General features: G+C 37.6%; 7 protein-coding genes and 2 long non-coding RNA genes across 15 annotated transcripts in view; 4 read left to right on the top strand and 5 right to left on the bottom strand.

Annotated features, from left to right (window-relative positions):
* Nucleotides 1–201: 201 nt before the first annotated feature.
* wnt5b (wingless-type MMTV integration site family, member 5b) lies at nt 202–98,872 on the top strand. Of its 2 annotated transcripts, XM_051890862.1 has the most exons (5): nt 202–886; nt 84,584–84,714; nt 85,241–85,488; nt 87,968–88,260; nt 97,101–98,872. In XM_051890862.1, the coding sequence occupies exons 2-5, from the start codon at nt 84,623–84,625 to the stop codon at nt 97,557–97,559; spliced, it is 1,092 nt and encodes a 363-aa protein (XP_051746822.1). In that variant the 5' UTR covers nt 202–886; nt 84,584–84,622; the 3' UTR covers nt 97,560–98,872. The 2 variants fall into 2 exon arrangements, with proteins under 2 accessions (XP_051746822.1, XP_051746821.1); XM_051890861.1 differs by lacking the exon at nt 202–886 and having other exon boundaries at nt 84,572–84,714.
* On the bottom strand, nt 61,293–64,277 carry fbxl14b (F-box and leucine-rich repeat protein 14b). The gene has a single exon (XM_051890860.1). It carries the CDS (start codon nt 63,799–63,801, stop codon nt 62,599–62,601), a length of 1,203 nt encoding a protein of 400 aa, XP_051746820.1. The 5' UTR covers nt 63,802–64,277; the 3' UTR covers nt 61,293–62,598.
* Nucleotides 74,618–75,463, bottom strand: LOC127510820 (uncharacterized). The gene is made up of 2 exons (XR_007929760.1): nt 75,203–75,463; nt 74,618–74,729 (listed from the first exon to the last, which is right to left on the bottom strand). It is a non-coding gene; the product is annotated as an uncharacterized LOC127510820 (long non-coding RNA).
* Nucleotides 98,873–102,998: 4,126 nt separating the features above from the next.
* Nucleotides 102,999–131,662, top strand: adipor2 (adiponectin receptor 2). The gene is made up of 8 exons (XM_051892350.1): nt 102,999–103,166; nt 114,367–114,652; nt 125,899–126,051; nt 127,896–128,067; nt 128,822–129,008; nt 129,388–129,575; nt 130,101–130,294; nt 130,389–131,662. The coding sequence occupies exons 2-8, from the start codon at nt 114,605–114,607 to the stop codon at nt 130,515–130,517; spliced, it is 1,071 nt and encodes a 356-aa protein (XP_051748310.1). The 5' UTR covers nt 102,999–103,166; nt 114,367–114,604; the 3' UTR covers nt 130,518–131,662.
* Nucleotides 131,663–139,858: 8,196 nt separating this feature from the next.
* LOC127511512 (uncharacterized) lies at nt 139,859–144,117 on the top strand. Of its 2 annotated transcripts, none has more exons than XR_007930049.1 (4): nt 139,859–140,063; nt 140,644–140,706; nt 140,859–140,899; nt 141,380–144,117. It is a non-coding gene; the product is annotated as an uncharacterized LOC127511512 (long non-coding RNA). The 2 variants fall into 2 exon arrangements; XR_007930050.1 differs by having other exon boundaries at nt 143,801–144,117.
* A 1,517-nt stretch (nt 144,118–145,634) lies between these two features.
* ttll12 (tubulin tyrosine ligase-like family, member 12) lies at nt 145,635–194,792 on the bottom strand. Of its 4 annotated transcripts, XM_051892347.1 has the most exons (16): nt 194,572–194,792; nt 194,218–194,366; nt 192,091–192,289; nt 191,419–191,578; nt 177,402–177,535; nt 177,168–177,244; nt 174,527–174,643; nt 174,054–174,248; nt 172,137–172,248; nt 161,611–161,762; nt 161,181–161,262; nt 161,032–161,100; nt 158,781–158,919; nt 156,011–158,632; nt 154,386–154,687; nt 145,635–151,431 (listed from the first exon to the last, which is right to left on the bottom strand). In XM_051892347.1, exons 1-14 carry the CDS (start codon nt 194,704–194,706, stop codon nt 158,481–158,483), a joined length of 1,872 nt encoding a protein of 623 aa, XP_051748307.1. In that variant the 5' UTR covers nt 194,707–194,792; the 3' UTR covers nt 145,635–151,431; nt 154,386–154,687; nt 156,011–158,480. The 4 variants fall into 4 exon arrangements, with proteins under 4 accessions (XP_051748307.1, XP_051748308.1, XP_051748306.1 ...); XM_051892348.1 differs by lacking the exons at nt 191,419–191,578; nt 192,091–192,289; nt 194,218–194,366; nt 194,572–194,792 and adding an exon at nt 183,831–184,447; XM_051892346.1 differs by lacking the exons at nt 158,781–158,919; nt 161,032–161,100; nt 161,181–161,262; ... (8 more) ...; nt 194,218–194,366; nt 194,572–194,792 and having other exon boundaries at nt 145,635–148,495; nt 148,568–151,431; nt 156,011–156,144.
* An 811-nt stretch (nt 194,793–195,603) lies between these two features.
* Nucleotides 195,604–203,847, bottom strand: pnpla3 (patatin-like phospholipase domain containing 3). Its single transcript, XM_051892349.1, has 9 exons — nt 203,514–203,847; nt 201,836–202,068; nt 200,336–200,401; nt 198,766–198,975; nt 198,219–198,279; nt 197,906–198,106; nt 196,855–196,987; nt 196,614–196,721; nt 195,604–196,370 (listed from the first exon to the last, which is right to left on the bottom strand). The coding sequence occupies exons 1-9, from the start codon at nt 203,698–203,700 to the stop codon at nt 196,103–196,105; spliced, it is 1,467 nt and encodes a 488-aa protein (XP_051748309.1). The 5' UTR covers nt 203,701–203,847; the 3' UTR covers nt 195,604–196,102.
* Nucleotides 203,848–204,567: 720 nt separating this feature from the next.
* On the top strand, nt 204,568–218,965 carry sult4a1 (sulfotransferase family 4A, member 1). 2 transcript variants are annotated; one of them, XR_007930048.1, is made up of 8 exons: nt 204,568–204,894; nt 210,485–210,615; nt 210,730–210,810; nt 212,033–212,159; nt 212,239–212,333; nt 213,487–213,625; nt 215,733–215,846; nt 216,370–218,965. XR_007930048.1 is itself a non-coding variant. In XM_051892351.1 (7 exons), exons 1-7 carry the CDS (start codon nt 204,726–204,728, stop codon nt 216,480–216,482), a joined length of 855 nt encoding a protein of 284 aa, XP_051748311.1. In that variant the 5' UTR covers nt 204,570–204,725; the 3' UTR covers nt 216,483–218,965. The 2 variants fall into 2 exon arrangements, 1 of the variants encoding a protein (XP_051748311.1); XM_051892351.1 differs by lacking the exon at nt 215,733–215,846 and having other exon boundaries at nt 204,570–204,894.
* Nucleotides 218,966–251,480: 32,515 nt separating this feature from the next.
* mpped1 (metallophosphoesterase domain containing 1) overlaps nt 251,481–288,358 on the bottom strand; it is a 42,500-nt gene continuing 5,622 nt past the window's right edge. The window contains exons 4-7 of the mRNA XM_051890891.1: nt 277,503–277,728; nt 256,218–256,333; nt 254,336–254,449; nt 251,481–253,416 (exon numbers count right to left, since the gene is read on the bottom strand). Coding sequence (XP_051746851.1) covers nt 253,298–253,416; nt 254,336–254,449; nt 256,218–256,333; nt 277,503–277,728 — 575 coding nt within the window. The 3' untranslated portion in view covers nt 251,481–253,297. The remainder of the gene's footprint in view (nt 253,417–254,335; nt 254,450–256,217; nt 256,334–277,502; nt 277,729–288,358) is intronic.

The raw sequence follows: 288,358 nt of genomic DNA on the forward strand, positions 1-288,358 counted from the left end.
TCTCTCTTATAAAAACTAATTACTACAAGTTTATTGTCTGACTAATAGGAGCAGTGGTTGGGACAGTATTCCAAGTGTTCGTCAAATGGCAACGCGCTGTTGGAGGACTGTGGTTTCTCTCCCTCCCCTGTTTCGAAGCTGGAGAGATGGGGAGGGCAGGCCCATGAGTAGGCAACGCGCAAACTAGTCAAAACTCACTCTTTCACCCCCCTGCCTGCGGACTGAAGCAGTCGCTAGAGTTTCTTCGTCGTCTGCTTTTAGTGCTAGGTCTGGGGTTAAGAGCCCGAACAGCCTCTGGAAAGAAAAGAGGGGGAAAGTTTGAAAAGTTTTCCTGCGCTAAAGAAGGATTTAATGCACAACTAAAGTTTTAAGCGCAAATAGTTGTGAATGCATCTGTGAAGTGGACTGAATGACTTCTGACTGCTTTTGTCTGCTAATTTCTCTAATAAGGAGGAAAAGGCTTTTGTCGCTCCTGTTGCGCGCCGCACGCGCAGCGCGTTTGTTTGCGCTCTTGTCAAACTATCGAATGTTTAATTGACACCTGTTGCGTGACGTCGTAACGCCCGGTAAGTGTATCAAAACTTTGAAAAGATTAAATCGAGTCATTTTCGCGGAACTTTTTTTTTTCTTTTCTTGCAATGGACAGCGCCGTGTTTTGGAGTATGTTCTTCGCTTTGTAAGTGAATGAAAGAAGAGAAAAAACACTGGAAACTCAAGCGCCAAGGTAAATTGATCGGAGGTGGAATTGTTTCATAGTTTTAGAAGTAACTCCTACTTTGTAAGCGCTTCAAAAGAACATAACGGAGAGCAGAAGACCAACTTCAGCTGTCAAGAACTTTGGAGGAACTTTTGGAGACCTACACTGAACGGACAGATCTGCAAACAAGTAAGCTCTAGTTACTATCAAACCCAAAAGTTGTATATTGTTTGGAAAGGGTGTTTGTTGATGTTGCCTTGAGCGTTTTGGTTGTTTCAGAACATGCCTTGAGAAAAGTTTGTGCCGGCCAGCGAAACTTACAGGCTTCGTATACCCTATTCATCTCAAGGATCCTACAAAAATATGTTTTTGCCCAAGGCATGATAGGGAGAGCGGGGTGAGTTGTAGCACCATCAGTCTGAGCAATTAGAAATGAGCTACAGGAGTGAAATCGCTGTCATATATACCTAGCACCTTCCTGAGGTGACACTACAAGTCGTAGGACTCTTTGTTTAAATATAACAGGTCTAAAAGTATAATTTCTCGTCTCGTTTTTGATTTGATTTGCGTCATGTTGATATTAAATGACAAAATTAGCATCATCTGAATCAGCGGGATCTCTTGTTTAACATCCACACAAGTTGCATCTACATTTTTTAAAATAGCCTAGTTAAGAAAAATAGTAATATTGAGCAGACAGGGAAGGTTTTAACACTTTTAAATGATTGCACATATATGGGACCGTGTATAGGCCCGCGTTTGACAAAGCGGTGAAAGTCACTAACACTGTGTTTTATGTATGTTTTTATTTGCAGTTTTACGTGCGAAATAAATGTTTGCTTTTTGTTAACTGTTTGGAGAAAAATTGCATGGGGCAGAAATTATTTTTAGTATTATTTTGAGCAAAGTAAATTACCACAATACATTCATGCACATTCTGTGCATGTTTTCTATTAGTGTTACAACCCTCTTTGTACTTACAACCCTGCGCACTCTTTGTACTTGGCCTTTAATTTACGTAAATTGTAGATTAAATATGTGACAGAGAAATATGGAAATACTATATAAAAGTTGGAGACACACAGATGAAAAAAAATAAAATAATAATAATAATCAGTTACAGGCGTTTTACAACAGTTAAATGTGTTTTACAACACTCCCCGTTCTCCCCTAACGAGTCTTATTTACCCACTTAGGATCGTTAGCAATCGTTTAAATAAAGAACACTCACATTCTGTTAATTTTATAATGGCCTCACTTTTTTTTACAGTTAAATTTAGACTGGGATACTAAAATAATCCGAATCACTCAGCAGTCTCAGTGGATGTGGGGCACATCTTTGGAATCGAGGTCAAATGTTTGAAATGATTTTATCTGGGACTTCCTTGAGAAAATAGCCTACTTCATGTAAGGTGTTGAAGCTGAAAAATGATTGACAGTTGCTGACTTTTGGTGCAGCTTTTAAATAAGCCATCTGTAGTTTGCCAATTAAACAGATTTTTTGAAAAGCGCCAGGTACAGTTATGGGGGTTTGAAAAAGCTTGAACCTTGAAGCCAGGATTTTTAAAGTGTCTATTCTTTTACACCAGCTGTTGTTACATATATGTGTATTTCAACGGTGTTTTCAAACGTTTCAATAACCCCAGAAATTAGATTACAAATTAGTCACAGAGCGCCAAGTGTATACGCCCGCGAACGGAAGTCATGTTCGCCTTTAGGATGTAACCATAGCAACAGTATACGCTGCTCGAGCGCTTGCCGTTAAAATCAGTACTGGATAGCGACGAAATCATTATTTATCGTGTTATTATTATATAATTACACTTAAAGGGATGGTTCACCCAAAAATGAAAATTCTGTCATTTACTCACCCTCCAAACCTGTGTGAATTACTTTCTTCTGCTGAACACAAAAGAAGATATTTTGAAGAATGTCGGTAACCAATCAGTTGATGGACCCAACTGACGTAGTCCTATATAGTAGGCTATTTTTCCCCCCTCCATACTATGGAAGTCATACAGGTTTGAAACAACTTGAGGGTGAGTAAATGATGACAGAATTTTCATTTTTAGGTGAACTATCCCTTTAAGAAATATATCACAAAATAATTAGTTTTGTGTGAAACGTCTTTAAGATGGCTTGCTATATATATATATATATATATATATATATATATGTTTCTTTGTAAACTAGTTAAAGATATGTCAACATCTCAAGGAAGCCGTGTCCTTTGTTTCAGTCCTGGAAAGGACATTTGCAAATATAGCCTATCTTTTTTTGACATTACTTTTTCATTGAAATGTTTTGCATGCAAACTGTCAAAGGCATTCACATTGTTTGAAAACTATAAACATCTGTAAAACTTTTTTTTTTTTTTTTTTTTGGCAAAAGTATTTCTCCATAAAAATTGCTTTTACAACAATACCTAACATTTTTAACCCTATCTGACTTTTGTATCCTGGGAGATAGGCGGAGGTCATGGATTCCAAACTGCAAAATTGTATTATTCAAGTCTTAATGTGTTTGGAAAATATAAATCAGTTCATTTTCTGAGCTATTAAGTGTTAACAAAGATTATGCAAAATGTTCGGTGCTTCTGTTTTGTTTAATTATTATGGATATTTCCTGTGTTGCCCTCTCCACACTATTTGAATTTCTGTGTGTTTGTGTAATGTAAAGCTACCTTTTCAGTGCCTCTGAAACGATAAGAAGATTCTTGTCTGCTCGGCCAAAATAGTTTCTAACCGCAAAAATATAAACAGGTGTCGTTTAACCAAACACGTGAAGATTTAGATGTACTCTGAGGCTCTCTTTTATCAGCTCGAACTGAAGAACAGACAGTGGGAAGCAATATCTCCTGTTGTGTGTATAAACGCTGGCTGCGGGTTTCATTCCCCTGTATGTCAGACATATAATTCATGTATTTGTGTTTTACCTTTTCTCCCTGCCAGAGACTGTGTTTGAGTGGGTTTAATTAATATGCAGGCCTTGTGTTAAATGTGCTGTATGTAAGTCCTTATCGATACTTAAAAATGATTACACTTCTTTCCTCTAGCCGACCACTCTTGAGTGAGGTTAAGAGGAGTCCTGTACTTTAATTTGCCGTTTTGTGACTAGCTTTCCTTTTAAGATCGTAATTCTCCCTCTTTTTGAGCAGGATGGTCCGGGTAAGAGCAGGCGGGCATCCGTGTTGTATTTGATTATTCCCATTTGTTCTGATTTGAATCAGCATGAATCTGAAAATGTGTTATCCACGGTGCTGTAAATATCTAGAGGATGTGTATGGAAGTGAGTTTGTTGAGGTTTTCCTTTCGTGAATTAGTTTTCGAAAAGAGTTTACGGCTGTTTTCTTTGATCATGCAGCCTAAAGCCTCGTTTTTGAAGGGAAAGGGGTCGGATATCTGATCAAGAGCTTGCTGTTTAGCTTTCAGATGTTTTTAGCCTCGTTCCTACCTCACGCCAGGGTTTTCCCCTTTTCTCCTTTATATGTGTCTATCTGTTTTTCTGTGGTATTTGGAATGTGACGGGGGGGCTGGGTTGATTAAGACATTGATTCATTTAATGAAATGTTTGAGTTCTGGGGTGGAATGAGAAGCTGCAGACACCAGTCGTGTTTCTGTGGCCAAAGCTCTGGGAAACCTCTCAAAAGCTGATTCAGAGAGATAAAACCGTCAACAGCCCACCTGCACAAGCCAACCTGCCTCTCTTGCCTGAGCACGCGCTTCACACACACACACACACACACACACACACACACACACATATTCATCCCCTATCATCCGCAGCACACACACTCTTTGGCTCTCTGTCTGTTTTTCTCTTTCTCCTATCATTTACCTTTCTTTCTCTCACTCTCAGGAAAATGCATACACTCAAACCTTTGCGCAATCTAACATCTCAAAAAATCTGATTGCGTCCTTTCCTTGAAACACAACAGCATCTATTATGTAGGGATCAAACGCGATTTGTGAGGTTGTTCCTGATCACCATGAACCAGATGCCTCTCATAAGTGTGACAATACTCCCCACCAGGCCCTGCAGTCCGTTGAGAGGTTAGGCCTCTTTTTTTTTAAGTGCTGGCCTCTGACTCTATCATGTAAGCTTTTCTGTGAGTGATTTGGGGACTGATAAAAGTGTAGAAGTGCCTACTGTCTGGCGTGTCTAGGGTTGATGTGTGCATGTGACTCTTTCATCCACATGCTCAGAAAAAGATGGTGCGGTACTTGGTAAGATGTCATCCACGAGATCAAACGCAGTGGCTGAGCTAGTCTTTTTTGGATAAAAATAGTTTAAAGCCTAGTCATAGATTTCACATGACGTCACACCCTTATAGGAACGCCCAAAACAAGGCTTTCCTCCATTGCCTGCCAGTCATTTGTACCAGTTTTTTCAAGACATTAAAGACCAAATTCAGCATAATCCATACTATGTTCACTCAAGCAGATGAACCCAGAATATAAACACAACTTGCAGTTTCTCGTCAAGCATTTTTCCAAAGAAAACCATTATAAAGAAACCGCTTAATCTTTTAGCATGTTGCGTTCATATTCTGGACTCATCTGCTCATCTGTATATTAGTATGCATCTTCTTATACTGAATTTGATCTTTTAATATCACTGTTTTAGTACATTAAAGGCACAATATGTAAGATTTTTGGATTAAAATACCCAAAAACCACTAGAACAGTTATATATTTTGTTGACTTGTGTACTTACATTATCCCAAATGTTTCCAAGAATGTTTAAATCCAGAGAAATAAGCCATTTTAACCAGGATATGGACTGTGTCTGTGTGTCGCATATCAATGACATCATACCCGCGTTATCCTCAATTTCCGGTTTTATTTTGCAGAAACCATGGAAACACCAAAGACGCTTTAATATATTATGTGTTTTATTAGACAGGTGAGCAACTGTTTGAATACATTCATCGACAGAAAACTAATCATGTTATAGAGCTCAACACAGTAAGTCTTATTGTTTAAAACTCATTTTCTTGATTTACCGCGAGTACCATGTTTTACCATGCCTAATATCGATCTAGCTTACTGCAGTGTGCATTAAGTGTCTCATAGCAGCTGCCGAACGAACGCAGAGTAGCATTATAGCAACTTTCAACACACAAATGTTTCTAATATGATAAAACAGCACTGCTTTACCCCACAGACGCATGACCGGAAGAAGCGGAAGCGGCGACTGCGGCATAATAAAAGTTCCGCTGCTCTCAAGGTGTGTCGCGCTCGTCTCTCATTAGCAATCGCTCCAGCAGCCTCGTTTCTGCTCGCACAGCACTCGGCCCTGCTCTGCTTCATACTACAGTAATAACCTCATCCATGAATATGATTTCTGCCCGAGTCCCGTCCCGATTTTTTTCCGATGACTGTAGACGTGAACACAACACCTCCCATGATTCAAATCAAATCAAGGCATCATCAAGCTACGCCTTTGTTTTGAATAAGCGACCGCTAGCGGCGAAAAATTACATATTGTGCCTTTAAGTTAACATTGTGTTTTTCACGTTAAGCGTTTTAGAATGTCCCTGCTGTTTTTAGTAGTTGAAATACTGCAGCAGGTTCTGCATATGGATCACAAGCACCTAAAACTTGCATTTTGTTCAAATGTTTTTGATTTTCTTATTTTGAGATGGAATATTTACAGGTCTGTAATTCAGTTCTATGTGTGTTTTGCCCTCCAGGTCTCTGTGACTGAAAACTATGAATAGCAATATGCAATGGGCCCGAAATAATTTGACATTTATTTAGACATTTGGTGAAAGAAATTCATTAAAAAATTTTTTTCTTTTATATATATGTATATACATTTTATGGTACTATGTTACTATATAATATGTTTTATATATATGCACTCTAAAATGTTGGGTTAAAAACAACCCAAGTTGGGTTAAATATGGACAAACCCAGCGTTTTGGGTTGTTTTGACTCGCCGTTTGGGTTAAATGTTTGTCCATCCTGCTGGGTTGTGTTATTTAACCCAACTATTGATTAAAAATTACTATATGGCTGGCTTAAAATAAACCAAAATAGGTTGGAAATTAAAAATCAGACACATAATTATTAGAGGAAACAGTAATAATCAAAAGGTGAACATTTATTAATAAGCAATTTAATAAGTGTTTATTATTTAAATATTTATTAAACTTATTAATAAATGTTAATTTCTAACCTATTTTGGGTTCATTTTAAGTAAGCAATGCAGTCATTTTTAAACAATAGTTGAGTTAAATAAAACTACCCAGCAGGTTGGGTCAAACATTTAACCCAACCGATGGGTCAAAACAACCCAATTGCTGGGTTTGTCCATTTTAACCCAACTTTGGTTATTTTTAACCCAGCATTTTTAGAGAGTGTGTGTGTATGTGTGTGTATATATATATATATATATATATTTTTTTTTTTTTTTTACCTTTTCTGTACTAATTTAGGGGGAAATCTGTGGAATTCATTTAAACATGATACAATGTCTTGAATGGAGAAGATTCTCGTGCATAGCTAAAATCATAAATTAGCCAAATCATTTAATAAGCAACTACACAAAGGGCGTGTAGAATGCCAATTCTGCAAAGTTCACACAGATTCTTCATGGGCCTCACTATAGGTCAGACATCACGTGAATTTGAGGTTATGGGATCATCGTTTCCCCGCTATCCCAGACTTATAATGCAACGTAAACTAAAATCTTGACTTGCTGAGCAGCTATTTAACAGTTCTGCATTGCACTGCACTTATTTTTCACCAGAGATTATGGGCTTCTGGCTGGAGATGTTTTCTAGCTTGTAATCAGAGGCAGTGTTATTTGTCCAGATCCAACACCAGGTGTGCACTCTTTAAAACATGCCACTGTTTCAACACTGCCAAGAGAACAGCAGGCCACATTCATTGATTAGAGACATCCAGACTGTGAAATGCTCACGTTTGGCCTCCTGCCTTTCTCCCGTTGAAGGGCACAGCGTATCGACATCATGTCTGAGTGAGAACGAGCTTGTCTGTCTGGGTGTTTACCTTCATCACCTGTACCGTGTATTTTGACGTGCGTCAGCATCTATCGCTCACACACACACGTGCGTATTGACGTACTGTCCAGACACAGAGACCATGATCAGCAGAAGTGCTGCACGCATCTCAAACACATCATAAGTAATGCTGAAATTAGAGTGCCACGTTTGTTGATGCAGACTTAGCATGACGTCTATCAATACAAAAAGAAGCTGTCGTAAGCAGTGTCACCTTAAGCATGTTTATAGCTAATAACACATGGTTTATAGCGCAGACATTTGAAGGAAACTCTATCGCCCCCTTGAGTCCACTGCAATGCAACGTTAAGCATGCGCTTGCATTCATGCTTGTTTGCTAGTTTTGGTTTCTTCCTACTTTTTATGCATAGTGAAATCTTGCATGCATGGATAAAACAGTGGCTGTGGATGTTACCGGTAGAATAATTCATACATGATGTTTCTCCCCACCAGGATATATTGTCAATGCACCATGGCATCGACCCAGTGTAAACACAGCTGTATGTGACTGTTCTGGCCAGCTGTTAATTTGTGAGTGCGTGTGTTCACCTCTGAGTGTTACGAGAAGATTCCCCGTCGGCAGAATTCAGGGATATTCCTGCACATTAATCAGCTATGCAAAAGACTCAGTGCTGCTTATGTGTAAGATTTACAGAGTTTTTCAGGAGAGAGAATAGACCCTGCTGTTGTGTGTGTGTGTGTTTGTGTGTGAGTGTTTTTAACCACTTTAAGACCTGTGGAGTCCTGCTCAAGATTCAAAGTGTTGTAATAGATAAAAGCCATGCATGTGAATCTCTCCCCCTCGCTGTTAGATAATGATGTGCAAAATTGGTTGTCTTGATGGCGGGTCTTTGAGTGTGGCCTGGGCAGCAGGAAGGGTTTGAAGCGCAGCAGGGTTTCTGGAAGTTGTTGAAGGGTGCAAGAATAGATGATGTGCCTCTTTCTCATGGTTTTATGCCCTAATTGAGCTTTGCTATGTCCCAGAGTCTGGCTCCACAGTGTTTACAGTCTCCTCTGTAATCTGGATATTAGCAAACTACGTGTTTGCATGTTTGTGTGTGTGTTTGTGTATTCACATGTACATATTTACAAGAGATGTGCACGAGAGTGCTTGGAAGCGAGAGCAGTCGTGCTTTTTTTCATAATATATTTGTCTTGCTTTCCGGTACAAATATCCAAACATTCTTAAATCAAGAAATAATTACTTCAGATGCTAAATTGCGTAAGGTATGACGTCTTGTTTTCTGAGAAATGTATCCGAATTGAGGTTAATGCTTAAAACAAGACAAACATTTTGAGTTAGGAAATTACTTTTTTGCTGTGTAGCAACTATAATGGGTCCTCGTTTTTAATTTTGTGGAATTTTTTTTTTCTATTTTAAAAATTTTGGATGGTACCTTGTTAAAGAGGACCTATTATGCTTTTTTACATGTTCATCTTTCTTTAGTGTTTAATGTTGCTGTTTGAGCATGAAAAAAGGTCTGACAAATAGTCTGCAAAGGGAGTTATTCTCTATATCAGTGCGCACTGTTTCTGAACTCCCTGAAACGCCTACATTGTAGTCTTGAGTTTTCTTCCGGGAACATACACGTCGAATTACTTTAAATAATTCCCTCCCAAGGCATATGCAGAAAAAAAGGGGCGAGGCCTGGTTGTATTGCGTTAGTATTGTGTTAAAACACACGGTTGTGGTAAGGGGCGTCACATTTCCAAAACACGCTGGAATCGGTTGACCAATCACAACACACAGGTCCAGCTGACCAATCAGAGCACATTGTGCTTTTCTGAAGGAGTGGCTTCATAGAGACTGGAACTAAACAGAGCGTTACTGACAGACTGGGAAGTTGAGTTGTCAAAAGTACTGACTTTGGAACCAAGTCGGTATTGAAATTTTAAAAATTTGATGTTTTGAGCGCTGTTGGGATTCGGCCATTGTGTTTACGAGCTCATCTGATATGTTTGTGATTGGCTGCAATGATCAACGCTTCAAAAACATGTTGTAAATAGTCATCAATGACGCTCTTCACCAAGCGCTTACACAGATACACACAGGGAGCATTTGAAAGCAGGTGTCTATCGCAGACCAGTCTGCTGATAGACGCCTACTTTCAAACTCTCCCGCTTTCAAAACGCTTTCAAATTCAAACACAGTTTGCGTTGATCATTGTAGCCAAACACAGACATATCCGATGAGCACGTCAACACAATGGCCAATCAGAGGTGTTTATGAATCCGCTCAACAGCGCTCAAAGCGTCACATTTTTAAAATTTCAGCACCGACTTGATACTTTTGACAACACTACTGGGAAGAGAGATGCTGCAACAATGTCAAATATTTGAAACGTGTTTTTTGAACATTCAGGGCCCTATCATACACCCGGCGCAATGCAACTCCAGGCGCGACACAAGTGTTTTTTGCTAGTTTCAGCCCAATGGAGTTATCATTTTCACATCCAGCGCCACGGTGTTTAAATAGCGAATGCACTCGCACCCATCTGTTCGCTCATGGGCGTGCTGGTCTGAAAACGATGTGTTCAGGTGCATTGTTGGCATGTTGCTATTTTGAGGCAACTGAAAACAACTGCGCCATTGACCAACAAAAACCTGGTCTAAAGTCAATGGTGCAGTATTTTATATATTTTTTTGTTATTTAAAGTGCGCGTTAGTATATGATAGTATTTGCGCACAAGCAGATGCGTTTCCTCTCTGGAGAAGCGTTCAGTCTTTCCGCTTGCAAATTCCACCATGTAAATAGCGAATCTGCCATGGTGCAAGCACACCTGGCTTTTAAAGGGAATGGGAGATGACACTCTGATTGGTTTATTGCACATTACACCCATTGCTTATTAAGAGACTAGGTACAATCCTTTTGGACCATGCACCTAGTGCGCCGACCATTTTTTCCATTGTTAAACCAGCAAAAGAGGATTCGGACATGCCCTAAATGCACCTGCACCATGCGCTTCAGACCATGCGCTTAGATCGTTAAAATAGAGCCCTCAAACATGAAAACTAAATCAAGACTCTGCAAAAGGGCATAATACAGGGGCTGGGCAACTCTAGCCCTCGAGATCCACTTTCCTTTACAGTTTAGCTCCAACTCTGATCAAACTCACCTGCCTGCAGCTTTCTAGTAATACTGAAGACCTTGATTAGCTTGTTCAGGTGTGTTTATTTAGGATTAAAGATAAACTCTGCAGGAAAGTGGATCTCGAGGGCCGGAGTTGCCCAGCCCTGGCATAAATAGATCCTCTTTAAACACAACTGGACAGAGCACAACAGAATGGAACATGGTTATAATGGTTTAATAATAATTATTATTACTAATTTCGAGACAGGCAGTCTTTAAAAAAAAATTGGGAAAATTGTGTGACACGATGCAATGCTGACTTCACCCATCTGCAAGCTGAAGTCTTTTGATATTCCCCTGGTGCAGAACTGGTTATGCTAGTTAAGAAGTCTGTTAATGATACCAGCACAGATGCCATGCTGGAGACCAGCATCGACAACATGCTGGTCTTCTAAGCATGGATCAGTCTGTCTACCTGTCTATACTAGTCTTGCATTCAGCATGCTAGCTCACAAATGGAAATATTTCCATTCAAGTATTGCCATGAGATCTGTAACGCACAGTTTGCATTGGCAGGGTTTCAATGAGCTTTACCTCATTAATGCATTGTGTAAGTCACTCTTTTTACACTTAACTCTTTCTTTTCCTGTGATTTAGGGGAAAATGAGAACATATAACTAGAACTGTTGCACATAACTGATCACATTCTGCCTGTAGTGTTTATTGTAGATCTAAACCAAAAAGTCCTTCTTCTTGCTCTATGACTTCAGGCTGCATTTCATCATAACCGATTGTTTCTGTGAATACTGTTGGAGAGATTCAGGCGTATATGCATTCATGAATGTAGCTGTAGAGCAAATGTGTATTATTATGCATTATGCATTTGTCTTTTTTCCTGTAGCGATGTGTTGCAATCGGAGGGTCTGACAGGGGCAGCACTAAAGAGCTGCCGGGGGATTTAGGTGAGAGCGGGCGGTTCTGCTCTGCACATTTGAACACATTGAGTGAGGAATAGGGTTTAAGGAGTGAGCTAAGGAGATTGTGAGGGCACTAGCAGAGCGCCGGTAATAGACTGGTATAATAGCTGTGTAAATCCTGCTTGAGCCTACACACACACACACTCTCTCTCTCACATATGGCCACGCTTTCTCTAAAACACTCTCATTTTCTCCTCTCACATGTTTTCTTGTTCTTGCACCAATTGAAACACAATTTCCCCACAGTTTAGCTTCGCACACATACACTCGCTAGACGAGAGACTGACCTCGCTGCCCCGGCCCTCACAGCGGCCTTAATTGGTGTCATTAAGAGCTCTGAAAGCCGAGAGATAATTGGCCGGGCCCACTTGAGCAAACAGGACTTCAATGGAGTCATTTAACAGCGTGATAGGGTGAGGGTCTGGGGAGTCCTGGGAAGAAGGGCTGACAGCGAGAGAGGGGGAAATGGGGTGTTTGGGTTAAAAAAGGGTTTCTCTTAAACAAGATTTTCGGGGGCAAATGGTGGGAGTTCACCTAATCTAGCGCTGTGACCTAGTAACACTGAAACACAATGTGCTGTTATTGTTCCAAATTTGCCTGCTCTGAGATGTGTCTCTAGTTCGTTTTTTACATTCTGAGGCTTTACAGATGTTAAGATTAGTGCACCATTTTCTTGTTAGTGGTGTTTACTAAAGCACTCGTCACTCTTCATACTTAGTGTTTGTGCTACAGATGTGAATGCTACCTCCAAACATGCAGCTTATTGAAGAGAGGTATGCTATTACTTTGAATTTAAGTGAATTTTTGCCTGCTTTGGGCCAGTGTTATTTTAGTATCATTACTATAATATCTTAGTATTTATCAATATGGTAACACTTCAGTATAGGGAACACATATTCACTATTAACTATGACTTTTCCCTCAATAAACTCCTAATTTACTGCTTATTAATAATTAGTAAGTTTGTTGTTAAGTTTAGGTATTGGGTAGGATTAAGAATGTAGAATAAGGTCATGCAGAATAAGGCATTAATATGTGCTTAATAAGTACTAATAAATAGCCAATATTCCAGTAATATGCATGCTAATAAGCAACTAGTTAAAAGACCCTAAAATAAAGTGTTACCATTAATATTTAATTTTAGCTAAAATTTTAGTCATTTTGTTTTGTGTTTGTCTAATTTTTAACTCTTTAATCCCCGAAAATGTGCCATTTTCCACAATTGGAGCATATTTCATTAAGTTATAAGTGAAAACGTGACAAATGCCGCATTCGTATATTATTTACATGTGGGTCTTGCGGGGCTTCACGTACAAAAACTCGCTCAAGTTTAGTCAAAGTCCTAAACAATTATGCTTGTTGTATTCTAATCCATGAGACCTTTCAAATGACATATGACACATGACTATCTGAGCTGTATGATGTTTTTGACGCATTGCAGTACATACTAAAAAGTATTTAATAAATTATGAAATCATTTTTTTTCTTTATGAGCAAATAACTCAGCTCTACCTAAGAGTTGATCAATCTGGCATACATTCATTGTAAAGTTCAGACTCTAAGCTTTCAAACGACACCTATTTTGTGTTGATCAAGGCAGTAGTTTTGAAAAATAAGATTATTAATTTTTTCGTAGCTAGGTGGCGCCCGTGTGCGGTACACTCCACGGGCAGGACTAGTCGGCACTTGTTAAGAGTTGATCAAAATGGCTAGATGCATTTAAAAAAATTTAGTTTCTACGTTTTAAAATTATACCGCCAGTGGGTTTAAAAGCTTAAATAATTTTTATTTCAGTTTTAGTAATTTTAGTACTTTAACTCAAACTTAAAGGTGCAGTAAGCGGTTTCTGAGAAACACTGTTGATATCTGAAATCACCAAAAAAAACACACCTCTACCCGAAAGGATCACACTTCTATCTTCATAGCTCAGCCCCAAAATTCACAAACACGCTATGCAACACAGGCTCCTCCCCCCAATGAGAGTATACGCCCCTTACTGCTGATCGGCTACAGGTTTCTCAGAAATCACTTACTGCACCTTTAATATATTTGACCGTAAATGGTTTTTAGTATATATAGTTTTAGTTAACGATAGAAACTCTATAAACTTAATAAATATACTTTCAACTGTGAAGTCTTTTAAAGCCTAAAATTGCAGGGGTATTTTTATTTTATTTCCAGTCATTTAAATGTGATGTAATTGCAAACTCAGTTCCTCATTGTTGCTATTCCAAGTGTAAATAAAGGGTGAATGAAATGGGTGTCTCAGACTAAACATGCAATAGAACTTGTGGTTTTGTTTGCTAAAATTCAGAACCAGACCCTGAATGGCCTTTATAAAGTGAAAGGAGGCCTGCATGTGCCCTGTGTCCTTGGTTCTGTGGAGTCGTGGTGGGCTCTGCGGGGGCATCAGGATGTTTGGTGGGATTCGAAACAGCAGCAGGTCTTTTGTTGAGTTTGTTGAGGTTTCCCACTCCACTGCCACAACATTATGGCTTTTATTAGAATCCTCTCACATGTTCACAGCCAGATTCACACACTTGGGAAGTTCAGGTTTTCTGAAAGAACAAAAAAAAACAACAAATGCACCTTCTGTCGACTTCTCTTTTAGTCTATAACGTGCTAATGTGTTGTTTTCCTCCATCTCATGCTTTTCCCCTTCAAAGCATTTTTCTTTTTCTTGCTATTTTCAGCTTTCTAACAACATCCCTAATAACTCTTTCACTTTCTAAAGCCTAAAGCCTTTGCCTTAGGCGCATTTCACGACTGATTTCACCTCATTGTGAGCTAGTTTACAGAAACACGACGACTTCAACACGTTCAAATGGACGAACAGAATCTGGGCTAACATTAATCCGGTGAGCAGCATTTGGGAGCAATTTGGCATTTTGCATCATCACTTTCTCTCAGCTCTTACCACCTCTCCTCTGCCACCAATTCCACTCTTTTGGTCGGATGATGAAAAGATGGATTCTAACCCTGCCATTAATGAGGATTAGCGGGGCAGGGAATGTTTGTCAGAGAGCCAAGCAGATCAAAGATGCTGCTCAGCGGACCATGAACTCCTCCAAACCCGTGATACCAAGAGTATGTGGCCGTTTACACGAGCAAAACAAACAACCAAGCAGCAACACCCCTAGACAAAGCGCCGGGTGTCATAGCTCGTCTCTAACGCTAGCGAGGCACATCTTTACCGTCTGACCCCAAATGACACAGCGGGGGCCCGCTCTGTGTGTCCTGGGCCGGACGGCTGTGTTGATCTATTGTAAATCACGCCTCTTTCAGCCGGCCAACCCAAACACAGCCCCGGTGAATGGGACTCGTTGGACTGCTGGTGTGGTCCTCCGTTTATTTGCCTCCACATCCACGGAGGCTCTTTTAAAGAGCCATTTAGAGCGTGCAGAGGCCTCGAGACGACATTTAAAGCAGACATGGCGGAAGAGACGCTGGACAGGAGGCTCAACAGGTGCTGCGTTGTGTGTATTCGAGCGTGTTGGTCTGAATGTTAACTGTGAGTTAAGGTTCCCTCGCGGTGTTCTGCATTCCAGCAGTGTCATTGTTATTTCATGGCAAACATACAGATGTTTAGATATAGATGATGAAATTGACTTGCAGTCTGTAAGTCAGGAGAAATAATTGTTGAGAAATAATTATTTGTCTATATATATTTGTCTATATATATAGACAGAAGAGAGCTTTTCTTTTCTTTTCTTTTTTTATTATTCTTTTATTTTTATTCTTTTTTAATTTATAAAATTATTTCGGAAAATGGTAATATTGTGAAATATTATTACAATTTAAGTTTTCTGTTTAACATGTAACATGTAATTTATTCCTGTGATTTATTCCAAAGATGAAATCAGTCTTCAGTGTCACATGATCCTTCAGAAATAATTTTAATATGCTGATTTGCTGTTCAAGAAACAGTTCTTATTATTATCAATGTTGAAAACAGTTGTGCTTAATTATTTTTGGAAACCATGGATACATTGTTTTTCTGGATTCTTTGATGAATAGAAACTTCATATGAACATTTCATTGAAATGTAGCTTTTTTAAAACATTATAAATGTCTTTGTCACGTTTGATTAGTTTAATGCATCCTTGTTGAATAAAAAATCACACTGACCCCAAATGTTTGAACTGTAATATGTGTATAGTATATATTAACAATTAATGCAACATTATTTAATAACAGAAAATGTTAATTATTAATTGTCAAGGCTAGGTCACAGTTATCGACCAAAGCAAATAATCTCAAAATGATCAAACATAACTGGTGATTTGGAGTGGACAGTCAAAAGTCAAGAGTTTTATTAGCGATGGATCCAGACAGTGATGGGACAGTGGGAGAACGGCACAGATTGGATGATGGGACAGACAGACGGATGGCTAGCAATTTGAAAGACGGATGGTGTAGGCAGACAGCCGGGCACACAGATAGACGGGCAGAGCCGTGATGTGAGGGGTGAAGCCTGTGGGAGCGCAGAGAGTGTAAGTGCCCTGCAGGCTTTTCTGCCAGCGTGACGGCTTTCGGCTGCAGCTCTATGCCCTGAGGTCCTCTTGTTCAGCTGTGAGATGGAGCAGCATGTGTGTGTGTGTTAGAGAGAGAGTTGTGTGCAGTGCATGCCAGTTATAGCCTGGTGTTTGTCAGAACCGTGATTGCAGCGAATATTTGTGTGTGAGGGAGAGAAAGTTGGTGAAGTTTGTGTGTGTGTATTGCCATTGTTTATGTGACATTGCAGTTTGTGTCTGCATGTGTGTGTGTGTGTGTGTTTGTGTGGAAACTCTGCAGCTTTTCACTGTTTGAGAGTGAGAAGACGAGTGAATGATGGCGTTAGAGGGAGGGATAGAGAGGAAGATGGACACAAGTCATATCTGGTGGGAAATATCGCCCCTCTATGGCAGCTTAGTGTCACTGCGCCCCCGCCTGTGGGAAAATGGACAGAGAAATTGATTCCTTAAAGCTGGAATGCATGAGAAACAGCACTGAGTGAGTGAATGTGTCTAACACAACTCGCTCTTTTTTTCCTGTCTCTTAGCTCGAGCCAAGATGTCAGACAAAAGATGAAATTATTAAGATGATGAAAAGCAGTATTGATCTGAGGGTTTTTCCTCTTTGTCACCTTGTCCCATAGATCTCTGCACAGATCACTCTCTGTATCATTGTTTACGTGAAGGATGGAGGGACGATGGAAATGAGTGGAGGAAGTGTAAGCTCTTTTATTGATCCCAAGCGTGAAGGGCTTTAACACCCAGAGAGGCGTCTGCTGCTGCATGGCTCATGACTTGAAAGCAAAATCCTTCAGATTTATAATTTCTACACATTCTGTGTGTGTTAACTCCTCCTATCTTAAATAAAATATAATGTAGAGATGTGTTGTTGGTGCCTGAAATAGTCCAGAACGCGTGTTTTTGTGTTGTTTAGTGTCTGTGAATGTTTTAGATGTTGGAATTTATTTTTTTCCTTTCAAGAGTTTACAGATTTAAAGATTAAATTGTGATTTCACTGTGCTGATATCTGAAAAAGCATCTTAAACCACACTCTAAAAAATCTTGGGTTATTTTTTTTACCCAAGTCCTGGGTTGAGCCTTTTGGGTTATTGTTCCAGTGCTTGGGTAGTTTTTGTGTCACTCAGATCCTGGGTCGGACGTAACAACCCAGTGTTTGGGTAGTTTTTGTGTTACCCAGATCCTGGGTCGGACGTAACAACCCAGTGTTTGGGTAGTTTTTGCGTTATTCAGATCCTGGGTTGGACGTAACAACCCAGTGCTTGGGTAGTTTTTGTGTTACCCAGATCCTGGGTCGGACGTAACAACCCAGTGTTTGGGTAGTTTTTGTGTTACCCAGATCCTGGGTCGGACGTAACAACCCAGTGCTTGGGTAGTTTTTGTGTTATTCAGATCCTGGGTCGGACGTAACAACCCAGTGCTTGGGTAGTTTTTGTGTTACCCAGATCCTGGGTCGGACGTAACAACCCAGTGCTTGGGTAGTTTTTGTGTTATTCAGATCCTGGGTCGGACGTAACAACCCAGTGCTTGGGTAGTTTTTGTGTTACCCAGATCCTGGGTCGGACGTAACAACCCAGTGCTTGGGTAGTTTTTGTGTTACCCAGATCTTGGGTCGGACGTAACAACCCAGTGTTTGGGTAGTTTTTGTGTCACTCAGATCCTGGGTCGGACGTAACAACCCAGTGTTTGGGTAGTTTTTGTGTTACCCAGATCCTGGGTCGGACGTAACAACCCAGTGCTTGGGTAGTTTTTGTGTTACCCAGATCCTGGGTCGGACGTAACAACCCAGTGCTTGGGTAGTTTTTGTGTTACCCAGATCCTGGGTCGGACGTAACAACCCAGTGTTTGGGTAGTTTTTGTGTTACCCAGATCCTGGGTCGGACGTAACAACCCAGTGTTTGGGTAGTTTTTGTGTTACCCAGATCCTGGGTCGGACGTAACAACCCAGTGTTTGGGTAGTTTTTGTGTCACTCAGATCCTGGGTCGGACGTAACAACCCAGTGTTTGGGTAGTTTTTGAGTTACCCAGATCCTGGGTTGGACGTAACAACCCAGTGCTTGGGTAGTTTTTGTGTCACCCAGATCCTGGGTCGGACGTAACAACCCAGTGTTTGGGTAGTTTTTGAGTTACCCAGATCCTGGGTCGGACGTAACAACCCAGTGTTTGGGTAGTTTTTGCGTTATTCAGATCCTGGGTCGGACGTAACAACCCAGTGTTTGGGTAGTTTTTGCATTACCCAGATCCTGGGTTGGACGTAACAACCCAGTGTTTGGGTAGATTTTGTGTTACCCAGCTCCTGGGACAGACGTAACAACCCAGTGCTTGGGTAGTTTTTGTTTTTACCCAGAGCCTGGGTCAGACATAACAACCCAGGGGTCGAGTTATTTATCGCGGGCTTTTTGCGACCACTTCAGGAGAGAGCGGCGCAGCTCCGTCAAATTGGAGCATGTCTTCGGTAAAATACAGGTTTGTGTACATTTTATTTTATCTAAAAATTTGTTATTGACTTATCTCGACAAGTCTGTCTTGCTGGTTTTAGAGGGGATTTGGGCATTTGTCAGTTTGTCAGACTGGGAAACCAGCTGACTGACAATCAAAAATCCAACTTGACCAGACTGGCTAGACCAGCCTAAACTATATAAGACCACCAAACATTAGGCTGGTTTCAGCTGTTTTTCAGTAAAGCTAGAAGCGAGCAGTTCTTTGATCTGGTTGTGTTCTCTTTTTCCGTCAAATAATTTGTGTCCTCCTTCAATTATCACCATCATCTCTTCCACTGTTTCTCTCACCCCATTCATGCATCGGGAGGATAGAGATGCTGCTGCCGGAGCGTTTCACGCACACCCTACATCAGAGTGATAACTCACTGTCAAGGGAATTGATTTTGGGATCTCTCAGGACGGAGGGCCTTGAATTGTTTCTGATTGTCGTTACTGTCAAGACAGATACCTTGAGCAAGATTAATTCCTTTGTCGTCGTCCTTTCTGTCTTCAGAGTTTATAAAATGATCTCATGCTGGCAGATGCTCTGGTATGAAGACAATGGCTTGTGCTTAAGAGTCGTGCCTGCGGCTGCAGACAGAGGGCGCTCTCTCCTTTAGAGAAAACATAGGGGAAGCTTTAGGAAAGACAGATACAGAGGCAAAGATCTGCCCGCAAAGGAAACAGAGGGAAAGCAGGCACAGAAGGAATGCAGTGAGAGAGTTATCTTGAAATCTTTTCTGATTTTGTGCAGAAAGAGGGTTGGAGTGAGGGAGAAAGCAAGACATGGAGACACAGACAGAAAGTGAGGGAGACATTAAGATCAGGTGATATTCAGTACAGCAGCACTCTTTGTTTTATTGCTTAAATACTGTATATAACAAATGACATAAATGAAATGGAAATCTGTTAATCAGCCAGTCAGGCATGGTTTTCTCCTATTGCCAATATATTGGTCTGTCGCTTTCCTGAGCTTTTCTTTCATTGCTGTATTTTATAGCGTGTTTGAGAGGCAGACTGTGTCTGTGGCGCGGGCTGGATCATGCTCAGGCAGCATGTGTGCATGGGGATTTTTGCAGTTTAGTTAATAGTACATATCATATCTGGATTTCACACCAGCGCTCCCCAGGGATCCGGCTACACTCGCTGCAATTAGACTGACAGTGGGCAGGCAGGCAGGGCTCTCAGCAGAGCCTCTGAGGAGCACTAATCAGCCCTGAGAGCACACTGTGGGGCGGAGGGGTCAGACCTGAAGAAGGACAGATAGAGTGTTCGCTTTAAACCTACTCAAGTTGTCCTGACAGCAGATGAAGATAACTCAAGACAGAGAATCCAAAGTTGTCATTAGAATGGGGCATTCTGCTGTATTTCATATACACACACAGTGAAATTGGCTACAGTATAAACACTGTATAGTCCTAGCCCTTTTGTGTGTGTGTGTGTGTGTGTGTGTGTGTGTGTATTATTTTTATTATTTTATTAATTTTTTGGCTGAAATAATATTATGTATTGTACACAGTATAGACAATTGGACATCTTTTAGCAAATTCTGGGTATTGTGAACATAAATGCATATTGGTCTCTTTTTTTTGTCGTATAGTAATATAATTTAAACTAGTATTATCATTTGATTGGTAAATTACGTAATGTACAGTCAGACAGTCATTATCACAAAATAAATGGGTTAAGTCTAATGTTTTCCCTCATATATCTGTTCACTCTTATGGAGTACTGATTCAGAAAATAAAGACTGAACGCAGGAAGGACAGAATTCAAACCGATAGCTCTGGGAATTCAAATTATGTAAGTGGCCATCGAAAGGGGATTTCAGCCAAGCTCAGGAACGGCCAAAGAGGATTCAAAGCATCTCAGAAACATTGGAAAGAGAATCCAGGGATGAAAGATTTGAAAGGATTTGGGAAATATTAGGTCTCTTCTTTTTTTTTTTTAGCTGCAATGATTATTTGGTAGAGCAGTTATGTTTACCATGGGGATTTATGGCAGCAAGCCTGCGTCATACATGTTTTCTGTAAAAAGCATGTATAATGCATGAGTGCTGATGCTGATAAACTTCTGTAGTGCTATGGACGCTGTTTGTGGTCTCTCTCCTGTGTATTTGTAGCTGGGCATTTGAGAGGCAGTCAGAAAAATGCAGCGCTTCAGCATTTCCTGTGTCCGTCATGGCCCATGTCCGTCCTTCAGTACCATGCAGCTCAAAACACACACAGCCCTCCAGGCTCTCTCTCTGTATGACTTCCCTTTCCCGTTTACCTCTCCACACTCAACATTCCTGTACGCACTACTGTGATCAATCAGTATCTGTGCCCAGCTGTCTGCTCTCCAGTTCTGCATGGCTACAGACGACACTTGTGTTCTTGGTTCGGGCCCAAACACCAATTTGGGCCGTTCCATTAGTAGCCTGTGAAGGGGGTTGTTCTCTGCGTGTGGGCATTTACCAGATGCTGCTGCCGCTGCGAGAGACGATCATCAATCTGGGTTCAGCTGGCAATAGATTTCCCCCCATTGCGGCCCACATTTGCTCACCCCTGGTGGATCAATTAAAATTTCGAACAATTAAAATTTCAGAAATATTAATGGAATCATGCAGTTTATTGCTTCCTCCTGTTTTCAAGTCCTCACTGTTGTTCTGTTTTGGATAGCTGAATCTCTCAGAACATATAACATGAATGTACATCAGTTGGTAATATTTGCCATCATTGTAATCATATATGTATATATCCAGTAGACTGTAAAAAAGAATTGTTGGTTTAACTTAAAAAAGTAAGTTACCTGGTTGCCTTAAAATTTTGAGTTCATTGAAATTAAAAATTTGAGTTAATACAATGTAGGCGATTGGTTTGATCAACTGAAACTCAAAATATTATGTTATCTGAACCACATTAATTATTGAAGCTAATTTGACAAAAGAAAAAATGATGAATCATGAAAATAATTTTTTACAGTGTACAGTTCAAAAGTATAGGGCCAGTAAGATTTTTTTTTTTATTCTTTTATTCAGCAAGGATACATTAAATTGATCTATACTGTTACATAAGTAACAATAAAAGGTACTATTTTAAATAAGTGCTGTTCTTTTTAACTTTCTATTCATAAAGAGTCCTGAAAATCACAGTCTCCATAAAAATAGTAAGAAATACAACCATTCTCTACTGTGATAATACTAAAAAAAGCAGCAAATCAGCATATTAGAATGATTTCTGAAGGATCATGTGACACTGAAGACTGGAGTAATGATGCTGAAAATATAATAGCAAAATATTAATCACTACTAAATCTCCCACATAACATTAATCATGCACACAAAACATTATATAACACTTAATTTTAGCATTTACTCTCCCTTTCGAGTGCCATGGGCAAAGCATGCTGGGAAATAGAAATCCCAGCCAGTTCAGTTAAACTTAAAGGATTAGTTCACTTTCAAATAAAAATTTCCTGATAATTTACTCACTCCCATGTCATCCAAGATGTTCATGTCTTTCTTTCTTCAGACGAAAAGAAATTAAGGTTTTTGATGAAAACATTCCAGGATTATTCTCCTTATAGTGGACTTCAATGGTCTCCAAACGGTTGAAGGTCAAAATTACAGTTTCAGTGCAGCTTCAAAGGGCTTTAAATGATACTAGACGAGGAATAAGGGTCTTATCTAGTGAAACGATCGGTCATTTTCGGAAAAAAATACAACTGTATATATGCTTTATAAACACAAATGATCGCCTTGCATGTGCTTCTGCCAAAACCGCACTTTTGTATTCTTCATAAAGCTTACGCTGTATGTCCTACGCCTTCCCTATTCAACTTACGGAAAAAAACAGAACTGGTGCTGCTTTCGTTCCGTAAGTAGAATAGGGAAGGCGTAGGACATACAGCGTAAGCTTTTTGAAGAATATGAAAGTGCAGTTTTGGCGGAAGCATGTGCATAAAGCATATACATTTACATTTTTTTCTGAAAATGACCAATCGTTTCGCTAGATAAGACCCTTATTTCTCGTCCGGTATCGTTTTAAGCCCTTTTGAAGCTGCACTGAAACTATAATTTTGACCTTCAACCGTTTGGAGGCCATTAAAGTCCACTATAAGGAGAATAATTAATTTCTTTTCGACTGAAGAAAGAAGGACATGGACATCTTGGATGACATGGGGGTGAGTGAATGATCAGGAAATTTTTATTTGAAAGTGAACTAATCCTTTAAGTCCATCTAAATTAAAAGAAATAAGTTCATAAAACTCAAAACAATGAAACAGTTCAGATTACTTAAAATATATCAGTTCTGTGAACTTGAAAGAAAAAAGTGCTAAATACTCATAAAAGTTCATTTGACCTAACTAATTTGTTTAAGTTTGTCCTACTCAAACCAATTAGTTATTTTGAGTGTTAGGGTTTACAGTAGTGTAAGTTGCTTTGGATAAAAGCGTCTGCCAATTCTTAAATGTAAATTTATTGTTGTAAATATGGCATGTTGGTAAAACATTGCTTACCAGTATAGTACAGCAGCAATCTCTTCCCTTTCTTTCTGTCTAACTCTGTCTCTCTCTATCTGTTGGGCTTCAAACTGTCGGCCTTCAAACTGTCTCTTGCCCACCTAAGCGGCGCAGTATCGCCTGCCGTGGAGTTGAGGGAGGGTGTGAGTGAGCGAGCGAGCCGGCTCTGGGTGGCTGCCAGGTCTAGATCTGTGGAGGCTGGAGCAGAGGGGAGGGCAGGTGGAGAGGAGCCAGCCTCCCTAAGCAAGAGAGGTCAGAACTGGGCAGCCTTCTCCCGGGAGCTGCGGGAGAGAGAGCCGAGCCTGTGTGGAGGAGGAAGAGGCAGGCAGTGGAGCACAACACTGCAGAGAAGAGTAGCAAACATCCTGACACTCAACACACAGAGAGAGAGAGAGAGAGAGAAAGTACTTGAAATAGCAGCGGTGGTGCTGTATGAAAGATTTTGAAACATTCAAAAATTTGGGATTGTGTAATGGCGATAAGACCTTGAGAATGTACTGAAGCCAGTGTAAGTGTGTGTGTTAGAGACAGAGAGCCTGAAGGTCTGTGAAAGGGGGCTGCTGAGTGCAGTTGCTACTGGAACAGGCCGTCCACACGCTAATCTCACTCTGCTGGAGGGCGAGAAGACAGGAATGTGGCGAGAACGATGCAAAGGAAGTAGAAAGGATGAGAAAGACAGCGAGACATTCAGCACATAGAATCAGGCACATGAGAATGATCTTAACCTAATCAGCCCGGCTCATTAATATTAATGAGGTGACATAGCATTCGCCTAGTACTGCTAACTTATTTGGTGTTAAAAACAACCCATGTTGGGTTGAAAATGGACAAACACAGCAATTGGGGGGGGTTTTTTACCCAGCAGTTGGGTTAAATGGTTGACCCAACCTACTTGGTAGTTTTATTTTACTCAACTACTGTTTAAAAATTACTGTATTGCTTGATTAAAATGAACCCAAAGTATGTTGGATATTATTATTTATTAATATGTTTAATGAATAATTAAACTATAAACATTTATTAAATTGCTTATTTATAAATGTTCACCTTTTGATTATTACTGTTGCCTCTAGTAATTATGTGTCTGATTTTTAATTTCCAACCTATTTTGGGTTCATTTTAAGCAAGCAATACAGTAATTTTGAAACAATAGTTGGGTTAAATAAAATTGCCCAGCACATTGGGCAAACATTTAACCCAACCCCTGGGTTAAAACAACCCATGTTGGGTTAAAAATGTACAAACCCAGTGGTTGGGTTAAATATTTGACCCAACCTGCTGGGTAATTTTATTTAACCCAACTATTGTTTAAAAATACTGTATTGCTCACGTAAAATGAATCCAAAGTATGTGGAAATTAAGATTTATTAATATGTTTAATACATGAATATTTATTAGTATGTTTAATGGAAAATAATTAAATGATAAACATTTATTAAATTGCTTATTAATAAATGTTCACCTTTTATTATTATTGTTGCCTCTAGTAATTATGTGTCTGATTTTTAATTTCCAACCTATTTTGGGTTCATTTTAAGGCAGCCATATAGTAATTTTGAAACAATAGTTGGGTTAAATAAAACTGCCCAGCACGTTGGGCAAACATTTAACCCAACCGCTGGGTTAAAACAATTGCTGGGTTTGTCCATTTTCAACCCAACTTGGGTTGTTTTTAACCCAGCATTTTTTGGAGTGAAGGTGAATGTACGCTAACCATAAAGGATTGTGTGTTGCTTGCACATTTTAGTCCACTGGTAAAATGGTTTATACTTGGTCTTCAAGTTGTTGTTTTTTTACAGCCAACTACTTTTTTGCACCACAGACAAGCAAAATAATCCTTTAAAATATGATTATTTTAAAAAGTGGAGGAGAGTGGGAGATCACAATGCAGAATTTGAATGCTGAACAGTCTTTTAATGTCACTGGGAGATTTTCAAACTAATTTCTTTAAAGTGTAAAGTTTATAATAAAAAATACAATGTTCACGCATTGCAATCACTTGTAAAAGGAAATGGCAGATGGAATGAAAGAAATTGAGGATTATACTTCCACATCACACATTTCCCCACAATTTTGAAACTTGTAAACTTCCTCACAGTCCTTGAGTGTTTTCTGTCATGTGTCCCTGTGTCTTCAAGAGGGAATTTAATCTGAAACTTCTATAATTCTGCTGTCACGTAACTGCTCGATATCTGCATGTGGTCTTTCTGTGCGCAAACAAACAGACGGCCAGGAGGCAGTTGGACATAAACGCATCTGTTGTCTGTCGTCAGGCAGAACTCTGCAGCGTCTCTCCTTCTGCTTCAGTAGTCACTTTCATTTAGCTTTTTATGTAATTTATTGCGTTACACTAAGACATCACCAACAGGAAAGGAAATGTCTCTAGTGCTGGTCATTTGTTTTCGGTTTTGGTGTTTTTTGAGTGCTTTGTCAAGTTCGGATACAGATGGAGCTCAGAAACATGTTTACTAAAAGCCAAATAGCTATTTAGGCATTGATTTAGTAAATTGGCATTCTTTTCAACTCAAGTCTGATATATAACACCCACTTCTCAATTCTAACGATTCCTGACAGATAAAATGAAGTGCCACCCTACACCTTTTTTCTTGCTGAATATCTTATTTCACTCTGCAATACATGAAAGAGTTAGTTCACCCAAAAATGAAAATTATCCCATGATTTACTCACCCTCAAGCCATCCTAGGTGTATATGACTATCTTCTTTCAGACAAACACAGTCTGAGATATATCCTGGCTCTTCCAAGCTTTATAATGGTTATGAATGGGGGGCCACATTTTGAAGCCGAAAAATGCATCCATCCATAATAAAAGTAATCCAAATGGCTCCAGGGGGTTTATAAAGGCCTTCTGAAGCAAAGTGATGCATTTTTTATAAGAAAAATATCCATATTTAAAACTTTATTAACTGTAATAACTAGCTTCCAACAGACGGACTAGCTTCCGGCAGATGCATTTATTTTTTTTATTTTTTATTTTTGGCTTCAAAATGTGGCCCTTACTTCACAACCATTATAAAGCTTGGAGGAGCGAGGACATTTTTAAATATATCTCTGATTGTGTTCTTACGAAAGATGATAGTCATATTGCTTGAGGGTGAGTAAATTATAATTTTCATTTTTGGGTGAACTATCCCTTTAAGGCAAGAAAATGGGCTGCAAGCAGCATTTCACATGGACTTTAACACACATCCATGCATTACTGTGGCAGTAACAAACAGCTGATTATAGCTGATTTGTCGTTTAGATTAGCTACCTTTAAGCATGTTAACAGTTTTACTAACTTTAACTAAAACTGTTGCTCTGCCAGTAGTTATGACAGTGTGTTACACAAATGCCATTTTTTTGGCAATGCTGAAATGCAGTTTGAATTGCTTTCTGATATATTTCAAGTATAAAATCGAGCTTGCACAGCTGGAAGCAACTGTATATTTGCATGGTGAACGTGATTTCACCAAGTACAACATTTAGTCCTAACCTTATTCCTACCCCTAAACCTAACCCTTTTTATAAAATCAGAGGGAAATTATAGGTGAATAACACTGATGTGGAAGCACCTAACCCTGGTTGTAAGCCTAAACTTGACAAAAACTGAAACACTCTACTGTTTTATAAGCTGTTAGCATCATGAAAGACGTTTTTGGTTGCCGAGATCAGCTGTTATAGATTTAGAAAGTGTTATTTTTGCTGTAAAATCACTAATTTAACGCTGCATACACTCATTTTTTATTTGCATTTAACCATCTCTTGTAAATGGATGCCTTACTTTGATGATTCACAGGCCTTTGAGGCTTTTGAGGTGGACAGAGAATGAGCGCCTGTCCGTCAGCGTGGGTCTCACTTCAGGAAGAGGGTTGAGCTCATACTCGCCCTGATCATGGAAAACCAGCCCGGAAGATTCAGTGTTTTTCTTCTATTGGCTGACAGATTGTACGTGAGCCAGCAGGGAGAGGCTAAATGACCTTGTGGTGCTTTTTTTCCCATCTCTGCCCTACCCATTGAGACACATGTCCAGTTTTTCTGTGTCAGAGACCAGCTTTGACACGTCAAGAGTTTTTATTGATGCTTTTTATGCTTGACATTGTTAATTCTTAAGAAAGCAAGTCATGTTTCTTTGTGTGGAGCTGGTAGAGGGAGGGAGGGAGAGTGCTGGGATCTCATCTGGAGGTGTGAGCTTAGAGGAGTGCTCATGATGAAGTGTGGGAGAGAGTGATGAATGTGTGTCAGAATTAAGAGTGCCTCCGGGAGCTGGGCGGATCAGACCGACCGTGGCCTTGGGCTCTCTCTTTCTCTCTCTTCCTCTCTCTCTCTTTTAGCTAATCTGTTCAGAGAGAGAAAGAGAAGGACAGATGCTCCAAGCTAAATGCTTTATTTTCCATTTATTAGGCCTTGTCACTTTTGCTTTGAGTTGTTTTCCTTTTTCTCAAACACTCAAAAACTCTTTTCTATCGACAGTGGCCTTAAAAAGTATCTAGACGCTCGAGCCACACGTGAAGTGTCTGAATCTCCTTGCATTTAATAAAGTATCTCAACAAATAGCATTTATTTTAAAGAAAGATAGCTCAAGCACAGTTTCAAGCGAAACGTGGTAACGCTTTATTATAAGATCCCATTAGTTAACATTAGTTTAAGGGTTAGTTCACCCTAAAATGAAAATTAAGTCATCATTTGGGCCGTGTGTCCACCAAAGCGATTTTAGCCAGCTGAAAACGCCTAGCTGTGAGTGCTTGAGAGTGCTTCGGTAGCGCAGTGTTTTTTTCAGTTGAGACGCTTTGCTTGCTATGATATGGAAATCCATGGAAGTGTTACTAGTATCTCATTTTACAGATAGTTTGCTTCTGCACTGTTTCTATATAAAATGTCGATACAATGTAAAGTATTTGCTCTGGCTCTTGTTTTAAATGATTTTGTTCTGTTATTATGTTTGTTGTTTACATCTGTTGATGTTGTACAAGCAGAATGTGGTGGTTGGTCAGTGTAGTATTTGTCCCGCCCCTCCTCCACTGTGATTGGACGGCTGGGCACAAAGTGACAGTGATGAGCACTGCGTTTTACACAAAGTTGAACATTCTTCAACTCTTGGCCACCGGTAAAAAACACCAAGTGCTCAGCGCTTCAGCGCTCATTACGCTGCATTCACATGGGGCGTCGGCGTCAACTTTTGATGAAGGGCGTGTCTGAAGCTTGGTGACAACAGCCAATCACATTACTTTGCGGTGTTGCATGAACGCAATTGGCTAGCTTCTGCTCTAGGGCATAAGGCAATCTGATTGGCTGACACCTAAGTTGGCACTTGAAAAGTTGAGAAATTTTCAACTTTGCAACGCGAGTAAAGCCCTGTCCCAAATGGCACACTTCTATACACTTTCGGTCTGGTGGACTTACAATGGCTGCCGCGTGCGCGTGTCCGTTAAGTCCGTGAGACCGTAGGATGTCCCATTTGTCAATTTTAGGCTTCAGAAGGGTGCTCGCGAGCGGCCCCCTTTGCGGCCGATTTGCGCCCTCGATGCGCACTTTTGCTGAGCCCGCACTGGTGCGAGCTCGGCGGCAGACTTCTTCCCGACAGTCAAAGCGACGTTACGTCACGAAAGTGTGGACTCGTAGGAAGGCCGTGAGTGTTTAGGGTGCCATTTGAGACAGGGCCTAAAGCGACGCAACAGAACCCACAATTCAGTTCGGCAATGCATGACGTCACCCATTCAAAGTAAATGAGAAGCGTTAATGCCGACGCCCCATGTGAATGCACCGTCACTCTCCTGGCATTTTAAAAACACACCGCTCCCATTGAAAACAATTGGAAAAGAATGCTAGCCTCGGAAAACGCTTTGGTGGACATGCGGCTTTACTCACCCTGGTGTTGTTCTAATGCCATATGCCCTTCTTTCTTTTCGGACCACAAAAGAAGATTTTTTTTTTAAAATGTCCTGCTCGCTCTCGTCCATTTATGTCAGTGAATATAACGACCAGCATCAAGCTTTAAAAAAAGACTCAGAATGGTCCGATGTTACATGTGCGTTGTCTCTATTAGCGCCACAGTTCGTTCCAATAAGCACATAAGTTGTGAGAAATTATGAAAAACGCAACACGAAATACAATCCATGTACTTGCTTCTCTGAGGTGAATATATCCGTTGTGTTCGTCGCAATAAGAAGTTATTGCGTTCACATCTGTCAACTGTCATTCTGAATGTCATCCACTGATCTTTATATATGGATATCATTTATGTGCTGTCATCTGACACCCAGAGTTCCGGTCTGGAGATATTCAACTCTGTGAAGAAAGTAAGCGGATACTTTTTGGGGGGATTCCTAGGCGTTGAATTTCATGTTGTGTTCTTATTAATTTTTTGATTTCTCACAACTTGTGTGCTTTTTTCTGGGTGAGTCTGAGTATTTCAACAGTATTAGTAAATGTTGAAATTAATGAATTCATGCATTGTCATATGTTTATAGTTAATGTGATAAACCTGTATTTAGGATATTAGCTATTTTTGAATATATTCTCAAAAAAAGTGTAAAAATTACTATTCTAAGGTAGTAATGCACCTTTTTGGGGTACAAAATTGAAGCTCCCCAACGACACCAACTGTGTCAACGACATGCATCCACTAAAAATCACTTTGACATTAGTTTATTAAAAATCATTGCAAAAATTGCTCAGAAAAGTTAGTTCTGAGTAAAACAGATGGGACTTTTTTTTGCAGATGCCACTTGCTTTGGTATTTTGTCATCTAATGCAATGACAGACAGACAATTTTAAATGTGCTCATGTGTCAAAATACTTTTAGGCCTACTGTACCTGACAGTCCGCGCTTTATTCGTCCATCATTCCACATTTTTTACTTACCTGTTCTCTCATCTTTTAATCACTCTCTAGAAGCAAAGAGAGTCAGTGTGTCTGGGGTTTGTCAGATAAAAGTGTGTGTGTGTGTGTGTGTGTGTGTGTGTGTGTGTGTGTGTGTGTCTGTGTGTGTCTGTGTGTGTCTGTGTGTGTGTGTGTGTGCTGCCCTGCTGTCTGTGTCCAACACACTTTAGGGAATCATGGGTTTGTTCTCGCAGGGACAACACACACTGTTACTGCGTTTGCAGCGTGTTCCATAAGAAAAAGGTGTTCTGATCGGACATAGTCTGCTCAGTGGGAAATAACAGCGTGAGAGGAAAACGATGAGCGAGTGTGTGTGAAAGACAGAGTGAGAGAGAGAGAAAGAGAGGAGGAGGAGAAGAGAGAAAAAACAGAAGCAGTGGGTGTTTGGAGAAAAGTCACCTTGACGGCTCTATTTAAAAAGAAGCGTTCGGAGGACCTTGGGTATTGAGCAGTTTTAGTCTAATTGTTTTTCACAGAAAGAGCTCGGCTGGAAAAACACAAGGGAGGGCTTACGTGAGAGAGAGGGAAAGAGAGAATCACACAGTTTTGTTCATGTCCTGCATTTTTCCTCAGCAGTGTGGCAGTAGGAAGGGACTGAGACATCGAAGAACACACAGCAAAAGGTCAAAGCCTTTGAAAAGACGGTCACCTACCAAAGACACACTAAGTACCATTACATGCAGTTAAAAGTTCAAATTCAGTAAAACTAAATTAGTCATTTGTCTTTTTTAAAATGTCACGTAAATTCTTTAGTCCGATGGTTCTCAACCTTTTTTAATCGAAGGCACCCCAATGTCCAACACTATATTTGAAGGATATATATATATATATATTTCTGCTTAATGCTGAACATCACAGGAACAAACAGGTCTCATCGCATCCGCTTGTCAGAGAAAGTGTTAACAGCAGTATGAACTGATATCTAGGGACTTTTAAGGTAACCAGCTAGCTAGTTATTATTATTTTTTTAAGGCAACCTATTATACCCCTTTTCACAAGATGTAATATAAGTTTCTGGTTTCTCCAGAATGTGTCTGTGAAGTTTCAGCTCAAAACACCCCACAGATCATTTATTATAGCTTGACAAATTTGCCCCTATTTGGGTGTGAGCAAAAACGCGCTGTTTTTGTGTGTGTCCCTTTAAATGCAAATGAGCTTTCCAGAAGAGGGCGGAGCTTTAACAGCTCGTGCTTCATTTACTCAACAACAACAAAGCTGGAGAATCTCACGCAGACAAAATGAGGATTGTCAGTAACGGTGTTCAGCCTTACATTGTTAAACCGGAGTCGGACACTGATGGAGAGACTCAGGGAGAAGTTACAACTTTTAGAATCCATCTGGATGTTTCTGAATGGTTAGTGGATAAATTTATGTAGTTGCTGTGGAGTTGATTCAACTCATCGACTAGCATGTGCCGTCATGTTAATCTTTTGTGCAAATCCAACGTTGAATTGACCCTCGTTTGTGAAGCAGTCTGGTGTAAAATGACGGCATGACAACAACACTCTACTACAACAACTCTTCCTCTTCTCTAAAGCAGCCCAACATGGCCTCGCCCCCTTTGTTGCATGTTCTGGGGGGCAGGGTTTATGTAAATTTTAGGGTTAGTGATGTCACTAACCCGGAAAAAAAGCTTGTTGTAGTCCTTAAAGTGCGATTTCTGTAAAAGAAAATATCTCTTTTGCATTGAACTTTGAGCGTCGTAGCTTTGCAGATGTTGTTTATGCTCAAACAGCAACATTACACACTAACTAAAGTTTAAAAAAATGAAATCATAATCAAGAAAACCCTTTAAAACACTGTGTCATGCACAAGATGCTGCCAAAAACACAAGCGCAATCCGTCCGTCTGGAAAAGCAGCGCAGTAAAATGCGAAAATGTGTTCTGTCTGAACGCTCCCTTATTGTGTGTCTTGTGATTTGCAAACCTAAATCAAATAGGTTCACTTGATCTGAGATATTGTACGGGTCACATGTTTTAGGTCATGTTGATACCTGGTATTAACATCCATCTCGGGTGATCTGATCACACGTGGTCAGCCAAGACATTGCTGTTTACACCTAGTAGCGACATGCTTCTCAAATGTGTCTCCTGTGACCATGTGTGATCAGATTTCAAAAGCAGGGTCTGTAATTTTGTGGCTACATACATCACGTATTATGTCAGCATTTTACTGCATGTTATTTAAGCACAACAAAGGGGAGGAAGCACTAAAAATCACCACACTGTTGCCATTCGCTGGGTTAAAACAACCCAATTGCTAGGTTTGTCCATTTTCAACCCAACTTGGGTTGTTTTTAAACCAGCATTTTTTAGAGTGTAGTCTAAAGCCCTTGTTTTGATGCAGTGATATTGTGTATTGTATTAAGTAGGTCCATCACTGTTGTCTGTGATACATCAGGATGCATTAGCATTTACAACTGTTATGGTTTATGTGACCAGATCACAAAACATATTGGACCCTGTTTACACATTTGAGTGTTTTATATCCGTTCGTTCGTGCCAAGCCAGACCGCTTTCCCTTATCTGCCCTGGGCATCCATCATAAAGCCCCAGCATGTCGCTCCAGTGTCCAGAGCGGATCTGTTCTGTTTTACCACAAGCTTTTCCCATATGCTTCAAGCCACAGGGGGCTGATGACAGTGCGTAGGCTGTGGGGACAGACAAGTGTCCTGCCTGCCCCAACCTCCCCTTATAGCGTGAAATCGGCAGACTCCACGGAGGCTGTGACATTGGTCATGGAGGGATTGCTGGGAATGAGGACGTGTGTGCAGCAGCCGTGCAGGGTCAGGTGGACAACAGGTGCCGTGTGACCCACAATCCTGCGTTACTTTACTTCAGATGTCTCTGTTTCTCTCTGTGTAGTTTTAAAGGAGGGAGATTGGCGTCACCCTTCCGGCCCCTGGAGCTGGCCCTGAGCCGTGGCTCATTAGCACCTGGTTCTCCCTTGACCTGGAGCTCATTCGGCAGGGAACCAGCAGCCTGATCCCCTAGTGGCCTAAAGTGCTAAACACGCATTTCTATCTTTCCAATAAAATTGCAGAAATATGTCAGCTGTAATGGATTTTGATTTATTTTGTTTGATCAAAGAGATTTGGATAATTTAAAGGGATAGTTCACCCTAAAATGAAAATTTTGTCATCATTTACTCACCCTAAAGTTGTTCCAAACCTGTATGAGTTTCTTTCTTCTGCTGAACACAAAAGAAGATATTTAGCCATTGACCAAACTTATTTGCCATTTTTTTTCCTACTATTGAAGTCAATGGCTACCGTCAACTGTTTGATTGCCAACATTATTTAAAATATCTTCTTTTGTGTTCAACAGAAGAAACTCATACAGATTTGGGACAAAATGAGGGATGACAGAATTTTCATTTTTGGGTGAACTATCCCTTTAAGTTATTACATTACACATTGTTTAAACTGTTTAAGTTGGATTTTAATGGCTTTTTGCTGTTTTCTTCATTAGTTTAGTGGAGAGAGGACAGGAAATAAGGAGGAGGAGAGAGGAATATAACTAGGAAATGTTGCAAGCAGTGTTGTTATTGTTAACTAAAACTATTAAAATGTTTTCGGCTGAAATAAATAAAAATATAGATATTAGATGGAAAAACTTCCACTTAAAGTTTAAGGACAGAAAGGGGCTACAGAAAGGGGCTGTTAGCCAATATAATATAACTTAATTTATAATATTTTAGTAAATTAATGATAAAAGATAACGTTGCTGATTTTAAATGCACACTAATATTTACTCAAAATTCACAAAAAAAAAAAAAAAAATAGAAAAATGTATTTGAGTCACTTTCCATTTAGACCATACAACAACTGGAGCACAGATATTCTTCCAAACTCCAGTAATGAAGCAAACTTTTCCCAGGACAAGAGCGTTTATGTTAAGAGTCGAGACACCCTTCTGAATATGCAGCGACATGTTGAGCCGCCTCTCAGTTCTTGTTTTTATTCCTGCAACATATTCTGTGGTGACTTCAACTCAGGTCACGGCACGCTGAGCTCTCACAGCGTCTCGGAGAGAAAGTTTAGCACAGGGCGTGTGGAGAGGACCGCTCTGGAACATGAGTGTGCCAGCAAGCGTGACTGAGACTGACAGCTTGATTTATGGCGTGGCTATAAGTAGCCACGACGTCGGCTGCCTTCAGCGGGGTGGAGTCCCTGCAGACACCTAACGCTGGCTCCTTGTGCTACTGAAGCACAACCCACTGACAAAATACCGTGTGTGTTTGTGTTTGTGTGTGCGCGCTTAAGGCGGATGAGCAACAGTCCCCAGCCAAGATGCCAAATCTGCATGTTTATCTGATCTTGTGCCAGCCGCTAATCAATTAAATCCCTGCTGTCCCCGAGGGAAGAGTGGAGAGAAGAAAATGATTCCTCAGGCTCCCCTGAGTGAGATAGATAGATAGATAGATAGATAGATAGATAGACACACGGATGGATGGATGATAGATAGATAGATAGATGGATGATAGATAGATAGATAGATAGATAGATAGATAGATAGATAGATAGATAGATAGATAGATAGATAGATGGATGGATGATAGATGCATGGATGATAGACATGGACGGACGGACAGATAGATAGATAGATAGATAGATAGATAGATAGATAGATAGATAGATAGATAGATAGATAGATAGATAGATAGATAGATAGATGGATGATAGATAGATGCATGGATGATAGACATGGATGGATGGACGGACGGATAGATAGATAGATAGATAGATAGATAGATAGATAGATAGATAGATAGATAGATAGATAGATAGATAGATAGATAGACACACGGATGGATGGATGGATGGATGGATAGATAGATAGATAGATAGATAGATAGATAGATAGATAGATAGATAGATAGATAGATAGATAGATGGATGGATGGATGATAGACATGGATGGACGGACGGATAGATAGATAGATAGATAGATAGATAGATAGATAGATAGATAGATAGATAGATAGATAGATAGACACACGGATGGATGGATGGATGATAGATAGATAGATAGATAGATAGATAGATAGATAGATGATAGATAGATAGATAGATAGATAGATAGATAGATAGATAGATAGATAGATCCGAAACTATTTGGACCCAATAATCTTCAAAATATCTTCTTTTTTTGTTAGACAAAAGAAGGTAAGTCATACAAGTCTGAAACAACATGAGGGTGAGTAAATGATGACATAATTTTCATTTTTGAGTGTATTTTCACTTTAAATATCCAATATGGATACAGATAAATTAGAAAGAAATCTCTAATATCAACCGATGACCAGTATAGATATTTTATGTTGTCAACTCCAACTCCAGTAACTATGGCATTCTGGCGAACACTATAGCAAACAGCAGTTCACAAACCATTTTTCACAACCTGATGAACAGAGTTGTATCTCACAGACTGGAGCGAGAGCATTTCCTCTCAGACGTATTGTCCAGTGCTGTGGGAGGCTTGTGTGACCCGTGTGGCAGCCGTCTCATTGGCTCGTGGTTGTCATGGGGATGTGCCTTGGCGGAGGTGCTATAGTGGATGGAGTGATTTTTTTTTTTTTTTTTTTGCTTTGAGCAGGTGCTCAGCATCTTCCTCAAGCTCTGAAAGGAACGGCACATCCCTCATTAGACATTCAGAATATAATTATACCTATCTACGTCCTCATCAAGCCAGCTCTCTTTTCCTCATAAAATCTCCAGAATCATCTACATCCCCACTGCCACATCAACAAAAAAGAGGTGTATGGAGGGGGGACATGATGGTGGCAGTCTTTGATCTGATAGAAGGCCCCTGCAGGGATAGAAGCCTGGGCTGGTGCCAGAACCCCTCTTGGCTGACAGTCTCCTCTGCTGGTTGGCAGCTTGAAGGCTTTGGTGATTAATTCTGCTGGGAGGATGAAAGCGGCTCTAGCCAGCGGCTCCCTGCCTCAGAAGGCCATGGACATGGTCTGAGCCCAGCCAGGCCCAGCGCGGACCAGACCAGCCGTGCCTTTCCCCGTCTGGCCAGCTGCCCGCCTGCCTGCCTGCTGCCTCAGGACCAACCGCGGCAGGTGATGGACCAGGGAGAGTGATGGAGAGGGATAAAGGAGCAGTGGAGGGAAGGGGGAGGGTGGAAGACACTCTGATCCATATTGAACAAGCTTTTCTTTTTGTTTCTCCACCCTTTTCTCTCTCTCCCTTTCTCACACACACAGTTTTATTAGCCAGCATCTTTTATGTTGTGCCGCTATGCCATGATAATCCCCTGAGACGGTGCAGCACCCTGTTTCAAACAGGATGTAAGGCACCGCTGACAGCCACACTGCACCAGTGCAGCGAGCCCTGGAGAGAAAGAGTGAGAGAGGACTTGTGACAGATGCAGAGGTGTAAAAAGAAATGCAAAAGATGAAATACCTTGTCAGTTTATCTGTAGCGGTCCGCTAACCCTGCACTCTTTTCTAATATCCGCATATGGGTACACTCTAAAAAATAATGTGTTGGCTCAACAAAAAAAGTAACAGTTTGCATCAACTGAGTGAGTTTACGTTTAACCAACAAGCTACAGTGAGTTAGAGGAACTTAATAATTTGTAGAATAAACACAATTTTTTAAGTTTATTACTCAAAAAAAAAAATAAAGTTGCTCCAAAAGTTGCTGTAGAGTTGTAGCCCTGGAACCAATTAATCTTCTCTATTTCAGTTCAAATCAACAGCAATCATACCACATGCTAACATAATTTATTTAACATGTATATTTAATGAACAAGTAAGATATTATTTGTCACTGGCATTAGCGCAGTCATTGCTTATATTGTGTTTACCTTCATGTATCTACTCTTCATCACAATCTTAAATACAAAAACTTCAACATTTCAGAAACTCTTTTAAATGTCGAACATAACAGAATTAAACACTAACAGGTCTTTCCCTTCACTAAAAACAAATAAATTAACACTTAATTTCAACATTTATCCAATGCGTTATCAAGTTATCAAGACAATTTCATTAAGTTACTACAACTTAATTGAAAAAAAAAGCCAGTTAACGCAAAAATTTGAGATTAAATTACAGACGATATTAAGTTGATGTAATGATCAACATTATTGTCAACAAAACTCTACAAAATAATGTTTGCAACTTAAAAGGTTTAATTAAAACAACAATTTAGATTTTTTAACTTGCAACCATACATTTATTTAAGTGGTAACAGCTCCCCTGAATTACTTTAAGTTCTTATTTAAAGGGATAGTTCACCCAAAAAATGAAAATTCTGTCATCATTTACTGTTCCAAACCTGTATAAATTTCTTTGTTCTGCTGAACAAAGGAAGATATTTGGAAGAATGTTTGTAATCAAGCAGATTTTCATTCATTTTCATTTTTGGGTGAACTATCCCTTTAAATTGGAATGTAAAGTCCACACTAGAGGCTTAATAACTACTGGCTTGTTTGTAACTAACTCTGTACTAGGCTAAGTTGTAACTTACACACAGCTGGTGCAAACGGCCCCTGGAGTTATAGTATGGTTGGTGTCTGGACTCATTACAGCCCCGCCCTCTTGTGTCTTGTGCATGAATACTCCGCCTTCACAGGAAAGGCAAAAAACAGGGCCAAACAGCTGGGGTAGTTGTATGCATGTGTGAAGATTTCAGCTGCGTTTGCAATAAAATGCTAGGAAACACGTGTGTGCTTGTTCGTTTGTGTGCACCCTTGATTTAAACAGAGTTGGGGAAGCTTTTTGAAAATGTAGTTTTTTACACACCGTTCAAATGTTTGGGGTCAGTAAGATTTATTTTTTGAAAGACATTAATACTTATTCACAAAGGATGCGTTAACTTGATCAAAAGTGACAGTAAAGAGATTTATAATGTCATGAAAACGTTCTATTCATCGAAGAATCCTGAAAAAAAATATCACGGATGTAAATGGAAGGTGCATAAGTTTGGTCTTGGTGGATGTAGCAGATCTAGGCAGGTGGTGCTGGGGAGGAGGAGGGCTAGATTAAGAATTTGCATAACGCACAGAGTTAGTTTATTCATTTGGTTGTGTCATGGTTATAAAGGAAAGTAGTAATGGATATGTGAAATCGATTGGCTGTGGAAGTTACTTTGAAACAACCAATCAGAACACGAATAGAGTTTCATGGCTGAACTATTCATTAAGCTGTTTTCAATGTTAATATTAATAAGAAATGTTAATTGAGCACCAAATCAGCCAAATCATTAGAATGATTTCTGAAGAATCATGTGACACTGAAGACTGGAGTAATGATGCTGATAAACAACAGCATTTAACTGAATAGTTAACTATAAAAATGTCATAACTACTTAACTACTGTCACACTGCTCCCCAGCACTGTATTCAAGGATTCAATCAAAGGATCCATAGACACAAATTAGACCCTGGCTCTGTTTAATCCATTTAGCTAATCATTAGATCTAACTTTACCACAAGGCCCTTTTGACCAGTCCTTCCCTTGAATTTCTTGCATGTAATGGTGCTTTACAAAATTACATAACTCTTTATGCACAACTATGGAACTTTCTGCGGGTCACTTGTTTGTGTGTTTTCACTGTACCATAAACACACACACACACTGCAGTTAAAGGCAGTGTTTAGAGCCCTGCAGTGGAATTTTAAAGAGATCTTTATAACCTCTGACCTCTGACCCAGTATCAGTACCTCAGATTGCACATGAGAAAGACTGTAATCTGTATCAGTGCATACCAATTTACATATCTTCTTATTAACCTTGTGTATATTTCTAGGATACTGAATTCTTCCATGCTCATTATACACAGATTTCAATGAATTGTGTAACCCACTGCTGATTATTAATCTTCTTACCAGCAGATTATCACTGGAAAACCGTTATGAACAGACACTCATTTCTGATGTTTTTAATCTTTAATCAGAATTTCCGGTTTTGAGACAATTAATACATAATAGTCTACATGTTTCATAATCAACCAGTCAGTCCTAAAGAAGCCTTGTGTAATTAGACTGATTAAGCCACCAAACTCTGATCAGACAGTGAGTTTTGTGGGGATGAATTTAGAAACTTTATAGTTTCAGGAGGTAACACTTTATTTTACAGTGTCCTTGTTACATATGTTACATTTACTTACTGTAATAATACCAGTAAATTATGCATGATTACATGCAACTAACCCTAAACCAACCCCTATTCCTAAACCTAACCCTATAGTAAGTACATGTTGTTACTTAAATGTGTAATTATGTTGTAACAAGGACACCTTAAAATAAAGGGTTACACTTTATTTTACAGTGTCATTGTTACATATGTTACATGCAGTTACTATAGTAATAACTATAAATTATGCATAATTACATGCAACTAACCCTAAACCAAACCAAACCCTAATCCTAACCCTATAGTAAGTACATGTAGTTAATTAATATTACTCAGTACTTAAATATATAATTATAGTGTAACAAAGACAGCTTAAAATAAAGGGTAACATTTTATTTCAATGGTCCACTTTAGACATTGTACTAACTATAAGTAACTTTGCAAGTACATGTCAACATATTTTACTAACCTTAACCTGACAGTCTACTAGTACTATCGAAATATTTAATATTCTTTATATTCGTTTATTTTTACCCTTACTTAGTAAGTAATATTGAAGAGGCTCTATTTGTGTAAGTTAAATATTGCATCTACTCTGGCTGCGGTCTTTTGGTTTACATTACAGTGCTCTGCTATGGTTGTGTATGTGTTTATGAGTGTTATGTCCCCCTGGACTAATGTCACTATGTATTTATGGGGTGGTGGGTCAGACAGAGTGACTGTATACCACCTTTCCTCTGTGTGTGTGTGTAATACAGGCCTGAGGCACACAGGCTAGATGTGGCTCTTGTTAAGGCCCAGTGAGCAGCCAGGGCAGCGCAGCCTCGCAGCTGGTCTCGAGGCCAGGAGACGGAGTCGAGCGTGTGTTACTCTCCCACCCTTCCCCAGGAATATCCCTCGCGCTGCAAAGAGGAAATACCAGATTAAAGCTACATTACTCCGAGACCGGTTTTCATGCGAGCTGCCCGCCTCCGTCTGTTCCTCGCCTTTTCTTTTCCACACTCTCTCCATCTTCAGTTTCCATTGTGTCTTTTTTGTCCCAAAAGACACCCCCTTGTTTTCTCTTTTGGCCTTTTCCTGCCCTCGTTCTCTCCTTCTAGTTTTTTTTCCCCCTCACCCTGTGTATGATTCTCTCTCTCCGACTCTTTTTTCTCTCACACATACCCTCTCCTGGGTGTAACATTGTTGGCAGTCTGTGAGAGAGGCAGCAGCCAGGGCTGTAAGCATATCCTGTGGGAGATCAGTTTTCAGCTGTGTGTTTGCGTATGTGTGTGTGTATGTATGCATGCCACCGTTGTGCTTTCTCTCTCTCTCTCTCTCTTTGTGGGGCGGTGGGGAGTTTTTTCACCTGCTCTAGGGACAGACTCCCAGGTCTTAGAGAAGGCTTTACAGTGGGCGTGGAGAATGCTGCTAATGTTTCTATGCGCAGCCTGGCTTTAGCCATCTACTTTCAATGTCCTGCCTGTGCTGAGTCCATACGGCCCCGCGCACACACACACACAGCCACGGGGGCCTGTCAATGATTAATAGCTTCTCCCTGAGTGGCATCTTGGGAGGCCCTGAGAGAGAAAGAGGCAAAACAAGAGCTCTGTTTTCCCCTCGGCTCTCCTCTCTTCCTCTTCTGAGAGAGCATTCACTCTCAATCCACTCTAGAAAGATAGATTTAAAAGATGAGGACATTATGTGTGTGTATGATCAGGAGAAATTGAAACAAATTTCATGTCCTTAAATACAAAGGGGTCCAAAAACTTGAGCACATTATATGGGGTTTAAAGTCTAAATTAAATAGAAATACATTTTTAATTTGAACATTGAAAAAAAAATATTTTATTTTTAAATAATAATAAATTATTTTAAGTTTTAAATATTATTTTAAATTCAGCAATGCAAAAAAAAATTAAATTATTTTTATTTATTTTTATGCTTTTAAATAATATTTGTAATAAAAGTCTAAATATAAGCACTTTCACTTTTGAAAATTGTTAACTGTATAATGTTTTTTTCTGTTATTTTATCTTATTCTATTTGTTATGCCTTTAAATATTATTTTTATTTAAAATTTTATTTTGTTTTAATTTATTTTATTTTGTTATTTTATTTTATAGATGCACTTTCTCTTTTGAAATTTGTTAACTTGATCATGATTATTTTTAATTAATTTTATTTTTATTTTATTTTACTTATTATTTATTATTTTATTTTTATTTATTTTTTAATTTAATTTAATTTTTTATTTATTCATTATTATTTTTTTTATTTTTTTTTTTTTTTTATTATTTAATTTTATAGATGCACTTTCACTTTTGAAATTTGTTAACTTGATCATGATTATTTTTAATTACAATTTTATTTTATTTTATAGCTGCACTTTCTCTTTTGAAATTTAATTTGATCATGATTTTTTTTCTCTTATTTTTATTTTATAATTTTTAATTGTTATGCTCTTAAATATTAATTATATATTTATTATATATTATTTGTAATGAAAAATAATGGAAAAAAGAAGCACTTTCACTAGTCATTTGGATTCCACTGTTTGCTTTCTCTCTCTGGTCGTACAACAGTTGCAGTCCGAACCAAAGTCAAGAGTCTTATTTTCAAAGTCAGGTCATAATGAACTCGACGACTCTGACATTTTCTGTATTTCATCAGGTCCAAAGCGCTGCGTAATGCAGTTGGAAACATGAAAGAGTCTTTCATGCTTTTATGCAAGTTTTATCAAGGCTGAAGCACCAGGGCTTTTCAAGTCGCCCAGGATGAGACCGTATGCAAAATTAAGTTGATAATGATTAGAATAGTGTAATTCCTGTCTCAATATGGTGTAAAGTGACTCTGTGAATATCCTTGATGATGTGTCAACAGCACATGGATTACATCAGGATTGTACAGGCTATGAGCCAATTTGATTATGGTGATATTATAATGAGCGGTGAAGCGTAATGAATGTCCTCTACATTGAGAGTTCTTTTCATTTGCTGAGTAGGTGAAAACCAGCATGTATCACTGTAAATAATTATCCACCAGGAGGAAAAAAAAGACTTAATGGAGTTTATGGTTATGTAGCAAATTTGTCTCCTTAATTCCTTGGGAGAAATAGTGTTTTCAACAAACAGTAGCGTTTGTTAAATAGTATAGAGCTGATTGCTCACTAAAAAAACCCACAGTTTTCATGTTTTAAGGCCATTTCAAGTTGGATTTTGACGTGACATAAAGTGGTGATATATAAGTGGCTTAGTTGTTTACTTATTAATTAGTCTTCCCATTAATGCCATAAATTTGTTCATTCAGACCGATTCACAAATGCTCACAAAAACAAGAGGCGGGATTTATCGCGTAACGGACGTAGGCCGGTAAGAGCTGTGCGTGTAAACCTCACTCCTCTGATCTCAAGAGGCACTCTAGCGACTGACGCTAGAGACTGCGGTCTTTAGCCTCCTTGTTAGAGTGCCTGACTCCCATACCGGTGGACCCGAGTTCGAGTCCCGCTTAGAGTGGGTGGTTCGAACAGGAGGGATTACATTGGTGCCGTGACCCGGATGGGAGTGAGGTTTAGGGGGGTGAGCGTAACGGACGTAGGCCGGTAAAAACTGTGCATGTAAACCTCACTCCACTGATTTCAAGAGGCGCTCTAGCGACTGATGCTAGAAACTACGGTCCTTGAAAGAGCGCCCGACTCCCATGCCGGCGGACCCGGGTTTGAGTCCCGCTTAGAGCAGGCGGTTCGAACAGGAGGGGTTATATTCGCACGAACCAATCATAGGGCTATGGAGGTATTGCCTTCTCTTACTTGGCTTTCCCCCATTCATTCTTAATTACCCCACACCAAACCCACCAAATGCTTTAGGGTGTCTGTTAAAACTCAATGGGATCAGGGGAGGCAAGAAAGGCCTGGCCTCCTGCTTTAACTTTACCTACTGGTGTTGCTGTTGGATAGTGTTACTTTAGAAAATCAAGTGATTTATGCTGTATTTAATGTCACATTTTTGTAATATTTGCGCTGTATTATTTTTGAAATATGGATTATTTTCTCATCCAGTTTTTTGAGGAGGCGCTGCCTCCCTTGCCTCCTCGGAGGAAATGTCTCTGGTCAGATCAGATTTTGAGCACTTTGTACTGAGATTTGTTTGATTTTAAAAAATATTTTAAGAAGCATGGCATCCAGCACACGGATTTTTATTGTGGTTATATTGTTATGGTGTTAGTAAATAAAGCTGAGCTGAGGGGTCTGCAGTCAAAGGTGAGGCTAAGAGAAGACAAGAGGCCCCGGGATTGAGAGAGTTCAGCCGAGTCTCCATCTGTAAGAGCAGGCCAAGAGGTGGGAGGGAGGGAGGGAGAAAGAGGGAAGGGTGGAGGAGTGGGGCCACGAGGTGAAAGCCGAGCTGGAATTTGTGCGGTATGCAGAGAATGATGGGATTTTTCCTGCTGGGCGGCTGAGAGCTGCTGCACTGCTGTGCATTGACCAACACACGCACACACACACACACACACACACACACACACACACACACAAAGAACTGAAAGCTCTATCACCATCACACTCTCTTCCTCACACAAACTCTCTCAATTTCTTTCCCCTCCCTCTTATTCTCTCTCTCTCTCTCTCTCTCTCTCTCTCTCTCTCTCTCTCACACACACACACACACACACACACACACACACACACACACACTGTAAGTCTTTCTTCAACTATAGGCACATTTGGCCTTGTAGACTTTTAGAAAATAAAACATGCTTTTCACACTTTCATTTACTTAATTTGTCAGTGGACAATATATACTGTTCTGTAACGAAAATTATATTTTACACATTTTCAAGACAAAGTGGTCAGCTCCTTTGTCTTGCCAGGGCTATTTTATGTTTCCTAAATATGCAAAGCTAAACATTTTTTTTCTTAACCAAGGTTGTCTCCTTGGTAACCAACTTACCTTTGAAAAAGAAAAAAAAAAAAAAAAACTTTATCAGAGGCAAAATTTGTGGTTTATGTGGAAATGACCATTTTTTTGGAAGTCATCTTTTAGAAAAAAAAAAAGAAATGGATTTTTAATAAAGTTTGAAATGGTTTATGTCTATTTCAGTCTTTGTTTAGATTATCATAGTTTTTATAACATTTTTTTCATAGTTTGAGATTGAAAGTCTGGGTGTGAGGCAAAGATTAAATGAATCAATACACAAATAAAAATGCATTTGAAAAATACCAAAATTAAATAAAAGAAATCATTGTAAATGTCTATATGAATGTGAACTCCATATTACAAAAAGAAAAAGCTAAAATCTGTTGCAATAAAAATCAACCAAGACCTAAATGTGCTTGTAATTGAAGAAACGCCTACACTCTCTCAAAAGAAGAGTACATCTCCGACAATCTACTTTCTCTCTCTTTTTTTTTTTTTTTTTGTATTCCTGTCTGTATTGTCATTCTCCTCACTTTTTCTCTCTCTCCCTTTCAGCGATCATATATCTAATATTCATGTTTTTTTTTGTCTCTATGACAATAATACTCACACTCTTGTCCTTTGTTCTCCTCTCTCAGTATCTATCGGTTTGTTCTCTTTCCTCCTTCACAATTCTTCTTCCCCTGGCTCTCTCTTTCACTGTCTCTCTCACTGGCTCCACCCCCTCACTGTGTCTCTCTCTCTCTCTCCTCTGCTCTGGCTGCTGGCACGCCTCCAGTGCCTGACAGTCACAAGATTGTTATTTCATTTATTTAGTCTTTTTTCCCCTCATATATTCTCTCCGTTGCGTCTCTCTAAATATGTGCCATTGTTCAGAATGACCTTATCGGTCCTGAGCTGTTCTTGGAGAGCCTGTTTCATTTTAGTTATACAAAGTTGGAGAATTTAATTGCCTACAGTGGGGATCATGAGGTTTGTATTTTCCTTCTAGTTTTCGTAGGCGTAGTTATCATAAAAATGTTGAAAATTGCTTTTTCACTCATGGCCAAAGGAAAAGACGCAAAATTATTTGTGCAGGGCTTTTTTTAAAAAAAATAAATAATGTCCGCATTCATTTGCCCTGTTCCAAACCATACTGCACTGCCTACAGAGGCAGCATTTTAAAGAGGCCATATTATGCCCTTTTACAAAGTCTTGATTTTGTTTTGGGGGTCTTAAATGTTAAAAACAACACATTCTTTTTCACTTATTTGACATTGTTGCAGCACCTCTCTTCCCAGTTTGTCTGTAACACTCTGTTTAGTTCCAGTCTCTGTGAAGCCCCTCCTTCTTAAAAGCAGAATGTGCTCTGATTGGTCAGCTGGATCAGTGTGTTGTGATCAAGAGTCTGTTTAGGAAAATGTCACGCACCTTACCATATGAGTTTCAACAGACTATTAACTCAACTCAACTAGGCCTTGCCCCTGTTTTATTTTGGATATGCCTGGGGCGGGAATTATTTAAATGAGGAATATTGTGACGTGTTTGTTACTGGAAGAAAACTCAAGACTACAATGGAGGCGTTTCAGGGAGTTCAGAACCCGTGCGCACTGATATAGAGAATAACTCCAGCTGGAGGGACTTTTTGTAACTTTGCAGACCTTTTTCATGCTCAAACAGCAACATTAAACACTAAAGAAAGTTGTAAAATGTAAAAAAGCATAATAGGTCCTCTTTAAGACCTAGTACTTATGTCATTTAAGACCTTTAAGACTCCAGTTTGAACAATGTAAGGCTGAACACCGTTAGTGACAATCCTCATTTTGGCTGCGTGAGATTCTCCAGCTTTGTTGTTGTTGAGCAACCAAAGCGTGAGCTGTTAAAGCTCCGCCCTCTTCTGGAAAGGGGGCCGGGAGCAGCAGCTCATTTGCATTTAAAGGGACACACACAAAAACAGTGTGTTTTTGCTCACACCCAAATAGGGGCAAATTTGACAAGCTATAATAAATGATCTGTGGGGGATTTTGAGCTGAAACTTCACAGACACATTCTGGGGACACCAGAGACTTATATTACATCTTGCGAAAAGGGGCATAATAGGTCCCCTTTAAGATGACTTAGGATCATACATAACTATATATATATTTTATTAATTTATTCAAATTAACCATTAAAAATAGGTTAGTCTAGTAAAAATACTTTATTTTACCTAATATTTTTTATGCACTAGAACATTTCTTCAGCAGTGATGCAGTTCACTAGGTTTTGGAACAGAGCTATTGTGTTTGCAGGCTTGAAACTAGATACAACAACTGTACCAGCACTGTTTACTTTATTTTCTTGGTTCTCTCTTGCTCTCCCTCTTTTTTGATCCCCTGGTTTTCCTGACAGGTCATATTTTAGGGTTCGAGAGCCGTTTTTTCGTTCTTTTGTCTGAGGCAACTTTTGAGAAATTCCTGACTTGACTCCCCCCTCGCCTCCTTGAATGAGAAACTGTCAGTTTAATTGGCTGTGATCTCATATGCAAAGCTGCTTTCACTTATTGCACTCAGGTCTTATCCTTTAAATATGGATAAGATGATTTGAACGGGGAAAAAGCGCAGGGTCCTCTGCCTCCTGTATGCTTTGAATTAAAGCCAGACACACTGGGGTTTGTCATATATTATTTTTTCTCAAACTGTGATATATATATTTTTCCTCCTCCTGGTGCAGGAGATTTCCACTTATTAAAAATTCTGCTCTGTCTGAAAGTCCCTGTCCGTCTCTCCAAAAGTCTGTAAAGCATATCAGTGGGCAGAATATTGCAGGAGTCGGAAATGGGGAGCAGTGAAGTGGCAAGGCCTTTTTCAGAATCACTTAACACTCATAAACAAAACACATCTGCAACAAAATCTGCAATCATGTCAGCTCTAATCCTGAGAGACAAATCCGTTTTAAAGAGACACAAAACAAGGTACAAAGAGAATGGGAAGGCAGGAGAGACTCCGTTGCATTTATTGAGAAACTCTTTGTGTGTGTTAGTTCATACATGAAATTTTATTCACAACCCATTTTATTTCCTTAATTTGACATGTTTACAGTGTTGTTATTGTTAACTAAAAAAAAATTAAATAAATTAAAGCTAAGTAATAATATAAAATAAAATTTGTAATATAGCTGCAAGCAGCCGTTAAGGGGCCAAGCACAAAGAAGCAAGCAAGAAGTAAAATCATCAGTAAAATATAGCGTTTTATTTCATATACTTTATTGTAGTTAGTGGCAATTTAATGTTTTGTTCAGTTATAGCGCCACCAACAGGTGCAATCCCACCACCTTTTTTATGTGTCCTCAGAGTGTGCCCATAAATGTGTCAAATTTGGTGAAAAAATCTCATTTTGTATATGTATGAATACATAAAAAATTATTGCATTTTTTTTTTTTTTTTTTTTTTTTTTCCACTTACTATCAAAATGTTGGCATTTAGGCTTTAATGTTTAGCCAATGATCTATGTTTCCGAATTTCCTACATGGTTTTGTCTCAATTGGACTTACGGTTTCGAAGATATTCGCGAAAGTTGTTTTAACGCTAAATCGCAACATTGCTTAAACCATAAGGCGAAACCTTGCATGTTAGGTATCGTTGGACTCGGCAAAGATTCAAGAATCTAAGGAGATTTCACTAAGGAGATTTCACTTTTCCATGAAAATAAGTCAACCACATCAAAAGTTATGAATATTTGATTTCACCACTAGGTGGCGCTGTCTCGAAAATTCTCAGGCTCCTTCAGGGCGTCGTGCTGATGACCCATATCGAGTTTCGTAATGATACGCTGACGCGTTCAAAAAACAGCATTTTGCTACAAAATGAAAAATGTCCGATATGGTAAAATTGGATATCATTCGACTCGGCATGCTGCCCTGAATCTAACAAGACCATTTTTGCTATCACCGGACCAGTAGGTGATGCTGTGCTGAAACGCAGCATGTAGCCTCAGGTCATGCTTGTGATGACATGTACCAAGTTTGGTCTGAATACGCTAAAGCGATGCGGAGATACAGCCTCGCGTCCAGTTTGTCATGCTCTTCTTCGAATTTGTTTGCGCGTTATTCGAGAATGGTTGGGTTTATCAAAAAGCTTTTGATAACTTTTTGCTACCATAGTCTGAAGGTGATCTGAAATTGGAGCAACTGTCTAGGAGGAGTTCAAAGAAGCAGGGTGTTTTGGCAGGAAAATTTGATGGGAAAAGTTTCATGACGTCATAGGGTGCAATCGAATCGTATTGAGCCAAGGAATCAGAGGAAAAAAGAATTTTGTCTCTTTGTTATTATTGTAAACATGAGTGAAACTTTGGACAAGTGGTGGCACTAGAGAGTTTGATCTAGAGACACCAGCTTTGCTGTAGTTAATGTTGGGACTGTCCTCTATCATAACTTTTCCTCAAGCGGTTCTATGGGCTGCCAAAGACTCAAGAACGGAAGAAGAAGAAAAAAAAAGAATAATAATAAGAATGCCAACGGATACAATAGTTGCCATCGCATCTTCGCATTGCTTTGCCCCTAAAAATATAAAATAAAATAAAAGACCAAAACAAACAAAAATTAAAATGAAAACTGAAAATATATAAATAAAAGTTAATATATTTTCATATAATAGCATATATAAATAATACTAAAATTGTTATACGACATGAAATCAAATGTAAGGTGGAACTTGATGGCAAAAAAGGATTTTAAATGAATGTTTTTTAAGTGGTCAGATGCATGTTGAAGTAGAGCGACTCAACTATGGTAGGAAAAGAAATCAAGGCAGCGAGTTGTCAAGGGGCCGGTGTGTGAATTCCCCGCCTGGCCTGGGTTTAATTGAAGTCTTGTGTCATCGCTGTAGTAACACGAGCAGGTGGATGTTACTGAAATGTATTAACATTGGTTCCCTAATAGGGTCAGCCCAGAGCAACCTTTTTTCTCTCCTTGTTTCCTCTAGAGTCCTTCTCTGGCTTCGTCTCAGACTCCATTCATCCAAACACACTTACAGATTCATAAATATGGCATAAATATGTGCAAATTTGCAAATTTGTGTTGTTTTCTATTTAGCCGCTCTGATGTGGAGATCTCTTGTGGAGCAAAACAAGAAGATTATACAGAAAATTATTGGCTGTGTATATCCCCCCTTCTCGCCTTCCCGTGTAATGCCATGGAGTATGTAACAACATTAATCATATCTATCTAAAATCAGGGGCTCTGATACACTCTCAGATAGAAATGCAATGCAGGGCCTGGAATGGGCTGATAAACATCAGCACAAGACTGAGTTTCCAATTCCTGCCTCAGAATAGACCCTGGGCTGAAATGAGAGGGAGGAAGAGGGAGATTGAAATGTGGGGAGAGAGAGAGGCAGCACTCTCCGGCCCCGTGTCTGTCGGAGTGAATGAACCATGTGACAGGACATGTCGCGTTGAGTGACAAAGCAAAAAAAAGAGAGTGAGAGAAGTGGCAGCACAAAAGTAAAACACTATCCACAGTTTCCCAGCATCCAGCCTCAGCACAGAGAGAGAAAGAGAGAGAGAGAAACAGGAAGGGGGGAGGAAGAACAGATGGAAAAAGTTGCAGATGCACAGCAAACAGGACGTTAGCATGGCATACATGTGGGTTTTATGAGTAGATATATGCTGGTACATGTGTTTCATGAAAGTGTGTGAGTGGGAAAAGTAAAAAGCCGTCATCAATTACTCACCCTCATGTCGTTTCAAACCTGAATGACTTTCTAGAACACAAAAAAAATGTTTTTTTCCATACAATGAAAATGAATGGGGACTCCAAAAATAGTCCATATGACCAAATATACAGTTAAATTGAAGTTGTTATTCACTGATAATGGCCATGGCTGTGTATATTCAAATATGTCTTGTGAAGACATTTTGTGCCAGGTTTGATGTCATTGAGAATGATTTATTTCTTGACCAACTGCATTTTGGTCATTTGCATATGCAGTAGTGGACATTAGAGAGGATGATTTTCAGTGAAGAACTAAATTTTAGTCTTTAAAGCTATTGTATAAAGATGTACACTCTTAAAAAAAAAATAAAGAACCTTTAACATCAACGGGACCTTTCCATTGGGAAAAGGGTTATTAAGGTTATTAAAACGTTTTTCATGCTGAGAACAACAATGGTTCTTTTAAGAACTGATCACTGAAAGATTAGGAGCTTTGACAACGGAGGAACAGTTTCATAGTTCCTATAACTATTGCGGAAGTACCTGCTTTTTGGCGTGTTCGCACCACAGGAACTGGGAAGGATTAGTTATAGAAACGCCTTTTGGTGGGACTATATTAGCTCATACTTCAGAGTAGGGTCTAACCCAGCATAATAGGAACTGGAATTGCAAGTTGTCGTAGGAGACTTTGCTCTTGGCCTTTGCTCTTTTTTGCTCTTTCAGTCGCATAACTTATAGGCCTATGACCTAACATTCAACAATATTATTGATTTGATTGCACTGACACTATTGGATGAGAACTGAACTGAGCTGGACGATGACATCACTGTTTTCTTTACAGATGTAATGAACTAATTTAATAATTGATGATCTTTACAATGGAACTGAATCAACAATGAACAGATGAACAATGACAATGTTTTCTTTTATAGATGCAGTACAGCCAAAATTAACTCTGTTTGCATCATTGAATCATTTTCCTGTTATCACTGTAAAGCTGCTTTGAAACAATCTGTATTGTATAAAGCGCTATATAAATTAAGGTGACTTGACTTGACATCTACATTCCGTCTCTGTTATCACAAAACCTATGACACACAACAAAAACACAGCTCCGATCGATCACGGCGTCCTCCATCCTCCAGTTGTAGATGTTGCTGAATGCCATGCTTACATGACGATGCTGTTCTTGTGCTCAGGCTCTGGGAATTATCACAAAATTATCATACATAGATAGATAGATAGATAGATAGATAGACAGACAGACAGACTGACTGTCGGCAACCAGGAAATTGGCCCTATAGGGGAAAATGTAGTTCTCAGGGGAACACCCTGGTGACTAGGTCCTTTAACTGAGATCTTATAACTACCAGGTTTGAAAGCCCCTATTCTTTGGGGAACCCAAAATGGTTCTTCTGCAAAAAACCCCTCTTTTGCTTTTCGCCCTTTTCAGAGCTCGACAACATCCTTGCCCATTTACTTTCATTGTTTCTGGATGCTCTTTTGCATGCAATCTTCAAAATTTCTCCTTTTGTTGGGTTCTGTAAATGACAGAATTCACATTTTTGGTGAACTACCCCTTTAAATATGTAAAAGAAAGTGGGGAGTGCAAGAAACACAAGAGAAAGAATGTTGGTGGTTACAGTGTTACAGAACAGGCTAGAGATGTCAGTATAAGGTTGAAGATTTGGTGAGATAAAGAGAGAGATAGGATGGATACAGAACGAGGGGAGAGAGAGAGAAGGGGGAGAATGAATGCTCTGCATACCGCATGGCGATAACGTCAGACACTTTATAAATTTCCCCGGCTGAGCCGGACCACTGCCTCGAGGCAGACACAAGCTGAGCTTCTCCATGTCACACTCAGAGCCTCTAAATCTCAAAGAGAGAGAGAGAGAGAGAGAGAGAGCATGGCATTTACAGTGGGCTGAGAGAAAAGTGATGGACGGTTGCTACAGACTGAGAAGGTTTCGTCAGGAAAAAGGAAGGACAGAGAGAGGAAATGAGATGAAAAATGGGCTCTGTGTTGCCCGATATGTTTGGTTTCATATCGCCTACAGCTTTTTAGCTCGGCCCAAATGGCCAAAAGCAATGCAATCATCTTGTAAAGCATTTATTTTAGGAACAGAAGTACTGCTTCTGATCTCTTTTCTAATTTAAGACCCTCATAACAATCATCTTGAAAAACAGTAATTTTGGGACTTCATATGACGAGTGTCTTCTCTTGAGTCTTCAGCTGTGAGGAAGGAAGTTAATGCACCTTCAGTCAAAAAGTTATAGTAGTCAGCTGTAATAGTGCAAAAGAAAATCCTGACATTATTTGACATTTTGGTTGAACTGTTCCTTTTAAGATCATAACCATCAGAACACTATTTGTATTTCTGTGTATACCCACCTTTAACTGCTCCAGCCACTTCCTGTCAGCAATCCAATCTATATGTTCTTTTGAAAAGCTGAAACAATGGTTGCTGCCTTTTTGCTGACGCTACAGTTTAAACTTAGTCTTTGTGCTGGTGGGCCTAGTGAATATAGCCCTGTGGGTGTGGGTGCGTTAATAAGCAGCTAACTGCTAAAACCGAATCTTAATATGACTCACTTATCTATATTGCATCCTGTTTGTAGTTATACTTTTACCACCACTTGAAGTCTGCTGTCCATTTTAGTAACAGTTTTACTGCTGTTCTTGTGCTCAGGCTCTGGGAATTATCATAGAATGAAGATAGATAGATAGATAGATAGATAGATAGATAGATAGATAGATACATAGATAGATAGATACATAGACAGACAGACAGACAGACTCTGTAGCTTGTTTTCAGAGGCGTCCAGGAATCAGCCATTTTCTCTGGCATTTAAAAGAGGACAAAAACTGAATGAAGAGTTCAATCAGGCAGTATGAAGCTATAAGTGTTCCTTTTCTCCCTGCGCGCTCCTGTGTTTGTGCACTTGAGCCGGTATTGAGAGGTGGACTCAAGAGAGCCCGGCACTAAACTTGATCAAACCGGTCTATTTGTCTTTAAAGCTCCCGAGACATGCTTCACTTCCTGTTGTGTAACACTGCCTTTTCTACATCTCTGACAGAGCCACGCAATACCGAGAGAGATAGAGAGAGAGAGAAAAGAAAAGAACACAATTCTGTTGCTGCTCAACACGTTCTACTTTGAACATGTGGCTATTTACACTCTTCCAGAATATTCCTTGCTTTCAAAATCTGAATGCTCTACAAACATGGAATTTGGTTGGGCATCGCAATAAATGTTAGTATCGACATTTTGAAAGAAATAATTGACACAAACATTGGAGTATCGTCATTTTGAAAGAAATAGTTGACGCAAAAATGAAAATTCCGTCATTTAAAGGCACAATATGTAATTTTTCGTCGCTAGATGTCACCTATTCAAAACAAAGGCGTAGCTTGATGTCGCTGAGATTGGGTGTGGAATCATGGGAGATGTCATCTTCCCCTCACAGTTGGTGGAAAAGAATTGGGACAGGACTCGGGAAGAAATCATGTTCAGGGATGAGATTAACGTTACTGTAGTATGAAGCAGAGCCGGGCCGAGTGCTGTGGGAGCGGAACGAAGCCGCTGGAGCGATTGCTAATGAGAGATGAGCGCGACACACGGCTCAAGAGCAGCAGAACTTTTATTATGCCGCAGTCACTGCTTCCACTACTTTCGGTAAAGCATATGTGGAGTAAAGCAGCGCTGTTCATCATTATTATTAGATACATTTGAAATTGTTGAAAATGATGTTATAAATTAACTCTGTGCTAAAAACAAAGCTGCATCCGATCATGCTATGTTAGCCACTTGACAAAATAGTGTTTTTCTCTGAGGCTTGGTAAAACATGGTACTCGCGGAAAATCAAGAAAACAAGATTCAAACAATACGATTAAACGTGTTGAGTTATATAACAATGATGAGTTTTCTGTCTATAAATGTATCCAAACAGTTGTTCCTTTGTCTAATAAAACATAGATTAAAGCGTTTTTGGTGCTTCCATGGTTTCTACAAAATAAATCGAGGGTAACGCAGGTATGATGTCATTGATAGGTGACGCACGGACACGGTCCATGTCCTGGTTAAAATTGCTTATTTCTCTGGATTTAAACATTTTTGGAAACTTCTGGGATAATGCAAATATACAAGTGAAAAATATATAACATTGTTCCAGTGGTTTTTGGATATTTTAATCCAAAAATCTTACATATTGTGCCTTTAATAACCCTAATGTCAAGTTTTTAGTTCATAATAATTTTAATCGAATGGCTTCAAAAGATGTTATAGCAGGCAGAGCAAAACGATCATGACAGAATTTTTATTTTTGGAATGAGAGATCCTTTAAAATTTGTATCTTTCCAATAAAGATCCCATTCATTCTTTTAAATGCCACAATGACGTTTGTTTCTGTCATTCACTTAATGCATGTCATCAATCTGTGGTATGGCGGTAAAGTCAAGTTCTTGTAACGGCTATAGTGCCATGTTGGATCTACTAAATTTATCTAATCCAGATTTTCTGCTCTTGTTGGCAGCACAGGGGAGGTTTTTTTCTACCTTGCTCAGGATACAGCTTTATTCCATTTCAACCAATAACTTTGATCCAACTTTACTCTGGAAAAAAAAAAAAAACATCTGGAAAGCTCCAAATTCCACTGAATTTATAAACCCATTGGACCTACACTGCTTTTTGTATATGTAGCGCTTGAAAAAGTGTCTACCTTACCAAAACATTATGGATGAACCTCTTAGATAATTCCAAATGCCACAGTGGTTTTAAAAATATATCCTCCTGTGGAGAGCAGCTCAGCCGGCTGTGTGGGGTCTGGGCGGATGTGACGGGCAGAGGCTGCTGTATTTCGGTGAAGAGGTTTTAGCTACAGTAGTGTGAGTCCCCCCGTCATCCATCTCTCATCCACTTTCTTCCTTTTAGCACTCTCCCTCTCTCTCTCTTTCCATCGCTTCCCTCTTTTGAGTGGATTCAGAGCACCTCACACAACACTCACGCCCTCTCTACCACCCACACTCTGAGTAACAACAAATCTCCAGTCGGCCTGTAGCCCGGACACACACACATGTACTCATCTATCAGCTTTTACCTTTTAAATTATAGAGCCAAGCCAAAGAAAAGCATAGAGGCTAAGAAATAAAACATTTTCTTGTGTCTTACCCAATTTCATATGTTCGCAAGCATCTCTTCCCTTTTACCTTCCTGTTTCCCAAGCATCTCTTCCCGTTTTACTTTCCTCTCTATCTCATGCTGTGCAGTGAACAGGTTTTTGTCATCTTAGCTGTTACTAGACCTGAAACTTTGAGGGATGGTAGTACTCCCCCAGTCTACAGCGTCGCAAAGACTCACTCCAATCAGCCTAATGGTGGCCCTACAGCGACCAAAAAAAAAGTTTTAGAAAAATGGCCATAACTTTTGAACCATTTGTCACAGTGCCTTATATCATTGGAATCTGTGGGTCAAGACGAACCAAATGTATATCTCCGATTTCATTTCCGGTATGAAATTTTTCCGCCATCTTGGATTTTGTCCAAAACCTACTTTTGCGAACTAGTCCTAGGTTTTTCGCCCGATCGGAAGCATACCAGTGCAGAAATATTCTATGGTGTGTGAATATCAATAATTATTGGAAAAAATTTGGAATTTCGACTCACCGTCACTAAGGGGGCGCCAAACTTTCAAAGTGGGCGGAGCCACTTTTACTAAAATGGCTATAACTCATGAACGAATTTAGATATTTTCACCAAACTTGGTACACATATGTATGAGCTCAATCTGAGGTCACAGTAAAAAAACACAGTGATTGGCCACTTGGTGGCGCTATAAAAGGGGAAAAAAAACATGAAAAAGGCACTAACTACGCAATCCTTTGTCTCATCGACTTGAAAATTGCCATGCAGTGTCTTTGTCCAAGGTGCCATGTCTGTCTATGAGGACATCTGCGTATCTCAAAATCATGGCCGCCATCAGCCAATGAATTTTGAGCACCAATTAGACCAGGTTAACAATGCCTGTTTGAATCATGGACCTAGAGGTCTGTGAGAAATTTAAAAGAAATCAGCCACCAGGGGGTGATATCACATTTTACATGTGTATAACCTATTGTATATAGATTATATAAACAATGTTGGACGTGTGTTTTAGCACGTACTGATCAGTCACCAGCCAGGACAGGAGCTATGCATTTTTATACATTTCATAGCAGCTATTCAGCAAGAATTTATATTCTTGACTGTCAAAAGGTGCGCCTGACAGTTTGAGGTCAAGGATTAACACTAAAATGGGCGGTTTAGATGCAACAAAGCTTCCAATAACTGGTTGTCTTTTTTCCCCATATCGTTTTTTTGTTGTGTAGTGTGGTTTTCAGTCTCGCACTCAAGTTTCTTTCATGCACAGACCTCCTGCCTCCAGAGTGCTGCTGGAGAGCTGCATTTCACTGCATATGAAAGCAGATACGATCCAGAACATGTGGGCCCGTCACCTAATACAATCAGAACAAAGGGGAAAACTGGTGCAACACAAGCCTGAGTCCCATTTTGTTCAGAGAAAAGAAATACCAAGAAAGAGAAAAATAGAGTCTAAGATAGTGAGTTTATGCATGTGTGTATGTCTGAGAGGATAGAGCCTCCAAACACTCCCTAACAAGACTGAGACATGCACAAATCAGCCAAGTCAGACATAATTTTCCTAAATTTTGCCTAGAATTTGGACAGTGTCTGTGGATTTTGCGCCTATTCTATAAGGGTCATTTTTGCCAATTTGTTTCCATCTCTGCATGTGTGTGAAGGGTGGGACGAGGGCGACAGATTGGGTCTCCTGGCTCCGACCCCTCTGTACTCACACTTCCAGCAAGGTCACATGACACCAGTCAAACTCTGTCACAACCTCACTGGGGGAGAGCTGGCAACAACAAACCAGAGCAAACCTAGACGCTAAAAACACACACACAAGAATCGCCTTTCACTTGCAAACCTACCTTTTCATCTGGCTTCTTCAAAAAAGCATTCGACATACAGTATGTGCAGTAAAACAGCTTGTAAAAATGCCATATGGCCATCATCCAGCCCGCAGTGTGAAAAGACTGCTGTGGATTAGTTCTAATGAGAGGTATGACTAAAACCTGACAGCCATGTGAGAAAGTTAGCCATCATACGCAATTTCACCACTGAGTTAATTCTGCTCTTTTCAAACCCAAATCTCTCTGTGCGCCGTGAGTCACAAACTTTTGCATCAGAAATTGCTAACGGACTTGGCAGCCACAGAAAAAACTGTTTAACCACGACTGTACAGTTGTGCTTTATACAATCTTGTTTCAAATGGCAAATTAAATAAGATTAAATTAAAATTGCAAGTTCAGTACAAATTAAGCTCAATAGTATGGTATAATAGTATTTATGGAATAATGTTGTTCCTCCTTATCTTAAAAAAGCTGAAATCTGGTTTACAATGAGGCACTTACAATGGAGCCAATACATAAAAGTTAAAATACTGTTTCAATACCATGCCAAAAGACAAACAATATGCATGTAAACAATTTTGGTGTGGAAAAAATGACTTACTATCCTTTTCTGTGTGAAGTTATATCCAGTTTTATAACTTCAATGCAATGACACAAACCATAAAACAACTTTAAAATTGATTTAAACAGCTGCTTTACAGCTCAAATGATACACACATTTTGGTCCCACTTTATAATGTGTCTTTATCTACTATGTACTAACATTTAAATTAATCATTTGATACAATGCACTTATTGTGTACATATATACATGTTTTTACATTGTACTTGTATATAAAAAATAACAGCATGTAATAATTAATTTCTGTAATTACATCTATAATTATACTGTTGACCCATCCTTAACCCACCCTTAAACCTACCCATACCACCAAACCTGTCCTTAAACTTACCCGTATCCACCTCAATAGCAGAAAGTGTTTTGCAACACGACATGAACACAATAATTACATTATACATAGCAATTATTTTTTGCGTAAATACATAAAAACACCTAATATAAAGTGACACAAATTTTAAATGCAAGTGCTTTTATAAAAGTATAAACTATTATATAAAATTGTATATTTTAAAGAAAACGAGGGATGTGTCAAAATGCTATTGATTGAGCTAAACTTGCACTGAATCCAGAACATTGCTTTTAAAGTGAGTTTTCTGCTGCTTATATCATACACAGAGAGAAACTTGAAGTATTTTATCCTGTGAAGAATAAAGCAACACACTGTTCTCTTCGTTCACATTTGGTCTTTGCATTTGGCCTTATGCAGTTGTTCTGAACGGATAAACAGCAATACCACACACAGAGATGCACCTCTCGTGTGCCATGTTTGCTAGACGGTGCCGGTCTCCTGAAGTCAGACAGGGTTCTTGCACCGCACACTTTTTTTTTTTTTTTTTTTTTTTTTTTTACAGAGCAAAGTCAAACAGTGACTCACAAATTCCTGTCCATTTTCCAGCAATGTGGCAGGCACAGCTTTCAACCACCTTTCCTCTAACCCTGACTGGAACCAAATCAGATTTCCGACGTGATTTTGAAACAAAACGATAAGTGACTTTTATCACATGATTAGATTTTTTTGATCTGTGCTAGATTTAGGCTGTCTGAGCAAATCACACGGGCCTTCTAAAACGCCTGGAACTTTAGACAAGAGTTCCACCCCCACCTTTCTGGAACCTTCTGAAACTTCAAAGCGTCTCATTGTAACCCAGAAACACCTTCAATCACAGGCGCTGAGAGAGAGAGCTATACAGGTTGCTGCTAATGTTCCAAGTGCTTTGTTAAAATTCCCAGCAGTAAAAATGGACTGTATTTTTATTTTTTTTAAATGTATGTGTCGCATGTGTAATCGTATCTATTTTTCTGCTACGCTGGCTCGGTTCAGCAAAATCATAAAATAGTGTAGTATTTATAACTTTAAAGCAGACCTATGTGAACAACATATCAGCAATGTTGGGGCTAACGCATTACAAGTAACTTCAGTTACGTAATCAGATTACTTTTTTTCAAGTAACTAGTAAAGTAACACATTACTTTTTCAATTTACAACAAAATATCTACTTTTACTTTTTCAAATAAGTAACGCATGTTACTTTTTCACATTTAGCCTATTGACTGACAGCTCTTCTTGTCACCATGTTGAGAGAAATAAAGTGCAGAGGTGTTGTGGGCGCTGTGTAAATATGATGGTTATTGTAGTTCTAGACTAAATGTGGACATGCATTTACTCATCTCAAAAAATTCTTAAAAATGAATAAAAACAGTGAAATGCAATCTAAGAATTTTACGCAAACCTGTAATAATTAAATTAAACAACTACATGTATTTAATCTCACTTTATTAACCAATGTCTTAATCCATATTGAGTGCGTTTACATGAACGTTCTTAAGCTGATTATGCTTAATTACCCGACAACGAACGTGGTCATGTAAACGTGGTAACCCGTTTTCTTTTATCGGAGTAAGGTCATAAACGGCTTAAGAATAAACCGGTCGGAACAGGTACTTTTTTGCCTCTTACCCCGATTTCGTGTGACATGTAAACGCATTCACCAGCTTTCTGTCGGCTTATCGAAGTGCGCATGTGCGATACGTCACAGAAACGCATCCTTAGTGCAGATTTAAACGCATCCAGACAGAGCGAGCGTTTTGCAGGAAAGGAAGAAGGAAATATCACAAACGCAGACTCTTTCAAGACCCAGAAAATCATAAAAATGTGTTCTCATCTCTCGTGCAGCAGAAGTAGAAGTGGTACAGTCTAACTGTAACTGCATGAGAGAATAATATGAGCCTTAAGTTTTCTCGCTGACATGTTGCAAGCTTTATTTAACATCACAACTGACATAACATATGGAATACTCTGAGTCAGATACGAAAATTATTGTTTTTTGATGTCATACAGGGAAATAACACGATTTATTAATAGAGTCATGTAAAAGCGGTTTACTTGCGTTGTCAGTTTACTGGTTTGCATGTAAACGGGGAAAACTGGTTATTTCAATAAGCTGATATTTGTGAGTTATCAGCTTACTGGTGTGCATGTAAACGTGCTCAATGTTAGCACAGCTGAAAGGTTTGTTAGAGCTGCGCCCTCTACTGTACAGGCGTAAATATGCATTTCCGTCAGCCTGAGGCTTATTCATTTCACTTTTGGTGTGAAAGGGCCTTAACATTTGCCAAAAATAGAACTTTTTTTGTTGTTATTAAAAAAACTAACAAGCAAGCCCAGGCCAGGTGAGGAAAAGGTAACACAAAAGGAATGAATTACTTTTCATAAAAAGTAACTAAGTAACGCTATTAGTTACTTTTTTAGGAAGTAATGCAATATTGTAATGCATTACTTGGTAACACTTTATTTTTTTTCTTTATTTATTTTTTTATTTAGGTCTTTTAACTAGTTGCTTATTAGCTTGCATATTACTAGAATGTTGTCTGTTTATTACTTATTAAGCACATATTAATGCCTTATTCCACATGACGTTTTTCTACATCCCTTAATCCTACCTCATAGCTAAATTTAACAACTACCTTACTAACTATTAATAAGCAGTAAATTAGGAGCTTATTGACGGAAAAGTTGTAGTTAATAGTGAATGTGTTCCCTATACTGAAGTGTTACCCATTACTTTTAAAAGTAACTTTACCCAACACTGGATATCAGAATGTCTTGACAAACATTTCCAGTAGTAAAAATGCAAGAAAAAAATGTAGCTCCAGGGAAAGAAAAAAAATCTATGAACTCAGCAAAGTTAGGAAAAGAGATGGCGGTAGCCTTCAGAAGGGCTTAAATTCTCTCTCGCTCTCTCATCAAGCGCCCCCGTTTAAATCCTCCACCCCTCCGGACGGTGGAGGGGAGCAAAGACTAAAGCTTAAATGCTTTGAATGATGGTGAGGAATGTTTAAAAGTGTCTGTTTGAGGAAAGGGGGTGGGCTGAGTTTTTTTTTTTTTCTTAGGGGGGGAGGAAGACTCCCGTGGGACAAACCCCGTCTCTTAGATCTGGTATGCGTGACTGAGCAAGGAGAAGAAAAAACCTAAACCTGGCTTCTTAACTTAGGGAAACAATGGCAACTGTTGAGAATAAGATTTACAATATTTTGATGGGTGAAAAATATCCAACGTTATAGTCACTAAATTGATATCAGATGCTTTTACAATATGTATATTATTGGATTGGATGACCAAAATTGTAAAAAAGGCAGCATTGCACTGCAGTTTTAACACCCTCACTAGCACAATTAAGGGAAGCATCCATTTTGTTGCGCTTCATAAATAATGTAACAAACATGCATGCGCTTAACACACAAATATCACTTCCATCGCCCTCTAAAATGCTAATTTCTCAAATCCACTATGAACCAAATAAACCCCTAACCCTATTATAGCTAAATTAATACTGCCTAAACATTATGACATCTAGCATCAAAACCACACTGAATGCATGAATTATACCAAACTCATAACGGAATTCCAAGTGGCTCTTTTATTTATATAAATATCAACTTTAATGTTTTTACTGTAAGAATATAAAACATTTTAATTTGGGATTCTTTTTACAAATACATTTACAGTACATTAGAACACAGTAGCTTCTCAGCAGGACTCAATACATGTTGCAGGTCGATACATCATGGTACATATATAGGCCTGACATGCATTTTGCGTGTTACCCTCGTTGCGACCGTGTCTTTTATATGTAAAGTTGAATATTAATGTATTTAAAACAGACAGATTGTTTTATAACACGATGTGCCCTGTTTCAGCCCTGTGAAGAGGCAAACAAGGTGTCAGTGATTGCAAACAGGGTTTCTTTTTTTTTTTCAGGGACAAAATTCACTTCAATTTGAAGTACAACGCTCTGAATAACAGCCAGTAATTAATATCTGCTTACATAAGCATAAATACATCAGCAGAGGCAACCTCTTATTCAAAGCAGGAATTAAAGGCTTTCAGGCCTGTAAAATTGAGCAAAAACTAAAAGCGTTTGGAAATATAAAAGCTTTAGTGTACAAACCCAGTATTTTTGTCTGTCTTTGCATAAGGGCATTTGACATAGTATGTCCATGAACTTTTTTCTTTGTTCATCATCGAGATTTTAGTATATCATTTGTGTCAATAATGGAAAATTTTAGGTCCTGTGACTGGTGGTAACTATCTTTCTCATTTTTAATCTACTTAATTTTAAATGGTGTGTGATAAATACATTTTTAAAAGAAGTACAATAACAGCTGTAGTCTCTCACAAAACGGCATGTTTAATAGAATTAAAATATTTTAAGGTGAACTGTCAAATCACAGGACACTTGGAAAAACTGCTTGAAATTTGATATCAACTAACGTTACCTACCCATAGACTTCTTTTGAAACCTTTTGCTTTTTGTTGGCTATCTGAAGGAAGGGAATAGGGAAATAAAAAAAAGGTAGTCTGAATCCATCCTTTCTTTCAGTCTTTTTGCTTTCCTTAAGCCAAAGACGAGATAAAGGGGGAGGGAAATGTTTTTTTAGGCACAAATTCTCATTCTTGTTAAGAATAACAATATAATACATCTAACGAGGTAGCCAAAATATCGCGATACTTGGGGAGGAGGAGGTTTAATATTGCGATTTGTTAAGAAAAAACAACTTTTTTGTGTGTGTTAATAGCAATAACTGACACATGTATCACATTCAGCGTTTTAAGCCTCTTTTTATGTACTTTGCTCTATTGAAATCCACCCATCCCCCTTCCGCCCTCCTTCCCTCCCTCTCTCCCTCCAGAAACCCCCCAAGTTTCACCTCACTTTCTCACTTTCAGTCATCTGCCAAAGGCCCAGGTTCAAAACTTTAAGGCAGGGGAGCTGCGTGATCCTCTCCAGTCCCCTCTTAGTGATTTTCGTACATCCATATAGATCGATGCCGGTCAGCTGCGTCAAGTGATCTGCGATCAGCTCCAGTCCTTTGTCTGTAATCCGCACGCACTGACCGATGTTCAGCGTCCTCAGCTCGTGCATTTGGCGCACCATCCTGTTGATGCCATCGTCACTGATGTGGCACGAGCACAGCGACAGCGACTTGAGCTGGTACAGGCCCTGCGCGATATAAGCCAGGCTCTGGTCGCCTATCTTGTCGCAAAACGACACGTCGAGCCCGGAGAGTCTCAGTGTGCCCATGGCGAGGTGCATGATGCCCGTGTCGCTGATGTTGTCGCACGAGCGCAGATTAAGGCTCCACAGGCTCGTCATGTGAGAGAGGTGGATCATGCCAGCGTCCGAGATGCCCCCGCAGAAACTCAGGTTGAGCACTTTGAGCTTAGTCAGACCTTTTGAAATATGCTTGAGGGACAAGTCCGTCAACTTCTGGCAGTCCTGCAAGGTCAGGTATTCCAGACTGAGGCAGCCCTCCGCCGCGCTCCGGGTCATGCCGGCCAAGTGCCCGATGCCCACGTCGGACACATGCCGGCAGCTCCTCAGATTAAGACTTTTAAGTCTGTGCAAACCCCACGCAATGAGCAACAAGCCCGTGTTCGTGATATTACTGCAGCCGCCCAGTTCCAACACCTCCAAGTTTTTCAGATACTGCGCTATTCTGCCCAAACTGGAATCCGTGATCTGCTTGCAAAGGCTCAGATTGAGCACCCTCAGGGAAGGGATCTCCTGCACGAACGCGTGCCCCAGGCCGTTATCCGTTAAGTTATAGCAGCCGCTCAGATTCAAGCTCTCGATGTTGGGCATCCCCTGGATCACGTAGCTGAGGCTGCGCCGCAGGCTGAGGATCTGCACGCGCCGGATGCCTCGCGCCTGGAGGCTGGGGAACAGGGACGGGTTCGCCCGCCTCAGATGCAGCTTGGCTTCCACCCCCCTCCACACGGACTTGTGGTAGGACGCGTCCCTCCACGCCGTGCACACTTGGGCCACCCTGCCTTTGTCCCTCACGTCCAAGTAGCTGAAAATCATAGCTAAAATCTCCGGGAAGAGACACGAGATGTGCGTCTCCATCTTCCACACGCGCTCAAGAAAACAAACGGCGGCAAACCCCCACCAACGGTCACCGTCGCGTCTCGCAGTCCCCTCAGGAGAAAAAAAAGGCTTTTAGAAAGCTCCTCAAGCTTTTCTTTTTACATTTAACTGGGTAAATCGACAACTCTCCGTCCCGAGTGATCCTTTCAGTGGCGTAGGAAGGATTCAAATGCAAAAATGCCTCCCAAAAGACGCTTGATCCGATTCAGACCGACAGCGAACGGGCGGTCAGACAGCGCTACTGCCCGTTTGGCGCTTTGATAATAGTCTTCGCTCGACCCGGGGATCCAGACGGTCGTACATTTTCAAAAGATGTCTAAAACTGCCACAAACCTCGGGAGAAAACAAATTCAGTCCGCTATCAGATAAAAGAGTGAGGTTTCGTTTCGCGTTTCTGCTCCGCTCGCACTCATTGCCAAGCCGAGGGGCTTCCTGCTGCCTTTGTCTGATCTTTTCAAACTGACTTGGCAGGGCCGCCAGCACAGAGCGGCTGCGGGGGAGTCGCGCATATTTAAACCTGTTAGAACAGCTCAAATTGTTTAAGAACAGTCTGAAACTTATAAAGCGGCACCCCATATGTTTGTAGTTATTGTCCCAGTCCGTGTTCTGTTTTTCTCTAAACTGTTTTGAAAGAAATTCGTGTTGTGTGTGTTTATCGCCCCCCTTTTTAAAAGCAAAGTGGTTTAGCCCAACTCAGCTGGAACAGTAAGAATAGTTCCCCTGGAAACCAACTTCTTACAATTCAGTTCACTTTACTCTTAACCCTTCAGCTTCCGTGTCATATGGTGGTATTTTTGAAGTTGTTATTTCAATTTTATTTATTATTGGAGTAAAGTTACTTGTTAAAGTGATATTTTTTCTCTTAGTGTGCAAATAACACAGTTTTTTTGTGTGTGTGTGTGTGTGTGCGTGTGTATATAACAAAACAAACAATAGGAAGGGCTCATTGTGAATTGTTGAAAAATTATATTAGGGCTATATATTTAATATACTTTAGTTAAATGTAAATAAAATATTTTTTTTCCCCTCAGTTTTCTTTTCTTTTTCCTTTTTTTTGTATTAATGGTTAATCTTAATTCTTTAAAAAATTGTTATTCAAGTACATGCTTTGAAAAGTTCTGCAGTCCTGTAGATTAATATCAAGATTTTTAATCTTTTATAATATAATAGATAATTTAGTCATACTGCCATTCTCTTCTTGTAAAAGAAACATTTTGCATCATAACCCTAACAAAAAGGCACGCAATGCTACGCTCTATGAATCTGGCAGTAACAGCCTTTTTGCCCCGTCAGTCTTACGTAAGGTAGTTTTTATTCCACCTTTTGCATATTTCCCCGTCTTTGGGCCTCAGGCCCCCCTCTGTGGGCTCTTTGGCATTGTTAGCCGATATGACGGGAGCATTTGCAGAAGGTACTGGAGTGTAGCAGAAAGAAGGAAGAAAAGCAGCACACACACGTTTGTGTTTACAAAAGAAAATGCAGCACAGCACAACTGACAGCACAAGTCCAACCCTCCCCACTCCGGCTCTGTCTGTCTCGAACCTTCTCTCTAGCTCACCACATGTCTCTCTCTCTCTCTCTCTCTTCAATAAATGTCACTTTTTTTCTCCCCCCTCCTTCCACTCTCACTGGTTCAGGTTATAATTGTGTAAAGCACAAAACTCTATCCAACATTATTTCTGAAGCAGCTCAGTTCACATGCAATCAAAATGGATCCTGTTTGCTTTCTTAAAGTGATAGTTCATCCAAAAATGATAATTATCCCATAATTTACTCACCCTCAAGCCATCCTAGGAGTATATGACTTCCTTCTTTCAGATGAACGCAGTCAGAGTTATATTAAACATTATCCTGGCTCTTCTCAGCTTTGTAATGGGAATGAATAGTGCCCGAGTTTTTGAAGCTCCAAAAAGAACATCTGTCCATCATAAAAGTAATCCATACGACTCCAGTGTGTTAATAAATGCCCTCTGAAGCAAAGTGATTTGTTTTTTGTAAGAAAAATATCCATATTTAAAACTTTATAAACTATAATCACTGCTCCGGCAACGGCCGTACGCGCGATCACGAGAGAGTCGAGTTCCGGCGGAAGGGTGACCTCTGACCCGACTTATGATGTAGGACGTATGGTGTAGCGCAAGCTTAATAGATGTCTGTCGCAAAAAACAGGTAACACATGTGCGGCCATTGCCGGAAGCCAGTGATTATAGATTATAAAGTTTTAAATATGGATATTTTCACTTCAGAAGGCATTTATTAATCCACTGGAGTCGTATGGATTACTTTTATGATGGATGGATGCTCTTTTCAGAGCTTCGAAAACTCAATGCCATTATAAAGCTGGGAAGAGCCAGGATATTTTTTAACATAACTCCGATTGTGTTCGACTGAAAGAAGATAGTCATACACCTAGGATGGCTTGAGGGTAAGTAAATTATGGGATCACTTTCATTTTTGGGTGAACTATCCCTTTAATTCACATTCCTGGCCTTTTTATTGTATTATTTATAGGGGGACGTTATTTTAAGAGGAAAAAATCTTTAATAAAAACTCGCTCTGTCTCTAAAACAACTTTTGTCTCACTAATCCCTCTTATTTTTGATCACCCACTTAACCAGTAAGGCTTTTTCTAATTGAATATCCTCTTCAACTCCGATTACTGGAAGAAAAACACGCTGCGGACGCCATTTCATGTTGACGTCAAGTTGAATTCATGCGCTCACTCTGACAGACAGGTCCTGGGCTTGTATGGTGGACAGATGAAGGGCTCTAAATGTGCGCTGTGCCCCGATGCCCAGCATGTAAGGGGGCGAGAGGTCTGTGACAGCGGCCCCTCTCCCTGGCTCCTCCAGCCGGCCTCTCTGCCAGAGAGGAGGGCCGCTCCAGAACTGCACTGCTGTGAGTCAGAGACTCTCAAAGCAGGCCTGCAGAGCCAAAAGCAGGACTCAAGCTGCTCCTGGAAATAAGCAGAGAGAGAGAGAGAGGGAGGAGGGGATGAGTGAGAAAGGAAAGGGAGGGGTTTGATTTAGAAAGCAGGCGAAAGCTAACAATTAAAAAACATGCACTTGCCACAAAGCAACGGCGCTATTAATTTAACAGTTTATGATCATGCAGGCTAAATTGAACCAAGTGAAAGCAAAATTGTCAGAAAAAACAGGAAGCGTATAAGGATGTTGCGATCTTGTGGAGCAAAAGAAACAAAAGATTCCGGCAAAGGAAAGTGAAAATGAAGCTGAGAGACAGTGAGAACTGGAAGGACAAGTGCTACATGCAAATGCGAAGGTGTTGTAGGACCTTGCAAGAAAAAAAAAAGATCTGTCATGTGATTTGATGTGCTGATTCAGGGGAGGGAGATAATTGGATAATTGCATGCCACAGAACTGCGCTGATAACTGCGCTTGGGGCAACCGTTTCCTAGGAGACGTAGGCATGTGTCAACATGCTGTTGAAAGCTGACACCTCATGAATAGATTTTAGGCTACTTTGTAGTTTCTCGCTCTCTCTCTTTCTCGGCATCGTGTATGACTCCAATCTGCTTTTTTGTTTTGCAAGCGGTGGCAGTTTGAGGAGAGATTTTGGCGGCTGTAACTTGCACAAACGTTCACATACATCCAGCTAGCTGAATGGGCTTTTCATGAAATCAGACAACAGTTTCTTCTACAGCAGGGGAAGCCACGTTACTCTATTCAAATCAGGTCGAATCTCCTTAGGAGCTGCACCCCCGTTGGGGTACTACAGGGGAAACACCAGGAAGCCGATGCTCTCGGTGCCTGTGTAAAGAACAGGCGATGATGTAATACTCTCCCTGCATAATGCATTGTAATGTTAATACCGCTACTGATATAAAATGAGCAAATCCCTTTATATTCCCATAACATTTTATTTCATTGCTCTGTATGTGTCATATTCGTGCACTTTTCCTTTATAGACAGTCTGACGGACTGAGGTGTTTGCTAAAACTGTATTGGTTTTATCCACACAAGTCAAAAAGTATGACTCATGAGACTGCTAATGTAAATGCTTCTGCATTCTTTTCAAATTTTTTAATACTACATTTTTAATTAAGTTATAACAAATTAATTTCAATGACTTAAAAATAGAGGAATATATGAGCTTTTATTAATTCTGAATATATAATCTAAACTAAAATAAAATAAAAAAATATATATATAATAAATTATAAAATAAATTTTAGAAAAAAATATTTCAAAATTATATATAAATTAATTTCCATGACTTAAAAATAGTGGAATATATAATTTATTTAATCTGAATATATAATCTAAAATAACATACAATCAATAAATAAATTTAATATATAAAAATAGAAATAGAAATATATGTTATAATATATATACAATATATATAAATATATTGCATTGTTTATAATAAATTATAAAAAAATACATTTTATAAAAAATATTAAAAAATATATATTTATATATTTTTTTATTTAAAAAAAACATAAAAAATATTTAAAGATACATACTATTATATTTTTATAAAATTTATAAATAATAAATTATAATATATATATATATATATATATATAATTTAATTTATTATAAAAAGACTGGAGTATAAATGATGCTGAAAATTCAGCCAAATGTATTTAAAATACATTACAATAAAAATAGTTATTTTAAATTGTAATAATATTATAACACAATAACACAATGTTTTTACTGTATTTTAGATTAAATAAATTGGTGAGCATAAGCGTTTTCTTTCATAAACATTAAAATCATAATTATTCCAAACTTTTGAATAATATTTTGGTAGTTTCCAAACTTCAGTAGTGTATATCTGTATACACACACACACACACACACGTGCATATATTATTTTTTTTTAATTATAATTCTTTATTTATTTACATTTTCCTCGTCTCAGACTTTTTGCCCAACTGTATTTTTTTAAGTTTCACCCTCTTACCCCACCTTTTCTGTCTCATCTTCTGCTTTTTCATGTCTTTCCTTTTCTTCCTCTCTCTCTCTTTGCCTCTGTATGCCTGGAGCCCACAGCCAGGTGAGGCCCCTCCAGAGAGTAATTACAACCTGAAACAGAGATCGGAGCCCTGCGGCGCTCACCATCAAAGCAGTCGTAGGGAACAGCCCAGGCTAATGTGGTGAAGAGGAGAGACACTGACAGGGCAGAAAACAGAGGGTTCAAAACACACTCTCTCTCTAACTCAACCTCTCTCTCATAGCATGACCGACAATAACAGGCCGTTTGGCTGCACAATGGTCACGTTGCTCACCAAAGACCTTCGGGAGACAAAATAGAGAGAGAGGGCAGAACAGACAGAGAGATGACTGAATTAGTCTGCTGCGTGTCTGGGCCTGGAGAGAGGGAGGAACTAGGAACGCATTGAAAAGTGTTCTTCAAACAACTGTGTGACTCAAGGGCAGAATATACACACATCAACCACCCAAATAGTAAAGCCCTCAGCATCAGTGGCTTTTGAGACCCAGTGCTAAGAGATGTCATAGGTCCCGCACCCACAAGGAGAGGTTACTGTTAATGCAAGTTTCAGTGGTGAGGTCATGAGCTATGAGTGTTAAGAGGCCTGTTTTATCAACAAAGACTGTTTCCAGCCTTCGGGAAGTCTGTGAAAATGTGCTTTGCAAAAGTATTTAGGCCCATAAACCAGCCAGGTTATTTTTACTGAACTGCGGGTCATACATAAGCCCATTTTTCATTTCATGCAATGTATTTTACAGTGATTTACTATAATATATTTTAATTATCTGTGCTATTCTTCTAATCACTGAAACGTTTAATGCAGCGTTGTTTTATTATAATACTGTTAAAGGTGCAGTGAGCAAATTATGAGAAACGCAGTAGCACTTTATTTATATGTACTTATTATAATAATTGCAATAACTGGGTAACAACTACACTCTTAAAAATATTGCTCGGTTAAAAACAACCCAAGTTGGGTTGAAAATGTACAAACCCAGCGATTGGGTTGTTTTAACTCAATCGCTATTGTTTAAAAATTACTGTATTCCTTAAAATGAATGCTTAAAATGAACCCAAAATATGTTGGAAATTAACATTTATTAATAAGTTTAATGAATAATAATTAAACAATAAACATTTATTAAATTACTTATTAAAAAATGTTCACCTTTTGATTATTACTGTTACCTCTAGTAATTATGTGTCTGATTTTTAATTTCCAACCTATTTTGGGTTAATTTTAAGACAGCCATATAGTAATTTTTAAACAATAGTTGAGTTAAATAAAACTGCCCAGCATGTTGGGCAAACATTTAACCCAACTGCTGAGTTAAAACAACCCATTTGCGGGGTTAAAACAACCCAATCCCTGGGTTTGTCCATTTTCAACTCAACTTTGGTTGTTTTTAACCCAGCATTTTTAGAGTGTAGGTACTAACCCTGAACCTAAGCTTCGTCTGAAATCGAATGCTTCTCTACTATATACTACACGAAAAACAGCATGCAAACAGAGTAGTATGTCCCGGATGACTTACTACTTCCAGTGAGATTCTGAAGTGCGCATACGATGGACACTTTACTATCCCATGAGGCCACGGAAGAGAAGATAGAACGTACTTTTCAAAGGTTTAAATTCAAATGTAGTACCTACTCAATAGTAAGCGATTTCAGATGCAACTCTAACCTTAACCCATGTAGTCAATTTATTTTAACCAGTACTTTCTTAGGAAAGAAAGTACACTGTAAGTACACATAAGTGCACATACTGTAAAATAAAGTGCAACCTGATGAAAGTGGATTGGACTGAGCACCAAAACACACTTGTAGCCAATCAGGAGTAAGGGGCGTGTCCACTCATAAGGGGGAGGTGTCTGTGTTGCATAGCGTGTTTGTGAATTTGGGGGCAGAGCAATCAAGATAGGGAAGTGATCCTTTTGGGAAGGGGCGTGTTTGTTTTCTTGATTTCAAATATCAACAGCGTTTCTCAGAAATTGCTTACTGCACCTTTAACAAGAACGCTAAATCAAAATATGCTGTTTGCAAACTATTTTGTTCAGATATTGCACTTTACCTGTGAATCAATAAAGTAACTTTCATCTTTTCTGGATGAAACCCCCACAGTTAAGGCATCGTTATTCAGGTTGTGAACCTGAGGGACAGCTGTGAAAATCAAGGCTAATAAGCATTCCAAAGAAGTTAAAGTAAAGCAAATGCATAATAGGAAATGGTACAAAACAATATCGCAGCCCCAGCGGCCGGTACTGTTGGTTTAATTATCGAGAATTAATCCTTTCTCAAAATATTTGCACAAACAAGGAAATCTGACTAGAGTTGAGCTGTTTAAACCATTACTCAAAAAGAACCTTGTGAAGTGCAGGGTTAGCCAAAAAACATAATTGTGACCCAGTTGCGTTGTAGGAAAAGTTTGTCTTGTTAGATAAGATCAAGATGAAACTTTTCAGCTAAAGTCTGAAGTAATATGTATGGTGCAAATCTAACACTGCCCACACTGCAAAAAACATCACATTTACTGTGAAGCATGCTGGTGATAGCATCACACTGTAGGGCTGTTTTTCATCAGCAGACACTGGGCATCTTGTTAAAATAGAAGAATGGATTGTGGGGGAAAGAATACAGGGAAATACTGCGGAAAAGCCTGTTTCAATCTCCAAAAAGACTAGAATAATTCTAAACACGAAGCCATATTAGCACTGGAAAAGCTCAAGAACAAAATGGTGATTGCTTCAGTCTGATCTTAATCCAATTGAGAATCCCTGACATTATTATTTTTTAAATTACGGTGCTCCTATGTCATCAACTAACCTGAATAAACCTGAAGCAAATCTTCCTAGAAAAAGCTAATACATATTTGCCCCAAAAGAAGGTGGTTCTACAAAACAAAATAAGGAGATTTTTTTTAAATAAGAAGAATTTTATATATATATATAGGTCAGTGACATGACGTGCATATTTTTGTGTCCAAGTGCATTATTTCCTTTTAAAATAATTTGATAAATTCATGACATATCACTTTCTTTTTTATTACATTTAAATAATAGTTATTATTTTATGTTTTGTTAAGAACTTGTTATGTTTGTTATGTTTATGACTAAGAAAACTATTTACAATGGTGTCCTAATAATAAAAAATTAAAGATCAAATACTATGGCGACATTTTAGGTTTGAAACCTTTCATATAAACAAATTTTATAAATATCAATAGTTTTAAAGATATATTCTCAAATGTCAGGGTGGCACAACTGCAAACATGGCTCTTTTATTAAGAATAGACAAGGTAATGACAGTAAACATGATAATGCATCATGTAATGTTCATGACTCAAAAATATGCCTTACATCAGTTCTTTTATGAGAATTAATATTTAATATTCTTTTGTTTCAGCATTTAAAATAAGAATTTCACACAGAAAAACGATTAGGATTTGTAATTCACTATTGGTTTGAATACGGTGTGTTTGTACTGTATGTGTGTGTGTCCCCGTTTATTTTTGGTTCATCTCGCCATAGCTGTCAGAGAGTATCTCTTTTAGAGAGTGTTGATTGTGGAGAAGAAAGCCGAGCTGTTTGTCTCAGTGCAGGGACTCAGAGACAGCCGTCTGCTGACAGCGCACCGAGCAGCTGTGCTGCCCTCATAATAACAATAATGAAAACCTAAATAATTGATACATTCTCGCAGAAATGCATTGTTTGCATTTGAATTAAACATTACAAGAAGGTGTATTGTGTTTGAGAGAGCAAAGAGAAGTTTTAAACATAAAGGTCCGGAAACGCAAAACTTGAAAGCAGGGATTAGTACGCCGCTGATGTGCTGAACTGCAAGTCTCGTCTGGTTTGCTCTCCTCCTCTTGCTCTACAGTCCCTTTTTGCCAATCTCCCGTTCTGTCTCTCTCCTTTCCACCTCTCTTGCCCCCTCCCAACCCGTTCCTGTTCCTCTCATCCACTTCAGGAAAGTAGGCTGCGCTTGCGTCCCGAGGGGTTGATCCGATACAGGTCAGGTTAATCAATCCAGGGGGAGTGAGAGGCAGTGCTGGGAGTTTTAATCAGGCCGAGACTGTGGAGACTCCGACCTCTCCACCCTCCAGCTGCCTGCTTTAAGCCAGCGTGTGTTTGTATGTGTGGTCACGTTTGAGGACTTGTCCTCTTTCCTCTCCCTCAGCATGTGTGCTCACGTATGAGCAGTGCTGCAGTGCATTTCTCTACCTACACGCAGTGGATCATCTGATCACACAAAACCTCATTTTGATTCACCTATGCTGTTTGATAACTAATTGTCTGTATAGTGAAGCTGCCATCTTTGATGTGCGATGAAACCTTTTCCCGTGGTCTTGTTTCTGAGGGTCATGTTGTGGTCCCAGGATGGTGAATGAGAGGCTGGGGAGAGGGAGGAGAAGAGGAATGGAAGGGGCTCTCCAGGGCAGCACAGGAGGACTGATGGGCAGCCAGCGGCCTGTCAGAGTGCCAGGACTGAATTGGGCACGGTGCCCAGGCTGGCGGCGGCCTCCAAGCTGCCTGGGGAGAGAATGAGCCCCCCATACTCTACTGAGATAAGAGTGAGAGACATAAAGAGAAAGAAAAGGACATGAAGCAGCATCATATATGAAACTGACCTGTATACTCAGACTCGAGACTGATTCATTCAGGGTCAGATGAGCAAAGTGCATCCATTGACTTGTTTGACCCCAAAAAGCAGGATCAAGCCTTTTAGTTGGCATGCTTTTCAGAGTTTAATCAATGTCTTTTCACTCAATGCATCTGACAATGCTCTAATTGTGACTGTGGGAGAATCCTAGGGTGGAGTGAGTATTGTAGTAGTGAGTGAGCAGGATTGTAGTTGCAGACACTGGTAATCACGCCTGGGTCATATATCTCTCACAAGCAATCTAATGATTAGATATAAGGTGTAACATGGCTTTTAGGTGACATAGTTATAATATGTAATAATGAAAATGCCAAAACCTTGATTGAAAATGGAAGTGTTTATCGATGTCACGTGTCTTAAACGTGTCTTTATTTAATCAGAAAACAGTTTATGCAAAACCCAATTTGACTTTTGCTTTGCATGTAAACACGTTTATGCATCATGTCTGACAGTGTCACATTTTTCGCTTTTGATGTAAATACCAAAGAAAAACCCAAAAGTTTCAATGTAAACACAGTTTTCTTGTGGTGTCATTTTATTGCTTTGCATGTACTTCTGTAAAACATGGGTTTTTAATGAGCTGATTTTTGATAGTTATTGCACAGAATGAGTGCACTGACATGCATGATGTTGCACCGATTATGCTTAATAAGCTGACAGCATGTAAGGTCATGTACATACCTAAATCTGTGTGCTTTCATGAGGGAAAGGTCATAAATGGTCTAAGCAGAACTTGATTGCAGTTAGATATTTTGCATGGAAAAGCTTCTAGCTTATTCATTGTAAGGCATGAATATTCGTTGTGTACGGTGGACGAGAGAGCTCAACACACTGCAAATGAAGAAAACACGTGCAAATGAGCACAATGCAACCAAATACAGATACACGATGCAAATAGCACGAAAATGTTTCAAGGGGGCCCCAACAAGTGACGAACCTGGCTGGGACATGCTTATTGTTCAATGCTTATTGTTATTCAGTTGTTATTATTGTTCAATGCTTATTCAGTGGTTGTTTATTTGGTTGTGGTTGTAGTTGTTTATTTTAACATCCTGATCATATGTGCTGAAAAAATGAGTTAGCTGTTGGTAGCACATTCTCATTGCAGTATATTGCTGGTTAGGTTTGAAACCCACCACAGGGTGTCCGGTAAGAGACTAGGGCAAAGATGGTTGAAATATGGGAGTAACCCGTTTATTTGTCACCACAACAACTCAGTTATTAGTAAAAAGTTGAAGAGTCGTCTTAGTTGGGTATATTCAGTATGTGTGTGTGTGGTTTTTCTATAAAACAGAAAATACAGGGTAAAAATAAATATACATGGTTTAACGTTGACTGTTCTAAACAGAAATACACAATGTATATTTAGTAAAATACAGAATTAAAAGGAGTAATAGTTGCAAGAAAACAAATTAGGTATGTCATACAGGTTAAACAAAACAGCTTAATTTGTTCTATCTAGCGGTGCTTGGTCTGGACATGTTCTGCGCGCATGCGCACTAAGTTGTTTACAACTTAAAATCCCTCGAAAATGAGCACTTTGACAAGTAAACTGCACCGAAATACAAACGAAATATACAAACACAACATCAGTATAAGCAAGTATGAATAAAGGTAACATATATACAGCGTAACATTGTGCTAAAGATACAATAATCTCTTATCATTAGCCATAGTAAGTGACGCACTTTATAACAGCAAATAGAATAGCATAACACACAAGCGATCCTACAAAGATCACATATAATACACTTACTTTGAATAGACGCACAACACCCGAACAATGAATAAAACTATATAAGATATATAACGTAAAAGTTCAGCATCCGCGTCAGCGCTCCGCCGGACTCGCTTTCAACTTTGCACTAAGCGCTATGGGCGGGATGATCGCCTGCACGTCGATCCGTGAGCGCTGATTGGCTGCTGTGCTGGATGCTGCGTGCCAATCAATCTCGGCAAAACAGAGAGAGATTTAAATCAAAAGGCATATTATTCTTATGAATATAATGGCCTTTTTAACATGTGCTTTGTGAGTATTTGCAGCGAGTTTCTGTATTTGTTTGTGTTGAGTATTTGCAGCGAGTTTCTGTATTTGGTTGCATTGTGAGTATTTCCAGCATGTTTCTGTACTTGGTTGCGTTGTAAGTATTTGCTGCGCTTTTCTGTATTTGGCTGTGTTGTGAGTATTTGCGGCGCGTTTATGTATTTGGTTGCGTTGTGAGTATTTGCAGCGAGTTTCTGTATTTAGTTGCATTGTGAGTATTTGCAGTGCGTTTCTGGATTTGGTTGCATTGTGAGTATTTGCTGCAGTTTTCTGTATTTGGCTGCGTTGTGAGTATTTGGTTGCGTTATGAGTATTTGCAGTCTGTTTCTGTATTTGGTTGTGTTGTGAGTATTTGCAGCACATTTCTGTATTTGGTTATGTTGTGAGTATTTGCTGCACATTTCTGTATTTGGTTGTATTGTGAGTATTTGGTTGCGTTGTGAGTATTTCCGGCGTGTTTCTGTATTTGGTTGTGTTGTGAGTATTTCCAGCGTGTTTCTGTATTTGGCTGCGTTGTGAGTATTTGCTGCGCTTTTCTGTATTTGGCTGTGGTGTGAGTATTTGTTTGCGTTATGAGCATTTGAAGTCTGTTTCTGTATTTGGTTGTGTTTTGAGTATTTCCAGCGTGTTTCTGTATTTGGTTGCGTTGTGAGTATTTGCAGCGCAGTTCTGTATTTGGTTGCGTTGTGAATATTTGCAGTGCGTTTCTGTATTGCATTGTGAGTACTGTGTGTTGAGCTCTCTCGGTCACTGTAGTCTATAACAGTTTTGATGCAAATACTGAGAAAAACCATGTGTTGTCATTTTAGTGATTTGCAAGTAAACCCTTTTTTGAAGAGCTGATTTTTGATAGTTATTAATGCTGACAGTTATCAGCAAATGCTTGTATTTTGATGTCAGTACCTCAGAAAAAGCAGATAATTTCAAAATATCATGTAAACATGTTGTTTTTGCAGTGTCCATTTTTTTAAAGACTTTTTTGATAGTTACCAGTGTTTTGATGTGCATGTAAATGCATTTGGTGGTCATTTTAGTTTGCTTTTGGAAGAACAAGAACATGACCCAAACTCCTTCAGTGCCATCGCCCCTTAAATCTATAACATGTGCTGTGTACCACACCGCCCTGGGGGGACTGACCCCAGACCCGTCCCATCCCGGTGAGGAGCGGCTGTCAGGGCATCCTCTCCAACCCCCACCATCACGTCGGGAACCTGGCAGACACATGGTCTCTCCAGCAGCTACAGGCCCCTGACTGCTGTGTCCCTCTATTTATTAGGGAATAAAGTAGCTCTAACAGCCCCTGCGCTTTTATAGCAGGATCCCTGCTGCTTCTCCACACTACACCAAGTCCTATCAGACTTCTTACTGGGAACAAATTGACGGAGAGGAAGGAGGAAAGAGAGAGTGAGAGGGGGCCGTGTGCGTCATAGAAGAGAGAGAGTGACTGATGTGTGGCCAGTTTGGCCTGTGTCTGGTTTCCTGAGCTGTCAGTGCAGAAAGCCATATGGGCACGGAGGAGAGAGAGACATGCGTTCACTTTCAGAATGAGAGCAGCGTGCATGAGTCATCTTCTTCCAGCTTTAAAGAGGCAAATGAAAAAGAGAGTACAATCCCATCTTTACCCAGCAAAGGCGGCACAGAAGCTGCATCTGAAGCAGCTTAAATACCCCCAAAAGGAGGAGGCAGATTATATTTAGAAAAAAATAATGTCATGAATTGTGGATATAAACAAATATGAATAAAATTATGAGTAAAAAACATCTGAATAAAATGAGAAATAAAATCTGAATAAAATTAAATAAAAATATATATTTTTAAAGTTTATAAAATATAAACAGATATATATAAAAAAAAATCTATAAAAATGGTTGGATTATGAATTGTGGCTGTATATAATACATCATATAATGCAGTGGTTCTCAAACTGTTGCCCTGGGAAAAGTTTAGAGAAATTATAAAAATGTAGTAATAATCATTATAAAAATAAAAGCATCTGCATCTCTGAAAAAAAATATACATTTGTACTTAATTGTTACATAAGTTTAATTCATACAAATATATTTTTATATACTGTCATTTTTTTTTTTTTTTTTTTTTTTGACCCTGGACCACAAAACCAGTCATAAAGGTCTTTTTTTTTTAAATTGAGATTTATACATCATCTGAAAGCTGAATAAATAAGCTTTTCATTGATAAGGACAATATTTGGCCAAGATACAACTATATGAATATCTGGAATCTGAGGGTGCAAAAAATCAAAATATTGAGAAAATTGCCTTTAAAGTTGTCCAAATGAAGTCCTTAGCAATACATATCCACATTTTTTATATATTTACGGTAGAAAATTTACAAAGTATCTTCATGGAACATGATCTTTACTTAATATCCTAATGATTTTTGGCATAAAAGAAAAATAGATAATTTTGACCCATACAATATATTGTTGGCTATTGCTACAAATATTCCCGTGCGTCTTATGACTGGTTTTGTGGTCCAGGGTCACATTTGTATGTTTTATACTGGTACAAAACAGCCATGACAGAGTCCTAAGCAGAGTTACAGGAAGAGAAAGAGGGAACGGCTGGTATAAAGGGTGAATGAATAGCAGGAGAAGGAATGTGACGGAAGGAGAGACGGGGCATGAAACATCTAAGAAACAGGTGTAGGATAAGGAAATAAATGCAAAATGGCAGAAGAGAAGCAAAATAAGCCATTGGAGAGACTATACGCAGAGTAAAGGAAGTGGAAGGCGAGAGGTGAAGGGCAGAAAGGAGACAGAAAGATTGTGGAACAGGCTAAAGGAGAAAGACGAGGAAAAATGATGGAATTTCAAGAGCACGCAGTGGGAACGTCAGGAAAATGTCTCGGAGTAAAAGAAAGCAACATGGGGTGGGAGTGACGGAGTTGACAGTAAAAGAGAGCATGAGCGGCGAGAGGCATTGTGTGTGTGTGTGTGTGTGTGTGTGTGTGTGTGTGTGTGTGTGTGTGTGTGCAGCCCACATGTCTTTGATTTGGGAGTCTGCCTGCTATCTGGGTTAGTCACAGACAGCGTTATGGAGAGACGCTGCAGTTTTAATGATATACAGCAGGCTGCTCGCTCAGACACCTCAGCACACAGATCTGTCAGGCTTGCCTCACCATTGATCTCCCAGCGGCTGCCGCAAAGCACCCTGGGAAACACAGCTGGACCGGTTAACCCCACCCCCAGCACGTGTAGAGCCCCTCCCCTTCATTTCCACCGTACCCCGAACCACATGGCGTTCTGTGTGTGGAAAGAGGGGGGGCATTTACAGTACGTGTGACTCGACGGGGAAGCAAGGAGTTTTACAGACTTGTGAACACTTTGGTTATTATAAGTGCTGTGAATTCACAGCCAGCAAGCTGCTTCACATATGACTGTTTGATGCTGTGTGATTAAAAGCTTTGGCTTTTTATTTCATGCATTCGTTTTTCTCCGCATGCAGAAACCGAGGCATTGGCCAGATTGTTTTGATTAGTGGCTGTTTTTATGCTAGTGGGATCTTTGGTATGGGTGGCATCTTTTCTCTTTCAGTCGCTCTGTCTCTCTCTCGCTGGCGCCGGAGCTCTTTGTGCACCATTGTGTAACTGGAGGATCATCACAGAGTTCAAGAGCTCTCCTGAGCTTTAGCCAGGTTGTCTTCATCTTCGCTCGCACATTCACACACACACCGTCTGTTCGGCTCCAGTGTTTTTCATGTCTTCTCTCACCTCTGTTTCTTTCCTGTTCCATGTCAGACGTTGAGATGTGGAAGCTGTTTACATAAACGCTCAAAATCAGATCCAAACCTTAAAGGGATAGTTTACCCCAAAAATGAACATTCTGTCAGCATTTACTCACTCTCATGTCATTCAAAACCCATATGGTTTTAAACAGAGGGAGATGTTAAGCAGTATGTTCAAGCTGCTCTTTCAATACACTCAAAAAAATTAATTGTTGGATTTACTAAAAAAAAACGCAGTGTCAAGTGGTTGTGTATGAACAAAAGAAATTCAAGTAAAGCTGACAAAATTTCTTTGAGTAAATACAAATCATTTGATTTTGACATTGTTACATAATATTTATATGTGCAGTTTACTTAATAATATGTTAAATTTATGAAAGTTTATTAGGTAAGGTGAACACATTTATTGACTTAATTTACCTCATTAAATTAACTATCTGCACTACAAAATGCACTAAAAAAAATAACTTATTGAACAACTCTCCTAACTTATTGTGACACTCTTCTGCATAATGCTAACCACAAAATTCAAAAACATTACAGAAACTCCTCTAAATGTCCAACATAACTGAACATTAAACACTAACATAAACTTACAACATATTTCAACTAACAACATATTTCCCTTTAAAAAACACATAAAATAACACTTTAATCCCTAAATTTATTCTCCTAATGCAGTCCCTTGCAAAGCATGCTGGGAACTACGGATCCAGTGCCCAGTTAGTTATGTCAACATTCATTTGTGCAATGACAACAAACACTTATTAAGTACAGCAGACAGTACTCATTTTAAGTAGTAACTCAGTTTAATTAAGTTCATGTAGTTCCATGAGTTTTTAAGTAATGTGAACAAGGATGGTTTGAGTGAAACTAACAACAGTGAAAGTCCATTTTTTTGAGTGTAAAAGGGAATTTGGTGCTGTCACGCACCAAAAATGACTAAAAAGACACTTTAACAGTAGCTTTGTGTGAGGAACAAAAACAAAATGAGCTCTCAAGGCTTTGAATATGGACATTTTAGATAGCACACAAATAGCACACAAGTCATGAGTCAAAATGTGCTAAGGGATAATTAAATGTAACAAATCATGCAAAAATTAGCTTTTTGCACAGTTATACTTATTTTGCGGAGTTTATTTTGTGGCTTAAATAAATTACATGTTATTTGGCTTGTCAAAAATGTTACATTCAGCTGACGCAAATTCGTTGACTTTTGAAAATCAAGTTCATTTTTTTTTACAAGAAAAGGAGTGTTATTGATGCACAAAGTTGTTTTTATTGTCTCTTATAACAAAAACCTTTTATTTAAACCCACGAAAATGTTGATCCTATTGTAAATAATAGTGAAAAAATCACCGGTGTTCCATTATTACCCCTTTGACTCTCATAAAAACTACATTTCATGATTCTTTCATGGTTATTTTGTCATGAGTCCTTGGTCACCATCCACTGTTATTGTAGAGAAAAGAGAAGTATCAACATTCTGCTAAACATCTTGTTTTGTGTTCCATGCAAGCAAGACAATAATGTGGGTTTGAAATGACATAAGGGCGAGTAAATAATGACAGAATTATCATTCTTTAACAGATCTGCCAGCACTGGCAACCGCTCTGCTAATGTAAGTCTGTACAAATCTGCAAAGCCCATATGAAGACAGACTCCAGATTCTGAAAAGCAGCAGAAGCTGGATGCTCAGATTCTATTCATGCATGCCAGTGATGTCATCATTTACCAACCATAGCTGGCAGCGGCACAGATGGCATAGAATAGACCGACAGAGAGAGAATGCGTCCATTTAAGGTCACATTGGAATGTGTGTTATTAGAACCAATTTCAGGCAGAATGAGTAATGAATAAGCAATGCATGTAAGCTCACTTATCTATAAGACTCAGCTTCTTATACAAGTTTTATTGCTCACAGTCAGAGGTGATCTGCTGCAGAGGATCTGACAGGTCGAAATGGCTCTTACCTCAAAAAACCTCACAGGACTCTTTAAAAAATAAAATAAATTACAGGCAGTTGTGTTTATACACATGAGCTTTGGCAAAAGCAAAAAAAAAAAAAAAAAAAAGAAAGAAATATATATATATTATATATATATTTGAATCTTTTCATAGCACCTACAAAGAGCTTAATGCATACTGATAAGCATGAGGCATCAGTCGTGTATTACACTAGCATTGCGCTGGGTTGCGCTGCGATTGCATATACCTCGTGAGAAAATGTAATTGCTAGTTTTGCTGTCTCTATTCATTTCTTGCTAAAGTGCGCCACCATGTGATAAGATGCAGTAACACCGTCAGGACATTCAATTGTGAGCAAAATGTGTGCAATAGAAATGGACTTTATGCATTTAAAGTTATAGAAGAGAGTTATAGAATTTAGAAATTTATTCATGATTGTATTATTTTTATTAATTAATTAAATAATAATAATAAAAGTTGTTGTTGTTTTGTTATTATCATGTACGTTTATACATTAAGTAGATGACTATTCAAAAAGGCATTTATTATATTGTTAATTGCATTTAATTTTATTTTCTGATTTTTCTGATTAACAATTAGCGTGGTAGCTTACATAATACATTTTATATTAGTTTCATGAAAACAAATAGTAAAAAAAAAAATAGTGATAATTATACATTTTAGTTTGGTCTGTGTAATAAGATTCCATTCAATTTTATTCTGTTCTATTTTATTTTAGATTCTAATTGTGTTGTAATAACTTAATCAGTACACTAGGTGGAGCACACACTACCGACTACTAATGAATGTGTATTACCCCCCACACACATGCTATATATATATATATATATATATATATATATATATATATATATATATATATATATATATATATATATATATATATGTATATGGTCAATTCAGGGTGATTGGGACACTTTTTGCCATTGAGATGACTTGGAAAATGTATCCCAATCAACCTGAATTCACCTCTCTCTCTCTCTCTCTCTCTCTCTCTCTATATATATATATATATATATATATATATATATATATATATATATATATATATATACGGGTCGGTGACATGACGGGTCATTTTTTTTTGTCCAAAGGCCTTACTAATTATAAAAAACAAAGATATGACATCCAAATTATGTAAGGTAGTACAACTAGATCACTTTTATTGAATCCAAAAGGTTTTAATTATATTCTGCTACAAATAAAGATATTTTAAAGATTTTGAAGTGTCAAAATGTCATTCGGTTTAACCGTCCAAAGGCCAATACAGCCATTTCATTTGTGATTAAAATATCTTAAAATGTAATAAATGTATATATTTTCTTTATTCTGGCATGATTTTTCATGTTTTCCCTTGCTCATATGCATGTCCCGAGATGTCATTCGGTACAGCCGCTATAAAACATGGAAAATGTTGTAATATTTTAAAAACTTGTACTAAATATAAAATGTTTGATTGTCCTTTTGCTAGCTAGCTAGATATCAGCCTGTTAGCATTGTTTGAAAATATTATTATTCGGTATAACCAAAAGTGTCATTCAGTAAAACCGAAATTTTGGTTGAACCGAATGACTTTTTTGGTGACAAATTTTGTCCATCTTCTAAAAAATGACAAAAGCAGTGTTAATTGATTATAAAAACCACATAATCTCACTGTTAACACTTAATAAAACTTCAAAATTAATTATATCTCTATTAGGGTTTTGTTTTGTTTTTGTTTTTTTACACACACACATATATATATATATATATATATATATATATATATATATAATTTCCCTCTCGACCAGTGTCCAAAAAAAATCCTACAAGTCCAATGGCATTATTACACATGCTTATTTCGACATTGCATTTGCAAAAACAGAAGAAATCACAGGAGTACAGTATTTCTAAGCACCACACCGCGCATCGCGTAAAGTAAAATAAATAGAGTTTATTGCTCACTGTGCGTAAGGGTCCCAGGGTGAGGGAGGGGCATGGAGACGAGCCCAGGTCTGCGATGGGAGGCGTAAAGGTGATGGCTGGGCGTGTGGATTAGAGGAGATGAAAGGGTCCGGAGAGGCGCTTTATCATGCACAGACTGCTCGGAAATTGAGTGGCGTCTCTCACACCAATTCTGACATGTCTGTAGGACGGCACTCAAAAGAGAGGTGTGGGGGTGATGCTGGAATGACACAGGGCTCTCTATATAACTCCCAAACCTCTCCAAGAGTCTGGAGCTGTAAAACACTCATTGTATTTGCATTCCTTACACCGCACTTCTGAAGGATAGGGTGCAATGTGGCTGTTTATGTCTGCAATGTTGGTTATCAGCTGTAAATTCGTCTAAAACGGGTGTGCTGATAAAATTTTCCCCATATTACAGCACGGTTTAGTCTTGGTTGCTTACAAGTGTGAGTGGATATCTCATGCCCAAGTGCGTTTAAGGCAACTGCGTCTTTTATGTGCGAAGTGATTTAGAGGGTAGCAGGAGTTGAACTGTCAAAGATCACATGCGTGGCTTTTATTCCCCATGTCAAACTGGGATTTTTTTGTTTCCCCCTTGCTCGGATTTATTGCGGTAAACTTTAGAGCTAAAAAGATTTGAACTTTGATGGAAGAATGATATTTTCCAAGCCGTTAACTCTTTTATCCAACTCTCTCTCTCTCTCTCTCTCTGTGAACTTTTGCCATTCTGTCTTTTGTCCGAAACAGATTTTCATATAAATGGCTTGAGGTGCGCAAGTATCTCCTACTAATAAACGCATTGTGGCCAAATTTAGCATGAGTCCAAAACGCGCTCTTACGCACCGGAGAATCAAAGCTCCTCTGGTGAATCGGATTCTCATCTGCTGCCCTCTTGTGTTGTTTGGCCTCCCCGAATTCCTCACCGCGCAGCGGCTCCCCTCGCGCTCCTCCTCCTCTCCATTGTATCCGCGTCAAAACGAAGGGGGTGCGGAGAAGTGCGAGCAGAAGGAGGGAGGGTTAAGTTGTGCCATCGGAGCGCAGAGGTGTTAGTTCATATCGACAGAACCGGCAGAGGCAGAGGGGAGAGAGAGTTTGGACTATCACCACCACATAGTTGCACTTTAAGCCTTTTCTTAGTTCGTTTTAACTTCCATCCATGTTGCTTATATCCATTACGCACCGATCGTTGCGTTTTATGAAGCGGAGTTTGAAAAGAACATTCTCAACAGATGTCAGACTCCGTTAGTGCCTCAGGTCATCTAGGTGTTTTACGCACAGCTGGTGTTTAAAACTGAGCTGGGGCGAGATTGAGGGGATTCAGAGGCACTGCACTTCAAGAGACTTTTTTAGTCAAGTTACTAAAGGAAGCAGCTTCTCCAAGTGGATTACTATCATTTCCTAAATGTTTCCCCAGAGGAGGCTCTTCACATTTCCATTTCTTGGACGAGGAAGGATGGATGTGAGAATGAACCAAGGACACCTACTTCTGGCAGTGACCCTCATCGTCTGCAACTCACAGCTGCTGGTGGTCGCCAACTCATGGTGGTAAGATCAGATTGTGTTTGAAAACTATTCTAAGTTACATAGTGTAGTTTTAAAGAATATCATGTGTGAAGGATGAAACAATGCATAAGAAAAGTATTCACTGAGAACAAATGTGGAGGCTTTGTCACAATATTTACCTTGGGTAACAAATGGTCAAACTGTTTGTAAATAAGGGCATTCAAGGCAACATGTCCTGAGGACAACAGGTTTTTCCAACAGTTTTCAACATGATAATAAGTTCCCCAGACACTATTTAAGCTGCAATCATAACAAAAAAACAAAATTTGCTTGACATTAAATCGGTTCATGATTATTGAAATGAATCACAGGTTTAGAGTTTGACTTGGTAAAGTGAAAATTAGTCTATTGGCATATGCGCAAGAACAAACTGTACTGCTGTCTCGTCTTGCGTTCACACATCAGTCCAATATAGTATGTCCTACACACTATAAATAATCATTTTGTGTCATGTATGCTGCAGGTTAGTTGTGCATATTCTGATGGTCTTTTGGTCTTACTTTCTCAGGTCATTAGCCATGAACCCCATCCAGAGACCGGAGATGTACATCATTGGAGCACAGCCTCTGTGCAGCCAGCTGACGGGCCTGTCTCAGGGTCAGAGGAAGCTCTGCCAGCTCTATCAGGACCATATGGTTTATATCGGAGAGGGGGCGAAGACGGGCATCAAGGAGTGTCAGTATCAGTTCAGGCAGAGGCGATGGAACTGTAGCACAGTGGACAACACATCAGTGTTCGGCCGAGTCATGCAGATAGGTGAGTCAACGTGATGATGCTTAAAATGTACATGCAGTTTGAAACAAGTGTCTAAATTGATTAAATGCACAATAATAAAGAATGCAGCTTTCGAAAAATCCTTTTGGTAACATATGAGCCCACAATGTCGAAAGGTCTGCAAGGAGTCGTCAAGGAGACGTCTTGATTTCATGTGGCTGATGTAAATAGTCATGTTTAATTTCAGTTTGCCCCTCTGAAAGATGATAAAAGGAATTCATAAGACATGCAATAATACATGTAGATCACTGTAAAAAAATATTTTCATGATTTGTTATCACATTTTTTCTTTTGTCAAATCAACTTCAATAATTAATGTGGTTCAGATAACATAATATTTTGAGTTTCTGTTGATTAAATCAATCGCCTTCATTGCATTGTATTGTATTAAATTTTTAATTTCAATGAACTCACAATTTTAAGGCAACCAGGTAACTTATTTAAGTTAAACCAACAATTCTTTTTTACAGTGCATTTACCATATTTAGTATATTAATTAAAGGGTTTGTTGTTAGTGTTTTTTAAAGACTGACATATAAATCATAATCACAATGCATGTATTTATAAAATATAGACAAAGATTTTACAAGTATTGTTATTTTAAATGAAACATATTTATATAGAATTATGCATATACTATTGGATTATCATAAACAAATATTAATTTATTGGGCTACTGAACAATTTTGTCCCACTAATTGCAATTGTGAAATGAGTCATAAGTGAATTTGTGGTTAAAAACTGCATATGTAAAATATAAATATATCATACTTTTTAATAACCATTTCTGATAAATGTATAGTTTTCTATATTTGTTACATATGATATAGCTTAAATGTAACGTGTTAATTGTGCTCTTGACATCAGTTTGTTGATTTTCATATAAGCCTAACAATGCTTGTTATTTAAAATAATGGGTGCTCTATATTATTTTTTATGCATGCATGGAGTTTTTTTTATACAGCATATTTAAATGAAGAAAGTTAGCGTCAATCTTTCATGCAGTATGTATGAAGCAGCGTGTACTTGAATGCATGCTCATATGCGTGTTGTTCTCTCACAGAAGACAGCACTCGTTGCCTCAATTGAGTGTTAGTTCCGCTCATCAGTGAAACAAGGTGTAAGGCGCGACATGCCCCCCTCTCATGCCCCCCAAATAGCACGGGACTTATTTGCAGTCAATCGCGAGGTTTATATTGAGGTGTTAGTCGGGCCATTGTCCAGCGTCGCTTTTGAAATGCAATGACGCGATGACACAGAGTCGGGATATCCGGGACTCTATTTGAAGTCCGGGCACCAAAGGCCAATAAAAGTGGCCCTCCAAATTCAATAGGCGCATCGCTGGAATGCAGGTACACACCCGTTTACACGCACCGCTTTGTGTGTTTGATGCCGTGAAACCGAATTATCATATTATTTGGAAATACTGCAGTACATTTCTCTGTCTTTGTGTGTAGTTTTTTCCAAATCTATCTATCTATCTATCTATCTATCTATCTATCTATCTTCAGCACCTTTTAGCCCTAAATGTATTTTATATATGCCTAAATATACTAAAAATCAGAGTTGGAACGTTAAAAGCCCACTCAAAATCAGTTACTGTAAAATAAATTATTGTAAAAACCAATATAAAACAAATTAAGTGTGGAGTAAATCTCTAAAATTATAAGCTATATGCTTCTGTGCTAAATATTAGCTAAACGGAACGGTTATTTGTGGTCCGTCTAGTCAGGGGCAAGTTCACTTTCATTAAGGCATTGAGGAAGGCTGGGTCATTAAAAAGGAATTCTCAGGGCCTGCAGTTTAAAAAACGTTTTGTTTGACAAATTTCCTCTCATAATTATGGTGTCGCTGAGCATTGATACAAAGTGCTTATCTCTAAATATGGTTGTACCAGCACTTTTTAACATGTTTAAACAGCTTTTAAACGTTAAACGCTATTAACTGTATTGCCTGTGCTGTTGAGGTATGTGAAATCTGCATTCCAGATGGCTTATTAGATGAGGAAAAAAATCAGGTAACACATGCACAACAGATGCGAAAAAGAGCACAAATTTTTATAAACCTAGCGCCTCTTTGGCAGGAAAGCTTTGCGGGTTATCATATGCCTCATATGAAGTGTACCAAAACTGGAAAATCTGTCAGTTCTCTTTTCGGTTGTGTTTTAATATATTTCCATTGAGATATAAATATAACAATGGAACAATGAATCAGTGCTGTCTATGTACATGCACAAGTTTCTGATAATCTTATCTCTCACTGCAGGGCTTACCAAAAAGATTGTTACCATCTGTGGGGTTCTGGAAATGAGTTGTTTTACTCTCTGCCTTACTTCCTAAGCGAATAATCAAGAAAAATAGTATACTGAAGAGTTGTGGCTGATTTAACAAAGCGATTTGCAGCCGCTGGAATGTCGTCCATGTCCTAATTATGTGTTTTTCTGTGTGTGTGTCTTCTGCAGGCAGCAGAGAAACAGCTTTTACTTACGCCATCAGTGCAGCAGGCGTTGTGAATGCGGTGAGTCGGGCGTGCCGTGAGGGTGAGCTCTCCACCTGCGGCTGCAGCCGGGCGGCTCGTCCCAAAGACCTCCCGAGAGACTGGCTATGGGGCGGCTGCGGGGACAACGTCAACTACGGCTACCGTTTCGCCCGGGAGTTTGTGGACGCCCGTGAGCGCGAGAAGAACTACCCACGTGGATCGGTCGAGCATGCACGCACGCTTATGAATCTACAGAACAATGAAGCCGGGAGAATGGTGAGGAAATCAACACACACATAGATGATTGATCTATTGATAGATGGAAATTATTGGATAGTAGTAAGTGTCCCATAATGTGGGTGTTAAAGGGTTAATTCACCCAAAATTTCTGTCATTAATTACTCACCCTCATGTCGTTCCAAACCCGTAAGACCTTCGTTCGTCTTTGGAACACAAGATATTTTTGATGAAACCCGAGAGGTTTCTGAACCACACAATAGGCAGTATTGTCATAACTGATTTCAAGGCCCGGAAAGGTAGTAAAGACATCGTTAAAATAGTCCATGTGACTACAGTGGTTCAATCTTAATGTTATGAAGCGACGGGAATACGTTTTGTGCGCATAAACAACACAGTCTGCACTCTGTTTACAACGTGAACAACTGCAGTCACATGGACTATTTTAACAATGTCTTTACTAAATTGTTGAATAAAGTCATTATTTTTGTTTCGTTTTTGTGCACAAAAAAGTATTCTTGTCGCTTCATAACATTAAGTCTTGAACATTGATTTTTTTTGTCCCCGGGGTTATTGGGTAATTTTTTTTTTTAGAGAAATAAAATAAGTAAAAGATTAAAATTAAAATAAGAACTAATAATTAAAAGTTCTTATTTGCAAAAAAATATTTTTTTTTAGATATTCACTCTTATTTGTATGTCAAATATGTCAAAAATGTTAAATGTTTCTCGTCTCATCACATTCAGTTATGAATTACATTAATCATTGGCTTATCATATTAATCAAATAATATGTTTTTGATGTTTTTGCACGTTTTTAATTCAAACGGCGAAATTTCATAAAAATGTTTAGTTTGCATCACTGGATATTATTGTTGTGTCGGTCACTGAATATTTCAATCAAAACAGTCGTCAAATATTAAATGGTTTAGCTACTTACTCGCCACATACTCTTTCGCTGCTAAAACGAAAGTGTCGCATTGGAATTTGCGCTTTTTTTCGGTGAACAGTAAGCCCCGCCTTCTTTGATTTGATTGGCCATCTCACTCATTCTGACAGTGATGAGCGCTGTTAGACTGCTGAGGCAGACCAGCCTAAAAATGTAACTTTTAAAACTTTTTTTGTCACCCTAAAAACAAACACAGCGGTGCATATTCATAATGGAGTACAGCAGATCAGCATCAATAATGTCAAATACTGGGGGGGACGATTTGGCCGTTTCTAATTATTTGGGGGGGGACTTGTCCCCCTTAATGTCTGTGATTGAACCACTGTAGTCACGTGGACTATTTTAACGATGTCTTTACTACCTTTCTGGGCCTTGAAATGGGTTATGGCATTGATGTCTATAGGTAGGTCAGAGAGCTCTTGGATTTCATCAAAAATATCTTAATTTGTGTTCCGAAGAAGAACGAAGGTCTTACGGGTTTGAAATGATGTGAGAGTGAGTAATTAGTGACAGAAATTTAATTTTTGGGTGAACTAACCCTTTAAATCCACCGTGATCCGCCTAATTTCGTTTTGTGCAAGAGTCTACAGTGCATTTGTTTGGTTAAGGTGTGTTTCTTTAATGCGTAGCGAATGAATCTCGGCTGTTGCAACCTCTATTGTGATATTGAGAAATAAGAGGCCAGATGTACACTCGAACGGATAAACACGGCTTTAGATATGTTTGTGCGTGAATAAACCAAAGCCAGCCCTTATGTCTCCTGCAGATCACCACAAACACAATAACAAACACAGTTACTTCATCTTCCCTCTGTTGTTGAGTGAATGTGTTTACTTAGATATACTTTGGGACCACAATTGTCTTTAGAAGTTAGCTAAATCTGACAAAATCTTCCTTAGGTAAAAATGATTCATAATTTTTAAGGGGTGGGGTTAGTGTGTGGTCCATAGTAATAATTATTTGGTTAGTAATTAGTAATTATGGGATGTTAGTAATTATGGGATGTGCAATAACATATTTTCAAAATTGACTAGCCAATGAGGAGTCATTGGCTAGTCATTCCAGTAAGGAAGCCCTGTATAGTTAAGATGCGGTCACATTTACCATTGTCCTGCAAGTTTTTGCAGCCAAAATCCAGTCAGTTCAATAGGAATTTTGTGAGATTTCCCCATGCAGATTCAAGTTAGTCACTCATTCAATTGACACTAGACCTTTTGTGCCTGAGAAGTGACCTCTCCTTTAGGCTGGTTTGGATTCACCTGACCCTGATTGGACATGTTACTTTTACATTAGATAAAATCACCTAGACTGAATGGAAACAAATGCAGGGGTCTGAATGCACGTTTTTATTTGCTGGACTGTCTTGAAATGGGTTGTAAAAATGTTATCCTTGTGGCAGGACATTAAAAAAGCATGAGAAACAATGGAAAGTCATTCATCTGAATGTGCTTTAAATCGGATGACTTTAAAGACACAGCTTTTCTGAGAGAGTTCCTGTAGTTAGAGCACGGTGTTTAGCTATGGAAGCTTGTTTCCGCCATGAAATAAAAAATAAACAAGGTAATTGCGACTTTTTATCTTACAATTCTGACTTTTTTTCTCACAATTGCAATCGCAATTTTTTTATGAGTTGCGAGTTATAAAGTCAGAATTGCATGATATAAAGTCAGAATTGCGTGATATAAATTCACAATTGCGAGGGGAAAAAAATCAAAATTGCAAGTTTATATCCCGCATTTCTGACTTTTTTGTCGCAACTCTGACTTTTTTCTCAGAATTGTGAGATATAATCTCGCAATTGTGTGTTGTAATGTCCAGTTGTGAGGGAAAAAAGACTGACGTTTTTTTCTCAGAATTGAGTTTATATCTCACAATTCTGACTTTATAACTCATTATTGCATGTTTTAAAGTCAGAATTGTGAGATATAAACTCACAATTTTGAGAAAAAAAGTCAGAATTGCGAGTTTCTATCTCAATTGCGAGGTTATATCACGCAATTCTGACTTTATAACATGCAATTGTGAGTTTATATCTCGCAATTCTGAGAAAACAGTCCGAATTGCGAGAGAAAAAGTCAGAATTGTGCTTCGTTCAGACTCGCAATTGTCTTTTTCCTCGCTATTGTGAGTTTATATCACGCAATTCTGACTTTATAACTTGGAACTGTGAGTTTATAACTCGCAATTCTGAGAAAAAAGTATGAATTGTGAGAAAAAAAAGTCAGAATTGTGAGATATAAACTTGCAATTCTCGCAGTTACGAGTTTATATCACGCAATTCTGACTTTATAACTTGCAATTGTGAGTTTGTCTCGCAATTATGAGAAAAAAGTCCACATTGCGAGTTATAAAGTCAGAATTGCGTGATTTAAAAACTCGCAATTGTGAGAAAAAGTCAGAATTGCAACTTTATATCGCACTTTTTTTATTTAATTTTTTTATTTAGAGGTGGAAACAAGCTGCCATATTTTACCTGACTTGTTGACTTTAGCTTTATATAAAAATAACAGTGGTCTGTATGCCATCTATTTTAGATTACAGACTAGGGAGAGAGCTAATTAATGAAAGTGACCAAATGGCGCCTGTGCTAGGCTAGCGCCCTTAGAGTATGCTGGGGGTCAGGAGGTCAAAAGCACCACCGGGGATGATGGGACCACTAAAACGTCCCGTGTTTCTCATTCGCTCTAGCATGAGCTCAGATTCCCATCCAGTCTCCCTTGTAGTCATTTAATGGAGTAGTCGATGCCAGAATGAATAGTTTCTGTGTGTGTTTTTTTTTTTTTTTTTATAAGGTGATGTGTGGCAAATATGTTTAGTCAGGAACGCTTTGACACTGCACATTTTCTCGTTGAATGGCTTCTTGCTGTTTTATAGAACAGCTATATGGTGGAATGATTATTGGAGTGTTTCCAACTATGTGAGTTCCAGCAAACTGTGGCCCCCCTGCAACGTTCAGGTGGGCATAAAACCTGAGTGGGCCGCCCTCTCAGAAAACGCACTGCAGAATGTCACCACATCCTGCCAAAACACACCATCAAACAGGAATGCGTTCCCCCGTCCCCTTGCGAGTCCCACGCTTTGTCATACCACACCCCGATCCCATCCTCTTTCCACTTAGTTATTTGAGTGCTTTTAAAACGAAGCGGCCCCATAAAAAGTCCATTTGCCTGCCGATGTGGGTGCTTGCCGTGCGCAGAGCTCCGCCACGTATGTTTGTCTTAGGGAAGATGAGTGTATTTAAGGTGTTTACAGAAGAGAGAGCCTCTTTTCTGGAGTTATGGCACATCTGAGATCCCTGGCTCTTCTCCTGGAGGTTCCCTGAGGTGAAGAGGTCAAGGTCTGGACGGGTTCTGTATGCGCATGCTGTGGAGATTATATCTCGCCGAGCAGCTCGACCACCCTCAACTTCATCCTTTTTGTTCTTTTTTGAGTTATTGGCACTTGCTTTTTTGGTGGAGGTGGATTTGAAGGTGTGGTGTGACCCCCGAGACTCCCGGCGTTCCCTTTCTTCGGGGCCTGTTTGCCGGAGATTTGTCTTGCTTGGAAAGGCTTGGTCTTGGTGGGCTTTTGTGGAGGCGACAGAAGCGTATCGGATGCCCCTCGGCGTGGAGTCGGGGCGGGTGTAGTGAAAGATGGTGCGTGTGGTTCCGGTGCTGTGGGTCACAAAGGCTCGTGACCCAGACTGTACAGAAAGAGGAGGCCTCCACCCTCTATAAAGATCACCTGCTTCTGTGTGTCTTTCATTAGAAATCAACTGCAGCGGAGACAAACACACACACACCTTAATCTAAAGCACTTTATTACTCACTCACACACACACGTAGGCGTAACGCATTTTAATGCATTGCTAAGGCTTTCTGTCTCACTCGTTCAGTGAATTTATCTGCATTACTAATGTTTGAATGCTTTTGTATTCACAGACACGCATGTTTACTTAGCTATCCAAATGAGGACGTTTTATATACTTCTCTCGTTTTTACCAGTCAAAAGTGACTGAATCATGTTTCTTATGATCTTATTAAACTTTTGATCTGAAGACATATTATTAAGTGCCTAAAAGAGCTTTGTTGGCAAATAGAAATTGAACTTCATTACAAAACTTCGCAAAACAGATGAGTTGGACGGTATAGTGAAGGAAAAGCTGCTAACGAGTACTGCGTAAATGGGAACTCCTTCAAGACTGTTTTCAAAAGCTGTAATCTAGGGAAATAAAATAATCAACTAGCAACAGCAAACACCAACTATGTACATAACGAAATTTTGCTTAATGACTGTGAACTAAAGACTATAAATTAAAAAACAAATGAATAAACATTAAAAAATTCAATTAAAATAGATAAGAAAATAAGAAAGTAAATAGAAAAATAAAATAAAAATTGTTTTCACTAATAAAATAGTTTTGATAGTTTTTGATAGTTGATAGTTTTAATCATTTAAATGTAATTCACATTTTACTTAAAAAAGAAGCAGATTTAATTGTAATTTATAAATGTTTATATATATTTTTAAATATTTAATGAATCATTTGTACTACTGAGAATGCCCAAAACTAAAAAAAATTTTTTTTTAAATATTTATTTATTTAAATTATACATTATATGAATTATACTTTACTATTAATAGGAAAGAAAATAAGTAAATAGAAAAATAAAATAAAAATTGTTTTCACTAATAATTTAATAGTTTTGTTTATATATATATATGTGTGTGTGTGTGTGTGTGTGTGTATGAATTATACTTTACTATTATTCTAAAATGTAAAACAGTAATAATAAAGAATAAAAAATAATTTTTTTTTTTTATTTACATTTTACTTAAAAAAGAAAGATTTAATTGTAATTAATAAATGTTTATATATATTTTTAATTATTCATTTGTACTACTGAGAATGCCCAAAACTAATATATATATATATATATATATATATAGGTGTTTTCAAATGTCTTATCACTACAGATACATTTTTGTGGCCTTGAAAACTGCTACATTTTCTTGGCATAGCTCAGAGAGATTTGTATTTGTTTACTTTAGACTCTTTTTCCCGTCCCGCGTCTCTTATCTCTACACCTCCAGGGATGGTTGTTTGCCGTCTCCGTGCTCCGCCCCGACCCCGCCCAGCAGCCGACCCTGACCCCGTCTGAGCGTGCTCCATTGTGCACAGCACCGCATGCGTGTCCTTTCCACGCACCGATGAGCCTGTCTATCCATCACACCTTGGTCACTTGGGCCAAAAAGAGAAAAAAGAGAGACAGAGAGTGAAAAGGAGGGGCGCAAAAAGGAGGTAGATGAAAGTGAGGACGAATAAAAGAGAGAAATGGCAGCCTTTATGTGAACACAGTTTCAGTTGGGCGCACATGTTGCATAGAAATGCTCAAAAACCCTTTTGTGCGAGATCATTTAGATGAGGTAGCGGAACTGCTGTTTGACACGCAAGATAGTAAATAGGCGAGAATGGCTTGCGTGATGTTGGCCGCTGCTGTGTGGGAAAGTGTGTGTGTGTGTGTTGTTTCTGGATTGCAGACAGGTATGCAGGTTGGGCCGGTGATGACAGAGACTTGAAAGGTGTTGGAACTCCCCTTAATGTCTGTGTGCGAGCAGGTAAAAGGAAGGGGGCTTAAACAGCTGCCACCGGAGGGGGGTTGAAGAGTCGTGGCAGTACATCCTCAAAGACGACCGTTAAATGTTCTCACGTGAGGTGTTAAAGGGAGGAGCACTGCCGGCTCTTAAATGACAGAGAAACAGAGAGAGAAATGTCTTTAATGTTCCCTCGTTCAGGACACTAAACAGACACAAAAGACACAGCAAACAAGACGCGTCACATACCCACGCTGGCCACCCAACCTTGATTGTGCCCAGACGTGGAAAAGAGCTTGCACTCATTAGCTTGTTTTCGTGTTTGTCGGCGAAACACCACGCACCTGTGTGGAACGTATTTGGGACGGTTAATGAAAAGTAATAGTCTGTTAATGTTACATGTTAAATAATTAAAAAGGAAAGGGAAGAACAGCCGTTAGTTTAGCAGGACAATATGTCGAGCGTTTCTTTATTGATTCAGCTGGGGGTTTCATTGAATTTAATCAGCAGGAAGTCTGCTGTCAGTGGACGCGGGGCTCTCTGTGTGTTCTAGAACAGAATGACTATTCATCCCATTGTTCTCTAAACGCTCTCACCACGGCTCTCTGTTTGTAAAGGGACCGTAAACTCAGAGGCCTCTGGAGGCCCCACCAGCTTCAAACAGGCTGGTGCACTGAACACAGTTGGCCTCTAGAGGGAGCTGTTGTTCCATCAAGATTTATTTTGCAGCTGTTATCTGTTCCTTAATGAAAATTAATTTATGAAATTAAAAAAAGGTGTTTTTGCCAAGATTAATAGTAAAGCTGTGTGTTTGCTAGTTGATTGCTTCCAATCCCTTAAAAAGTAAAAGTAATAGCACAACTCTATCACTCATGTTAGTAGCAGTTTCATTGGCCTCAAAACAATTTTTATTAAATTTTCATTTATAATTTTAAATATTTATTTTAAAGCAATGTTTAAAATATTATTTGTTCTATTTTATTTTTCACACATCCACTAATTTTAAATATATAATATTATGTTTATGATTTTATTGTTTAATATTAGTGCTGTCAAAACATTAATCGCAATTAATCTCATCCAGAATTAATGTGTACTGTGTATAGTTATTATGTATATATAAATACACACACATTCATGTTTAAATGTAAGAAATATTTACATGTATATACTGTATATATATTTATATAATATATATTATATATGAATATACATATTTTATATATAAATATAACAAATATTTCTTAAATATATACACATGCATGTGTATGTACATATATATACATAATAATTATACACAGTACAGACACATATTATGTAAACAAACTTTATATACTGTATATATATTTATATGACATATATAAGTATAAATATTTTATATATAAATATAACAATTATTTCTTAAATATATACATGCATGTGTATGTACGTATATATACATAATAATTATACACAGTACAGACACATATTATGTAAACAAACTTTATATACTGTATATATATGTATATAACATATATTAATATAAATATTTTATATAAATATAACAAATATTTCTTAAGTATGTACATGCATGTCTATGTATTTATATATACATAATAATTATAAACAGTACACATATATTATGTAAACAAACTTATTTTGAATGTGATTAATCTTTTGACGGCACTATTTAATATTTATTTTTATAATTTTTTACAAAATAGTATTTATTATTATTATTACTATTATTATTTCACACATTCTCACATTATTTTCCCCCATATTTTCATATATATTATTTATTTATTTATTTATTTTTTGCAACAAAAAAAAAATTGAAATAATCCCTGGAAATTATACCATTTTTATATTTAGTTTTACGGTGCATATTTTTAAACACCTTCTACCTTATTTTAATTATTCTCAGGTTAGTGCATATTTTTCTCAACAAATTATACAGGAAAATCCAAGACAGACATAAATTCATATTTTGTGGTGGAAAATTGTGACATAAATGGCAAAGTATTATTGATTATTCTGTCATTTTCAACCCATTCCTACTTATACTTCCAAACTATCACAATTCTGACAATTTCGACAAAATCTGTGTTTGTCCATTAGATAATTTTACCTAGCTGACCAGTTTGAAAAAAGATGACAAAAAAAGTTATTCCTATTCCTTTAGTGCTTGTTTGTATAACTAACAACAGTAGATGTCACCAGTCTGGTGATATTTCATACAAAAATTACATATGGTCCTGTTTTCGGTGCCAGAGATATGTTTGGTTTATTCTTTTAGTGCAGATTTTTTTTTTAAGTAACGAAGTATTCTCACAACACTTCTAATTCTTTCTCCATGTCTCTTTCTCCACTCACAGGCAGTGTACAATCTGGCCAACGTCGCCTGCAAGTGTCATGGCGTCTCCGGCTCATGCAGTCTGAAAACCTGTTGGCTCCAGCTGGCTGACTTTCGTCGTGTGGGTGAGTTCCTGAAGGAGAAGTATGACAGCGCCGCCGCCATGCGCATCAGCCGACGAGGCAAGCTGGAGCTGGTCAACAACCGCTTCAACCCCCCGACGGGCGAGGACCTGGTCTACATCGACCCCAGCCCGGACTACTGCCTGCGTAACGAGACCACCGGCTCTCTGGGCACCCAGGGCCGCCTGTGCAACAAGACCTCGGAGGGCATGGACGGCTGCGAGCTCATGTGCTGTGGTCGCGGTTACGACCAGTTCAAGACCTACAAACATGAGCGTTGCCACTGCAAGTTCCACTGGTGCTGCTACGTCAAGTGCAAGCGCTGCACGTCGCTCGTAGACCAGTTCGTGTGCAAGTAGCAGCCTAGGGACGGGATAGACGCCCTTGGAGAGGCACTGAGCAATTAGCGGGAGAAGAACGGGACCCTTAACGGACCCAGAGGGGGAACTTAGAGATAATTAAATGTAAAATGATATATTAAATAGCAACAAATTAAAGTATATAAGTAAGTGTACGTGTGCCGTTGATAGTAATTTAATGACCTTTTCTGACTCAAGAATCAAAAGTTGGACGTCATTGATGAAAAGGAGGCACCGGTGTGATGTATTCCGGCTCAAGCTGTTGTTCTCTCTGTCTTTGAATACGGAGAGGCGCGGACTTCTAAAAGGAAGAGCCTACAAACTCTTTAGAGACTCTATAGAGGGATCAAGAAAAGGTAGAGATGCAGAGAACAACAGGGCACATCACCCAGAGCTTCGATTCGCCGCTGATTCTTGAGCGCACCTCCACAAACACACTCCACCTTGCCCATATTAGAGCTCTTAAGAACCTTGAGTCAGAGAAAGGCGGAATTATTGGACATTGTGTTCCATGATGTGACAAGAACAGAATGCTGCCTGTTACCCTTCACACAAGCATTTCCCCTATAGAAACCTGGAGAGACGTGTGAAAGATGAAACCAGGAAGGAGTAGGACTGAACGCTTTTACCTGGATCGGAGCATCAAGCAATACATGCACACACAAAACTCCCCTTTATTCTTACAAAATTGCTGTTGTATCCTTCATATAGGCTTTCAAAAGTCTGTTTGATGCATTTCAGGGTCTTCCGTACGCCATATCTGGGAGTTCCGTCTAATCTAGAGCAGAGAATATTGTGTTTGTTCTGTCACTGTCTTTGTCATTTGAAACGGTTCAAAGTCTCACGGTAATGAATGTGTGTCTGGTAACTGAAAATAGGAAAAAAAAAAACTACATAAGGACTGCAAAAACTATTATTGTAACCAAATACTAGTGGTTCAGATTATATTTTATTAATTGCTTCTCATTTTATACATCATATGTATTGTTCTGATTATTATTTTTTGATAAAGAAGCTTTTTACTGGGGATTTATATGCTAGCAGAGAAGATATTACTGGCCACTGGATGGAACGGGCGATCATAGCCGAACTCTGCCACTGTCAGGCCGAGGAACAAGAAAAGATCTTTTGTTCATTTCCTGAGTGCTTTGGAGGAAAACCACACTTGTAAATAACAGTCAGTCATATATGCAAATAACACTTACAATCTCTTTGACATGTCACTCCACAGTTTTTTGCTGCCCTGTGATCATATTCCTGTTGTGTGTATTCCCCCTCATTCAAACCAGTGATATTAAAAATATGAATAGTGATTATTATTACCTACTAAGCTGCTTTATTTCTGTTTTACTCCTTGTGTTTGTTCTGTTTGTTTTGTGTAATGATTTAATACATCAAATTTATGACCAGGGTATGCGCACAGTTAAAGTAAGTGTACTTCCCTTGACTCGTGCGCATACACAGGTGTTCGACGCATGAGTAGTTTTGGGCAATCTCTCGCCACGAGTTACAACCCATGAAAATATATTTGTTTTCTTTCATGCTAGAGTTGTACAAATGAGGGTACTTTCTAACCTCTTCGTACAATCTGTCGTCTATATAGGCCTCCATTGTTGCTGTAGCTTGCATGCGTTCCGGTGTCATGAGAAATCGATTCCCCCCCAAGGAATTGGGTCTCCTTTAGGACACAGGCGGTAATGCCTAATCAAAAGTTGTTATTGTGATGTCTTGACTAATTATAACCTATTCACTATTGTATGATGTTTATTACATTAAGTGCACAAACAACATGCTTGAAATATAAAATGAATGCCAATGTATTGCATAATAAAACAAACTGGAAACAGATATTGGAAGCAAAAAACATACCTAATTTAAGCTAAGTTAGCAGGCTAATTGGGTAGATGTATGCTATGCTAGTACAGAAGCTAATAAAAAAAAAAGTAAGAAAGATAAATGCTTGATTTCACAACCTAGCTTAAGTTACATACAAGTATATGAACCATGTATTTTAAAAGACATTAATGGTCATAAGTAGCGCATTTTAAACGATATAAATCATAACATGATTTTGCAGTAATTATAATTAGGCGCTAAAAATACATCCCATTAAAAGTCTGTTGAACCAATGGGATCACTTGGGGTCCTAAAGGAGTCCCGATTCCTGGGGGGACTTGATTTCTCACCACACCAGTTTATGCAGGTTTTCTTCGACTATCTTGTGAATCGACGCCCCCCGAGCACGGTTGCCACCTTGTGGATAAACTAATTACTGCAAAAAAAATGCGCATGTGCGACCTTACAAAAATCCGGCGGTGCGCATACTCTTTTGATGATGAAATTCGCATCACGTGCACTGTACGCTGACCCTCGCGTACGCGTAAAAAGTGAAGTATACTTTGGGCTTAAAGCAGGGGTTCCTAATTCCAGTTCTCGCACATCCCCGCTCTGCGCAGTTTGTTGCTGCGTACGAAATCACATACTCTCTTAAGTACTTATTTTGAATATGTAATTACTTCACGACCGCTAAAAAAGTATGTTCTATGAACTATGAATGTGTGTGTGTGTGTAATCTGGACGTACTATATTCGCCATGTTGTCATTATCATGTGACCTACCAGCATCAGTTGTGTCGCTTCACTGTCATTCATAAATCCTCTCCGGTGGCCTCATGGGATAGTAAAGTGTCCATCATATGCACACTTCAGAATCTCGCCGGAAGAAGTAGGTCATCTGAGTACTTTTTGCCTACTCTTTTATGAGTACTGTGAATTCGGATATACATCTTTTGTCACATACTGTTTTTCGCCTACTATATAGTAGGGAAGTATGCGATTTCGGACGCAGCCAATATGTCTTTCTTATCTGACACACCTGATTCAGATCATCAGCTCGTTAGAAGAGAGCTCCATGAACTCGGGTGCGTTCCAATTGAGAGTGTTCACTGCGCCCTATACTCCCTGAGCACGGGTTATCTGTTCACTTCATTTGCATTCATTCGCAACACCCTGCAATGACATCAAACACAGACAAAACACAATTGATTCCATAATATACTTTTGTAAATAAATATAATATAAATTACCACACTTTCATTTAATGTACGTGTATAATACATCTGTATAAAAATAGTTCATTATAAATTTCACTTAATCTAATCTGTCAAATTCAAAAGCCCTAAACTGAATGATAAATTTATGTTGCGATCAGTAATATGAAAATAAATGTAATTTGGTAAATGTCTTTTTATCTTATTTAACCCGTAATGATAGTTGACTTGATGGCGAAATACCCTTTTTTAGTCCCCTCCGTAGCATACTTGCAGTCGAATATAGAACCCATCCCTCGACTGAGTGTGTCAGATAAGAGAGACATACAAAATGTGCAGAGCGGGGATTAAATAGGCCTATATGTGCAAAAGTCATTAAAAAATGATGCTCATATTATCTGTTCTACTGATACAGACTACATCAACAAGCATTTTTGGTACTTTATCTATGTGTTGCAAGCTAAACTATGTAATGTAACCTTTACACTCACTCCAATATTCTTCATAAGGCAGCAATCACAAAATAATGGACGCCAAAGTTGCTCAACTAGTACTTTTTGGAGAGTCGCTGGGTGGGGCGGCACTTGCTTTTCGTTAAACCTAACCAAACACAAACACCTCAATTCAGATTCCAGTTCCTTGGCTCACACCCTCTTTTACACTAGTTTCACTGCTGTCGATGAGTGCAGTTCTCACTGCATGATTAGCAGATTAGTTCACTGGTTTTGTTATGCAATTAGTAGACACTGGCATAAACTACATGTGAACCGTATGCAGTTTGGGAGAGTTTCCAGTGACTCTGGCTCAATACCAGGGACAATAAGTATTGACAGGTGGGGATCTGTCTGCATGCCCTCATCTAACATCTGTTTTGCAAATAGGTGAATGTATTTTTTCATTATTTGGATGGCTACCAGCTTCATTTAATGTTGGGCTGGAGCTCAAAGGCTTATGCCCCACTTTTTTTTTTTGGTATCTCATTGGGTTTGTATGGTCAAAGAACAAACCATGACCTGAGCTGGTTTAGACTGGAAGTTCCCCGGAAAGCTCACGTAGGTCAAAACACCACAGAAAACATTTAACCATATACAGCACTATTGAAACTAAAGTTTGCATTAATATATATTTCTTACTATGTATATTAACAGTAGCCTATGTATATATCACACTTATTTAGTTGTCATCATAAATGGTAAGTGAAGTTCTTTAGTCTTGTATCCAAAATTCATAAAGCCCAGTTATAATTTCACAATATGGACCATAGTGCATATGATTTTTAACCTTTGTCATTGATTACATCATTAGTATATCAAGTAGGCTACCTTCCAACATTGCACAACTGAAGCTTTTAGCACTGATATCATATCTGAATAACTGATAGGGAGGGATGTCACTGCATATCCCAACTTTCTGTATTGCAAATATTTGAATCTGTGCAATCGATTGTAAAATAATCATTGCCTTTAGTTCATCACAGGCCCATGACAGCAGGTTTGTTACCATTATAAACACTGGGAGACATGACTGCTGCAATATTAACAATAGTGTAGTCGATCAACAGAATTGTAAACTACATTTGGTCTCCCCCCACCCCGTCTTAATATTTGGTATATATAATACATCATCACACACTATTATCGTATTGAAGTAACTTATATTGTTTGAATATTTTCTCATTTTTAAATAACAGCATTGTTTTCTAGTGACATAACAATTTATTTGCAATTTGACATAAAAGCAGATTAAAGACCGTCTTGTTCACAAAACAACCTTCTGATAATAAATTCTTGATGTTTTTATTGTTCTAGTAAGAATCATCTAGTTATTATTGTCAAAAACAGAAATAAATCATTTTTGCACATACGTTATTGGCCGCTTAAACATTTAAAAAAAATTGTCTGTATTGTATTGGTAAAAAAAAAATCATTTGACCTCTACTGTTGCAACCAGCGCAGCATGTTATTTTTAATACATCTCCCTAACTGTCTGTTTTTTTTTTTTTTTTTTTGTATTAAGTTGAGGCCCTGTGTGTCACACATAGGATATGTGTTCCAGGACAGCTAGTCATCTTAAAATAAATTGGTTATCATGGGACTGAAGTCTTGCCCCAAGCCAGTTGTACTTTCACATAACTGGCAGCTCCTCTCCCAAAGCAAAGATCAATGACAATTTCCAAATGGTTGTGAATGAATGTCTTATTTTAACGAACATAAGTTATTATTAAAATAGTTCATATTAAAACATAAAATACCATTTAAAAAAAAATAAAAAATACTGTGAGGGTGAACTTAAACGAAACAAATAATCACGAATCCCACAAACAAGTTACCTGCGGACTACAAATCCCGTCAAACCCGTCATCCTGAAACTCGTTCACGAGACCGCATGGGCGCATTCTGATTGGCCTCTCTTTCTCACGCGAGGGACGTCACATTGAAACGCAACAATATCCAGAAAATCCAGCCAGCTCGACTCAGTCAAGTCAGTCCACTGGAACGACAGCTCCACTCCGACAAAAAGACTCTTGAAGGACACCCGCTCGTCGCTTACACAAACAGGTGAGCAAAAAACTGACTCCTACATGTAGTCGTTAGAGTATATTTGAAGGTGTTCAGACTGTATTTTTGCGCTATTTAAGTTGTTTGTGTCAGTATTGCTAGCTGACTAGCTCCCTTTGCTACGCTGCCTGAAACGGTTCGTCTGTTGTTGTTCAGCTTTTTTTTCTTTTTTTATTAAACGGAAATTTGAATTTAAATGATTTAACAGACCGAAATATTTACATGGACGCGTCTTAAAGCTTATAAAAAGCGTGACGAACGTGAAGAGAGAATCTAAATCCCGTGTATTAGTCACTTTCAGACTTGTTTGTGTCAGTCTTTGAGAGGTGAGCGTGACCACTAATGGGGCTTTTGTTTGGAGTTTACATCTTTCTGTCTTGTATTATACACAGTTTGTATGCTTATAAAGAGTTCTGGCCGAGTTTCACGTTCTTACTAGAGAGATGACAATAGAAGATGATGTTTTTGTTTGGGTTGTAAACAGAACCGCTTCAATTTAAAGGGACCGTTCACCAAAATGAAACATTCTGTCACTAGCCCTGTTGTTGCAAAAATATGTTATGCAGGATGACAGTCTCAATCACCGTATGTTTTTCCAACACTAAGAAAGTGAATGGTGGTGACTGATGCTGTCGCCCTGCTTAAGAGAACATTTGTGTTTTAAGGAAGACAGAAAGTCATAGGAGTTTGGAACAATATGAAGGTGAGTAAATGATGACAGAATTGTACTTTTTGGGTGAGCTTACACTTTTAAATAATTAGAACTGGTAGAGGTCAAATGATGACGAACATAAGTGGAGTCACTTTCGGTATACTGGCAGTGGAAAAAAATAGTTAAAAATCATGTCAGATGATGTCTATGTTAAGCATCAAAGTGTTTTGACAGCTCACTGCTGATCTTATTGACTTGTCATCACCATGGGTGTTTCTGACCTAGTTTTCGTCTGCCTCCCATGAGTACCCAGAGTTCTTCTCATTTTTTGACATTTTTAGGAGGATAAATTCCCTCAGTCCGTTTCATTATTTCACATCCACTTCAATGTCATATGCCACTCAGTCATATGCTGGCTGCCAGAGATAGTAGACATTAATCGGTTTGACCAAAACATTTTATGGATTTAACTGAAATTTGTTCTTTTCAACTTTAATTGGTTATTATTATTATTATTATTATTATTATTACATATAATACATCATCACACACTATTATGGTATTGAAGTAACTTATATTGTTTGAATATTTTCTCATTTTTAAATAACAGCATTGTTTTCAAGTGACATAACAATTTATTTGCAATTTCGACATAAAAGCAGATTAAAGACCGTCTTGTTCACAAAACAACCTTCTGATAATAAATTCTTGATGTTTTTATTGTTCTAGTGAGAATCATCTAGTTATTATTGTCAAAAACAGAAATAAATCATTTTTGCACATACGTTATTGGCCGCTTAAACATTAAAAAAAATTGTCTGTATTGTATTGGTAAAAAAAAAATCATTTGACCTCTACTGTTGCAACCAGCGCAGCATGTTATTTTTAATACATCTCCCTAACTGTCTGTGTGTGTTTTTTTTTTTTTTTTTTTTTGTATTAAGTTGAGGCCCTGTGTGTCACACATTGGATATGTGTTCCAGGACAGCTAGTCATCTTGAAATAAATTGGTTATCATGGGACTGAAGTCTTGCCCCAAGCCAGTTGTACTTTCACATAACTGGCAGCTCCTCTCCCAAAGCAAAGATCATGCATGGGACGAATGCTAAATATAATAGTGTAGTGATCTTTACTACTACAAAGTGCATTAGCTTTTTTTGGTTGTTGGCAAGGGCCCCCAAATCGTGTCACGTCGGCTATAAATAAAGCCTGTGCTTGTCAAAGCTGCCTGCCATCAGGGTAAGCGTCTTAGACCAAACACTTGCCATTTCAAATTGACTTTGCCTGTGCATCAGGCAAGTGAAAAGCACTCTTTACTGTCGTCTCATTGGCAATCACTACGTATTACGTCCATGCACCTCACTTTAAATGTGGACAGAGATATTAACAGAAAAGAGGTAGGGTTCACTGGAGATTAGAGCTGCTCTATTTTGATCGCTACCATAGACTTAAGTGTTTATATCTAAACTATAAACTTTTTTTTTTATTATTATTATTTTTTTTTTTATCCCAATTATTTGAATTTATGTAACAGAAATAACAATACTGTGTGGTTGAAAAGGCTGTCAAAGGTTTAATAGACACTTGTGAATCGTCATTTCGTGTGGGCGTTTGAATCGAGATCATGATCTTTTAATTGTGCAGCTTTGTTGGCGATTAGTGTGTTCGTTTTCGTTGCTGGTGTTTAGAAACTATAGGAACTCGCAGCCGTCTAGACAGATGATGTGAAGATTTAGGCCCCGTTTACACTAGTGCATTTTCGTTTTAAAAAACACAAGTTTTGCTACGGTTACGGCTGTCGTTTACACTACGCCGGCGTTTTCGAACCTTGAAAACGGAGTCTTTTGAAAAGCTTCAGACCCTGTTTTAGTTTGAAAACGCCGGGATTGCGTTTCAGTGTAAACGTACCAAAACGGAGACTTTTGAAAACGATGTCGTGGCTTCCCCCCGTTCGCTCTGCGTATCCTTGATGACTGTGTAATGGCTGCCCACATTTGCTCTGCGTATCCTTGACGACCGTGTAAACAATAACATGGAGACTGACCTGCAGTCTTTGCTGGCTTTGTTGTCATTTTTAGCAGCGGTTGTGCAGTGAAACTCAGCTTTTTTTTTTTTTTTAAGACTGCAGCTACTCACATGCCCACGTTTATTTGCTCTATTATAGGCCAGACTGGCCTTAAACAATTAATGTGTAGTCATTTGAAATTGGAGGCAACCACTGCATTTTAATCACGATCGAAACAAAGATGCATACGTGTAACGAGCAGTTGTTTTTGATTTAAATTAGTTTGTATAATTGCAAGATTTAAAACAAAAACAGCACGATCTGACACTAGCTTTGTGAAATTATGCTACATAAAACATTCCTGCACAAAAAAAATTCCTGCACAAAAAAACAAAAAAAACAACAGCAGATGGACTGAATAAAAATGTAAATTCACTGTCTGTCAGTAGATGGCACTTATGAAACAGCAGCAATATAGCTTTTTCCTTGTTACTGCTATACACTTTAATAGGCATTATATGAAGGTAAGAGGAAAAGAAAGTGCCATCAAAACTTTTCTTCAGTGATACATTCGTATAACCCCCCACTCCCAATTCAATGTTTATATTTTTCTTCCAATATGGGGGGGTGTAAATCGCTTACGGTGCTTGTCCACTGGCGCAGATCGAGTGTTTTCAATTAATGAACTGAAAACGCTCTGCTCCGTGCCAGTGGACATGCACCATTATGAATGCCCGTGGGGCCATGCACATTTAACTCTCGCTTTCAGAAGTGCCAATTCGGGTTGCTTGAAGGGTGGGTTCATTATTATGCTTCATGAAAAACACAATAACAAAACAGTACAATGACAAACTCGCTTAAATAGGCACTTTTACATTTCACTTTGAAACCAAATCTTCCGCCATCGTCTTGTCAGTCAGAAGTGAAGTGAGGTGACTCATGCTGCTGATCTGTGCTGCGACTTTTGTTCAGTTTTTAATTGTAGTGTCTGTTCCCTAACTGAACCAAATGATTTTTATTACAATAAATAATCAAAACGATTGTGGGGGGCGGTACTGTGGTGCGCAAGTGATGTAACTGGTGTTGCGGCTCAACACTAGTAACACCGACTATCGCAGCAAGCCTAGTAGAGACTGACCTATTTATTATCATTTATTTTGTTTTATTTATTTATTTTTAATGACAATACAGATGTGTTCAATAACTGTTATACTAGTTTAATGTTGTATTTCTGATTTTTTTTTTTTTAATAATCATTAATCAAACAAAATAATCATTATGTAAACTATTTTATTTATTATTATTATATTATATACTATTATTATGCCATTATTTTTACTAAAAAGTTTAAAAGGTGAGCTATGCAAACAGTACATGCCCTTTAAAACTGGTGGTGTTGCATGCTGTTTATTTTTAGAGTTCAGTTTATTGCTATACACCAATAACCTATTAACTAATAACCTATTAAGAGGAAAGTGTTCATGTCGGTCAAACCGATTATCAGTCCCTCTCTATTATAGTGTCAGCAGTAGTTGTGGGCCTCTGCAGTGTGGAAAGGCACCTTATCAGAGAGGCTAATTGTGTGCCATTGATCGACAAAGCAAACATCTTTTAAATGGCAGGGGAATTGCTCAACTCCTGAAAAATCTTCATTGATTTGGTTTGCCGTGCAGTAGGTATGAGGCCATAAACTGTTTAAAACCAAAATATGATGCGCTGTACAGCACATCTTCATGTCATTCCTCAATTCCTATAATCTGAACAAGGTGGGATGACGTTGCCAAGACGACAGTCTCCTCTGGCTCATCCTGTTTGTGTAGATAATATACTGGAAAGCTCCTCAGTAATCCATGTCATTTTGTCTTAGTCTATTCATTGTGACACCAGCAGTTTCTTTAGCCCATTATGGTGAATTGGAGGTTTAGGCAAAGTGCTCAGTTTGACCTTGGTCACTCTGGTTTGCACATGAGCTGGGCCTGTGTCGAAGCAAATGAAGCGTTTGACACACTGGTATGTCTCTGGCACATGGTGTGGTGTGAAGGACAGGTTAACCTCTTTCTGCGTCATGACTTGTTGTTATTATTATTCAGTGTCAGATAGTGATGCACTGAAAATTCCTGGCTGAAACCAAAAATATTTTGGTCTGATTTAGCACTGGAAAGGGTAGAGGGCTGATGTGGATTTATAGTGGATATCTATATAACATGTATTTTTTTTATGTTACCCTCTGAATCATAATCGAATCGTGAGGCAAGTGAAGATTCACACCTCTAATATATTAGAAGTTTTGGATTTTCCTCTTCACTCTCTCACAAAAGGCCTCTTCCTCTCTGACAGAAGTTCAGTGCTGCGCTGGTGGTCAGCCCTGGTCTCATGACCAACAGACGGCACACAAAGGCACCTCTAACCCCTCTGTTTTGCACTCTTACCCGGTCACATGACACACACACCCCCAAAGACTGGCTCCAACAACTGCTTTTGTTTGGGTTTCTCCATTCTCTCACTTGTTTTTGTTTAGACATTTTTTTCCTTTGTTCTATAATCCTCAGGAAAATCAGATGTTGCAGCTGTGTATTTATGCGTCTCGTAGGGACATGTTAGTTAGCTCCAGTGTGGTCTACTCTTTGAATATGCCTGCAGGGTGTCACTGAATACAATGTACATTTCTGTTGTACAGTATTAAAATAATAAAGATTTGTTTATGTTCTCTCTTTCACTTTCTGAAAGTCAGAATTGGGCTTCCCACAGTCATGGAAATATCAGGGAATTTGAAAATTGATTTCCAGCCCTGGTTCTTTATTAAATCTTTATTTTCTGTTTTAATATATATCTATCTATCACCTTATATATTACCTTCCATAATAAATCAGATTATTATTATTTATTATTTACATATAAAATGTCATTATAATAATTGTATCTTTATTAATATTTTGTGTGTGTGTGTGTGTGTATGTGTATATGTATGTGTATATATATATATATATATATATATATATATATATATATATATATATATATATATATATATATATATATATATATATATATATATATATATAATTAAGAACAGTAAAATATTTATTTAAGTTCTCATAATTGAATTAATAAAACATAAATCACCTATTGAGTGCAGTCACTAAATTTTAATTAATTCAAATGTATTTATTCACGCATTGATTAAACACTAGATAGATTTGGACCCAGATGGGTTTTTGGATGAAAGCATGTTCTGTTGAAATTTTTAGGTTATGAGAATCAATAGACTTGTGTGCGTGTGTGCGTGTGTGCGTGTGTGTGTGCGCTCCCCAAGAGGAAAACTGATTTTTTTTTTTTTTGGTTTAGGGGTTGGGTTATAGGGGACAGAATATAAATTTTGTACAGTTTAAAAATTATGTCTATGGAATGTCCCCATAAAACATGAACACCCAACGGGTGTGTATTAGATATTATTAACATAAATGTAACTTATGTACTATTATTAAACACATGCAATTCTCAGAAGCATTCGCTACAAAAAACATAAATGTAACTTATGTACTATTATTAAACACATGCAATTCTCAGAAGCATTCGCTACAAAAAATCTGAGTCACTTGCATGTAATCATCATGGATGTGATTCACACGGTTGGCAAAGATCTGTGGTGTTCCTGAGGTTCATCTGCTACCAAAACATAAAAAGCTATGCTAAAATTCCATCAATCACCACTTCTACTTTGAATTTCTGCACGTGTGACCTTCTGTAAACTGAGAGGTGGATCCAGTATAGCTTTTTGTGAGTCAAGCGTAATGCAAGCATTTCTCTGTCCAATTTAGTCAGTCATCTTAGTAGCACACGCGATGGTATAGCGTGCAACATGTCTTGCAGCCAAGTACTTCTGTAGGTGTCTGTCTCAGTCTGTCTCCTTCCAGTGTAAAAGTGACTCATTTCCTTCATGCTCACACTTGAACAACGGCCGATGCCACAAAGTACGTCCAGAGTCAAGTCCTTCCAATAGATCTCATGTAGCCCCTCCCCTTTTTAGCACTGTGGTTGTTGTGTTCTGTCTTCCACCGCTTGAAGGTAAGATTTTACGGATTTATGAATGAACCGCTCGTTTTAAAGGGGACCTATATTACATCTTGTAAAAGGGGCATAATAAGTCTTTGGTGTCCCCAGAATGTGTCTGTGAGGTTTCAGCTCAAAATACCCCACAGATCATTTATTATAGCTTGTCAAATTTGCCCCTATTTTAGTGTGAGCAAAAACACATTGTTTTTGTGTGTGTCCCTTTAAATGCAAATGAGCTGCTGCTCGCAGCCCGCTTTCCAAAAGAGGGTGGAGCTTTAACAGCTCTCGCTTCGGTTGCTCAACAACAACAAAGCTGGAGAATCTCATGCAGCCAAAATGACGATTGTCAGTAACGGTGTTCAGCCTTACATTGTTCAAACCGGAGTCAGACACTGATGGAGAGACTCAGGAAGAAGTTACAACTTTTAAAATGCATCTGGACACTTCTGAATGGTTAGTGGATAAATTTATGTAGTCACTGTGGAGTTGATTCAACTCATTGACTAGCATGTGTCGTCATGTTAATCTTTTGTGCAAATCCAGTGTTGAATTGACCCTCGTTTGTGAAGCAGTCCGGTGTAAAATGACGGCATGGCAACAAAACTCTACTACAACAACTCTTCCTCTTCTCTAAAGCAGCCCAACATGGTCACACCAACTTTGTTGTGTGTTCTCAAGTGCAGGGTTTATGTAAATTTTATGGTTAGCGATGTCGCTAAACTCGTTGTAGTCCCTACCAGCTGTTTGTTGTAGTCCTTAAAAAGTGATTTCTGTAAAAGAAAATATCTCCCATTGCATTGAACTTTAAGCGTAGTAACTTTGCAGATGTTGTTTATGCTCTAACAGCAACATTACACACTAACTAAAGTTAAAAAAGTGAAATCATAATCAACCACCACTTTAAAATATTCCTGGTCTACTGACATTTATGACACCAGCTTCAATACAGTGCTTGTGATAACTTTTGTTAACTCTATTAGGACTGTCACGATAACTACTTTTTGTTGTGCGATATATTGCCCCAGAAATAATTGCGATATGCGATATTGTCATTTTAAGACCATTTTATGCCACTGAATATATAATCATAATATAACAGCATAATATTGCAAGTAGGCCTACACATATTCAAATGACGGTGAACTTTAATGAATATTTAGATACTGGAATTGAAGCATCAAAAAAATAATATGAATAAATAAATCTTTGCTAACAAAAACTGCAAAATAACAAGTAGAAAAAAAAAACACTTGCAAATGCACAAAAGGCACTTACAGTATATAGAGATTTTCCATCTACAGGTTTTTCCCTAACCTTATTTTTTCAGTAAAGTAAGGGTGCACGCTATTGTCAGATGTCCATATGAACAAAGACACAAATTTAGCAGTCAGGTATGGCCTGTTGAGGTATCTGTTTTTCTAGAGGCGTGTTTGAAAAACTTCTTTTAACTTGAGTGCCGCGTTTTAGCGCCACATCATGCACGAGATGCTGCGAAAGACGCGAGTGCAACAGTCAAACACGTTTCCATGGAAAAACGGCGCAGTGGAATGCAAAAACGTGTTCTCTATGAAAACGAACTAGACACTCATGACTGCCGTGTCCTGTGTGAAACTAGCTGTGAGCGTGCACCATTTCACGCTGTCATGTTTATATTTGCACCAGTAGATTGTGGAATCTGAGTGCATTTGCTCTTATTCTTCCAAACTGTCTGTAGTTGTCAGGAAAACACTATAACGACTCGAATGGTGAACTTTTCCGCCTGTCGATGTCAGCTCTGTGTATGAAGGAGCTGAGCCCCGCTTTCGCTTTGGAGAGCTGACGAGATGACAGAGGCAGCACGATCGGCAAAATGTCGGTGACATTTATTTTTGTGTAAACATGATGGGCAATATATCGCGTCACCAAAAATTATCGAGGTCATGTCCATATATCATGCGATGAGTCGATATATAGACTATCGCAACAGGCCTAAACTCTACAATAAGTAAATCCACTTCACAAGCTAATTACTCATTGACAGCGATGCCATAGAAATATGCAGATCTACAGCAAAAACAGAAGTTCAAACACAAAATTCTAAAGATAGCGTCGTGCTTGTTTCTCTGATGCAGGTCTATTGGCCTGTCCCCTTTTCTAGAGAGCTTTCCAAGAGTCAGAGGGGACGGGTACATGCCTTTTAGGTTCTGTTGAAGGTACACTGGATCTAAGAGAGAGATGTATCAGTGACACTCTCTCAGGTGCTTTTTGACAGTTCTTGCCGTACCAAAGCACAGTGTGAAGACTGCTGCCCTTCGAGAATGAAACTTGTCTTTGTGGATATGGAATTGCTGACAAATTCTTGAGCTGTGACAATTTAGAGCTGAAAACACAGAAAAGTCAGCTGGCAGTTGGTCAGCTGTTTGAGTGGCAAAAGAAAATCAATTTCAGATGTCATTTCCTTTTTTTCCCTGTACTCCCTGGTAAGCACTTTTGCTGACTGGTGTCTCAATTGATTTATTTCTTTCTCTGTTTTGTTTCTGCGGGAAAAGTCTTAGCTACACAATGGAAATTGACTACCTGCTTCTTTGGAAGTGTATTTTGCTCATGAATATTGTCATTGATTTCTGTGCAAATGTTTAAACTTTGTTCTTAAGAATTCTTTGTTGACTTCGTGCATTGCACAAAAATCCAATCCGCTTTTTTATATCCAGGCTTTAGGACTGACTGGCCGCAATATAATTTTGCAAGTGATGAAATCAGATCTGTTTGTTCAGATAGTGTAATCAGTATCCAGTGTATCTATGTCAATCGTTATAGTATAGATGTAAGTGTCAGCATGATGCCAAGAAACTTTCTCATACAGCAACTGCTCACGTCTATCAAGATGACTCGCTGCAGTGCTGAACTCAGACTGAGCTTCGGTCTGTTCGTACGCATTTCAAAAATCATTTTAATCTCATTTCAAACCACTTGTATGCAGGTTTGAACATCAGATATCATGTTTTTTTGATGTTCAGAATGCAAAAAACATTTAGATAACATGATAAATAGATTTTTTTTTGGACTTTCAAGACAGCTGTAGGATTGCATGAAAATATGACACTCATGTGGGTGTTAAATGATGCCAGAGACTTTAAACAGGCATTTATTAAGTGAACATAATGAATGAGCTGATAATTAACCGATAATGACTTGTCGCCTCCTCCCCACCCTCTGAATGGATGGATAAATGTATAGAGACATTCAAACTGTTTGTATCATATTTCTCCTCTGGCACAAAACTCCTGCACAGTAGTCCAAGGGAGCAAGAGGGGTCAGTTTCACACTCCTACTGTGTTACATGATACCGAAGCAGTTGATGTGACACCAGAGAGTGCTGAACTTGAGAAGAAAAGGGCATCTTCATGTTTTTGCCAAACTGGACACAGACCACCGTGCAGTTAGAGTTTCTAGCTGAATCTGATTTCCTGGCTTGTGAACAGACAGCTGTTGCCACACTTTTCATTTATAAAAGGAGTGAAACTCTAAGCAGACGGATGCTGTCATTTTCACAGCTGTGACTGTGAAGCATCTTGCTTCTGTGAGCTTGGCAGACTGCTCAAGGCTTGCAGCTGATATCAACTCAAATTAAACGCACTTCAGACTGGCAGAGAGCGTTTGAAGGAGAGGGCTGATTTCGGTCATGCTGTAGATGTGACGTAATAACCAAGCTAATCTATTTGGATGCAGATTGCTTGGAGATCCTGATTTGCCTTGTTAAAACATTCCCTTTTTATCATATAATGCTGAAGCTTTGGGCACTAAATTAGCTTTCTGACATGACTTAAAATATGTAGTGACACTGAATCTCAGGTGACCGGTTTTAACTCAAGTGCCCTTGTGTGGTGCAAGTACCCTGGCTAGACCGCAGGGGTTGCAACATCTGATTGTGGCAGTCGGATGAAAGTATTGCATTTTTTTTTATTTTTTTTTTTTTAGCTTGGATTAAGGTTTTATCGGTTCTTGCACAGATGCTTTTAACAAACCCCACTATGTACTAATAGACCGAATCATTGATTTCAAAACGTGTTGTGAAACAGGATTTATGAACTACTTTGTAGTTTCATTGAGTTCTTACTCTATCTATATAAAGCCCATTGAGCCATTACCCTTTTATGTAATTAACCAGATACATAACTTCTCAATCATTTTGGTTATGCATCGCTGTTGCAGTCACATCTGATGCCATCTGACCTATACTTTTAGCAAGGAGAAGTAAATGGGCCTTAAAAGATTAGTTCACTCCAGAATTAAAATTTCCTGAGTTTACTTACCCCCATGTGAAACAGTTTTTCTCCTCGACAAGAAATCTTGTCACATTTTAATCTTGTGAGATCTTGTGGCACGATCTCATCACACCCCTGCTTTATATGTTTAGTTTTTGGTATTGGTATTGGAATGGTAGTGGTAGTGGTAAAATCCCCTAAGCATCTCACTTAGATATTTAATGTTATTTCTTATGTCTTTACCAGGTCCAGCAGTGAGTCTCGTGTTCTGCTGTGAATTCACGGAGAACAGTTTTGGAGTCAGGCGTCCTCTCGGTCCAGTGTGGTCTAGCAGTATTAAGAAAGAGCAGAAGCAACAGGAAGCAAGCTGGACGGAGGGGAGGCGAGGGAGGACAAGGGCGCCGCCTTTGTCCTGAGACACAGAGTCTGCACCAGCAGCGATATCGACCCCACCCACACATCCAACTCAGATGACCAGGACATCATGAGTCCTAGTGCAGATCACCGATCGGACGACCCCACACAGAACGGGGTAAGTGCAGCTCGCAGAGGCCATTACTATATATTAACGATAAACTGAAATATCAGCTTTTATCAGACTTTGGCATTGATATAAACGGTGTTGGGGGTAACGCATTACAAGTAACTTGAGTTACGTAATCAGATTACTTTTTCAAGTAACTAGTAAAGTTACACCTTACTTTTTCAGAGAAATAAAGTGTAGAGGTGTTGTGTGCGCTGTGTAAACATGATGGTTATTACAAACCTGTAATTAACTATATTAAATTACACAAATTTACCATTTGCCAAAAATTTAACTTTTTTTGTTATTAAAAAACAAGCAAGCCATATTGTAATGCATTACTTTTAAAAGTAACTTTCCACAACACTGGATATTAAAAGGATGACTACTACTATATGTCTTGTATGTATTGGTAGCATAATAAAACAAAAAGCTATGAGAGGCAGTGCATTACCATGAATTCAATATCAGTTAAGGGGTGTTGTAAGGCATAATGCAAAGTGCATGAAACTCCCTTAACGTTGGTAAAACCATGAACACACAGATTTGAGTGTTTTCCATAAGTATGATCAAATACACTAATGTTCAATAAATTATATATTAATAGTAATAAGCAATTCCTCTGACAAGTAATGCAGTTCATTAGCCTAACTAATCATTTTAATGTTTTGTAGCGATTTGACACATTAAGAATTAGTTTAATGTGCAGTCACAGGTGTTTGTGTGTAGGCTGTTTCATAACAGATTTTAGACCTCAAACTTTCAGTTTTATAAAGGTTTATAAACCGCAGACTGCACTCAGTCTATACCGAAAGACATGAAAATCTGCATTTTAGCCACATTAAAGTGCATTTATTTAGAAGTATGGGATCACAAGTAGCTTATAATGGTTGCTTATAAATAATTCTCACTCAATAAGATAAGTGCACTCACTTGAGAACTCAATGGACTGTTTATAAAAGCTAATGAACTATTAATGAATGCTTTACAATGACTGCACACACACTAATTTGCATCTGCAGTCCATTATGGCCCCAGAGAACAGCCGATTCATCATTTGAGGTGTGGTGTATAGGAGAACTGCATAGGGATCATGTACCTGTGTGTTATTTGTTTCTGTGAGCAATAATTACTTGTCGCAGTCCAATATAGACAGAGAGTCTATTATTCTCAGAGGAGTCCGTACGGGCTCAGAAGATTGTCGAGAGGAATATGCTTGGGGAGAAAAAGACTGTGAACGAGTTGATCTTTTCCTGTTCATGTATTTTGATACTGCTTGTTTATATTACTTGCCCGGTTTTGAATAATTCTTATCCACATTTCTACATCAGCTTCATGTTACACTGATATGCAGATAGATGTAACAGTGTTAGCAGGTTTAGAGAGGACTCTTTTTGTATTTGCATGAGCTGTTGCCTTCTGTTATTTGCATGCATCCAACACAAACACACACAATGGTTGTGTATTGTGTAATCCGACTCGGGCAACGTTTGTGCCAGTCATTGTGAGCCACGTGGCGGTTGGCTGCCTGGCTTGTGGCGTGGTGTGGTCAGACAGGGCAGGTGTAAAACTATCCCATCCCCAGAAGGGAGTAGACGCCCCACTGGCTTTTTGGGTTAAGGTAGATCCACGACATCAAGGCCAAGCTGATGAAATATTAAACAGGCCTCAGGACACAGTAATAGACACTGTTCTGTGTTTATTTTGCATCATGTTTCTGGTACACGAGGTTACATTTTTTGTCTGCATAGTGCATACACTATTTAGGACTCTCATTTTTGTGCAACTAAGAGAAATCTGTGTTTCCGGGTGGGATAAGTATATTTACAAATAGGAAATTGGGTTTAGTTTAAAAAAATATAGGAAAATGGGTCTTAAATGTCTTACTTTTCACCAGGAAAATAGCCAGAGAAGTTTTCATGGTGTTAAACAAACACAAACAAACAAACAAACAGCATGGATAGGAGTTCATATACATATTAATGCACCTTATGTTCAATTCTGCCTTGCTGTTTTAATGCTAGAATTTGTCCTGTGTTTGCATATTCTATAGAAATAGTCCTTAATTAGTTTACATTTTGACTAACTGCTGAAAAACATTGCTTTAACACTGAGTGCAGTGGACCATACATTGAGCCTATCTCTTCTGCTTATCAAAGCATGCACTGAAGCTCACTACACTAGTACAAATACACCTGTTAACTTGATTATAGGTCATAGAACAACAGCCAAACACACCTGCCTTCATGTAAGGCAGAAAGATGCTGGGATTTTCTCATATTTAAGTTTGATGTAAAGCTACAGTGCATCATGTTACGGTTGCATTGAAAAAATTATTTTTAGGTAGTATTGTTCTTCATGGGTGGGGTGATGTCATATGTTTGTGTTATTCTCCTACAGGTTGTTTTCCTCCAATCCGCAGCTCTGCCTTGGTGCTATGGCAGCAGTGTAGTTAGATGATTGGTTTTTGTATGGTAACAGCAGGAAGACTGGAAATCTATCGGCTCCACTAGGTCAATTTTTAACCAGGAACTACTTAATTCTGTTGATTGGAAGACTAAGTCAACTTTTTTTTTCTATTAATGGAAGGAGAAAAAAATTTGAACATTCATCACTGTAATCACTCATATGTGATGTCATATATGACCTCATGCCAGAGTTTGCACTCCGCCATCTGGTAAACTAAAACGATTTAACTCTTCAGATGACTAACCCTGATAACGGTCTCGCCGTACAGTCAGAACTTCCCCTGGTGCTTCCCAGGTTGTGGTATTTCTTTGGTACAGCTTGTTCTTCTTTCTAATCAGAGACGTGTAATTTGTTTTACCATCAATGTGTAGCCTGATTGCAGTTGTTAATTTCTGAGGAAACCAATGTGGAAGTAGTGCATTAGTAAAATGATCTCAATTAAAACCTGAATATCTGGAAATCCCATGGGCTTGGAAATCTGTAAACATTCTCAAACTATTGAGTTCCTCAATAATAATTGTATTTGTTATGGATGTTTTGGTAACTGAAGTAACCAGTGCTATTGTAATTAGTTTGATCATTCCTATGTTTCTCTTTCTGGAACTCAGGAAGGGAGATGTTTTTGGATAAAGAGCTTTATTAATTCCAGCTTCCTGTCCCTAAGGATTCGCCAAAGTTGAAAAATCTGTTTTTGAGTTCTGTTTTTGTGCATACAAAGTGAGAGTTTGAGTTGAATTGAGTCAGCGTCACATGCGTGCGGCAACACTGGTGCTGGGGTTAGTCTGTATAAAGGTCAGTTCCTGATTGAACAAGAAACTGTGGTTTCACTGTGCCAAACATGTGATGTATAATGTGAAAGGGAGAGGGCTAAAAACGGGATTAAGGAGAATGGATGGCCAGGGTCCTTCCGACTATGTGGTCTCGAACATGTGGCCTTAAGGGTCCAGTGTGGTGAGCAGGGTGACAGAACAGCACAAACAGTAGGATTTTTAGTGAGCGAAGAAGGGGGAGGCAAAAAATTAGTCCTGTGGGACATTGTCTCCCTGGACGGGTGGCTGAAAGTTACAATCTTGCTCCCATAGGGGGTTCTTTCTAAAAGGTGCTGTTTACAGTGACCTGAGGGCATAATCCCTGGGTATACTTAGTTTTTTTTACGCATATGCTAGTGTATGCGCACGGTCGAACACAGCCTCGTAAAGTATACTTCGCTTGACTTGTACGCGTACACAAGCGTTTGACGCATGAGCAGTTTTGAGCAATCTCTCGCCACGAGTCACAACCCATGTAAATATACTTGTTTTCTTTCATGCTAAAGTTGTACAAATGAGGGTACTTTCTAACCTCTTCGCACAATCTGTCGTCTATATAGGCCTCCGTTGTCGCTGTAGCTTGCATGCGTTCCAGTCTGTTCTGTTTATGCAGGTTTGCTTCGACTACCTTGTGAATCAATGGCATCGGAGCACAGTTGCCACCTTGTGGATAAACTAATTACTGCAAAAAAAAAAAAAAATTAAATGCGCATGTGCGACCTTACAAAAATCCGGCGGTGCACGTACAGTACTTGCGTATTCTTCTGATGACGAAATTCGCGTCACGCGCACTGTACGCTGAACCTTGTGTACACATAAAAAGTGAAGTATACTTTGGGTTATAGATGGCAAAAAAAATAGTGTATATGCAGACTATGTGGATTGTTAGCTTTGTGAGTATCCAGGCAGTGTATATCAGGTCAATCTTACTGTGACAAAGGTTATCTATGACTAGCATTTAAGAAGCTAATAGAGGAAAATATGGCTTGAAATGAAAACATTTAAACACAAGCCAGCAATCTGTTGTTGTTCTCTGTACACCCAGTCATGTCGTATATTTTTGTGCTAGCCTGAAATGATTGTTATCAGCCGCAAGTAGTGCTGGCTAAACCTGCTTGACTGGATTGCATTCTGCTTTCAGTGAACCAAGGACAAATATGTTGTTTTGCAGGACAAATCTGTGTACGTTGGGGTGATGTGATTCTGTTCAAAGAGGGAAATGAACTAAGCATGTGGCTGTGGACTTAAGGAACTTCTCAGAATGTTGTGCAGTCACAAGTCCTGGAGTATACATGCAATCTTATCAGTAGATTTTACTCAACATTCAGTTCTGTTGATCATCACTGACCTTCAAACTCTTGTCAATGCTGAGATATGGGATAGCTCTATCAGGAGGAGGACTTTCACATTAAAAATTACACTGATGTTCAAAACTTTGGGTTTGATAAGAAATAATACTTTTATTAAAGCTGCAGTATGTAACTTTTGGTGCTCTAGCGGTTAATAAACAAAACTGCATGCGTCTTGCAGAAGAACATTGTAGCCAGAGCTACTTCTCTCTGTTTATGTCTATGACGGGTAGGGCTGCATGATTAATCGAAATTAAACTGAAATCGCGATTTGGCTTAGTGTATTGTCGTAGTTGTGTGTTTATTATATTCATGTTTAATCAATCAAAGCGTTTCGTTCTTTTTATTCAGTTACACCAATAGTATGATGTCCATATGGGGATTTCCTGAAACGACGTGAGTTATATTACTTCTGTGAAGCATATTTGGTGTATCTACTTAAGAGCGCCCTCTGGCGTCCAGTATGAAACAGACATGTTTAGCGCCAAGTAATGCTCACTCCATCCTATTCTGGGTAAAAAAGGAAAAATAATACTTCTCTCTAAAGAATTTTGAGGGAAACATATAATAAATTTTTCTCCAGTGTACAGGAGTTTTTTTTTTTTTTTTTTTCACAGTGGATGGATTTGGTTTAATAATATTTATTTAGCAGTAATGTTGATAATAATAATTATAATAATCATTATTATTAGTCAAATTAATATATTAGCCCACAATTTTGGGCCAAATAGTGCAGATTTCCATATGTTTGGCATCTGACCACCTCTTAGCTTATTGAATGTACGTGTACTTTGGAAGAACGAGAGAAATTAAATAACTTACCCATGTAATAAAATGTTCTGGTTCAGAGATACGTAGGTGTTGTTGCTGAACTGTAGCCTCTGAACTGTGCTAAACGAGACTCGTGGCCCTCCCGCCGAGGATATGCCATTCCAGAATCCTGCAACAGGATGTTCCCAGCATTCCAGGAATTGAAATGCACATGATCATATCCTTACCAAACCCGTGCTCCTGTTCCAAACTTTTGCTGCTGTTATTTGTCACCGAACACGTGCCTCTGTCTCAAAATATCCCACAAGGTCTTTCAAAGTCACCTTTGAGTGCTGTGTATATGTGCTACATTATTTTTATATTCTCCGTGATGAGGTGCCAGCATGCTTGGTATAAATATTTTGACTGTCTTCACACGGCAATAGCCTGTATATTGAAATATGAATGGCATTTACCATCATGACTGCTTACACCGTTGACTTAATGAGGTAATTTAATGATGGAACATACCTTTACATGAACCTTCACACCGTGTCCTCACCAGGCCTGATGTCTTAAAGCACCAAGCTATTAATCTTGTTTCTTCCATGAGTTTTTGTGCTAAGCAGCTACAACTATGATCCACAAGACATTTTGATAGGCGACTGGTTTCTGTTTTAGTCATGTTGAGAAGTCATTGCTGTATTAAACATCAAATGTCTGATCTCTTTTTGTGTTTTTGAAGACCGTTTGAGCTTCGCCTAGCCCTTCTCTGTAGCTCACATGATCTGGCTCTAATCTGACTTCCAGACATGGGCTGGAGTACAGTATGACCTGCCATCCTCTCGCAAATCTCACACGAGACCACAGAGATGACACAGAGCCCTACTAGCCTCCCGCAGAGACCCCATGTGTCTGACTTTCATACCGAAAATACACAATCTTGCATTCATTCCTATTCTGTGTTTTGAAGTGTATGTTGTTTAACAACAAGGGTCAGAGAGACCTGGAAAATGGTAATGTGAAACTAAATTACTATTGTTTTGGTCCAAGAAACCTTGACTAACATTTGGACACTTCTCTGTTTGCTTGCATTCAGCAACTGTTCTGCAAGTGTAGCCACTGATTCATCTTGACCATACATGCTGCTTTATTTTCACCATATGTGGTCTCTTGTTTCTGATCTGTGAAGGAAAAACATCACTTAAACAAAGCTTTTAAGATGTTGGCCGTGTTCTTAGGTAGCAGGTGGCGGGGGTATTACAGCTGAGTCATGCTAAAACCAGCAAATCAGACAGACTGCATGTCATTTAAGCTTAGGCGAACATACTGAAGAGTTCAAGTGCACTCGAGTACAATGTTGCATTGAAGCATTTAGTATTTTTTTTTTTTTTTTTTTTTTCTTTTCCTTTTTTTTTTCTCCCATCAGGCTCCAACCTACATGGTTGTTTTATGAGGTGTAGAGCCAGTTCTTTTTCTGTATTTACTCTCCCTCTTTCCTTTACACAGACCCAAGTCGTCCCAGCTGTGTCCCCAGCAAACAAGCAAACTGTTTTTTTTTTTTTTTCCCCTCTCTCTGGCAGGGAAGTGATTATGGTGCTTGATGATCTCTAGAGAGGGTCATTATATCCAACCAATCAGTGCACGCAATAAGCATAACGCTGCACATCTCAATTACTCTAGGATTAAGGCTGGGTGGGATGACCAAAATCTTATATTACAGCACGAGACATTTTATATCATAGTAAAAGTATATATCTCACTATACATATTTTTTTAATTGGAAGTTCAGTAGAAAAATAATTTAAATAACCATGTGGTAATGCCTATGTTTGGATAATCCAGAGAATTGTATTTATATATTGAAAAGCACACAGAGAAATTTTACTTATTTTATTTGACTAAATATATCATCATAATAACAATAATAATTTTTTCAGTGAAGTATATCATTTATTTATCTTGTTTTAAAGTGTAGACTGTTATAGCCCTATATGAGAAAGTGAAAGCTGAAAATTACAAAACCACCTCTAATATTGTGGTAGCATGTGTCATGATGACAAAAATGTGAAGACTTGCTATTTCCTTCATTCTGCACAAGAGTGAAAAACTGTCTGTATGACTCCGAGTTCATGCATGCCTTTCTGAGGTGTGCATGTTTTGCAGGCTTACTTGGTATTGTTTTTTTTTCGGGGTGTGTTTAAGTTTTTCTTTAGTGACCTAAGATGAAAACCATATCTACGGAGTTCATATTATTTCACACCCTGCCATCCCGAACATACTCAAACTGGAAATGCATGTATTTACAATAGCAGCTCACAAAGACTATGAGATCGAGGAGTCTGTAGCAGTGTGTACAAGACTCATTTGTCTCGTTGGTTTCTTTATAGGCCTTTTAAGCCCAGTGAGAGCTCTTTTTTTTAGGCATAAAGTACCCTAACAGGAACACTTGCTCTCTGTACCACACATGTTCACAGGAAGCAAGAGTGGTATATTTGTCAGAGCTATGAACAGCACCCTTGATGATTTTATGATTTAAAGCATTAAGGCGAAAAACTGTGGCAGACACCACATGTTTAATATGCACACGCACTCTTGTAATGAGAGCGAACTGAACACTGTCACACTTACAGAACGCTGTCTTGCTGGCAGGCATCAGAAGTAGGTTATTCATGCATTATAGATCCAGTTCTGGTTCTGCTTGGCGGCTCTTCTTGACAAGAAATACACACTGTTAGCTGGTCGGCCTTTTAACCGTGACCTCTCTGTTCACAGGTTTACAAGTGTCCTAGATTTCCCGTGTTACACAGATAGTTTGTCACATGAAAATATATTTGGGACTCTTAGAAGTCTGTACTGCACAGTGACCTTTGACCCTTAGATATGGCTGGGGTATCTCCTTTATAGAGACTTGGCTGTGGAATGTTTTTATTAATTTTTTTTATTTTTTATTTCAACTGAACATAAACCTAATTTTAACTGATGCCTTTCAGCATACCAGTCTTCATCATGGTTAAATTAAATGAAAGGGAATATATTATTATAAAGATAATTTAATGCTGGTAATTGATTTATAATATTAATTTAAATTTTTATATATTTAAATTTATATATTTTTTATTAATTAATAAAACTGTTATAATTTATAACATGATTATATTATTAATAATAATAAAATATTGTATTCAAAAGTTAATATCAAAAATAAAATTAAACATCTTAATATTAAAATATAAAATTGTTTTTTTTCTGTTTTTATTCTTTATACTTTTATTCTATAAACTTATTATTTGTATTCTTTTTATTTGTTGTCACATTTGATCCTTTCATCAATTCTCCATTTCAGGTTTTTTGAACTAGTGCGCTGAAACGCCTTGTTTGATGCAAAAATGCAATTTGTCTTTCTGCTAATCTGGTTATGTTGAATAGCTAAACTCAAGGCTGAATAAGTTTAGAAACCATTGAAGTGTGTCTATTTATGGACCTGCCTTGAAGCGCTGCTGGGCTAAAGCAAAAAGTAGGTGCAAGAACACAAAGTGTCTGTTTCTGATTTTATTGACAGACTACACCTAATTACAGAGTGAAAAATGTGGTTCAGATGCATTCGCTGTTGAGTCTTCTGTCATCTGTATGTATTTACACTGTCAAAATGGCACTAAACGCACTGCAGTAGGACCCCTGCTGGCTGTCCACTGGAAGTGACGCTGACGCTCAAGCGCAGGGCCTTCAAGGTCATCTGTGGCCATGCCTCTGCTCCGGTCATACCTTATTCTGTTGAGGACACCCTCCAGCTGTGTGTGTGTGTGTGTGTGTGTGTGTGTGTTTCAGTATCAGCTGAAGGAAAGGGGAGGGGGCTGTTCACAAAGCTGCTAGGGAATTAGTACCACGCTAATGCCACGTCAGCACTGATTACCTAGATGCTGATTGTCCCACTGCCCAAGTCTGATCTCCTTAAGAGAGGCTTGTTAACCTGTGCTACTAAACAACACCTCACACTTTCACCCTCTGCAAGCCTTTCTCCTTCTATCTAATCTGTTTGTTCAGCAGTTCAGGACGCCTCCTTTTGCCGCAGATTTGCTACAAGGCAAAGCCGACTCTTGGAACACACACGTTTGTTTGACTATATTAGTGAGGACATTGCATTGATTTTACATCAGGTTAATGATATTTTCTATGGCCTAACCCAACACTGAAACATTTGCAAAACACTACATATAAATCGGCCAAAACATGTTCTTATTTAAAAGACTTTTTAACTAGTGTGGACTGGTAAAATGCCCTCACTAGTTGGTTGTCCTGATATATAATTGAGGACATTTGGCCCTCACAAGTATAGCCAAACCTGTGTGTGTTTGTTTGTGTATATCTGAGTCGTGGCAGTACCTGAGAGAATGTGTTCACCCTGATATTGTTAATAGTTTGTGTTAGTGATGTTTGGACACGCACCCTAGTGTGTTCAACATTGTATGTTTGATAGATGGGGCTTGGGGCTTGTATATGTGTTGATTGTTGGTATAAGCACACGCTGTGCACAGAGAGATAAATTGGAGCGAGTCAGCAGGGCTTTGCTTCTAACACACAAAGCACTGAGAACATGCCATAAGCAAGGTCGTGACAATCAATGCAGTATTAATTAAATTGAGTATGTGTGTGTGCGTTAGACAGAGTACTTAAATGACCTTTTATTAGTGCTCTGAGTGACTCCCTATGTGATGTCTGGGTTGACTGGGTGTTTGGGTCAGGATGGTTGACTAGTCATCTAACAAGTGAGGTTTGAGCAGTGAGTTTCTAGGTATTAGTGCTGTCAGTCAATTAAAAAATGAATCACATTTTTCTGTAATTAAGTGCGATTTTAAAAAAGTTAACATTTTTATATTGTAATAATTTCACAGTTACTGTAGAAACAACTTAAAGACAGTGTATTTTAAATATTTGTTTAATGGCATCTTTTTATGAATGAAGGTCTGTATCACTGATACTAATACTGGTACTGATGTCTCTATGAAAATTATTTTTTTTAAAACATAAATTATAGACATTTAACATTACAATATAACTAAAAGCTATCAATTTCAACATTTAATTTAACTTAAAATAATCTTCACATAAACCCATTAATGTCATTTACCTGTGGCTTTCAGCTGTCTAACAGGAAATATACAGAAATTGAATAAATTAATCCTTATTAAAGCTTCTCTGTTACCTTTGTTTTTTGATTAACATTAATGGCAGACTTTACAGCAACTGGTTTATTAGGCTGCTGTCACTTTAAGAGCTGCCGCTGCCAAACATGGCGTGGATCTGACACACATCTCATTTTCTCACAACTCTTAAAGTTCATTTATGATGTTATAACTCATTTAAGACTGCTCTTATGAGGATACTCGACAAAACAGGCATTTTTTCATAATTCACTGTCTTATTGTTTGTTCAGGTGCGAAAGTGAACTCGATACTGGCACTCACACAGACACGACATTCACAGACAGTGCGTTGTCGTTTGTCTTGTGGTGCTTGAATGGTTTAAAAGCATTTGCATGAATAAGAGCGTGATCATACTGTAATGCTAGCAAAATTATGACGGGGAAGAAAAGAGGATGCTGTGTTAATTGTTAAATATTTTTAAAGCGTTAAACTAAAAAAATCAATCGCATGCGTTAATGTTAATTTTGACAAGATTTATTTTGATTTTTTTTTTATCTAATATTTAAATTCTTTAAATTTTCAGTGCAATATTTGAGGTGCATCTTCACTGAGAGGATTATATGCTAAAATTGTACCTAAATTAATTCTCTGTATTATTATTGACATCTGCATAGTATGAAAGATATAAACAAAATAAACTCTGAAACCTGACTTCTTTGTGTTTGTGTTTTCAGTGCCTTCTTTCGAGGAGGGTGGTACATGAAAAGGAGGAGCAAACGACAGAAAGAGAAGAGGAAGATGAGGAGGAAGAGGAGAAGAGCTCTGACGAAGGCCTTCTGCTACAGGCACACCACGCCATGGAGAGGATGGAGGAGTTCGTGCACAAGGTCAGAATGTCATGTTCATCTTTCACACACACATATCAACTTTGCAGCTGAGACCCAGCTCACACACCATAAACACAGATGAGCATTATCATTGAGTTTATATGTTGAGGGTCATATGGTGAGATTAAACAGATGACATCAACGCACCTGACACGAGCTGAGTGCTCACAGCCGCTTTTGCACGAACATGCCACAGTCTATCAATACGGAGAACATCCCTGCCAAACCAGACGCCCATCTCCTGGCTCCAGCAGCCTCTCATCTCAATCTTGCATTCAGAGTCTGCCATATGCAGAGGAACAGGAACTGAAAGCCGTCCTTTGTAGCATGTGCTGTGCCCCATAAACCAGCTCAAGTTTAGTTTGCTTTTTGAGCCCCTTCTGCTTTAATGGCTCTTTCCTTCCACTCTCCCTCTGGGGAAGAAGCCAAAGCTCTCTGTGTCAAAGAGCAAACACAGTGCAAGATCCAATCAGTGCCATTCACTATCAGCACTCAGGAGTCTTGAAAGGAACACTTCTAGGAATGCAGACTTTGAGAACACATCTTGACAGATGACCGTAAGGCTCTTCATGGAGTGTCAATCAAACAACCTGACCTAGATTCATTTGTTTTGTTTTATTCAGTTAAAAGAGCCAAGAACACTTCCCAGCAGATACAGCATATTCAGAATGTAGACGTCAGCCCTCGGCTGTAGTCACTGCATGCACTTCTAGGTGTAATCCTGTGGTCACGCCTGTGACTGGTATGATTGCACAGGAGTGGTTTTTGTCAGTCTTGTTTTGGCAGAACACAACTTAGAAACTAATGCTGCTTCTGAGTAGTGTCACCACAGCTGGTAAAGAGAAGCTGGGCAACCTAGTTTTATGAAAACCACACAAGAGGAAAAAAAATCCAGATGCAAGCTCACCATTTAAAAAAATATTCACTTTCAGTTCATGAGGACTATAAAATAACAGATTTTGTTTTCCTCTTTTAGACATAAAACTGCAGGTTGTGTGAGAAGAGAGTTAACTGTTCAATGTAACAGTACCTTTTCAGTCTTGGGAAAGAAACATATTCTACACAAACACATTCTGCATATGGAAATGTTTGGTTAAGACATTGTACTTCATGTGTGCTTCTGTTACTTAAAGGATTAGTTCACCGAAAAATGAAAATTACCCCATGATTTACTTACCCTCAAGCCATCCTAGGTGTTTATGACTATCTTCTTTCAGATGAACACAATCGGAGATATTTAAAAATCTCCTGGCTCTTCCAAGCGTACGGCCATCTGCTGGAAGCTAGTTATTATAGTTTATAAAGTTTTAAATATGGATATTTTCTTACACAACCCCATCGCTTTGCTTCAGAAGACCTTTATTAACCCCATGGAGCCGTATGGATTATTTTTATGATGGATAGATGCATGTTTTATGCTTCAAAATTGCACCCCCCCCTCATGGGATACTTTTAATTTTTGGGTGAACTATCCCTTTAAATAGACTTGGTAGTTGAGGGAGCCAATAGACTTACAATCAAATGTATTTAAATGGCTTGTGTACCTAGCTTTGCACTAACATACTTCTGTAGAGTATTTCTGGCTCTCTGTGTAATTTTTGCTTGCCCCATAACTCATAATTACTGTAATGCTTATCTCTTGCTTTTGTCCTCTCTCACATACAAGCATAGACCTTATAATTACTTTCTGAAGTTAAATGAGAAGGCTTTTCTCATGCCAACCAGTAATGCTGACCTGAGCTTAGCATAATGACATGTCAAAGAGTAGCCTGATATGTCATCTGTTTAAAACTGCAGGGTTGCTTTTGAGAGCTTACAGTGATGCTTTTAATTTTGTGTCTTAGATGTGGGAGGGCAGATGGCGTGTCATTCCTCATGATGTCCTCCCTGATTGGCTGAAGGATAATGACTACCTGTTGCATGGGCACCGGCCACCCATGCCTTCCTTCAGAGCCTGCTTCAAGAGCATCTTCAGAATCCACACGGAAACGGGCAACATTTGGACACATCTTCTGGGTACACAGAAAACACAATTCATTTACTTATTACTTACTCAGACTATGCTGATGTATTTCCATTTAATTTAAATGTAATTTTATCCACTTAGATTATAAATATATATAAAACATTATATATATAATTTTTTTTTTTAAATATATAGTTATTTATATAAATATATTAAAAACAATGTATGTGTATATATTTAAAAAAAATTATTTATATAGTTATTTATTTATATAATTTTGTTATATAAATATTAAAGTATATGTATATTAATTTTTATATATATATATATATATTAAAATGGAAGTACATCAGCACAGTAAGCGTTCCCTTTCAGCCTAGTCTGACTCTGTGCTGCCACCTAGAGAAATGTGAGCGTACTTCACACAGCATGGGGAAATGTAGGGGAAGGGTGTAAGGTCATTCTAAACATAATAGACTCTTGACCTAAATAATGGTATTGATCATGAGGTGAGATGGTAATGTGCAGCTATTGATCTTCTACACCTTTGGACTCGTGGTATGACTGAGCCATAATAGACAAAGGAGATGTTTGATGTTGGTCTACTAGTAATCGCTAAGCTTTCTCATGTGCTTTGAGTTCAGTTCGATTTTACTCTTTGTACTTTAATACATTTATTGATTCATAGTATTGACCTGTAGCGGGGAGGGGACTCAGTATAACTTTATTAATTCTAAAATTAATGTCAACACATTTATCTGCACATAGATCTTACACTAACAAGTATTTATTTTGTGTCTTCAGGCTGCCTGTTCTTTCTCTGTCTGGGCATCGTGTACATGTTCAGACCCAATATGTCGTTCGTGGCACCATTCCAAGAGAAGATCGTCATCGGCATGTTCTTCCTGGGGGCCATTCTCTGTCTCTCCTTCTCCTGGCTCTTTCACACAGTCTACTGCCACTCGGAGGGGGTGTCCCGTGTCTTCTCAAAGTAAGCACACGCAACACTCACTCCAAACAATCCTTATTTTAGGGTCCCTGCAGTCATGAAAACCAGAAATTATCAAGGAAGAACTGTAGAGCTGTGGGTAACACTTAATGATAAGATTTTGTAGTTTAATATTAGTTGATGCACTTTATTTAATTTATTAATCATGGCTAATGTTATTTATATAGTTCATTTTAGTCCATAATGCACCACTAATGTTAATATACATGATTTTAATGTATATGTAAAGATGAAACTCAACCAAGATTATTTCTGTAAAAAAAAAAATTGTTAATGAAGGTTAATAATGGAAGTTCAGTATGTTTGTCTTTTATATATGAATGAATCTCTCAGCCTCCTCTCTCGTCCACTCCTATCACAGGTTAGACTATTCGGGCATCGCGTTCCTGATCATGGGCAGTTTTGTACCGTGGCTGTATTACTCCTTCTACTGCTCCCCCCAGCCCTGTTTCATATACCTGATAGTGGTGTGTATCCTGGGGATCGCTGCCATCACCGTCTCACAGTGTGATTTCTTTGCCACGCCACAGTACCGCGGAGTCAGAGCCGGTAAGATGCAGTCTCATTCTGTTTCTCCTTTTTCTGCCAAGTTCTGCTTGTACTTGGTTCTTAATGAGTGTTAAAGGGTTAGTTCACCCAAAAATGAAAATTCTGCCATTACTCACACTATGTCGTTCCAAACCCGTAAGACTTTTGTTCATCCTCGTAACACAAATGAAGATCATTTTAATGAAATCGAAGAGCTTTCTGTCCCTCTATAGACAGATACTCGACTACTACTTTGGACTAAACCATTCAATTCATATGGATTCGTTTTCCAATCTCTTTATGAAGCGTCAAAGTGTCAGTTGCGTAGCTGTCCATGGAGTGACAGAAATCTCTCAGATTTCATCAAAAAGGTCTTCATTTGTGTTCTGAAGATGAACGAAAGTCTTATGGGTTGGGAACGACATGAGGCTGAGTAATTAATGACAGAAATTTCATATTTGGGTGAACTAGACCTCCAAGATTAAAGGGATAGAAGTTTCTAATAATGCAATATAATGAATTCCTGCCCTGTCCTGTGTGTCTCAGGTGTGTTTGTGGGTCTGGGCCTCAGTGGAGTTGTTCCCACGCTGCACTTTATGATCACAGAGGGCTTCCTGAGGGCCACCACCATGGGTCAGATGGGCTGGCTGTTCCTCATGGCCGTCCTGTACATCACCGGAGCCTGCCTGTACGCCGCGCGCATACCCGAGAGATTCTTCCCTGGCAAGTGTGACATCTGGGTGAGTCAATGTCCCTGAAAGTCATACACAAGAGTTCACAATCCAAAACGAATAAAGTCTAATCTGTACCTTGTCGTTATTTTGTCTTCTGCAGTTCCACTCCCATCAGCTGTTCCATATCCTGGTGGTGGCAGGTGCGTTTGTGCACTTCCACGGCGTGTCCAACCTGCAGGAGTTTCGCTACACAGCCGGCGGAGGCTGTACGGAAGAGGACGCCGTGTGAGACTATTGACCTGCGGTGCTTGAAACGCACCACTAGAGGGAGACAATGTTCCTCTTACCTTTGCCGCCAATAACAGCTCTGTTCCTCCTGCCCGTGAGGGGTAAACCTAAGAGGACAGCACTGAATGACGAAGTTACCCACCTTTATTATTATTACTATTATTATTATTTCTCTCTTTCCATTTTTGTTTGTTCTCAATTTTGCCCCCTTAAATAAAATGCATCATGGGATAAGGTGGACACAGGATGAGGATGGAAATTTGTGATTCCTATGATCATACATTTAGGAAGAGGAGACTTTTTTTTTTTTTGGCTTGGTCTATTGCTGTTTTTCTTTGTACAAGAAAAAAGCGTTGAACAGACAAAACTGGAAAACAAAAAAAAACCTCATGTGTGAACATTTCTTGGGGTGGGCAGTTAGCCATTTTAAACTTTTTCATGTAAATAAGATTTCTAAAATTTGGGTTATATAGATTTGTACGAAAATAAAGTTATAAAATGTTTTTAAAAAATACATCATTATATCATTATATTGTTTGTTTGGCGGAGGGAAAAGAGAGAACGTGTTATTCCAGGGAAAGAGAGCAGATCAAGAAAAAGCCACTGTTTAAGTGGACAGATGAAGTCTCAGGCGAAAGTGGCCTTCTAGATGTCTCAGTGTGCTGTTATCCTAAGCACAGCTGGTAAAAGCTATATATAAAAACGCACCTGTAGGACAGAAGGACGCCTTGCACCCGATGGAGCCGCCAGGATTCATATCTCTGTCAGTGCGGTTTCCTTCAACACACAGAAGGCCAGTTTTCCATCTTTAGATTCTTTCTCTCTTTCTCTCTCTGTTCTGTTTGTTCTCGTTTTATTCATCTTTGTGGATGTTGATTCAACCTGGTTTGAAAAGAAAAAAAAAAAGATGAGACTTGCTGTTGCGAAGTACACAAAATCATACTCGAGCAGTGCAAGGATGCGTTCGTTGTGTAACGTTCTGTGTTTCACCATCTGTACATGATATAATTTATTAAAGTTTTCATGGAAACATTACGAGCTGTAATATTCCACATTTAAACAAGGGCAATGTTTGTTTTCTCAGAGATTTTTACATTGATATTTATTTTAATTTTAAAATAAATTAAAAAAAAATTAAAACACTCATGACAGTTGTGGTTTGTTTTTCTCTCTACTCTGGTTCTTTCGTGCAGCACCAAATTAATGATTTTAAACTGGTTGCATTTAAATCGCAACTTTTTCCATTATATTATAATAGAGATTTTACTAGTGCTCCTTTTTTTTGAGGGCTCTCAAAAATGTGTATTTTTTCCAGTCTGCTGTCTTTCACATCACAGTTCAAGCAAAGTCCCTTTTAAAGGAAATTCTGTTCATATTTGCAACACCAACACCGAGCAGCTATTTCGGGCATCCAAGACCAAGTCCTATCTATTTGAATGGGGGAATCCTGAAATCTCAAAACTGCTTGCCGAACTCAAAATGAAATAACATATTTCAAATCAGCAACAAAATCTGATATGTTATTAGACTCAATTTGCAGCGCTGTAATTCACACAAATCACCACAGGAGGGCGAAACTTTAATTGTTCATTAGACTCATTTAGCAGTGGTGTAATTCACAAAAATAACAACAGGAGGGCAAAACTGTTCTTTAGACTCATTTAGCAGTGGTGTAATTCACACAAATCACCACAGGAGGGCAAAACACTTTGTTCATTAGACTTAATTAGCAGCGATGTAATTCACAAAAATAACCACAGGAGGGCGAAACACTAATGTTCATTAGACTTATTTAGCAGTGGTGTAATTCACACAAATCACCACAGGAGGGCGAGACTCTAAGTTCATAAGATTCTATTTGCAGTGCTGTAATTCACGAAAATCACCACAGGAGGGCGAAACTGTTCTTTAGACTCATTTAGCAGTGGTGTAATTCACACAAATCACCACAGGAGGGCAAAACACTTTAGTGTTCATTATACTCAATTTGCAGTGGTGTAATTCTCACAGATCACCACAGGAGGGCAAAACTTAAGTTCATAAGATTCTATTTGCAGTGGTGTAATTCACGAAAATCACCACAGGAGGGCGAAACACTAATGTTCATTAGACTCAATTTGCAGTGCTGTAATTCACACAAATCACCACAGGAGGGCGAAACTCTTAAGTTGGTTCAGGATAGTTGTTAGACTTCAGCACTTCCAATCAGTATTGTCATTATAACAATTTCCTGTTGCTAGAGCAATCAGTCACATGACATTTACAGCTCAGGTGATTGGCTCAAAACACCCTGGCAGAAGAACTGATACACCTGGAAAGGCCCTACTAATGAGTTGAACAGTAATGACCTGAAAATAAATGCTCAAGTAGCCTAACCAAATAAGTCAAAAGTGGACATATTGTACCTACATTGCTTTTACACAACATATAAGATTTATGCATGGTATTTAACAAATAGAAAATGTGCATAAAGCAAATTATTAGTTTTACATTGTTTCATTATATGCTCTGTTATTAAAGAATGAGAGCGCTGAAATAAAACAATTCACTACACTCTGGTGGGAATATTGATGACCCTTCCAATTTTACAATATTTCACATGATTATCACCAATGAAATGAACATAAATTAGCTTTCTAGGTATTATAAACCTCTGAACATTTAAACAAATACAAACTAAAAGCAGTGTTTATACTATTTGGTCCCCCTATGAATTGCTTATATAGTCTCTGCACGTTAAACTGACATAGCATGACATTTTAAATCAAGAAAATGACATTAGCGATCAAAAACACTTAATAATAGATCATTTCAGCCATGGGGTTCAAAGGGTTAACACTGTCCTTAAAGCAAGGCACTTGACTTCAGGCTGTTCAATGGGCACTGATCATATCATGATACAGTCTAAATAAGTTGGATAAGTAAATGTCTGACAAATACCAAGATTGGTTGGTATGATGGTGGCATTCAACTGCGCTCAATCAGGATCAAACCCAATAAGCAGTGATGCATTTTAAGTTGATTTGCATAAGAATACATGCCCTAGGAATTGGGCTAAAGAGTTAAATTCTTCCTTTGTTCATGCCAAAACTAAATAATACGGGGGGGGGGGGAAACGACATATATTATAAAATGAGTCATTTCACAATCCATAAAAACGATTTAGGAGAAAAATATCACGTTGACGCGAAAACCAATGAGATTTGTGTGCACTATGCAGTGTCTTTCGCTCCGCCTTCTTCTCCTTATATGGTAATGAACGCACTCAACGCGCTACGCTTATGTAAACAAACAGACGTTCTCACGTGCGCGCCTGATTCGAAATGAGGAGGACAATATTTTAGTGGAAAACATAGAAAAATATACATTTTTACTCTCGCAAAGCAAACGACTCACTTCAGAAGACTTGGACTAACGTATAGGAATCGTATGGACTACTTTGATTTTGTTTTTGGAGCTTGACACTTACAACGACCACCCCATCGCCCTTGTTTTTCACGAAAGAAAACATCAGGTTAGAGCGACATGAAGGTGAGTTAATGACACTTGTAAGCTGCTGGACATTTTGTATCAACTAAATTAATAGATGTAAATGATATCTGCGTTGGAACATTAAACTAAGTACCACTGCTAAAGCGGATCATTCCTCCACAAATGCTTTATGACAGTAAAAAAGTCATTTGGCAATTGGGTCTGATCTCTTGCATGTCACTACTTCTTGAAGCTTCGATTCTTTTTATGAATCTTTTGTTTCGAATCAGTGATTCGGAACGCGTATCCAACTTAGTCACGTGCTTTCAGCAAACGCCGCTTCGCCATTTTGATGGTTCGCCGCTAGAGGGCGTTCATCTTGTGAACCACAAACAAGTTTCTAATAAGGTTTTAACTTATCTCTGTCCGTTTTATAGTTTGGGATTAGTTCAAATGCCAAAAAATTGATATTTAATCATTTAAAATTGGCCTGATTAGCCAAGCCCTCTCAAAAGCACACGAAACAAGCACTACAAATGAACAAAACATATTTCATATTTAATGCTATTTAATCAGTTGTAAATTATAGTTAAAGCTGCTGTCCGTAACTTTTTTGTGTTCAAAATGTACAAAAATTTTGTAATGAGCGAGTACATCATGAATCCATTTTCCAAACCTTGTTTTTGTCTTATCCTGAATCGGATTTATAAAAAAAAAAAACTTGAACTTGTATCTGCAGATACAGAACACACAAGTGAACTTGAGTTACGCTAGTCAGAATGTGTAAGTCACAATGTGAATACCTCTAAAATACAGACAATAAAGAACAAAAACATGATTTTACAACACTGTATTACAATAATGTTTTCATTGTAGTGTTATTTTTTATAAGCTCAGGTTTTCACAAAAAGGACTATGTTCACATTTTGTTTTTACTGATACATTTAAATGAATATATAATTAATTAAATTTAGCACTCTCGTCAACTAAAATATCACTGATGTGTCCGAGTTGCACCACTGGGTGTTTCAAAAACCCTATTTGTTGATTAAAATATATTTTACTAAAATAGACTAAAATAAATGGCTATGACTTAACAAATATTAACTTAATTTGCGTAAAATAATAATACAGTGAACCAAATAAAATCAGTTAATTAGACTTTATTTGCAGCACTGTAATTCACGAAAATTACCACAGGAGGGCGAAACTAAGTTAATTATACTTGATTTGCAGTGCTGTAATTCACACAAATCACCACAGGAGGGCGAAACTCTTAAGTTCATAAGACTATTTGCAGTGGTGTAATTCACGAAAATTTCCACAGGAGGGCGAAACACTAATGTTCATTAGAATTAATTAGCAGCAGTGTAAGTCACACAAAGCACCACAGGAGGGCGAAACTCTTAAGTTCATAAGATTCTATTTGCAGTGGTGTAATTCACGAAAATTACCACGGGAGGGCGAAACTAAGTTGCATAGCTGTAATTTACACAAATAACCACAGGAGGGCAAAACACTTTAGTGTTCATAAGATTCTATTTGCAGTGGTGTAATTCACGAAAATTACCACAGGAGGGCGAAACTAAATTAGACTTGATTTGCAGCGCTGTAATTCACACAGATCACCACAGGAGGGCGAAACTCTTAAGTTCATAAGACTATATGCAGTGGTGTAATTCACGAAAATTACCACAGGAGGGCGAAACACTAATGTTCATTATACTCAATTTGCAGTGGTGTAATTCACACAAATCACCACAGGAGGGCAAAACTCTTAAGTTCATAAGATTCTATTTGCAGTGGTGTAATTCACGAAAATTACCACGGGAGGGCGAAACTAAGTTGCATAGCTGTAATTTACACAAATAACCACAGGAGGGCAAAACACTTTAGTGTTCATAAGATTCTATTTGCAGTGGTGTAATTCACGAAAATTACCACAGGAGGGCGAAACTGAGTTAATTAGACTCGATTTGCAGTGGTGTAATTCACATACACACACTGATACATTTAAATGAATATATAATTAATTAAATTTAGCACTCTCGTCAACTGAAATATCACTGGTGTTGCACCACTGGGTGTTTCAAAAACCCTATTTGTTGATTAAAATATATTTTACTAAAATAGACTAAAATAAATGGCTATGACTTAACAAATATTAACTTAATTTGCGTAAAATAATAATACAGTGAACCAAATAAAATCAGTTAATTAGACTTTATTTGCAGCACTGTAATTCACGAAAATTACCACAGGAGGGCGAAACTAAGTTAATTATACTTGATTTGCAGTGCTGTAATTCACACAAATCACCACAGGAGGGCGAAACTCTTAAGTTCATAAGACTATTTGCAGTGGTGTAATTCACGAAAATTTCCACAGGAGGGCGAAACACTAATGTTCATTAGAATTAATTAGCAGCAGTGTAAGTCACACAAATCACCACAGGAGGGCGAAACTCTTAAGTTCATAAGATTCTATTTGCAGTGGTGTAATTCACGAAAATTACCACGGGAGGGCGAAACTAAGTTGCATAGCTGTAATTTACACAAATAACCACAGGAGGGCAAAACACTTTAGTGTTCATAAGATTCTATTTGCAGTGGTGTAATTCACGAAAATTACCACAGGAGGGCGAAACTAAATTAGACTTGATTTGCAGCGCTGTAATTCACACAGATCACCACAGGAGGGCGAAACTCTTAAGTTCATAAGACTATATGCAGTGGTGTAATTCACGAAAATTACCACGGGAGGGCGAAACACTAATGTTCATTATACTCAATTTGCAGTGGTGTAATTCACACAAATCACCACAGGAGGGCAAAACTCTTAAGTTCATAAGATTCTATTTGCAGTGGTGTAATTCACGAAAATTACCACGGGAGGGCGAAACTAAGTTGCATAGCTGTAATTTACACAAATAACCACAGGAGGGCAAAACACTTTAGTGTTCATAAGATTCTATTTGCAGTGGTGTAATTCACGAAAATTACCACAGGAGGGCGAAACTGAGTTAATTAGACTCGATTTGCAGTGGTGTAATTCACATACACACACTGATACATTTAAATGAATATATAATTAATTAAATTTAGCACTCTTGTCAACTGAAATATCACTGGTGTTGCACCACTGGGTGTTTCAAAAACCCTATTTGTTGATTAAAATATATTTTACTAAAATAGACTAAAATAAATGGCTATGACTTAACAAATATTAACTTAATTTGTGTAAAATAATAATACAATGAACCAAATAAAATCAGTCAGCCTTGCATTTAGTTCAGGCTTCTCAGCTAGTGCTCAACGAAGATGACTCCATAGCACCACCTAACGTCTAACCAGCAGTATTACCGGTGTAATGGGTCTGAATGCGGATACAGCATCAATAATGACATGGTGGCACATTATTCAAATAGACCAGCACAAAAAAACAAAAACAAAAAAAAAAAACACAAGGATAACATGTTCACATATGCACACACATGCTTACTTAAAAGTCCACAAGACAAAAAAAAAAAAAAAAAAAAACTGTTTATGTTTTGTGATAGTTGTTCATGAGTCCCTTGCTTGTCTGGGCAGTTAAACCGTCCACTGTTCTTCAGAAAAATCCAGGCACATTATTTGGTTTTCCAGCATATTCTGCACCTTGTTTTCAGCAGTGACTATGATTTTGCAGATCCATCTTTACATACTGAGGGACTCATACTACACAACACAATGCTTCAGAAACAGTAGCGGCTGCTGGCCGTAAATTTAGGTAGGGCAGATTCTGGGTCTTAGCCCTAGTTTATGATAAACATTTTGTAAGCTTTATATTCTAATCGCTGAACACATCAGACACACTTTTGGCAGAATTCTGATGTCCTTGCATTATTCTGCCTGGGGGTGGCGCTCTAATGATGATTGACAGACTTTAGTACACACAACAATCTTAGAATTGCCTTAATGTAGTATTTATTGCGTCCGAATGTTGTTTAAGAATGTTACAATTAGGAATTTCAGTGAAGAAAACAGTCATGTCTATTCTCAGAAAAACATAAAACAAACACAACAGAACTACTGAATATAAAATCTATTCACATGAGCACGTTTACACTAAAGGATTTATACTCTCATTAATTTAATACGATACTCCACATAGGAAGAACAGACATGCCAACTAGTTACTGACCTGATGCAGACACATATCTGAAGCGGACTGATATCGTCTTGGTCTGGAGCGAGGTTTACGTGAGGTAACGTCACGTGGAAATAAGCGCTCTCTATGCGCGCTGCAGTTCCATTTTTCACCACAGATTTACATTGGAAATTTGCGGGGCGCTGTAGAGATGGAGAGGGCTCTGAGACCGGCTGCCCCGCTCAGTAACATAATACATGCCTGCCGAATGCACTATATTTTGCTATATATCCTGCTCACTTTACGACTTAAAACAGTCTAGAAAATCCCAAATATATTTGTTGCAGAATGCTGAACACATTTATAATTTATTATTAATTCAGCGTATATAGAGGTCTATGTTAGGATGAATATTTTGGCCTTACTGATGAACCGCGGCTGTTCAGAAGGAAACACGATGCAATAAGAGCCAGGATAAACAGGATGATCGGTAAGAAGCTATATAAAGAATTAGTCAGAAACCCTTGTTATTAGCGACACCAGTGGCCGTTAAGTGAACTGCAGCCAGCAACATATTGCTCGCACTCGCTCTCGTAACGTACAAAAGACTGAAAGTGATTCAAGGTTCTGATATACTCACAGCAAAGGTACTTTTCGTTCTTCGCTTAGAAGTAAAAAATTGGAAATAGCTTTGTATCGATTAGCGAACATCCCGAAAAAAAGAAAAGATATTTAAACAAAATAAGAAAAAAAAAAAAAAAAAAAAGGTTTAATCTCTTGGAATGCATTGTGTTGCCCTTCTGAGAGTTTGCAGCTTTATTAATAGTTCTGTGTAGTCCCTCAGTGTGAAAAGATGGATCTCAAAATCATACAGGCACTGCTGGAAAGGGATCAATTATGCAGAAGATGCTGGAAAACCTAAGCATGTGCAGGAGCTGGAGGATAAACAAGGAACTCATTAACCTATTCAAGACAATACTAAATAAAAACCGTTTTTATGATCCCTAATATTTTGTTACAATTATTTACATTTTTCAGATTCTGCGAGGTGTATGTAAACCTATGACCACAAGTGCATAAGGCTTGGAACTTGGAATTTTGAGAACAATCGGTGGAATTTTCAGACGCTCCCTTTCGAACATCCAGCGCATTTCGAACCTAAAACTAACTTTAACGCGCTCTCTTAGCGGTTAAACGCTTTGCATTTACATAAACATTATTTGATTCAAATAAAGCAAAGTGATAAACACATTTCCAGTACGTTTTATAGGTTAAACTTTACATTAAAGAAGTCAGTGAGCTCAATGAACACGCCAATTTGCTTATAGTGCGACGGGATTAATTACTATAAACGCTGACTAAATCTGCACAAACCGACGCAACAACGCGACATTAAACGAAATGTTTAATTATGAACAAACATGATAAAAACATTTTAAATGAATAATCAATCTCAAGCCCCTAATATATAAATGTCTTACCTTTACCGCATCATTTGAGAGTTGATGTGGGTCGTTGTCGAAACAGATAGATGCACGCTGGTCGAGATTCTAACAAAATCATATATATTTGTTTTTAAATAAATGCATTTTACATCGCACTCCTCTCATCCGCGAGTGGTCACCGACTTTTTTCGTGTATTAATGCTATGATATCTTCACCTGCTTTACACGCTCAATAAACCAGACTAACCTAATGATTGATGCAGTTTTACATCCGCTCCACTAGGCGGCGTAAGCTGGCTTCACTTTCAGCATAATGCCTTGGATCCCTAACAACATGACGCTGGAAGCAGTGGCCACAACACACTTTTAGACCTGTTTTAATGGCATGAGAGTACAGATCGTGCAGGTGAAAGACTCAACAACACATTTTCCAGCCTAACAGCAACCTCAAGAGGCCTACAATGTGCAGGAAGTGCAGAAAGCAAGTGTCTCGCGACTTGTTTGTAAGTAACTTTCTGCGTACAGTGCAGTTGTCTTGTAAAATTACTGTCGCGCATTATATAGCAGTCTGTTTTTGTATTTAAGTCATTTTATAAGTTGAAGTGTTATTCTAATATGCCATAGCAGGCCTCGTCTTTCAGTTCATTTTGATCACGTTAAGAAGGATTTCGTTAGTGTGTTGAACGAGTTTATGATAGATGTATGCCTTTTTGTTTAAAAAGTACTTGTTGTTTGACATCTAATCGTGTTTGATGGTAGTCACATCTTCCATGAAGGCTTTGTTTACATGCTGCTCTCTTGCTGAACTCGATTGTCAGACGTTTAGATCAATCAGTTGTTGCGTTATGTTTATACACTTTATATGAATTGTGATATTCATATTATAAAGCAAAAACAATCAACTAAAGTGCTTTTTCTCTGTTTAAGATTCTACACATCACTAACTTTGTTTGCTGCGGACTAAAGCCTTAAATTGCAAAGATTATTTTGTTGGAATGTGTGCTTTAATTAAGACAAAGTTAATTCATATTTAAAACAATACAATATGCATAAGGTTTTTTTTGTTGTCTTTTTAACCTGTAGGATAGAGAATGTCTTTAGACTGCGCACCTACCCAACAGAAGCAGAGTTCAGGGACATAGACAGGTAATGCTTGATGACACTGCTTGTTTCGAATACCTTGTACACATGGAAATATTAATATGAAAAGCCATTTAAGAATCATCACACCGGTATAGATTGTTTGACATTCCGACATTCTTCAATAATATCTTCAAAATATCTTCTTTTGTGTTCAGCAGAAGAAAAGAAATTTATACAGGTTTGGAACAACTTGAGGGTGAGTAAATGATGACAGAATTTTCATTTTTGGGTATACTATATTTATTATACTATACTGTATTTTTTTTAGGATTACTGATTTACAATTGTAAATATATACAATTTAATGCAGACTCAATGTTTTAAATTCAGATTTTAATCAGAAATGTTACTTTTTCTAAAATTATTATTTTTATTTATTAAAAAAAAAAGGGTTTAATTCAGAAATGTTACCTTTTCTAAAATTACTATTATTCTAATTTTTTTTTTTTTTAAATTGGGTTTATGAGTTCAGTGGTTAACTATTGCTAAAGAGCATGTTGTTGTATGAAGTCGTCGTGGTCCAGTGGTTAATGCACAGGCTATGATGCGGGAGATCCGAGTTCAAACCTGCTCGAGAGCAGTGTGAAAATTTTGGATTTTTTTGGATTTTTTTCCAAAAAAAGGCCAAAAATTAAAAAAAAAAAAATTCTTTTGGTTTTTTTTCCTCTCTCTGCAGGTATCTCTCAGCCCAGCCCGCTTCGCCCTTTTCTGCCTGTTCCGTTCCAGCCTGTCTTTCGCTCATGTTCTGGTTGTTTAACCGCCACAGTTTGTATCTTTCGCTCCTTTGGTTTACCGCCCCAGGTAACCATGCCATCCAGGCACTGTCGGTTGCCAGCCGACTTTTTTCTTTTGTGTCCAACCGTCTCTCTCTTTGGTTTACCGCCCCAAGTAACCATGCCATCCAGACACTGTCGGTTGCCAGCCGACATTCTTTCTTTGGTTTACTGCCCCAGGTAACCATGCCATCCAGGCACTGTCGGTTGCCAGCCGACTCTGTTGAGGTGGGGTTTGAACCCATACCTCTATGATCATCTTGTCCGCAACTAACGTGTGTTTAGCCACTAGGACCATCGTGGCTTTCACACCGAGAGTTGACATTTGGGCCACTTTGTCGGATATAGTGTAGTTTACAACAATTTAATGTAAGCAAGAGGTAGACTCGAACCCGGGTCTCCAAGATTAAAACGCAACATTTTATAAGCTGAGCTACAGAGTCCAGCGAGATTTTCGATGCTTTGGGCGAGGCTTTATTGATAGGTTTGTTTTATTAGATAAAAAAGCATTAAGTATTGTTGGATTCGAACCTACACCTCTAGCGTTGGCTTTTACTTCGAAAGCATACGCTTAACCACTAGCGCCACTGTGGCTTTCATATTGAGTAGTGGCGTTTATGCCACTACTCAATATAGATATAATGACAAAAATGTAACAAGCAATAGGTGGACTTGAACCCGGGTCTCCAAGATTAAAACGCAACTCTTTATGATTTGCGCCACAAAGTCTGACAGTTTCGTGGTTGTTTTGGACGGGGTTTTATTGAGAGGTTTGTTTTATAAGATAACAAACATAAGTGATTGAAGGATTCGAACCTACATCTCTATTGTAGACTTTTACTCAGAAAACGCACGCTTAACCACTTGCACCACTGTGGCCTTCACGATAAGCGTTGGCATTTAGGATGCTTTGTTAGATATGATGACAAAATATGTAACGTAAACAATAGGTGGATTCGAACCCGGGTCTCCAAGATAAATATGCAACACTTTATGACCTGTGCCACCAAGTCTGGCGAATTTATGATGGTTTTGGACGGGGTTTTATTGAGAGGTTTGTTTTATAAGATGACAATTATAAGCGATTGAAGGATTTGAACCTACAAAAATGTAACGTAAGCAATAGGTGGATTCGAACCCTGGTCTCTAAGATTAAAACGCAACACTTTAAACACTGCGCCACCGAGTCTGGTGATTTCATGTTTTGTTTGGACAGGGTTTTATTGAAAGCTTTGTTTTATAAGATGATAAGTATAAGCAATCAAAAGATTCGAACCTACGTCTCTATTATAGCCTTTTATTCAGGAAGCACGCACTTAACCACTTGCACCACTGTGGCCTTCACGTTAATTGTTGGCGTTTAGGGCGCTTTGTTAGATATAACGACAAAAATGTAACGTAAGCAATAGGTGGATTCGAACCCCGATCTCCAAGATAAAAACACAACACTTTATAAACTGTGCCATAGAGTCTGGCAAGTTTGTGTTAGTTTTGGGCAGGGTTTTATTGAGAGCTTTGTTTTAAAACTTAAAAACATAAGCAACTGAGGGATTAACTTAGTTAAATTCGAAAAAAAAACTTAAGCTTTACGCCACTGAGTTTGACACAAGTATTTTGTTTTGAAAGCTTTTATATTGTCTTGTCACATGAAAACTTGAGCCAAAGGTGTGACAGCTTGTAAATTTGTAAATGTCTTTGTTTCAAAACCGCTTTTTTTTTTTTTTGAGTTTTGTCTAAGACTTTTCAATAAAAAAAGATTGAAGATGAGATAAGGTCATTTTTCCCCAAAGTTAAGCAACAAGTTGTCAATAAAGCAAATCACCAAATCTGAAAAGAAAATAATATAGATATTTGCTGAATTGATACTTGCTTGCTTTAAAACAGTTGTACAAACCCCATATCTTAATACTAAACAGCACTGAGAATGTTTTTAAACAGATTTCATGTCTCATGGCGCTCATGTTTTTAAAACCAAAGATGATTCAAAAGAATCAAGATTCATTGTTAATGAATCAAGATTCGAAACAGTGTGCAGGATACTCATTTCACACATAAACCACAATGATGGTGACAAGTAAATCACTAAGGGTACAACTGTACTCAAACATCTCATCACATGACACAACCCAACAAAAACAACAACTTAAGTGCAAACAATGCAATAAACAGTAAAAATTTTCACTAATATACATTTTAGTCATGCCACAATGCATGCTGGGAAAAATCCAACACCCAGCACCACAGAAATTACTTTTTTTTTTTTTTTATTGTATTCATTGATGAATTAAACTGTATAACTGACTGATTGTTTCATTTGCTTTCAGGTTCTTGGATGCTTCATTTAGATGAACATCACTGGGATGCATATGCTGATGTAATTCCCAATACCTCTTCATGAGTTTTCTGTCAACACTCAAAAATGCATCAACTGCACGCCACCCAGTGGTGTAATGGTGTAATGGTAAGGAGTGAATAAATCTGTGAACGAATTTGAACAAATCTTTTTAGTGAATACAAGAGAACGATTCAAGTAAAATGAATCAAAATCAACACCACTAATATTTTAGCATGCAGTGCTTGTGAACCAAAACAAATTACTTGTGTATGTGAGCATACTTGGCCAATAAAACTTTTTTTCTGATTGTGTCTGTTGTGTTGGTTTGAATGTCTGCTATGTAACAATGTCCAGTTGAATAACTTCTGTGCAACACATTTATTTATATATTTGGCTGTCATACACGTTTTAAGTGGTTATTAAGACATTCAACCTCAGGTTGAAGCATTTAAATACATGCATCTGCAAATTTGCTTGCAAACATGACCAATTGCAAATACTTTATTACTGCTGGTCGGTTCTCTTTAGCGCCGTCTGGTGGTCTAAAAGATGAAGCGCACATACTATACAGCTGGTTTTATGTCTAGTTAGAATAGGCAAGGATCAGCTGCTTCATATGAATTAAGAATGATAAAATACTGATGTCTGAATTAACATAATATGAAGACTAATTAAAAACACCTGTGAACTGGACAGGCAGAACCATGCATTCCCTTTACATCCTAAGGTCATATATTCTTGTTTTCTTTGAACCCCAATATTTCTTTGAAAAAAAAAAAAAAAAAAAAACCCTCAAAGAACAAAGGGAAACAAATATGAAAGGATATTTAGGCCTCAAACAGCTTCTCTCTAGCTTAACAGAATTTTCTTGTGTTCACGCAAAAGTGTTTTCTTGTGTAACTGTTATTTCTTAGAACTAGGCTATCTATTTTTTCCATGACTGTGTCACAAGGAGTTGACGCATCTTTTTGCTTCCTCATTTTCAGTATATAAGCTGGACCATCACTCATGGCAATTTTGAAGACTTTTTGGGTGCATACTTGCGTGCGTGTCACGTTCTTCCCATAATATCACGCAGACAGGCCAGCATACACTGAACCACATAGCAAAGTTTGTTGGAACTGTGAATTAATTTTTGACAATTTATACACTAAAAAGTATAATAGTCTAAATGTATTTGTTTTATATTTATTGTTCAATTTGAAACTTATCAAACAGCTCCAGTAGTATTGAAAAGATTTGTCTTGAACTCTGTCATAGAAACTAGCTGCATAAACCTTAATTAAACAATTTAATAATTAAAAGGAATTTATAGCTGGATGAATGATTCAGCTGCGGGCGCCATCTTCTGGCGAGACGCGGGAATTCATTCGGCACGACCCTCACAGTGCATTATGGGTATTGTCTATCCGTCAAGTGCATAGATATATATACATAGATGCCTCATTAGCGGCTGTTTTTATTGGCCGCTATATGTAAGCCGTCGCCATATTGGAACGGTCAAAGCTGGTCCGTAAACACTAGAGAGCAAGTTGACTGTGCGTCTGCAACCGCAGTTACTCACATGCACAAAAATGTGTATATGCAATAGACATTAACAGATGATTTTCATAGAATTTAGTTCATCATCAATGTTGCATACAGATATTACAGAGTTATTAAAACACAAACCAACTCTGAAAGGTTATTAAATATCATATAGTTCATAACTGTACAATAAAGTTATCAAGGAATGAGTAATGTGAATGTACTGGTAAATGTTCTGTTTCTGCAATAACAAAATAAATAACCAAAGAAGCTCTAAACAAAAGGAAGAGAACAAGTCATTTAAAACATTTATTAAGTGACACAACTGCCTTTCCAGTAAATTGTCTTGTATTTCCAAATACAAATATATTTTATACTATGTAACATCATCAAGAAGTACTTAAAATAGTTATTAAAAATATTCTTATAAAATAACACTGATTGCAGTCATTTTCAGTGACATACAGTGGAGTATATTACAAACAATAACACCTTAGAAAAATAAAGTTTTCTATTTTGCTTTCAGTAACAATAAAAAACAAAACAAAACAAAAAAACAACATCCATCATTGTCATCAACAGAAAACTGTCACACATTTCAGCAACAGCTATTATGTGTAAACATATTTAAGTAAACATAATAAAAGCAACTAGGTTAGCCGCTTAGTGTTTTTGTAAGATTTCGATGAAATACTGGTTTTCTAAAGTGATTTGTCTCTTTCTCGCTACTGGATTGAAGCTTTGCTCTGTGAGTCAAATGGCTTTTTAATGCACTAATGCTTAACTTTAAGAGGTCCTGAGTTTTCTGTGTTTTTTTCTTCTGTGGTGCTCCCTCCTGTGGTGACCTGGGATGAAAGCTCTTTGTTTTAGGTATGAAGGTGCTGCTCCACTGGTTGAGAACTTTTTGTTTAGCAGAGAGCACATCGGTATAGTCTTTGCAAGTATCAGAGACCGTTAAGCTAGCAGGGGCTGAAAAACGCCGCTCATGAGCATAGATCTGTTTTTCTCTGTTGGATCCATATAAATCAAATCTCACTTTCTTTGGCTCAATTGTTTTAGTTTTATTCACTGACAGAATGCCACGCAGCTCAAGCTTCTTTTTTGACCCGTGGGGTGTCGTGTCATTTGAATGACCGGGCACTTTCTCTGTAACTTTCTGTAGGGTTTCTCTATGGTCCTGTGAGGTTCTGTCAGGATAATCTTGTCTTTCTTGCCTATGTTCTTTGAATTTTTTCACCTTGCTGCAGTCCTGACTCTCACCACTAGGGCGTTTGAGATTTTTTTTCTTTTGTGGCAAGTTCTTTTTAACCACAATATCTGGAGTGAAAAGCACAGAATCATCAGAACCAGTCCTAGTGCTACCAGATTTTAGCTTATGCTTAAAAAAGGCAGATTTTTTGAGAGGTGGTTTGTTGCATTTGAAGAGCAGTTGGGGCTTGGCCAATCTGTTTTTCTCTGTTTTATCATTTTTCTGCTTATTTGGTTGAATCTTGGTTAGCTCCTGTTCAGCTGGCCTCTGAATTTCAGGCACTTTCTGTGTCACTGATTTTTCCAGTCCTTCATCTGCAATACATTTCTTTGGGGAAGCAACATTTGGCACCTTGACTTGCGGTTCAAGAGATGATGAACTACAATTTTGTCTCAGTTGTGATTTTAACAAACTTTCACTTTTTTGTCCCATCAGTCTTTCATCTTCAGTACATTCCTCTGTTGAAGCAGCAGTCGGCTCATTGACTTCTAGTTCAAGATTTGGTCGACTACAATTTTGACCTAGTTTTGATTTTACCATGCAGTCTCTTTTTTGTCCTGTCAATCTTTTATTATTTTCAGTGCATTCCTCTGGAGAAGAAACATTTGGCACCTTGACTTGCAGTTCAAGAGATGGTGGACTACAATTCTGTCTCGGTTCTAACTTTAACAAACTTTGACTTTTTTGTCCTGTCCGTCCTTCATCATCAATGCGTTCCTCTGTTGAAGCAACAGTTGTCTTATTGACTTTCAGTTCAAGAGATGGTGAACTATGATTTTGTCCCAGTTCTGATTTTACCATACAGTCTCTTTTTTCATCTGCTATGCATTTCTTTGATAAAGTAACAGTTAGCTCCTTGACTTTTAGATCAAGAGGTGGTGGACTACGGGTTTGTCCTAGTTCTGATTTTACCATGCCTTCACATTTTTGTCCAGACAGTCTTTTAATTCCAATACTTTCCTTTAGTGAAGCAACAGCTGGCTTCTTGACTTGCAAATCAAGACATGGTGGACAAAATTTTTCCCCCAGTTCTGATTTTACAATACTGTCCCTTTTCTGTCCTTCGTCCACAGTGCATGTCTCTGGTGAAGTAACATTTAGCTCCTTGACTTTCAGTTCAAGAGTTGGGGAATTTTGTACCAGTCCTAATCTTACCATATAGTCACTTTTTTGTCCTGTCAGCCTTTCATACACAATGCATTCCTTTGTTGAAGCCACATCCTTGACTTCCAGTTTAAGACATGGCGGACTACAGTCTTGGCCTTGTTTGTTGGATTTAGCAGGAGAGCCCAGTACATCAGCCTCATTTTTCACAGGAGAGCATGGCTCCTCTTCTAGCTCAAGCAATGGAGCCTGTTCCCAACACTGGGAGCAGAAATGATCACCATCATTGTCCATCGCATTTGTGGAATTGGATATCGTAATTTTGGTACCACAGAGAGAGCAAGTATCTGCTTTGTTGTACTCATGGTTAGGCTGACTGGGTGCATCAAAGCACGCTACAAGATCCGGGCAGTCAAATGTTGATGTAGTTGTTTTGACACCACATTCAGGTTCATTTTCCAACTGTTGGAAAAATGTTTTAGCATCTTCAGATGATAGCACTGTGATTTCCATTAACAAGGAATCGCTTGAATTTTCATCATTAGAAACATCTTCCTCCACACATATGTCTGAGGAGTTAATACAAGTGTCCTTATTGCCTGGATTCTCATCTTCAGAGATGTCTTCCACCTGCCAGGTGTCTGAGGAGTTAGGAAGAACCGCCTTATTTCCAGTATTTTCATCCTCTGAAATATCTTCTACCAGCCAGATGTCTGAGGAGTTAGGAAAAACCTCCTCATTTCCAGAATTTTCAGCGTCTGAAATATCTTCTACTGGCCAGGTGTCTGAGGTGTTATTAAGAACCTCCTTATTTCCAGTATTTTCATCCTCTGAAATATCTTTTACCGGTGAGGTGTCTGAGGAGATAGGAAGAACCTCCTTATTTCCAGAATTTCCAGCATCTGAAATATCCTCTACCAGCCCAATGTCTGAAGAGTTATTAAGAGCCTCTTTATTGCCTGGATTTTCATCATCAGAAATATCTTCTATCTGCCATGTATCCTTAGAATTACAAAGAGTCTCGGTAGAAAAAGACAAGTCAGAGTTTTTTACACCATCTGAAACACTGTTTCCAGGGCTCAGAGGAAGTGATTCTGACACAGACAAATTATGACATGTTCGCTCAGAATGATCTTGTCTGAATACTTCTATTTCATTGCTGCAGTCTGTAAGTTTTACTGTAGATCTTTCTGCTAATGGGGAGTTATCTGAAGGTTTTGTGTTAAAATTGTGGTTTTGATTGATGTCCACTTGCTTCTTGAATGTTTCTTTCTCACTGGAGACGCTGCTCAGATATGTCATTCTAGACAGCCCTGCATATGAATGACAATTGTTTTCGGTGGCCATTTCCTCCCTGTCATTTCTTGACTGGGGTTTGAGAAGAGCTGCTGGACTACACATGTCTGGTCTTGCACTTTTCTCAGCGGATGAAACCTCAGGCATGACTTTGTGGGAATTCGCACCTAAATTGGTTGACGTGACAACAGTCTTATCTGAAAATACCTGTGATGTTGCCTTGCTCACAGTTATGTCATCCAACAGTGGTTCTGAAAGCACCTTTTCAATATCAGCTGGCTGTCCATCAACATTTAACCAAGAAGACCTGAACTCCTCAGACGATGAATACATCTCATTGTTGAGAACGTCGCAATGAGCAAGCTTCTTTAGGTTTTCGGTTTCAATGCTTTCAAATACCACAGACTCATAATCCCATACGATATCTACAGATGAATGCCGCTCTGCCTCCTTTCTAAATGATTTCAATGCCTCCACAAGATTGTCTTGACTCCCATTCCAATAGAGTTTCAAGATCCTATTAAAAAAGCTCTCCGATTCATCTGGATATCTGGATGATAATTCCGCTATCTCTAAAGACTTCACTAAGTCCATTAGTTTCTCCAGTGTGTACTTAACCACTGGCACACTGGACAAGTCTAATGAAGCATCACTTGAATCACCGTCACCTTGTTGAGCATTATTTTGACATTCAACTGGGCTAGTAGAGCATCTATCAGAGTCTGCAATGTTGCTTGTAGTCTCAATTTCAAGGCTTTTGTCCTCTTGTTGAGCCGTTGGTGAAGGGGATTCAGGCAACTGGTCATTTACAGTTTTTTGTGCATCAGACTCTTCAACAAGTGTCCAAACGGAATCAATCTTTAACGGTGGACTGTCAGCTTTTTTTGGGTTGGTATCAGCCACCAGTGCAGTGTTTGAGGTCTGCTGGGAAATGGGTGGAACGATGGCTATGGCCTTGTGAACTTGCTGAGAGACTTTCTGTAGTGCAAACACCGCTTCAAGACAGTCCGCTGGGTCCGTACTGTACTGTATGCTGTGTAGACTCATTCCTTTAGGTCTTTTCTCATTGCTACCTGTCTGATGGCTACCAGGTCGGACAGATTGCGCTCCAAAATCTTTGGACACACTTGTTTCTTTGTTCCAATAGTCTCTCTGAACCACATCATACTTCATTCTTTTACTGGGTGGTTCAACTGTACACCGTGCACTAGGTTCAGAAGAAGGTTCCTTTGAATGTTGGTCAGTCCTGTTGGTTGCACAAACCTCCGACTGTTCTGAACAAGTGTTCTGGTGTGCAATTCCTTCAACTGATTGCTGCTTATTTGCTTGTTCGTTGCCATTTGAACACAGTAATCTATATATTAGCGTGTTAACATAAGATCTAGAGTGAGGCTGAGGCTGGGCTTCATTGGTCCGTGTCATTTGAGAGGTTTCATTAACGTTATGTGTCCCACAGTTTGTGCCTTGAGACTGTTGCCCAGTGCTTTGGTTATTCTGAGACTGGATTGTCGATACAGCTGGACCTATATTTGACCTCAGTTCTGGCTGGTTCTGGTTAACAGGACTTTGGTTTAAGTTATTGGAAGGCAATGAAATGTCACTCTGTGCTCCAGAAGGTGGTGTCGTAAGGTTGCATGAGGTATAACTGGCCGTGGTCCGGCTCGGAGCTTGATTGTTGGAAATTCTATGGGAAACTCCATTGTTATGGGCCCAAGAAGAGGATTGTTGGCGGTGTCCTTGTGTCCGGTGGTGCATATTATGTTGTTTGCCTGAGTGTTGTCTAGACAACTGATGTTGTTGATGATGACGAGGAGCTGTTCTAGGAGGTTGAAGTTGTTGCTGATTGTTCATGGAACAAGAGCTGCCATTACTGGAAGTGTGGGAACTCCAACCCCTGTTGTTACCCACAGAGCTGCCATGGTCTGACTGTGGAGACCAATACATGTGAGCTTGATTGTGGCCTGTGTTTCTGTAGTTCTGTGGGGAGGAAGGGTTTGATTGCATGGCAAATTGGGCATAACACCTATATGTGTTGGGGTTTTCAGATGGGTAGTGCTGCTGTGTGTTGGAGGCAGCACACGGGTACTGGGGATGGGCCCGGTTTGTCTGTGTATTATATCCATGCATGTTTGGTCTAAAGTTTTTTGATTTGCAATGATTTGCAGCAAATTGGGTGTTGAACTGTGCCTGGAACATATTGGGTTGATCATTTCTGAAGTCTTGGTAATCAGGCGGGAATTGATCTTGGTACTGAAGTGGGTATTGTTGGTACTGAGGGGGAGCATGTTCTTGATACTGAGGGGGAGCACGTTCTTGGTACTGAGGTGGAGCACGTTCTTGATAGTTTGGCGGGGGACGTTGATTTGAACTCCATACATATCCCTGCATGGTAAAGGTTCCTCAATGGGGTTGCTCTTAAACTGTTGAGTTATGCAATAAGTGTTCTAAAAAAAGAAAAAGATGTTAATAAAAAGCAAATATGGAAATCAGGTCACATAACATTCAAAAATCAAAGGAATAACACTTAAGGATTAATTCTCCTAGCTTAATATGCGTATGGAAAAAGATATGCATATGGAAAAGGGGGAGGGGCTTTCTAGAAACCTGTTTGAAGAGTCATTAGGCATGTTCGAATTGAAGTGCACAACGATTAGTGTATGACATCGAAGTACCACAAGAGCGATTAGAAAACAGATGGCTCTGTATGCTTTCAAAACGCTCTTGCAGTACTTTGATATCATGCACCAATCGTTCTGCACAGCGCCTCTTCAAGTCGAACACACCTATTAATTTTGCAATTGTGTTTGATGGCATTAATGGTGCAAAAATGACCCATTTCGCCTTTAACATACATATTTTAGTCAGTATATACAGACGGATAGAAGATAAAGTTAAACCCTCAGCAGGTCTTTGTAAGAAATAGGCTCTCAGCTTGTATACATGAAGGAATATCAAGGTTAGAGGATAAGCTATTGTAAGAATTTCCCTTCTCTTTTCTCTGTTTTATTGTTAGTTATAATAATAAATCACCATACACCCTGTATGCGTGTGTAAGCTTGAAAACAGGTCAGGATGCCGGAATCCAGGAGTATCCTGGTCAGAAAACATCTGTTTTTTTTTGTTTTTTTTAAGAGTTATAATTCTCACTATATGTTTTTTCTCTCTATATAAAATAATGCATGCTATTTTTGTGTATTAAAGAAGTATGCATGGACAATACACTTTGAAGAAGCTTGAACATAGAATATTTTCTGTGTTCATTCCCTTCCCACAGCTGTGCATTCCTGACTAAAACGACATCTCTGAATAAAGATAAAGAAATAATCTAACAGTGTTCACTAATGAAATGTTGGGTTTAAATCAGTGTTCACTTTACTCAGCTTTATATTTCATATGAAATTTAATGAAATTTTTGGAATGTCATACCTAAAATGTCACTAAAAAAATAAAGGTCCTGTGACAGCCCTAGAGTCAAAAATGTAATAGCGCAATGCAAAAATAGTTGTAACTTAGTGCCCCTTTGCATTGCAACCGGACTAAGTTGTAATGCACAGACGGAGCAACCGACCCATTCCTCAAACACTGCCAGCTGTTGTTCATGGTAAAAGGATGCCATTATTTCTGTTCCCTGTTCCCTTTGACCTCAAATGCCATCAAAAGCATTCAATTTAGTGTAATATTAGGTTTCTGTAATGATGTGGAAGTGAAAGTGCAAAGAAGAACAGATTCAAACTATTCTCCATGTTCAATACGTCATTCCATTCTATATAAACAAATCCTACAAACACCCTCATCTACTTTAGCATTTATTGTAAGACGGTCTGTTTTAACATTTATTCCTTTTTTTCTTCTATTTCTTTTTTTAATAACTAGTAATTAAATATGATGAAATACTGATGAGTATATTTTCACTAGTAACTTTTTATTAGATACTAGTCTTTCCAATAGTGTGACTATTGCAACTACTCAATTTGTCACTAATAGTTAATACTTTCAGTGACAAGTAACTTTTCCATTATTAATGGTAAATTGGAAATTATTTATTTATTTTTGCACTAGAAACTAACTGAATATTGCTGTTACTGTTACATTACTGTTACTCAGCGTGTGGATTAGCTGTCCGAATTATTGAAACTGAAATGTGATGGATTCTGATAACCTGTTCTGAAAGAACCGACTCAAAAGAGTGACTCCATTGCGTACTGAGAATCATTGCTTCTGATTCTAAACCGCCAATTAAAATATGGAACATAAGACATGGTTGTTGTGTTCCTAAGGTCAGTACAGCCTACGTGGGATTTGGCCATGTAATTTTTCAAAAGTGCTGGGTAGTAACTGATTACACTTTATCTGGATTACATAATCTGAGTCCAAAAAATAAGTACTTGTAATTAGATTATATATAATCAGATTACAGTTACTTTTTTATGGATTACGGGATTACATATTCGCACAATGGCAGAAGCCTAAATTATTTTATAATTTATTGATTCTCCCTTTTCCTTCCTAAAAAATCCTATTGTTTGTCATAATATTTTGCTTTGACTATATTCAAAATATAGAATGTAAATGTCATGTAAATAAATGTGTAATGCTTCTAAATTTGGGAACAAAACGTGTTGCATGTTCACAGATCTCTGATAATGGTCACATTGACATGCAGGTAAAAAAAAAAAAAAAAAATATATATATATATATATATATATATATATATAGTGTTCAGTCGCTTTATTTTGTTCTTATTTACATATAATTTATTCATTTTAATTTGACATTTTTGATTTAATCATTAGCTTTTCATCGACTCACAATCCCTCTGAAGTTCTTTCATTAAGCCCAGTTTTTATATATTTATCAATATGGTACACAATTCTCCCATTCAAATCTAAGCCAGTAATCTAATAGTAGTAATCAAAAAGTGCTCAGAACACATTGCCTAAAATGAGTATTCTAGATTACGTTACTAAGTACAATTTTCGTAATTTGTAATCAGTAACGGATTACATTTGAAAGTAATCTGCCCAACACCGTTTACCAGTAAAATTTTACCGGGGCTCACGCGACGAACACCGCTGCTTGCATCCAATAAATACTAATTTGAAGAAACTACTAGTGATTAAAAGAGGTACTAGTGACATAAAAATAGATACTAGTTAAAATGAATACATGTTGAACGACTTGCTAAGTGTGTGGGGGCAATGCATAATGTAGGACGATGCAAGAAATGTAGGCTATACTGCACACCAAAACAACCTACGGATGGATTTAAAATAAAAATAACATAGAAACATTTCCAGAAAACAAATTAGGCGTTTTTAGATCTCTATATATTTACACAGACCCCTCGTTTAAGTTTTTTTTTTTTTTTTAACTTTCCGAACTGTATTTCAATACTCACAATTTACAGTGCATCTCCGACATCGACTCCGTGTCCGCTTTGGGTCTCCAAACTTCCAAACAATCAATTAATCCAAACAAAAGATTTAATCCGCACGAGAATCCCAGAAGCTCTTGGTTTTAGCGCGTTGCATCAAACTTGCAAAACCGTCTATCGCACATCCATAATCCTCATCAGAGTTAAGATGAGAGCTGATGGAGCTCACTGCGCGTTCTGAGGGCGCGACCCACGCACATGTTGTGCTGATTCAGACAGTCCATGACAAAAGAAGGGGCTGTCTTAAGACATCCTCCGCCCATCACCTATCAAAAAAGCATATGCAAATTTTCACATTTCAGTAAAGACATTTGTTTCTTATTGTTGTTAATTAGCTTCTTTCAACATTGTTTATAAACAGCACGAATTGGCTATATGTACAAACACTTACACTAGACTATTCACTTGCCCAATAACAGATATGCAGAACAGTGTTTAAATATTGTTTGTTTCTGCTTTGATAATAAATAGCTGATGCAGTGAGGAGATCCTGTCAGCTGATAAAATCAATTTTCTTTCTTAATAGTAGAATTCAAATTTTAATAAAGAAAGATAATATCTCTAAATAAAAGCTAAGTCAAAATCTGAGTAAAAATATTCTTGCTTTATGAAAAGTAAAGTTGTCAAGAGCTCTCTTTCAGAGCTGCAAAGGTTTAAGTGAAGACTGAGACTGACTAAATAGAAAATCTGTCATCCTATTATAATTGTTAGAACAATGTGCAAAGGGCAAGTTCCCTTTTTTTGTTATGAACTAAACCCATATGACTCCAGGAGCCACAGCTGCAAAAGATATCTGACTATAGTGGTTTTGGCTTCTTTGAGTTGCAAAGTAAATTTGATCATATTGCTCTAGGCAACATGTGGTGGAAAACTTCTGATCTTGTACCTCAATTCACAGATACACACTGTACTTATGCAAATTAGTATCTAAAAGAAGATGCCCTTGGCTCTTTGCTCTATAAATGTTTTCTCTACAGAGGTTTTGATGTTTTTCATACCATAGTTACATTGGCATGTGGCCTCTACAGTTTTCCTGGCTTACATAATGTCCAGGCTATTCTCTAATATATTTTTTTGTGTCTATAGCATCAACATGCAAATACCCAATTGACATTGGTTTTGTGAGCATGCACGCATTTTATACATGTAAAGGGCAATTATCACGATGTGTGAAAACCACAACATCCTGCAGATGTGGGAGAAGCGTGTACTGACGTAGTCACAGCCCAGACACATCGGCTGACAACCACCTCCTCTGACATCAAACCACAAGGGTTGCAAAACATCAACAGCAAAACGCAGATCTTGATATCCTCAGATTATGAGCATTTTAGAAGTTTTAATTTCTACCAGCCTCATAACAAATAATATTCTTACATATGAAATTAGCATACTATGTGAAATGCATATCTAAAGTGTGATGTTGATGCATTTGGCTCTCAATGCAACACTCTGGCTAGCATGTGGTTTTAGTTTAAGATGTATGTGATAAATCTGAAAACAATGTCCTGCACTGTTTAGCAAATAATACTGGTTTCTCTTCAGCCCTGTAAGCTAAATTCAGGTTTCCTCTGGCCTCTTATACTTACTGTTGTGTGTGCTGCAGCTGTTGTTGTAGGAAAATCTTATTTTATCCCAAAAATCTCTCAAGTCAAAAAGTTCCACATGTCAAAGCTCAACAAAGCCAAGATGCCAGCTGTACGACTAACAACCTCAATCCCAGCTTTCTCTTTTATACAGTTTTTTTCATGGGCGTACATTCAGTTTTTTCTTTAAGCCCATCCCCATTCCATTTCCCACAGTTATTTATTAACCTTCTTGGCTTCTTTTCAATGGTGGCGCACTGCCAACTAAACTATTTTTTAAAAACATGTCAAAAGAATATATACATTTAAATCATACCCTATATATATATATATTATATACGAGAGAGAGAGAGAGAGAGCAGCCAAATACTCTTGGACCCTAGAGATAGAGTGCTTCAGAAAGGCTATTCTACAAACATATACCATAAAAAATGATTAGTACGTCATAGCAACTTGTGTTTTTACTAGTGCTGTCAAATCGATTAATCGCATCTAACATAACAGTTTATATATATATATGTAGCCTTTGCACATATTATATATTTAAACTTTTATGTTAGATGTGATTCAACAAGATGTTTTTTGTAAGAGTTAAAGTACAGAGTGTATTTTTGAGAATCACATCTAATGTCCAAAAGAATATCTTCATTTAGATACTAATCTGCATAAGTACACTGTTTCTGTGAATTGAGGTATAATATTTTTCATAGCAATATGATTAAAAGATGTTTTTCTGTCCTTTTGCTCCAAAGGTGTAAAAACCACAACAGCCTGCTATCTAATTTTACAGCTGTGGACGCAAGAGGTCCCAGGGGCCGTGTTCATACCGATAAGAAACTTGTCCTTGCTTATCTGATCAAACAAGTGTATAAGAAGTGCATGTTTCCTGGTTAGTCTCTTTTGCATAAACCTCTCTTTCTCGCACTCTCGCTCGCTGCAAGAGAGCTCTCGTCCACTTTATTCCTCTTAGGCAAAAATATTTTACTCAGAGATATTAGAAATTATTTTTAACAGTTTATTTTTCTTTATTAAAATCTGAATTCTGATTATTCCAAATTATTTTACTCCCTTATTGTTTGTTTATCTGCTATTAAGAAATAAAATTGATTTATATCAGCATTCATTAGTCTGACTGGTTCTCCTTCAATTTTGTTAAAATGAATTATAGGCTATACTTTTAATAAAAGTAGCCTATAAAAGTTTAAGTAGGCCAGAAACTGCACTATCAATGGATGTAATCAAATCTGTGATGTATGTTTTTTTTTTTGTAAAAGACGTTTTTAATTTACAACAAGCTTTTTTTTTTTTTTTTTTTACAAAAGGCAGTTAATCGGTCTGTTTTTCGTTTTCCTTCAGGCATGCCCTATGGGTCTCAATGGGGGTTGGGCGCAACATTCTTCAGCCAGCTGATGGTGATCGTCTCAACCATTTGAAGTGTGAACGAGGGCAATTCTCACTAGTGCTGGCGCCATTTTGCCGCCAATTGCTCTTTAATATGCTGATGACCCGCAGGATCTGCACATTGACGGGTATTTTACACGATGGACAGATTATCTGCGCATGATTGTTCGCTATGCTAATATTATATATATATATGCTAAATATGTTCGTGTTTTCGAGAAATGTTTATTTTAACCTTCACCATCTACTTTTTGATACCCTGTAGGATACCCTATGAATGAAGGGAAACAACTTTACCTGCTTCGTTTATGTCCAAATCAACAGTGAATCTTCTTTTCAGTGAATCAGTCAAATCGTGAATATTAATCAAATTTGCAAGATATCCCTGGATATTAACAATAAATACATTTGACATGTTATGGCTTTTTGTAACAATAACATTTCTTAATGCAAAAAGTTTAATAACTCTGTAGATATGTTCATAATAAAATGGTGGTTAATGGAGAAAAATGTTCTTTCCAACCAGATGGTATTTCTGCAACATCTACCAACAATGGCTGACGGGTTCAAACATTGAGCCTTTGGTCTCATCTAAATATTTAGAAATTATGGAGGCAATTTCCCTATGATTATTGTAAGAAAATAGGCTCTCAGCTTGAACTCTTATCTCTCTTTTCCATTTATGTTCTTTGTAACTCATCATGTACTCTGCATGCATGTATTGATCTTGGAAAGCAGGATGGAATAGAGATTGTGGAGGGAATATGCCGTTACAGGACACACATCTGTTCTTTTCCATAACATGACTTCCATATGATGTAATGTATATTCTTGTTGGATGATCAGTACAACACCTTTTGCTTCATTTCATTCGGTTTCTGTTCATTATACTGAATTTTTCAAGTAGACATTAAAATCAAAGATTCAGGAGTGGAAAATCCAAGTGATTCATCTGTGTAACTGCTACACAGACCACAGCAACCTGGTGACATAAACACTGTTAAAGGGGCATTCGTTATCTTTATTTATGGTAAACGTCGAGACGTTCTTTTAGTGCTGGAATTCAGGTTGGTCATAAAATCAGAGTGACCGGACACTGATCTATCTGATCCAGGAACAGTGTTTGGAACATGTGGTCGTAAAAGCTGGGATGATAACGACAGGCCCTCTCACAGTCTGGGCTAAAATTCACCTCCAGTATCTGAGGCTGCATCACGCGTTCTCCTGCAGAAAGAAAAAAAAAAGTGAGTTATGCAATTTAACTGATGTTATTTTTTTTTTTTTTTGTACTTCACTCCAAAACAAAAATTCCAATCTGAAACTATGTAGCATGAATATTGGTGAGTGTGTTTTGACCGCCTACAAGATATACCTCCAACAGTCTGGTCCCATTTTAGCATGAGGTCAATGGCGTATATGGCTCTGGAGGAGGGGTACGCACAGATCCCATATGGAGCAGGACGGCAGGAAGCTGCTTGGAAGAGCTCTGAGAATGCTTTAAAGACATCTGCCTGCAACAAACAACATTCAAAAGAACAACAAATATTAGAGCTTCTTATATAAAGTGAAAGTGCTGACCATAGATGTTGTTCTGTTTGTATGTGTATGTCAACCTTGAGTGATAAGCAATAACAAAGAGTGACAACTTTGACGTGTTTAAGCAGATGGTTAACTTTTTACCAGTGACACCCGACCCAATGTGTACTGAAGAGAGAGAGGGGGGACGAGGTTATATGCTCCTTCACTTTTTTTATTATATCCTATTTGATCCATAATTAATCAACAGCTATTATTATTATTAATCAGTACCGATCCTTAATTGAGTGATTATTAATGTGATTTAATCAGTTGTTTTCGATTCTTTTGTCTCTTCTAGATGTGCTATATCAGTTTACACTCAAGTATGCACATATACTCACATTCACTGGTGATCTAAGTGCTTAAGGTCACAAAGGTCAGAGAGACTGCCCTCTAACCTCTTCTCTGTTGAAGAAGTTAATCCCACATTCTATTGAAGTGAAAGTTCACCAGAATCTTTACCGTTTTGGGAAAAAGGCTGATAACAGCAACTGTCTGGAGTAACTTCACCTTGGGGAGATTTGTGTTTGTTTCTCTTCCTCTCTGACGCCAGCAAAGTGGAAGCTGAAACCACTAGCTGTTTCCATTCCAAATTGCGAATTTAACTTATGCACAAAATTGGAATATTTCCTTTGCTAATAAAGCAGCATTTCCATCCCATGTGTTCAAGAGAACAAACTAGTCACTTCCTGAGAAAATTGGTGCAAAATATCTGTAATAAAAATGGAAGTTGCTGCAATCGTCTTGTGTCTCAGAGTGAGCAGATGGAACATAAAACCAAATAAATACACGATTACAATCATATACGTTCTTCTATGTAATATATGTATAATCATATATGTAAGTTCTTCAAGTGCTCTCTGATATTTCCCATAATCATTGTGTATTTAATGTTGCAATGGTTAGCATAAATAGCCTTTAGCATCGCATATAAATATATTTCTGCATCATACAGTGATCAGAATCCCAATCGGAAGTTATTTCAAACATTTGCTGGTGTCTCAAAAAAATGAGATGGAAAAATAACTGTTTGTCAATGCTTTTGTGTTCTCTCGCAAAAATGTTTGCGTTCCGCCGAGAATCTTGATGTTCACTCACAAAGAGCTCAAAAGGTTTTGCACACAACCACAAAGTTTCTTGGGAGAACGCAAAACGTTTTGCACACAAACGCAAAGCTTCTTGGAGAACGCAAAGGTTTTGCGAGTGAACGCAAAGTTTCTTGGGGGAATGCAAAGGTTTTGCGAGTAAACGCAAAAGCAATGACTTGTTATTTTCCCTACCATCTCATTTTTTCCCCCAACACTATGTCCCTTTAGGGACTCCGTACTCAAAGTGAGTTTTAAGCTGAAAATTGTTTGAAAGGTCTTAAATGTTGAGGTTAGCCTGATCTGAAAACATAGGAAATGAGCAGCTGTGTTGAACCTCTCCTGACTCAGACAAACCCTGCCTTTGTTCACAACAACTCGTCAAGCCATGATTGGCCCGCTTTAAGTTATTCGGCGGGCCAAAAATGGGGCCATTGGCCCCGAGGAAGCCCAGAGAAGACCCAATCAAGCGCCGGAAGTGACAGTGGAAATGGGACTGGTGCTGGCACGCACTAGCGTGCTCGCTTTTGGCCTGACAGTGGAAACGTGGCTAATTTGCATATTTATTTACATATAATTTGCAAGCAAGGGTGTAGAGTTACATTCAAGCTATTTTAAAGCATGAAGAAATTATTTTCTCAGGAAAAAAAAACATTTAAACATGATTGTGATTATCAAAGATGAGTTTTAAGGGATAAAATTATTGACTGCAGGGGGGCATTAATACATTCAGACTCACAAAACTGTAAAACATAAACAGAAGAATTAGAAAGTGAACCTTAAGTGGGAATACTGTGTAGGATATAAACAGAGAGAAGTGAGAGATCTGTGTTTGAACACTGATGCTCTACACAGCAGAATACTTTTTGGAAAAAAAACAAAAACAACACAAAAAGCAGTTTATTTAACCCAGAGAAAATGGGGACCACTGTGGAAAATTTGAAGTGCACAAAGCAATACCTCAACTTGTTTCCATGGATACTGTGGATACTGGCTCTCAAACATGGGGATAAATTCATCATAGTGAATCTGATGGGAAACAAAAACATCTGTCACCTGAGATCAACTATACAGACTTAAGCATACAACCTAAGCAGAGTTTTTTGTACTTGTTTGAGCTGCACATCTTCGGCGTAGTTCATCACTGTGTAGTGCTTCTGATAGTCATCAAAGTGATCCAGCGAGAAAGGTCTGGACAGAAAGACAAGCAGTGATGTATGAAAATATGCAGACACAGTTGTATAATTAATGTTAATGCATAGAAACAGTGCAAAAGTGCAAACAATCAAATATCACATTCTTATTTACAAATACCTTTATACTGTCATAGTCTGTTTTCTCATTCGTCAAGCTAAATTCTAGTTGGTAATTTGCAACACATGGTGAGCATCAGGATATTCAGTTCTGTCTGCCTGACCTTTAGGAGACCTGGTTTTTGAACTATTATTTCAACTGCAATAATATACTTAGCCACATGACATTTCTTTGATTTGCTCTGGACAAAGGGTTTTCAGATAAAGGATGTGGAATGTGGTTTACTTGTTAGCAAAACGCAGCCAGAAGACGTCGTATGCATAGAGACGCAGAGGTTCCACAGAGCGCAGAAGCACCATGTAGCGGATGTCAAACTTCACCATGCCCACCTCATCTCGGTGAAACAACACGGGGTCCTCCAAATACTTACTCACCACCTGAGAGAGACACAAACAGGTTAAGCAATGATGGGTGTGAAGGAACATGTCACATGTCATTGCTTTTGCAATTTTCACAGACATGTACAGCAGACACTTTGTTCACACCATCAGTTTTTGGAATCGACAACCGCATTTACTTACAGTTGAGTTTTGAAATGTTCAGTTCACACAGCAACTTATGAATGTGCAATGAGAGTCAATCTTACCAGTAACCAGTGACCAAAGTAATATCAAAGATGGCGACGTCCGTAAAATTTAAGTCTTATCACCTTTGATACAAAAAGAGTCCTAAAGAGCCGCAAGTTTATCCATCAAATCTTCATTAACCAACAGCAGCGGAGCATTTGAGTCGCGTGTACAACACAAAACTGACGGGAGCAGCACAGGCAGAGAACAGTGACTGGATCTGAAACCTTCCTATCTCATATGTCGGTCATTGTAAGTTACCAAAACCACATGAAAACCTGCAACACACAGTAGACACATTTGTGCAGTGCGGCGCGGCACTCTCACACTGTATGAGTGACAGACAATTAGTTGTCCAGTCAAGTTCTGTTCACACATGGTTTTCCAAGAATGCAGTTGTGAGACTTGAAAACTTATGGATGTCAGTTTGGTTATAGAATGCGGTTGTCACTCCCGTAAATAACCAAACTGTGTGTGAACGTAACCGGATTAAGGATTCAAATACAGGACTGAGAACTGTATTTTGTTGCTGTGTGAACAGACTATTGTTCAAAAGTTATTTTAATGTCTATGAAAGAAATCTCTTTATGCTCACTAAGGCTACACATATATTTGATCAGAAAATTCAGTAACATTGTGAAATACTGAAGGGGTGGATTCTGGAATCCACTGCCGCTTCAATATATATCTTTTGAGTGATTTATAATCAAGTTATTAATTAACATTTATCTTTCTAAATGTTAAATTATTTGAATGACTTCTTCAACGTATGTTACAGCATTTATTTTCCTTTACATCTTCAAACACCTGAAAATAATTTTTGTATACTGTCTGTACCTCTTACTGAGAGAAAAATACAACTTATCAGCATGTTTTGAGAAACTTTCCTGTTTATAGTTGGAGCCTGGGCCAGCTTCAGCCTTGAAGAAGTTGTGAATCATTTGTATCTGTGTATGTGCGCTAGTGTTCTGTGTGTAGGTCCTGTATTGGTATCAATGGACAATTGGCACTCTGCTTGAGACCTGCAGACGCCTTTTCATGACTTAACAGGGCATCCTGTGCCTAAATTCAGGGTCTGAGCGTCAGCATCGTGATGGATGGAGATATGCTTCTGACTATCTGTCCATGTGTGGAAGATTACTAATTTTGTCTATTTTTCTTAGCCAATCAGAATCGTTTAACCTGAAGTAATGACGTAGTTAGTAGACTCTGTTAGAGTATAATTGCTGTGGAAATGTGAATGTATGCAGAGCGGCCTACGAACTCCTTGTGAGACTTGAAGCTGGCTTCTGCTGATGAAACTACAAACTATTGTTCAGTAAATTTTCTTTAACTGATTGCACTTCTGACTCCTGGTCTTTCAGTCAACATATCTGGTCGAGGGTCCTAAACTGTTAATCCCCAACAATATTATCACAATTTTAAATAACGGTTTTATATTTTAATATATTTTAAAATGCAATCTTGAGTCCAGTCTTCAGTGTCACATGATCCTTCAGAAATCATTCTAATATGCCAATTTTGTCGTGGAGAAAAGTCTTCCCTTTCTTGCAAATGAAGCTCAAGAGGCAGAGTTCCAGAAGTCAAAATAAAGACTTTACTGAACAAAGCAACAAAGTCGAGATGTCAGTCACCACATTTGTTTCTGGCCAGGGCGCCATTATGTATTTTTCTTATCTGCTTTTAGCCAACTTAGCCCCACCTGTTTCCCACAATTAAATCTTACTCCTCTTATCCTTCTGTTTAATGTGGAATCTTGCCAGTTGACATATTTTTCACAGTCATCTGTTGTTTGATGGAAATCCCCTGACTTTACAAGCACTGCTCAGTGGGCCACAATACTTTCTCAGATGCATCTGACCTTTGTAACCTTTGTTTATTTCTCACAGCTTACTGTATTGAATCCAATACTTGTTTCTTACTAATTTTGGGGTGCTTGTTTAAAAAAAAATAGTGCCTGTTTTGCTCAAGTGTGTAATATTCTCACTAAACGTGCATTTTGTAGTGTTCTGCCTATGTTAGCACTTATCAATTTATCACCTTATGATATATACTAAGAGTCACGGTGAATTGCCAAATTGTAGCCGTTTAGAGCAGATAAGCAATTGTGGTTTTGACACATTTAAAAGAATCCTAAAGAGATCGACATCATCATACATCATTTTGAAATAGAACACTATTTCAAAAACATGCAGTCTTTTCCTGCAAATGTGTACCATGTAGCCAATTTTAAGAAAACACAACCGAGAACAAAAGATAATACATATCATGAATATATACATATGAATGATTAAATCAGTAATATAAAAATAATGATTACTCAACATTTTGATGATTAAATGAAGATAACCACAAACTATGAGTAAAATAATAGATTCATAAAGAATAAAACATGTTAATGATAATAATAAAACAAAATATTGACTAAAAGTAAACAAATCTGAATACACCAATAACCATTTGTAAGATAAGTCTTGTATTATCCCTTAATAACCAGAAAAACACAAAGACATGATTCCGATCTTCCTTTTAGCCAGGTTACAACTATTAGTTCAATTCTCAGCTGATTTTCACATGTATGGCATTATTTAAGCCTTTCATGGTTAGAAATTTGACAAGTGACCCAGATGTTTTCTGCTACATCTGTTTCTTTTTTTTTTTCTCTCATCCAAACAGTGACAGAAAATTACAGATTTTATGAGGGGGAAAAAAAAGCTTATTTATAAGCTAGTCTAAAATGTTCTTTGACGTTCAGTGAAGTATTTGAATATATTATTTCACTCCTCTGCAGATTGTAATTGATAATGTAAACTTTACATTTTGAATACTTTCAACATTTGACTGCATACATGCACATACATTATTTATATATTTATATATATTATTTATATATATATATATATATATATATATATATATATATTATATATATATATATATATATATATATATATATATATATATATATATTATATATATATATATATATATATATATATATATATATATATATATATATATATATACACATATATATACACACATATATATACATATATATACACACACACACACACACACACATATATACACACACACACACACACACATATATACACACACATACATACATACATACATACATACATACATACATACATATATATTTCTTATTTTGTGAAAACACTGTATGTGATGGAAAGTTTAACGCAGCTGAGGAATAGAAGTACTAAAAATACTATGCTCTCAGGGACACAGCAGGGACAATGATAGTGTTGGAAGACTATAGACCTGCACTAGGGGTGAGGCTGTAATACTCAGAGTTAGTATTAGGGTATGCTTAGACTTGTTCAATTCTCTTGGTTGTTTTGGTCCGGACCAAAAAAAGAAAATGATACATTTAGTCCTGGTTCGCTTAGTCTTCATTTGGAAGCGGAGTGAGACCCACCTTTTCAGGGGTTTCAGATAATAGCGTTCATGCTTATTCAAATGAACCGCACTAACAGAGCAGTCACACCAGCAGTTCGTTTTAATCCAACCAAACTGGCCAAGTGTGAACACACCCTTAATCACCCTGTGTGTGACCAGCGTACACCAGAGAAGGTCGGTGAGAGTATATAGATGCTAAAGACCTGGTGCTCATGTGTGGTTTGAGGTAGTGATAGTAATTTCTTGATAGGATGCCGTCACCATACATTGGGAGGGGAATTACCTTGAAGTATTGGATATTCGGGAAGGGAAGTACCCCGAGACACTGTAGTATTGTATTGTATTGTATTGTATTATATTATATTGACAACTGGAGGTTGTCTGAATTGTCAATGGTGGAGAAGTCAAATTAGTAGGTTGTATTCGTATTGAGAATTTCCACAACAATAATTTAAGGCATAATTTAAAGGTACAATATGTACGATTTTTACATTAAAATATCCAAAAGCCTCAAGAGCAATGTTATATATATATTGTTGGCTTGTGTACTTACATTATCCCAAAAGAGAAATCCACAATTTTAACTAAAATTTACTGATACTGATATTAACTGCATCATATCCCCACTACCCTCAGTTGTCAGTAGAAACCAAGGAAAAGCAGTGTGCTTCCAGAAAAAACAGGGAAGTAGAAGTTGTAGCGTCAAAGCAGATGATCTATGGTAGCGTCTAGCAAGCCATCATTTTTTGTTTTGCACATTCGTGACAGACCACAAATATTCATTATTGTTTGCGGCGGGTTCTGTCGCCAAAGATAACTCCATGAAGCAAAAACGGCTGTGGAGGGTGGAGGTGAACACGACAACTCCCATGATTCATCGCTCTGTCACTGTGTAGTGAAGCTACATCTTTGTTATTGTTTTGAATAAGCGACATCTAGAAACTTACATACTGTGCGTTTAATGCATACTTTCTAAATAAAAGTATTAATTTCCAATTACCACACACAACTTATCTAAGAACCTAGAAAAACATGAAATAAGGTTTGCTATGAGAGATGCCTTTTTGATCTAAACAAAAGAAGTGGTTTTAAATTATGTAAGAAATGCTTTAAACATACTATAAAGTAGTGCTACTGGCTTAAAGAAATGCATATTTGCTTGGTTTGAAAGTCACTGTCTAGGTTTATAAATGTTTCCAGCTTTCTGCAAAGGTTGCTGAAAGGGCACAAGAGGGTAAATATGAAGTGAGAAAACCACAAGCAAAAACAATGTCGTCAAAGACTGCAGAGGAAAAAAAATAAACGTGAAGGTGAAAACAGCGTAGGCGACAAGAGAAGAACAAGTTTCAGAGAAATGATACTATTATAAAAGGAATAGCATGGCAAGAATTTTGCATAGCTGATTTTATGTTGTGATTTTATTATTCTGCAATAAACGTGTAGAAGTTAATTCTTCCTCGGGTCTGTGGGAAGGAGTTGTTTTATTTTAGTGCAGTGGGGATAGTTAAGGCCCTGCATTCAAGCAAGGTCCGAAAGACATTTAACCCTGAAGAGCAAAGACACCGTTTTCTCTCTTGGTCTGCCTGAAGGGATTGTTAATTGTTCTGTAATGCATGTGACCGAGAGTATACCTCCAGGGAGCTCCTTAGTGGGACTCCAGCCACCCCATGACTGACTACAACCCTTCTTTTCTGGAGCACAACAGGCAATCTTTTTGTGATGCTCTTTCAAAGGACCACGACAGATTTAATTTTTGACGGTGTGTTTAATGGATGGTTCTTTTGATTAACAACATGCCAATTGTTCAGCTGAGGAAAAAAAAAATCTAACATATCAGGAGACTCCATTACAGTTTAAAACGTCATGAAACCCCCCGTTTCATTACCCTTTAAAGGAGTGAGTTGTTAGGTTATGTATTGTTGTATCAGCACATGATCCAACAAATGAAGTGCATTCTCCTAATGAATCCCCCTCTCCCAACAAGTCCCTATTAACAGGATTCCTGACAAATGACCATCAGGAATCACAAAGCCAAGAAAAAAGAAGCAAAAAAGAAAAGGGTAAAGATGATGGACAAAACTCAACCAGGAGAAGATCGTCTCTAAAGGAAGGGAGATGATGCGATTAATTAGACAGCAGGGCCCCTATTCTTAAAGCTTCTAAGAATCCTATCAGAAAGCTCCTAATTTAGCTTAAAAACATCTACGTAGGAGTCCGATCTGAGAGCAACTCTGAGCGAGGAAAAGACAAAAAAAAAAAACTTTTATCCTAGTGAGAAGGCAGGGCTGAACCCGTTGCTACGTATTACATAGTCTTTTAAAGACTGTGATTGGTTTGTTGTCCAAGAAGGGAAAAAAGAAAAAAGAAAAAGATCGGTTTTAAGTATAGTGTGTACACACCGATCAGGCATAACATTATGACCACCTTCCTAATATTGTGTTGGCCCCCCTTTTGCTGCCAAAACAGCCCTGTTGAGGCATGGACTCCACTAGACCCCTGAAGGTGTGCTGTGGTATCTGGCACCAAGAAGTTAGCAGCAGATCCTTTAAGTCCTGTAAGTTGTGAGGTGGAGCCTCCATGGATCGGACTTGTTTGTTCAGCACATCCCACAGTTGCTCGATTGGATTGAGATCTGGGCAATTTGGAGGCCAAGTCAACACCTCAAACTCATTGTTGTGTTCCTCAAACCATTCCTGAACCATTTTTTCTTTGTGGCAGGGCGCATTATCCTGCTGAAAGAGGCCACAGCCACCAGGGAATACTGTTTCCAGGAAAGGGTGTACGTGGTCTGCAACAATGCTTAGGTAGGTGGTACGTGTCAAAGTAACATCCATATGGATGGCAAGACCTAAGGTTGCAGCAGAACATTGCCCAAAGCATCACACTGCCTCTGCCGGCTTGCCCTCTTCCCATAGTGCATCCTGGTGCCATGTGTTCCCCAGGTAAGCGACACACACGCACCCAGGCCGCCCATGATCCTGTCAATGGTTCACCACTGTTCCTTCCTTGGACCACTTTTGATAGATACTGACCACTGCAGACCGGGAACACCCCACAAGAGCTGCAGTTTTGGAGAAGCTCTGACCCAGTTGTCTAACCATCACAATTTGGCCCTTGTCAAACTCACTCAAATCCTTACGCTTGCCCATTTTTCCTGCTTCTAACACAACTTAGAGGACAAAATGTTCACTTGCTGCATAATATAATTTTATGCCTGATCGGTGTTGTTTCACTCTACTCACACACGCACACATTATACAGTATGTATCTACATTTTTTTTTTCTTTTCATTTACCATGCTGTTAATGTCGTACTTAACGTATTTGATAGGAAATGAACAGCAACACAATAACAGGTTCTGAAAGTGCTGTAATTGTGTGATCGCTTTGCAAATAGAAGGTTGTGACAGATCCAAATCATCACTGCTGCATAGTTGCATTTTTCCAGCTGTCAAATATAGTAGTCAACATTTGAAGTGGATCAAAACCTTTCATCAAAGCTGTCCTAAAACCTTCTTAGGACAGCTTAGTTCTTCAGACAACTTTAATGAACTTTTTTGATCCACTTCAAATGTTGACTACTGTATATTGACGTAGTGATTACTTACATTTCTGGCGCTATGGCATTTCTGCGCTGTCGGAGATGTTAGCGTGTCTAATAAGATTGGTTCCAAACATGATCCCTGCACGATCTAATGTGTAGCGTCTTGTTAACTCACTGTCATGCATTGCGTGCAATGACCCCCGCAGTTTTGAAAAGACAGCAATCGACCCCCGCACTTTTGATAAGGGCTGCTTCAGTCAGCCACAAACAGCTACAAAGTCTATATCATCTTTTGACTTAGGATATTTTCTTTCAAATGAGACCACGTTCAAAACAGGAAATGCGAAATCTCCAAACCATCAAAGCGTGCTGTCAAACTATTTGACAAAAAAAAAAAAAACAAACAAAAAAAAAAAAAAAAAAAAAAAAGTCAAAACTACATTTAAGATAAGGCAAGGCTGCACAGCAGTCTGCAAGTAGGCAGACTTGAATAAAATTGTCATTTCTGTAAATCTACATTTTGATTTTGTGAAATGGATATTATTACAGTGCAAAAACTGTGTGTATAAACAGTGATTTCTTTGTTTCAGTTACTGTTGAAGGTTAGGGAGCAGCAGCAGCAGCTGGCATTACATCTCCAGGAGGCAGCCGGGTGATGCTGAGGTGATGCTCAAGTGATGCTCAACACAGGTGACAAAAATGATGCACATATAAGGAATTACACAAATCTGGAGGATGTAGATCCTGTTCTAGATTGTAATAGACCACATATATTTTATAGACTCTTATTTCTCCTGAAAGAATAAAACTGATCAAAATCAAAAAGTGCCTCTTTTTGTTTATTATAGCACAGACAACATATACTATAATATTTATCACTTTCAGCAGTGTTTTTTGTAATTTCAAAGGGTTTTCTGTAAAATGACACTGGGATATTGCATTTATACCACTGTATATGGGTATGGGGAGACTTTAGATTTGGGTAGGTGGAAATTATATATATATAAAAAATTAATATTCTTCCCTTTAGGTGCATTTGAATAACTCTTGCATACATCATGATTCTTTTCATCCAGTGTTTGCTTAAATCTAGAGGAAACAACCAAAACTGTCTGCACTGTCAAAAAGAATTTATAAAAAAAAATAAATAAATAAATAAGAGCCTCTTTTTGGTGGGTTTATTACAGCACCGACAACACATACTATAATTGATGACTTTCAGCAGTGTTTTATGTAAGACTTTCCTGTAAATTAACACCAAGATTTTGTATTTAGACCACTGTATGTGGGTATGAGAAGCTTTTCAATTTGAGTAGGCCAAATCCAGGCAGAAATCCCCAAAATGGTCCCAGTGCTTAGGAGGTAAATGATCAGGCAAGTTTAATATATGATGGTGGTCCGACGGTGAGTCTGAAGTGGTGGTCCGATATCTGGAAATCTGATCTTACCATCTGGGCTTTTGCTTAGTTTGGTCCCCCTACTTTGAAAATGTCTCCTGCGCCCCTGCCCCCACCCCTTGTAACAACATGAGGTTGAGCAACTGTTGACCAAATGTTCATTGTGACAACTCTCAAGCTGCACTTTCTAAGAAATGTTGTGAGCACAGAAAGTGGTATAATTGGCAGTCTTGTGTGTATTGTTTTGGATATTGATATTTACCTGTTTCAAATTTGTTATTTGCTTGCTTTTAAGGTAATGCCATAAATGCTTGAATATAAAAATACTTAAATGATTATGAAATGGAGGAGTACCTGCAGTACTTCCTTTGTTTATTATAAGTTAGGATGAATAAGCAACAGTTGTGAAAGTTAGGTTCCTGAGTTTCATGCTTTAGTAACCAACCACAAAGGTTAACAGGAGGGTACACAGGGGTGAAAAGAGAGTGTTGCAACCTCAAGCGGAGGTGAGCCATGCGAAGAAGAGGAAGAGCGCTAGAAAAAGACAGCAGCGTAAGCAACAGAGGAAGGACATCCGGCTTATTAGCATGAGTTGCAGAGACTGATAAGCTTGCAGCAGGAAGATTGGCTCATACAGGACACTGAGGAATTGATAAGCAGTGTTGGGCTTGTTACTCAAAAAAATGTAATTTATTGTTGTTAGTTGCTTATTGTTATTTATTGTTTATTGCTAGTTACTCCTGTCAAAAGTACTATTATTACTTATTTACTTTCTCAACAGTAATTAGTTATACTACTAGTTATATTACTTTTTCCTTCACACCCCACAGAAGTTGTAATTGTGTATCTTCCCCATAAAATTCTTCTAAAATGTTACTAACAAAATATTTACGCCTCATTTGACCAAAATCCACATTGGATTGCAGTCAGAAGTTATTACAAACAGTGATTGATAGTGACTTTTAAGTAAAAGTGTTGTATTAATCTCATTAATTGTCATGTGTGGCTTGAAGCTAATTGTAGCTATAATTTCTCTGTTACCCATATACGATTATATTTTATAATGTATTTTATTAAAAGAAATCACATAAGTTTGTAAGAAAATGTTTCGTTTTCCAAAAAGATTTTTAATTATAGTAATATAATTTATATCGGGATCAGAGGGATGTGGGTGGGCAATCCATGTAATACCAGAGTAAAATAACACCACAACTTACACAATGGCGTTCAGATCATTTTTTTCGACTGACAAAATCAATGTAATGGCAATACTTCCATCCTCTGAATGCAAGCTTTTGCATATTCCATGCTTGCCTGCTGCACTCGTGACTTCATGTGCCTGGCTGTGCGAGTCGTGAAAATTACAAAAATAAATCTAGGAATTATTGGATTGTTGGATATCAAATCACTAAGCGTTGAGGCATCAAAAGTAACTAAATAACAAGCTGTTTTATGGAAGGTAACTGTAATATTACTGAGATCTTACTAGTAATTAGTTACACTACTAGTTACTGCCCAACAATGCTGATGAGTAAGAGTTTAACTGATTTTATCTTTTATTTTGCATTAACTGCTTTGTATTGTAACCAATAAAATAAGTTTTTTTTTTATTGCTACAATTGCCTTCTGTGAGACTTTACTTATAACTACAAACCGAGCCTCAAAAAAGAACAAACCTACATCAATTCTGAAGGACTTCAACCTGCTGGCGGGTATGTTATGGTTTAGGCTAGATTTGTCTATCCTTACCCTACCTGAATAATCATGGGGTTAAAGGTGTAAGATAAAAGGTCACACCAACTAACAGTATGTATACCTTTGGGGTGCTCTCTCGCTGTCTGATTATGTAGCTGAGGTTGTTCGTGATGTGTGTGTCCAGACCGCGGGCCAGGTTCCAAGGTTTGCAGATCCAGTGGTTTTCCAGTCCTCTGAAATTATCATTGACAAACATTATACACTACAAATAATAATAGACAATACACAAGCTTGATATTTTAGACTTCATTTTAGGACCATCCTTTATGCAGAATGTCATATTAGACTAAAAGAGGTTTACAATGTTCATTTGCTTTGTATCCAGTGATGGAAATTCCTTGATGAAGAGTGAAATGTTTTCTTTAAAAACAGTGTATAGAAATTGTGAGAAGAAAATTAAATGTTGGGGAATATTATAAAACAATTGTAGAATTAGTTTGCTTATTATAAAAGCCAGAAGTGTTTTGAGGCCTCATGGCCTATGTGACTGTGATTACAAGGGTCAAATGTATGAGAAGTTAGCTTGGCCACTATTTTGCTTAGTCTTGGATTTTTCCAGTAGACAACAGGTGGCTGTGAAATAAAGACCATTGTTAAAGGTGTCACGTGAAGGCTTCTTGCCTCTGGGGAGTGTTGATTATCTTTGTTACAATGCTACATTTTGCCTATGAGAAAGGGTTGACCATCAATTGGCAGAATTTCACAATTGGGGAGTAAGGCAAAAGATATAGAACTTAGTTGTGGGAAAAACCGGAGGGGTGAATCTTACCAGAGAATTATGCCACTTTGTTGTGAAATAACAGATAAGAAAAACGTTTAAGAACTGCTCCCTAACCAGAGACAAATTCAGAAGAACAGCTGGGATCTCACTTTGTTGCTTGACAATAAAGTTAACGCTTCTGAGACCTGGAACTTCGACTCTGAGAGTTTTCTTTGAGACCAGAACTGAAAGGATACTGAGACATCAAATTAGCCACGACAGTTTCAGCCTTGAAAACATAAAACATCTACATATATGACATGGAGAAACTGTAGAAGAGGGTGGAGAACATTTTCTGCAGGATGTGCTTGTGAAAGACATGTATCAAAGATGTGAAGCATGCCACTGCCTGTGTTTTATTCTTCCCATGTACATGAGAATTGATCTGGACAGCACGGATGGAACAGAGCAAAGTTTGTGGGAAAAGACTGGCTGATCATCCAGTATTTTTTAGAATGACAGAAAGAATTTGCTACTACCATAGTTTACTATAGGAAAATATTATACTGGAAACTCTTGAAGTCAAAATAGAAAATTCTTGTTTTTTTTTATAGTTATTTTTTAATGGAATATTCCAGTATTTATTATAAATGATTTATCCATGCACACCATTATTTTTATTTAGTCACATGCCCTCGTAATCTTTAATCAAAATAACTTCCCCCTTCCAGCATCATCTTTTCTCAACCTGTCACTCACATGAAATCACAGCAAACGCAAACCATATCCATCCAATACAATCAATTCCCAATGGAGAGTTCCCGACATATTTTTCTTGTTCAAGAAGCCATTTCACTCAGTCTTTTCTTCTTTATTGTCACATATACTGTATCTATCGCAACTTCTGTTTCATGCCGATTTTAAGTTTTATGCTTATGTTGAAATCTGATATTTTGCAAAGTACTGTGTTTTAGGAAGTTCAAAAGTGTATCTGACAACAGCCACAAAAGGAAGTGGAACAACAGTATGCTTTAATTAGATCTGCCACATGACTAAGAAGTCTAGACTTTTGGAAGTGAATAACAATGGGAAACAGAAGAAACTCTGCAACCATGACATTTTTAAATATAAATGTGTGCATTTTTCTATTCAGGCAGAATCTCGGCCGACTCTCATTTACCCTAGGCAGGTTTAGTCAGATAACGTAGTGTGAGAGAATTTCTACCACAATCCGTTACCAATGAGTTTTTCCAGCACTGTGATCACACAGACACTCACCTCTCCTGCCTTTGCTGGTAATGTCGGATGAACTGAGGTAGCTCAGTCTGTAGATTAAAGGTCTTGGGGAGCCACAGAGCCCCCTGACCTCCCCTGGCTCTCCGTGCCACAGATGCCAGGCAGTCTTTAGTGGTCAGCACAGTCTCACAGGGGAACTGGTTGAGCAGGACATGAGGCCGTTCCTCACTCAGTTTCCTAAGAGTCAACAAAACCACTTAGGTAAAACAAGAAAAGTAAGAATAGATCACCAATTGCCAAGGGAGAAAGACTAAAGTGTGTGGGTCAGGTTTTGCCCAAATTGCAGAACATTTGGGGACTGTACATCCTCAACAAGGATATAAAACCTGAAATTGCCCACTACCAAGTAAGCCAAGTAATGAACAATGTCTTAATTAAAATGTAAAATTGCAAAAAGGTTTGCATGAGGGTTAGGTTTAGGGATAGGATTGAAGTGTGTATGTGAACGCGCTCACCGATAATCTCGGATATGGGAGAAGGCCCAGATTATGTCAGCCTCTTCCTTGTTTTCAGTGAATTGGAAACGTGGATGTTTCAGATGGTCTAAAACCTGCTTCATCTCAGCGTAGACCCTGATTTGTGCATACAGGAAAAGACAAAGTGAATACTGGAATATTTCGGAACATAAATGAATCAAGTATGATCAAAGTGAATATAGCTATTTATGTTAAGTTATTCTACTATTATAGTCATGTTTTGTGTGCAGAGGCTTGTAGAAGAACGCAATGTGCTCACATATGGTGAGCTGAGACTCATCTGCCATTAAGTGTTGTGTATGAACTGTAGTGACCCCACCTTTGGGGGAGAGCATATGGAAAACAGTTTAAAAGAGTGTGTGAGGACAAACTCTAGTCTACAGTTGCTCTGCAGACCAACTCAACTTTGTATCTCTGATAATAAAGTCTAAGTGCTAAATGTCTGTGTTTTGTCAAAATACTCTGAAGTGTCATAAAACCCCCGTTTTAGCATTCTGGTCATTCATACCTCCGATTTGAAATGGGGTGTAAAGCTGTGGAAAAGTGTGAGTATAGAGAGTGGAAAGAGGGGGACAACAACCAATAAAACACAGATCTACAACACACTCATTATACAGACAAATGAATATTAACATATGAGTGGAGAAATTAAAAACAAACAAACAAACAAACAAAAAAAAAAAAACAAGAGTTGGAGGAACCTTGAAGTATTAAAAAAAAAAAAAAAAAAAAAAAAAAAAAAAAAATCTTATTAGAGACTACTAACAACTATCATAAACAAATCAAATACTTCTGATAAATTATTCTTAGAAATAACAAATAAGCATTATAACTGAGCTATTGGTCTATATATAAAAAAAAAAAAAAAAAAAGGAAGAAAAGGTCTAATAATATTTTAATTACATTTACAAGCATTATAACCTCTGAACAAATGACACACATCAGTTTAACACAGAAAGAATAAAGGCATAGTTACTTTTTAGTCCATTCTTCTTTGAATTTTCGGTCTACATTGTCTTTTGGGTATCAGAATAATTAATCGTGTCATCGCGTTCATGATCAGATGTATGTACCGCTGTATAGTCCTTATTTGCACAGATTTTTCAATTGAAGAAGACATGATGAAATATGCATGCATATACATTGGTGGTTTTTGTTTGGAGCAGGAGAGTATATGAAATATGTCCATAAAAACTTGAAACACTGGACTCTGGATATCAACTGTGATTCGTGTTGTTAAACAAAAATATCTTAATTTGTGTTCCGAAGATGAACAAAGGTCTTAGGTCTCGTGACCCTTTAAATCCTTGCAGTTTAAATCCCAGCATGCACGCACGCACGCGCGCACACGTTTATACTACTTTGTGGGGTCCAAATGACCAAATAAGATCAGGAATTTATGGCATAGTGGGGTCCTTCAAAATCATATATAAGAATGTTTGACAAAATCGAAGTTTTGTATTTATTTTGTCCTCAACACACCATTTTCAACCTTTTATAAATACATTTATAGAAATTAAATCAAACAACAAATAATTATACAACAACACATAACTTAGTCTTAGACTATAATGATGATGTGGGCGAAGAGAAGATTAATGTTTATGTTTTAACATCTTAATTATATTTTTTTATAGAAATAATATATTTTTGAGTGAAGATTTTAAATGATGTTTTTCCTTGCCCATAATTAATCATTTAATTAGTAATATTATAATCATTTATTGTTTTACGTTTTTATGATTTCTATGGCAAATGTACACTGTTTCTCTCATGAAAGGCCTTTTAGGGCTACATTACTGACTATTGTGTTTTTCTAAGTCTGCTGCACACGTACACACTTTCTGAAAGTTTCCTTTAAATGCTAGGGTGTTAAAGTATAAATATCTTTTAAAAAGTCATGTCTAATAGGTTTTTGTCTTCACAGATGTATCGGATTTCCTCAAAAAGAGGAGCTGATACCTCGTTTGTCCATCTAATCCCCCTGTCAGACTGTACTTTGAACCTGCAAAATGCTGAGACTATTGTATTATTTTTGATTTGCTTTATTAGCTCTTGTCGTTTAATGATGTTTGTGAAGGTCAAAAGAGGAACTTGTTGATGTCTGCTCTTTGCATATCAATGAGATCTCGTCAAATTTTGTTCTTCATAGGCAATATCATTTCACTCAGACTTAAAGATTTATACTTAAACTTTGAGTAACATTATATTTGGATTTATTAAGATTTTACTAAAGTTTGATTAAGATTATTACTAACATTTTTCTTTGAATACTTGTATTTTGTACTTCAATATTTCAGAGATATTGGAAGTTGATTGATAACTGTATTATTCTGTTATGATAATTTTCATTTATTAAATTTACATTTTTATCATTCAAAATCAATGTCTATCATTTATTTTCTGATTATATTTTATTAAGAGATAAAATCAATTTAGTCATCTGACCTTGGATCTCTTAAATGCATCAAATGATTAAAAGGTTTAAAAAAAAAAAAAAAAAAAAAAAAAAAAAAAAAAGGCTAGACATTTCACGCAGAAATAATTTTGACATGGAAACAAGACTTTACAGTTGCAAACATCAAAACGAGACAATACCCGACATTCAACACCGACTTACTTCAGAACTTTTCCATCTGGAACACAATAAGGCTGGATGTCTACAGGAAGCTTCTCCTTGTTCTCCTGTAGAATCGTCTAGAAAAGTGCAGTGATGTAGAGAGAAAATGATAATTAATGATTGTACTGGATCAGAATGATGTCCACAGAAACAAAAACACCAACCAAATAGAATTCCACATAGACAAACACTCCCAAAGCAAATAATATTTTAAAGATGATTAAATCCACTCACTTCATAGTAAAGGTCAGACGGTTCCTGGATGTCATCGCTCACGGCCTCAAGGTCATCGGGTAGCCATGGCAACAGGCGGCATCTCCTCACCAAAGCATCAGCCTCTCCATATGCGAAATCACGCGTCACCTCATCTGATAAATGTCAAAACTCATCAAATCAAAGGCAGAAATTTGAATAAAACCACTTTATAATGAAGGGTTGGATTTACAATAACCTCCTCTTTTATTATTTAACAGATAGGGAATCAGTTTCCTTAAATTCATTGCTTCTAGACATTCACATAACTTTTAAAAAGTCCCAATAATGGTTAAAAATAAATTATGCTTTTCAACGGGTACTTCCCCTGTCACGCAATCAAGCCTATAAAGTGTCCAGGTAACTTCATGCAATTCAGACTTCTTGCATTCTGCATGGATTTCACATCCTAAGGCGTGCTTTGTCTTCCTTTACTTTCAACTTATTCTTTTCTTCTTTGAAATTTTTATTGACTTTTGGTTATAGAATGCTAATGTCACTCTTGTAAGTAACTGAACTGTGTGAACGTAACCGTATTAATGATGCAAATACAGGACTGACAAACATATTCAGTTGCGATGTGAACGTTTGTTAAAACATGACGATGAATCTTAAGTAGTTGGTGAAACCGATCACAATATTAATATTCCCCGTTTATGTTTTATCATCCAATCAATCATATCTTCATTATAAAGAAACTATACTTTGCACCTCACTGACTCAACTTTTGCTCTTTTAGCTTTCTGACTTAAAGAGAGCTCTCGACAACTGTTTTTTCTCCTTAGGCAAGAATATTTTACTCAGATTTTATTAATCTTTTACTCAGATTTTGACATAATATTTCAGAGATATTAGAAATTGGTTTCTAACTGTTCATGTTATTTTTCTTTATTAAAAAACAATTGAAATTCTCATTATTCCAAACCAATATTGCCTATGTTTTATCTGCTGTTGTGTCTGCAGGGGTTGTATAGATATGAGACATGTGAACATGCCAAAAGAACAGGCTCCAGAAGAATCAGCCACCCAGATGAGTGGAAAAAAAGTACTATCCAATCAACTGTTTGGTTACCGACATTCTCCAAAATATCTTTTGTGTTCAGCAGAAGAAAGAAACTCATACAGGTTTGGAACAACTTGAGGTTGAGTAAATGATGACAATTTTCATTTTCGGGTGAACTATTTGATGGATGACGATTGAAAATAAGATGTTTTTCTTATATAATTAATCATTTAAATCAGTAATATTGCAATCATTTATTGTTTTATGTTTTTATGACTTTATGACAAAACATGTTTCTCTCATGAAAAGCCTTTTAGGGTTACATTACTGACCATTACTGTTTCCATTAGCATATGTAAATACTAGGGTGATAAAGTACAGATATTTTTAAAAGGCCGTGCCTGCAGAAGTAGACATGTACATAGTGTGAACAAAGGCCAAAGAGTACATTTTAATAGGCTTTTGTTTTCACAGGTACATTTAATTTCCACGAAAAGGAGAACTAACCCATCACATGACATCTAGTATCACTGTCAGACTATATTTTGGACCTGCAAAATGTTGAGATGCCTACAACTATGTTATTCTTGATTTGCTTTAATAGCTCTTGTGGCTTACTGGTGTTGGCTGCATGCACAAAAGAGAAGCTTGCTTATGTGCGCAGATTTATGGTATATAAGAAGGCCAATTTCTTTGTGCGTTCAGTCTCAATCTGACATCCTCTCAGTCGTGACTCAAATTTTTGCTCTTTGCATTTTGAACGAGATCTCGTCTACCTTTACTTTCAATAGGCAAGAGCATATAGACTTAAAGAATTATACTTAGATTTTTGATAAACATATTTTGATTGGGTTAAGATCTTACTAAACTTTTGATTAAGATTTTTAATAACATTTTTCTTAGATAATACTTATGTTTTGGACTTCAATATTTCAGAGATATTGGAAGTTGATTGATAACTGTTTGTATTATTCTGTCATGATAATTCTCATTTATTAAATTTACATTTTTATTATTCAAAATCAATATGTCTATCATTTATTTTCTGATTATCTTTTAAGTAATAAAATCAATTTAATCATCTGACCTTGGATCTCCCCATTGCATCACTATTCCTTTAATGTGTCCAATAAATTGCCTTTAAACATCCACATTTGCATAAAAAAAAAAAAAAACAGAACACCATATTCAGACGTTGCAAGAACCAGAACCTGACATCAACTTGTCTTCCATATGCCTATAAGTACTGAGTGCTTTTGTATCTTAAGTTGATTAGAGGCTGGATCCTCTTATTTTCTACGGATTTTGGAAATGTGGAGAACTCTATGAACAGAACTTTGATTCACATATTTTCATATATGTGTGCGGTGCATATTTATATTGCTCAGTTTTTGTTCCTTTGAATAAAACTGAGTTGTTTTTTTACTCTTTGGGAGTGAGCTTCATATTCTACTATATGAACCATAACAGCTTTATGCATCAAAGTTTAAGGACTTAAGTGTGTTTTCAGTTAATCCCGATAAGTCCTTAACTGCCAACATAAGTACCCAAGCTGTAAACAACCAGCAAGATGGTGTTAACAATAAACTTCTTTGTTTCCCGCGGGGCGTGAAAGTCCGAGAGACTGCAAATGTGTCGTTCAAGTGTTAAAGGCCCCGTTAACATCTGATCTTAACATCCATCTTGGGTTGCCATTTCTCCCATTCCTACTTGAATTTTTGACTGGTAGACTTAATGGAGCATCTTTGATCGGTCTGTTATCATGATGCGCATACATGTGAAGCACGCTTATCTCCATGAGGGGCAGCCTCAAGTGGTCTGAGTCATTCCAGTGTGGTATAATCCCCTTTGTTCCCTGTGGAGGTCAGAGAGATTGGAATCTATTTGATCTTTTCATTCAAGAGATAAAAGAACGAGGTGCAGTACCTGCTCATTAAAACAGGCAGGCAATAAAGACGGACATGCTCATTGAAGATGTAAGAATCAACTAAAAGTTACCTGATTTAAAGGAACAGTTCACCTAAAAATGAAAATTATGTCCTCATTTATCTACCGTCATGTCATTTTTCTCAATGTCTCAAGACATGCAAACCCACATTTCGCCAGAATTAAGTCAGATTATATTCACATCAGACCTGACAAAAGTGATCAAAAGGATGTTATGTAGCCTTCTTCAATATATCGCTTAAAAACAACCAGAGTTTATCATTTATGCATACATTAATAATTTAAAGCCTGTAATGTACATTGCCCTTCAAAAGTTTGGGGTCAGTAAGAGATTTTTTTTACCCAGTTTTACACATTTACTCAGCAAGGACAAAATAATTAAATTGATCAAAAGTGACAGTAAAGACGCTTATAATGCTACAAAAGATTTCCATTTCATATAAATGCTTGTTAACTCTCTATCCAAAGAATCCTGAAAAGAATCCGGTCATTTGTTTCTTTAGTTTCATTATCATGGACTTTTAATTTGCTTCTCATTATTTCCTGTTGTCTTTGTTCATGTTTCCCGCTATCATTAGTTGCTATGGATATTAATTTGATCATCTCACCTGTTAGTCTCTGAGCTCATTATCTGTGTATATTTAAGTTCCTAGTTTCTCTGCCTTGATTGACAGTTATTGTTTGTCTTTGAACTAGAACACACTTTGACGCTACCAGTGGACTATCTGGAGTTTGTTTGATTAAAATACCTTTATTTTTTAAATCAATTTGAAAACAAACATGGATTATTTGCAGTGCAGTTTGTGCAGAAAAAAAAAAAAAAAAAAAAAAAAATGACTGTAAAGACAGACTTGAGTGCAACTAGAACAAACTTGGTCCGTTTGAGCATGATCAGTCGTAACGACCAAATTACATTCATAATAGGCCTGACGGTCGTGTAGTGTGTTCCCTGCTTTAGAGCAAATTAAGGGATGACAAAAAACAGAACTGTGCTGAAACAGGAGCAGAACTCCACAAAAGGCCCGACTCAACACTCCAGGCTCATAAAATGAGACAATGTCAATGTGGAACATGAAAGCCGGAGCTGACTACTTCTCCATGGACTATTTTGTAGGCCTATAATTTAGGACAGCCCTCTCCAATGTTGTCAACTTTTGGCAGTTAACCCAAGAGAAATGGGTCCAAAGAATGCACATCCTGAATTAAGACAAGAGCCAGAGCTAAAAAACACTCCCTTTTGAGACCTTTTGACCTCTTTCTTGAACACAAGACTGAAATCCTCTTCAAACCACTTTCTATATCAGTGCTTCTCAACTGGTTTGACCATGGAAACCACAATTTCCTTTGCTCATTAAGCCACATACGTATATATACATAAACAGAATAACAGTGAAAAGAAAATGGCATTTTGAGGTTAGAGTGATGCAGTGAGATCCAAGCGGACGAGCAATTAGTATGTCCGAGATCAAATTTGAATAAGAAATAAATTGTTAGATTCATTTTCAGGTAATTTTCTGAAGCCTAAATGCTATCAATCATCAGTTGGAAACACGTGCATAAACCCCACATATCCCTGGAGAATGATCAAGCAGACACCGAGCCAGTGTACTACTATGACATTCTCCCATTTATTAAGGAAGATACGTCATATTTATACACACGATCAGGCAATAACATCAAAGAACTAAAAAGATCAAACCTTATGATATATGGCGTATTAAAGGTGACCTATAATGTCTCTTTTTACAAGATGTAATATAAGTCTCTGGTGTCCCCAGAATGTGTCTGTGAAGTTTCAGCTCAAAATACCCCACAGATCATTTATTATAGCTTGTCAAATTTGCCCCTATTAGGGTGTGAGCAAAAACACGCCGTTTTTGTGTGTACCTTTAAATGCAAATGAGCTGCTGCTCCCGGCCTCCTTTCCAGAAGAGGGCGGAGCTTTAACAGCTCGCGCTTCGGTTGCTCAACAACAACAAAGCTGGAGAATCTCACGCAGACAAAATAAGGATTGTCAGTAACGGTGTTCAGCCTTACATTGTTCAAACCGGAGTCGGACACTGATGGAGAGACTCAGGGAGAAGTTACAACTTATAGAATGCATCTGGATGTTTCTGAATGGTTAGTGAATACATTTATGTAGTCGCTGTGGAGTTGATTCAACTCATCGACTAGCATGTGCCGTCATGTTAATATTTTGTGCAAATCCAGCGTTGAAATGACCCTCTTTTGTGAAGCAGTCCAGCTTAAAATGACAACATGGCAACAACACTCAACAACTCTTCCTCTTCTCTAAAGCAGCCCAACATGGCCTCACCTCGTTTGTTGTGTGTTCCCAGGGGCGGGGTTTATGTCAATTTTGGGGTTTGTGATGTCACCAACCCGGGAAGGAGCTCATTGTAGTCCTTTAAAAAACGATTCCAGTAAAAGAAAATATCTCCTTTTGCCTTGTACTTTGAGCGTCATAACTTTGCAGATGTTGTTTATGCTCAAACTGCAACATTACACACTAACTAAAGAAAAAAAAAAAAAAAAAAATAAAAGAAAAAGTGAACTCATAATCAAGGTCCCCTTTAAGAAATACAGTAACAAGTAAGAGAGATCAAACGTATGTGCGTGTTTTAAGTTCATGCGAGTGTACCAGTGTGTCCAGGGTCTAGTTCTTGTTTTGTCTAGGTGTGTCCACGATGTGCACATAACATAACGGAAAGAAGTTACACAAGGACAGTCTTACACAAGAACAGTCAAAAGTGAAGTTTAAGAAATATAAACAAATCTTATTAAAATAAGCGAATAAGTAGCAAATAAGTTTCAAGATAAAATAGAAAAATAAATCTAAGCATTAATATCCAAAGTATTGCATCTAACAGATGAAGTTTTTGAAGATCAGAGTATAGAGAAATCCCCAAAAGTAGTAAGATATTTGCAGAATACAAAGAGAGAAAAAAAGAGAAGCAGAAGCAGCAGAAGAAGGCTAGTCTTGTGAAACTACAGTTCTGCTGCTCCCCAGAAAGGAACTAGTGAAAGTACCTACTGAAGCTCTTAGTACTTCTTAATTTAATAATGCATATAAAGACAAAAATGTACCTTAGCAGGTCTTATTAGGTCACCATGGTCCTTGTAAGGCACACAGAATAACTTAAGCAAATTTTGTTTTAACAGCTTTAAAAGAATATCACAGATCTTGCATTATCTCATGTCTGCAAAGATGAAAACAGACATTTTGATTCCAAGGAACATGACCCAAAGAAATCAATAACATGCACAGGAAAAATCATGTAACATAAAAAGGAAAAATAAATAAAATAAATAAATAAATAAAACACATCAATAAAAATGAATATGAAAAAATTCACATAAACCACAGAGACAACAGTTGCCATGGTAAATACACAATACTAACATGAACTGTTAATGAAATCTATGGAAACTGCTCCTGATGAATAGAATGAACATCATACCTGCATGCAAATCCTTCCCAGCTAACACATTATACAGAGAATAACAAGCTTTTTTTTTTTTAAAAAGGAGCTTTCTGGAACAAAAGACACATTTCTCCATCTTTGCCTTGTGGGCCCATAAATAAACCCAACGACCCCTCTTGCTATAACAAAGGAGGGACCTCGCCGTCTTTGCCTTTACTGCCTGCATGAGTACATTTTGGACGCATATATGCATAGAATGAATACATGCAGAGAGCAAGAGAGAGAGGCTGAGAGCTGTATTGTGCAAACAATTACGCTCACTGACATACATCCTGACAACATCACATCTGACCACTGATACTGAATCAGGCAATACGTTTTTCTCTGGCACTCTTTACTTAAACTGCGTTTGACATACAGTGCTTAAATTCATTAGACCACCACCCAATGTAAGGTTTGTGCCACAGCTGTCCTAAACTAACAGTACTGGTGATTAATAAAATCATTTATGTTTCTGTAATGGAAAAACTATTAGAACCTATTTGGAAGTCAATAACAACAGAGACTATGGAAAAGTACATAAAAGCAATGCCACCAAGAAAGCAAGCTGTTATCAAGGCCAAAAGAGGCTATACAAAATAAAAATAAAATAGATATTTGGTTATTATGCGTGAAAAGGCTATTTAGTTTCAGTTTATTTGCCTAATAAGTGACAATAAAATTGCTAGTTTGACAGATTCCTAAAATACATGTGTTTTCTCTTTATTATGACAGGTGGTCTAATATAATTTTAATTTATTATTAAAAACCATACTTAAGTGAGTTTATAGAAGTGGCTGTTTATAATAAACCAACATAAGTGAGACATCTAGACAAGTATCTTACCTGACACTAATATTAAAATGGGCAGTCATCGCCGTTTCTGCGATTTGGCTCTATTTATTCATTATATATATATATATATTTTTTTTTTTCATTGAATACCATCCATATTGAAATGAAATGAAGGCATGTGAAAGACTGGTGCACAAATGGTAGGTCAGGTAGGTCAAAAACACGAGAAGAAGCGTTAGTATAATACAATATATGCAATCAAAGACATTCACATTCAGGCGGGATTAGATTTCTCAGAGGACTGTTGATTTTGCTGAGAAACAGTAGGTAATTTGCCCTCAAATTTTTACTGATGTGTCAGAAAAACACAGACATGCCAGATTTGGACAGGTTTAAAAAAAAAAAAAAAAAAAAAAAAAAAAAAAAAAACGCAAAAAAGTATGCCTGTAAAACACAGATTTCTCTAACGCCCCCTGAAAAACTAGTCCCATCCAAAAATCGGGCTTAGCAGGGTTTTAAACACTACTTAGCTGTTCTAAATTTATTGTAAACCACAGCTTCTTGGGGCTTATTGCTTTATTTTGTATGTAATGTATGACTATTATTCTTTATTCACAGATTAGTCATGCATCATGAGTAATTATTGAATATTTTATAAAAAAAAAATTATGTGATGTTTGGTATGTTAATTCAAATGGATGTTAATTCCCAAATGCTGATAATATGGGTAAAAAAACTTTTCATTATAGAATGACTAAACACTGCAAGAGTGAAAATATTAGGAACCAAGTGACTGAGAAGATAACATGTTGATTAATGTGATGGGAGAACATACAGTTACAAAATAAAGACAATGTATGTCATTATAGGGTCAATTGGGCTTTTCTCTTTTTTTTCCATTGAAAATTCCATTGAAAAAGTTAAGTTTAGTCACAAAGTCTTAGTTGCCAATTTCCTATAACATAGCTATAGCCACAGGACGAGATGGAGAATGAGACTGTAGTCTCATGAGCTCACAAAAACCCTGAACATCTGGAAATGATATAGGCAGACTGGAGGGGAGTGAAAGGGGTCCTGACTGGAACTGGAGGTGCAGGCCAAACTGGAGGAGAGGAGATGCAGAACAATACTGACAAAGCCAAGAAGAGTTGTGGGGAGACCCAGTCTGGGAATTGAGACATAGAAATGTTTATATGTGTGCTGGTGTGAAAGCTGGTTTTTCACAAGTAATGTCTCCAGATTCTAGCTGAAATGGTGAATTAATATAAAGTTTCACCGCCTCATTGAAAACTCAATGCGAGGGTTAAAAAAAAAAAAAAAAAAAAAAAAATTATAGATGGTTTGTTCATGTCAGGTCTAAGAAATTGCATACATTGATAGAATTTCATTCTGCATTTCATTCTTTCAGTCTTTTAAATGTCATTATTTTCTTTCTTCAACTTGTGTATCAACAAATGTTAGTGTGTGTGTGTATTCGTGTTAGTTTACATGTATTGCAATAATGTTTCATCTGTATTTAAAGAGAAGTGTCTTGTGTTGTTCTTACAAGTTAATATCTTAAACTGCCAACAGTGATAATAAATAGTGTTTTCAATATACGTTGCAGAGTTGATAGTTACAGACTGTTCAATTGATCACTTGGCGATTCATTTGATCAGTCGTAAAAGTCATTCTGTCAAAAAAATTAATTTAATTTTTTTTTAAATATTTTATTTCAGCATTAACAATTTTAAGCAGTTTTAACAATAATACCCTGGTCCCTGGAACATAATTAAGGACCGAACGGGTACAGGTTATGATTTTGTCATGGTCACTAGATATTTTTATTCTCAAAGAGTCACAAGATTAGAAGGAGCCAATGAGAAAGGAAGGTGATGCATAAGTGAAAACTGTTGACAGATGTTAATACCAGAGTTAAACATTATTTAACATCAGAAATGCCTGATATATCCAAATGCACATGACAAAACAGTGGTTCTGCCTTAATATACTTATCAAAATCAGATATTGTGGTATAAGGAGATCCAATAAATGAAGTGCACTCTCTTGACAAATCCCTTGGACAAAGCATAATTAAACCAGGTGAACTCAAATTTGACATGAGTGATTTGATTTGTGCAAGGTCTGCAAAAGAAACAGGACAAAGCCTCAAAGAAAGACACCAAAAAGAAGAGAAGGAGAAAGGACAAAGCCCAACCAGGAGAGGAAGAGAGATGGAAGAGAGATCATCTCTCTAAAGGAAGAGAGATGATGCGATTAATTAGACAGCAAGATTAATGAAAATTTTAAGAGAAATGACTGGAAAGTTGGAAACTTTGACAGAAAAGGTTGACGCTCTGACCACAGAGGAGCCTCAGGGCAATAAGTATAGGAGAAACAGACATCCTGTTGCTTTCAAAGAAACAAGGCGTGAAGGCAACAGGTGTCTCTTATTGCAGTCAGTAAAATCAGATGTAGAAGTAGAGCAAAATCTCTCGCTCTGCGATGAAAGGTGTTGAAACTAAAACATGTTATGTTTTGCAACAAAAACTGGCTGCAAAACACCGGAAAGAAATGACCTAAGATGAATTCATCTAAAGGGTAACAGGAATCCGGGGGTGTTCAGCTTGATTTCTATGTCCAAATAAGCAAACTCTGTGCTAAGGGAAAACTCTGCAACCCATGCAAGGTTTCATTATAGTATAAATGTAGTAACTATGTTTTTTTCCGCCGATTGATTACCATTTGTATTACAGTTTTACTACAAATACCATGGTTAAACTAGCAAAACCATGAATGAAATAGCAAAACCATGAATGAAATATTTAACACAAATAAATAAATGTTCATTTTGATCTTATTCATCAGGTCTCACACACACTGCAGCGTCGCGGTCCCTAGTTTAGACGAGCACTGACACTGTGTGGTGAAATGATCACGTATGTTTACAAGCCACGGTTTATGTTGGATTACAAAACTACAAGTTCTTTTGATTTTGGAAAAATTCTGTACACTGTAATCATCAGAATCTCTCTTCTCCTGTCTCTGAAAATGTCCTGCGGATGCTCATTTTAAGAGGAATTTAATCAATTATGTGTTAACAACACACTGAAAATATACATAACTGGAAAAATCAATACACTGCTTCAGCAAGCACTTCTGGTAATCAGTTCTGCTGTAATGAAGGTCTATTGTAAAGCTTGTAACACAGGGGTGTCCAAGCTCGGTCCTGGAGGGCCACTGTCCTGCAGAGTTTAGCTCCAACTTGCCTCAACACACCTGCCTGAAAGTATGCCTAAATTAGACCTTGATAAGCTGGTTCAGGTGTGTTTAATTGGGGTTGGAGCTAAACTCTGCAGGACAGTGGCCCTCCAGGACCGAGATTGGACACCCCTGTTCTAACAGAACCTCGAGGTGAAGACCTCTCGCTTGATATGTAGATTTTTTTATTCTGGACTTTGTTATTAAAAGGAAGCCACTGTATGTGGTGATGCATAATCCTCTCTAAACAAGTCTCAGAGTAAATTTTTTCTTAATATTTTATTATCTGAACCTGAATATTAATTCCATTGAGTTCCAAGAGCATCCGGACCAGAACTGAGCTTGGCATAGACTCCCCCTGAAATTTCTAACCAACGGACAGCACTCTCAATCTGAAGGTAAGGACAAATCTTTTGATGTGAAAGGATTGTGGAGATGTGTGTTTGAGTAGTTATTTAGGGGGAATATTAATACAACGACATCAATATCAGTACAACAGATATTGACTTATTCCAGTAAATGACTCTTAAATCTTGTTCAGATTTTTCATTGTAATAAAAGGAAAGAGCCCTGCTTGAACACAGCCTAATAAATGATCTCTGCTAAAATCCTACAGATGAAAGGGTGAGTCAATTAGGAAATGCTGGAGTGAGCTGAATTATCCTACCTCAGAGCTGGCACAAAGCTACAAAATCACGCAGACACCTGGAGATAGAGTCTGCTCTCCCTCAAGAAAACAAATATCTGAAAGCTTGTTATCAGTGTAGACAAGGACAGGCCATGCACACTCTAGATAAAGGCTGTTTCCGAAAGCTTAGGCAGGTGACTTGTTGCCTCACTGCCCAATCAAACAATGACTTTGAGTCTGCAGACAAAGGTACCTCATGAGATCTACAGGTTTAAATGATCTACAGCAAAATAGAGCGAGCTTTGGTGAGAACTAAGCAAATATTTAGAATCATATATTGAGTGATGATGCAGTGGCATTGAAAACTGGTGGTTTGGAGACCTGAAGAAAAGATTAATATTCCCTGTTTGTTTTATAATCTTAATCATATAGAAATCATATATTTTTGTACATTATGAAATATCCATTTAGTGCTTTTTTTCATGAGCTATTTCTCAAAGCTATCCTGTTGACTTGTGTTGTTTTTCTAATTCTGTTGCACACGCATGCATTGGGTTTCTGAATGTTTCCACTGGCATGTGTGAATAATAGGGTGTTAAAGTACATGATATTTATACAACTAAATTTCACAAGCACGCTATGTTTCTAAGAATTGAGGAACTAGAACTTTAATTTTTTCATCATGTGATGTCTAGCAAAATATGGTAAACTGTACTTTGCACCTTAAAAATGCTGACAATTTGATATCTAAGTTTTACCTTAATGACTTCAGTGGTTCACTAATCTTGGTTACATTGGAAAGAGGAACTGCTTATGTACACAGTTTTTATAGTATACAAGGATGACCATTTTTCTGTGTTTTCAGTCTAGATCAGGGGTGTCCAATCCTGCTCCTAGAGGGCCTCTGTCCTGCAGCGTTTAGCGCCAACCCCAATTAAACACACCTGAACAGCTAATCAAGGTCTTACTAGGCATACTAGAAACTTCCAGGCAGGTGTGTTGAGGCAAGTTGGAGCTAAACTCTGCAAGACAGTGGTCCTCCAGGACCGAATTTGGACACCCCTGGTCTAGATCTTGACAGTCTCTATCTTGACTCATACTTTTGCTCTTTTTGCTTTCTGGCTCAAAGAGAGCTTTTGACAAGTTTATTTTTCCTTAAAATAAAGATTTTTATTAAGATTTTTACTAACATTTTACTTAGATAATACTTAGATTTTTTTTTACTTCAATATTTCAGAGATATTGGAAGTTGGTTTCTAATTGTCATTTCAAATCAATGTCCATCATTTATTATTTGATCATATTTTATTAAGCAATAAAAATTCTCCTCATTGCACCAAAAATCATATATTAAAGATTTTTTAATATGTTCTTTTGATGATTTTTAAAACAAAATAGAGCAGGTGGAGGCTTGCCATTATTAAAAAGAAGCCAGGGGAACAGAATTAATTGTGGCCAGCTTCAAATGATTCTGATGCCATGTGTTTGATTCAGAATAATTCGGCAATCAGTTTGATTGCTTCATTAAGACAACACACCAGTTGAGTGATGCATTTGCACTGTATGCTCGAATTATATATTATGTTGCAGAGGAAACACTACAAAACCATTACTCACTGTGAGAAAAACCTGCTCTCAGTTGTGCACACCACTCTCTCTCCCTGCTCCTTATCTATGCCTGGTACATCCCTGAACATTCCTTACCTTCTAGCTCATGCCCTAGATTATGAGACAAATAATCTAACACTCACTAAAACATGACACACTAAAATGTATACTATGTATATTATTCCCAGGTCAACTTCCCTGTATAATGTGCATTCAAGTCAAGTCACCTTTATTTATATAGCGCTTTTTACAATGCAGATTGTGTCAAAGCAGCTTTACAGTGATAACCGGTATATGATTTTGGCTGCACAGCAGCTCTTAAAGAAAATGGCATTATATGTATACGTATGGTATTATTCGTCGATTCTGCTGTCAGCACTGTTTGTGTACATTGTTTATGTATATTTTATTGTATATGTATGTGTACATTGTATATGTGTGTGTATACTGTATATTGTTTCTTGTATATCATATTGCCAAGCAGTGTTGGGGAAAGTTACTTTAACAAGTAATGCATTACAATATTGCGTTACTCCCTAAAAAAGTAAGGTAATTTTTATGGAAAGTAATGTGTAACATTACTTTTCTCTCACCTGGGCTTGCTTGTTTGTTTTTTAATAACAATAAAAAAAAGTTAAATTTTTGGCAATTGTTAAGGCCCTTTCACACCAAAAATGAAATGAATAAGCCTCACAAATGTGATGTTTATCTAAAGTCATTTTTGCTTATTAGTATGGTTGAATTGGATCATCGAAGGTCTGCAGCAAATACACTGGTTAATAAAGTGAGATTAAAATACATATTAGCTTAATTTAAAATATTTAATTATTGCAGGTTTGTGCAAAAGTCTGAGATTACATTTCACTGTTTTATTCATTTTAAGGAATACTGACTCTGTTTTTGTGCAAATGAGATGAGTAAATGCTCACATTTAGTCTAGAACTACAATAACCATCATGTTTGCACACAACTCCTCTGCACTTACTCTCGATTTCTTTCAACATGGCGACAGGAGAGCTGTCAGTCAATACATGGGAAAACAAAGTAACTTGCATTACTTATTTGAAAAAGTATCCGATATTTTGGTGTAAATTTAAAAGCAATGCAGTACTTTACTAGTTACTTGAAAAAGTAATCTGATTACGCAACTCAAGTTACTTGTAATGAGTTACCCCCAACACTGTTGCTAAGTGTTTGAGTTGAATAAGTTTTAGAAAAGACAATTTTTTATATATATATATATATATATATATATATATATATATATATATATGCCTTTGCTCTGATTTTGTACTTGTTTTTGTGTTTGCATACCTCCATTCTCCAGGTCTTGCAGTGGCCACAGCACTGAATAAGCGATCTGTTGCTGAGAGTAGAACAGAGGAGCCATACAGCAAGTCGGCTGGGAAGAGTGCTGAACCCGAGATCCAAATTCATCCATGATGTACCACACGGGCACCTTTTCTTCTGCAGACTGCAACATCATTATCATCAAATCATAATTCGGCAGCATCATCATATCTCAGAACACACTGTAGTATAGATTAAAGAGTTATATGTAAAATCCATAAACCCTTGTTCACCGGCATCACGTCGACAGATGATTTAATTAAAATTACACTTATGATAGTTTGAGAGTACAGACTATCCACATCTGGCTATGTGTGACACACTGACATAACAGTACAGAATGGCTCTTTCGGCATTATCCTGAACATAAGGATTTATTTCATGTGTCATTGAATGGAAGAGAGGTTCTCAGGAGTGCATGTAAACGCACATCCTTTTGATTTTCCCAGCAAAAACATCCCGAGTCCTTCACATAAAAATTAGTCTACAGGCTTTCATAGACAACCTAGGAAGTTGGGGAAGGTCTCGTTTTTTAAGTTTCGTTGCAAGCTGTTCACACATTGGCAATATAAAAGCAATTCACACATGAAAATTCTTACATATAGCCCCTTTAATAGAACTTTCTCCTTGTCTTACCCCTTGGGAAAGCTGATAGGTTTGGTTGTATTTCCACATGTTGTCCAGGACCAGATCCACGATGTCCGGATCAGGAGCCTCTCCGTGGAAAGGCAGACCCATCAGACTGGCCATACGGATCAGCAGTCCAGGAATCTCCAGCAGCTGTTGCCGGGCGCTTTCCACCCTGTACGTCCAGGCGTGATCTACAAGAAACACACTACAAACCAACAGAGAGAAAACATTTTCAAAATCAACCAAACCAAGCAGTAGAGCACAGTACCAGCAATGGCAAGGTCATGGGTTTGATTCCCAGGAATGCACGATCAAAAAAAAAAGTTAAATGAATAATAATAAATGTAACTTTAATACATGCAAGTCGCTTTGCATATAAACGTAAAATGCAATAACAGTTAATATATATAATAAATAAATATAAATTATATAAATAAATATAAATTATAATAAATAATATAATCAACGGCCTTCATGACACAAATCTGCAATAAGTCTGCACACGAAAAAGTCTCAAAAAGTTACCATTGTAATACCATGTTTTCATGGATATGTACCTTGGCAATATAATATTTTTTGGACAAATTACCATGATAACATGATTTTTTTTTTTTTTTTTTTTTTTTTTTTTAATACTAGTTTACGTGACCCTGTACCACAAAACCAGTCACAAGTCACACAGCTATATTTGTAGCAATAGCCAACAATACATTGTATGGGTCAAAATTATCAATTTTTCCTGTATGCCAAAAATCATTAGGATATTAAGTAAAGATCATGTTCCATGAAGATATTTTGTAAATTTCCTACCATAAATATCTCAAAACTTTATTTTTGTGATTAATATGCATTGCTAAGGACTTCATTTGGACAACTTTAAAGGTGATTTTCTCAATATTTTGATTTTTTTGCACCCTCAGATTCCAGATAGTTGTATCTCAGCCAAATATTGTCCTATCCTAACAAACCATACATCAATGGCAAAAAGCTTATATATTCAGCTTTCAGATTATGTGTAAATCTCAATTTCAAAAAAATGACCCTTATGACTGGTTTTGTGGTCCAGGGTCACATATATGCCATGGTAATACCACACTGTCTTGGGCATGTTGTACCAAGGCAGTACCCTCTTTTTATATACCTCAGTGTGACTTCCCTGTCAGCCGTTACTTGGTTGTGTGTGTGTGTGTGTGTGTATTACGCTTGTGTTTTTGCAGGTGACTGGCTGATTGCGGTGTGATTGGGAGCACCGGCACGCAGGTGTTTCTCGTTCTGTATAAGAGCAGCTTCTTCCTTCTCTGCTCCGATTCCGCATTGGAGTTTGTAGCAGCTTTTTGCTCTTTGTGCATATATTTATGGCCCTAGATGGCTGACTTTTGACTGATTGTAAGAATGAATGTTAAATAAAGTGATGTGAATGCACTCGACCTCTCCCTTAAATAAGGAGAGGTCGAGTGCAACACAGAACCAGAGCAGAGAACACGCTGAAAGGAAGAGGCTGCTTTTAAATAGAACGAGAAACACCTGCGCACCGGTGCTCCCAATCACACCGCAATCAGCCAGTCACCTGCAAAAACACAACACACACAAAGTCACGGCCGACAGGGATGTCACATCAGAATATCATGACAATACGAATATATATGAATGTAAATCAATCATGGCATAAAGGAATTATTCACCAAAAAATTAAATCATTTTGTAGAAAATTGCTTTAAAAACTCTACATCTGACATAAGACATCTGTTAATAACCAGATAAATGTTCACATTTTTACGCATATTTAAATCAAAAGCAAACTGCCTTCAGCTCATATTTGTGTCCTCTCCATCTGCACTCCTGCAAGAAACCGGTGTAGATTTCGAGATAAAGACCCCTGTTTCCATCTCTGTGACACCTTCTGATAAACTTTCTCTTTCCTGTGCAGGTGGGGACACCTGTCACTTTCTGTTGGGTATATGGTGACTAACGATAGTGACTTAACAGCTTACACGAGAGAGCATGAGAAGGCGGGGTAGCTGGTTACTTAAAGAGAACTGAGAGCCCAAATAATATACTTACAATCTTCAAACCATAGACTGTTTAAAAAAAAAAAGACCGACTCCTCGCTAAATGGCTCAATGCTGCCCTCACCTGGTGGGATTAGCAGCTTGCAGGCCACTCTCTTTGGTCACAATCACTTTATAAGTCATCTCAGCTTCAGGATTGGCTTTTCGTTCATTGTCCTCATCTTCATCTTCTTCCACCTGCATAATCCCAAATACTTCACCAGCATCAAACACCTAAAAGAGAAAGAAAAATCAATGAATTCACCTCTCCTTATCAGTTAGAATCGTGGTTCTTGGTTTTGTACATGGGACAGAACGACTATTATTTAAATAAAACTACTACTAATGAATATTTGCAGTTTCACAAAAGTAAAATTACATCCCGACACTGTCAAACTGGCACACACACATTCACAGCCGTGACGGTTGTGTACTTTACCTCATTGGCAAGTTTTAAATGCAAACTCTTCCAGTAAAGCGGAGGGATTCTTGCCGCCTTTAAAGCGGGACTGTGCAGAGAAAGGAAGACCTGATACTCTTCATCCTCCTCTCCGTTCACATTACCGTTCTGCATCTTTGCTAGTTTTGTTTGACAACTCACATGTGTGTACTGTGCAGCGGTGCATTATGGGTAACACGTTTAAAGGGCCAGAGCGTCTGATTTAGTTTAATTCCCGTGTGTTGTATTATAATCAAGAGTCCGATCATTTTATGCCCATTTTAAATTTGAAAAGCGAGCACAAATTATGAGGGAAACACAGTATAAATTGAAATCATTATCGTTTCAATTTTACTTTGAATTAACCGTGTTAAAGATAATATTTGAGTCATTATTAAACGGCTACTTAGTAGATAAATCAATTAATTAATGGAGTTATTATTATTTTATCGTACTTGTACATTAGTTAGAAAATAGTCCATTACAATGTAGAAAACAATCGGCCCAGCAACAAGACTTGGTGTAATATGTGTTATTATTTCATATGAAATCCAAGTTACTTTTAGCTACAAGTTTACATTTATCTATTTAAAATTTTCTGGTCTTCTTACGCTTTTTACAGGTTCGTTGTTCTTCACAACTCTCTTCTGTTTATCTATAAAACGTTTTATGCGCAAAATATTTATATCAAGTCATCCGAGGCCATTTGACAGTTCTCAAGTCGCAAGATGGCGCCTGTTCGAGTGACCCGAAACACGTAGCGTCATTAAAGAAATTATTTTCCCGCTCAACTGTTTTGATTGACCAATCAGAATAAAACATTCCAGAAATCCGCGTTATACCTAAGAATTTTTATTAAGAAAGTTATTTTTCCAAGTTATTTTACAAGTGACGTTTGATAGTGAAATGAAACATTTACATTAAATCACTTAAAAATAAAAACGTTGTAATATCCATGCAAACACTAAAAATGTATTTCTTCTAAAACTGTCTTCAATCGTTACGTAAATTACACACACACACACACACACATTACATTATATAATGTATTTCCTTTATTTTCAGTACCATTTAATTACAAATGTCACCATTTGCCAAGAAAGTGCTGTGAGGAGGTGAGAATGGAAGATGAACAGGCTCTATAATGCATGTTATTTGAAATCACAAGCAGATTAATGGGCTCAAACTGTTTATTTGATTGTACACATTTGTGGCACGGACATGTATGGCACATATCAAAGTATTTTGAGGTCTTAGAGAAGTATTAGCACCAATTACAATGTAAACTCTGACATACATACACTGTCCACATCAGCAAAACACAAGGTACAGGCTGATCAAACTACAAAACACATCTTTGGTTCTGAATGGAGAAGAAAGGCACATTTGGAGAATGTCCAAAATGTCACGGGAGGAGTGTTTGACAAATTTACTCTTGACACTGGATTCCAGGGCATTTACCTACCCAAGCTCATCTCTCCCATTACCTAAATTTGACATGTATGACCAGGGCAGTCACGTATATCGTTTCCTAAGCTGAAAAGGCTCTGCATTGGTCCATTTGCTTCTCATGATTACTTTGTGAGCCAACGAAAAAGCACATCTGCCTAGAAGAGGGGCTGGTGTTGTCGATAGGACTCTCCGGGGGGTTGACAGAAGAATCCACATGAAAGTCTTCCGGAAAAGTCCAGTTGTAACTATCAAGGTTACTGGCAGAATGAGGTATGTGTTCATTGTAGTCAGTGATCTGTAAATCTACCATTGGCGGTTCACTCACACATCTTCTCAAGGGGGCGCCACTGCACAATAAACAAGACGACAAGACATTCAAGACATTTTGATTTTGGCTGTTGTGTGGAATAACAATGATTTCTTATTCTAATTCTAGCTATATCTTATATTTCACATATTTATTCCAAACACTAAACTTAAAATATTTGTGTAATATCATTTAGATTTTCAGCATTAAAATATTTTGTTCAGCCAACAATTTGTGACGTCTGAGGCTGAGAGTACCTTGAACGATTCCTGAGGGATCTTACCTGCTTGTTTCTGACTCTGCACCTTTCCAAGCCAGTTTGTAAACACCGCCTGCTACCTCAGCAAGCCAGCGCACATCTGCAGGGACTTCTGGGATCCACTCCCAAAGCCTTTCAAACATGAACATTACAAATTAGCCAAAGTTCATCTGGATACAACACTTTGACATCCATACAGATATGTACAGAGCCTGAATTGGAGAAATTGGAGCCAGAGAGTTCAATGTTAAGTGATGATATTGACCTCTGAGCTGCAGAGTATGCTGATTCCACTGGCAGCGTGTACGGCATCAGCATGTAGGAGGCCACGCGCAGTGGCAGCAAACCAGTCACCTGTGCCAGTAGACCATGCTTTTCTCTGCAAGCGTCGCAAAACACTGTGAACACATGCACATAGTATGGAATGAAGTAACATAGTCACAGTCACAATTTAAAGTTAAACAGTACAGTCTTCAGCTTTTTATTATGCTATTTTAAAGGTTCCTAATTTTGTTTTGGAGGTCTCCTACAATATTTTTTACATGCATCCAAGGTCAAAAAACTATTTTCTCATAATATACATTGCAGAATCACCTCAATTGTCTTAGTGTCTGAAATGGTTTGATCAAGGATTTGGTCTCTCTAAACCCCTCCTTTCCAAGAGCCTGCTTTGCTCTGATTGGTCAGATGGCCCAGTCTGTTGTGATTGGTCTACTCTGCTCTGATTGGTCAGATGGCCCAGCCTGGGGCACGTTCAAGCTCAAACCGGTGCGCAACGTTTTGCTACGGTTTCCGGGTTGAACGACATGTTTCCTGGAAACAGTGTGCAACGGGGTTTGAGATACGTTTTGTCTTGTTTGGTGGGTGTGTCAAAAATGTCAGCCCAATCAGCAGCAACATGTATATAAACTACGCGGTATTAAAGAGACAGCTCGCACAATGGGTCCAAGTAAAGCCGTTTACAAATGTGTCCGCTGCAGCTCAGTATACGCAACAATTGAAGATATTAGAAGACATGTTTGTCGTAAGAGTTTTATAGTAAAAATATAGCATATCATTTCTTCAAAAAGAACACAAAGAATGGCTTTCTCAGCTGCCATACACAGCAAAACTTCCAGTGTTAAATTAACACTTCCAGTGTCACCAGGTGTTTATATAATCCGGTGTTGATTATATAAACACTGGCAATGTTAATTCAACACTAACAGTGTTCATTTAACACTGGAGGTTTTACTGTGTAGTTGCAACTCTTGCGTCATCAGAACAGGGTGTTAATTCAGTTAATTCATAACTCAGTGACTGTTTGATCCAGCTACCTTTCTTAATGGGCGTTGGCAGGTTATCGACAAGCTGTTCATCCAACCACCAGTGGTGTTTTCTCAAGAGGCGGAGTCTCCGCAGCACCCACTCTTTTGTGGTTTCCACCACGACTGGATTCTTATTGCCTGGGCAGCAGCAGGTGGGCGAGGCCTGAATCAGAGCCATGTCTGCTCTTGGACATGCCCCCTGTAGCAAATCTATAAAGAGACATGACCGGTTATCTTCTAAACCACAGCACATATCATATTTGGCATAAAGTATGAATGAACATTAGAGATAAATTGATACTAAAGATAAAAAAGCACTCACTGTTTTCCTGGAGAAATCGGAAGGCGTCTTTATACCCACTCTGACACATCTCTGCCAGCACCTGCCAAACACATGCAGAGTCATTTCACTGTGTGATAGGCATGATTTAATTAAATATTAAAAATCAAAGTAATTAAATGATGCTTATATAAATATGAACATGAATGAATCCAATTAAATACGTCATAGTGATTTTCTTACTACACGTAACTCTGGATTAATGATTTTTTAAACTATTTAAAACCAAATAGACAAAAACAAGTCCCGCCCTACATTCAGATATACATCACAATAGGGAAGAAAAGACTAATGTTGTGTCTTTTCTGTTTCATGCCCACTTTAAGTTTATGCTAATGTTGAAAACTGAAATTTTGAACTGTACTGTGCATGTTCTAGGAAGGTCAAAGTGCATCGAACAGCCACAGAGTGATAAATGAGGCACATTTCTCAAAGGCATATTAAAGACAGTGATTGTGTAATTGCATTGCATCTCATACACACCACTCTCAGGCATGTGAATGTGTGTGTGTGTGTGTGTTGTTCTTACTTTGGGCTCTGGGGGAAACAGTGCCTTGCTCAGTCTGTACATGTTGTCTAGATTGACTTGTATGCTAGTGTTTGTGAAACGCAGTTCATGGAAGCTGGTGGAACTGTCTTTTGGACAGATATCACTCTCTCCTGAGAATGGAGAGACAGTGATGGTGTTCTTCAGCTCCGACTGGGGCAGATTATCACTGATTCCACCATCCACATAACGCTGACGAGAAAGAAAAAGTAAGACGTTACTTTAGGTCTCATATATACGTGTGTGTGTTTATATATGTATTTGTTTTATATTTTTATAATTAAACATTTTATGTTTAAAATATATATATATTCTTTTAAATATAGATGTTTTGTAAATGAAGTAGTATAATTTTTTCAAATTAAAAGTACAAATATTACAGGCAGCATCTCAATTAATGTCAACAAGCTAAATACATAATTATATATATATTTTTTTAAAGATTATACAATTACACTTTTTTTTTCAGTTAAACAATTTCAATATAGGATGTCAAGACTACCACACAAACTTTTACTTTGCCTCTCTTCCACTGTTCTAAGTTTTACATTTAGATTTTGACTAACAGAACAATAAAATAATACATATGATTGCAGAACGACTATTTTGATAAATGAGCTTCAAGGTACAATTTTTTACATTTATAATATTTGAATATTGCATTTATAATATTAAAAAATATATAAATACACATCCATGGAAACCACTCCACATTCACCATGTCCTAATGAATAAATGATATCTAGCCAAACAGCAGTACTTTATTGACCCTCATGGGAAATGTATTGTTTGTAATGAGCCAAGACACTGGCATTCACAGACTATTGCGAGTCTCAGTGTATCTGAGTTCAGGGTGGGCTGATTCAGGACTGACCGCCAGTAAGGTGGTGGTGTGATCAGACCACAAGACTTACATAACAGCCTTTATTTGTCTTAACAGGTCAACTTCACAGCTTAAAATTTACTCAATGAACCACCTTAGCCACAGCTTAATCTACTTAAAGTTTTGACAGATTTTCATTAATCTGGCTTTAATTTTTTAATGCAAGTCATGATTAGTAATTGGCATGTGTACAAAAAAGCCTACTCTTAAGTATCCTCTGTATTGGCTGAATAAAGTCCAGGAAAATTATTCCATATAGTAACTAAATAACTGTTAAGGTAAACAGAGATGAACCTTTATACGAACTATTTGACCTCTCAGCTATTTCTATACATTGACATCTCCTCCCCTTTCTAAAGAACAAGTACAGAACGTACAGACTATAGAGAGAGAGGAGGGAGGTTTATTTGCAGACACACTAAGTAACAGTTCTACCAGAAAATCTTGATCAAAACAACAAGCACGTTTAATACTCTTATTCAGGCCAAAGTTAGGTCAGTGTGCCCCAGTGACTGAATTCATTTGAAGTACAATGAACTCCAATTGCAATGTCCTAATTCTCCCATTTGAAATGAATCCAACTTTCTAGCCATGTCACCTCATGCAGTGCCTCATGGTTTGGCTCAAGTTAAAAATGACTTCACTTCTGTTATGAACTTTAATACTTACCACACCACGGAAGGCAGGAGGGATTAAACCACAATATACGGGAATGAAACAGCTACAAATGAGAGCCTGGGAGTGAAGAGAAAACAGAAAGAAAAGAGAAAGTGAAGATTCAATTCAGTTAAATCAGTGTTATTTATTAGGGCTGGGTTAAAAATATCAATTTGTCGATTTTAATTGATTCTCATTTTAAAGAACTGATATTGATTCTTAAATCCCAAGAATTAATCTTTCAGTTTATGTTTTCAGTTGATGAATAAACAAAGCTTTGTAGCGCCTCCCATCCAATAAATTGCATTAAGCTATGTGCTTTGTTACGTTTGATATGAAACAAAGTCTCAGCTTTTTTATTACGAAATTTTAACAATAAATATTGTTTTTACGCTGTTTAATGTGGCGTGACAAATCGCTGTAGTGCCACAGATCAAGTTAAGCAGCAGCGATAAACGCATGTGAACCGATCATCTCTTCCGCTATCACTAGTTACAGCAGGAAATAAACATGAATGAACATCAGAAGGTATGTTGAATGATACAGTACAACTTTTAACGAAATATATCATTTCTCACGTAATCACTTAATCAGTGTTTCAACCGGAAGATGTCAGTAAAACAGCTTGTAAACAATGTAATGTAATGTTACATTTCAATGTCCATAAACTCATTAGTCAGCAAAAAAAAAAAACTCTAGAGAGGAGCATTTTGCTAAATATATACACTATTTTGCATATTCATTAACCTGTTCTTCAATATTTGTTTAAATAAATACGTCATGTTTTTATGAAGCCACCATTTAAATGTTTGTATAAAAAAAACTAGTAGAAACATATATGTTATGTTATACATATATTATTATTACAACGTAATTATTATAAAAACGTTCCTTATTGTAATTTGTTACTGTAATTAAATCTATTGTTGTAATTGAAATGTAAGTAGTATATAAATCAGTTAATTTTAACCTTTAATAGTATAGTACTGTACCAACTGGGGTTATCCTGTAGCATTAGTTGAGAAGATATTTTTTTCCTTGAGGAAATTTGCCATCTACTGTACCTGACAGGCCCCAATTAATTGATATTGAATTGAATCGCAAGCTTGTGAATTGAAATCGAATTGAATGGTAAAAGTTGTGTCAATGCAGCATTTATATACTATTATAGTATGTATAATGATTTTTAATGAGCTTTTTTTATATTTTCAGTTTTTTATTTTTTTATTTTAGGTTTTAGTAATTTTGTGTTTTTTTTTTTTTTAATATTTCGATTTCGCTTTAATTTATTTTTATTTAAGTTCTAGTTTTGGCCATTTTAGTACTTCAACTTCGACTTATTTCATTTCAGTTAGTTGGGGGGGGGAGTAAAAATACCTTTAAAAGGTTATGGTTATGTTATGGCCCCATAAAATCATTTTCATGTAGATAAAGGTATATAAACATGGGATATTAAAGTAATTAAAGTGACAGAAAATCAAACCCTGAGCTGTTCTATGTTAACACTCTAACCTGGATGAGTTCATCTTTGGAGCTGAAGTCCGACACTAGAACATTTTGCCCATCCATGACCCGTGTGAGTGACACACACAGGCGACCAGAGGCCAGCGTGTGCGCGTTGGACGGCAGGTCGCGATACAGGCCTCCACGTATCACCTTTACTATGTTGAATGTTGGGTGCAAAGGGCCCAGATTACGCTTTCGCGCCTCCTTGGCAACATTGATGACATCTTCACAACACTTCTCTACAGAAATGCAAAGAAACACAAACAATGATTTAAGCAATATGAAAAGGAAGTCAAGAATACAAAATGAACAAAAATTAATTGTAATACAGACATTGCACATTATTTTTCATCTTTGGTCTTAAAGGGTTAGTTCATGAGGCATCCATAGCCAGCAATGACATTTCCTCTCTCAAGATCCATTAAAAAAACATTATAATATAATAACTAAAAACATATTTAAATCTTGAGAGAGGAAATGTCATTGCTGGCTATGGATGCCTCATTGAGCCATCGGATTTATTCAAAAATATCTTAATTTGTGTTCCGAAGATTAACGAAGGTCTTACGGGTGTGGAACGCCATGAGGGTGAGTAATAAATTACATTATTTTAATTTTTGGATGAACTAACCCTTTAATCTCTGATTCTGTAATAAAACAAAGGTTGATCAGCGTCTGAATCAGCGTCTAGTTGAGATATAACCCGAAAGTGAAACAATGCGGTCATGCAGATGATATCACACAGACTTCCACCTTTGAGTTTGACAAACATTTATTTGATTATGCATTGCTTGCTTTAAAAACGAAATACTTTCTAAAAACGAATTGCTTTCTAAATTCTTGCATAAAACAACAGTACAATTCTTCGATCAGACTTCTTGGATGCTGCAACAAGAAAACTCCAGTATTTAAGATTGTCACATAACTGACACTTTCATGCACTGGCTCTTGCTTAAATCCCCTATAGAAAAAGCTTCTGGATTACATAACAACATTACATACAACAGAAGCACATTTTGCTCTCACATATAGCTCCGGAGAGCTTAGTCATGTTTAATATGTTTCAAATGAGACAGTAAAACAAAGTATAGAGCTATGAAATGAATGCAGATAGCATTGCTCAAATATTTTGGTCTTGTGATGAGATGTGATGACAAGTCATGTCTCATTGTCTATGAGAAATCGTGACTTGGTGACACCTAAATAGATAAGTTGGAGTTCAAAAATGGCTTAAACTAAAATAAAAATAAAGCTATACAGAAATATAAAAAGCACATAATAAAATTAAATTAAAATGAAAACTGAAGATATAAAAAATAAAAGCTAATTACAAAATATTAATAAATACTATAGCTAATAAGTATATAAATAATACTAAAATAACACTGCTTTAGAAAATATATATAAAATGTTGTCTAATAATCATCTATTTATTATTCTAAGAAAAAAAAAAAAAATCCAAAACCTGCAGATCAGTTATGTGCCACTTAAACATAAAAAAAACTATTGGTAATAAAAATTTGGTTCAATTCCTATATTTAACCACCACCGTAAATCTCACTATAGTTATTTCAGATAGTGACTTTAAGGCAGCAAAATGCAGAAATCCCCTAGAAAAGAGAAGAAACTACAGAAGAAGGATTTAAAAGCCAAGTAAGCTGCCTACAAAGACAGCACTGCCTACCTAAACATGCCTCAGTAGTGAGCACGGATGCAGTGAGAGCCCCTGCGGAGGCTCCGTAGATCTTACTAGCCCCGCGGATCAGATACGGCGCTTGCTCCAGAAGACAGCTCGCAACACCGATGTGATAGATCCCTAAAAACCCGCATCCAGCGAAAGACAGATTCCATCCTCCCTTTAAATCAAACATGACTGCGGCAAAATCTCAAGCTATTCTTGCTCGCGTTGTAACGAATAGCATGTCTTCTGTAAAGATGTTTGTGCAGAAGGAGTTGCTGTTGTTAGTTTTGCTCTCGAGTTATCGCGTCTGTCAGCACTAGAGCCAATAGGAAACTTGCTGCATAATAACCGGTAGAAAGGCAGACAGCAGCAAGTTCCTGAATGGGCGGGGCTTGTTGCTTCAGAGTCGTTGTCACGTGGTTTGTGTTACATTCGCTAAGCCAGACCAATCACAATCGTTTAAAATTATGGCATTCTAAACTATTTTATTGAGACTGCTTGAATAGTCTATCATTTATATATCAAATACCAACACTTCTAATGAGGAGATTTAAACAATTATAATTCTTTGAGTACAAATGTCTCCAAAAATCACCCTGATATTTGAATGTACCTCAGTGAATGTTTTTGTTAGGCTTCTGCTAGACACTAGTTCTCCAACTTATGCAAGTTATCAGTATTTAAAACACCCTTTAGTCATTTGATATTAATTTTTATCATTAATAAACATTATTAATCTGCATTATAGGCCATAAAATTGCATATTTTGATGGATAATAGCCTACAATAGGCCTATTGGCTACTATACATTCGTATTTAAGTGTACATTCACGATAAAACGTGTGCTATAATGACTTGTATGAGCAATTCAAATGACAAACGTGTATTATTGTACTAAAGCAAAGCTTTCTCACTCAACAACCACATTTCTATAGTTTTACTTTTAGAAACGTGTTGTTTATTTACATAACTGATGAAGAGCTGGCATGCTCGAGGATCCGCCCCGGACGACTGGTGCTGATGCTGAGCATCACTGAGAGAATCCCATTACATCATCTCTACTCCACCTGATTGGCTGAAGGTCAATGCGCAAGCAAAGCGGCACGTCTTTGCCAAACAATCAAGGGCTGGTGGATATCAAATGCGACCTATTCTACCCGAATCTTTTTAAAAATCAATCCCTACGAGCTTTTCGTATTGTAATCGTTTGAAAGCATGGCGGAAAGCGAGGTGGACACGCCGAGCACCCCGATTGAATACGAAAGCAAATACTTCGAGTATCATGGAGTTCGACTCCCTCCTTTCTGCAGGGGCAAGATGGACGAGATCGCCAACTTTTCGTTAAGAAGTAGCGACATATGGATCGTTACATACCCCAAATCAGGTATTAAATCATATACAGTTTACATGTGCATGCTTTTCCTTCATAAAGAGTGCTGTTAACAGAGGTGCTTTACCAAAATAAACGGTCCTCTTATGCATATTTATTTTTAGACGATATGATTTAGATTGTATCAAAGCATGTTTCAGATAGCTTGTGAATATAATACTATATTATACTAATATGCACAATTATATAGTATGTTTGTTTAGTAAAAATAGCACTTCTAGACAAATAAAGATATGTTTACTTTCATGTGTCTCATCAATGGCCTGGATGGCATTGGCAATATTATTAGTTTCAAATAAGAATCATTTTCAAAGTGTTATGAAACCAGCCTGACCCACCTAATCCAGTCCACCCTGAGAGTCTGATGGCCACCTTACATCTTGGCCTGTATGAAACTGATGAGTTTTATTATAAAAAAATAAGGTGAAAAGTTGCTTATTGTAGAGATTGTGTGACGTTTGGCTAATGAGAATGATAAATCAGAACTGGGTGTGTTTGTATTGTGTGTTGATGTGAAATAAAAACAGCAAGAGGAAACATTTGCCATGCCCACACGTGTTCATTCACTGCAGAGGCGCTGTTTCCTATTAGGATGTAATGCTCCCTCTCCCACGCATGCTTGTTGCTATGTCGATTTACTTGTGTAATATAAGTCAGCTGAATCAAATGCATTTTTGCAGAACTCTTTTTTGTTGTCCTGCACAGCGTTGGGGGTAACTTGTTACAAGTTACGTAATCAGATTACTTTTTCAAGTAGCTAACTAGCTAACTTTTCCAATTTACAACAAAATATGTAAGTTACTTTTTCAAATAAGTAAAGCAAGTTACTTTTTCACATTTACTGACTGACAGCTCTCCTGTCCCCATGATGAGAGAAATAAAGTCCAGAGGTGTTGTGTGCACTATGTAAACATGATGGTTATTGTAGTTCTAGACTAAATGTGAACATGCATTTACACATCTCACTTGCACGAAAACATTCAGTATTCCTCAAAATGAATAAAAACAGTGAAATGCAATCTCAGAATTTAATGCAAACCTGTAATAATTAACTATATTAAATTACACAAATATACTTTATGTATTTTATCTAACTTTATTAAAGCTGCAGTCCGTAACTTTTTTAGTTAAAAATGATCCAAAATCAATTTTTGAGCAAGTACATAATCAGCCAGTGCTCAAAACTATCTCCTTGCTTACCTTATCCCGATTCACAACGGTAAGCTTGTGATAATGTGTTCTAATCCTAGTGGTATTGGTAGGTTTCCGTGGGAAATTCATCTTTGCGTCATTATGTCATGTCTGTTTACATAAAGAAGGAGTCCCAGGTATATATCGCATGTGAGGATGCTGCAGGTGGCGGATCAATAGCCTTTTCTCACAGCAGCTGGAATAATTAAACTTATCATTTTGATGGCGGATTGTATGCTATGACAAATTAACGTAAGAGATTAGACTGTACAGAAATTAAAATCTACAGGTAACTTAACGCTAATACGCACTAAATACACGCAGTGCTGATGTTGTTAACATTAAAAATTTGAGAACAAAGTATAACAATAATAATAATATGCACAGTTTGATGTGATATGAGCTAAGCGATCGTTAAATTTAACCACCATTGGTAGCACAATTTATTTTAATGCTTTTTTTTCCCTCAGTTGGTCAGAACAAAAGTGGCAGACATGTTACTTACTTGTTCAGATGACATTTTCCGGTGAAAATTCTTATTTTGGTCATACTTCCAAGACTACAATCTGTGATTCCGAAGTACAGTATCCACCGGTGCGGTCACTTCTCCCACTTGTGATACGATCGACCAAAACGCATCTTAATGACAGGTGGAAACAGGGCCTTTACATTTGCCAAAAATATAACTTTTTTTGTTGTTATTAAAAAAACAAACAAGCAAGCCCAGCCCAGGTGAGAAAAAGTAGCGCAAAAGTAATGTAATGCATTACTTTTCATAAAAAGTAACTAAGCAACGCTATTAGTTACTTTTTTAGGGAGTAACACAATATCGCAATGCATTACTTTTAAAAGTAACTTTCCCCAACAATCCTGTATTAAAAAAGCAAGATAGCCTGGAACATGCATATGCATTACATTGCTTTCAAACCTGCTTGCACTTGAGATTCCAAACAGAAAACCATCCTTGGCCTGTAAACAACATTAGGACGGTCTAATGATATCTAAATGAATGCAGTTGTTTATCTACCATGATTGCGCAGAAGAACTGAGAGACAGACAGACAGCAGTGAGAGATTAATGATGGTGTGAGGGTCTGAAATGGCTTGTCTTTGCAGAGTATGTTGTGTCGCACCAGCATCTGTGTAATTGAGTCCGGAGAGCCGAGGGAAGGCCGAGCTCTGCTGCATTACACACTGAAATGTGTGTCTCCAGCGGGCCGAGATGGATGACAGGTCAATAGAGTCACACGTTGCACTGCCAGTCGAATCTGCAGAGTAAACAGACATTGTCTTGTTGATAGTTGTGGTGGGAATGGGGGAGTCAAATATTACAAGCTTCTAGATACTTCTCAGGCTTTTTATAATTAGATTAAAGTCCCCCTGTGGTGAAAATCAAGTTTTTAATGTTGTTTATATGTCTATGTGGTGTTTTTAATGTGCTTTTAATTTCTTGTTAACACCATTGCTGAGTATTTTCTCCTTAAAACGGCAGTGAACAAAAGACAGTCTCAAAAACGCGGTTTGAAATCGCTGGTGTTTCTGACGTCACAAACTACCTTGTAACCAATCACGTCAACAAGTGGATCTCTGAACTGGTCTAAGTGTGTAGGTGGGGCTAATTTGCATATTCATAGAACCGCGTATACTAAATGAGGCAAGGGTGTAGAGTTACATTCAAGCTATTTTAAGCCATGAAGAAATTTTTTTCAAGGGAAAAAAAACGTACATGTCATTTTGGTGATCGAAGATGAGTTTTAAGGGATAAAATGATTGACTACAGGGGGACTTTAAGCTCAGCATTGTCCACATTGAATATTTTAATGTTTTACCTGACTCTCTGAAGAAAAGTAGGGTTTTATTATTTTAACATTTTCCCAAATGCAATAATAAAGCCTGAAAATTTCTAAAATGATAGTGTAAATAAAAACAAAAACAATCGAGGAAGTTTGATTGTGCATAAAGCGTGTTTGCAAGATAACGTTTTATTTTGAGTGACTTAGTTTTGTTTTCCAGTCCAGTGGGAGGAAGTGGCCAGAGGGTCATGTGACCCTGCTGGTGTGTTTTCTTGGAACGGATTGATTTTGTAAACAAAAATCTGTTGCAAATCAAACACATTCTCTTTTTTTCATCACTTGTTTTTGAGTGTCAGGAAAAGAGTGAAATTGATTTAAAAATGGATTTATAAACCCACGTCATTGTTGTACCCTCCTTATGTTTGTTATGCCCTTAATATCCTGGATTCATAAATTTGTTACAGATCTATAAAGTAGCTAACACAAGACTGTTTACATAATTATTCTAGGAATCTGTTTTCTAGAATTTTTTTTTTCTGACAATATTAAATATAAATTTGAGGGAGAGGCCTGGTGGGGTTGTGTTTATGTGTGTTTCTGTATATGTTGTTCCTGTGAAAGTAAGCGTGCAGAATATAATGTTCTGTAATCATCATTAATGATGTACTGAATCCAATTCAATGTACAGTAATGGACAAAAGTGATGTCCTGAGGTTGTTTTTAATGACCCTGCAAGTTTGATTAAACCATCAAAATATGAGGAAAATAGTATATATTTCTTAAATATTTTAAATATGAGGGCAGAACAAAACCCTAAACTTGGTTAAGGCGTTTATCTGAAAAAAATATCTGGCAAAAAATAAAGCTACAGGTTTTATTTTACTATGCAAGAGCTCACAGGAAAAGCATACATTGACTACAACATGATCAGTTATTAATATTTCATTGGTTCTCTCTTGTTTTTGCATGTGTTCATAATTTCTTTGTATGACAGCCTGGCCAAAAATTATGTCTGTACAGTCTGTACAAACAAACAAACAAACATACAAACAAACAAAAACAATACATTTAACATTTAAAGCATTTAGCTAATTTTGACATTGCTTTATACACAAAGTCCAACCTAACCAAATTGTACACTAACTGTATAACCATACCGATATCTGTATATAGATAAACTGAATGGTTGTAAGAACGTTTAATGGAGAACCTCAACTGGCTATATGTCATTTGAGGTTGATACCCCTGTTGTAAGAGATTAGAGTAATGTTATATGATTAAATGATATAATTACGATAAAAAATATATTTTTAAGGGGCGAAAAGTGGTGACGATTTTAGGGTTGCCCCTGTGATTTCCCCCTGGGATTACATACATTTTAGCATGACTTGATTGTCCTTTTATGAGGGAGGGCCCATCAGAAGGCATTATGTGTTTATTCTGTTATTTAATGAAGGTCATTTATGCTCGTCCACTCTCAAATCAGCCACAAGTAAACAAAACTGCTCAATGAGAGTGAAAGAGACTCATTATGATAATTTCAAGGTCAAATTTCGCATTATGCCTTTGTTTTGTGCTCCCATAACGCCTGAAAACTCCTCATGCAGTCAAAAAATACGAGTTCTGCTGAATTGGCAAAACAATCTGTTCTCCTCAACTAAACGGAAGATGTTCACATGCAGGCCTGCTCTTTTCATCTGAAATGGGCAAAAATAAGAAGTGAAAGAGGACACCAAGATGCTTTCACAGACATACACACACAAAGAGAAAAGAGAAAAAGAGAAAATAAAATCTACTTGATTATGTATACTTAATGCGATCAGTACTTGCATTTTCAGGCTACTTAAGAGGATCCAAATAAAGTTTGTCAGGCTTCAAAGGCTCTTTTGTCAGTTGTCTAATGCTTGTCATGTGTTTAAAACAGATCTGTCCATTCCAGAATTACTCTTACAATTGATTTGTTAAGGCTAATAAATATTACATTTGTACATGTTTTCTTGGAATGTGACATCTCCCTGTTGGTCAGTACATTAAACAAAATATCCTTTTATTAACGTCAAAGCTAAATGTTATTTTTATTTTTTTGCAGAAGTTTTTCCTATAGCGTGAAGACACTTTAATAATCTAAAGAAACCTTTTCCACTATAAAGAACCATTGTGCAATGGAAAGTTTCCATAAAAGCTCTTCATGGAACCATTGATGTGTTTGGCAGATTGGGAAAGCGGAAGCCTGACAAAACAATTAACAAATAAAAATGCCAAGGCTTTTACAAAACGAATAGCCCAAAATGTCATTTTAGCTCCTCACCCATTGAAATCAACACCTTCTGTGAAGCATGATGGAAACTGAGTTGCTCCTCATCAGCTGGGATGGTCAAAACTGAAAAAAAGAAAATTATTATTATCAAAAAAAAAAAAAAAAAAAAAAAAAACTCAACCAAAGAATGGCTTTAAACCATTGGGATTGCAGGTCAATCTATATTCAGGCGAATGCATGTGTTTGCAAATACTCAACTGAGTTAAGTGCAGCAGGCAAAGTCATATTTGTACCATCAATAATACATCCGATATGACTTTCCTTCCTTTCTCTCACGCACATAGGTACGAGTTTGTTACAGGAGGTGGTGTATCTGGTGAGCCAGGGTGCGGACCCAGATGAGATCGGGCTCATGAATATTGATGAGCAGCTTCCTGTGTTGGAATACCCACAGCCGGGTTTGGAGATTATCCAGGTAACGCTATCTCACACACGCACATATCTGCCAAAACTATGGCCTTCAGCATGAGAATGCTGACCTCTGACCTCTTTGACTGATGAACTGCAGTTTTATTTTGTGTTTCTATAGGAACTGACGTCGCCTCGTCTGATCAAAAGCCACCTGCCGTACCGTTTCCTCCCCACAGCGATGCACAATGGAGAAGGCAAGGTCAGCTGTAACACACAACGCAACATATTAATCATGACTTCAAGTTTGACTTGACCTCCAATTGTCCTTTGGGGCACACAAAACTTTCTCTATTATTTTACATACCATTAATACTAGGGCTGTTTTCAGAAAATTGAGTTCTCTTTTGTGCTTGAACGGACAAAAACACACTAAATTATGCCAAAATGCCCATTTTGTTGAGTATCCTCATAAGCACAGTCTTAAATGAGTTAAATAAAGTCTTAAATGAATGTAAAGAGTCATGAGGACATCGGATGTGTTTATTAGATCCGCGTCATGTGCGTTAGATCTTAAAGTGACAGCAGCCTAAAAAACCTGCTGCTGTGACGTCTGTTAATCAAAGAACAAAAGACAAAGAATAAAATCACTCACTGCTCTTGACTTAATCACTTTTGTAACTTTAATAAGGGTTAATCTATATTTAATTTATAATTTATGTACAGAAGACTGTGAAGCTTTCAATAACTTTATTAAATTTCTGTATATTTCCTATTTGTTAGAGCAAATATTTAAAATATATAGTCTTTATGTTTTTTTCTACACATTTAATTTGGATTAAATGTGAAATTATTACAATATGGAAATATATTAAAAACTTTAATGTTAGGTGCGATTAATCGTGATTAATCACAGAAAAAAAATGTGTGATTAATTAGTTATTTTTTTAATCAATTGACAGCACTAATACCTTTAATCAGCAAGGATGTGACAGTAAAGACATTTATAACATTACAAAAGATTTCTGTTTCAAATCACTTCTTTTGACATTTCTATTCATCATGGAATCCTGAAAAAAATGTTTCACAGTTTCCACAAAAATATTAAGCAGCAGGACGAATGTTCTCAAAATTGAAAAGCGGCAAATCAGCATATTAGAATGAAGGATCATGTGACAGTAATGATGCTGTAAATTCAACTTTGCCATCACAGGAATAAATTACATCTTAAACTATGTTAAAAATAGAAACCAGTTATTTAAAATTGTAAAACTATTTCACAATATTACTTATATTAACTGTATTTTTGATCAAATAAATGCATCCTTGGAGAGCAGAAGAGAAATACAGTGATGTAGAATGCATATTACATTTGTATTTTGCTTTTCTTATGGTGTCAACAGACTTTCATCAGTTATTCACTTTTTGTATACACTTTGCTATAAATATGCCTTTACACAAACGTATCAATGCATGTCCTCTAGGTGATATATATGGCCAGGAACCCTAAAGACCTGGTGGTGTCCTACTACCAGTTTCATCGCTCTTTACGCACCATGAGCTACCGGGGAACGTTCCAGGAGTTCTGCAGGCGATTCATGAACGACAAGTGTGAGTAAGAGACATGACACCAAAGTGACAGATTTGCTCAAAAGGAAAGTGTATGATAATCTACTTTTTGTCTCTGTAGTGGGATACGGTTCCTGGTTTGAGCATGTTCAGGAGTTCTGGGAGCATCGCATGGACTCTAATGTTCTCTTTTTGAAATATGAGGACATGTACAAGGTACTACCTACATTGACACACACAGTTTCTCCTAACGCTCACTTTGAATCTCACTCTCTGTGTCTCATTTTAACCTCCACACATCCACTATTTGTCTACGTAGTATCAGAGGCCCCTAATCACACTTGGTACATTTCATTCTTAACAGTTCCTGGGAACTTTGATAGTAGTGTGTTATGTATGGGGAATCACTGATAGTCAGCCTGCTCGAATATGTTGTTTTCATATCTTTATGGGGAAATGCGATTAGGAGGGTTCAGAGTCCAGCAGGAAAGCACAAACAGAGACACGCATCATGTGACAGAAGAAACAGACTAATGTATAGAAACATGTAGATAGGACACCAGTAGTCTGTGGTTCATGAAGCAGTTAGAGGTCAGAGAGACTATATGCTGAACATAAAGGATATTATATAAGTTAATATCAAATAATACTCAATATCAAATAATAAAGTAAAAGTATAACTTAAATATATGAAAGAATGAAGTATTATTGTTAATTAAATTGCTATTAATGATTAAAAGTTTATACATAATGAACTAAAATATAAAAACAATAGCAAAACTTGTTGTTGTTCCTTAACTAATTCAACAGTTATTTAAAATCATTTTCTCTCACCATATGTGAAATCATTAAAATACTAATCGAACTGAAATTATTGATTATTGGCCCTGATAAACAAATAATAATAATTATTAAACTGTGAATTGTTTCTTAATTTAGTTTGAATTAACTGTACTTTTATTTGTAGAGTTATTTCTTTAACTCACCAACTGTAAATTAAGTAAATTAATTTATTTTAAATTAATTTATTAATTTATTTTTTGATTATTGGAACTTTTGTTTAAATAGTGCATATGAGTGCAACTAATTTGACAGAAAATAAAGTTGCGCATACATAAATTGGTCGTTTTGCATAATGTACTTTTAGCAATTTAGTGTTTCTGGACACAGAACAGCTGGTAGATAAAATCACCTGCACCTCGACGTTCCTGAAATAATTTAAAAACTGAAGTTAATTATGTAAGCCTATTACATGTTCATGTATTCATCTGTGTAAGACCAAGGTATGAGTCATAATTACATAACAGAAAGATTGTCATTCTCTGTTTCTCTCCACCTTTTCTGCGGCCTGTAATTATTCACTCTGGAGGATCTGGGGAACCTGGTGGAGCAGCTGGCTCGATTTCTGGGTATCGCGTGTGATAAAGCCCAGCTGGAGGGCATGGTGGAGAGCTGTAACCAACTCATTGAGCAGTGCTGCAACTCCGAGGCCCTGTCCATCTACCGGGGTAAGAGACAGATGACTGGAGAAAAAGGGGGTGCTCGAAGGTATAAAAGGGGGGCGTGGCAAGGCTAAGGGTACAGTCAGCAGATTGTTATGCAAAATAAACATCTTCAGTAAGTAAATAATTTAACACAAAATATTAATTTGACATATTTTATTACTTCAAGATGACATGCAGGGAGCTGTGTAAAAATATATATGAATGATGGATGGTTCTGCATTAAGCATGGACAAGTTTGCGAAAGGACTGCCAGTGCCAGATAAACGTAAAGCATACGATGAATCTACTTCAAACTTCAGTGGCGTGATGAGACAAAAGCAAATAGATCCCTAGATTTCTGACGTAGGCCTACTCCAAGCGCTCACGCAACTACTAAAACAAAAAACAAATGGATTTGCAATGTTCGCTTTGTCGCGTCCAGTATAGACAACCTCATCAAGCGGACTCTAAGCCAGTGTTGCCAAGTCCGCGGGAATTGGGCTACTTTAACACCGATGCCGTGGGTTGTTTTTCATGTCCGCGGGTTGAAGTGACCCCAAATAGCATGATATTTAGCCCCTGGAATGCAAATTTTACCAGGAGAGCCCGTCAAAAATGCAGATTTTACCCCCCAGAACACGATTTTTACCGGGGGGGGTGGGCCTTGAAACGCGATTGGGCTAGTTTTGAGTAGCAATTGGGTGGGTTTTGTTGTGAAAACATGGCAACCCTGCCCTAACCCAAAAAGGGTAACCGGAACAGCTAGAACTGTGGACATACAAAGCATAAATTGCTTTTACCACTGTTTACACCAGTCTCACTCATTAGGATTCAGCTTTTTCAATTATGTCTGCTAAGTTGTCACTGCATTGTCAGCCCTTGGTCATCATTAAAATAATCCACTGTTCAAATGAGATGAAATGACAAAGAGTGACAAGTGTCTGAAGTGTGTTCCCTCTTTACTCCGTTGTTTGTTTGCGTCCTGAACAGCCAATCAGAGTAATCTCTCTCACTGACGAGCTCCACCGCCGATTCTGCCAAAAAAACGTCAATGGCGTCTAACTAGAGCCAACGCTCAAAAACGGCCCGACATTGCCCGGTGTGTCCCAGGCTTAGGAGACTTCACAACAAAAACACAAAGAGAAGCTTGTTGAAATTGATTAGTCATAGTACTGTATTAATTACAATGTTTCAAATAAATCCTATAGGATTTTGCAAGCAGGGTCATGTCCGAGGGTGTCTTTATGTGGGTGCATGTAGATGGGGCTGGGGGGCTTGAAATTTTTTGTCTGTGGTGAGAAATCGAGTCCCCCCCTAGGAAGCGGGTCTCCTTTAGGACCCTGAGTTAACCCATTGGTTCAACTGTCTTTTAATAGGTAGTATTTTTAGCGTCTGGTTATAATTATATAAATCATAACGTGATTTTGCAGGAGTTTAAAATGCACGACTTATAATGACCATTAATGTCTTTTAAATTACATGGTTCATATACTAGTATATAACTGAAGCTACAGGCTGTGAAATCAAGCATTTCACATTCTTACTGTTTTTTTGGTTAGCTTCTGTACTAGCATAGAATACATCTACTGGATTAGCCTGCTAGCTTAGCTTATATTAGGTATGTTTTTTGCTTCCAACATCTGTTTCCAGTTTGTTTTATTATGCAATACATAGGCATTCATTTTATATTTCAAGCATGTTGTTTGTGCACTTAATGTAATAAACATCATACAATATTGAAATAGGTTGATTAGTCAAGACGTCACGATAACAACTTTTGATCAGGCATTACCGCCTGGGTCCTGAAGGAGACCCGAATCCTGGGGGGACTCAATTTCTCATGACACCGGCAAAGGAAGTTTTGGGAACCACTGGTGTGGCTTTTTGCTTAAAAAAGGGAAGGCAGTGCCATCATGTGGTGAATATTTGCGGTGCATCTTTATTTTTATGGAAATTTCTGTTGCTATCTGTTGTCTTTGTCCTATTATTTTATTATTATTCAGTAAACTTTATGTAAAACCCCCATTTTTACATATAAGAGACTATTTGCTATTTATTTGAGATTATTTTATCATTTGCACTTTAGTTCTGTTTTGTTGTTTTCTTGTGTCTTGTTCATTTTTTCTTTTAGTGCATGGATTCTTGGCATGGCATGATGCTGAAAAATCTCACTACATACAGTAGGGACTTATTATAGAAACAGTGAACATGAAGATGGAAAATGTGTGAGAGAGAGGTACAGAAGGTGAGTCTGGGTGATGTCAAGTCTTTAAGGAATGATCAGGATTCGAATGCCATAATATTGGTTACCATAGAAAAAAAAAATCAGGATCGTAAATAATAAAATAAAATAAAATAAAATAATAAAAGGCACTTGCAATGCAATTAAACCAAGCCAGCATTCCAGAAGGTATGAAGCAGAAATGTGAAGCTTGTATTTTTGTTGATGCACTTAAATTATTCAGTAAAAAAATATTTATTATTTGAGGTGTATAGTCATCTAAATTGCCTTACCTGTCTTACTGACATCCTTGGTTGTATCATATAAAAGTTAGCAGCATTATATGCATGATATTTAAGTTTAGTCAGTGCTTTTTGAAAACACAACTGAGGGATGAATTATTCTCTTTGGCAATCAAAATTATGCCACAAATAGAGTTTAACTATCGTTGACTATCGTATATCATTATGTTTGTGGTTATCTGTGTATTAGCTGTGAGATGATGTGAAATCAAGAGCTCTTCTAACTCTGTTTTCATCTGCTTCAGGTCGTTTTGGGCTTTGGAAGGACATTTTCACTGTGTCCATGAACGAAAAGTTTGATGCTGTTTACCGACAGAAGATGGCAAAGTCTGACCTGACCTTTGACTTTAACCTGTGAGGAAGCGAAACTGGACTATCTGTTAACCGCTCAAACAACCAACCAAGAAGTTCACCTGCTGTGCTTAATGTCACCTGATGGACGTTCCCCATCCAGAGTTTATCTTTCCATCCCCATCATCTCTTGCTCATCAATGCTTTCATTAGTTACTCGAAAGTTACTTCTCAGTACAGATACATGGTCAGTACTAAGAGGCTTTTTTCTTTCTCTTGTGTATTTGTATAACATTGCATAAGCAGTGCTAGTCCGAAGTGTAAGCACAGTGCTTGTTGCGTTTGCACATTGTACAGAGCTATTCCATATCCCAAAGGCGCTTATGAAATGTGTATTTATTAAAAATTAGAAATGAAAATGATTTAGACTATATTCTATACGCTAAAGCTGTAATGACAAACTCTCAGGAGGATTCTTGAAATCATTGGCTAATAGATGCACCAAATATGCAGTCATCCAATCACAGCTCAGGTCATGAAAACCTGAGCCTCATGATGAATGCTGATTGGCTCATGGCCAAAAGATCTTAAAGTATGTGTGGAATATAATTTCACTTCTTCTTCTTGTGCACCTCTCTTAGTGGCTTCTAGACAGCTTTGACTTATATTCCAGTATGGCTATTCATTGATACTGTAACGAAAGGTAAATCACATCTGTATTTTCATTTTTTAATGTATCACGTCTACATATTTAGATCATCCCCCAGGATCATTCACATGAACATACACTCCGTGTATGTATAAAGGAGTAGGAAGGGGATCTTTTTAGAACATTTTACATCAGTTACATGCATATCATAATATAATGCATCAGAAGTGTTGTTGTGAGCAGATATGAGTTTGTATTTCATCATTATGTCTTGGTCAAAGGTATAAAAGATGGGTAAGGTGAACTCAAATACCAGCACTCCTGACAAAGTGACTTATAACCTCACATATCCAACAATTGCTGTGTTCAGAATGGAATACTAGCATACTATGTACTAAACTGTACTGTATGCTATTGTTAAAAATAATATGTGCAACAGTATGCATTATGCCACTAAATAGATCAATCAGTAGTATGCCACATTGTCACATGACCTTGTTAAGCACGTTTAATTCAGAGAGTGATGGTTGTGTCGAAAATAAAATGGCTATTTTGGCATTTTTTTTATATCTACAAGTTCCTCGTGAGTTTATATCCCGCAATTCTGACTGTTTTTCTCAGAGTTGTGAGATGTAAACTCTCAATTGCGAGGTATAAAGTCCAAATTGCAAAAAATAAACTCACAGTTCTAAAAAACAAAAATCACTTTTATTTTTTTAATTCAATGGCGGAAACAAGGTTCTATTGTTTTCTGTGCAGTGTGTGCTATTCTTGTTTCCACCACTAAATAAAAAATAAAAATAAAAAAGGTAACTGCAACTTTTTATCTCACAATTCTGACTTTTTTCTCGCAATTGCGAGTTATAAAGTCAGAATTACGTGATATAAAGTCTGAATTGTGAGTTATAAAGTCGCAATTCTGACTTGTTTCTCACAATTGCAAGTTATAAAGTCAGAATTACGTGATATAAACTCACAATTGCGAGTTATAAAGTAAGAATTGCATGATATAAACTCAGAATTGCGAGTTATAAAGTCAGAATTGCCAGATATAAACTCACAATTCTGCCTTTCTTCTCAGAATTGTTTATATCTCGCAATTCTGACTTTATAACTCGCAATTCTGAGTTTATATCATGCAATTCTAACTTTATAACTCGCAATTGTAAGTTTATATCTCACAATTGCGAGAAAAAAAGTCAGAATTGTGAGTTAAAAAGTCGCAATTACCTTATTATTTTTTATTTAATGGCGGAAACAAGCTTCCATAGTGCGCTAATGCACATTTGGAAAAAGGTAGTAGATAATCCGATGTTTAAAGCATACAGAAATTTTGCATACTGCACACAGTATACATACTGTACTGTGTACTACAGAAATAGTAAGAGTAGTATACTAGTATGCTATTTAGGAAATAGCATATGGCTGAATTTGAAATAGCACACTAACATACTACTCTAACTATTTCTCCCCGTATAGCAGAAATAGTATGAGTAGTATGCTATTCTGAATTCAGCCAATCATTCAAATATTCAGGAAGAGAACTTTAGACAGGAGAGAGGCTGTGATGTCATATAGCTCCGAAACCTCACATCCAATCAGGATGCTGCGTCATCACAGTCACTGAATTTATTCCTCTACACCATTTTGTCTTTCTTCACGCTCACTATCATACCCCCTTTCCAGTGCTTATTGTCTCTGGTATTAGCCTGATTCCCCACGTCTTTACTGTGTGGGACTCAACACAAACTCATATGTATTATTATTACTGCTCATACTGCACAGATTATTCCTGCTATGCTGTCTTATGTAACTCAACACGTTTTGTTTTTTTGTTTTGTTTTTTTCAGTCTTGCTTGCTGGTTTATTAATAAAGTGACATCTTCAGGCCTTGAAGTTCAGTTTGCCTAATGTTTGTTCTTGCTTTTTTTCTTGCCAAGAGCGTAAATACAACGTATCGAAATTAAAAAGACGGCTAACGCAGCGGCTTAAATCTAAGATGCTGGATTAACAACAGTTGGAAACAGAAGCATGCTGAGTACAAAGAGGTTTCTGAACAATCACAGATGGCACCAAAGGACAAATTAAGTTCCTATGGCAACAAATCAGTGCCTCTGATATACATGTGTCCTTTAATATGCCAATCAGGTATTAAAAGGAAAGCAGTGTAAGCACTACAACATGGAATCGTGTTATTAAAGCAATAGTTTGCCCCAAAATGAACAAATAATCATTAGAGGATGAACTCTCTTTAATGTTAAAAGAGGAAAAAAAAGTTGCAAACTGTATAAACCTGTTGCATTCCCAACATTAGCTTATAAAACAGTCACAACTTTTTTCTTATTTTTCAAGTAAAACCATATTGTATCTAATCAGTAACTTCTCATTAATTTGTGAATGTACAAAAGTTTTAAATATTACCATGTTTTTACCATGCTATTACTTCATCTACCCCCTTTTTTATTAATTAAATAAATTGAGAAAATGTATTCAAGAACTACAGCAAAAACCTAGTGTCATGCAAGAAACTATATATTTTTATCAATATTCATGAGAAATTTTATTTTAAAGTATCATTAGATGAAATTTATATGAACATATAATATGAGAATTACCAGTATGAACTCCATTGACATCGTTCACTTTAAGGTCAAAACGTGTAAGGTGTAACAATTTAGTTTAAATGGTTATATCACTTACATTTTTTGTTTAAAAAAATCTGAAAAAAAAAAAAAAAAAAAAAAAAGTGTATTTTGACAGTCTTAACAAACTTGCAAAGTTTCATCTTCGTTCTAAAAATTATGGATTTATAAAAAAAAAAAAAAAAAAAAAAAATCTTCTGGGTCAAGATGGACCTGAATGCAATAGAAAATCAAAGAGAGAAAAAAGAACTGTGACTATGGAAATTTAACTAAATTAAACCGGTTGATTTGAGTATTTAAATGAATTAATGATTCCCTCCTATCACTGCACTGATCTTTTAAAAACAACGTTTAAATTTCATTCATATGCTGATTTCTGAATTCTTTAATGAACCCCCTGAAGTGACTTTGAAATTGATAATTGCTCAAACATAATCTTCTCAAACATGCCAGATGTGTACAAATGATATAAAGAAGGCTCCATTCTGCATCTTAAAATATATTAATAAATCCCACAGCTTTTATTTGCAAAAGAGCACAGTGCTCACCCATTAGTGCTAATAATTAATGATCAAAAGTAAGTCACATACTGTCAGAGCCACTAGAGGGCAGTCCAGTCTAAAGGCAGAGAAACATAAGCCTACTTGAAAATTGATCTTTCATCTTTTGGGACATTTTATGAAACAGGTGTCCAGTTTGACAAGGTTGTTGGTAAGATTTTTTTAGTAAGATTTTAAACACATTATAATTAATAAACCGCACTGTGCCATCTCAAGCTAAATTAATTTAAACAAACATTGTAATCTGTGTTGAGATATAATTATACCTTCAAAAGGTAACAGTGACGAGAGTTTCACAGTTCAATTTGACATTACAAGCCTCTTGCTCAAGATGGTGAAATGACAAATCGTCTTAGAACAAGAATTTAATATATCTCCTTTTTAATTTTCAGTTTTGAAGTAGATATTTTACAAAATCATGGCAACAGGATTGACATTTCAAGATCGACATCTACTGAAAAACAACAAAACAGATAAGGTTATTTAAAAACCTAACTTGTCCTCTGGGAGATCTTGAAAGGTTGATTATGTCACTATGACATTTTTTTTAATGGATTAGTTATGTAGGGTGAATTCAGTTTGATCCTATTTATTACTTGATGTGCAGTCATGTTCTGAAATGAGGAGGCAAAGTGCTCAGTTTTTTTTTTAAACCTTTTCTTACTAAATCAAACTTTAATAAATAAATGAATTTCAATTCAATTAACACCATAATTGTTCATTCAGATTGATTCGTGAACATGCACGAAAACATGTTCGGGCTTTATCGCACGAACCAAATCATATCCAACCATTACCAATCATATCCAATCAGAGTGCGATGGAGGCATTGCCTCCTCTCACGTGACTCTTTTTTTAATGTCACATTTTGTAATATTTCTGTTGTTTTATTTTTGCAATAATGAAATATAAAATGAATTCCTATGTACTGCATAACAAAACAAACTGCAAACAGATATTGGAAGCAAAAAACATAGGCTACCTAATATAATATAAGCTAAGCTAGCAGGCTAATCGGGTAGATGTATGCTATGCTAGTACATAAGCTGACTACAAAAACAGTAAGAACAAGAAATGCTTGATTTCACAACCTATAGCTTCAGTTATATACTAGTATATGAACCATGTAATTTAAAAGACATTAATGGTCATTATAAGGCATTTTAAATGATATAAATCATAACAATATTTTGCAGGAATTATAAACGTGCGCTAAAAATACTACCCCCAAAGCCCGTTGAACCAATGGGATCACTCGGGGTCCTAAAGGAGACCTGATTCCTGAGGGGACTCAATTTCGCACCACAGAGGCAGCTGCCTCCCTTGCCCCTTTGGAGAAAATGCCCCTGACTTATGGATCAGCTCAACATTTCAAAAAGCAAATAAAATAAAATAAAATATTAAACCAACAACTGACACGCAAACAATCACACAGAGAGTCTAGCTTGTCCTACTCATTTTTACACTGCATTGATTGCTTTGTTCTTTCACTCAGTTTTTCCGGTTCTCCAGCTACAGCCATGCAGAATAACAGAGAAATGTGTGGAATCCAGGACTTCTTTCCCAATGGAATCTGCACATGTCTGTATAACTGTCAGTTTGTCTTTCTGAATCTGTATGTAACTCAGAAAAACACACTGGTTGTATGAAGAATTCACGGGCGTTGACAGCCCTGGGCTTTTGGGGTTAAAATTGTGAATATTTTTCTTATTTTCTGAAGGAGATGCTTTACACACTTTTCTACAAGTTCTACTGCAGCTGAAAGTGCAACTATGGAAATGGGTGAGAGAGAGAGAGAGAGAGAGAGAGAGAGAGAGAGAGAGAGAGAGAGAGAGAGATGTAACACAGTTGTGATATTCTGTTTGCTGTGTCAGTCTGTGCAAGCGCCCCTGGCTGCCCACTCCTGCTCTCTCGCCATCTCTCGCTTCAGTCATCAAACACTAGTTGAGTTATCGCTGTCAGAATGCTGGTTGTTGCAATATTGTTCTCTTGAGTCCTGGTCATAAAAACTGCACTGTATTTACAGGGCTCAACATGAAGGATGGCCTGATGGCTCGGGCCTGGGATGGAACTGTCACTTGGTGTATTTTGCAAACTTTTCTGTGATATTTTGAACATAGTTGTTTTGTGAATTCTGCTGATGTAATATTGGCACCACTTTACTGAGCCGGCGTTCGGATGTAAACACGGAAGCTCTGCACTGCGTTCACTGCGTCAACTGCGTAGGAGACTGACAGGGAAGAAGAAAAATTGTTGAATAAAGTTATTTTTGTTTTGTTTTTGTGCACAAAAAGTATTCTTGTCACTTCATAATATTAAGTTTGAACCACTGTAGTCACGTTGACTATTTTAACGATGTCTTTAATACTTCTCTGGACCTTGAATGTGGTAATTTCATTGCTTTTTATGGGAGATAAAAAAAACCTCTCGGATTTTATCAAAAATATCTTAATTTGTGTTCCGAAGATAAATGAAGGTCTTGCGGGCTTGGAACGACATGAGTAATTAATGACAGAAATTTCATTTTTGGGTGAACTAACCCTTTAAGATGGGTCGAAAAATTACAAACAAATATCTGTTTATGAAGTTCAAATCTTTCAGCAAGCTACAATATTGCTGTTACGGTCTGCTCCGAGACTTGGGTTGGAGATCCAAACGCAGCTTTATTGAGGGCAATCCAATGTAACAGGCATAGGGTCAAAACCACAGGGCAAACAATCCAGATAATAACAGGCAAACAGGGAAATTCAGGGACACAGGCAGAAGATCAAAAATATGACACAAAAACCAGAAGCACCGCTCAGAAATGCAATGTAACACATACAAGACTTCACAATGAGTGAGAGAAAACACATGGCTTATAGACACAGACATTAACAAGCTGATGTAATCACATGATTGTGAGTCAATTATGTTTTATATTTAAATGTTATTATAGTTCATGATGGAATGGCAAAGGACTAGGGCAGGCGTGACAATTGCAGTAAAAGATTCCAGCTATTATTGCAACTTACAAATATAATAAACTATTTGATGGAACTTAATATGTAATGAAAAATATAAATAATGTATAATGTCTTTGTCACAATTAATAGCACTGAAAAAACAGCTCAAGTTGCTTTTTAACAATTCTTAAAGAATATGGTGTCATTATTTATAAGTGTAACACGGTCAATGCACCTGGAACTACTTCATTGCCAAGCAGATATATTAATCAATACCATGTGTCAGCCAATCAGAATCAAGAGTTCAATAATGACGTAAAAGCTTACTTAATACACAACTGTCTTCTTCCTGTCCCCAGAAACCATCACCAATCCTACGAAACACACACACACACACAGACACGCACACACACACACACACACACACACACACACACACACACACACACACACACACACACACACACATTCTCTTAAGTGGCCTTCTTTTTGTTGATTAATGTCCATTCGATTTTTTTTCTCTTATATAACATCCAGCTCACGCTGCTCTGGCTTCCTATCGCCTCATTCTGACTCAAACCTGATTCCCTTTTAATCTCTGTATTAAAACGGGGCTACTAGCACACCTACACACACATGCATAATGCTTCATTCCTTATGAAAAAAAAAAAAAAAAAATTGGAAACAGACACAAGGGCTTCTCCCCAAGAGAAACTCAAAATGAGAACAATCAGACGGGGCTTAAAATTATACATATATATGCAAACATGACCATAAATAGAACCCTTGTAATATCTGCTGACACATTTGCTGCTTAGATCAAATGAGTATAAACAGATATTATTCAAGTAGCAATAATGGACATACATATCACCTTCAATCACAACTGATGGCTCGACTGAGCAACAAAAAACCCACCCACTCACCTTAATCCACTCACTTATATCTGATAATAAATCATGTATCTGTTAACATTTACAATACTAAACGCATTATAACAGACAAGAGCACATGGCTTGGTACATGTAGATCTATCGAAAAGAGTTAACTAACATGTGAGAGTAGATGTGTTGATATTTTGTGCTTAAAACTTTCAATGAGGTCATAGAAAGTGAAAAATAACACAGTGTTGACATTATTCTTCAATTATTGTCATTCTGTGTTGTCATTATTCTAAAACATGAATATAAAATTATGTAGTGAATTTATAGCACAAAATGTTATTTTGACTGCAATTATTTTGAAAGGATGGGAATTAATAAAATGACCTAAAAGATTATAATTCAATAGAGGTTTTTATGAACATACGCAGCTTTTTATATTAAAAAAAATATAATTGTAAACATTATCTTATTTATAGCCTACAGAATATAAAACCACTTTAACTCCAGGCCTTATTAAATAGACAATAGATTAAGTAGACTATTAAATTGCCCTTTACTTGAATTGGCCCTACAAAATAAACAATTAATTTTTTTCTCCTTAAACTGATCTTAAGAATACCATGGCAGACGGAATGAAGATTACCAAGTTAATTGTTCATTTAAGAACAATCTGGACTGGTTGTAAGTCCTCCACTTATGTTGAACACATGCACACGCACATACACACGTTTTCCTTTTTGAGGGTGACTTTTCCTTCCTATAAATTACAACTGGGCTAAAACATATTGCAGAACATCTTATTTGCTCTCCCTTAAGGTGTCAAAGATAGAGAAGAAATATTTCCAATTACACAGGTTCAGGTGTGCAATAATTTCCCTTTTTCAACTGCACTAGGCAAAATGTAAGTGCAAGAAGAGAGCGTGTGTTTAAGCAGTGTGCATCAGTGTCACGTCAAGTGTGCGTTTGTGATTCCACCGCGGCTCTGCTGCACGGTCATAATTGTCTTTCTGTACGTCTTTGTTCCGTCTGGCCGCCTCCATCTGACAGTTTGACTGCTCGCTTCAGTCTGCCTCTCCATACTGATGTCCTCCATAATATCAGCCCTCCTCCCTCATCTGAGGGAAGTTGGGGAAAGTTTACTTTACGGGCCCATATCCTCCTCGCTAACGTTAACAGCTGCTGCGCTCCTGACATTTTGATGCGTCTTATTGGAGTCGCTTTGCGCTTCGGGGAATGACATGCCATTGGCGTCTTGTTTCAGCCTTTATTATTATTTCTTTGATTTTTATAGCTCTCTCTCATGCTGTCGGGCACTCTATGAAGAGATTGAGAGCTGGGCGCACTTCTCCACTGATCAATTATTTAACATGCAAGTCATTGCTATAGATGAGAAAAGAACACATTTGCGAATAATCGCGGGGTGGAAGAAAAAGAGGAGGAGCAAGAGAGTTTATGGTAGACGGAGAGAAAAAGGCTGAATAAGTGTCCAAGGTAAAGGCACTTTGACTGTGAATCTCATTCTGTGGATCACAACCTCAAAAATCTGTTCTGGGCTGTGGACAGCAGGGAAAAGCAATGCAAAATAAAAATAATAAAATGCATTTAACAATATAGGCATGCATAGTTAAGACAGCAAAATAAATAGGAGGAGAAAATGCTTCCCATTAGCCTGCTATAAATGGCAAGGTCATGGGTTCGATTCCCAACTGAACTGATGAAACTAATAAAAAATGTACGCCAAAAGCATAAATGTAAATATTTTGTTGTTGAGGTTATAGGTTGTGCAAGTAGGTTTTGCACAAATTATTCCTGTAGCTCAAACAGTAGAGCTAGCAACGGCAAAGTCATGGGTTCGATTCCCAGGGAATGCATGAACTGACGAAACTAATAAAAAATGTATGCCAAATGCATTAATGCAAATCTTTTGTTGTTGAGGTCATAGGTCGTGCAAGTAGGTTTTGCACAAATTATTCCTGTAGCTCAAACAGTAGAGCTAACAATGCCAAAGTCATGGGTTCGATTCCCAGGGAATGCACAAACTGATGAAACTAATAAAAAATGTATGCCAAATGCATAAATGTAAATCTTTTGTTGTTGAGGTCATACATCGTGCAAGTAGTTTGGCACAAATTATTCCTGTAAACAGTAGAGTTAAACAGCAGAGCTCAAACAGCAGAGCTCAAACAGCAGAGCTAGCAACGACAAAGTCATGGGTTCGATTCCCAGGGAATGCATGAACTGACAAAACTAAAATAAAATGTATGCCAAATGCATAAATGTAAATCTTTTGTTGTTGAGGTTATAGGTTGTGCAAGTAGGTTTTGCACAAATTATTCCTGTACCTCAAACAGTATGGCTAGCAATGGCAAAGTCATGGGTTTGATTCCCAAGGAATGCATGAACTGATAAAAGTAATAAAAAAAAAGTATGCCATATGCATAAATGTAAATCTTTTGTTGTTGTATCTGTGCAAGTAGTTTGGCACAAATTATTCTTATAGCTCAAACAGTAGAGCTAACAACGCCGAAGTCATGGGTTCAATTCCCAGGGAATGCATCAACTGATAAAAGTAATACAAAAAAAAAGCATGCCATATGCATAAATTTCAATCTTTTGTTGTTGAGGCTGTGCAAGTAGTTTGGCACAAATTATTCCTGTAAACAGTAGAGTTAAATAGTAGAGCTCAAACAGTAGAGCTAGCAACACCAAAGTCATGGGTTCAATTCCCAGGGAATGCATGAATTGCAGAAATGTAAACCTTTGAATGCAAGTTGCTTTGGATAAAAGCAACTGCCAAATTCCTAAAAAAAAATTTGTAAATCCTGTTAGACAGATGCCAATATGGACAGGTTGCATGATGTCTTCAACCTTGAAAATGATCAAAACTTCACACGGTAAAGAAAATGTGACCCAAACTACAATACAGATTAATTTGCACCAAGAATAAACATGGTTTGCACAGTTTGTGCAAAATGAAAACATTCAAATGTGTTATTTAAGGATGATTTTGTTTACTTTTGTATAATCATTTTGTACCCATTTTGGCTTGTCACTTGATGTCCAATCTGGGTCCTGAAGCAAACCCAGTAGAGAAGCATCATACTAGAGTAAAATGAGTGTTAATGCATTGTCTTGTCAGTCCTAGTGCATCACTGAATGGGAGAGAGGCTTCAGTCAGTGCCAGAACTGCCATCTGCCGAAGTCCTCTGTGAATGCGCTAGTGTTAAGAGCCCAGCCCGGGCTCCATTAGCCACACACATACACACACACACACATACAGTGGATACGTGTTAATGAAAAACTATGCGCTCTATTATAGGACCCACTCTGACTGACTCTTAAGGGACTTTGTGTGGTGGATTAGAGCATTTTCAGGATGTAGGGCGCTTCATAGGAGACTGTGCTTTGATTATACGTGACTGAAATAGGTGTCTGCTTGCGTGTGGCATGCTTTGCTTACTGTGCAGCATGTGTGTTTTGAGGTTGAAAGTCCTGTCCCTGGAGTGACCCTGCAAAAACAAGAATTCCCATGTGAGGCTACTTTTAGTGTTACCCTGACATGCTACTTTTTACTTCCTCTCTAGGATCGCACCATATATACCCAGCTTTAGAACAAGACATGCTTTTAAAAAGAAGTCAGTTAAGAAGTTAAGAATGTGCACTCAGTCGTCGTGGACGCAGCATCAGGCAAAGACAAATTACAGTGTAGAAAAGTGATATTTGCAGTCAGCCATGACTGATTTATTCTGTGAGCGAAAGTGTCCAATAATAAAGGGGTTATTGAGATAAAGTGAATATTTAGATGGTCACATGATCTCATCATGTCAGCCCTCATGAGGCGACTCACTCCATGTGAAATAAAACACCTTTTTTTAGGCTACTGTTATGGCTGGAGTCTTCATCTCATGTGAGTGATTATTACTGATCAAAAGTAAACATTTTAATGAGAAAAAAACTGCAGCTTTAAGAAAAACCATATCAAATTCAAAAAGATTGGGGATAAAAAAAAATGATTAAAAATCTACTTCATACTGACTGCTATTAGTCAAATTGGTTGACCTCTGACCTGTTTCTGGCCCAAAAACAGTTTATAAACATATAATTATGATTTTTTGTGACAATAAAACCTCGCTTTGAACCACACCGTTTAATCTCCATGGAACAAGTTCAATTGTACATTTGGGAAAATAATTTCCTGCAAATTACAAATTAATTTTAGAATAAAAAGAGCGTGACTCGATTATCAAATAACATTTTTGTGTCTCAGTTATTTTTATTCAAGGGCTAAATGCATTAATTTGCATCAGGCAGAGTGAGCCAGGAAGCGTAGGTGGTTTAAAATAATGCATTCCTACTTTTTTTTTTTTTTTTTTTTTGCTTTGTTCATGTTCCCGATATTTAATAGGTTGTTTGTTTTCCGCATAATGAAATTGAGAAATTTACTAAATTAAATCAGAGAAGGTAAATTAGACCTACAGAGACACTCTTTCATTCTCCCTTTTACCACCTTCCACTCGTTCTGTATCTCTGTTTATCCATTTTGCATTATTTTTTCCCAATCCCTCTTTGAACCCCTTGTTCATTCTCTTTCTTTGTTCTTTTTCATTTCTTTCCAAACAGCCTCCTCCCTCTTCTTCAGAGTTTGTGTGTCTGTAACGCCTTTCTTTTCTCCACCACCATCACATTTGCAGTATGAGCAATAAAACAGACATTTGCATATGTACGTTTACCTAGATAACTTAAAGACATTCAGTAGATTTCTATTGTATTTATAAAAAAGCTATATTTATATATTAAAATCATACTATAAATTAAAATTATATTATATTATATTATATTATATATTTTTTTTTATCTCCAAAGTCCATGTGCACTAAGTAAGCTTTGTGGTCTACGAAAAATCCCAAACAATCCAAACCACAACAGAAGCGGTGTGACGTTTAGAACAGCTGTTCAGGCTAATGACTGATGTGCTTAAACACATCCACACACTCAAGTGATGAAGCACTTTGTCAAAGATGCTTCCTCCTTCACGCTGGCGTCAGTTATCAATATTCTATTAGGACTGCAGTCCTCCACATCAGAGACAGAGTAATGTCAGCACAGCACACTATAGTTGCTTGATACCAGTACTGTGTTAAACACTCACTTTAGTCCCCTCTTTCTCATTCTCTGATTTCCCACCTCTGTCTCATATGGGCTTTTTACACTTCAAATTGTTAAAAGTCAACATGAAATTGATCTTATTTACTTTCTTAATACACACTCTTGGTCTTATGGTGAAGAACTTTTTGTTTACAATGCTTCTGAAACGAGTTTTCTTCTCATCTGATGTCAAAGTCCAGTTTTTTCAACCTCTCCGTTTCATATAAAGACCACTTTCACTATCCAATCAAATCAAGAGAGTCAACATCAAGCCCCGCCCCATTTCCCCTCACTGAATATCCTGTTTCACTCAGGAAATTTATCACATTAAAGAAGTAAAATCGGTTGTGAATGCAGTTTCATGCTGACTTTTACCCAAGGTCATTCTTAACCCTGACTTAAATGTAATTTATCTATGTTTATGTTTCAAACTTTTCATATTTTCAAATGGGCAAGTGTGAAATATTGCTTAATACTGGTTAAAAAAGACATAAGGACAGGGTTATGCATAGTGAGAAAAGCCTATTAGAGTCACAGGTGGCAATATGCATAAAACACTGACTTCCATTCATCTCCTGTAACATAACATAAAACATATCATAAGACAAAACATAACATATATGACAAAATTCCAAAGACAGGAAAAGATAACAAGAAAAGATAACATCACATGATAACATAATAGCATTTATCATAGTATAACATCTGTTATGCTCAACATAACATAACATAACATAGCAACATAACATAGGATAAGATAACAAACACGTCAACAAACAGACCGATCAACTGAACATAACATAACACAACATATCAACACATAACATAACAGCACATAACATTACAACACAAAACATAACATAACATAACATAACATAACACAACATATCAACACATAACATTACAACAAAAAACATAACATAACACATAACATAGCACATAACATAACACAACATATCAACACATAACATAACATCACATAACATTACAACACAAAACATAACATAACATAACATAACAAAACATAGCAACGTAACATAACATGTTGCTATATTATGTGTTATGTCATGTTATGTTTTATGTTATGTTTTATGGTATGTTATGTTTTGTGTTATGTTATGTTATGTCTTGATATGTTGTGTTATGTTATGTGCTGTTATGTTATGTGTTAGGTTATGTTTTATGACAGTCGATCGGTCAGTTTGTTGAAGTGTTTGTTATGTTATGTGTTATGTTATGTTATATCATATCATATCAAACACTTCAACAAACAGACCTATCAGCCATCACAACACATAACATACCATAACATATAACATATCAACATAACATAGGATAAGATAACAAACACGTCAACAAACAGACCGATCAACTGTCATAAAACAAAATATAACATAACACAACACAACATATCAACACATAACATAACAGCACATAACATTACAACACAAAAAATAACATAACATAACATGACATAACACATAACATAACATAGCAATATAACACATAACATGTTATGTTATGTTGCTGTGTTATGTTATGTCATGTTATGTTTTATGTTATGTTTATGGTATGTTATGTTTTGTGTTATGTTATGTTCTGTTATGTTATGTTTTATGACAGTTGATCAGTGTTTGTTGAAGTGTTTATGTTGTTATGTTATACCATACCATAAAATAACATAAATACTTCAACAAACATACCGATCAGCCATCATAACACATAACACAACATATAACATAATATATAACATAGCAACATAAAAAAAAAAAACACTTCAACAAACAGAGCGATCAACTGTCATAAAATATAACATAACACATAACAGCACATAACACAAAACATAACATAACATGACATAATAAAACATAACATAGCAACATAACATAACAAAACAAACACTTCAACAAACTGATCAGCCGTCATAAAACATAACATATAACACAACACAACACATAACATAACACAACACAACAAAACAAAACACAACAAACAGATCGATGAGCCGAGCATCATTGCCTGTATAATTTATTGTGACAGTAGAGGTTATGTAGTGTCTCTTCAGCTCTCTGTTGCATTGTGGGACTCTGTGTTTAGGGATAACAAAACAAACCTTTTCTTTTGTGTCTTAGATGCTTGTAGACAAAAAAAAAAAAAGCCCTGGCGGATTTTAGAAGAGAAAAGATGAGGAAAAAGAAAGTGAAGATCTATTAGAGGTTGTGTATGCTGCAAATACACACATTTTGTCACAGATGCCCTGTACCCTTGTTCCTGTTTAATTATGGACGTCTAATTGGCACATGGTGACACTGGCGATAACACTCATGAAAATGTTTTGAGGTCTGGTGGTCCTCTGGCCATTCACACACGCACACACACATGCTGTAAGTATGGCGGGATGCCAAGCTCAAAATGAAGCCAGTCAGCGGACGACCGCTTAATGGAAAGCTGGCTCTGATGAGAGAGAAGAGAGAGGGAGAAAGCTAAAGGGAACACACGCAACGGGAACGACAAGGGGATAAAATAAGATAGATGAATAGAAATGAGATGAGATCTCTATCTTTCAGCTCATTAATTGTTCAAGATATCCGCTCCTTTCTCCTTTGTGATTTTAACACACTTCTAATTAGCTCCTAATTCAGGAAGTTTAAGCCTTGTGAACTTATTTATATATATATTGTAAAGAAATTCCCCTTCATTTGATCTTTTTTATCTCTACTTCTAAACCGGCTGCAGTCTCATGTTTCCTCACCCCAGAATGAATCGTAAAGCTAACTTAATGCAGCTGTAATCGTCCTGCTTGTAGGATGTGAAAAGTTTTTTCCCCTTTCCATGCTGCTTTGCTACTAATTACAGAAATTTATATTCAAAAAGGCATAGTGAAAACAAAAGACAGACCAGACGATAAAAGAGATCTTCTTCCTCAGGCAATGTCTGCACAGAGGTGAAACCAAGTGATAATGCAGTCATTCGATCGCACAATCTGAGAACGAACGAGCCCTAATTTTGTCTCCTCTGAGCCTCTAACCAGAAGTTTGGGCGGCTAGTGGCAGCTGAAAGCACATCTGGGAGGAGACTCTCGTTTTCAGAGCTTGATTTGGCAGCGGACCTAATAAGAGTTCAATTAAAGCAGAAGTTCTTTGGGCGACAGCAGGATGTGATTACCCAGGAGTCAGTGGGGTATATATAGTAGCTGTTCCTCTTTCCGTGTACGGCTGTCGTTCTCGTGCCAGGACCTGAGGGATGATGAGGGAGGTCCATTTGCACAAGGCATTATGACTGACTCCTTTCCCTCTGATAAAAATCTGCCAGGTATCGCAGTCCAACTGCAGGTGCCTAGCTAATGCACATCCCTACAGCAGAAAAGTACCATCGCACAGTCATTATCTGGGGGAACTCACTAAGAATGAATGGATAACTCTTGTTAGTGTCACTTTATTTACTCGTTTTAGAACAATTCACTAGAGACTTTGGAAACTTTGGTTTTCAAACTTTATTCTAGTGACTTATAGCGGGCTACAAGGAGGCTATGTCTACATTAATCTGGATACATTTGAGAACTGAGTTTTCCATCCACAGTAGCATTTTCAAGTGTATTTCAAAAGCTTCTCATCCACACTGAAACATTGGAAGATGATTAAATGATCTTACTGCACATGTGTAAAACATAATAAAAGTTCACTGAGACGATACAGAGAGACCACACATAATAAAGTGTCCATGCTATTCTTCTGGCATGATCACTTTTTTTAGCAAAATATCTAGTCGCACTCAATCACCACTCCATATATGGTCTAAAATGCAATTGTCCTCAGGTTTTGCCGCAGGACAACTGGATCGAGCAACTAAGCAATAAACATGCCTTTGAAGAGTGCAAAATGTTGTGCAGTGCCAGGTTGTGGAAAAACACAGTAGCTGCATTGGATTTGCAGAGAGCCTGAAATTAAAAAAAAAATGATGCTGTGCCTTCCATTTGATCTGACAGGAATGGCGCAACACACTTATTTGAGAAATAATAAAAGTTTTTATTGTGTCACTATTGCTTTGTTACAGATCGTTTGATATGTATGGATTATGTGTACATGTCTAACTAAAATCATCAGTGACCAAGGATTTCTGATATGTAATGATTTATGTAGGCCTACAGTCAGATGTTTTTGTCTCAAAATCGTTTATTGTCAGTAAATCAAACCAGTGACTAAACAGTCAACCTCACATTGTTTCTCTTAGTATGACGAAAATATATTTAAACTGTGATTAAATTATATATAGAAAGCGATCAAAGAACGCTTCCTTTACAATCGCTAGAGCTGTCAATCAAACAGCGCGAATGTTCTGGACTTTCACCAAACTCCTGTTAGAATCAACAAATCTCTTATTTACATTGTGTTTGCACTGTTAGCTATGATGAAAGCATTAGTTAATGTGCAGAAATTGAGTTACAATGACGAGATCACTGCACTCAACATGTCTGTGATCAGCGATCTAAATATAATGCTATAATCAACACTTTTCACAATTAGTAAACCTTGAGAACTGTAATAGTAAAAATGTGCTAAAAGTTTTCGAGAGAGTTGCACATAGAGAGTAATACTTCGCTATTTCATTTGCAAAGATGTTAGCCAATCACAGCAGTGGGCGTTTACACTGAAGTCTCACAGCAAAATTATTTTTATTTCTAAATTATGATAATGTTTGATGTAAAAATCATACTAACAATATAAGTGCACCCCAGGAAACATTATAAAACAATAAAATAATGCAGTTCATGATCCCTTTAAACTAATGAAAATCTGTGCGTCTCTATATATTGTCATTTAATGCTCTTCTTCTTCTTCTTTAGATATCTAAATGACTCTTTCAAATATTCAGTTTACCACCTGCTTATCTTCCCTGTATCCATCTCTCCACCATAGCAAGTAATTCTCTGATACAGTTCTACTCATGTCCGTTATTACCCCTGCTCGTCCACAGTGCTTTAGGGAGCAGACTCGACGCGTAAGATCAAGGCATACACATCAATTGAGGCATATAGTTGTGAGATGAAAGGCAGGGTAAGGGTGCAGAAGTTCAGCAGGCCCGAGGCAGTTTCACAAGCTCCCGCCCATGTGGCTTTTTAACTTTGCAGATTGGAGCTAACCTAAAGGCAGTGACCGGGGCTCTCCGCCTGCTCACCTAGAACAAATATGGACACGTCCTTCAGCTCGAGCTGCTGAGGAGAATTGGGAATTGCTGTTTAACGAGAACAGCGGCAGGTTACAGAAGTACATGGGAGGAAGAGAGAAAGACTCACATTTCAGTGAGAAATGTGAGGATTTAAGCTAATGAATCCAACAGCTCTTATACTTAGATTCTGCGGGTCCAGGCATTAGGACACGATCACAACTTGATTGTAACCAATCAGAGATCAGTCACCAGGGTGATTATGGCAGAAAATGGGAAGTGACAGAAAAACCCTCCTTTCCATCAAAGACTTTTTTCCCTAAACTTTGTGCCTGGCAGTCAAATTTCCTCATCAGGATTTTGATGAGACTCATGGGCATACGCAGTGACAGGTTCATTTCTACAGCATCTAATTGCTTTCAGCTTTCACTCAGCCAGGTCCCTCATTAGTGTGTATTTAGCACACATACAGTAAACCCAGGCAGCCAGCTTCACACCCTATCCAACTTATAAAAATGATACTGTGCCAATCACATTTTGAACCCCTTTAGCTCAAATACTGAGATTTACTGCAAAACACTATCTTGTGTAAGAGAATTACAGAAAAGTATGTTAAAGCTATAATAGTGCTCGTAATTGCATTACAGTCTATGCCAGTGGTAATATAAATAAAAGTTGGCTGTTGGGCATTCAAAAATAAATTTCCAAACTGGTATTACAAGTGTTGTGTTTCTTTGAAAGTACCTATACATTTATAGAATTTATACATTTAACTTGGGTAAATAAAAAAAAGAAAAGAAAAAAAAGAATAATTTGATTTGCAACAACTAAAAAAAAAAGTTAACAAAGTTTTGTTAATTGCTATTAAAATGTATGGGTTAGATTAATCAGTACTTTAAGTTAAGAGCATTTAACATGTATGAGTACAACTAATTCAAAATCTGATAGTTCAGTTTACTTAAAACTGGAAACATCATAACTTAAAAAAATTGATGTAACCGATTACCTCATTTTTTTTTTTTTTTTTTGAGTTTTGCCAACTTATTCGGGTTTACAGTGTTGCTTAAGGGATGGTTTACTCAAAAATGACAATTCTGTCATCATTAACTCTCTTGCATTGTTCCAAACCTTTATGAATTTCGTTCTTCAGTGGAAGACGAAAGGGAAATTTTGAACGATGTACTGGTCGTTCTGTCCTGTGCAATTACAATGAATGTATTTCAAACTTCAAATTCACTTTTATTATACTGAAAAATAGTAAGTAATGCCAGAATTTTTATTTGGGGTCATTTTAAGGATCTAGATTTGATCATCATAAAGCAAGAACAACAACAACAACAAAGAAAAATCCTTAAAAAATAGTTTTATTGAACACGCATCCCTTGACAAACAACGAGATATGGAAAGAGCTACTCTCCTTTAAAAGTTGATTAGCTTACTGATTCATCCATTTTGCATTGCTAAATATGACCCATTTTCCCCTTAACTATGCCCTCTTTGCAGTAGGTTTTCAGTATTCTGACCTGAACTGACTAAACCTTCAGACTGAACTAAATTTGAGAAAGTGGGAGTTTTTGCAGTGAAAAGCAGCAGTGAAATAAAAAGATATGTCAGCGATAAGAGCAGAAAGAAGGCAGAGTTTTTGCTTGAGTGACAAGTGATATAATGCAGCGAGATGAACCTGAACATGACTAACAGAGAGGAAAGACTCCAAGATGGGAAGTCAGATAATGTCTTCACCCAGACACAGACTAAAACACACGCACACACACACACGCACACACTTGTCGGGTTTCCATGTTATATAGAGACTTTCTATTGACATAATGATTTCTATACTGTACAAACTGTATATTCTATCCCCTAAACCTAAACCTACCCATCACAGAAAAATTTCTGCATTTTCAAAAAACATCACTCAGGGGGACCAAAAAAAGATTAATGGTAATGCCAACCTTGTGGGGATTTTGTCCACATAACGTAGGGCTTACCAGGACCAGGACCACACACACACACACACACACACACACAGACTGATCATTCTTCATCATATAGATTTCAGTCACAAGAATGGTAAAAAATTGGTCTTAGAAACTTAGAAATAGAAACAAGATTCAGCACATTCATTCTCAAAAAAAAAAAAAAAAAAAAAAAAAAAAAAAGGAAAGGAAAGGAAAGGAAAAAAAAAAAGCAGATTGTGATAAGAAAGAACTTTCGACAATTGTGAATCTGTGGCTTTTTGAATTATGGCAAACTACATTTTTACATTTAAACAATCATCGTCGTCTGTCTTTGCATCTGCACTCCAAGTGATTATGAAATATTGACCCTATTTACTCTCTTAGTGGACACTTCTGGTCTTATTACGAACAATTATTTGCTGTATATAATTCTAAATAAACAATTATTATTTAAATTAATGTTCTTTTTGCCTAACATCACAAATAGCTCTTATTTTTCAACCCTTCCCCCCTACAACCACCTGTCATACAGAAACTAATATTTGTGATCCAATCAATTCCTATAATGAATAAAACATTTACCCATTGAATATTCTGTTTCGACCAGAAATGTCAGATTATGAAGTAAAATAGGTAGCATGAATGAAGTTTAAACAATCATAATTGTCTGTTTTTGCATGTGCACTCTTAAACAGACATGTTTTTTTTTTATTATTATATATTTAAAGTATTTATCCCCTTAAAAGTCATCAAATTCTTTTTCTTCTGTCTTTCTCCACTACAAGTTGTTTTAAAATCTGAGCACAACGCCTTCAGGTGCTTACTCCAACTCCACAAACATTCTCCAGGGAGGGGGCAGACCGCTTTAGGGAACTTGGAGTTGTCCGAGGGCAATTGAGTTGATTGTTTGGGCCAGGAGAGAATCTCATTAGAACAAACACACTGTTTATTCATTTCCCTTTTTTTTTACTCCACTCGATCACTCTGTTCCCGCCGTTAGCAACCATCTGGGGGCCCCCCCTCGTCGCGGTCCCTGCTTTTAGAGGACAGAGGGGTGGAAATTGGCACTAAGTGAAGAGATGGCATGCACGCAACAGAGGGAACAATTTTAATTAAAATGTTTGCCCAGAAAATAATCTCCCGAGTAGCCTTGTTAATTATGACTAATGCCTGCAAAGGTAGCACACGCAAAACGCATGGCGTGTGGGGGTGCTCACCATGGAAACGCGTACGGACGGTGTTTTATCCCCCTCAAACGGAAGTGGGGCGGCTCTCCTCCTCCTTTTGTTCCTCACTGAAGCAGCTTGTTTGGCCACCCGGTGATGTGACTTTGTTGTTAATTGGGTCATTGCCTTCACTGCAGCGCACTGACTCTTCAACCCTGATGTGAAATCCCAGGTGGGCTGTAGCGCAACACAAACATGCACTCATATACACACTGTTCGCATGTGCACTTGCCTGTATACACACGTACACATCAGCGCATTATCAAAGGAGAAACTAACTGAGGAGTTAAATGCTGATTAGAAGCTGAAATACGAATTCACACTTACTGAACTGAGACATCTGTGGGTGAATTTGTTATGTGGTTTATGGGGTCTCATGTCGCATCCCGCAGTGACATGTGGAGAACACCACTGACCTTTAGTGACTGTAGTTTATGTGGAAGGCACACAAGTTAAACAAACTTCATTTTTCCTCATGAACCACCAGAGGACAGTTGAACTCATGTTCTCTAATTCACATGTGCGTCCTGTACATGGGGAATGTTTGAGATAATAGGGCAGCGATTTATAAGAAATAAACTGAAAGTCATACATTATCAATCAGAGTTGGCATCACCTGATATAACCAGATACAGAAACAGTTAAGTAGGGACGTCCACCAGCATTCAAAAGGACAATGACTCTCAATTGAATTCCTGTCTGTGTGTGATCGCCTCTTAAAGGGGACCCCTTTTCACAAGATGCAATATAAGTCTCTGGTGTCCCCAGAACGTGTCTGTGAAGTTTCAGCTCAAAATACCCCACAGATCATTTATTATAGCTTGTCAAATTTGCCCCTATTTGGGTGTGAGCAAAAACACGCCGTTTTTGTGTGTGCCCCTTTAAATGCAAATGAGCTGCTGCTCCCGGCCCGCTTTCCAGAAGAGGGCGGAGCTTTAACAGCTCGCGCTTCGGTTGCTCAACAACAACAAAGCTGGAGAATCTCACGCAGACAAAATGAGGATTGTCAGTAACGGTGTTCAGCCTTACATTGTTCAAACCGGAGTCGGACACTGATGGAGAGACTCAACTTTTAGAACGCATCTGGACGTTTCTGAACGGTTAGTGGATAAATTTATGTAGTTGCTGTGGAGTTGATTCAACTCATCGACTAGCACGTGCCGTCATGTTAATATTTTGTGCAAATCCAGCGTTGAATTGACCCTCGTTTTTTAAAGCATTCTGGCATAAATTTTTTTGCGCAAATTATGTTAATGATTATGGATTCAAATTCAAAGTAAAACATAAAAATAAATAAATAGTTGTTAGATATAAAGTTGCAATTATAAGACATACTATAGAGTTGCAACTGTGAGAGAAAACTAGAATTATGATAAATAAATTAGCAAATTATGAGCTAGGAAGACACAACTGTAAGATTTAAAATTGCAATCACAAAGGCAAAATTAGCTTAATTTTTTTCACTCTCAGGTGGATACATATCTGATGAGAGATCTGATGAGGGTATATGACAGATCTTATTAAACTTCTGTGCCACCCAAACAAGAAAAAACAACCAAAGACTTTCCATCTTCTTCAACATGAATGACATTTAGAGGTCACATTTCTTGCAAAACATGACTAGAAGCCATTTCACTGAAAACTAAACCATCTAAAAAGTATAAAATGATAAATCTACGACATCGGTTTGTCTGTTGTTGTCGAGCCGTCGACTCTCCTAATCTTTAATCTCTCTGTCTCAAAAGCACAAATCCTAACGGAAATCCACAACCCCTTTTTCCAAAGCACCTCAAATATTTATTCAATGGTTTGATGTTCCTTCGCTTTTATGGAATAATCAAAAATGTTGTAAAAAGCATGCACCGCCTTTCTCAGAGACAGTCCTCAATAACGGGCAAGAGCTCCTTCTGTCTTTATGGTCTGTAAAGGGGGGGGGGGGGGGGGGGAAGAGTCTTGTCTTAATAATAAAGCCAGTGAGCCGCAGATCAAACAGCGGTTTGGTGTTACAGCAGATCGTAATGAACCTCGGCAGCAGGTCTGGAGTCAGACAGAGCCGCATGCAAACACTGGGGAGAAGAGCACGGGGCGCTGGGACGTGCTCCGATTCCTGATACTCCTGCCTCTGTGTGTGTGTGTGTCAGTCTGTGTGTAAAATGTACAAGCCGTTCCTAACAGTGGTGCATGAGAGATCTGCATAGTTATGAGTTAAAGACAGAGCGCTGTGCCTTATTCATCATATAGATACAGACACAGGAGTCATCAGAGCAACACAAGTGGTCTTATTGATACTGTAAACCCTAACGCTCAAAATAATTAATTGGTTTGAGTAGGACAAACATAAATTAAACAAATTAGTTCAGTCAATTAACTTTTATGAGTATTTAGCACTTTCTTTTTCTTTCAAGTTCACAGAACTGATATATTTTAAGTAAACTGAACTGTTTCATTGTTTTGAGTTTTATGAACTTATTTCTTTTAATTTAGATGAAATTAAGTTTAACTGAAACTGGGCTGGGATTTTTCCCAGCATGCTTTGCCCATGGCACTCAAAAGGGAGAGTAAATGCTAAAATTAATGTTATATAATGTATTTTACACTAGTGATTACAATCCTGAGTTTTGCTAACTTATTTGTGTTTAGAGTGCACCAAATCAGTGTTCTAGCACAAATTCACATGAAAAGTTCAAAATAAAGTAGCACTGCCACATATAAATTTTACATTGTGGGATATTAATTCATTTTGTGATATACAAAGATGCATTTCTGAAAAATAAAGTCGCAAATACGAGTTAAATTGTCACTATTGTCGATATAAATCATATGGTCACATGCCGGTTTGGTAATGATCAAGTTGGTAAATCAGCAAAGCCATGCTGGTGACCATCACTGAACCAACATAAACTACAAAATGTGACTTTTCAGAATGAAAACTGGAGTTTGAAAGCTGGTCAATCAACATGTTTTTCTCTGATTAAGCTGCTTGACCGAGTTGGTCTTGTTAAGTTTTATATCATATAAAACTTCATTCAAACATCTCTCCACCCATTCACTATGATTAAAAAGAATCCACACAACATCAGTTTATGTACTCACATCAACAACATGCTCACCAATAAGTGTCAGTGGATTTTCTTCACTTACTGATGAAGTCATTTGCATTAATACTGCACAGGAAAATGTCTGGATTTTGAAATGCCTGTTATTAGCTTTTATAGGCTGTGTCTCTGGGAAATCATAAACGCAAGGGAATGTGTGGCTAATGGATAATTTTGATTTCTAAAGTAGTATATTATTGGCTTAAGAAGCATTTTGCCATTTGAAAAATTTCTGGACATCTCTACACTGGGGAAAAAAAAATCTTTACTTTTATCAGTAGGAATATCTAAACATTCTTAAAAATAGATAAATATACATAAAAAGCAAAATTGCCAAAAGGTATTGATTGAAAAATTAAATTCTGTCATTATTTACTCACCCTCAAGCAAATCCAAACCCATATGGCTTTTTCTTTTGTCAAAAACAAAACCAGATATTTCGAAAAATGTTCATGCTTCCCTTTTCCATACAATTAAAGCTTTGTATGTCAAGCTTGAGGGTGAGAAACTGATTATAGGATATTAGGTGAACTATTCCATTGAGACAAAAATGCATCTTAAATATATTGTTCAAACAAATTGTTATATTGTAGGGACAAGTAATGTACCAATAAAGCTCCCACTTTATCTGCCACTATTAGGGATGCAAATGGGCGGAACATTTCTAGTAAATTTCCAGAATTTCCGGAAACTTTCCAGGAATTTTAGAAACTTTTGGGAAATTTTGGAAAGTTTTCCACCCCTTTGCATCCGTAGCCACTATTTGCTCTCAGTATAAATAGAATGTAATGCTATTTACATTTAGTGCAAAGAAAATACTTTTTGTTGCTATTTACATAGTGCCATTTTTTTGTTTCATTGGCAGATTTTTTTCATTTGAAGCTTGAACTGCAAAAAATGTATTATTTCATTTCCAGCCATTTTTTTCTACTTTGCACATTTGTCAAAAGATAAATTTGGACAGAGATGCTGATCAAAATCCAACAATGATGCCAATGCTACTTCCACAGAAAAAAAAACTAAGTGCAAAGTTAATGTTGCATAATATGCACAACACCCAATGAGATGCAGTTTAGATGAAAGTACACAACAGTAGTCCACATATACACAAGGTTAACTGCAGGATCTGTAAAGAAGGGAGGAAAAGCTGTGCCTAGCTAGTGCACTAGAATTCAGAGGTGGCTAAACCTCCTGCAGAGCTATGCAGGTGTGAATAGCCTAATATCAACATTCAGGGCACTCATTTTGCCTCTATAATGTGCAAGGCTCTCTGGAGAGCGCACACACACTTCCTGAAAAGCATCCCATTTCTTGCTTCATGAGTCATTGGAGAAATTATTCGCTGCACAAATATAGCTTACATGTTCTTCGTATCTCATTAGAGCAAACAAAAGAACAGAAACACTGAATAATTTTGATTTCTAGATGTTCCAGCTAATTATATTCTTTGGAGGCTGCCTGCAAGCAGCAGGACATCGTTTTAATTTGTATCCTCTAAAAACCCTATTAAAAGGAAGCCAGCCAAAAAGTTCGCTATGTTCACAGCACTTGTTTTTTTGTTTTCCAGATTGGAAAAGTGAAGCAAGGTAATTAAATGTAAAGTGGGCAGCAGTACTAGTTTTATATCATCTGTTGTATTCAAAAGGCAAACACAAACAGAACTCCCCTTTAGAAGTGCATCCTCTTAAATTTGCCGCTCTCGCTTTGTAAACAAACCAATTACAGCAATACGCAAAGTAAATATTGGTTATATTTTAAATGTAATATGTGAGATATTCAGAGATAATATATTCAGAGGAATCACTGTAGGCATTACTGTGCGTGGGCTACAGCACTGACTTACAAACATGAGTTCTTGGAGCAATTCATTAAAGGCCTTTTAAGCTTTTAATTAACAAAAATACTACAACGGTAGGTCATGACACAAAAATTAAACTTGAGTCTGTTCTGACATGCCCTCATCACTGAAAACCAAAACAAAACTGGATGGATGGATGGATGGTCAGATAGATGGACGGATGGATGGATGGTCAGATAGATGAATGTATGGGTGGTCAGATAGACGGATGAATGGATGGATGGTCAGATAGATGGATGTATGGGTGGTCAGATAGATGGATGTATGGGTGGTCAGATAGATGGATCAATGGATGGATGGTCAGATAGATGGATCAATGGATGGATGGTCAGATAGATGGATCGATGGATGGATGGTCAGATGGATGGATCGATGGATGGATGGTCAGATGGATGGATCGATGGATGGATGGTCAGATGGATGGATGGATGGATAGGTGGATGGATGGATGGTCGGACAGATAGACAGACGGATGGATGGTCAGATAGACATGGATGATGGATGGTCAGATGGATGGATGGATAGATTGTATGGATGGATGGATGGTCAGATAGACAAGTGGATGGATGGATGGTCAGATAGACGGATGTATGGATGGTCAGACAGACGGATGGATGGATGACAGATGTCAGATAGACGGATGGATGGATGACAGATGGTCAGATAGACGGATGGATGGATGGATGGTCAGATAGATGGATGGATGGATGGATGGTCAGATAGATGGATCGATGGATGGATGGATGGTCAGATGGATGGATGGATGGATAGGTGGATGGATGGTCGGACAGATAGACAGACGGATTGATGGTCAGACAGATGAATGGCCAGATAGATGGATGGATGGTCAGATAGACATGGATGATGGATGGTCAGATGGATGGATGGATAGATGGATGGATGGTCAGATAGACGGATGTATGGATGGTCAGACGGATGGATGGATGACAGATGTCAGATAGACGGATGGATGGACAGACGGATGGATGGATGGTCAGATAGACGGATGGATGGATGGATGGTCAGATAGACAGATGGATGGATGGATGGTCAGATAGACAGATGGATGGATGGTCAAATAGACGGATGGATGGATGGATGGTCAGATAGATGGATGGACGGACCGTCAGATGGATGGATGATGGATGGAAGGTCAGATAGATGGATGAATGGAAGATCAGATGGATGGATGGTCAGATAGATGAATGGCCAGATAGATGGACGGATGGTCAGATAGATAGATAGATAGATAGATAGATAGACAGATAGATAGACAGATAGATAGACAGACAGACAGACAGACAGATAGATAGATAGGACAATTTTAGTATTCGATGTCCAATGCAATATCTGGGTCCTGAAGCAAAACCAGTTGATAACCAATTATCTAAATGATACAAATTCTTTTATTGTTTTTTGGGTCATTCCAAGTTCTTATATTTAAAAAAAAAAAAAAAAAAAGAATATTTCTTTCATCTTTTAAAACAGGACTTATCAGCCTTTTAAAATCACCATGGAATTTAGTGTAACGTTCTTGACACAGAGCTGGAGATATCTTGATATGCAGAGTTATAAAAATATGCAAAGAAATGCGTCTTCCACACAAATATTCATATTAATGTTCATCTGTGCAACTGGAAGCTGTGCTTCTGGTGATGGTGGGAGATCAGTTCTCTTATTCAAAGTGAAGAGCCAAATTGAAGACCAGACCAAGCGCACACACACACACACACACACACACACACACACACACACACACACACACACACACACACACACACACACACACACACACACGCGCGCATACCAATCCAACCAGAACGTGTTTAGAGTCATGTATTTTGTCAATCTCTGCATGCTAATCTGATGATGGATTACATGTTGGAGGATGTGATGGATTTTGGCAGACCATCTTCACTGCTTTCCACTTCACGGACAGAGAATCTGAACAAGACTTGTAAGACAGTTTGAAGTTTGTCGCCAAGGAAACCAATGCGCAGCACCTGCTGGAATTCAAACCTGGCACCAGCCCCAACAACTCAACAAATCAATAGCATCGGCCAATCCTATGGCACGGAAGGAATATATATTGCATCTAAAATATACATGTGTGTACATGTTTAGAAGAGCAACAGAGAATAAGTGTGAGAATAAAGTGTAAATGTCAAATACACTCATTCGCATTTGATTCAATAAGTTTTCCCTGAGCGCGTATCAAACCTGTTACATCAATATCTCATTTCAGAATCTCAGAACAGATGGCTTGACATGTCCAAGGTCTGTCTGCTTTCCTTCATATTCTGTCATCAGAACGGCTGTAGTAGCACTTTTCAGAATATGCGAATATGCAAATGACTCTATAACCGTCCTTTCATTGCTATTTAGACTCTCTGTCTCTGACTCTCAATTTATTCAATCGTAATCATGACATCATAATACAGATTAGATGTCATTGTGACGAATGACATCTTGACATCGCTTGTCGCCGAGCCCTTCCAGATGTTGAGAATGATCTTGCTATAGAGTCGTGGTTGTGCTACAGGAAATGAGATGGTGAGAAACCTGGCCACTTATATGACCTGCCATATCTGTGATTCAGTTACCTGCACTTTACAGAGACAGATACAGTTTTAGAAAGTAAATAATGCATGTGTAGTGATATTTTTACTTACTAGGCATCACAGGTATTCATTAATTACATAATGTTACACTAAATAATGATTATTATGACCTTGCCCCACAGGCATGATGTCATTGGTTGCTCTGTAACCAGAAGCACATGATTTAGCAGTTCATGGCACAGAATACGATGAATCAATTAAGAACAATTCATATTGTTATTTAGTAGTTCAAGGACCCGAGAGCACCTGCAAAATGATTATGTAGTACTATTTTGAATAGTCCAGATATATTTATTCTTTTCATCCTAGACTATGAGACCTTGGAGAGAAAGCCAAATTGTCTCCCACTTTACATCCATTGTTTTCACTAACTCACTGTCTCTTTGTAATACTTTTGACAAAGTTTGAGAAGAGGAATGAACCCTGACTGACTTCTACGGATCTTCTTGACTTTGTTCTTGCTATTTAGGCAGAGTTTGAGTCAGACCAGCAAAAACTGTCAGTAAATTTGAATTTGTTGAATTCATCTCAGTGGGTCGAGTATTTAAAGGGGATCTATGATGCCCATTTTACAAGATGTAAAAGAAGTTTCTTGTGTTCCCAGAATGTGTCTGTAAAGTTTCAGCTCAAAATACCCCACAGATCATTTATTATAGCTTGTCAAATTTGCCCCTATTTGAGTGTGAGTGTAAACACGCCGTTTTTGTGTGTCCCTTTAAATGCTAATGAGCTGCTGCTCCCGGCCCACTTTCTAAAGGAGGGCGGAGCTTTAACAGCTCACGCTTCGGTTGCTCAACAACAACAAAGCAGGAGAATCTCACGCAGCCAAAATGAGGATTGTCAGTAACTTAGCCTTACATTGTTCAAACCGGAGTCGGACACTAATGGAGAGACTCTGGAATTTTTTCAGGAATACTCAGGAATAAATTTATGTAGTTGCTGTGGAGTTGATTCAACTCATCGACTAGCATGTGCCGTCATGTTAATCTTTTGTGCAAATCCAGTGCTGAATTGACCCTCATTTGTGAAGCAGTCCGGCGTAAAATGACATCATGGTAACAACACTCAACAACAACAACTCCTCTTCTCTAAAGCAGCTCAACATGGCCTCACCCCGTTTGTTGCGTGTTCTCAGGGGCAGGATTTATATAAATTTTGTGGTTTGTGACGTCACCAACCCAGGAAGAAGCTTGTTGTAGTCCCTACCAGCCGTTTGTTGTAGTCCTTAAAAAACGATTTCTATGAAAGAAAATAACTTCCATTGAATTGAACTTTGAGCGTCGTAACTTTGCAGATGTTGTTAGATGCTCTAACAGCAACATTACACACTAACTAAAGTTAAAAAAAAGTGAAATCATAATCAAGGACCCCTTTTAAAAGGAAGTATTTAAACATTTTATCTATCTTAATTAAACAATTTATCTTCATTATATTCTGCTTTGTTTCATATTGGGGTCCATCTAACATAATAAAGAGCAAGTAATGCTAAAAAATGTAATGCCACAGACTCAAACAGAGGCCTTGATAGGACAAGCATCCAACATCAAGAGGTGAAGAGATGGCTTTGGTACAGGACACTTTAGACATCATCAAAACAGCATTAGTATAATGGTGTATTTTGTCTGCTGATAATGGTGTAAATGCCCTGTATGTTGGTAAGAAAAGAGCGGGCACCAGATTGGGTAAAAACTCAGCAGGGACCTCCCACCCCGAGGCTCTGTTCCGACACTTTGCCGATGACAGAATTGGGAGTTTTCGTCATTTTTGGCATGGAGAAAGAACCATCGCAGAACAAAAGAGTGAGGGGGTGTGCTGGTTTTGCATGACTCCCCACGGAGTAAGTCCTTGACGCCCTAAGCCATGCTAAAAGTGGGAGGGAGAGGCTAAACCTGGCAACCCAAGCTAAATCTGGCATCTTAACATTTCTTAGACTATTTGTGCTGCATTAGGACCAAACGACTTAACATTATTGTAAACTACAAAAGATATATAAGGCTTATTTATATCAAGAAGTAGGCCATTTGTATTCTGCATGCAATAAGATGGCTACTATTGTTCTTTGTCCGTATCAATGCCCCCTGAGGCGTTTGTGCTGATGATGTTTCATATGTTAATGAAGCCAGCTAGGACAATGCGTCTTGACCTTGCAAATAATAAATTCCACTTCCTGACTTATAGTTCTTTATGTAGGTTACAGTAAAAAAAATTACATATACGCTAACATTCAAAAGGGATTTAAAGAGATATTTGCATGATATAAAGTCAGAATTGTGAGTTATAAAGTCAGAATTGCAAGTTATAAAGTCAATTGCGAGTTTTAAAGTCAGAATTGCGAGTTATAAAGTCAGAATTGCAAGTTATAATGTCAATTGCGAGTTTTAAAGTCAGAATTGCATGATATAAAGTCAGAATTGCGAGTTATAAAGTCAGAATTTCAAAGTTATAAAGTCAGAATTGTAAGATATAAACTCGCAATTGCAAGATTTATATCTCACATATATGGGATGTCCAATTGTGAGGGAAAAAGGATTGATGTTTATACCTCACAATTCTGAGAAAAAAAAAAGTCAGAATTGAGAGTTTATATCATGCAATTCTGACTTTGTAAATTGCAATCGTGTTTATTTCTCGCTAAAAAGTCAGAATTGCATGATAAAAACTCGCAATTAGGAGAAGAAAAGTTAGAATTGTGAGATAAAAAGTCACAATTACTTTTTTAATTTTTTTATTTAGAGGCGAAACAAGCTTCCATAGTTTTCTATTTTAATATATTTAAAAATGCAATTTATTCCTGTGACGACAAGGTTCTAATATGCTGATCTGGTGCTTAAACATTTCTTAGTATTATCAATGTTGAAAACAGTTATGCTGCTTAATATTTTTTTGTGGAATCCATGATACACCCCCTCCCAAGATTCTAAAATTAACAGAAAGTTCAAAACAACAGAATTTATTTGAAATAGAAATCTTTTGTGACATAACAAATGTCTTTACTTAATTTTGGTCAATTTAATGCATCCTTGCTGAATACACGTATTAACTCCTTTCAGAAGAAAAAAATCTTATTTAATGAAGCTTAAAATTATGGTCATATATAGATAAAAAAAAAAGCCTGTGCAGAGATTTTTTTTAATGTTTAACCCAATCCAGCTGAGATCAAAGCAGTAGTTTTTCATCTCTCTAATTTTGGAAAGAGTGTGATCAAATGTAATGAAACTAATGGAATCCATAACTTCAGAAAGGTGCTGCATACTTCATATTCCATTACATTTATGATCCACCATAGTGCTGGATCTAAATATTAAATATACATATATAAATATTAATTACACAACGGATAGTCTCCTACAGTCAGTCTTACTTCAAGGAAAAGACTGCAGCATTTGTTTGAAGCTATAAGAATATGTAGTGTTGATTGATGTAGAATTATATAGCCTAAAAAAAAATATGCATAACGCGTCCATGAACTTAGATTTTAGATTCATATTTATATGAATGTATAAGGACAAAAAGCATATATTTTAGCACATATGCAGTATATAAAAGTCCCTATAAAGCACATTCTCCTGCATCTACTTAACTGTAATAAGTAGAGAAAATTATTCAGGGCTAAAGATATTCCCCCCGGAGGACATTTGTAGTCATGAAGGATGACACCGTAGCAAATAACAGCATTCAGTTTCAAAATTTTAAAAGGTTTCTTCATAGAATAAGTCAACCAACTTCTGCTTCAGGATATGGGTAATTCAAAGACGATGAAAATTAAACATCTTTGTCACAACAAACATTGTTCATAAATAAGCAGCATATGACAGTAATCAGCATGCATTGTTGCGGCTAATTGTTTTGTGTTTTCTTTTCTCCAGCGGCAGTTGCATACGCATTTGTTCCTTCGACTGGCATCAAGTAGTTTCAGAGTGAGCCAGACGGCACACCCCGGGATGTTTAACGGCGCTAAAATGCAGTACACCAGGCCTTTTATTCAGCTTTAAGAGCCTGAAACGGCTGACAAGAAGATGCTGAAGATGTATTTGTGAGTTTATAAGAGACGTAGAGAGAGGACATTGTTGTGTGAAGCACACAAGTCGACAGAGAGACAGATGTTGATGGCGCGTACTAAAGAGGATTCAGTGGATGGCACATGAGTAGATGGCACAAAAAGATCTAAGAAAATGGAGGTGGATGCATAAGGAGAGTAATAGGGAACATGTAGGTAAAAAGTGGCCAGAGACGGGAAGGATAACAGAGAACAGTCTTTAATGGCATAGTAAAAGCCAGCCCGGAATAAATTACCTTCCATCCCGCAGGATTACTCATGTAATTATTTGAATGAGGGATTTCATTAGGATGTGCAGAGGTGTGGAAGAAGGAAGGCCGAAATGATACAAGAGTGAGGACAATTTTTACCTACATAAATTAAGTTTTAGCTACGTGCAGATAATTGATATGAAAGCCCTTTGATTAGGACAAAAAATGAATCTGCTCGTCTTACACGCAGACAGAGGAAAAAAGAGATGAAACAAAAGGGAGATTGAAGAAGAATGAGGACATACCCAATTGATGGGGATGAGTTTAATTTAAGAGGCGCAATGAGAGATTGATGGAGAAATGGGATATATCTTGGTTTTAGTGATGCACCTGAATTTCATTTGTGTAAAATGATCTTTAAAGACAGTACAGAAAAATGTGTGAACATCCAATTAGTTAGGAACAGATACATACTCTTATATTTACATTAACGCTCCAACTTGAACACTGCAAATTGCAATGCTTTGACCTCTAGACCATTATCAGGCAAAATAGCGACATGTAATGACATCACCAGATTGATTCCCACAGGAAGTCGCATGATTTTTTTTTATGTATACACAGTACAACCCCTTTTGTGTAGTTATGTACCACATTGAATAACAACTCATATTAGACATCTTTTAATTTATCTGTACCAGTTGCTGACTGTCCTTCAGCATATTTTGACATTTTGATTAAGCGTCAGATATCGGCAGAGGTTAAGTTAAACTTTAAAAACAATTTAATAACACTGTTCTTTAGCCAATCTTAAAATTAATTTACATTTTTCATACTGTACATTACAATATTGTGGTGCCTCAATTCACGTGTAGATTTTACGTTTTATTTTAATTTATATAGACAAAATAGTACAGAAGTACTGTATTGGCCATTGGTCAAAATTTTAATATTGGTGTATTCTTTTAAAGGGGACCTATAATGCCCCTTTCACAAGATGTAATATAAGTCTCTGGTGTCCCCATAATGTGTCTGTGAAGTTTCAGCTCAAAATACCCCACAGATCATTTATTATAGCTTGTTAAATTTGCCCCTATTTGGGTGTGAGCAAAAACACGCCGTTTTTGTGTGTGTCCCTTTAAATGCAAATGAGCTGCTGCTCCCAGCCCCCTTTCCAGAAGAGGGCGGAGCTTTAACAGCTCACGCTTCATTTGCTCAACAACAACAAAGCTGGAGAATCTCACGCAGCCAAAATGAGGATTGTCAGTAACGGTGTTCAGCCTTACATTGTTCAAACCGGAGCCGGACACTGATGGAGAGACTCAGGAAGAAGTTACAAATTATATGCATCTGGACGTTTCTGAATGGTAAGTGGATAAATTTATGTAGTTGCTGTGGAGTTGATTCAACTCATTGACTTAGCATGTGTCGTCATGTTAATCTTTCGTGCAAATAAAGGCGTTGAATTGACCCTCATTTGTGAAGTAGTTCGGCATAAAATGACAGCATGGCAACAACACTCTACTACAACAACTCTTCCTCTTCTCTAAAGCAGCCCAACATGGCCTCACCCCCTTTGTTGTGTTTTCTGGGGGCAGGGTTTATGTAAATTTTAGGGTTAGTGATGTCACCAACCCAGGAAGAAGCTTGTTGTAGTTCCTACCAGCCATTTGTTGTAGTCCTTAAAAAGCGATTTCTATAAAAGAAAATATCTCCCTTTGCATTGAACTTTGAGGGTCGTAACTTTGCAGATGTTGTTTATGCTCTAACAGCAACATTACACACTAACTAAAGTTAAAAAGGTGAAATCATAATCAAGGACCCCTTTAAGGTCTGAAATAATGTGGATGTAAATTAAACCCATTCTCTTTACATATGTTTATAAATCATGTAACTTCCTGTGCAGGTACTCTGATGATGTCATTATGTCTTCAATGTGAAATGAACCCATAGAGACAGATAGAGTTCGAAACACTGAGGTTGTTCAATACAATTTTGGGACATTAATATCAGTGTGCAAACATTTACATTTGTTCCTCCTGTAAATGATTTTTTCCAGAACAAAAGGCAGTTTCGACAGAGAACTCCTCTCTGCTAGAATTTATTCAACACCATAACTCTTTAGATGGCATAAAATTAACTGACCAAAAAGAATGATATCTTTAGCACTGAAATTTCACAAATACAAGTAATTAACAAACAATCCACAAAATCTGTTTGGAAATTCAGAACAGCATGCTGGGAAAAAATAACTGGAGCACAGCAGTAAACCTGATGACAATGTCTTCAAAGAAAAGGCCCACAATACAGGGACGAATGAATGGAGAGGAAAAAAAAAGGAAAGCCACATGATAGTGCGAAGCACCTCTGACCGAATGCAAACAAGTGTACAAACAGCAAGAAACCCTTAAAAATAAATAAAGATGAGACAGAAATCCGTCTCCCAGACATCAGCTCATCCTTCCTAGTTGGCGTTTCCAATATTTTTCTTTTTATCTCTTCGATCTCTCCGTCTTCTGATGCTTTCTTTTCCTCGGGCTATGAAAGAGGAGCAATTGATTGTGCATGAACACACAGGAGTCCACAGACGCACGCACACACACGCAGAGTGATAATTTGTTCGATTTGTTCATTTTTATTCATCCATTTATATGGAAGAGATGAAAACCCTCTGCACATCTAACAGAACCGTCATATTAGGCCTAATGCCACACACAGTTAATGCTGAAGAGCTGTAAAACACATGGGAATAAATTATCGCCAGGAGGAATGTTAATAAATTATAGTGGGGAGCATGTGGATCAAAGTGCAACGTATTCTTGTTATGCGAAAGCGCACTTTGCGCGCATGACGAGTCTTTGATATTCGGAGGAGGGACATTAACGGCACGCTTTAGAATAAATTTTAAATATTTGACCTTAAACACTTCAAACTACTGTAAAAGTCCACACTGCTTTAGTAAAGGACCATTTGCTTGAAAACACACTCACAGTTTTACACGATTACAGTAAATCGAACAACAAAGAAGGTGTGAAAAAGCGGAGAACACAGGAAAATATTCGGACTAGTACTGTCAAATGATTAATCGCATCCAAAAGAAAAGTTTGTGTTTACATAATATATGTGTGTGTACTGTGTATATTTATTATGTGTATATATATATATATATATATATACACATATAATAATACACATATATTTTGTAAACTTTTCTTTTGGATGAATCGCGATTAATCGTTTGACAGCACTAATTCTGACACATTTTTTGTTTCTTTTTCCCATTTCTATTTTAAACATTACATTCCTGTTTAGGGCCAATTTATTTCTCCCAGTGTATAATCCAACATGGCCTCAAGTTCAAAAGAGTAACATATAACAACAGAGCAGATAGGAAAAAGCAGAATGAGAGACTGAGACTGAGAGAGAGAGAAAGAGGGAAATGGTAAAGACCCTGAACAAACTTGTTTGCACCAAAGCACTGTTTCTTCTGGGCACATCCTGTAACTTTCAAGAGTGACTCCAGAGCAAAAGAAAAAAAGATTTTTTTTTCCCGAGTCAGAGGTCCATTGAGGCTACAAGGTTTAAATTCCTTAAATAAGTGCCAGCCAATGAGGAGAAAGTTTGGCTTCCATGACCTTAAGTACACGCGATTGTCACGCCGATTCAAGTGCAACACAAGAGTCAAGTTCAGAAAAAGAGTTCAAACATCTGTGTCAGTATTTTGTGTCTGAGGGCGGCACATGGCACAAAAATGGATGAAAATATCCTTGGGAATATCCAAATTAGAGTCTCTCGCTCGCTCTATATACACTACGCAGCATCCGTATATGCTCAAGAAAGGGACCCTGATTGAAAGAAGGTGGCGGTGGGCGGGTCTCAGTTCAATCATGAGCTCCTGGGATTGGGCAAGTCGAAAACGATTGGCGGGTTCATAGGCTGGAAGTTCACCGTGCACGCCGAGGCATTAACAAACGTGGTGGTTCCATCTGTCATCATACCGTAACCTAGCTCACACAAACATAAAGGACAGAGATATTACCAATGCTTAAGTTGAAAAACGTCATGTACGTGATGTTTAGGCGAAAATGTATGTTAAAATACAGGGAAAAGGTGAAAACCAATTTTAATAAGATCAAAAAACATGTTGAAAGTGTTAAAAGCAAAACGGTAAGTACAAATAACCATGCAGTGTGTGTGAGGGATGAATACTTAGTGGATGGTATCCACTAAGACACTGCAAACAGCAAAAAATGACACATAACAGGCTGCAATTTTTGTTATGGCATAGAAAATATGCAAAAATACTGTATGGCAGAGTCAAACATAGACATGCAAAGCATAATACACAAGCCGACACAAATGTATAACGCAATCGCATTGCCCTCTATGTGAAACCTTTAATAAAGTCACCATGAAATCAAAATAATTCTCTTATTTTTTTATTTTTTTTAGTATTTATTATAAATGATTTATCCGTGCATATGCCCTCGTAACTTCCCCTCCCTCTTGCAGTGACATCTCTTCTCTGATGACGCGTTTACTGGCGTGAGGGCGGGGCAACCTGTCACTCACATGACATCACAGCAATAGCACACTGCAATGATCCAATCAATTCCCAATGGACAAAATCAAGTCCCGCCCTACTTGGATATTAGTCACAACAGAGAAGAAAAGACTAATGCAACTTCTGTTTCATGGCAACTTTAAAGGCATTTTGAGTGTACATGCTAAATTTGAATATGAATGTGAACTAGTTTTTGCTGTAGAGGCAAAGCAAAGCAAAGCAACATGGGACAGACTCTGCCTTGCTAACCCCAAAACAGGGCTGACTGACGTGGCAGCATGAACAAGATCACAGGGCTGTGTGGATTTTCATGCATGTGATTTATAGACAGTTGGGACATTATCATCTAATGTGATTACCTTCATGAATGTGTCCAAATACATGTAGTTTGGGCTGAACTCTCCTCTGGACGGTGTTTAACAGTTCCATACAGCCAACACGTTGCATCTTCCTGGGCACCCAGTCCAAGAAACCTACAAAAAAAGAAGTATAATTACTAATATGAACATCACAAGGCAAAGAAAAACACAGAGTGATATACAATATATGATGTTAGAACAGACAATTTGCTTAATTTAGGCTTTTGGAGTTACAAGCAGGAAAATACCAGACGTACCCTGTTACCAAGTTAGGGAAGGGAATCATAATGAATCTAACAACTGTGGATCTGATTCCACTTAGTGGACTGAGTTCCTTAATGATGTTTTATTAATTGTGAAGAAGAAATAATGGACTTGTTTTTTGCCATAACACAACATATTGCACATCTGAGATGCTAATTTAAGAACTCTACCAGGGTGAAGTCATGACTCACTGAATTTTAATTAGATGATGTGACTGGACACTCTAGAAAGGTTACCAAGCAACTTATGTGAGAACTAATTAATATTCATGAGCTAAGCCTTAGCCATAGTAGGACTACTAAATACACATGCTGGATTTTGATTTTCCTTTCACAATTAATTGAGTCCAAAAATGTTTACACATCAAGAACCAATAACAAAACCAAACATTATGAAGTTTGGGTCCAGATTTCGAACCGGTTCTTGATTCTCAAACCTACACTAAGTATAGAGCTTTACTATCCCATGAGGCCACAGGAGAGGATTTATGAATGGCGGTGAAGCAATGCAACTGACGCCGTAGGTCACATGACAGTGACAACATGCCGGATGTAGTACGTTCAAATTTCATTCATACTACACACATTCACACTATATACAACATACTTTCTTAACGGTCGCAAAGTAAGTTTCAAACCTAATGTAGTACCTACTAGGGGTGTGAAGAGATTTCTCATTGAGGTGAAAAGCTGTTTCGCGATATCGCCATGATGGAGTGTGAGGGTGAAATTAGGATAGAATATGCCACCGCTACATTTACATTACGCCTCCACTGTCGTTTTGCTTTTTATAGAAATTAAAACCATTAAATTCAGTTGGATAACAGTCGCTTCAATCCCATCCAGCTCATCCAACACTAGCTGCAGAGTTCAGAGTCATACGTAGTGCAGCAGGAATCAGAGTTCACTGATCAGGTGACGAGATGACTGACAAGACCATGGCGGAGAATTCGTTGCACAACAGAGCCTAAGCATCTGATAAATGTCTTATCTTGTATAATTCACAATCTGCACTGCCGCTCCCTATTCACAGAGTACGCTACCCGTCTCGTCACACCCCTAGTACCTACTATACTATACAATACAATTTCAGACACAGCGTTACTGTATATATATACGAATTGATGGAATCTAAAGTGATCATTAAAGACTACAAACATGATTTTACACTTGTAGTCTGATGTCTATACATACATAACGCACAGACTTAGTATGAATCTTCAGAGACATCATTTGGGGCTAATTTGCAACACTATGATAAACACCCACATTCGCACAAATGTATAGTGACACACGTCTTTACCATGAGAATTACACATTGTCACATTCTCAAAGCCCAAAAGCTTAGTGTTTTAAACTGCAGCTGTCTTTATGCACAAACTTCCATTCTCGGTACATTTGACTATGTGTGTGAGGGTTTTATTATGTGCGAAGGGATTTGCTGCACTGCGAACAGCGTCTCAGCGTTGCATGCTTTAGCAGCCTGCTGTAGCAACTCCATCTGCCAAAGCCTCAAAGCAAAAGAGTGTGTGTGCGCAAGGATGAAGACAACATAATGGGAAATAACCATTACCGCATGCTTTGTGTGTGTGTGTATTGTTGTGTGATTTAGGTCTTACCCAGAGGAGGGCAGTGTGTGAGAAGAATATCCGTGGAATCTGGGATCTGATTCCACTTGTCCAGCAGAGCTTGTCCTCGTGGTAGATTAAAACCCCAGCCGTAGTACCATGGCTGCCTGAAAACATACATAAAGATGGAAAAAACACAGTTAAGGCCTGCTGATGTGACCATGATCATTATGCTTCACTGATCTTTTACCCAGACTGCCCAACCACTGATCAGGGTAAGATAACATTTCCATTAGGATCTGTACAAGGTGAGTGTATCTGAGATATCTTAGGTTTATGATGAAAAATCCCCAAATCACAAATAGCAATAGCTTTGAACCGACTGTCACATCTTTTACAAAATGATATAGAGAAAAATTGTTTAAATAGAAGTGAAAAAGAAAACAAAACAGACAAATTTAGCTGTGGTGCTCATGTGGGAGTTACAGGGATGAGGACGGATAAGATTGTGTCCTCATCTTTTCTTCTCCCCACCTCCCATCACTTCCTGTCATCTCGCTGCCGTCGAATGTCCAAAAAAGCAGGGGCGTAGGGACGATTTGAAAAGCTTGGCTCATGAATATTAATTAAGTGATGTAACGCTTCCCTAGGAGTCCAAACTGATCGAAAAGGCTGGTAAGTGGGCGCTACAGATAGAGGATTACCATTTGTGCATTTGTTCAGTCCACTGCCAATGCACTCGATTGGCAGAGGGTTCTTCTTGGTTTTAAAGTCATTTAAACAAAACAAAGAAAACGCTTAAAATTAGGGCAGTCAACAATGTTTTAATTTAGATTCATTTGAAACATTTAAATATATTAATTATTAAACAGATCATTATAATGTTACATTTATTAAAAAAATAATAATATTGAAGAGTGGTTAATATTTTTTATGACTGCCTTATATACAGGGCTTGACATTAACACTAGGGCTGGGACAATAACATGTTGCAATAAAATCGAGAAATGATTCTGGATCGATTCTGAGATTTTCCGAATGCATTGCGATTCTCTCTCGAATCGATTCTGAGCTTAGTTTTTAACAGCAGATGGCACTGCGTGCTTTAGAAACACCTGTACTCTGCTTGCTTCCAATTCCTTACCGCTTGAACCTTCTACAAAATAATCATTCATAAAGTTCGAAAAGGTTGAAGTGAATTACAAGGGTGTTCGCAGTGGGCTGTTTACATTAATCTCACGTCATAAAAGCATTCTGAGGTGCAAGTACTTTCTCAGACTCAGCCGAATGCACAAGTGCTCTTCTTCATGAGCATTTGAGTATGCGGTTAAAAACTAGCCTAGAGCGCAAAAACTAAGCTCAGAATTGATTCGAGAGAATCGCGATGCATTCGGAAAATCTCAGAATCGATCCACAAATCGAGATGAATCAATTTATAGTCCCAGCCCTAATTAACACCCACCAACCCACCAAATATGGGTGGATTTCAGCAGTGGCATGTAACGCAGTCACTCCTACTAGCCACTTTGGCGGGTTGAATGTTATATATAATATATAAATCGTAGTCTTTTTAAAAAAGCATCTGAAATAATAAACTAAGAGCAATATAGTGTTGTCAAAAATAGCAATTTTTCGAAACATATCGATACTGAAATATCTGAAACGCTTCCAATACTCATTTTCCGCAGATAGATACACGATACCAGCTGCTCTCAGAAGGAATATAGTTGGTTAGAGGGTTTGAATTTCAGTGTGGGATTGCGTATATTGCGCATAATTTTACTCATTCCTGCAGATTTTGTGCTCACATAAAGCCGCCTCTCAGTACTAAATTGAGTTCTTTTTCGCTGTTTATTACGCTTAAACAGTCAAATACACACAAAATAATGTCAAAATGCTGGTCTTGGTGAGTATTCACGTAAACACAGTCAGTTATATTTTAAGTGAACGTAAACAGTTGAGAAAGAAGACGCATAAGTAACAGTATAATGGATCCGTGCGTCAGGTCTTAAAGTGACAGCAGCCTAATATACCTGCTGCCAAATTATGAAATAATATACTATCTATATGGCAGATATTATATTATATAATATCTATAAAAATATCTATATGGCAGTTTTTCCCCATGGTATCAATGTCAAAATTGTGGCCAGTGAAAATGCTGAGTGGCTAGTAACTGTGGAAAACCACTAGCCACAGTGGCTGGTGAGCAAAAAAGTTAATGTCAAGCCCTGATTATATATATATATATATATATATATATATATATATATATATATATATATATATACACACACACACACACAGTATATGTGTATGTGTAAGAGAGAGAGAGAGACAGAAGAAGAAGAACAGAAAGAGAGAAATGGGGGAAGAACAGAAAGTCAGGAAGAAAGAGAAAGAAACAGGTAGAGAGACAGTTTGTAAGGACAGAGGGGGGGGTTGATGGTTTTGCCTATGCCCCATCACTTTGATTGCAGATGCACCAAGCTTGAGTGACGGTATAGAAATTAACATGTCACTAACAATCTGTCCCCAGATCCATCTTCCTCTGCTGTGGCGGATTTGCACATTTATGTGTGCGAGTATGTTGAAAGACTCTGAGTGTGTGTGTGTGTCAGTTTACACATGAAGGTTCCCTTGCCTCTACGTGGATTTTGTAATTTATAGAGAGCAGTCACTTGAAACATTTACTTTTATAGCTGGCTGACGCATCAGTGTCCTGCCGCTGCAAACAAACACACACATGCACACACAGACACAGACCCTTTGAGGAGCTATCTAGATCAGCCCTGGGTTCCATCATCTTAAGAAGGTCAAGAGGAAAGAAGGGGCTCATGGGAAAGCGAATGCTATTTTCATTTGATTTTAACTGATTAATATTCAAATCACTTCTATCATCAGAGTCTAAACATTTATGATCAAACATCCGAAGGCCCACGGACGCAGTCTGATTAATTCACATCTCTAATCTTAAAACATTTAAAATGGCCTTTGCATATTGATGGTGCTATTTAAATATTCATTTCCATCTTTACACGGATATCTCAATTACACTGGATTGAGAAAGGACTCATTATTGGTGTCCCAAACAGATTTTCTAACTGAGTAGAGGGAGATTAATAAACAGAAGCAAAATGAGAGAGAGAGTGTTGCATGTGAACACAGAGAGGAAGTAAAACACTTTGAAAACTGCTTTAAAACACAAGCATGATTCAATCATGTAATTCAAAAACTCTGGCTCAGTTTAATGAAGATTATTTCAAGCCAGAAGATCAGACTAACACGTGTAATTTCTTAAAATGCGACACGGCACAGCCAGTGTTCTTGATGTACTAAACCATCTGTGTATTTATCAGTTTGGATGTTTTTTGATTTGTCATGGTGAGTAAAAAGCAGAGACAGCTGTTTGCTTTCATGCCTTTACTCCCATGATGCCACACCAGTGGAAAATTTGAAACAAATAAATACTTTGCAAACTAGATTTTAGCATTTTCTAAAGCAAATTTAAGGGGTGTCTGTCCATGCAAAACTCATCAAAGCGGAAATTTTCGGCAATAGTCATAGGAACTATGAAAACGTTCCTCCTGTGCCAAAGCCTGTGGAAGAATAATCACTCGTCTTGCTTTAGCAGAAACTACTAATCAGAACTAATCATGCCATGTTGTTAATGTCTGTTGGTCACCACAGTCCCTAGAACAGTCTATTCAAAGTAGAAGTAAGGTCTGGGTCAAATCAGTGAGTGTGTGTGTGTGCATGCAAAACCTCTCTTGGCCAAATGATATCGGTGCAGTTTTTACATAAATCTTTAAACGGATGGCTGGGGGGGGAAAGGCTGTGGGGCGACTGTGCTTCAATATTTCATCCCATTGGTTAACTTCAAGGGTTTTAAAAGAAGAGAAGATGAGAGTTATAAGAAAATATACATTTTTTAAAAAGAATGCGTTAATGACTCACAGAAATGTGAAATCTAAATCAATTTTTGCTACTAGTAAGGTGGTGCACTTTAGAGTGGAAAGATAAAATGTGTACGAAAATTGGGGAGAAATAAAAGGAGAATGCGAAGCAGAAATAGGAAGTGTCATTCACAGGTCAGTAAAGTTTGTGCTAACAGCCCTGTTTACATCAAGCACATACACAAGCACTCTATTCCAAAACCTTTCTGACTGGAGAAACGTACCCTTAGAAGGCAGCTTATACACTCTAAAAAATGCTGAGTTGTTTCAACCCAAATTTGGGACAAATATGGACAAACCCAGCTGTGGCATTAAATTTTTAAATAAAATTTTTAACCCAACGGGTTATTTGACCCAAACAACCCAGCATTTTTTAGAGTGTATAAGGCAGCTGCCTTCTAAGGGTACGTTTACACGCCAATGATATACTAAATACGGAAATGTTTTTCCTTTGCGTTTTTCATGTACAGACGACAACGTTGTCAAAATAGTCCCCGTTCACACAGATCTGCAAAAATACATGCCAGGCCAGTAGATGGCGATGTCATTTTGTAAAGAAACGCGACGCACCTATAGACTGAACACGTAATATGCATGTGCATGACGTCACTGTTTTCACAATTTTGCATGCATATCCTTTTCAAAAACTTGCACTTTGAAACCCGTTATCAAACATTGGCATTTTCAGCCCCTAATACGCCGTTTTCATGTAAATGAACGGGCAAAACACATAAAAGGTTTACATGGCACGTGTAATTGGCCCCTAAGGCGACATCCTGACTGTCATGGAACCTCATAAGTGAACGATTTGAAACACTCTCCTGTATTCTCATACTTTCTGACCAATGAATTTTCATTTTTCCAGTCATTTGACATTTTGAAAAAATACATACTACAACTTTTCCATGATTTTATCAATTTTCCAGGCCACTTTTGAAAGGTTTTCTAGGACGGTGAGAAATCTGTTTCTCCATAGGCAGTAACTCTCAAGCTGCACAAATAGCATTTGCATGCGAGTTTAAAAGCAATTGATTTCAATAGAGTTGTGTGTTGGCATGTTCCTAAGCTAAAACAAATATCGGGTAAAATAATCCATTTTTAATTACACAGAACTATTCTTATCAATACTTTTCATGGCCAAATTAAATATGCTTTAATAATCAACATTTCTCTTACTTCATTCACTTAGCTTGTTGCGATGCATTTTGCGATTGTCTTATGCACAATAGGACAATACACGTGATTCTGCCTTAGAATTTGGCTAAAATGAGGTATATCTTAGGATTCAGCTTAATTAAGTTGCCTACTTTGTGAAACAAACTTCAAGATGGAAGCGCTCCTATGCCTTAAAATGATTCCTCCATAGGCAGCTCATTAGAACATAGCATAACGTGTGTGCACATATACACAAACACACACAAGCTATCTGCAAAATGAGGAGAGCTTCTGTTCAACATCCTCACCTGTGGCTGCTGTAATTACAGATGCTGGTGGTAGCCTGACCCTAATTACAGAGGAGGTGTACACATTATTCTCTGTGTGTGTTTAAGATACTGTATTGTGCATGGCACAGAAGCAGGTATGAAAGTGAATAATTAGTAATGTGATGTTTCTGACAATGACCCAATTGTGTGTACGAAGAGGTTGGGAATCTACAGGGACAAGCTGCTACATCTCTGAAGAGTTAAGAGGCAATATCAAACAGCCTCTTGACAGTGCACACACACACATAACCTCATTAAGAGAGCCTGTTTCAATTAATAGCTTGCAGGTCACAACAGTCCACTGAGATATACTAGCACATAAAAAGTGCTGTCAACATCACACATGCGATCACTTACACACTTGCACTATGAATGAACTTTTCATGACATGCTATTTTCGAATTAAATAGCTTATTGAACAAGAAAAGAAAGTAAAATAAAAACAAAACACATTAATCTGTAATATCTCAAATTATTTTATCAGAGTGAAATCAAAAACGAAGAAATATAAATTCATACACACACACGAAAAACGATGTAGGTCGGGATTTGATTTTATTCATTGGTTGTAAAATAAAATATTTGATATCACATATCAAACTAAAAAAACTATATAAAGAAATCTGAAACTAGTTGACCTCCCTAATCAGCTATCAACTAAACTACTAGTTGATCATCGTGACCCATCTCTAAGTTTTGAGCCAGTGTTGTATATTTGCAGTGTACTGTGTTGTGTAGTTGTACTTCAGGCAGTGTTGCATATTTAGCACAGTGTAGCTGCATTTTTCAGGCCGTGTTGTATATTTAGCACAATGTGCTGTGTTGTTTTGTTCTGAACTGCAGGGCCGGCTGGACTTTGATGTTTAATCTGAGAGAAGCAAGCGGTCCATTCACACGGGGCTCCAGTCCGAGCAGCACAGCAGGAGAGACATACACTCCACAGAACGATAGAAAGAGAGAGAGAGAAACCCTGGAAGGCAGTGTATATCAGTCTCTGACAATAAAGGGATTAGACCAGGCTTGAGCTGATATACGAGTGTGTATCTGTTTATGTTTCTGTCAGACATAGCTGCACGCATGCTCTGCACAACTTCACCGTTTGCCTGATTCCCCCACTCGGTCTCTGTCTCTGGGTTAAAATGTGGTAAATATGGGACATTTGGTCCCCAGCATGACTTATGCAACACTCAGCATGTAAAAGTGAAACCAAGACTACTGGCCATGACATTTACACACATTCACAAACACACACGCAGTGAAACAAGTTTGGATTCAGTACCTGATAATGTGGAAATAATAAAATAAAATAAAATAAAAATATTGGTGGTAGAGAAATTGAAAATTCAAACTGACATCAATCGAATGAGCACCACAGCTCAATACGAGCATGTGTGTCAACCACAAGGCCACGGTTTCCACCAACAATTAAGCACTAACGATAGTCTTAAGTATAAATTGAGGGGTGGATAATGAATTTGGACCCTGGGTGAATGTTTCTGGTCCATTGCATCTGATCCGGACAGTCCGAGACCAGCAGTAACAAACCCATCTGTGCAATGAGACATCTGCCCACACAGCTCGACACCTCTCTCAAACTTACACACACACACATACACTCGCACTGGCCTGGGCACACAGCAGACTTCAGAACAGCTGTGTGGACTCACACTCATCAACAGGAACATTCACAGCACTGATTAACATAACGAGCCAAGAGCAGGGACACACACAGAAGTGTTTGATAGCCGATGCAGCGCTTTAAAGGAATGGATTGTGCAAAAATGAAAACTCTCCCATTATTTACTCACCCTCATGTCGTTCCAAACCCGTATGACTTTCTTACAGAATGTTGAATATAAAAGGAGAATCTCATTAGCACATTAGCATATTTAGATTTGTCGCATAACATGCACATGCCAAATTTAAATGCGTGCAAAATCCCTTTGTGTCCCATGGAAGAAAAAGTCATACAGGTTTTGAATGATATGGATGTGAGTAAATGATGACAGAATTGTCATATTTTGGCAAACTTTTCCTTTAAAGTCCATCCATGCTTTCTTAAAAGCTGTTTTTAAACGTCCGTGGTTGCATGAATAAAGACCCCTGCTTCTGCAAAGCTACATTCGGCATTCCTTTTGAAAAATCAGGCTTAATAAATGCTTACTGAAAGAAAAAAAAATCCTCAATGGACAACATCTGCAGAGAAGCTCTCATCTTGCAATGGTGTGTAGGTGTATGTGTGTCCACATAAAAGACGAAGATGCTCAATTGCAAGAAATACCCAATTAAACTTTTCATTTATACTATAAAAGACAAGTAAACTTAAACTTTCCAAAAGAATCCCCATGGCCCTTCACAAAGAAGAGTAGAATAGGAATGAGAGAGACAAAAAAAAAAAAAAAGACTAGAAGAGATGACGAAATTAATCGAGTGAAAGAAAAGCAGTCTTCATAGAGTTTTTGCAATTATAAACACAAAAACAAAGGCTCATGCTATCTTGGTTTGGAACGTTTAAGCACCCTACATTTTTTTGCATTTTTGTTCTGAACATTGTGGACAGAGAAAATAGTCTGAAATACCTATATAACTGACCATATTCTTCCTACAAAGCTATGCCAGTTTCATGTTTTTCGTTTCACTCTGTGGAAAATATCTGCTCGCACAATTTAACCTGAATCAGTACATCAGGTACATTTGTTTATTTGGCAAGTAGCAATGTAATATGTGGGATAATGTGTAATTCAGACAATCATTCAAGCAAAATAAAACCCTTTAGGGCAGTGCTTCTCAACCTTTTTGACACAAAGGCTACTGTCCAAGACAATATTTGAGCTGATATGTACCTCTGGGACTTCTATTGTGATGATAATAAAAAACAAAACTCCAAAATATGATGCCAGTGAAATGTTGTATAAGTGTATTTTTGTGTTTTAACATTTTAATTAAGATTGTTACTATAATTAAATGTAATACTTAAAATAAATGAGCAATATCACACTGTTCTCGGCGGGTACACGAGCACTAAACGGGCACTGGTGGCCTGGAGCTCGCATCTCCGAAAATGTCTCAACAAATTGTAAAATAGGCGCTATGATTAAATATAAGTCACATATTTCAGGTCTAAACAACTACATTCTCAACTAAAAAAAACTCTTAAACTACAGTTTGTGGTATAACAAGTGTAGTATTTGTAAAAATTTGGTGGATTTGCTCAGTCGCCATGACAGTTGCTTCAAGCGGAGTGATTCAAACAGTGAAAAGGTAGGAGCGCTGTTATCACTAGAATATCACACGGCTCTCAGCCAATCATATTAGAGAACCAGAAAGAACTGTTGTATAATTATAAATAATTTGAAGACTTCCCCTAGAAGTTTGCTAAGGACCTCTAGTGGGCCCCGGGCCCCTGTTTGAAAACTACTGATTTACAATTTTATAACTCTACATATACAATTACTGTATGAGTGTTATTCAATTATAATACTCAATTATAAGAGGGTTTCAATTAATAATTGGGTTTTGTTTATTCTAAACACTAAGGAATTATCGTAAAAGAAAACCCCAGAGGAAATCTATAACATGTAACCGATGCATTGACATTAGGTTGAAAATAACCTGGAATATTCCTTTAAAAATCATTATTAAAATCACAATAACTTTTTTAAAGCATTGCAAACATCTTTGCTGAATCTTTTGATAAAACTAAAGACATACTGTACAGTATCCCAGAGCAAATCTGAATGTTTGCGCAATAGGCCTTTAAACTACAAAGCACACAGCGTCTGGAGATACTTCACACTGAACGATTACTTCTGTTTCTTCCGTCGGGTCCCTTGGCTTTGTCTCTCGTCCTTCTTCCGGGAGGATTTTAGGAGCGCTGAGAGATATGTGCGACTCAAACAGACACGCGCATGCAGCGCTAATGAGCTCCCTCTGGAAGCCCTCAAACACTCTGTCATACGTTATAATTGCGTTGGCAATACGTTAGGTTGTGTGTTAGCAGTTTGTATATGGTGTTGGAAAGGTGGAGGAGGACGTATGGAGAGGAGAGAGTGGGATAGAAATGGAGAGGTTTAAAAAGGGATGAATGAGGGAAAATATTGAGTGTGTGTGTGTGTTTGAGTGAGAGAGATGAGCCGTCGCCAGGCCCCTCTAGTCTGAACTGTGAGGAGCAGGTGCAGGACAGCAGCATCAGTGTGTGTGTGTGTGTCTATGTAAATGAGTGTGAACGTGTGTCAGTGACCGTGTGTGTGTGTGAGATGAGACTCTCACATGGAGAGACTTGGAGTGATGCAAAGCTATTGCCTTCTTGGTAATGAACACACACACACACACACACACACACACACACACGCAAGGTGAACCGGTCAGGTCATAGAAACTTACTCCTGCTGTGTTAATGCGTTTTGTGTTGGCTTATACCAGCACGGCCTTTCGGCTTAGCTTAACATTTACACACAGATACAGTTTCAGCTTGATTTGCCTCAACTTGCCCATCTGAAACTTTCTGTGAGATTTTAGCTCATGAGGAGCCATTTAAATATTGTTTTAATGCCAATGCAATGTATTTTTAAATGTTATTTATAAAAAAGGTCCCGCTTTATATTAGGTGTCTTTAACTACTATGTACATTTAAATTAATCATTTGATACAATGCACTTATTGTGTACATACATGTTTTTTACATTGTACTTACACTCTGAAAAATGCTGGGTTAAAAACCCAAGTTAGGTTAAAAATGGACAAACTCAGCGATTGGGTTGTTTTAACCCAGCGGTTGGGTTAAATGTTTGCCCAAATTGCTGGCTAGTTTTATTTAACTCAACTATTGTTTAAAAATTACTTTACGTCTGGCTTAAAGACCCAAAATAGGTTTGAAATTAAAAATTAGACACATAATTACTAGAGACAGCAATAAAAATCAAAAGGTGAACATTTATTAATAAGCAATTTAATAAATGATTATTGTTCAATTATTATTCATTAAACTTATTAATAAATGTTTATTTCCAACATATTTTGGGTTCATTTTAAGCAAGCAATACAGTAATTTTTAAACAATAGTTGAGTTAAATAAATCTACCCAGCAGGTTGGGCAAACATTTAACCCAACCGCTGGGTTAAAACAACCCAATCGCTGGGTTTGTCCATTTTTAACCCAACTTGGGTTGTTTTTATCCCAGCACCAAAAGTACCTGGTTGCCTTAAAATTTTGAGTTCACTGAAATTAAAAATTTGAGTTAATACAATGAAGGAGATTGGTTTAATCAACAGAAACTCAAATATTATGTTATCCGAACCACATTAATTATTGAAGTTGATTGATAAAAGAAAAAAAAATGTTGTGATAACAAAATCATGAAAATATTTTTTTACAGTGTACCCATACCACCAAACCTGTCCCTAAACTTACCCATATCCCACCTCAACAACATAAAAAGTGTTTTGCAATACAGTATGAACAAAATAAGAACATTGTACTTATTTTTTGATGTAACTACATAGTAGTTAAAGACACTTAATGTAAAGTGTGACCAAAATGTAATATAATTGCAATGCTTTTTTTTTTTTAAATGAGGATCATAAAAATTGTGTTAATACAGCTGTGACGCATTTTTAAAAACTGGATTCATAAAAGTGTTTTACATTTTATAGGTACCCTAGATGATGATTATTTGTGTGAATGTGCATCTGTGTAAGGGAATCAAATTTCTCCATCTCTAATTGGTGGCAGTAATACTCGCCAAAGTTTTGCCACATGGTACCAACAATTCATTCCTCCACAGCTGTGCGAAGGAAATAAATAGCCAGTTCAGAACAGTGAGCAAAAGGGGTGTAATGAGCAGGAGAGGGAGTTAAAATACAGAAACTGAGGTAGAGTAGCAGAGGAAGCGCAGAAGTGGTTGTCTGGGATTGTGGCGGTGTTTCTAAAAATCAGCGTCTAATTCCGCCTGTGAAACTGCTGGACATTTTTTTTCCTCCCTCTTCCCTCTCTTTCCCACAGAGTGATAGTTGCCTTAGCAACCGTGGCAAATCTTCCTTTTCTCAAACAGATGTCCCATTTAGTTGGAAATTAGAATGTGTAAAAACCCAGGAGACTCAAATTATTTCCAAGTTCTCCGGGAGGAGGGAGACGGAGAAGAAAAGAGGAGTGCGGAAAAGAAAGGAGTGGCGAGGGATGGAGAGAAAAAGAGGAAAAGGGAGGGAGAGGGTTACATATCCTCCTCCTCAGGAAGTGTGAAAGTGTGTTGATTAGCCATCGCTGTGGGGCAGCTAATTCTGACGCCCGACCACACGCCACAACCAGCACTGAAGAGGCAGCAGCCGGAAAAAGACACAAGAAAGGGAGGACAAGATGAATACAGGATGGGTATGAACCATTGTATGGTCCGTCTTTTACTTAATACGGTGTATAATTTATTCTCCGAATCATTTTTTTCGATTTACGTCTCAGTTGGATGCAGACTGCGACTGATAAAGCAGGTGACGTTATGGAGAAGGACAGAGATAAACTGTATTATCTCGACTGTTTCGCAGGTAAACAAATTCAGTGTTTATGAGAATGTAAAGAAATTCCCCAGAGCCGTGCGCGCTCACATATGTGCGAAGACACAAGCGCGGTGTGAGGGAGGAGTTTTCGCCTTGGAGACCAATTTACAGGTAACATCCAGCCAAGACATGAAGCCCCACATTCAGTTGCTTTTAATAAAAAAAAGCTTTCTTTTCTACCGCTTTCCCAAACAGAATGACTGACACATAGATAACAGGCTGAAAAGACTGGCACGTTGGAATATCTGGTCCGCACGTTGAAGGCCCTTGATTCGTGTCAATGTTCCCCAACTCTATGAGCATTAAGCTACAGCTTACCTACTGGAGCAATGCTATTTCTTAATGTTTAGCTTTTTTTCTTTTTGCAACAAGTTTATTGCTGACGTTTCAAAGCACTGTCACTGATTATGCATTTAATTTGCTGTTATCAAAAGGTTTTGAGGCACGGTGCCACAAATTGCCCTAGATATTTAAAAAAAAAAAAAAAAAAAAAAAAATATATATATATATATATATATATATATATATATATATTTTTTTTTTTTTTAAACTATGATCTATATACATAATCAACATATTATCATTTTATAAATTGTTATAGCCATAAAATAATATGATATTTTATTCTAGGGCCATCTAGTTACAGGTTTTGACACTGTAGTGACCTTTTCAGTTTATTAATTCATATGAATTATTTGCTAAAAAATATAAATAGACAAAGTTATATTGTAAAAACAAAAATGGACAACAAACTGGGTGCAAATTTTGCTCATAAATTATAAAATATTTAATTAATTAATTAATACATTTCTGGCACTGGCCAGTACCATTATGTTTGTGACCATTTTAATTAATAAATTGAGTTGAATTACTCTAAAAACTGGCCATTATATGTTAGAATAAAATAATAATTTTTGAAAATCATGAACTAAGAATGAACAATACTTCTATAGCATTTATTAATCTTAGTTAATGTTAATTTCAACATTTACTCATACATTATTAAAATCCAAACATTTTTGTTAACATTAGTTCATGCACTGTGAACTAGTATGAACTAACAATTAACAAATGTATTTTTATTAACTGACATTAACAAAGATTAATAAATACTGTTGTATTGCTCATTTTTAGTTTATGTTAGTTAATACATTTACTAATGTTAACAAATGAGACCTTGTTGTAAAGGGTTACCAAAAAATTTTATAATGTTAATTTCTGACCCATGGAAGCTTGTTTCCGCCACTAAATAACAAAATAAAAAAGGTAATTGAGACTATTTATCTCAATTCTGACTTTTTTTCCTCTCAGAATTGCGAGTTATAAAGTCAGAATTGCGTGATATAAAGCAATTGCGAGTTTTTAATCACGCAATTCTGACTTTACAGCTTGCAATTCTGACTTTATAACTCACAATTCTGAGAAAAAACATCAGTCTTTTTCCCCTCACAATTGGACATTATAACATGCAATTGCAAGTTTATATCTCACAATTCTGACTTCAGAACTTGCCATTCTGACTTTATAACACGCAATTCTGACTTTATAACTTGCAATTCTGACTTTACCACTCACAATTGTAAGTTTATATCTTGCAGTTCTGAAGAAAAAAGTCAGAATTGCAAGTTATAAAGTTTTTTATTTTTTATTTCATAGCGGAAACAAGTTTCCATACCGACCAGTACCCATACATTTCCGATTCTGCTCTTTTTCTGTCTGAAGCTGAAATATATTTGACATTTTTTTCCTATTCTTTCGCTATTACTAGTACTGTGCACACTTCCCACTTTCTACTTGGCAGCCTCATAAAAGCCCACAATGCCCAAGCCTGGAAGAGAAGAAGCAAAAGACATGAGCCATGTGAAAAGGCCTTTAAGAAAAAAAAAAAAAATCCAAAGCAGATGGAAACAGACAAGGTCGAACAACTTCTCTGTGTTTAGAGCGGCTAACTCAAGTGAGTGAGCGTGCGTGAGGGGTCTACATGACAGGACTAGGCCGTTCAAACACCCCCCTCTCCCTCAGGCATCTCAGATGTTAATTGAGGAGGTCCTCCTGTGGCCAGCCCTACATAGCCGAAGCGGTGAGCTCTTTTCCCCGTAGGGAGACACGACTGATACTGTACTAATCTCTCCTCTCTTCTCAAATCACTCTCCACATCAGCCGCCACTTTAATTAATTCACACAGACGTGCCGACAAGGTCAAGCAGTTAAACGCACTGTTTTATATATATATCCACCACCACAACGTCCTCTCGATCATTAGGCTCAGTTCCTCCTCTCCTCCTTTTTAATCGTTCGCTTCGTCCAAATGAAGGGCCGTTCATTAGCGGCTTGTGCCGTGTCCCCTTCATCAGTGAAGAGGAGTCATCAAACACAGGGGAGGCAGGTACACCAGAAGAGAAGGGAAAACGCACATCCTCTCTGTCTTTCACTTTACTTTCTTTCTTTTTTCTTTTTTTTTTTTTGTTTTGATGAGCTTCTTTAATTGGGCCACTACAGAGGAGAAGCAAATCCTCAATAATTAAAAAATCTAATTACGGAGTCTTTTGCATCTCTGGCAATAATTATTCCTCGTGGAGTCACTGGATAGTGAACATTTCTTCTATTTTCATTTCAGTTTTACAGGGGGAAGTGTCTGCTTGCTCCTTTTCGCTCTCTTTTCCTCCTCCTCCCCCTTTGCATCGTTCTCAGGACAAACTTTTTGATGGCTGTCACTGATCTTAAACAACAATAAAAAAATGCTTAAACACTTCTTAAATCCCACACATAGTATATATGAGGTGATCAGTATGACTAAAAAACTAAAATAAATAAATAAAATCACAGAATGAGTAACTTTATATCATGTTAAGGTAAATGGTATTCCGAAATTTTTGATAGAAATTCATAAATTTTTAAATGTAATAAAAAAAAACTTTTATGTAGTTTATATACTACATAATCCATATTACACTATTTTTGTATAATCTAGTGAATTAAATACCTATTAATGACCAGTTCTCTCTTGTCTCGACTTTGCAATTTTGCATCACTCCAAGTTACTCTATAAATGCTAGCACAGCACTGGGCACATGCCGTCAAGCAAACATACACATATATACGTTGGCAGCCAGGTGTTCAAGAACATGGACGGTGATCTGTTTTTGCTTATGGAAGCCCTGCTGTGCTTTATAACGGCGTAAGAAGCCCCCTGCTGCCCCTCAGAGCAGGAGAACAAGACAGACAGAAAGTCATTGACAAAAATGTTTTACAATTAATCTCCTTTGCTTTTAATGATCTAGTCTATGCAGAAAGACTGACAGCAAAGCAACGAATTCTGTCACAGCCATGGCCAATGCTATGATATGTTTAGCTGTGTTGCTCTTGTAGGAGATGCAAATTTTAGTCCAGCTTGTGTCATTTGCTGATCCTAATACTGATCCAGCATGATTTAAATTCCAATTAAAGCTGCAAGCCTCGTTGAAAGGGCCTTCGCACCCAGGGCCACCACCACCCGGACAACATGCATTTAAGCGGGTAAATATAGGAGAAATATGGCAAAGTCATTTTGATGTGCCACACTTCCTGCTGCCAACAGGTGGCACTATGACTGTAACTGAATATTGCCATGTAGATGTCTTCAGGCCAGGACTATTATCAAACATGTGAAGTTTGGGGGAGATCGGACATTGTATGCCCTGTTTCATGGCGAAACATCGAACTTTCTCAGGCCGCCATGGACACGCCCTTCAGCGAAAACTCAAGGTCGCAATTTAATGCAACCTTGAGTTTGATTAGACTGATCAAATATGATGTTGATCTGATTAGAGCTCTAGGAGGAGTTTGTTAAAGTACAGCGTCTGAAAATGGCAAAAACTGCAAAGATTTTGCAGAGAAAATTCAAAATACCTGACTTCCTGTTTTTTCTAGATTTTGCTCTAGGAGACTTTTTTGTAGGTATTGGGCTGTTACATGTGTGTACTGAATTTCATACTTGTACATGAAACATAGCGTGAGGGGCACTTCGTTGAAATTTTGTAGGTGGCACTATTGAGCCATTTTGCCACACCTAATTCTGAAACCCATATCAGATATAAATTTTCGCCACTTCTGACGCGTGTGCAGTTTCATGAGTTTGAGCATGTTTAGGCCCTCAAAAATGTGATTCATTTCGGAGAAGAAGAATATTATGCATCACAAACAAACAAACAAACAAACAAAAAAAAACGCATGCAACCATAAATGTTGTTCATAACAGTTTTAGATTAAGTATAACATATCACACTGCAGGAAACTGCTGCAACTGCTTATCAAGTACTAAAGAGCAAAAAGGCCAAAAATGTCACTTTTCTCTTTGCTCAGTGTGTGCATACAAAAGGCAAACCAAAGGCATCCAATGGCTAAGCCAAAACCTTTTAATCTCCTGAGTTTAAATGCACTTTTCTCAATTACCTTCTACCTGCTCTTTTACTGCTGGTGCATAAACATTCAGCTAGCAGCTTTCCACTGACGGTAACCCCCCGCAGGGCACACAGGATGTGTTTGTGTTCACCAAGCATCATCGTGACTTGTCACCGCGTCTGTGAGTAACTGTCCATATGAGCACATGCACAGTATACGTGGGAAAGTTTAAGCTGTGTTCATGCGAGTGTGTTTAGCTCAGAGCGATATGTGCTGTGGGTCCTACACATTGTTTGTGCTTCATGCTCTTCTGAAAGGGACAGCCATCCTTAATACTTCATCCACCCACACCAGCTCACACACGCGCACACAAATAGGCACAAACGCACCACGCGTTTCTGCATTCGCAGATCTGCGGATGACAAATGACTTGTAAACTTGCATTAGCGTCAGCAGAACAGAAAAACACGGCACATGTTTCCCCCATGCAGTTCTTTTCATTCCAGAATCACCGTATGACAAATAGTCAGGATTTAGGAAAGAATGCCGCGTGCCAAGATCTCATTTAGCCCAGTAGAGGAGAGTGAGCGTGTGCGTGAAAGCACGCAGATTACGAGTAGGGATGTGTCCAACAACCGACTAGTCAATTATAGAGGTCGACTAGTCTCTGATGTTTTCTCACTTATTATCATTTCTATTGAGGAATTTTAGTAGACTAAAGGTACTTAAATTAGCATTGCATTCACCCAAAAATGAAAATTCTGTCATCATTTACTAACTCTCAAGTTGTTCCAAACCTGCATGATTTTTTTTTCTTCTGTTGAACACAACAGAAGATATTTTGAAGAATACAGTTCTCTTCTTTTGTGTTCAAGAGAAAAAAGAAATGCATACAGGTTTGGAACAACTTGAGGGTGAGTAAATGATGACAGAATTTAAATTTTTGGGTGAACTATCCCTTTAAGGCACTGCTGTTACAGCCACACGCATGCAAATGTCTTTGGACATTGCATCAAGAAGTCTATGCTGTTTTTTAACATTTTGACCCATAAGTGCCATATTATTCAAGATTGTGTCTAGTTTAAAATGATTAAACTTTGAAAAAATACATTTCAAAACCAACACCTAGGTCTTTTAAGGGGTCCAGGGGCTGACCTAGGTAACTTGTACCCTAGAGGGATTTTCATTCTAAACCCACTTTTAACCATGGGGTTGGCACCGCTTTTGCAGTGTTAACCCCGCATTACGGTGCCAAACATGTGAAGTGTGAAACGATATTACATACTAGACACTTAACCAATCACATGCCTCATATTCAGATTCAAATTATTCACATGCTTTGGACAGTCATGGAAACATATCAGCGTTTGAGGGGGACAATGTCAGATGGTGACAGAAAATGTGACGATTGCAGCAAAGAAGAGACCATTTTGTTCTTACATTTATATTCCGAAAAGTCCATTCAGGAAAAATTTGATAGCAGTCGGCAATATATAATATAGGAATGCACAAAGCTCGAACATTTATATATAAACAGGTTGCATGCCTAGTTCGTCCAATCAATGACAATGAAACAGCAAATATGCAAATAAAAATGTTAACCCAGGGTTTAGTGTGAAACAGCAGCTTATGAATACCCAGGATTAATTTTTTAACCCCAGGTAAGTTATGAGCAGTGTGAAAAGTGAAGCAAGATACCCAGAATTCCATTTATCCAGGGTTTATAATGACCCAAGGGTTAAATATTTCAAGTGTGAAAAGCCCTTAGGAGAGATAAGAAACACGATCAAAAGAAACACTTTTTTTTACTACTTAGTAGTTCTCTCAAATGTAAAGCAGGATAGTCTATCTGCAGTTCCTGTTTATCAAAGTTTTTAGCAAATACACTTAGCTAAAAAAAAAAAAAAAAAAAACAGAGCAGACACAGTGCTTCTGCTGAAGATCTCTGCATTTTGTTTCATTCTGTTGTGCTGCAGTTGTTTTTGCGCCATATCTACACCTAAAGGGTGTATATTAGTACCAATATGCACCCTTTAAGGGTAGATAAGGTACAAAAGTGTACCTTTGAGGGTACTGTCCCAGTGACAAGCTTTTGTACCCCTAAAGGTCCAAATTGTGCACATTTTATCTGACAGTGCAGGTAAACTTTAAGGCAAAAAAGAACTTGACCCAGAAGAGAAGAGAGACACAGAGAGATGAAGAGATGAACAGAAAGTGATCTGATGCTGCTGTGGTCTCCATTGAACTTCTGGGTAGTTGATGGACAACATGAGTTCTTTTCCGAAACTTATAGCCTTCTATCTTCTGCCTACATACATATCAGCAGCCTTCTAAGCTTCTTAAAGGCACAATATGTAGTTTTTCGCCACTAGAGGTCGCTTATTCAAAACAATGGCGTAGCTTGACCAGCGCGACACACGGCTTATTATGCCGCCGACGAGCGCTTCCGCTTCTTCCGGTCAAGTGTATGTGGGGTAACGTAGCGCTGTTTGACACATTTATTAGTCATGGTAAAACATGGTACATGCAGTAAATCAAGAAAACAAGATTTAAACAATAAGACTTACTGTGTTAAGCTATACTATCCCTTTAAGGCACTGCTGTTACAGCCACACACATGCAAATGTATTTGGACATTACATCAAGAAGTCTATGCTGTTAACATTTTGACCCATAAGTGCCGTATTATTCAAGATAACATGATTAGTTTTCTGTCGATGAATGTATTCAAACAGTTGCTCACCTGTCTAATAAAACACATAATATATTAAAGCGTCTTTGGTTTCGGAAATCGAGGGTAACGTGGGTATGATGTCATTTATAGGCAATGCACGGACACGGTAAGTACACAAGTAAACAAAATATACAATATATAATACATAATATTGTTCTGGTGGTATTTGGATATTTTAATCCAAAAATCTTACATACTGTGCCTTTAACTGAAATGGAACCTGAAAAGTAACTGATTTAGAATTCTTAATTATACATATACTTTGGAATCTCATTTTTTTGTTGCAATTCTCTGTGGGATTGTCTTCTCGGTGAAGAATACATGCAATGATGAGAATCTGGCCAAAATGAGGTATCTTAGAAGGCAGCCCAAATACATAGTCTACCATTTGGTACAGCCTTGACACTTAATATGTCTTTAAATAGACAGCTTTGGGAACAGAGCAGCAGATGAAGAAGCAGAAAAAGTAGAGATGAATTGATAAGGAGATGGACGACTCTACTGAGCAATGTAGCACTGCACAGATCACAGACAGCCATCGCCCGCAGCAACACAGGACTCGGCCCATAAATCCGGGCGACTTCACCAGAACAAAATCTCCATGGAGATGAGAGTTTTGCCACTCTGCCCCAGTGTGGTGGAGCATCTTCAACTCTACAGTGACAGGAGGAGAAAAATGGATGTAGGACTCGATGGACTGGCAGAGAGAGATGATGATAAAAGACAGGGAGAAGCTCACAGACGCACTTTCTGTCCGCCCTCCCCTATGGTGGAATGATATTACCAGATCTTAGCAGTGCTTATGTTTTTTTAGGTCTGCATGGTGTAAACACACATACACACAAGCACACTGGCATGAGATGAGGATTTCTGTCACGACATATCGGAGTGGATTAATACTAGATGGTTTTAATCTAGCTCATGAGTTCATGACTGTTGTAAACACCATCAGCTTGACAAGCCACACACACATAAATATAAAAATATAAATGCTTATTTATCAACTTTGATGTAAGGGCTTACTGTGATATTTGCAAAAGCCATCTGTCAGTGAACACACCTTAGATGGGCCACACACACACACACACACACACACTCCACTTCTCACACCTAGCTATAAAAATGAGAACAAATAATAGTTCTCTATTGTTGCAATCAAAGCAAACCCTAAACGTACCACTAAAAGAAACCTTGAATAAATAAACAAATAAAAGCTATAATAATAATAATGGTGATAATGAGGATGATGATAATAAAAATCATTATTAAAATAACCCTATCTCTAAAAGAAAATTATTTGCAATAAATAAATTATAATTTATTATTATAAATTAATATAAATATTATACATTATTATATATTTACATATTATAAATTATTTATTATTATTTAATTATTATTATAACAAACTATAATAATCAATTATTATTTAAATTTATTAATTAAATTGTTATTATTATTATTACTAACCCTATCTTGAAAAGAAAATTATTTGCAATAAATAAATTATTTATTATAATTTTATATTATAAATTAATATAATTATTATAAATTATTTATTATATATTTACATATTATAAATATTATAAATTATTTATTATTATTTAATTATTATTATAACACAAACTATAAGTTATTATTTAAATTTATTAATATTATTATACTTCATAATTATTATTAAAATATGTCTTAATTATTTACATTTATTATTCACATTTATTGCTTTTATTATAATCAAATTATAACTACTAGAGACAAACCCTAAAACACTTTTACTCTTGGTTAATAAAGAAAACATCATTTAGCCCCTATATGAATCTGTTTTTCATTTTAGCGACACCTCCATGTGGTTTCATTGTGTTTTACTATTCTTGTAAGGACATTTTTGCTCCTGCAAGTTTAGAAAATACACCCACACACTGTTGTCCGGGCCAAATTCATTTAAAAAACAATTACCTGGCATGCATTTACAATACATCTGCGTTTAAACTTAGAATTCAGGGCTTGCAAGTAACAAACACGCATAGTTATTCACACACACACTGGCATAGAGGTAAATCGCAGGACATAGAGGGGTGGCAAAAGAAGTGTTAACAAGAGAGATAGACAGAATGAGGGAAGAAGGAGCAAAAAATGAGGAAGACTTGAGGGGGAAGGGACAACACAACAACATATGGTGACAAACACGGTGACAGAAAGACTTGAGAAAGCGTGCGCAAGAGAGAGAGACACTCACCACGGTGAGCCGTAGATGCGGAAGCCCCTGACGGTAACATCAGAGTCCTGCAGGTAGATGCAGTTGGTGAGCAGGGACTGAACGTTCTCGTAGTTCTCCGGCTTGAGTTTGGAGGCTGAAGGAAAGTAGTAGAAATCCTGCTTTATCAGGTCTGCCATAAACTCCTGATCGAATGTCAGCTCGTGGTTCCCAGCTATAACGATTTTTATCTCGTAGGGCAGAGTGCCTGAGGAAAGAGAAAACAGATGTCAAACAGATACAGTGTCTTCATTAGGGTTATGATAGAATAAAAATGAAAGTGATGAAAGATATTTATTTTATTATTTATTATTTGCTATGCAATGTTGCCATGATAAGTAACTACAACTACTACAAATTTGCATAACTTTCCAAGTCATCTGTGGTTACTAGATAAGGACTTTTATAAATCATTTTATAGATCTTATGTAGCTCTGTCCCTTTTCAGCGCTGCGCTCATCTTCCGGTTTGTATTTCCACAGCATGAAGGTAAGATCTTACGGATTTATGAATGAACTGCTCATTTTAAGCTCTTCCCGGTCTACTAACACTTGTTACGACATTCGCTTCAAACATTACAGTGCTAATGATGACTTTTGTTAACTCTACACTAAGTATATCCACTTCACCAGCCAATTACTCTTCGACAGCGATGCCATAGAAATATACAGATCTACAGCAAAAACGGAAGTTCAAAGACAAAATTCTAAAGATGGCTGCGCGCTTGTTTCTCCGGTGCATAAGGTCTATAGACAAAATTCGATCTGATCTGAGTTAAGAATAGCTAGAAAATCAATATTCACTGCAGCAATAATCATTTTTGGTTTTTTTTGGATTTTCCGATTACGGTTTTTGAGGAAAACATTCCAGGATTTTTCTCCATATAGTGGACTTCAACAGTTACCAACAGGGTTGAAGGTCCAAATTGCAGTTTCAGTGCAGCTTCAAAGGGCTCTACATGATCCCAGACGAGGAATAAGGGTCTTATCTAGCAAAACGATCGGTCATTTTCTAAAAAAAAAAAAAAAAAAAAAATTATATATTTTTTTAACCACAAATGCTCGTCTTGCGCTGCTCTGCGATGTGCCACGCATTACGTAATCACGTTGGAAAGGTCACGCGTGACATAGGCGGAAGTACTGAGCAAGTGTTTACAAAGCCAACGTTCAAAGACTAAGTCAAACGGCCTTTACAAAAAAAAAACAAAACAAAAAAAAGGGTAAAAGAGAGATGTCAGATGATTTTGAAGAAAATGAGATGGAGTTTTTCACCCTATCGCGGTACTTCTGCAAGATGAGCATTTGTGGTTAAAAAGTATATAATTTTGATTGTTTTTTAGAAAATGGCCGATCGTTTCGCTAGATAAGACCCTTATTCCTAGTCTGGGATCATGTAGAGCCCTTTGAAGCTGCACTGAAACTGCAATTTGGACCTTCAACCCGTTGAACCCTCAAAAACCTTAATTTTCTTCACTAAATTTTGGGGGGAAATCTGCAGAAAACTTTCCAAATTGATTTAAACATAGTCCACAGAGCTTAGAGACTGCACTGTTGTTGGTACCTGAAAGCATAATCGAATTAGCCAAAATATTTAATAAATGAACACATAAGGGGAAGGGGGATGTGTAGCACTGTAAATGACAGGCGGACAAATACGGAGGAAATCTGCGCTGCTTTCTGTGGGCACAGATGCCGCGTGGGCCTGCCAATAAGGTGGGCTACATCACTCTCCTTGAGGTATTAAGTTGGTTGATATTGGCACTTTGTGTTTTTCGACTAGCAGCAAACCAGAAGATGATGCAGGACTCTTAAAGAACTTGTTTTCGGCTCCTCTCAGGAACAATGCAAATTAATATAGCACTTCATAATTCTGACATCAATAAACGTAAAAATATTATTACTCCTCATTCCATCTCCATTTTTTCACGGTTCTATAAAATTTTCACCACACCGGGGAGCGAACCTGTCCACGCCTGACAAACACAAAGACAGTCTGTCCCCACAAATCTCCTCTCTACAAATCGCTCTCCCCGCAGCCCTGCAGATCCGAGGCGAAATTACGCCAAACATCTGGAAATGTTCCCTTTATTTGAAAAGTGTCATAAAAGAGATGAGATGCGTCAGAAAGTGTAAGGTTTGAGGTGTGACGGAGAGTTCAGTCAGCCTGTGTTTTGACAATTATGCAGCCAAGCGCGTCCCTGAAAAGCGGCAATTAAATTGTGGGCGGGAAGGATGGAGGGGGGGGTTCTGGTTTTGAGGACCTACAAAAAAAAAAAAAAAAAAAAAATGACAGAGCGCGCACACACACACACACACACACACAAACACACACACACACACACAAACACACACACACACGGTCCCTCGCACATGCTTATGCTCGAAACGTGTGAGTTAACAGCAATTTTCCTGACACTTAACACACGCACAATACTCCACAGCACCTCTAAAAATCTGCGTCCATAAGCACAATTTTACCATCGCTGGGAGATGATCGTAAAAGTAAGACATGGACAAAAATTAAGTGTGAGTTTTATGTGTCCGTGGCAGATGCTTTACAAGAATCAGCACAGGAAGTCTTGCAGATTTAAAGCCTCCTTCCAGAGGCAGAGCTCTGATATCTTTCATGTTTGCTCAACACTTTTGTAATACACGTAATAAAGAGCTATCTTCAAGCTCAATCATTTGCTTTACTGTGATCTGATTTGATTTCCAAGCAGATTTTAGAGATCTTCTAATGCATGTCAAACCCTTCATAGTTCAACATCAATTTCTCAGACATCTGTCAATAAACCCTCTATATTACACAGAAAACTTAATTCTGATTGGTCTTAGTGTTTCTTTGTCCCAGGCAATAGATTTCCATACATGCTGTGTTAGTTTCATATCTCTTGTATCACTATATGCAGTCTGCTTCTGCTCGCATAATAAATATTTAATATTGATTAGGTAAGTATCCGTGTAAAAAAGTGTAACAATGTACATTAGGGTACTGATCACATTTTCAGGGTTTATTCTGTGATTATACTTAGACTATATTTTGTCCTTTACCCCAGTGGTTCTCAACTGGTTTTGCTTCAAGATCCAGACTTACAGACAGTATATTTCAATTGATTTAGCATGCAAAAGCAAGCAAATGTTTTTAACCCTTCTGCGTCAATTAAAAAAAGTTACACATAGGTCCAAAGAGGACAAAAAAATTTTGGACAGAAATGTCCATGTCCAAAACAATTTCAGTTTGGCCTCATTTTAAAAAAGACCTTTGATACAGTCTAAAAGATGCTGGGTTAAAAACAACCCAAGTTGGGTTGAAAATGGACAAACCCAGCGATTGGGTTGTTTTAACCCAGCGGTTGAGTTAAGTGTTTGCCCAACGTGCTGGGCAGTTTTATTTAACCCAACTATTGTTTAAAAATTACTATATGGTTGCTTAAAATGAATCCAAAATAGGTTGGAAATTAAAAATCCGATACATAATTACTAGAGGCAACAATAATAATCAAAAGGTGAACATTTATTAATAAGCAATTTATTAAATGTTTGTTTAATCATTATTAATTAAACTTACTAATAAATGTTAATTTCCAACATATTTTGGTTTCATTTTAAGCAAGCGATACAGTAATTTTTAAACAATAGTTGAGTTAAATAAAACTACCCAGCAGGTTGGGCAAACCACTGGGTCAAAACAACCAACCGCTGAGTTTATTCCATTTTCAATCCAACTTAGGTTGTTTTTAACCCAGCATTTTTTAGAGTGTAGATTATTGTTGAAGTAAAAAAAGTTTAAAAAGTTAAATAAGAAAAACGTTAGAGGTCCAAGTTTGTGAAAATGATTTATTATTGTTGAACATTATTTTATATAAAATATATTTTATGAAACATGTTGAACTCTAAAACTGCTACAAAATCGAAGCCATACATCTAAATAAGTTGTATTCTAAATTTGAAGTTGATATCTCAAAAAATTAGCTTTCAGTAAGATTTTGTTTGGGCGCTGTACCAAAATTTTGTGGTTGGATTTGTGATTTGCAGTACAGCAGAGTTTTTCTCTCTTAAATATTACACACCCACAATTTTTTAATACACACATATAAACCACACTCTGACATCCATACCAACACACCCACATGATTATAATGGCATAATTTATCCAACTGGCTCTATAATATGCAGAAGCATAAAACAGGAATAAAACGAGTATTTGCTTTATAGGCCAAACCATTTGGTTAAAAAAAAAAAAAAAAAAATTAGTAAAAATTTTCATTTTGAAGCCTTGCCAACAGAATAAAAGCCTATTAACAAAGATTGCATCATTTTATAGTTAAAAGGCCCTGGGATTAAAAATTGCAGTTTTAATGGGTTTCAATGGGGACACTTTTGTCCTTAAGGTCCTGAGTGGAACTATTTTGTGTATCTAGTGTAAAATAGATTTATTAAAGGAAATGGGGGTGAAATAGTAAAATTCCAATAAAAATACACATCTGTGCCAAAATGTATGCAGTTGGCATTAACACAGGCAAAATGATTAAAAAAAAAAAAAAAAAGACAAAAATGTCCATAAGCACACACAAGTGTTAAATAAATAAACAGGAAGATAAGCAAACAGACAGACAAACAAACAAACAAACAAACAAATGTTATGCCTGGCCATGATGGCATCAATGTAACTAGCTTTTACCTACAGCAGTGACAGAACTTGTGCTCAATTAGATGCACAACCTGTCAACAAATATATTTAGGAAGCATTTCTCTTGTAAAAGTTGATACGTTTGCATATTTTACTAATTATGCACCATTAAATGTTTAGTTGCATTGCATTATTTTTATTATAGAATTGTTTTTCAATGCCGTCCACAACCCTGTTTTCTTGGATCACGACCCACAGTTCTCCTTCTGTTCGTCTCGTTTTCACAACATAAAGTCATTTGTTGATGTGCAAAATAGGATAAGAAATTCCATATTGTGTTTATGTTGTGTACCATCGGTTTCACATACATGTGTAGGCACTGCAAAAGTGTGAAAATCTCCCGTTGCATATGTTCATCTCCGTGCACTCGTTCCCTTTCTTTTCTTTCCTTCTTGTGCTCCCTTTCTCTCTCATATAGATTCCACAAACGGCCAGACTCCTTCAAAGGCAGAATTACAGAGAGAATCACCATTTTACAATGGAGTCATTCTCTTAGAAACACAAAGCAAAAAAAAAAAAAAAAAAAAAAAAGTCTTTGGAAGCAATCAATCACACAAATACAAAACGCCAGCAAGAGGGAGGACGGAAAAGACGAGCCCAAAGCTTTTGTGATGAGGAGGAGCGGGAAACGGAAAAGAAAAAAGCATGCCGATTTCAGCCCAAAACGCCTAATCCGGACACACGGACGAGTATGCACTGCTTGTTGTTATTAGTTTCTATCTTCTTGGGCTCTTTGTCTTTGATTTCAAAAGCACTTTCAAGGCGGCAATAGCTTAAATTTCACTGTGAATCTGACAGACAGCTTCTGTTCTTTTCACTTCAAAAAGAGCGCAATTAAAGCGGATGAATGCAGGCCCGTGCGTGCTCACACAGAGACATACGTGCAGCGAGAATAGCATGTTCAACAATTTAAGACACACACACACACACACACACACACACACAGAACGTCTCACTCTTAAACATGTCTAGTGAGCTGCAGAATTGACATGTTTGTGTGTGTGTGTGTGTGTGTGTGTGTGTGTGTGTGCTGTGGACCATTGGAATAAGGGCTTTAGAGGTGCATAAGCCCAGAGGAAGTGTCTGGATTTGAGTGCTATTGTCATTTCTGTTCTGGTGGGTGGTCTTTGGACTTTGATGGAGCAAATCCTCCAACCTCCAAAATTCAGAGCTCATTCAAGAGGATTACGGAGCTGTCTCACACTGTGTGTGTGTGTGTGTGTGTGTGTGTGTGTGTGTGTGTGTGATGCTGCAGACGTTCTGCGAGACGTTTGCCACCTACGTGATATGTGCACTTTCTTGTAAGTTGGCTGACTGTGAAAGTATCTGCCAATAGCATAACTGGCATTTAACACAAATTAAATTTAATCAGGGTGTATTGTAAATATAAATGGACAATCACAGATCTTCAGAGTACAGATTTTGTCATATTTAGGCAAATGACAGTTAGTTTCCATTTAATTCTTCAGGTAAAACTGTCATGCTGTCATGTTTGGTTTTGCAGTGTATTCACTATAGATAAATAATTCAAGTCACTACAATACATTAAAGAGAAAATATGAAAATGCCTGCCTCTCTTTACAAAGTTTATGACTGTTCATCATTTAATATTCCTCTTTTAATGGGTTTTTCTCTTTCTTTCTTACATGATGATACTGTTTAATCGTTTTTGTTTAGTTTATGTTTTTTATTCTTTTTTTCTGTTAAGAACAAACTGTAGATGTGCTCAAAAACAAAGACTCTGACTGTGTTGATGCTGATTGGTTGATTTGACATGAAAGCAGCATTCTGACTACACATGGCCAATTGTAAAGAAACTCTCTTTATATTTAAAGGGTACAAATTGCCTATTTGAACCATTTAATGAGATCTTTTTTAAATAGAATTTTGTTTTTCCCCATTTAAAGCTTTTTTGGCCCTTAAAATTTTTCATGACCATTTCCTACCCTCTCTGTGACCCTTATTAAGAATTAACAGGCAATTTTTTGCTTATGCTTTTAGGACTTCTATATAAACGCCCTCTTCACTTGTGAAATGGGTTCTGTTGTGTGAACTGTGGGTTTTTGGTCAAGTCTAATATAGTTTGCACTGTCCCATATTTCAATAACAGCTACTTTGCAAAGCCTTTTCAAATTCATAAAACAATCTGTGTTGAAACATGCCACTCAAATTGTGAATATCAGATGTGGGCGGCCATGCATTTATCTATGATGTTAAAGTTAAGGAAGCACAGAACAAGTTTTTTTTTCCAGCTTGGTTTCAATAAACAGTCTTTTTGGACTGAGTTCTGACTAACATAGTTCATGTTTTCATAGTGCATCAAATGCTTTTATTTCAAAAGATCAAGAAAGATTTGATTTCTCATGTTATGACCCCTTTAAAGCAAATATGTGACATTTGATTTATTTAGTTCATGCTTCTCACTTGTTTCAACCCTTCAGTTCACCCTCTTCCTTCTTTTTAGGTCTGTTTTAGTCCATAATCCCGGCTCAACAGAAAACAGTGACGCTTTGAAGAAGTGAAGTAAAGAATCTTTCTGCCAACGTGCACAAACACACAAACAGTGTAGGTGTTCTTTGTGTTTCTTCATGTGCCCATGTGAAATGTAAACACACAGTATTATAACAGGCACACACACACACACACACACACACACACACACACACACACACACACACACACACACACAGAGCATCCACCCATGCATAAGAAATCAGTCTCTCACACACACACACACACACAGGTGGCAGGGCACAAGGTAGTAGCATAAACTGAATCTGTATATAAAACTGCGAGTTTGTATAGAAAACAGTGATACAGTAATTAATTTTTTTGACAATTTTCTCATATTTACCTATCGTATGCAGTTTTTTTTTTTCTTTGGAGATGTTTTTTTTGCACTACTCTTTTCCATAAAAAAAAAAAAAAAAAAAAATCGATAAAAAAATGTTTGCATTCGAAAATTTTGGTCTGCTCCTAATCATACTACAAAATACCAGAAGCATAAGTTGTATGGGATATATTTATAGTGCTTTTATTTCTATTTTGAATCTTGACAGGTCATGGAAAAGAGAAATACATTCTTCAAAATTAGAAAAAAAAAAAAAAGCATACAAGTAAATGACAGAAGTTTCAAGAAATTTGCAAGAAAGTCTTTAAAGTCACCATGAAATCAAAATAGACTATTTTTATTTTTTATGGAATATTGTAGTATTTATTATAAATGATTTCCCTTAAAAAAAAATCATGTGCCCTCTGTAATCTTAAATCAGAATAACTCCCCCTTCTTCTTGCAGCAACATCTCTTTTTCTCTCTGATAACATGTTTACAGAGTGAGGGTGGGACAACCTGTCACTCACATGAGATTGACCAATAGAAAAACCAGAATGGTCCAACGATCCAATCAATTCCCTCCAATGCACAAAATCAAGTCCCACCCAACATTTTTTCTTGTTCGAGAAGCCACTTCATTGGGATGTACATCACAATATGGAAGAAAACACTATCACAACTTCTGTTTCATGCAGACTTTAAAGAGGTCCTTTAATATGATTTCACTTTTTTAACTTTAGTTAGTGTGTAATGTTGCTGTTTGAGCATAAACAACATCTGCAAAGTTACGACGCTCAAAGTTCAATGCAAAGGGAGATATTTTCTTTTACAGAAATCGCTTTTTAAGGACTACAACAAACAGCTGGTAGGGACTACAACGAGCTTCTTCCCGGGTTAGTGACATCACTAACCCTAAAATTTACATAAACCCCGCCCCCGGGAACACGAAACAAAGGGGGTGAGGTCATGTTGAGCTGCTTTAGAGAAGAGGAAGAGTTATTGTAGTAGAGTGTTGTTGTCATGCCGTCATTTTACACCAGACTGCTTCACAAACGAGGGTCAATTCAACACTGGATTTGTACAAAAGATTAACATGACGGCACATGCTAGTCGATGAGTTGAATCAACTCCACAGCAACTACATAAATTTATCCACTAACCATTCAGAAACGTCCAGTTTCATTCTAAAAGTTGTAACTTCTTCCTGAGTCTCTCCATCAGTGTCCGACTCCGGTTTGAACAATGTAAAGCTGAACACCGTTACTGACAATCCTCATTTTGGCTGTGTGAGATTCTCCAGCTTTGTTATTGTTGTTGAGCAACCAAAGCAAGAGCTGTTAAAGCTCTGCCCTCTTCTGGAAAGGGGGCCGGGAACAGCAGCTCATTTGCATTTAAAGGGACACACACAAAAAAGGCGTGTTTTTGCTCACACCCAAATAGGGGCAAATTTGACAAGCTATAAATAAATGATCTGTGGGGTATTTTGAGCTGAAACTTCACAGACACATTTTGGGGACACCAGAGACTTATATTACATCTTGTAAAGGGGCATAATAGGACCCCTTTAAGAAAGCGATAAGACAAAAAAGATATGAATATGTTACAGTACTAAACAAATGATATTCCATATACACACAGATCCATAGACACACTGTATTCAGCCACAAAACTATACAAAGCTTTAATCTTTGTCTGAGATTGTGTTTTACACTTTAAGTGAAAAACTGTAAAGCAGTGTCAAGCTTCCTCGTTAATAATCCACAGCTAAACCTTCAGCTGACTAAACCCATGGCAGGGTGAAAAAAAAATGCAGAAAAAAAAAGAGGCATAGAGCTTGAAGGAAGAAAAAGGGAGAGCACATTAAAGTTTCATGACGGTTTTCTCTCCAGATACAGACCAGAGAGAGCGAATGGAGGGAAAATTCCAAAGTTGAGAGGAGAGAGAGGGGAAAGAAAAGGAGTGAGAAAGGTGTAAACTTTTCTCCCAAGATTCTTCCACCCCACACATTCGAACACACATCTCACACAGCCCACGCAGCTGTCACATCACCATTGGGCTAATCTATTATTCATTATGTGGACAGGACAGAACAAGACGGGGAACTACCAAACCTTCCTGACCTGAGAGAAAGAAAATATATTATCTACTTCAACCCGCTTCTCTGCTCATAATGACTTCCACACAGAAAAAGTACACTGAGAAACAATGCAACAACAGATTCATACTTAAAATTCAGCCTCAGCTATGCGCAAATTGTTTTAATAAACTCAGAGAAAACACCTGTGAATCCTTGAACAAGCAAACTTCTTCTCAAATTGGACTGGACTACTACTGCAGTCCGCACAGACAGAACTTACTAAAACTATTGATTTATTCTTCACCCTGCCACTACAGCAGATTTCAGTCATGACTATGACCTCCAGAAAGGTTGTAGTATCATTTGTGATTACTGGGAATTCGTTTCAGATATTTTCTTTTATGCAGTTCTTGAACTGATCCTCAAGCGTTTCTCCGGCCGGTGTAAGCCCGAAGGATACAAGGGGAAGATACAAACACGGTTTCACGGTTGTTCCACAGGCAAATACAAATGATTCAAGACCAATATCAGATACAGATTTACTTAAAACAATTAACACTCCGACATGCTACGCATTCATACAAATAGCACTGTTAATTCATGAACATCTGTACTTCCTAATGATTTCTTCTGTTAGTTTAAATTAACTGGTTGGGCAGGTGAGATAATGCTGAAATCATTTCTGAGTATTTAAAATTAATGAAAGATTAACATTTTTGTTATCTAGTCAAATGACAAAAAAAGCTCTCTTCACATAGAGAGCTTTCTTCTCTAGATTTAAAGATACATGATTTAAAAAGGTACCAAATGGCCATTAACAGTTTAGTATGGGTCACAATTGTGGTCAATCTGTGATCAAATGATCAAAAGATGACTGTAACATCAATATAATCAAGGATGTCAACCTTAACATTTTTTTAATACTTTAAATTCGCTAGGATGCATTAAATTGATCAAAAGTGACAATAAACACACATTTATAATGTTATGTAATGTAAATTTCTATTTCAAATAAATGCTGTTCTTTTGAATTTATCAAAGAATCCTGAGAAAAAATATATCACAGTTTCCCTAAAAATATTATGCTGGACAACTGTTTTTAATATTGATAATGTTTCTTGAGCAAATCAGCATATTAGACTGATTTCTGAAGGATCATGTGACACTGAAGACTGGAGTAATGATGCTGAAAATTCAGCTTTGATCACAGGAATAAATTACATTTTTAAATAAATTAAA

The sequence above is a fragment of the Ctenopharyngodon idella genome, chromosome 4 (genome assembly GCF_019924925.1).
Source record: "Ctenopharyngodon idella isolate HZGC_01 chromosome 4, HZGC01, whole genome shotgun sequence".
In the NCBI taxonomy this organism is placed as follows: Eukaryota; Metazoa; Chordata; class Actinopteri; order Cypriniformes; family Xenocyprididae; genus Ctenopharyngodon; species Ctenopharyngodon idella.

Excerpts from the sequence above, each read along its gene's own strand:
- pnpla3 (XM_051892349.1), bottom strand. The coding sequence starts at position 203,700 with ATGTTTGATTTAAAGGGAGGATGGAATCTGTCTTTCGCTGGATGCGGG. Across the intron at positions 198,280-198,765 it reads TGTTTCCCCCAGAGCCCAAA|GTGCTGGCAGAGATGTGTCA; the intron begins GTAAGAACAACA and ends TGTGTTTGGCAG. Across the intron at positions 198,107-198,218 it reads CCGATTTCTCCAGGAAAACA|ATTTGCTACAGGGGGCATGT; the intron begins GTGAGTGCTTTT and ends GTCTCTTTATAG.
- ttll12 (XM_051892345.1), bottom strand. The coding sequence starts at position 151,375 with ATGCAGGGATATGTATGGAGTTCAAATCAACGTCCCCCGCCAAACTAT.
- sult4a1 (XM_051892351.1), top strand. The coding sequence starts at position 204,726 with ATGGCGGAAAGCGAGGTGGACACGCCGAGCACCCCGATTGAATACGAA. Across the intron at positions 210,616-210,729 it reads CGGGTTTGGAGATTATCCAG|GAACTGACGTCGCCTCGTCT; the intron begins GTAACGCTATCT and ends GTGTTTCTATAG. Across the intron at positions 212,334-213,486 it reads AATATGAGGACATGTACAAG|GATCTGGGGAACCTGGTGGA; the intron begins GTACTACCTACA and ends TTCACTCTGGAG.
- adipor2 (XM_051892350.1), top strand. The coding sequence starts at position 114,605 with ATGAGTCCTAGTGCAGATCACCGATCGGACGACCCCACACAGAACGGG. Across the intron at positions 129,009-129,387 it reads GTGTCCCGTGTCTTCTCAAA|GTTAGACTATTCGGGCATCG; the intron begins GTAAGCACACGC and ends CTCCTATCACAG. Across the intron at positions 129,576-130,100 it reads GTACCGCGGAGTCAGAGCCG|GTGTGTTTGTGGGTCTGGGC; the intron begins GTAAGATGCAGT and ends TGTGTGTCTCAG.
- wnt5b (XM_051890861.1), top strand. The coding sequence starts at position 84,572 with ATGTTTCCCCAGAGGAGGCTCTTCACATTTCCATTTCTTGGACGAGGA. Across the intron at positions 84,715-85,240 it reads GTGGTCGCCAACTCATGGTG|GTCATTAGCCATGAACCCCA; the intron begins GTAAGATCAGAT and ends TTACTTTCTCAG. Across the intron at positions 85,489-87,967 it reads CGGCCGAGTCATGCAGATAG|GCAGCAGAGAAACAGCTTTT; the intron begins GTGAGTCAACGT and ends TGTCTTCTGCAG.
- fbxl14b (XM_051890860.1), bottom strand. The coding sequence starts at position 63,801 with ATGGAGACGCACATCTCGTGTCTCTTCCCGGAGATTTTAGCTATGATT.